Source organism: Mastigoproctus giganteus, chromosome 12 (genome assembly GCF_048544385.1).
Source record: "Mastigoproctus giganteus isolate SK-2022 chromosome 12, ASM4854438v1, whole genome shotgun sequence".
NCBI classification, from domain to species: Eukaryota; Metazoa; Arthropoda; class Arachnida; order Uropygi; family Thelyphonidae; genus Mastigoproctus; species Mastigoproctus giganteus.
The window spans coordinates 164473277-164680280 of record NC_143586.1 but is presented as its reverse complement, the minus strand read 5'-3'; the positions used below and the strand labels follow the sequence as shown (position 1 = coordinate 164680280).

The window sequence follows — 207004 nt, the reverse complement described above, 5'->3', positions numbered from 1 at the left end:
ACTGACTCCTAGACTTTTGCTCTTTCTAAATCTTAAGCACCTTCATGGACAGATTTCATTCTGACATAAAGATGATATGAAAGGCTAGATTCCAGAAGGGGACAAAAACAGGCTTTTTCCTTTCTTTTTTTCAAATTCATGATGTCTAAACTGTGCACATACAAAAAGTAAAAAAAAAAAAAAAAAAAAAGTACTGTGGCAGTTGTGCCGCACTCAGCCACACAACTTGCATACACAAGTTATGTGGTTGAATACACCAGTATTTTATCAATTAAAGCACAGTATGTGGAAGCTGTGGGTTATGAAGATAAAATTGAAAAATAAAGAAATAAAATAAAACGTTCTCTTTATACTCTAGCATCACCACCAGGTCAGCGGAGCTTAAACTAATCATTTTGGCAATGAATACAATTATTAGCCATATTTAGCAGTCATATGGGCTTGAACTATGGTCACCTGAAATGCTTGTTTTACTCTGCACTTGATCACCCAACCACATAAGGTATAGCCAAATTATTTGATATGATAGCCATTTGTATTGCATATCTGCCAAAAGTATAGTTTAGCTTGGCCAATTGTTACCCTTAACATATTACAGGAAATGTTGTGCCAACATGCCTTGTGATGCTTTTTTGCAAATTAGCCAGAGACTGAATATTGCTTTTCCTTGAAATATCCCCATAACCAAAAGTCATAATGATTTACATTCATATCGAATAAGTGGTTAAGCATTGGAAGTATATTAAGAAATAATGTGGCCATTGTCAGATGTGGCTCAGAACAACAGTTTTACCAGTCAAATGTTATTAGCATTAGTAGAGGCATTTGATGCAAGAAAGCAAGCTTATGCGGCATCAGCCAAAAAAAACCACTTCCACTTCACCCCCTCTGTTCGTTTGAAATACCTGTCCAGCTGAGCCTTAAACTTATTTAGGCTATCAACTTCCACGACAAGGGATGGAAGTCTGTTCCACCAACCAACCACCTGCTGGCTAAAGGCAAATTTCCGCACGTCTATCCTACATCTGTCTTTCCTCAATTTGATTTATGCCCTCTCAGGTGATTATTCTGAGCAAGAGGAAGAATCCTATCAGCATTGAGCATGCTCAAACCATTCAAGGCTTTATACACCTCTATCAGATCACCTTGCTGGTGCCTAGTCTCCAGACACTGTAATTTGTAAAACTTAAGCCTTTCTTCATAAGAGCACCCCTTTGTTCCATTCATTAATCTTGTTGCCCTTCTCTGTACTCGTTCCAGCAGCTTTACATCCTTCTTGAAATGAGGCCTCCAGCCCTGTATACAGTACTCTAGGTGTGGCCTGACCATTGCCTTATACAAGGGAATAATCACCTCCTTATCCCTGCTAGAAAAATTCCTATATATCATTGACATACTGGTGTTTATATTCATTTTTATTCTCGTTCGTGTTCGGGCTTCTTTGGACGATGCAGCTGTGTTGCGGGACTGGTTTCCTTCCTTGTGTACTTGTTCCCGAGCGTAACACCAGTATACTCGTGACTGTCTAGTGCCTTTTTATATTAGGACAATGGTCTCGAGCCCTAAAAGTTCTATTAATACGTCGTAGGGAATAGAACCTGCAGCAACCGTCCAGCGTTGTGTTATTCACTACAAAACCCTTTCAATTATAGTCGGATCTTGAGTGCCGCAATGCAAGTTCTTTTATTCTAACATCTACTTTCTGATCATCGTGTGAATGGAGAACAGGTCTGAGGCAGGTATTGTTTAAACAAAACAGAGTTTAATACTGAATCATACTATAGAAATTGTACATACATGATTAATAAACACTAAAGCTCTAATGGCAGTGACAGGTAAATAATACATTATCTAGCTACACCAATTTAAGACAAATTACATGCAAATAGTTTGATTTTAACATGGGTTTTTAATAGGGTAATGATTGGCTCTTCGTGTGGATGGCTCATCTCTAGCACGAACTGGCATATGACATACTGGTCACATTTACTGTCAGAGAAACATAATGGGTGTCAGTACTAAAAGTCGCGCTATTTAAGATAGCACTCATAAGATATGTTTTAACTTGTCATACATCATATTATCTATAGTGAATTATGATAGACGACAATACTAAGTGTTGCGCTATTTAAGATAGCAGCATTAGGATATTCTGTAACTTAACAATACTAACATAATAATCATGTCATTGAGGAGTAAGGTTTATACCTAATAAAAAGGGAGTCATTATGACTTACCAACAAGGACGAAACGTTCTACGGGGTGCGGAACTCGGCGAGGGGATTCCATGCTTCTCAGTCTTCTTTTGGGTTCTGCTATTCTCACTCACACATTCTGTATCTTCTCGTACTGTCCGTCAAACTTCCAAAATAAAAATCTCCTTTTCCTGTCCTCCTCCGTTGACTATATTACCCCTTATCATTTGAACTTCTACCGATCTGGTGTTTGTAAAAGGGAGCCAGGTAATCTGCGATGCTTTAGCGACAAACAGCATGAAGTAGTTTCTCCAAGAGCGAGAGGTGCTCATACTTTTGGACTCCCGAACTTCCTCAAAAGCGACTGTTATCTCGAGTTAAGACAATAGTGACTAGGGGAATTTGTAACCGGGAAAGCTACTAAGTTCAGATAAAGAGTCGACACTACCGACTTTAGAAATCTTATTATTGTCGAAGAGCTGATATAAGTTTGCCATTAGTTTAGTAGTTATATTTTCTGCTGAAATGGCCAAAACAGCTCTTTAGCAAAAGGGGCACAGAAAAGGGGGGGGGAGAAATGTATGCAAATTAATAAGTAAAATGTGGGCATTTTACACAAATAATGTGTGATGATGCTCTGACTGCACAAAAACCATTTTTACAAACCATCTTTCTCTTGCAGTACTGGAGTCATATGATGTCAGAAAAAAAATCACAATACTTGTTTTGGGACCACTTGCTTGAACATTCTTCAAAGAAGAATGGTTCATTTGTGAGATTTGTTATGAGCCCACACAAGATAGTGAAATAGCCATTGGAGGATGTTCTCCCTACCCAACAGTGATGGGTATTCAAATTGCCATTTAGCCGGAAATTCAGCCTCATTACATCATAAGATTATACCATTCCTGAAAGCCTTGATGATAAAAAAAAAAAAAAAAAAAAAAAAAATAGGCCAATAGGATTGTTCCCAACACACCAAACATTAAAGGAAAAGGTACGTTGATAATGAGTACTGACAATCGTATGCATGTTTTGAGAGTTTCATTTCTTATAAAATGATTCATCTGTAACCATTCATCTGTCTGAGAAAAGATCATATATGCATTGTAAAATAAGCCATTGACTGAAATTTCTGCATACTGTAAAATAGATGCAATTGCTGCTCATTGTAATGTCTTCCATATGCTTAAAGTCATGGTAGGATATGCTCCTACAGCACAGAGTATTTGATCTTCATTTGCAGTTGGTTGAAATCTGCCTTTGCCAGCATTTAAGAAAGAGTGAGAAATGGTGTCATCGTAACTGTTTCTCTAAGTCATATAGTAATAGAGGTATGTGATTCAAGAAAGCAAGCATATGAGCTTATGTAGCATCAGCCAAAAAAAAAAAAAAATTCACACAACCATTCCCTCTAAATGTTTGTCCAGTTCCTCCTTGAATTTATTTAAGCTATCAACTTCCACAATGACAGGTGGAAGTTTGTTCCAGCGATTAACCACCCGCTGGCTAAAGGCAAATTTCCGCACATCTATTCTACAACTGTCTTTCCTTAGTTTGAATTTATGCCCCCTTGGGTTCGTAATCTGAGCAAGTGTGAAGAATCCCATCAGAATTCAGCATGTTCAACCCATTCAGGGCCTTATACATCTCAATCAGATCACCTTGCAGGTGCCTAGTCTCCAGCCGCTGCAATTTGCAGAACTTAAGCCTCTCTTGGTAAGAGGATCCCTTCATTCCCCTCACCAATCTTGTTGCCCTTCTCTGTACATGCTCAAGCCAATGATTATTCCTTCCTAAAACGAGGCCTCCAGACCTGTATGCAATACTCAAGGCATGGCCTGACCATTATCTTATACAAAGGGATAATCACCTCTTCCCTGCTAGCAAAATTCCTGTATATCATTGACAAAACCCCATGACCTGCTCCTGCAGCCTGTCTGCATTGCTCAGAAAACTTAATATCTGACTGCACAATTACTCACAGGTCTTTTTCATTTTCTACCACCCTAAGTGTAGTACCACACAGTTGGTGCATTCCTCTGGGGTTACTTCTGCCTATATACAGTACTTTGCATTTGTCAATTCTGCAGTTGCTATTTCTCAGCCCATCTGCCCAAATTTTCTAGATCCTGTTGCTAGCACACTGCCATTACTGTCATTAACAACCCTGCCAACCTTTGTATCATCTGCAAACTTCGACACTAAGCTTGATATACCTTCATCAATATCATTGATAAATATACAAAACAACAGTGGGCCCAACACCGAACCCTGTGGAACTCCACTAATAACATTAGTCCACGAAGAGCAGTGTCCACTGATTACCATCTTTTATCCATTGTAGCAACTTACCATTAATACCATTCTGCTCCAATTTGTACAGTAGTCTTCCATGTGCAACAGTGTCAAAAGCTTTCCTGAAATCCAAGTATAATATATCAAAATTATTTTTTGCATTCAGTTCCTTTGTAACCACATCATAGTATCCAATCAAATTTGTCAGACATGACTTTCCCTTGACAAACCCAAGCTGTGTCTGAATTATTGCTGCAGTCTCGTCTAGATGATCCTGCAATGCATCTTTAACAAGTGACTCCATTATTTTACCCGGAATAGAAGTTAAACTACCTGGTGTGTAATTACTCGTGTCACCCTTCGATCCCACTTTGTGAATTGGGGATACATTTGCATATCTCCAGTCCATTGATACCTCCCCTAAATCCAGGGATGCTCTCATAATTATGGCTAAGGATATTAAAATCATATCTGTTAACTTGGAAGAAATAAATTTATAGTGTCCTATAATATAAGTTTAACGAATGAGGCAGTTGTCATGGAAGTTGAAACAAGTAACAATTATGTTGACACTGTGTGTGTGTGTGTGTTCACACACATACTCTGCTATGTTGGTTTCTCACAACTGAGTAATTGGTATGATTCAGATACTAGAACAACACTATTCATGTTGTTGATAGTGTGTATATATTTTTTTTTATTGTTTAAATTTTTTTGCCATGTTACACAGTTTTGTAATTTATAATTGATGTTCAGTATTTCAGATTAAACCAAATTATATTCCTATATTTTGTGACATGTATAAATGTGTCTCAAAATATAGGACCTTTTTGAATTATAAGAACTTTTTTTCTTATGTTTAGCTGTAGAATATGGTCCCACGTCTCACTATTGGGTGTGGCTGATAAACCATAAAGCAAATTTGCCTAAAATAAGAAATGCCCCCCCCCTCTTTTTTACAGTGTAATCTACTGGGGGGGATAAAATAATGGAAACACTTGTGATAAGAATAACATGTATGAACTAACATGGTGTTGGGCTACTCTCTGCTGTTAAAAACAGTATTGTATGGGGAAAATATTCCAATAATAAATCTTGGAATATTGGACCAATATTCCAAGAGGACCTTAAGAGGAATATTGGACCAATCTTCATGGAGGAACATATCAAGCTCCTTGAGTGATGAATGTGGTGGAAATCTGTTTCTCACTCTTCTTTCCAAATATGCCCACAGTAGCTCACTAACATTTAAATCTGGTGACTGTGTAAGTTACAGGAGATGTTTAACCTCAGTTTCTTGTTTCTCAAACCAAGATTGCACACATCTGGCTGTGGATATTGCCTGAAAATAATGAGTATATTTTGTGATTATATATTTGTAATAATTTGTACACATCGCACGTTGCAATGTTATCAATTAACATATAAGACACACTTGCTTTTCAATCATAAAGTCCTTGGCCTTCTGTGGGCGACACTTACCATTCTGTCATAAGGTCCTTCTGCGGGAGGCGCCTCGCCAGGTGGGCAGGAGCAGCAGTGCATAGCACACACTTCTTGATTAGACCGGGGTTCGAGCCCGTGACCACCACCTACCCCCGGAGCAATATGGCCTTAGTTGCTAATGCTCCTAAAAACCAAACAGCAACCACCTTCTGCGGAAAAAAAAACACTTCTAATCAGAATGGGCCTATACACCCATTAAATTTATGTTCAAAGGGATGTGCTGAGGCAATTCGACATAGTCAGTTCTTAATTGGTAACACTGCAATGTTCAATGTGTACAAATTATTACAAATATACACAAATTAATCACAAAATATACTCATATTATTATTTTCAGGCAATACAAGATATATTACCTGAAAATAGTACTTAAAAATTAATAATAATTACCTATTTCCATTATTGTTTTTATAACTATCTACTTTTATTTTTATAATTAAATTCTTATGTAGTCAACAAAAAATTTTTTATTCTTGCTGAAAACAAAAAAAAAAAAAAAAAAAAAATTTCCTACAAGTACATAGTACATTGCCAATATATAGACTGGCAGATACAGTGAGTGTCGCTTGTGCTCAGTCAAGTCAGAACTGCTTCGTCACAGTACAATTCATGATAAGTTGGAGCTGGCAGTGACTTGCTAGCTGACCGTGATTCACGACATTAAAGTGCAGGATTACCTGATTTTCTGCCAGTACAAATCTGAAAATTTTTTTCCATACTTGGTGAATGTTGGCATCACTTTTGTCATCACTGCCCCTGCTAAACATGTGGCAACAATTTGATCCTTTAGAATTCAGGCAAGGTGGTAATTTTCTTCATGTACCTTTTTATATCACCTCTGAATAAACACCAGATTTCATTGTCTTTCCTTCACAGTACTACCTACAAAGAAAAAAAAATCACTAGATGTTCATAAATATGCCAATTAGTCATTACAAAAACTATTACTTCGTATCAGTGTTTCCATTATTTTTCTTCCTTCAGATTTTCACCTTTTCAGACCATTAAAGAATTGTGGGGAAGTTTAACAGCAGTGCAGTAATGCAAGCATTGTCCTAAAAAATTCTGTGCCAGTAGGGTTACTACCACTCCTGTATACTGTATATATATATATATATATACACACACACACACACACAGCAAACTCTCGATTTACCGAGATTGGATTAACCGGGACACTTCAAGACTCCAAATTAAACAAAAAAAAAAAAAAAAAAAAATCAACCAGAAATCATAAAATTCAAGTAATAAGTGGTATAGGTATAAACAGATATTTTGCAAGTTGTAAATAAGCGACAAGAAGTGGCATTATAAGTCATCATTGGGAGATTAATGTGCCTTATTATCTTACAACCCTTTTTTTTTTTGAGCGGTGGGTGTCTTCACACCCACCACTCAAAAAAATAAAAGAGAGAGAGAGAGAGAGAGAGAGAGAGAGAGAGACCAAATGTTTAGTTTGTTTTAGTGCATCACGTTGATTGTTGTGTCCCGTCGCACCGCAAAAAGACAAATTTTGTTTTGTTATTTAAGTCAGGAATGTTGGAATTTTTTTTTTATAGTAAATATTTTTTATTTATTTATTTTTTGTTCATAAATTGCGAAAATCATGGGTAAACGCAGAAGAGTTGCGCTTTCAGTTAAACAAACACTTGAAATATTCAAAAGTTTGAAAACGGTACATCCGTTAAATCTCTAATGAACCATTACAATGTTGGTGACCAAATCATACGTGACATTGTAAAAATTGAAAGGAAGCTATTAGATTTAAAATTGACATCGCAAAAAATAAAGGGACGCATTGTATTGGACACACTAGTACTACGTGGTAAGTTTTTTTTTATCTATCGCCGTATTTTGTATGTAGTTTGCTGAGTATTTTTCGATACAGTAAGTCCCCGACTTACGCAACTACGGATTTGCGTAAATTTGTTTTCACTCAATTTTTTTTTTATTTTTAGGTTTGTAAAATTTAAAACAACAAAAGAAAAATAATAATAAGCAGTCAATCATGGCATGCACAAGTGAGATCGGAGTAACAAGCAAAAAATAGGAAAAAAAGAGGAGATTCTTACAATTATTTGAGTTTTTTTTTTTTTTATATGACTGAATATTTCAGTGAAGGGGACACACACTTCACCCACAGAATTCCAGCTATTGGTATTATCGTAAATGCAATAAGATCAAGTTTACTACCCGTTTATAATAGATTGTGCTGACAGAAACGCCCAATAAAATGGAAAGTGCAAATTCGTTGACCTCCAGAAATGTGCTTTAGTAAAATGTGAGCTTGTGCGGGGTGATAATAGTGAGTTTTCACCTTAACTCTGTGAAGTTCTTTACAAAAAATTTCATTTTGACCATTATCATGGTGCTAACTAAGAGAATAAGTGAAAGCGGTACTAGTACATCTACTAACAAAAGGAAAGCAATCGATTTGGATCAGAAAATTAAACTAATAAGAATGTAAGAAACTAATAAGAATCAAACATTAACAAGTATCACGCTGAATTCAGATTTGTCAATAATAATATGGTAGCAATATGTTACTAGTCATTCCTGAGTTACATAAAACTTGATGAAGTAGGAAGAGTCCTGGAACATATCTCTTACGTATGTCGGGGACTTCTGTAGTTTTAGATTAACCAGGAAATTGATAATCCGGGATTTGTTTTTTACCGTATGTGTGTGTGTGTGTACATTATGACTTTAAAAGTTAAAATGCAATAACATGAAATAAGAAAATAAATAAATATTAATAAATATATGTATAGGATGAGAATAGTCTGAAAAGACTGCCGAATATAGAACAAATAAAATGATTTATTTATGTCTATGATCAAAATTCCAGGCCAAGTTTCAGTCTGTCTTGCACCTTGACTCCAAGTAGTCATTAAACTACCCACAAATTTATGGGTATACCCAGAACTTACTAGCATAGTGCCCTAGTGTAGATGACTTGGGTGAGAAAGAACAGTGAGCAATTGTATAGTCTACACCTGGTGATTGATGCAGTTGAGCAGTGATAAACTTATTTTAAAATAAATAGATTTTTTTTTTTTTTTTTTTACATTTTAGATTTTCATACATTATAAAATTGTTGTTCAAGGGAGATAACATTATTGATTTATGTGTTGCACAGAAAATTCCAGTTACCCGAGACTTGGATTATCTCCTGGTTTGTGAGCCTGTTGATAAGATTAAAATCCAGCCTACAGAAGACCAAGCCTTACCAATTCCAGTAAAATCAGGATCTTAGATTTAGAGCAATATACTGAAGTTCAAAAAGAACTTGTTCTTGGTTGTGAATATGGTTATTGCTTATATATTTACGCTACAGAGAAGCTTTCGGGATAAGGGAGTAAAATGTTTGTGTGTGTGTGTATATAGATATATATATATATCTATATATATATATATCAGTACAGTGGATATAATAAAGTTATCTCTTAGGGTATTATTTTTGTGTTATGTGAGTTGTTAATTATTTGCAATTTAAGTATCTTGAATTAGAAAAAGGAATGCGCACTTTTTTTTCTGAATGAGGAGGATGACTGTAAATTTAGATAAAAAAATCAAGGAATTGGGTTTTTTTTACTCATTATAAATGTAACTTACAAGGCTTGGAAGCATTTATATCATTCTCCAGCAGCAGTACTGATATAAACTGATATAAATAATTTTCATGATTATTCTTCTGTTTTTTATCTTGTAATATTTATGTCCATGTGACCTTCATTTACATCCTTTGATGGTATACCTTTTTATAACTATTGCTATATGAGGTAGGGGTGGAATTTGTATTTGTTTACTTTTAATATGCTATGGCTGTATATTTTATGGTATACATCATTTTATTTGGTGTATATAGGAAGAATGTTATTTAATCTGAAGTTATTGATGAGTGTTATATTCACAAAACACAATGCATCTTTATGTTGATATCTTATCAGCCTACTACACTCAAAAGTTATTCCTCTCTAATATAGAATATTATATTACTTTTAGAACTAACTATATAAGAATAACAAAATAAAAGCCAATTGTCTTAAGCTATAAGGATAGAATTCCAGTGGCTAATATTGGAATTACTTCCTCACTGGCAAAAATAGTCGTGTAAAATCTTTAAATAAACAAGAGTATTTATGCTGCTATGACTGACTTTTAATAGTAAATTCACTTCACAGTCACCGAAATATAATTTATATATATATAAAACTAAATAATATTTAACTCATTTTTACTTTTGTTTTCTAAAAATTTATATGAAGATTATTATGATGTTCAGTAAAAATCTTGTTAAAAATATCTTCAGGAAGATCCCCTAAATATGTTGCCAGGCTTCCTAGTCATGACTCTGTATGCACATTAATATACACATATGTGCACGTGCGCACACACACACACACACACACAAAATAATATTTAATTATTTAAGATTTGTTTTAAAGTGAAAGTACTGTATATTCTAGAATGAAAATGTGCTGTCTTAAGTGGAAAAATTTGTTTGATTTCATTTTATTCTGTAGTGCTGCTTCTAGCACAGTTTCCACCTCACTTGAGTAGATATATTTCTTTGTAATTTCAGAGTTTAATATAATAAAGTTGGTATAGTACAAATTGTGATTGAGTGACTTTATTCATCTTACCTTAATTATGTTGTAGGAAATACATAGAAATTGTAATTTCTATGTATTTCCTACAACAAAGCTTGCTAAGACTATCTTATATCTTCAAGCACCAGCTGTGGGGGGGGGGGGATGCTAGATAGCCTCATCAAGTTTTGTGTACTTTAATGAGTGCTCTCCAATAATTTCTTCAAATTCAGTGCACTGCCATGTAGTGTGTAATGCTCAAAAAATATATACATTGGAAATCTTTAGTGGCATTACAGTTAATAATCACTCTCATTTAATGACAAGAATGTGTAGTTCTCTTCAAATTTCTATGTGATTAATATAAATATCTATAGTTTACAGTTAACTTCAGAAAGTTGGGTTATTTCAGCAAACTGAAGTAACCCAACTTTACAAATATTACAGTTTCAGTGCAGGCCATCAGCAAAACAGTGTTGTAAAACTCTTGCATTAGTGAACAAGGATAAGAAATTCTTAAAATGGGTAAAGGAATGTTGTTTAAAGTGTGTGCTAATGCACTAAAAAAATGTACTAAAATAAAAAAAAAAGAACTTGAGCAAAATCTCATTAATGTTCCGTTGAGAATTTAGTAGCAAAAAAGATGTACTTTGGTGGATTAGGTCTGGGGGGGGGGAAGAATGTTTGAGATCCTTTTATATGGGTCACTGCTACATACCAAAACTTCACAAGGTTGTTTGGAAAGACTGATTTTAAGTATTCAGTGTATTGGATGCAATGTTTTTTAAATAGCATAATATTATCTCAAAAAAATCTAAGAGGCATTTCCAGTATACCAAAAGAAGTTTTTGGTGAATGGTTAACTGAAGTCTGATCACAGCTAATAGAGGAATGTAACAGTGGTCAAATATTATGTGCAGATGAGATTAGTTTTGTTTTTTTTTTTTACCTCAAGGTAACTGGAGAACTTAAGTTAAAGGGTAAAAAATATATTAGTGGAAATATGTGAAATATTGATTATAAGAAACAGGAATCAAAAAGGCACAACACACTCTTATGGGGAGGAGGGGGTAAGGGTTTAAAAATGTTAATGTTAAATGTTACCTGTTGTGTATGAGAACAGTACAAATGTATAGGTAACAGTTATCATTTTTGAAAGAGCAGTTTTTCTAATTAGAACTGGAGAATGAAAAGATGTTATTGCCCATTCCCTAGAAACAAAAAGTTTGATAGGTTAAAACTTGGGGTTTTTTTTTTTTTTGTCGTCCGCCCCCCGCTTATAGGTAGCACAGTAATCTTGCAGCTTGTTTGGCCAATGAGTGGTAAAGTCAGAGTTAAGTTCAGAAAATAAAAGTAAAATATGTATCAGCAATTTATTTATAAAATTGTTGATACATACTGCAATAATTAAAGACAAACACCAGCCAAGGAATAAAAAATTTTTACTATAAAAATAATAAAATAATGTGATACACTATCGGAAGACTAAAATATTACAATAAATTACGATAAAATAAACTACGACAAAACGTTAAAAATATAGTTAAAAATATACCGAAGCAATAAAAGTCTCCGAAAGCTTCAGGTTTTATCGCTTTTAATCCAGTTTATTTTAGATAATTTTATTGCTTCGGTATATTTTTAACGTTTTGTCATAGTTTATTTTATTGTAATTTATTGTAATATTTTAGTCTTCCATAGTGTATCACATTATTTTATTATTTTTATAGTAAAAAATTTTTTATTCCTTGGCTGGTGTTTGTCTTTAATTATTGCAGTATGGAATTTCCCAGCCCCCTAGGCCTGTTTGAAGATATGCTGATACATATTCAGATGCAAGGATGCAAAACTACTTTTGCATCCTTGCATCGTTTGACCTTAACTAATGCTGCATGGCAAAACTGCAGTTGATTGTGTTTATTACTATATTAGCTAATGAGGTGGTTTTTTTTTTTTTTTTTGTAGTTATTTATCCATGCTCGAAATTGTATTTCATCTTAGTTTTTATCCTACATGGCTGGAATAAAGCTAAATCCACCAAGTATTTCAAAAATTATGTATAGCAAGTAAACAGCTGTTGCTACCACCATAATTTTTTTTTGCACCAAACCCCAACGTCATAGGGAAGCTTTTTTTCTCTCTCTCTCTCTCTCTGTGTGTGTGTGTGTGTGTGTGTAATTTAAATAGTATATTTAATTGAATATAAATATTACTATAAAGAATAGTAATACTGCAATTATTCTTGGTTGGTACAAAGTACTTAATAGTTTGTTGATACAAAGCGTTTAGTACTCTGTGCTGTAAATCAGAGTAAGTTATGATAGTGAGTTGTTTGTTATTTGGTTTTTAGGAGCATTAGCAACTAAGGCCATATTGCTCCAGGGATATGCGGTGGTTATTCCCTGACCTTTCCGCATCCTCCATATTTGGTGGTTACGGGCTCGAACCCCAGTCTAATCAAGAAGTGTGTGTTATGCACTGCTGCTCCTGCCCACCTGGCTACGGAGGTGCCATCATAGTGAGTTATGGGAGTTTGGTGACCAGTAGGGAAGTTGTCATTGGTATCATTGTTTGATACAAAATTGTAAATTAAAATATTTTAAGAAGTATTTCATAGATCTGATTGTAGTATAGTAGTGGCAAATGATTCAAGAAAGCAAGCTTATACACCATTAGACAGATTGCTGAGAAGTGCCAACCAAAGTTTAACTGATAAATGCAAGATATTAAATATGATAGCAATAATTCCAGAATAACATTCCAACTGTTTAGTTTATTATAATACTGTAGTATATAGTGTAATTTTAGTGTTTATTGTATAAGTATATAGTATGTAGTGTAATATATTTTAATTTTTATCTAGAAATTTAGCTTAATTATGGTGACGACTAAGAGAGAGAAATGCAGTACCACAATCTGACTGTGGTTTAAGTCCATGTTATTACTGAATATAGTAATGATTGTTTTAATATTATAAAAATGATTAGTTGTAAATTCCTGACTTAAAGATATGAACATGCTGGAGTAAAAACATCTGGCAAGAAAATATTGTGACTCGTGATGTCATAAATGGTTAGTGAATTGCAGGGGATTCTCATGAGTCTTGTTTATTGTACTGACTATAGCATGCATTTGAAGCTATTTCTAGAAATTCATAGTAGTGCCTCAAGAGAAGAACACCTGATAACAGGGTTTATAGACCTGATAACTGATGATAATAAAAAACTTTACAGAACAGGCCAGTAAATCACATTGCCTTGAATAGATTAATTTAACTTTCCAGATGTTAACTGGAACTTGTTGGTTCGTCATACGCACAGAAGGAAAAACTTTCTGGATTTATCAGTGATCTGATTATCAGAATGACTCCTAATGCATTAAGAATATCTAGATAAAAGAACTACTGCATGGTAGTGATCATAATATATTGATGTGGGATATACTTAAATATATAACTATTGTCAAGGATAAGTGGAAGAGACTTTACTTTTGTAAAGACTACTACACACAACATGTTCGACAGTTTTTATATTCCTTTCAATGGCACCAAACTGCAAATTGTAAGGCGGGGAGGCATTAAGGAAAATAATCATAGAAGCTACTAAACTTTTTACAAAAGATATATAGTTCAAGATTTAGATATAAATGGACACAAAATGAACTGATGATGCAGGTGGCACCGAAGGAAAATGTGTGGGATGATTATAAATTATCAGGAAGCATGGAATCCTATATCAAGTAAAACTAGTCTACAACCAGTTCACTAAGGAGGGTTAAACAACCTAAGCCAGTTTATCAGATGTCCTTGACTAGGAATGCAAAGAAAAGTAGCTAAGAATTATTTTCTTACGTGAACACTGGAAGGAAAGGGATGAACAATATTGGTATAATAGATATGAATGTCATAACTATTGATGATCCTGTTCAGGTTGCTGACTAACTAAATAAATATTTTGCATCTCCATTCATGTGTGAAGGAGGTTTTAGAGACAAGAATACCAGAAGCATCATCAGCCATTTACAGTTCACTTGCAGGATGAAGGCCTCTCCGGCAACTTTCCAGTTCCTTGTGTTTTGTGCAATGGCCATCCAATGAACTCATGAATTTCATCTTTGTCCATCTCCGTTGTTGTCTTCCAGGTTTTCTTTTAGCTTCTCTTGGGTACCATTCTGTTATTTTCTTAGTCCATCTGCCATCATGTCTTCGAGCTGTGTGTTCTGCCCAAGACCATTTCAGTTATTTAATTTTGATAAGAATGTCCTTTACTTGAGTTTGCTGCCTAATCCATGTGTTTCTCTGATCTAACAATCAAATTCCAAATTAAGATTCTTAGCAAAGCTTATTATCTTAGTACTCACCTCTAGATCCATATTAGTTAGGGTTAAATTTATATAAAGAAAAGTAAAGAGAGTGAAAATAAAAGTTTCAATTATAGTAATAGATTAATTTAATTTAATTAAAAGCATGTCTCTAGGAAGAGGAAGTGCACCACTTTTATCTGGTTGCAATTTATAAAATTATATGAAGAAGATTCGTGTGTTGAAAAACCAAGAGCTGGACGAGAAGCTTTCGATGTCGTCTTCATCAGTTGGTGAATGACATGCATTGTAAGTGTTCGTTTATAGTATCGTAGTACCCAGGATGCACTACGTCAAACACATGGAAATTTGATCCCTGTGAGTTGCTATATTGGTGATAGATTCGTGAGTAATTTAGTGTTTAAAATTTTGTATGATCTATTTTGGCAGAACCATTCTATAGCTAGGGCTTTGTACTGGAATATCTTATAATTTGATTTAAGTTTAATTAGTGTAATTGTGGATCATGATTAAAAGAGTGTACATGCTGAGTGAGTTCAGTTCCTGGTTGGTCTGATTTGAAACTATTATAATGTAGTATGCTCTCGTGTTGGCTGTTCTGGAAGTTCCATATTTTGTAGTGGTGCTACCTATGTAGCATGCATTACATCCAGATTGGCATTTTATAAGGTATATTATATTGTTTATGTCTTGAAATTGTATTTGTTTCCCTATATTTGCTGAAAAAAGTACTTAGTGTATTATACATGTATGATGAAAAAAATCAGAGTAATGTTTGTCCATCTAAAAATATTACTGAGCTGAGGTGCAAGTTGGCGATGATAAGGAAGTGTGACTATTGTATTTTGTGTATGATCAGTACTGATGTTATCAATGCCTGGATTAATTTTTTTTTATTTTACAGCTAATATGGTTTCTTGAATTAAACTTTTTGGGGTATTTTCTAGCTATAAAGGTTTTTGTTAGGTTAGTTCTATAGTCAAATCTTCCTGTAAATGATTGTATTTAATTGCACTGTAGATTTGGTTGTATAATGCTGTTTTTTTTTGTTTTGTAGGGGTGGTGGGAATGAAAATGTAGGAATTTTCCTGTATGTTCAGGTTTTGAGGGCGCCTCCGTAGCCAGGTGGGAAGGAGCAGCAGTGCGTAGCACACGCTTCTTGATTAGACCGTGGTTCGAGCCCGTCACCACCAAATACAGAGGATGCAGAAAGGTCAGGGAATGACCACTGCATATCCCGGAGCAATATGGCCTTAGTTGCTAATGCTCCTAAAAACCAAATAATAACAACAACAACAGGTTTTGAGTTTATTGGATTTATATATGGTCAGATTTAAAAAATTAATACAATTAATAAAAATAATAACAAAAAATAAAATTAATTAATGTTATCTTCTGGTTCCAAAGTATATTTTAGTCTGTTGTGGATGGAATTAAATTTTTGTAGGAGTTCGTTGGTGGTTGTTTTATTGCTTATAATTAATACATCTGCATATTGCATGAATAATTTAATCTTAGAAGGAAAGGGTTTAAGTATTTGGTTTTCAATGGTGGCAAGATAAATTGATTCTGAAAGTGGGGCCGAAATGCCCAAACCCTTTGGAAGGCTGTATACTTGTTCGTATATTTCATTCCCAAACTGAAAATGTTTTGCCTTAAACCGAAAGGCTAGTTAATTCGAAAATACTGTTGATATTTAGGGATGTGTGATCTTTTAGTGTAGATTCTATTGTCATTAACTCCCGCAATTTTTGTAGTATGTAATCGACGTTTACATTAGTATAAAGTGATACGACGTCGTAGGATGCTAGTGTGTCTCTGTCTGATATATTAGTGGAGTTAATTTTCTCATATGCCTGATTAGTATTGTGTATTCTAAATTCTGAGAATCTCATTAATGGTGTTATTATTTTTACGAGAAAAGTTAAGTGGGCAAAAGCTGATTTCTTGTATGAAATATGGGCCGTAATGGGCGATTTATTTTATGTAGTTTTGATTGTCCCAAATATATGTGTGGTAGAATGTTGTTTCGAATACTTATGTTTTGTAAGGTACGTAGATCCATTTCTTTTTGAGCAATAAGTCGTCTAAGAAGATTGTCGAATTGAATCTATTTTATAGGTGTCCTCATCAGAAAGAATCTCTTGGATTTTTTTGATGTATGATTTGTCTAAGCTTTGCTAAGAATCTTAATAGATAATCAACAGGCTTCAAGCTTTCAGCTGTAAAATTAGCGTCAAATACCAAATATAATTCATTCCATTCTTCGCTGTGTAGTTTTCAGCTTCTGTTCCATTCTTTTGATGAGTGCCTTATCCGGATCGAAATACGAAAAATTCTGTTCAGGGTTGAGTAGTAGGAAAGACGTGGGATTTAGGAAGGCAGATAAGTCACTCTGACTGAATGTTGTTCGGTATCGTTGACTCTGAGTTGGACGGATGTTATTGCTTATAATCGCTTCATTTGTGTACTTCTTTATACGTATATATGTACATAAGTTAACATATTTTATATAATTATGGGTTCTAAAGAATTGAAAGGTGGAATGAAAAAAAAAAAGGTTACTTTAACTATCATTAACAAGCTCAAACTAAAAAAACTTGAAAATGGTGTTAATGGAAAAAAAATTGCTGAAGAATTTGGTATTGGCCAACAAACTGTGCCAGATATTAAAAAACAAAACAAATCTATAAAGATATTTGCTTTAAAATTCGATGTGGGAAGCGATAAAAGCAGTGTATCAAATAGACAGACATAAAAAAGGCCAAAGAAAGTGTTGTGGAAGAAGTATTTAAGTGGTATTCACAGCAACAACCAAGTGCCGTTGACGTGTGGCAGCAGCGCCACCTGATAAATGAATAAAAAGACAACCATTTATCCATCAATAGATAGATAATGGTATTGTCTTTTTATACATTTACAATACATTTATCCATCAATAGATGGATAAATGTATTGCTTTTACAGTTTTTAAATAAAGACTCCACAGTGATATTTTTTAATTTATTTTCATCAGCACTACTTACATTTTATTTCTGTTCTAAGTTTTTGTTATTTTAAGGCTATTGTTTTCTTCACTAATCCAGATGACTTCTCTCCCCAATTAATACCCCAGGGGATCACCTCTGTTTAGTATGGGCTTGACACGCCCAGGGTCCTTAGCTGTATATTATCATTCTTCTCTTTCTTGTTGATCCCCATCTCACTCTCTCTCAGGGTATTTCAGAAAAAAAATTTTGGCTGGTGCAGCAAAATCCTCAGTCTTCCATTTGGCCAATAATAATAATTAGCGAGGGTTTACTGTAATTGCCAATTTTTTTTTATTATTTTAATGAAATTTGGGATGGCTTCACAAATCATCCAAAATGATTTGTTCAGCAACAGCGGACTTATCAAATTCTGCAGTGTGTATGGCACTAGTGTGTTCCCCCAGACAATGCTTAAGCTGCCGCCCCTTGTCCCCCACATAACTCTCCCAACAATCCGGGCATTTAATCTCTTATATAACCCCACGAAGCAGACAGGCTGCCAGGGCAGGTCATGGGGTTTTGACAATGATATACAGGAATTTTGCTAGTAGGGAAACGGAAATGATTATCCCTTTGCATAAAGTAATGGTCAGACCACGCCTTGAGTACTGCATACAGGTCTGGAGGCCTCATTTTAGAAAGGATGTAGATTTGCTTGAGCATGTACAGAGAAGGGCAACAAGATTGGTGAGGGGAATGAAGCGATCCTCTTACCAAGAGAGACTTAAGTTCTGCAAATTGCAGCAGCTGTAGACTAGGCACCTGTGAGGTGAACTGTTGAGTGTGTATAAGGCCTTGAATGGGTGAGCCTCCTGAATTCTGATGGGATTCTTCGCACTTGTCCAGATTACGAACCCAAGGGGGCATAAATTCAAATTGAGGAAAGACAGATGTAGAATAGATATGCGGAAATTGGTCTTTAGCCAGCAATGGTTAATTGCTGGAACAAACTGCCATCTTCACAATATTACATTAATATACCAACCGTTGAGTTAAAATAATTTAATGCTGTATATATACCAAAAATACAGAGGATACCGTAACATAATCTGTTTACAATAACTGATAGTGAATAAAGTGTAAAAAAAAAAAAAGTACTAAATTTTTAAAATACAATAAAATAAGATTAAAAGCGTTAAAACTATACAATTGTAGCTTTCGGGGGCGTCCGCCTCCTTTCTCAACAAGAAATAATACTTGTGCAGCACATCCTTAAGTATCAGGTTCACGGCAAACGTGATTGATCAGGCGTATGAACACAAGTTCCTACCCGTGCCGCAGAACTGGAAGCAGCTCGGGAACGTTGTAAAAAAAAAAAACCCCATCTCTTTGGAGGACTGTAGCCTCAAAAAGGGGGTGAAGCCACACACCCCTATCCCTATTCATAGTATTGTTATCGAATGAGCCAATTCACAAGCTCTTGAGCCACTTGCGGTCCCAGAACCTATGAGCCCGATCAAGGATGACAGCATATTCTGGGGAGACTGGTGCTATCTTTCCCAGAAATGTTCAGCAACAGCGGACTTATCCAATTTTGAGGTCTGTATGGCACTCGTGTGTTCCCCCAGATGATCCTTAAGCCGCCGCCCCGTTTCCCCCACCATCCGGGCATTTAATCTCATATATAACACCACTACTGGAGTCCCTTGATATGGGGTCCTTAACTTGTGACACTACTGTGTGCAACCTCCGCCCCGCAAGTTGCACATGGGCTTGATAATCGCGAAATACTCTTACAATGCATTCTGTAAGGCCCGGATAGTAGGGAATGTAACCAGTGGCAACCGGAACAGCCGTTTCTCTATGGGTAGACTCCATTCCTCTACTATATTTATCCATGATCCTCTAGTGAAAACCGCATTTCATGAGGTCTGCTGTAATTCGTTAAATTTCTTTCTGTTTCTCCTCAGAAGTACTGCCCCAGTGGATTCCAATACTATCAAATAGTGCCTTAGTGACGCTATTCTTATGTTGCCTACTCTGCGCCGACCTGTACTGTGTATACTGGCTCCGGCACATTGGTTTCTTATAGATTGTGGTTTTAAGCCTGGAGCTATTTCTGTATACCATTACATCCAGGAATGGGAGAATCCCACCTGCTTCTACCTCTGAGGTAAACTATAAACGGAGAAAAATTGTTGTGGAGACTAAGCACATCTTCCTCTCTTCCCTTTTGAATAATAGTGAATGTGTCATCCACATACCTTTTCCACTTCCGCCTAGGGAACTCCAATCCCTCAAAGATCCTGTTTTCTAATTTCTCCATGGCTAGGTTCGCTACAATAGCGCTAATAGGAGAACCCATTGCTGTGCGGTGAACCTTGTACATCACCCCTTGGAATAACATAGTAGTACTCAAGAGACACAATTCAACACCACAACAAATATCGATATTTAAGGTATGTTCGTGTCAGACGGCACCTGGGATTTCTCCCATCTAAATGAGACCTAGCGCTTCAAGTGTCATCTTTCTGTAGGGCCATTTTAACATTTAACCCCATGTGTTATAGGAGCTGACCGGGCTAGCCGGGTGGGTAAAGCGCCTGCCTGGCAACCCAAAGGTCGCGGGTTCGAATCCCGCTTCGGGCTTGGATCAAAGTACTGCAAAAAACCTTGGGAGGTGCACTATGGCCACAGAAGCCGATGTGCCAATAACTACCAAACAAACAAACAAAAAAAAGTGTTATAGGAATACATGTAAACAATGACACTACATCCAACGATATCATATCTCATTCACCCCTATAGTCTGACTTCACAAAACTCACGAATTCTTTACTATCCTTAACTACGAATACGGACCGTCCCACTATGCGGACAATCAGCTTTGCCAAAAATCTATATAGAGCATAGGTAGGGCTACCAACAAAAATAATGGGTTGTAAGGGTACCCCTCCTTTATGTATTTTTGGTAGCCCATAAAATCTAGGAAGCTGACACCCCGTTGCATGCATAGACCAAAACATTTCTGTTTTGGTCTATGCACGCAACGGGGGAATGGGACGGTGGCTTAAGGATCATCTGGGGGAACACAGAAGTGCCATACAGACCTCAGAGTTTGATAAGTCCGCTGTTGCTGAACATTTCTGCATAGGGGTGTGCGGCTTCACCCCCTTTTTGAGGCTATAGTCCTCCCAAAAGATGAGGGTTTTTGTTTACAACGTTCCCGAGCTGCTTCCAGTTCCGGGGCAAGTATAAGAACTTGTGTTCATGCGCCTGATCAACCACGTGTGCTGAGAACCCGATACTTAAGGATGTGCTGTGCAAGTATTATGTCTTGTTGAGAAAGGAGGCGGCCCCTGAAAGCTACAGTTGTATAGTTTTAACACTTTTAATCTTATATATTTTATTGTAATTACAAATTTACTATTTTATTTTGTTTTTAGGCTTTATTCACTATTAGTTATTGTAAATAGATTATGTTACAGTATCCTCTGTATTGTTTGTATATATACAGTATTAAATTATTTTAACTCAACGGTTGGTGTATTAACTTTCCCAACCTCAGAGACCTTTTGGAAGATATAGTTAACGCTTATGGTCATTCTGTATTGCAGATATCCCACAGTTCCAAAAGTACAGTATAGGAGAGGCCAAGCAAAAGCAACACCTAAGATTTGCATATCGTTGCAGGACACATGGCCTTATACCCCGGGGTTTCAGAATTAAAGCACCGTTCAAGGACATTCGGATGGCGACAGTTATTGCATGGTATCAGAAGAAGGTATCATTTGAATACAGAAGTTGCATGACAACTTGAATTGTGTAGTAGGAGTTCATTGGTATATCTTTAGGCCATATTAGTAGTAGGTTATCCCCTTCTCACTTATTATTAGTTAGGAGGTTAGTTTTGGATAGAGTTAATAGGATCGCTTATACCTATAGGCAGAGACATATTAGTAAGTTTAACAGATTATTAGAACAGGCAGCTATATGCATGGATAGTGGTACTAACTATGTACATAATCTTAGTGGCAAACCTTTAACCAAAGCACAAGAGGGAGTTCCGGATTTAGGACCCAAGTTTTCCCTTTTACCCCCCAAACCACCGGTTGCTGAGATATACATGGGCATAGAAAGGCAATTAATAAATTACCGGAGTCTTTAGCCAATGAAATTCGTACAAAGACATCCGCCATTCTATGCCAGGCAAAAGGGGCGGCTCCTAATTAATCAGAGAAGAGCATTGAACGAGCTTAAATGAGACAGTAGTAAGTAAAGAAGATTATAAGGAAGCGTTAGATTTGTTACAAGATAGTGCCACTTATAAGATTATTCGGAGGAATCCATTAGCTAGTCTAGAATGACGGGTCAAAAAGAGTTTGCAAAATGGTTGAAGAGAAAGCAGATATCTAAAGAAAAGAAATTTTTTGGTCTCTGCATGCAACGGGGTGTCAGCTTCCTTGGTTTTATGGGCTACCAAAAATACATAAAGTAGGGGTCCCCTGACGACCCATTGTTTTTGTTGGTAGCTCTATCTACACTATGTCTAGATTTTTGGCAAAACTGATTGACCCCATAGTGGGACGGTCTGTATTCATTGTTAAAGATAGTAAAGAATTCGTGAGTTTTGTGAAGAGTCAGACTATAGTGGTGAATGAGATGATATCGTTGGATGTGTCATTGTTTACATGTATTCCTATAACACATGGGGTTCAATGTGTTAAAATGGCCCTACAGAAAGATGACACTTGAAGTGCTAGGTCTCATTTAAATATCGATGATATTTGTTGTGGTGTTGAATTGTGTCTCTTGAGTACTACTGTGTTATTCCAAGGGGTGATGTACAAGGTTCACCGCACAGCAATGGGTTCTCCTATTAGCGCTATTGTAGCGAAGCTAGCCATGGAGAAATTAGAAAACAGGATCTTTGAGGGATTGGAGTTCCCTAGGCGGAAGTGGAAAAGGTATGTGGATGACACATTCACTATTATTCAAAAGGGAAGAGAGGAAGATGTGCTTAGTCTCCACAACAATTTTTCTCCGTTTATAGTTTACCTCAGAGGTAGAAGCAGGTGGGATTCTCCCATTCCTGGATGTAATGGTATACAGAAATAGCTCCAGGCTTAAAACCACAATCTATAAGAAACCAATGTGCCGGAGCCAGTATACACAGTACAGGTCGGCGCAGAGTAGGCAACATAAGAATAGCGTCACTAAGGCACTATTTGATAGTATTGGGATCCACTGGGGCAGTACTTCTGAGGAGAAACAGAAAGAAATTTAACGAATTACAGCAGACCTCATGAAATGCGGTTTTCACTAGAGGATCATGGATAAATGTAGTAGAGGAATGGAGTCTACCCATAGAGAAACGGCTGTTCCGGTTACCACTGGTTAAATTCCCTACTATAAATTCCCTATTACAGAACGCATTGCAAGAGTATTTCGGGATTATCAAGCACGCTGTGTGCAACTTCCGGGTCGGAGGTTGCTCACAGTAGTGTCACAAGTTAAGGACCCCATATCAAGGGGTAGTGGGGTTATATATCAGATTAAATGGCCGGATTGTCGGGAGTGTTATGTGGGAGAAACGGGGCAGGGGCTTAAGGATCTTCCGGGGGAACACACGATTGCCATACAGACCGCAGAATTTGATAAGTCCACTGATGCTGAACATTTCTGGGAAAGACATAGGGGTGTGCGGCTTCACCCCCTTTTTGAGGCTATAGTCCTCCCAAAAGATGAGGGTTTTTCTTTACAACGTTCCCGAGCTGCTTCCATTTCTGGGGCAAGTGTAAGAACTTGTGTTCATGCGCCTTATCAACCACGTGTCCCGTGAACTTGATACTTGAGGATGTACCGCACAAGTATTATTTCTTGTTGAGAAAGGAGGCGGACACCCCCGTAAGCTACACTTGTATAGTTTTAATAGTTTTACCGCTTTTAATCTTATATATTTTATGGTATTTTAAAAATTTATTATTATATTTTGTTTTTAGGCTTTATTCACCATCAGTTATTGTAAACAGATTATGTTACGGTATCCTCTCTATTGTTTGTATATATACAGTATTAAATTATTTTAACTCAACGGTTGGTATATTAATGTAATATTGTGAAGATGGCAGTTTGTTCCAGCAATTAACCATTGCTGGCTAAAGACAAATTTCCGCACATCTATTCAACATCTGTCTTTCCTCAATTTGAATTTATGCCCCCTTGGGTTCATAATCTGTACAAGTGTGAAGAATCCCATCAGAATTCTGGAGGCTCAACCCATTCAAGGCCTTATACACACTCAATGAGATCACCTCACAGGTGCCTAGTCTCCAGCTGCTCCAATTTGCAGAACTTCAGTTTCTCTTGTTAAGAGGATCGCTTCATTCCCCTCACCAATCTTGTTGCCCTTCTCTCTACATCCTTCCTAAAATGAGGCCTCCAGACCTGTATGCAGTACTCAAGGCGTGGTCTGACTATTAATTTGTATGCAAAGGGATAATCATTTCCGTTTCCCTATTGGCAAAATTCCTGTATATCATTGTCAAAACCCCATGACCTGACCTGGCAGCCTGACTGCTTGGTCAGAAAACTTCATCTCTGATTTCACAATTACTCCCAGGTCTTTTTCACTTTCTGCCACCTTAAGGGCAGTACCACACAGCTGGTACGTTTCTCTGGGGTTACTTCTACCCATGTGCAGTACTTTGCATTTGTCAAGGTTAAACTTCAGTTGCCATTTCGCAGCCAATCTGCTCAAATTTTCTAGATCTGTTGCAGTAGCACACTGCCATTACTGTCATTAACAACCTTGCCAACCCTTGTATCATCAGCAAACTTCGACACGAAGCCTGATATACCTTCATCAATATCATTGATAAATATACAAAACAATAGTAGACACAACACCGAACCCTGTGGAACTAAACTAATAACAATCCAGGAACAGCTGCACCCATTCATTACCGCCCTCTGTATTCCACTCAACCATCCTTTTATCCATTGTAGCAACTTACCCATAATACCATTCTGCTCCAATTTGTACAGTAGTCTTTCATGCGCAACAGTATCAAAAGCTTTCCTGAAATCCATGTATATGATATCAAAATTATTTTTTTGCCTCCAGTTCCTTTGTAACCACATAATATCCTATCAAATTTGTCAGACAAGACTACCTTAACAAACCCATGCTGTGTGGGAATTATTGCTTCAGTCTTGTCTAGATGATCCAGCAATGCACCTTTAACCAGCTGACTCCATTATTTTATCCGGAAACGAAGTTAAACTAACTGGTCTGTAATTACTCGTGTCACCCTTTGTGAATTGGGGATATATTTTCATGTCTCTAGTCCGTGGATACTCTTATAATTATGGCCAAGGATGCTCTCATGATTATGGATAAGGGTTTGCTTCCTTCCTTTGCCGCCTCCTTTAATATAACTGGATAGATCCCATCCAACCCAAGTGCCTTTCTTACGTTTAACTTCAACAATTTCTGCTCCACTTTGCTCTCAGTTATTACATAATCATTAAGCACCCCTGTTACAATTTGATAACCTGGCATTTTCAAACCTTAATAACTCCTCATGTGTGAATGTAGATGCAAAATGCTTATTCAGTTTGTTTGCCTTCTGAGCAAGTGGACCAATCAGATTCACCCCTTCCTTATAGAGTTTATATAAGTAAAGAAATCCTTTCTGTTTTTCTTAGCATCCTTTGCCAAAGATTTCCGGTAATCTGCCTTCGCCTGCCTAAACTCCTTTGAGACTTGATTGCAGACTAGCTTATATCTGCCATAGGCTTCTGTGTCGCCTGATAATTTATATGCATCCCATGCATATTTCTTCTCTACCACGAGTCTCATTAGTTCATTTGATAGCCATTTTGGCCTAAACCTTGAACGCTATTTCTTAATAGGTTTCAAATTTTTAGTAGCTTCCACGATTAAATGCTTCCCACTTAGGATTTCCTGTTGGTAATATCATCAGTTGTTCCCTCTGTACAGAATTGAAAAACTGTCTGAGACCACTGTAGTCACCTTTACGGAAGCAAAAACCCTTTCCTTTACCCCTGATGGTAATTATATCTTTTCTAGGTGGTAGATGACTCTCATCAACCGGTATATTACCACCACTTTTCTGATTGGATGCTTGAAGTGGTGGAACCCATGTTTAGTCGCTAGAGCTAAATTCCGGTCAATGCTTCTCCACATTTTCCGTCATGCAGTATGATTGATAACTTTTGAGGTTATCAATCGTTGCGAGATCCAATATTCCTAACATTTGGAGGGTGCTGCTCTAAAACGGAGTTCGCAACCCGGCCGCTAGTTAGTACATCGGACCGAACCTATTGATAACTCTCTAGGAGGCTTCCGGATCAGCTAATGTATAATCTTGCTACCTCTACTCTGCCAGATAGTGACTGAAGCGAGTCCAAGTAGTGTATATGCGGGGGGGCTTTGTCGAGGCCACGTTATGCCAAGGATCTGTGTATATTCCTACCATGTATATGCCATAATCAAAAATTTCATTACTTTATGCAGTATGTTCCACCCACATTTTCTTACCAGTGAATACACCATGAATTGTCAAACTAATAGAGTAAGCTTATATGCGAAAAGATCTAAACGTCCCAAACACTTCCTAATTGATTTCACAAATATACGTGGTCTCAACGAAGTCCATTTCCACTTTCAGTCTGCTAAACCCCATGTACTTTTTCTAACAGAATCTCAGTTGTCGATTGACTCAACTACTGCTCATCTCAGATGCCCAAATTATTTGCTGCATGATTCCTTTCGCCTCAAATGTAATGCTTGTGCATATGTCCTTTCTGATATTCCCTGTCAGAGACTTGGTTATTTGGGATCTTCTCTCTTTGATCTTCTCTGGCTTGAAATCTCTCTACCTCATTGTGTCAGACTCATCTGTTGTCTCTACCGTTCTCCCAACTCCACTAATCCTTGGAGCTCTTTGACTTCCTCTCTTTGCAAATTGACTTTCTTCAGTGCAACTTTCCTAACAGTGAGGTAATTTTCCTTGGTGATTTTAACGTTCACAACCCCAGCTGGCTTCCGTTTTCTAGTCACACCGACCCTGCTGATCGAGATGCTGAGGCTTTTGCATGACATTTTACCTACAACAATACAGGACAATCCTAATCATACAGCCAACATGCTTGATCTTTTTTCTCACAAATAACCCTTCTAAGTACAATGTCGAAGTGATAGGTGCTTTAGGAACTTCAGATCACAACTTGGTGATTGTCCCTTCTCCAATGGAGCCTTTATCTCATGGCTATTCCCCACCTCGTGTTGTTTGGCATTACAGGAATGCAAAATGGGATGACCTGCGAGGTTTCTTTTCCTTGGTCGGTTTACTCTTTCCTGCAAGAAATTATTCTTGCAGGAATGGAATCCCTGATCCCCACACTCCACTTTAATGTCTTGTCCTTTATCAAAACCTTGGTTTTCCAATAAATATGCTAAGGCTGTTCAAGATAAGATTGTTGCATATCGTAATTGGCTTGTTTCTAATTCTTCAATTTCATTTCCTCCCTACACCAAACTTCGCAACAATTGTAAAGCTGTTATTAACCAGTCCAACTAGATTTTCAACAGGCTAAGAGTAGAAAACGTACTACTTGCCCGAATGGTAGCCGAGCATTCTGGTCGCTTGGCAAAGCTATTGGCCACAACTTTTACTCATCTCTGCTCCCAACTCTGTCAAAAACAGATGGTTTTGTTGTCACTTCAGCCAAGGATAAAGCTGACCTGCTAGTATCCCATTTTTTTTCCAACTCATGTATTAATGATTTTGGTAAAACACCTCCCACCATTCCCAACAGGCTTCCTTCAATGCGCCTGTGGTCTTCCGTCAAAAGGATGTCAGAAGGATTTTGACGAATTTTGATGCCAAGAAAGCGCCTCGTCCCGATGGTATTTCTCCACTTGTTCCCAAAAGCTGTGCTCCTGAACTTACTCCTGTTCTATGTCGCCTTTTTCATTTTCTTATTCTAAAGGTGTTTTATCTTCTGCTTGGAAATTTGCACATATCCAGCCAGTTTAAAAAAGGTTGATAAATCCCTCCCATCTAATTATCGTCCATTGCAATTACTTCTACTCTTTCTAAAGGAATGGAGGAATCTCCAACTTCCAACACTTAAACTACCTAGAAACTTTCCATCCGATTAACGATCGCCAGTATGGATTCCGTCAGTGTCGATCCACTGGTGATAATCTGGTTTATGTTGCCTATTTAACAGATTCAATGGAAAAGTTCGGTGAAACACAAATAGTAGGTCTTGACACCTCAAAGGCTTTCGATCGTGTCTGGCATAAAGGTCTTCTAAACAAGCTTCCATCTTATGGTTTGCCAACTGTTTTTAGTAATTGGTTATCCAGTTTTTTCTCTGATCGCTCACTGAGGGTGATGGAAGATGGCTCTCTGTCTTCTAACTTCTCCACTAATGCCGGTGTCCCCCAAGGTTCAGTTCTTTCCCCCACTCTTTTCCTCTTGTATATCAATGACCTTCTTCCATTAACTGGAAATCCTATCCATAGTTTTGCCGATGATAGCACATTGCATTCCACTTTCCATTTTGAGAAACCTTGCCCTGCTCAATCAGCTTCAACTTCTCGAAAATCTGCTACCAATTCCTTAAATGCCGATCTCCAGGTAATTCTCCTGTGGGCAAAGCCAACACAGTTGATTTCAACCCTACTAAAACTCAGTCTTGTCTCATATCTAGCAAAAAGGATTCTTCTGCTCCTATACTTATCTTTGGTGACACTCCGATTTCTAGGCAAAATGATATATCTCTATTGAGGATTACTCTGACTTCTAATCTCTCTTGGCAAAAGCACATTAAAAATATTGCTTCCTCTGCATCTAAAAAAGTTGATTTTCTCTTTCGCTCTCGGCGTTACTTTTCTTCCAAACGGCTGCTCACTCTGTATAAATCGGAAATCCGCCCTACCATGGAACATTGTTCCCACATCTGGGGCGATGGCCCAAAACCCCTCTCAGGCTTCTAGATTCCATTCAAAAGAGGGCAGTTAGGGTAACTAATGACTCCTCTAACAGAGTCTCTCTACTCGCTGTCATAGACGTACTGTTTCTGCTGCATGCCTCTTCTACAGGTATTTCCATGGGCACTGTTCTTCTGAATTGGCATCTATAATTCCCGCTCTCTCTTTCAAAACAGTTCGAACACGTGTAGCCACCTGCCAACATCCATTTGCTATCCAACTTCAGACTCACAGAACCAACTTTTCATCTTCCTCCTTTATTCATTTAACTGCTGTTTTCTGGAACAACCTTCCTTTATACGTATTTCCTGATAATTACAGTCTACAGAAGTTCAAGTCCAATGTCAACAAAAATCTTTTTTCGTCTTCTCAACCTCCAACCCAAGCACGGTAGTAAGTACTACAGGTTCTAATACCTCTCGTGTTTCGGGTTTACATAAAAAAAAAAAAAAAAATGTAAATCCCACATCAGTACGCTGTGATTACTTCCACCTAGTGGTTCGCTTATCTGTAAATTTTTAATGCACGAATGGTCACTGCTGATTACCAGATCAAGAGTATTACCCTTTCTGGTTGTCTGTTGAACATGCTGCTGCAGAAAACAATCATCCAGTAAATCCACAAAAGGCTTATTAGTGTGTCGATGACCAACCAATAAGTTCCATTCAATATCTGGGAAGATAAAATCCCCCATTATAAGGCATTCAGATTTACTAACCCACTCTATTTCTCTGTACAATTGTTCATTGTACTCATTCGAGTCATTAGACCTATAACACACTCCTACTCTTATTTTTGCTTTCGCAGTGCTTGTATCACACCGAACTGTCTGAACAGTGCACTGTTCATCTACAGTATATCAACTGGATGCACTTCATGTGATTTTATGTTTTTCTTAATTAACAGCATAAAAACTCCTCCATTCCTATCGTGTATATCCTTTCTGTACATATTGTACTCCCCAAATTCAAATTCTGTATTCCTAATATCTGTGTGACACCACGTCTCTGCTGTCCCAACAATATCCGCCATTGATGTCTTGACCACACTTCAAATTCATCAAATTTATTTACTATACTTCTAGCATTGGTATACATGCAAGTGAAAACCAAATAAGAATAGTTGCAACATGCACCTATTCTTATTCTTAGTTACCCTAACACATCCCATATACCCACCTGTTTCACGATGACTGCCATCAGTCCCTGAAACCTCACCACCCCTCGCTCCAGGCCGCTTCCTATTCTAATAGAAGTAGTGCAAGAATCACCTTCACTTCTGCCTGCGTTTACTTTTAACCTTTTAGTCTGTGAATCCCCCCCCCAAGCTAGCAGGTTTCCGACCCACCTAACACTGCCTCTATCGCATCAGCAAATATTCTTGCACCCTTTCTATTTAAGTGTATCCCATCCTGTAAAAGCAGTCTCTCCTGTTAACAAGCACAGACCGGGCTGAAAAAGATTCTACCCCTCGAGCCTTGAACAATCCCTCCAGCGCCGAATTGATTGACAAGGCTCACATCATGTTCTCCCTCCTATCGTGTCTGGGCAGAATTGCAGACACTTTCAAATTCAACCCTAATTCTCGGCTTTTGTTCAACATTGACCTGTACTTGTTAAGTAAATCTGAAGATCTCCTACTCTTAATATCATTGGTACCAACGTGTACAACAACATCACCCTTTATGCCCTTATATCATCTTTTAAGGGCATAAAGGGTGATGTACAACAGCATCACCGAGGCAGTGTTAGGTGGGTCGGAAAACTGCTAGCTTGGGGGGAGACAAAGACCAACAGATTGACAGTAGCCACTGGCAGAGGTGAAAGAGATTCTTGTACTGCTTCTATTAGAATGAGCAGAACACGTTGGCACGTTCTATTAGAATGAGTTGTACACGTTGGCACTAACGATATTAAGAGTAGGAGACCGGCAGAATTACTTAACAAGTACAGGTCACTGTTGAACAAAAGCCGAGAATTAGGGTTGAATTTGAAAGTGTCTGCAATTCTGCCCAGACACGATAGGAGGGAGTATATCATGAGAGCCTTGTCGATCAATTCGGCCCTGGAAAGATTGTGCAAGGCTCAAGGGGTAGAATTTTTTTCAGCCTGGACTGTACTTGTTAACAGGAAAGATTGCTTCTACAGGGATGGGATACACTTAAATAGAAAGGGTGCAAGAATATTTGCTGATGCTATCGAGGCAGTGTTAGGTGGGTCGGAAAACTGCTAGCTTGGGGGGAGACAAAGACCAATAGATTGACAGTAGCCACTGGCAGAGGTGAAAGAGATTCTTGCACTGCTTCTATTAGAATGAGCAGAAGCCTGAAAAACAAGATGCATGGTATTTCAGAGACTGCTGGGAGCCATTGCGGTACAAGTAAACACATGGTTTGTGTTAGGGTAGCTAAGAATAGAAACAGGTGCAGGTATACTTGCGTGTACACCAATGCGAGGAGTTTAGTAAATAAATTTGATGAATTTGAGGTATTGCTCAAAACATCAAAGGCAGATATTGTTGGGATATCAGAGACGTGGTGTCACACAGATATAAGGGATGCAGAAATGCAATTTGGGGAGTACAACGTCTACAGAAAGGATAGACAGGATAGGAAGTGGGAGGGGTTATGCTATTAGTTAAGAAACACATAAAAACCAAGGAAGTGAAGCCAGTCGACATCGCTGGACAGTGCAGTGTTGAGTCAGTTTGGTGTGACAAACATTGGGAGATCAAAATTGAGAGTAGGAGTGTGCTATAGGCCTAATGACTCTGATGAGTATAATAAGGAACTGTACAGGGAAATAGAGTGGGCCAGTAAATCAGAGAGTCTTATAATGGGAGATTTTAATTTCCCAGATATTGACTGGAATTTGGGGGCTGGTTACTCACACACTAGCAGGGCTTTTGTGGATTTATTGGATGATTGTTTTCTACATCAGCATGTTCGGAAGGCAACTAAAGGGAGTAATACTCTTGATTTGATTATCAGCAGTGATTCTTCATGCATTAAGAATCTGCAGATAAATGAACCACTAGGTGGCAGTGATCACAGTGTGCTGAAGTGGGATTTACTCAAAGATACCATTAGAGGTAAAGGGAAGGGTTATTGCTTCCGTAAAGGCGACTACGATGGACTGAGACAGTATTTAAATTCTATACAGTGGGACCAACTGATGATGTTACCAACAGCAAATTCAAAATGGGAAGCATTCAAAGAACTTATCTTGGAAGCTACTAGGCTTTACATACCAACTAAGAAATATTGTTCAAGGTTTAGGCCAAAATGGATGTCAGATGAACTAATGAGGCATATGGCAGAGAAGAAAAATGCATGAGATACTTACAAATTAACACATGACACAGAAGCCTATGATAGATACAAGTTGATATGCAACCAAGTTACAAAGGAGGTTAGGCAGGCGAAGGCAGATTACGAGAAATCCTTGGCAAGGGATGCAAAGAAAAACAGCAAAGAGTTCTTTACTTATGTAAACTCTAGAAGGAAGGGGATGAATCAGATTGGTCCACTTGATATTGATGGGTCAACTGTTGACGATCCTGCTCAGGTAGCTAACAAACTAAATGAATATTTTGCATCGACATTCACACATGAGGAGTTATTCAGCGAGGGGAATGCCAGAGGTGTATTCAACTCTAGCACTAAGCTACAGAATCTTGAAATAACTGGGAGTAAAGTGGAGGAGAAACTGTTGAAGATAAACACAAGAAAGGCACCCGGGGTGGATGGGATCTATCCAGTTATATTAAAGGAGGCAGCAAAGGAAGTAAGCAAACCCTTAGCCATAATTATGAGAGCTTCCTTGGACTCAGGGGAGGTACCCATAGACTGGAAATGTGCAAATGTGACCCCAATTCACAAAGGAGAATCAAAGGCTGACACAAGTAATTATAGACCTGTGAGCTTAACTTCTGTTCCAGGAAAATTAATGGAGGCACTGGTTAAAGAAGCACTGCAGGATCATTTAGACAAGACTTCAGTTATAGCTCAGACACAGCATGGTTTTGTTAAGGGGAAGTCTTGCCTGACCAACTTGATTGGATACTATGATGCAGTCACAAAAGGACTGGATGCAGGGAATAACTTTGATATTATATACTTGGATCCTAGAAAGGCTTTTGATACTGTTGCACATGGAAGACTGCTACACAAATTGGAGCAGTGTGACATTGGAGGCAAATTGCTGCTATGGATAAAGGGGTGGTTGAGGGGGAGAAGACAGAGAGTGGTAATCAATGGACACTGCTCATCGTGGACTGATGTTATTAGTGGAGCCCCTCAGGGCTCAGTGTTGTGTCCATTATTGTTTTCTGTATTTATAAATGATATTGATGATGGTATATCGGGCTTAATGTCCAAGTTTGCAGACGATACAAAGGTTGGCAGGGTTGTCAAGGACACTACTGACACTATGCTGCTGCAACAGGATCTGGAAAGGTTGAGCAGATGGGCTGAGAGGTGGCAAATGAAGTTTAACATTGACAAATGTAAAGTACTACACATGGGAAACAGCAACCCCAGAGCAACGTATCAACTCTGTGGTACTACACTGACAGTGGTAGAGAATGAAAGGGACTTGGGGGTGGTTGTGCAGGCAGATATGAAGTTCTCTGAGCAGTGCAGACGGGCTGCAAGAGTAGCTCATGGAGTATTGTCAATGATATACAGGAATTTTTCCAGCAGGGATAAGGAGGTGATTATTCCATTGTATAAGACGATGGTCAGGCCACACCTAGAGTACTGTATACAGGTCTGGAGGCCTCATTTCAAGAAGGATGTATAGCTGCTGGAACGAGTACAGAGAAGGGCAACAAGATTAGTGAATGGAACAAAGGGGTGCTCTTACGAAGAAAGGCTTAAGTTTTGCAAATTACAGTGTCTGGAGACTAGGCACCAGCGAGGTGATCTGATAGAGGTGTATAAAGCCTTGAATGGTTTAAGCATGCTCAGTGCTGATGGGATTCTTCCTCTAGCTCAGAAAAATCACCTGAGAGGGCATAAATTCAAATTGAGGAAAGACAGATGTAGGATAGACGTGCGGAAATTTGCCTTTAGCCAGCGGGTGGTTGGTTGGTGGAACAGACTTCCATCCCTTGTGGTGGAGGTTGATAGCCTAAATAAGTTTAAGGCTCAGCTGGACAGGTATTTTGAACGAACAGAGGGGTGAAGTGGAAGTGGGTTTTTTTTTTTTTTTTGGCTGATGCTGCATAAGCTTGCTTTCTTGCATCAAATGCCTCTACTAATGCTAATGCTAATGCTAATCACCCTTTATGCCCTTAAAAGATGATATATGCTTCACAACCTCATCATCGTTTGCTCCTGGCAGACATACCCTGGTCCTATTCCATCTATCATTTTTACACAATATATTCCTGTCTCTCTGACAATAGAGTCACCAGCAATAACTAACTCCTCTGGGACCAGCGCATTCTGCTTTGGAGATTACAGCTGTGTTGCCTGATGCCCAGGAGTGAGCTCTGTCGTTGAGTTGGGCAGCTGAGAGCTTGATATTAATTTCTTCGAGGGAATCTACCCTACACCTCAGCTCTCATAGATGCCCATTAGAACGCTGAGTTGACGCCTAATTTCTAGACATTTTCTGCACCTGGTACACACAAAGACATCCTCCTTGGCTAGATGATCTTCTGGACCTTGTTCTACGTAAGGGACCAATGACTGTTGCAGGACTAAATGTGATGATTAAGAAATTTTAGACAACTGGTTCGTCACACGATTGTGTACGAAGTGGAGGCCCATCAACATGTGCTACAACTGCGGCTACAGTTCAGGAAGACATGTATACTCTAATGGCATCATCACATAGAGAAATATGCTCTCGTGAAGTTTCAAGTCGAACTGTCGTCCCATATGGGAGTGTGTGGAGAGAAATAAGAGTAGATATCCGTACAAAATTCAACACCTTCCAGAACTTAGGCGTTCCGATTTTGCAAAGCGCGAAGCATTTGCGTTATGGTTCTTTCAGCAAATTGAAAAATTGGTTTTGTTAAGGGGAAGTCTTGCCTGACCAATTTGATTAGATACTATGATGCAGTCATAAATATACTGGATGCAGGGAATAACTTTAATATTATATACTTGGACCTTAGAAAGGCTTTTGATACTGTTGCACATGGAAGACTGCTGCACAAATTGGAGCAGTGTGGTATTGGAGGCAAATTGCTGCTATGGATAAAGGGGTGGTAGAGGGGCAGAAGACAGAGAGTGGTAATCAATGGACGCTGCTCACGGTGGACTAATGTTATTAGTGGAGTCCCTCAGGGTTCAGTGTTGGGTCCATTATTGTTTTCTGTATTTATAAATAATATTGATTATGGTATTTCAAGCTTAATGTCCAAGTTTGCAGACGATACAAAGGTTGACAGGGTTGTTAAGGACACTACGGACGCTATGCTGCTGCTGCTAGAGGATCTGGAAAGGTTTGAGCAGGTGGGCTGAGAGGTGTCAAATGAAGTTTAACCTTGACAAATGTAAAGTACTACATATGTGAAACAGTAACCGCAGAGCAATGTATCAACTCTGTGGTACTACAGTGACAGTGATAGAGAATGAAAAAGACCTGGGGGTAATTGTGCAGGCAGATATGAAGTTCTCTGACAGTGCAGACGGGCTGCAAGAGTAGCTCATGGTGTCTTGTCAATGATATATAGGAATTTTTCTAGCAGGGATAAGGAGGTGATTATTTCCTTGTATAAAGCAATGGTCAGGCCACACCTTGAGTACTGTATACAGGTCTGGAGGCCTCATTTCAAGAAGGATGCATAGCTGCTGGAACGAGTACAGAGAACAGCAACAAGATTAGTGAATGGAACAAAGGGTTGTTCTTACGAAGAAAGGCTTAATTTTTGCAAATTACAGTGTCTGGAGACTAGGCACCGACAAGGTGATCTGATAGAGGTGTATAAAGCCTTTTATAGTTTGATCATTCTCAATGCCGATGGGATTCTTCCTCTTGCTCAGAATAATCACCTGAGAGGGCATAAATTCAAATTGAGGAAAGACAGATGTAGGATAGATGTGCGGAAATTTGCCTTTAACCAGCAGGTTGGTGGAACAGACTTCCATCCCTTGTTGTGGAAGTTGATAGCCTAAATAAATTTAAGGCTCAACTGGACAAGTATTTCGAAAGAACAGAGGGATGAAATGGGAGTGTTTTTTTTTTGTTTTTTTTGTTTTTTTTTTTTTTTGCTGATGCTGCATAAGCTTGCTTTCTTGTATCATGTGCCTCTACTAATGCTAAAGGTCTCTAGACCTGACGCCCTGCGATTTTTGGTTATGGGGCTAGCGGCAGTCACGGGTTTACAGAGATCACCCAACGTCATTGGCAATGCTAAAGGACTATACGACGGCAGGTATCAATGATACCTCCAGAAATGCTGTCCAGAAATGCTGTCCATAACGGCGTTACTCGTCTTCAGACAGTGCTCGACAACGAAGGCCCCCACATTAAATACAGCAAACCCCCGCTATTCGCGGTATCTGTATTCGCGGTTTCGCGTATTCGCGATCGCCGATTTAATATAAAATGAAACCTAAAAAAATGTGAATTTTAAAGCGCCGTGAATATTTTCCGCCATAAAAAACATGGGCGTGGCTAAAATTATCTTTCCCGGTCAAAACAGCGCTCAGTGGGTGGGGGAGAGGGGTGAAAAAATCGCGAGCGTGGATGTTTCTCGGTAATCCTTGTTCAGTATGTGTTAGTCATGGAAGGTTTCGTCGTTTACTTTTAATTTATATGCTTATAAACAATAAATTTATCAATTTATATGCTTCCAAAAGTGATAAATCTACCGTTTTGCAGTGTAAAACAGAGTTTTTCGAGTGTGTTAACGGAAGAAAGTGACTTTATTGTGGACAAGTTCTTTCTAACCCTTACAAAAATATGGCTACGAATAAAAAGAGAAATGTGAAAATATCAAAGAAGGTGATAACATTAGCGAATAAAATTGATTTCTAATGGTGAAAGTGTCTCCTCAGTGGAAAAACATTATAAAATCAATGAGTCAACGGTACGATCAATCAAGAAATCGGAAGAAAAAATCCGCCGTAGTGTCCGTGAAAACGCGCTAATTGCTTCAAAAATTTGCTCTGTAACTCGTGATGTTAAATTAGAAAAAATGGAAAAATCTTTAAATCTGTGGATAGAAGACCGAACTCAAAATAAAATTCCGTTAAGTTCACTCATCATTCGCGAAAAGGCAAAACTCCTTTATCAACACTTTAGCGAAACTGGTGATAGCACTGGCGGGATGTTTTTTTTTTTTGCTAGCAAAGGCGCTGGTTTGAAATTTCTAATAAATATTACATTTAATATTAAATTGTTTCTTATTTTCATTTCGATGCCATATGCTTGCATTTCACTATGTACTGTCTATGTACATAGTCATATTATGAAGGTACATATAATACATACATAGACAAAATTTTAGACTAGTTTTTCTTATATATTTCATACTTTGGAACGGAACCCCTTTATTACTATGGGAGCCATAACTCAGTATTCGCGTTTTCGGTATTCGCGACATTTCTCAGGAACGTAACCCCCGCGAATAGCGGGGGTTACGTTCCTGAGAAATGTCGCGAACGGTTTACTGTATTTACTACTCTATAATGAGGTGCTTTGTGGTGTTACAGATCAAGCGCCAACTGGTGGACATATTTGGAAATAATTTCGACACTCTTTCGGAAAAAACCCACTCCACGTAATTATACGCATTTCTGCGCTAATTTCATTACCATACGTCCAAAATTCACTGAAATACCGATTCTTTAATTGCGTACTGACTTTTGGATGACTTTATAAAACCCTAAGCATGTTATTCACCTGGAATTTTCTATAATGAGCTGCCGAAAGACTACCGATGAGTTCAAAACGTTTTGGGAACACCACTTATTAAATAATAAATTTTCTGTTTATATTCCGGGATAACCACAGCGTTTACCATGCTTGAACTGCGGTCACTCAAAGCACGTGTACTTAGTGCCTGACCACTAGGAATATGGAATTAGTTCAGTAGCAAAAGTATAAATTCTTTTTCCCATCAGATTTCCAAGCGACCTGAAGTTCTCTTCAACAACCATACCATCCGAGCCGTAGGCCTTACCTCTCTCCCCTGGCCCCCAATAGCGGACCAGGCGGTATGGTAGTTTTGTTACCCATTGAGTTCACATCCTCATATGAAATTAATAAACACTTTCTGTCAGAGCCCAGGAAAATTAAAATCTGTCGTTTAGTTAGTAGGTCTTTGGTGGGTATTTCTCTCTGCCCTCCCCCCAGAACCCGACTGTTTCATCAAAATTAGTAATTTCACCATAGATTACAGCATTGAATTTTTGCGAGAGGAAAAATGATATTCCCTCTTCTTAAAACGCAAGTTTTTTTTTTTTTTTTTTTTTTTTTTTTTGTTTAATCATCCAGTAGGAGAAGCTACATGGAATGCATATGCAGATAGAACAGTTTTGGGAGTTATACAATTGTGCTGTGACCAGATGTCCCGTTTTTCTGTGGCGCACTATGGTCATAGACGCCCATGCGCATAAAAAAAAATCCCAAACAAACCCGTTTTTCTGGAACTGTCTCAATCAAATCATGCATTTTAAATCTAATACTATCGAAATGCAAGGACGTTGTAATAAAGCTCTCGGTGTTTCGCACGTGTCACAGGCTGCCAGAGCAGGTCGTGGGGTGTTGTTATACAGGACTTTACAGGAATTTTGCTAGTAGGAAAAAGGAGGTGATTATCCCTTTGCATAAGGCAATGGTCAGGCCACGCCTTGAGTACTGCGTACAGGTCTGGAGGCCTCATTTTAGGATGGATGTAGAGTTGCTTGAGCGAGTACAGAGAAGGGCAACAAGATTGGTGAGGGGTTCTGCAAATTGCAGCATCTGGAGACTGGGCACCTTATGCACCTCAATCAGAGGTGATCTGATTTAGGTGCATAAGGCTTGAATGAGTTGAGCAGGCTCAATGCTGATGAGATTATTCTTCTTGTGCAGATTACGTGAGGGGGCATAAATTCAAATTGAGGAAAGACAGTTGTAGAATAGATGTGCGGAAATTTTCCTTTAGCCAGCAGGTAGTTGATTCCTGGAACAAACTTCCGTCTGTCGTTATGGAAGTTAATCGCGTAAATGAATTCAAGGTGGAACTCGGCAAATGACGTAGCCGAGTGGTCAAGGGCGCGTGTGCAATAGCGCTCTTTGAGTGGTACTGTGGTTCAAGCCCGTGACTATTAAATACGATTAACATTTGTATTGATTGATTTATTGTAAACTCCACTGACCTAGTGGTCGTGCCGGAGTATAAACAAGAAAGGATGTGTGAAATGGTTATTTTTTGGCTGATGCTATATAAGCTTGCTTTTCTTGCATCACATGCCGCTACTACTACGTACTGTTTTTCGAGCACTTAAAGTAATTATGGCAGACAGAAATCTTTTCTAATTATTGACAAGATAATCTTGGAACATTTTATTTCCTTCTTTTGGTAAAACATGTGTAAAAATGTTTATGAAGAAGAATATTCGAACCACTGAATGTTAATCAGAAAAAAAAAAACCTTGAACACGTAAGTAAATGCACAAAACATATAATAATAATAATAATAATAATAATAATAATAATAATAATAATAATAATAATATGCATGAAATTTGTAAATCTTGAACACAGTTGGCATGCTAATGTAAAAATATCGCTAAAACACCAAGAAAAGAGCTAAAATTACAAGTTCTAGACTCTGAAAATAACTTTTTTAACCCATACTCCTTAACAACCATAGTGAACTAACAGCAGTCCTCACCCTGTTATGCTGTATTTGGCGGTTTGAACATACAAAACATGGAACTGCGTTACATATTTTGTATGTAAAATAGCGTGTGATCTGTGATCGGAATTAGCCAAATGTATTAGATCTGTAAAGTGCGTCGGTTTGCCTGTTGTTGGTCGGCGAAAAACCCAAGTCTTTGGAGGTGGTTGGGGGGCCTTGCTGTCCTTGCATATTAAGCCACGGGGTGAAAAAAGCTCATAAAAGTTCCTCGCGTGATTTACGGGATTCGATTCCAAGCCTTTTCAGTGTGCAGTGTGGGAAGTACTTTGATTGGAACCACTGTTTTCTTTCGATGACAATTGAAAGGATCAATAAAAAATTCTTAAGGAGCAGAAAAGTTCACTGGATATGAGTGTGATAATTAAGGTTTTCAGAGCATCAGCGACAAAGGCTAACCTAATTAATGATAATCCTGTATCAATTGCTGATAAAATAAATTATTCATGTACATTCATTACGAAGTTTTTAGAGATTGTTAGCAGGTCTATAATATTGTTGGAGAGTTAAATGATTTTGTAATAACAGACAGAGAAATTACTGCAGTTCAAAGTAGTTGGAGCTAATGGATTGTATCCAATTATAAGAAGATGCAAAAGAGGTAATTAAACCTTTAGCCATAATAATGAGATCATTTTAGATTCAAAAGAAGTAGCTGCACTTATGAGATTCACACATATCTAGTATTCACAAGGGGTTCAAACGACGAAGTAAGTTTCATCTTTGTGCGGCAAAAGAAGTAAATCTTTAGCCATAAAAATTAGAACATCCTTAGATAAAAGTAGGGCAAATATACTCTTATGTTCATGTGGAATCAAAGGTTGAAGTGAATAATTACAGACTTCAGACCTGTAAGTTTATCTTCTATTCCAGGGAAATAATTAGTAGTAGTAACGGTAAACGATGCAAGAAAGCAAGCTTATATAGCATCAGCCAAAAAAAAAAAAAAAAAAAAACCTCGCCCATTTGACCCTCTAAAAATCTGTCTAGTTCTCCCTTTATTTTATTCAACCCATCCGCCTCCACAACAACGGATGGAACCCTGCTCCTACAATCAATCACCCACTGGCTAAAGGCAAACTTCCGAACATCTGTCCTGCAACCATTCATCCTCAACTTGAATTTGTGCTCCCTCGTGTGTGTGTGTGTGTGTGTGTGTGTGTGTGTGTGTGTGTGTGTGTGTGTGTGTGTGTGTGTGTGTGTGTGTGTGTGTGTGTAGTCTCAGCAAGTGCAAGAATACCGTTAACATTCAGCTTACTCAATCCAGTCAAGGCTTTAAACACCTCAATCAGATCTCTCAACAGGTGCCTAGTCTCGAGACGGTGCAATTGAAACTAAAGCCTTTCTAGGTGAAAGCTCCCTTTTGTTCCCTTTACCAGTCTGGTTTCCCTTCTCTGCACCTGTTCCATCAGATCTACATCCTTCCTAAAGTGACACCTCCAGACCTGTATGCAGTACTGGAAAAGCGGCCTAACCATGGCTTTATACAAATGGATAATCAGCTCATTATCAATGCTAGAAAAGTTTCTGTATGTCATTGACAAAATCCCATGAGCTGTCCTGGCAGCATATCTGCACTGTTCAGAGAATTTCATGTCTGACTGCACAATTACCACCAGGTCTTTTCATTTTCCACTACCTTGAGTGTAGTACTTTGCATTTGTCAATGTTAAAATTCAATGCCATTTCTCAGTCCATTTTCCTAGATCTTGTTGCAGTAGCTCACCCTGATGACTGTCGTTAACTACCCTGCCAACCTTTGTATCATTTTCAAACTTAAACATTAAGCCTGATATACCTTCATCAATATAATTAATAAATATTGAAAACAACAACGGACCTAGCATTGAACCCTGGGGAACTCCACTAATAACATTAGTCCACGAAGAGCACTTCCCATTAATAACCACTCTCTGTAAATAATGGTTGCTATAATGCAAACAATGATTAAAGGAACAATGCAAGATTATCTTGATTGGAGTGGAACTACATGCGATCACAATATAAGTTTTTTAAAGGGAGATCATGAGTTGGTCACAAAGGAACCAGATACAAATAGTAATTATAACATTGTATACTTTGATTTTTGTGAAGCCTTTGATATTGTACCACCTGCATAAATATTGTATAAATTGGATCAGTGTGGAATTAGGGTCAAGCTGCTGTGGATAAAGGGATGGTCAAACGGTCGAAGACAAAGAGTGGGTATCAATGGTATTTACTTTTCATGGGGCGATGTGGTGACTGTGGTTCCACTAGGGTCGGTGTTGGACCTCTTACTTTTTGTAATGTTTATTAATGATATTGATATCGTTTCTGATTATGCAAAGGTGGCCACAGTGATTAATGACAATAATGTCTTTCAAGGTAGAGGAGGCAAATAAACTGAGGAAATGGAGTGGAATTACAATGATCCCAAACCTAATGACCAAACATCAAGTAGTGTAAGCCAACGCAGTTAGTGTAGTACGAAAAGGATCCAGGGTTAATTGTAGATTCCGACATGAAATTCTCTGAGCAGTACAAACAAGCTGCTAGAATGGCCCATTGAATTATATCAACGATGTACATTGCAAATTTGAAAATAGGGACAAAACGATGAATTTCCTAATGTGTATATAGAATTTCCTAATGTGTATATAGAAGGATATATATGAATTTGGTGAAAAGTGTGCAGAGAGTAAAATTTAGAGCATATGAATCAATGAACTTAGTTGAATAGAAGAAAATTCATCGAACTAAGATTCTGTAATTGCAGTCTCTGGAAACGAGGCAACTCAGAGGTGAAAGTGGCAACTGAATTTTATAAAGCTTTGAAAGGGTTAAGTAAACTAAATGTTGACGTGTCTTTACTCTTTCAAAAATGAAACAAAACAAACAAAAAAAAAAAACTATTATATTTAGTTTACACCCGAATAATTAAATTCATCTGCCGTGCTGTGTCTTAATTTCGTACGTTCTATGGTCGATTTGTCTGTTTTGCTGGACGAAAAATCCCAGTTTGTGGGAGAAAACCTTGCTATTTACGCCTGAGACCGACTAACTCAGCCAGTGAAAAAAAGCCCATTAAAGTTTCTCGCATCATCGACGATGAGATTCGAACCCGGGCCTTTTCCACCCGGTGTGGGGAGGACGGTGACGATACCACTATGCTACCGCGCAGACTCACCAATGAAACAAACAAAAGGAGAATAAGGTGAAAAAGAACTAGAAGAAAGAAATTCGCTTTTAATCAAAGAGTAATTAATTGTTTGAATAAACTTCCGCCTAGTTCTGTGGAGGTGAATAGTTTTAATAAATTTAAGGAAGGTTTGGTCCAATAAATTTTGGAAAGAATGGTGAAGGTAAATGTTTTTTTGGTTTCTTTGAGCTGGTGCTATACATGTGTTTTACTTGTTTCATGTTGCCAATACTAATACATGTACTCAGCGCTGCTGTATACCGCCCCCCCTTTGCGTGGGCCCACGTAGGGGGGGGTATACAGCAGCGTTGCAGACAACGATTAGGCTTTAATCATGCAGCAGTGAAAAAATTTCTTTGTTAATCGTAGTGGCGCGGGGGGGGGGAGAATATAGCCACCACAGAGATCTTACTACTCTGTGATAGCCACTATCTGGGACCGCCTCTTTGCTAATACCATAAGTGGAAAGATTATTATTTTTTCTGGTGGAAATTTTTTTAAAAAATTTAGTTTACATATAAAAGTGCAAGAACAACAATTTTTCGTTCATAAATAATTCGCAGACGCGAGAATCTAAAAAGAGGGTAAACGTCAGATCACTTTTTATACCCAGCAATTACGAAATTTGTTTTGCTTTCTTGTTGGCATTGCTTGTTTCTGAGAGGTTCTGTAGAAAAATTTAACCCAATTTCTCTGCTAAACAGAAAACTGCACATGCTAGATATGTTTATACAGATGTTTATACAGATATGATAACTTATCTGAAAAGATATAATAATAAAATTCTTTAGAAGCTATAAAATGAGCTTGATAAATGAATACTGTCCTTTTCGACTTCTGAAGTCGGTTCGTGTTGATTACTGTATTGATTCGTGTGACCGTTTGCAATTTTTGGCAAGACTGGATTACTTAATAAGTATGTACTAAATATGCAAATAAATTTCCTATTTTATTTAGTTAACTGCCATTTTCTGTAATTACTGCATCTCTAATATTTGTAATCAGTGAATGACAATTGTTTCATAGTAATTATTTCGTCATTCTTTGTATTACTGCAATTCATAATTGATTATGATTTATTTAACCTAATATATGTCTATATATATACACACACACACACAAACATTTTGCGTGCATGCGTAATTATTAGAATTAATATGTTAATAATTATTATGTAGTTCGGTTTCCTGTTTTCGAAACACTACAGTCATATTTTCCAAGTGGTGCTTGATTTATCAGAGGTAAGCGTATGTGAGAGAGAGAAAAAAAGAGTGAACTTCGTTTATAAATTTTTCCGAAATATCTGTACATAGGCTCTGGTCCTTACAGAGAAGTTATAATATGAAAAACTATTAAGAAAAACACTCAGATAATAAAAATTAAAAAAAAAAAACACGGAGAGTAAATAAATAACAGAGAATAATATATTAAAAAGATCAAATAATTGAAAAAAAAGTAATGGCTAGCGTGTACTGTGTCAAAGCAAGCGAAATGTATATGCAAGAAAGTCAGGGCTTTACGGTTACAAGCCTTCGACTGTTCGACTCGGCGTAAATTCGGTCCGCAAGAGTGTATTATTATTATTAGCCATATGGTGCAAGAAAGCCTGAGGCTTATGCTGCACCAGGCAAAAAAAAAAAAAAAAAAAAAAATTTCCCTGAGAGAGAAAGTAGAAAGGAATCACCAAGGAAGAGAAGGATGATGATATCCATCATCACCATTTTACTATGTGCCATAGTAAAACAGCTCAGGACCCAGGGTGTGCCATACTCGCCAGATGTGAGCCTATAGTAGACTTTTATCATGAAAAACTGTGCATTCAATTAAATTAAAATTCTTGCTTTTCATCTTTTTATTTTTTAGTAAATAGGATTGAAACTCACACAGAGAGAGAAGCCACTAATTTTGTCAGAAATCTGAGAACTTATTTTTTATAATAAAAGCTTCATGCTAGACAAAATGAACTTTTACAAAGTTTTGGGGTTACCTTTTGAATTCATCCCAAAAAGACTTTAATTAATGAATTAAATTCTAATTCCTGCCTGTTGATCTCAGAGTAGGAGTGTGTGGGGGGGGAGTCGGATTAACAAACCAGTATGTATTTCAGGGTCGGTGTTTGCTTTGAGCACTCATGTCTGGGTCAGGTTACTAGATTGATCCAGTTTTGACTTCAGCACAGCTCAGTATTTGAACTCTCCAAAAAAAAAAAAAAAAAAAAAAAAAGGATTATAAAGGGCCATTACTTTTTTTCACAATTTATTTAATTAAGTTAGCTTCATTGTAATTTTATAAGTTTGTCTTCTTCCTCTTCTGCCTTATAATTTACCCTAGGGGCTCACATCTGGTGAGTATGGGCTTGGCACACCCAAGGTCCTGAACTGGATATCATCATTCTTCTCTTTCTTGGTGATTTTCTGCTCTCTCTCTTTCGCTCAGGGTAACTCAGAATTTTTTTTTTTTTTTGCCTGGTGCAGCAAAACCCTCAGGCTTCCTTGCACCATATGGCTAATGATGATAAGTATTAGACATTGGGATATTACAGTAAGCCTGTTAGTTTAAATGTTATTTAAATTCCGTTTTTATTATAATTGTTTTCTTGAAAGTGTTTATGAATTTATTTTTCAGTCATAGTTGTTGTGTGGGTAGATTGTATTCTTTATCATTATAATAATAAAGGTTCAGCATTTCATTAAGAAAAAAAAAATCAGTTTCGAAAAAAATCAATTTGAACATAGAGATGGATTGAATTTTTTTATTTTTAACACTTTTCAGTTATTTCAATGTAAAAGATGTTTTCTTCAAAAAAAAAAAAAAGTTGAAAGTTATGCAGCCAAATTGAAAATATATTAGTTTTAGTAAAACAGCTTATACAACACCGGCCAAAAAAAAAAAAAAAAAACCGTACCTCTGTCTGTTCTCTCTAATAATTTTTCTAATTCTTACCTAAATTTACTGAAATTACACTTCCAAACATGAGGTGGAAGATTCTTTCAAGAAGTCACTCTTTGGCTTAAAGTGAATTTTCATTCATCTATTCATGTTGCTCTTCTCTGCACCTCTTTCAACAGGTCCTTGTCCTTCATAAAATGAGGCTTCCAGACCTTCATGTAGTACTGAAGGTGCAGTCTAAGCATTGCCTTATACACCTTTTTCCTGTTTGCAAAATTCCTCAATGTCATTGACAGAACCCCATCAGCTGTTCTAGCAGCCTATTTACACTGCTCAGAGAACTTCACGTCAGACTGTACATTTACCCCTATATCTCTTTTGTTCTTCACCTTGAGTATGCTACTGCTTAATTGGCATATCGCCAATATTGAGAATATTGCTACTTATATGCAGTACCCTGCTTTTATCATATTAAGCCTCGGTTGCCACTTCTCAGGTCATCTACTCAATATTTCTAAGTTTTGTTGTAGTAGTATGCCTTGATTCCTCTCATTAAAGAACCCTGCTAAATTTTGTATCATCTGCAAACTTAGACAATAAGCTTGATATGCCTACTTCAGTATCTTAATGATATTGATGAAGGCAAATCTCACTTACTGTCCAAGTTTGCAAATGATAATGATACAAAGGTTGGCAGGTGGTTAATGGCAATCTATCAATCTGATGCTATGCTACTGCAACAGGATGTAGAAAAGTTGTGCAGATGAGCTGAGAAATAGCAAATGAAATTTACATTGACAAATTCAAAGTACTGCATATGGGTAGATGTAACCCCAGAATAATATTATTACTGTGAAGTACTACACTCAGGGTAGTGGAAGTACTCTGAGAATGGCTCTCAGGTCAGCTCATGGGGTTTTAGCATTAGTGTTAGTAGAGGCATATGATGCAAGAAAAGAAAGCAAGCTTATACAGCATCAACCAAAAAAAAAAAAAAAAAAACTTCCCATTTCACTCATCCATCCGCTCCAGTTGTTTGTCTAGTTCTGCCTTGAATTTATTTAAGCTGTCAACTTCTACAATGACAGATGGAAGTTTGTTCCAGCAATCAACCACACACTGACCAAAGTCAAACTTCCGCACCTCTATTCTACAACTGTCTTTCCTCAATTTGAATTTATATCCTCTCAGGCGATTAATTTTGGCGAGAGGCAGAATCCCATCAGCATTGAACTTGCTCAAACCATTCAAGGTCTTATAGACCTCAATCAGATTGCCTCGCAGGTGCCTAGTCACCAGACACTGTAATTTTCAAATCTCTAGCCTTTCTTCGTAAGAGCAACCCTGTGTTCCATTCACTAATCTTGTTGCCCTTCTCTGTACTCGTTCCAGCAGCTCTACATCCTTCCTAAAATGAGGCCTCCAGACCTGTATACAGTGCTCAAGGTGTGGCCTGACCATTTCCTTATACAAGTTTTGTCAGTGATATACAGGAATTTTGCTATAAGGGTTAAGGAGGTTATTATTCTATTGTAAGAGGCAATGGTCAGGCCACATCTTGAGTACTGCATACAGATATGGAGGCTTCATTTTATGAATAATGCAGAGCTGCCTGAACTAGTACCAAGAAGGGGGTATTCTTACCAAGAAAGGCATCAGTTTTGCAAATTGCAACATCTGGAGACTAGGCACCTGCAAGGTGATATGATTAAGTTTTTAAGACTTTGAATTGATTGAGCAAGCTCAAAAGAAAATTTATGCACATCTATTCTGCAACCATCCTTCCTTCCTCAGTTTGAATTTATGCCCCCTCATTTGCATAGTCTGAGAAAGTGAGAGAATCTCATCAGCAGATGGTTGATTGCTGAAACAAACTTCCATCTGTTGTTGCAGAAGTGGATAGCATAAATAAATTCAAGAAAGAACTAGACAGATCTATTGGAGGAAATGGATAGGTGAAATAGGAAGTGGTTTTTTTTTTTTTTTTTTTTGTTGATGCTGTATTATAAGCTTGCTTTCCTGCATCATTTGAAACTTCTAATATTAGTACTAAAAGGTGACATCAGTAATTACAGACCTGTTAGCTTAAATCTGTTCCAGGAAAAATAATGGAGTCACTGGTTATAAAAAAGAAATAATGTAGGACCATCTGGACAGGAATGCAATCTACAACATGAATTTGTTAAGGGATGACCATATTCTGACCAATCTGACTGGATGCAAAAAGTAATTTTGATACCACATGAGCATTAGTGTTAGTAGTGGCAAACGATGCAAGAATGTGTGCTTATACAGCATCAGCCAGACAAAAAAAAAAAAAAAAAACCACCTCATTTCACCTATCCAGTCCCTCCAATAGTTTGTCTACTTCTAGTTCTTCCGTGAATTTATTTAAGCTATCAACTTCCACAACAACAGATGGGAATTTGTTCCAGAAATCAACTACTCACTGGCTTTGCACATCAGTTCTGCATCCATCTTTCCTCACTTAGAATTTGATATCATATAGGAAGAATTCAACAGCATTGAGCTTGCTCAATCCATTCAAAGCCTTAAACATCTCAGCCAGATCACCTTGCAGGTGTCTAATCTCCAGACGCTGCAATTTGCAGAACTAAAGCCTTTCTTGGTAAGAGCATCCCATTGTTTCCCTCACCAATCTTGTTGCCCTTCTCTGCACTCATTCTAGCAGAGCTACATCCTTCATGAAATTAGGCCTCCAGATCTCTATACATTAATGACGATGTGGCCTGACCATTGCCTTGTGTAATGGGATAGTTACTTCCTTATCCCTGCTAGCAAAGTTCCAGTATATCACTGACAAAACCGTACTGACAAAACCAGTACACGATCTGTACTGGCAACCTCAGCACTCATTCCAACAGCTCTATACCCTTCCGAAAATGAGGCCTCCTGACCCCCTTGTATGTAGTACATCATTTAATTTAAGAAAAAAAAATGTACCTTAAATGTAAAGCCCTTCATACATAACTAACTTGTTTGATATCAATATACGATGGTGCATTGAACTTGGAAAATGTCTTTTTGCAGCGTCTGAAATCTAATTTTATATTAATTTCTCAACAATTCAATATTATTTGAGTAACAAATGAACTCTAGGTACAGGTACATCTCATACAGACTTAATAATTTGCAAATTTCAAACTGAACCAAGTTGTTATTTTTCAATTGAATTTCCCGGACCCTCTAGATTTGTTTGAGACTCTTTTTATTCTATCATATATATTTATGTATGGTAGAATATAATACATTGATGTTTTTGTTTTTTCCTTGGAGGTTTAATTCAAATTTAGTATTAGTATTAATAGTGGCAAATGATGCAAGAAAGCAAGCATATACAGCATCAGCTAAGAAAAAAAAAAAAACTTCCCATTTTGCCTATAAAACTAGAATAGTTTATTTAGTGCTATAGTTTGTCTAGTGCTTCCTTGAATTTATTCAAACTATCCACTTCTACAACAGATAAAGGTCTTCTAAACAAGCTTTGTCTAGTGCTTCTTTGAATTTATTCAAACTATCCACTTCTACAACAGATAAAGGTCTTCTAAACAAGCTTCCATCTTATGGTTTGCCAACTGTTTTTAGTAATTGGTTATCCAGTTTTCTCTCTGATCGCTCACTGAGGGTGATGGTAGATGGCTCTCTGTCTTCTAACTTCTCCACTAATGCCGGTGTCCCCCAAGGTTCAGTTCTTTCCCCCACTCTTTTCCTCTTGTATATCAATGACCTTCTTCCATTGACTGGAAATCCTATCCATAGTTTTGCCGATGATAGCACATTGCATTCAACTTTCCATTTTGAGGAACCTTGTCCAGCTCAATCAGCTTCAAGTTCTCGAAAATCTGCTGCCAATTCCTTAAATGCCGATCTTCAGGTAATTCTCCAGTGGGGCAAAGACAACTTAGTTGATTTCAACCCTTCTAAAACTCAATCTTGTCTTATATCTCGCAAAAAGGATTCTTCTGCTCCTATGCTTATCTTTAGTGACACTCCGATTTCTAGGCAAAATGATATATCTCTCTTGGGGATTACCCTGACTTCTAATCTCTCTTGGCACAAGCACATTACAAATATTGCTTCCTCTGCATCTAAAAAACTTGGTTTTCTCTTTCACTCTCGGCGTTACTTTTCTCCCAAACAGCTGCTCACTCTGTATAAATCGCAAATCCGCCCTGCCATGGAATATTGTTCCCACATCCGGGGTGGTGCCCCCAAAACCTCTCTCAGGCTTCTTGATTCCATTCAGAAGAGGCAGTTAGGTTAATTAATGATTCATCTCTAACAGAGTCTCTCCACTCGCTTTCTCATAGACGCACTGTTTCTGCTGCATGCCTCTTCTACAGATACTTCCATGGGCACTGTTCTTCTGAATTGGCTTCTGTAATTCCTGCTCTCTCTTTCAAAACAGTCCGAACACGTGCCGCCTCAAGCCAACATCCATTTACTGTCCAACTTCAAACCCACAGAACCAACTTTTCATCTTCCTCATTTATTCATTCAACTGCCGTTTTCTGGAACAACCTTCCTTCATACGTATTTCCTGAAAATTACAATCTACAGAAGTTCAAGTCCAATATCAACAAATATCTTCTTTCGTCTTCTCAACCTCCAACCCAAGCACGGTACTAAGTACTATAGGTTATAATACCTCTCGTGTTTGGGGTTCTCATAAAAAAAAAAAAAAAAAAAAAGATGGAAGCTTGTTCCACCAATCGGCCACTGTTGGCTGAAGTCTGCAACCATCCGCCAACTTCCGCACATCTGTCTGCAAAGTACCCCTTTGTTTCCCTCACCAGTTTCATTGCCCTTCTCTGTACTTATTCTAGCAGCTCTACTCGTATATCCTTTCTAAAATGAGGTCTCCAGATCTGTAAACAGTACTCAAGATGTGGCCTGACCATCAGACCACATCCTGTGTTTGAGACTTTTATTCATCTTTTGTTTGAGACTATTATTCTGTCATACTGTATATTGATGTATGATAGAATGTACTACATTGATGATTTTGTTTTTACCTTGAAGGTTTAATTCATGTTTCATCTTACTTCCATTGAATACCTTTTTTACTTTGGAAGCTGCCCTTTCATCTCCAAAAATATAATAATTTCACTTCTCTATTTTTCAAACTTTGTTAATGTGAAAGTCAGCAAATTTCAGTATAGTATGGCAAATCCACATACTTGCTTACCATATAAGTAAGAAAAGAAGAAAACTAGTGAGAGTTCAATCCTTAAGCATAATTAAAGTTCACAATTGATACAACTCATTTTAAAACATGGTCAGATTATTTTTCCACACAACACCTCGTGGTGATTTATGCATTGAATGTGTTCATTTTACTTCAAAGTTTTTCCATTTATTTTCCCTACAACATCTTTTTCAGAAACAGTCATTGCAGGCATTCTGTTGATTATACACAAGGTTGTGCAGTGGAAGTTCATAATCTTTTCAGTATGTTATTTAGCTTTTTGAAAATTACTTCTCCAGTTGTAGCCTCATTAATTAAAATTAGCTCCAGAATTTCTCTATTATTACAAAATTCATGGTGCAACCATGATTAGATACTGCTATCTCTGTTATCTTTAGTATTGGTGCTCTTGTATAGCTATGGAGTAAGCTATAAAATATTTACTACTATTAACACATAATTAGCCTCTTAATCATTATCTATGTAATTGATATTTTCAACTGTTCCATTTATAATGATGTTTATGTTTTTGAAAATATTGTCTATTTCTGGGTACATCAGTTCAGCTATATTAATCAAACATTTTTGAATAAAATTGGCCATCTGTGAAAAGTTTTGAATGAGTTTCAATTAAATTGTTAAAACATAACTGACTCTTACTGCTGATTCAGTTGAATTATTTATGTAATAAAATATGTTTTGTTTTTATGGAATGCCTTAACTTCACAGTTTATCATCTTTATGCTTACTCATAAACAAATCTTACCATTCCTTACTGGTTCCATGATGTCATAGGCGCCTCCGTAGCCAGGTGGGCAGGAGCAGCAGTGCATAGCACACGCTTCTTGATTAGACCGGGGTTCGAGCCCGTGACCACCAAATATGGAGGATGCAGAAAGGTCAGGGAATGACCACCGCATATCCTCAGAGCAGTATGGCCTTAGTTGCTAATGCTCCTAAAAACCAAATAACAAACAAACAAACCATAATGTCACCTTATTTAAACTTAAACATTCACTGTGTTTTTGCAAATCAAATACAATATTGTTTTTATACAGAAATTATTCCTCTTCTCATTTCTCTGTCTCTTGAAATGCATGTCTCTCATCTTGAATCTTGCAATTACAGAAAATGCAAGATTCAAGTTAGCTTTGATGCAGACATTAAGGTTTTAACTACACAATGTTTTAATTTTGAATGTTTTAAAAACATTTTAAAACAAACTTTGAATGTTTTAAAACATATTAACAAACGAAAAACACTACTGTTTACGAAGTATAATAAGATCACTCTCCTATATTACTGTTCCTAGGAAAATGTATGCCTGTATTAAAAAGGCCCCCTTTTATTGACAAAAATTTATTTTTTATGAATGTTAATTTTACTGCCCTTGTGGCCTGCCTGCCTGCCACATGAATATTGATCACAAAATTCCTGCTCATTTGAATGGCATTGTTATTGACACCAAAATACAACATTGTAGAACAAATTGTGAATTATAATTTAAAATAAACTTGCCCTTCCTTATTTAGCAAGGTGGCAAGCAGTCCAACAAACCAACTACCTGCTGGCTAAAGGCAAATTTCTGCCCACAAATCTATTCTACAATTGTCCTTCCTCAGTTTGAGTTTATGCCCCCTCAGGTTCATAATCTGAGCAAGAGGAAGAATCCTATCAGCATTGAGCCTGCTCAAACCATTCAAGGCCTTATACACCTCAATCAAATCACCTTGTTGCCCTTCTCTGTGGCCGACCGGGCTAGCCGGGTGGTTAAAGTGCCTGCCTGGCAACCCAAAGGTCGCGGGTTCAATTCCCGCCTCGGACTTGGATCAAAGTACTGCAAAAACCTTGAGAGGTGCATTATGGCCACAGAAGCCTATGCGCCAACAACTACAAAAAAAAAAAAAAAAATTTCCTTCTCTGTACTTGTTCTAGCAACTTTGCATCATTCCTAAAACGAGGCCTCTTAGACCTATATGCCGTATTCAAGGTGTAGCCTGACCATTGCCTTATACAAATGGATAATCACCTCCGTATCCCTGATAGCAAAATTCCTGTATATCATTGACAAGACCCCATGAGCTGCTCTGGCAACCTGTCTGCACTGCTCAGAAAAATTCATATCTGACTGCACAATTACCCCCAGGTCTCTTTCATTCTCCACTACCCTGAGTGCAGTACCACACAGTTGGTACATTTCTCTGATGTTAATACTACTCATATGCAGTACTTTGTTCTCTGACTTTGTTGACAAACTGCTTTTTTGATGGTTCCTCACTGGACACTATCATGATTCTTCAATCAGTTAGGTGCTTTATTGCATGACTTCAGTGAACAAAACCACGATGAATAAAGATAGTTTTTTTTTAGAAAAATTTGAACTTTTGAGTAATGGACAGAAATTATATTATAGAATTTCTGTCCATTACTCAATAATTACAGGATCAAATTCGGTGAACTTTACAACTTCAGTGAATGATTTTATATGTTAAAATCATAGCGAAGTGGCAATTGAGCAGATAATGGAGAAGATAAATTAGAAATGAATTTGACAGATTTCCTTACCAATGCCGAACCCAACAAAATAGATATTTGGATAGGTTCAGAACAAAAAAAAAAAAAAAAAAATCTATTTCACTAGCGAATATATATATATTTTTTTAATGAAAACTCCAAGCACAAAAATGTTTTGGAATTGGACAGTGAATGGATGTGGATTGCAGCATGTGTTTGGACAGTTTTGGAAGAGAGTGGGGAAATTACAGATGCCAATTCAGAAGGACAGTGCCCATGGAAGTATCAGCAGTAAAGGCATGCAGCAAGAACTGAACACCTATGAGACAGAGAGTGGCAGGACTTTGTAAGAGATGGTCATTATTACCTCGCTGTCCTCATTTGAATGTAGCCAAGAAGCTCGAAAGAGAAATTTTGGGGACTACCCCAAATGTGAAAACAGTATTCCATGCAAGGGGTTCAGATTTCAGGCTTTTAAGTGAGTAGTTCTTTAGAAGAAAAGTAACACTGAGAGAATGAGAAAGAAAACCCAGTTTTTTGGATGTAGAGGAGATAGCATTTGTGATATGCTAATTCCTAGGGATTAGAAATCGGAGTAATCTCTAATAGAGTTATGTGATCTTGTCTAGAAATCTGAGCGTTATTGAAGATGAGCATAACAATCTTTTTTTTGTGAGAAGTAAGACTGAGCTGATATTAGAAGATTGAAATTAAACGAGGTTTTTTTTTTTTTTTTTTTGGAATCATAGGAGAATTACCCAGACATCAGCATTTAAGGAATTGGTAGTGGATAGTCAAGAATTTGAAGCTGTTTGTGCAGTACAAGATTTTTCTCAAACTGAAAGGTGGAATATAATGTGCTGTCATCAAAACTGTGGATCGGATTTCCAGTCAGTGAAAGTCAGTAATATACAAGAGAAAAAGAGTTGGAGAGAGAAATAAATAGTGGGGAAGTTAGAAGACAGAGGGGTGCCATCTGCAGTGAGTGTTTAGAGAGAAATGTCAACAAGGGCAACAATTGGAGTGTTGCCAAAATTTTTCCATTGAATTTGTCTAAAGATGAGCAATGTATGCAGTATATCATCAGTGGTGGATCAGATGCATGATTTCAAGGTAGTTTAAGAATTAGCGGTTGATGGATTTCTTCATTACTTTGGAAATAGAGATAACTGTAATGGGGCAATAATTGGGAGGCAGGGATTTGTAACCCTTTTTATGAACTGGTTAGATATTAGCAAATTTACAAGCAGAAATAAAAACAGCAGTGGAATAGGAAAGTCTAAAAAGGCAACACAGAACAGGAGCAAGCTAATTTCCCCAATTGTTTTTGAAACCTTAGTTTCAAAAACAATTGGGGAAATGCCATCAGAACTGGGTGCTTTTTTTGGCATCAAGATTGTTAGAATTCTAATCCTCCTGTTTTAAGACCACAAGAGTCATTAAGTGGGGTGTATTTGGTGACTGGAAGTGTACCAAGATCATTGATATTAGAGTTAGATACAGATTTGGGAGTACTGATGAACAGAAGTTCTGGCAAAGTGTTCACAAGAGACCAGGATGCATGGCTATCATTTGGATGAGATGATGTTTTCAACCCTTAGCCTGTTCAAAATAACATTTGGACTGATTAGCAGTTGTTGTGAAGATAGAAAACGAAGCTGGAGATTTGGATACAAGCCAGTTATGATTTGCTACATTTTTACCTTGAACATCCTTAGTACAAGCATTAAGAATCTGCAGGTAAAAGATCCACTGGATATCAGCGATCACAGTGTACTAATGCAGAATTTAATTAAAGACATAGCTACTGTCAAAGCTTAAGGGAAAGGTTTTTTCTTACATAAGGGTGACTACAGTGGTCTCAGACAGTTTTTAAATTCTGTGCAGTTGTACCAACCGATGATGTTACCAACAGTAACTTCTAAATGGGAAGTATTCAGGGAAGTAATCAAAGAAGCTACTAGGCTTTTCATACCACTGAAGAAATACTGTTCAAGGCATAGACCTAAATGAATGTGAGATGAACTATTGATTCACATGGGGGAGAAGAAAAGTGCATTAAATAAATATAAATTACCACGTGATACAGAATCTTATGGTAGACATTAGTCTGTAATCAAATCACAAAGGAGGTTAGGCAGCTAAGACAGATTATGATAAGTCTCTGGCAAAGAAAAACAACAAAGCCTTCTATGCTTATATTAACAGTAGAAGAAAAGGGTTGAATCACATTAGGCCTCTTGATGCCTATGGGTTAACTGTTGACGACCTTGCTCAGGTTGTGGACAACTTGAATAGATATAGAAGGCAGATTATGAGAAATCCTTGGCAAAAGATGCTAAGAAAAACAGTAAAGATTTCTTTACTTATATAAACTCTAAAAGGAAGGGGATGAATCTGATTGGTCCACTTGACATCGATGGTTCGACTGTTGATGATCCTGCTCAGATAGCAAACAAACTGAATGAGTATTTTGCATCAACATTCACACGTGAGGAATTATTAAGGTTTGAAAATGGCAGAAGGTTATCAAATTGTAGCAGGATACTTAATGATTTTGTAATAACTGAGAGCAAAGTGGAAGAGAAATTGTTGAAGTTAAACGTAAGAAAAGCACCTGGGGTGGATGGGATCTATCCAGTTATATTAAAGGAGGCGGCAAAGCAACTAAGCAAACCGTTAGCCATAATTATGAGAGCATCCTTGGACTGGAGATGTGCAAATGTATCTCCAATTCACAAAGGGGGATCGAAGGGTGACACGAGTAATTACAGACCAGTTAGTTTAACTTCTGTTCCGGGTAAAATAATAGAGTTGCTGGTTAAAGATGCATTGCAGGATCATCTAGACAAGACTGCAGCAATAATTCAGACACAGCATGGGTTTGTTAAGGGAAAGTCTTGTCTGACAAATTTGATAGGATATTATGATGTGGTTACAAAGGAACTGGATGCAAAAAATAATTTTGATATCATATATTTGGATTTCAGGAAAGCTTTTGACACTGTTGCGCATGGAAGACTATTGTACAAATTGGAGCAGAATGGTATTAAGGGTAAGTTGCTACAATGGATAAAAGGATGGTTAAGTGGGAGAAGACAGAGGGTAGTAAACAATGAGTGCTGCTCTTCTTGGACTAATGTTATTAGTGGAGTCCCACAGGGTTCGGTATTGGGTCCACTGTTTTTTTGTATATTTATCAATGATATTGATGAAGGTATATCAGGCTTAATGTCGAAGTTTGCAGATGATACAAAGGTTGGCAGGGTTGTTAATGACAGTAATGGCAGTGTGCTACTGCAACAGGCTCTAGATAATTTGGGCAGATGGGCTAAGAAGTGGCAACTGAAGTTTAACCTTGACAAATGCAAAGTACTGCATATGGGTAGAAGTAACCTCAGAGAAACGTACCAACTGTGTGGTATTACACTTAAGGTGGTAGAAAATGAAAAAGGCCTGGGTGTAATTGTGCAGGCAGATATGAAGTTTACTGAGCAATGCAGACAGGCTGCCAGGGCAGGTCATGGGGTTTTGTCAATGATATATATGAATTTTGCTAGCAGGGAAAAGGAGGTGATTATCCCTCTGTATAAGGCAATGGTCAGGCCACGCCTTGAGTACTGCGTACAGGTCTGGAGGCCTCATTTTAGGAAGGATGTAGATTTACTTGAGCGTGTACAGAGAAGGGCAACAAGATTGGTGAGGGGAATGAAGGGATCCTCTTATCAAGAGAGGCTTAAGTTCTGCAAATTGCAGTGGCTGGAGACTAGGCACCTGTGCGGTGATCTGATTGAGGTGTATAAGGCCTTGAATGGGTTCAGCACGCTGAATTCTGATGGGATCCTTCCACTTGTTCAGATTACGAACCTAAGGGGGCATAAATTCAAATTAAGAAAAGACAGATGTAGATTGGGCGTGCGGAAATTTGCCTTTAGCCAGCGGGTGGTTAATTGCTGGAACAAACTTCCATCTGTCATTGTGGAAGTTGATAGGTTGAATAAATTTAAGGAGGAACTGGACAGGCATTTGGAGGGAATGGTGTGTTTTTTTTTTTTTTTTTGGCTGATGCTGCATAAGCTCATACATTTGCTTTCTTGCATCACATGCCACTACTACTTCTACTACTATACATGAGGAATTCTTTAGGGAAAGGGATGCCAGAAGCCTATCAAACTCTAATAGGGACCTTACCCAAATCCTTGGATTTGGGGGAGGTCCCTATCTACTGGAGACATGAGAATGTATCCCTAATTCATAAAGAGGGATCAAAAGGTGACATGAGTGAGTAATTACAGACCTATTAGCTTAATATCTGTTCCAGGGAAAATAATGGAATCACTTTTAAAGAAATAATGTTTGATCATCTGGACATACATGAAATTATTCTGCAATCAGAGCATGGATTTGTTAAAGGGCAGTTTTGTCTAATCAATCTGATAGGTTACTGTGATGCAGGGACCAAGGAACTGGATGAAAAAAAAATAATTTTGACATAATTTAGCAGTAGCATTTAGCATTAGTAGAGGCATATGATGCAAGAAAGCAAGCTTATTCAGCATCAGCCAAAAAAAAAAAAAAAAAACACAACCACTACTCCCATTTCACCCCTCCGTTCGTTCGAAATACATGTCCAGCTGAGCCTTAAATTTGTTTAGGCTATCAACTTCAACAACAAGTGATGGAAGTCTATTCCACAAAACAACTGCCCGCTGGCTAAAGGCAAATTTCTGCACATCTATCCAACATCCGTCCTACCTCAATTTGAATTTATGCCCTCAGAATAATCACCTCTAGGTGATTATTCTGAGCAAGAGGAAGAATCCCATCGGCATTGAGCATGCTCAAGCCATTCAAAGCCTTATACATCTCTATCAGATCACCTTGCCGATGCCTAGTCTCCAGACTCTGTAATTTGCAAAACTTAAGCCTTTCTTCGTAAGAGCAACCCTTTGTTCCATTCACTAATCTTGTTGTCCTTCTCTGTACTCTTCCAGCAGCTCTACATCCTTCTTGAAATGAGGCCTCCAGACCTGTATACAGTACTCAAGGTGTGACCTGACCAATGCCTTATACAAGGGAATAATCACATCCCTATCCCTGCTGGAAAAATTCCTGTATATCATTGACAAGACACCATGAGCTACTCTTGCAGCTCGTCTGCACTGCTCAGAGAACTTCATGTCTGCCTGCACAATTACCCCCAGGTCCTTTTCATTCTGTACCACTGTCAGCGTAGTACTACAGAGTTGATACGTTGATCTGGGGTTACTGTTTCCCATATGCAATACTTTACATTTGTCAATGTTAAACTTCATTTACCACCTCTCAGCCCATCTGCTCAACCTTTCCAGATCCTGTTGCAACAGCATAGCATCAGTAGTGTCCTTAACAACCCTGCCAACCTTTGTATCGTCTGCAAACTTGGACTTTAAGCTTGATATACCATCATCAATATCATTTATAAATACAGAAAACAACAATGGACCCAACACTGAACCCTGAGCAACTCCACTAATAACATTAGTCCACGTTGAGCAGTGTCCATTGATTACCACTCTCTGTCTTCTGCCACTCAACTATCCCTTTATCCATAGCAGCAATTTGTCTCCAATGCCACACTGCTCCAATTTGTGCAGCAGTCTTCCATGCACAACAGTATTAAAAGCCTTTCTAAGATTCAAATATATAATATCAAAGTTATTCCCTGCATCCAGTTCTTTTGTGACTACATCATAGTATCCAATCAAATTGGTCAGACAAGACCTGCCCTTAACAAAACCATGCTGCGTCTGAGCTATAACTGAATTCTTGTCTAGATGATCCTGCAGTGCTTCTTTAACCAGTGCCTCCATTAATTTTCTTGGAACCGAAGTTAAACTAACAGGTCTATAATTACTTGTGTCAACCTTTGATCCTCCTTTGTGAATTGGGGTTACATTTGCACATCTCCAGTCTATGGGTACCTCCCCTGAGTCCAAAGAAGCTCTCATAATTATGGATAGGGGTTTGCTTACTTCCTTTGCCGCCTCTATAACTGGATAGATCCCATCCACCCAGGGTGCCTTTTTTATGTTTATCCTCATCAATTTCTCCTCCACTTTCCTCTCAGTTATTAGAAAATCATCTAGCTCACTGCCAATGTTTACTTCACCTACGACATTCCCCTTCCTGAATAACTCCTCATGTGTGAATGTAGATGCAAAATACTTGTTTAAATTGTTAGCCACCTGAGCAGGATCCTCAACTGTTGAACCATCAACATCCAGTGGACCAATCTGATTCATCCCTTTCCTTCTTGAGTTTAAATAGGTAAAGAACTCTTTTCTGTTTTTCTTTGCATCCTTTGCCAAGGATTTCTCATAATCTGCCTTTGCCTGCCTAATCTCCTTTATGACTTGGTTACAGACCAACTTATATCTATCATAGGCTTCCATGTCACCCATTAATTTGTATGTATCCCATGCATTTTCTTCTCTGCCATATGTCTCATTAGTTCATCTGACAACCATTTAGGCCTGAACTTACTTGGATTTCAGGAAAGCTTTTGATAATGTTGCACATAAAAGACTGCTGTACAAACTGGAGCAATGTGGCATCAAGGGCAAGTTACTGCTATGAATAAAGGGATGGTTGAGTGGGAGAAGAGAGTGGTAATCAGTGGACACTATTCTTTAATCCACGAAGAACTGTGGACACTGTTCTTCGTGGATTAATGTTTTTAGTGGTGTCCCCCAGGGATTCATGTTGAGCTCATTGTTTTCTATATTTATCAGTGATATTGATGAAGGTATATCAGGCTTAATGTCTGTGTTTGCAGATAATGCAAAGCTTTGGCAGAGTGCTTAATTGCAGTCATCCAGTTGAGCTACTGTAACAAGATCTGGGAAAATTGGGTCAATCGGCTGAGAAATGGCAGATGAAGTTTAACATTGACAAATGCAAGTTATTGTGCACAGATAGCAGTAACCCTACTGTAGCTTGTGCCTCCGTAGCCAGGAGCAGCAGTGTGTAGCACACGCTTCTTGATTAGACCGGGGTTCAAGCCCGTGACCACCAAATACGGAGGATGCGGAAAGGTCAGGGAATGACCACCGCATATCCCCGGAGCAATATGGCCTTAGTTGCTAATGCTCCTAAAAACCAAATAACAACAACCACCTACAGTAGCTTATCAACTGTGTGGTACTACAGTCTGCTGGAATGAGTGCAGAGAAGGGCAACCAGACTGATGAAGGGAACAAAAGGGACCTTTCACCTAGAAAGGCTTTATTTCTTCAAATTGTACTGTCTCAAGACAGTGCAATTTGAGTAAGCTGATTGTTAATGGCATTCTTCGACTTGCTGAGACTACACTCATGAGGGGACATAAATTCAAGGTGAGGAAGGATGGTTGCAGGATAGATATGTGGAAGTTTTCCTTCAACCAGCAGGTGATCAATTGCTGGAACAGGATTCCATCTGTTTTTGTGGAAGTGAATGTGTTGAATAAATTCAAGGGAGAACTAGACAAATTATTGGATGGTACAGATGGGTGAACTGTGTAGGTTTTTTTGGCTGATGCTATATAAGCTTGTTTTTTTGCCCTTTGCCACTACTGTTACTACATTTATTGGAAAACCAAAGTTTAGATGGGGGACATTATTGTAGGATCAAATGTAGAATAAACGATTCCAACAATCTAGCAACCATTGGGTTAATATTATAAAAAATTTTAAAACAGTGATCTTACCAAGTAAAAGACTAGTAGAAATCATGCTGATTGACCCATTTCACATTCTTTTAATGCCAAACAGCGTGAAGCTGAGAATAACCATGAGAGAGAGAGAGAGAGAGAGAGAGAGAGAGAGAGAGAGAGAGAGGCTCCATCACCAACATCTGAAGTGCCTAAAAGACCACTAACATTGACTATGTACTTTGAAGGGTTGTTGATTAGAGAGATCAAGTATTTGTGTGCAATACTTGCTGATATTTGCTGATATTCTAGTAGGTAAATGAGCTCAACTATGTGAGGTCATTAGTAACTGCAAAAGCCTTAGCATCTCAGCCAGCTGACTCTGTGTAACTAGAAAACTGAAGATAATTATATCAGCTTAATATCCAAGTTTGCAGATGATACAATGGTTGGCAGGTTTGTTAATGACAGTAATAGCAGTGTGCTGCTGCAACCGGATCTAGATGGGCTGAGAAGTGGCAACTGAAGTTTAACATTGACAAATGCAAAGTATTGCATATGGTCAGTAGTAACCCCAGAGAAACCAACTTTGTGGTACTACACTTAGGGTGGTAGAGAATGAAAAAGACCTGGGAGTCTTTTTCATTCTGAGACCTGGGAATTGTATAGTCAGGTATGAAGTTTTCTGAGCAGTGCAAACAGGCTGCTAGAGCAGGTCATGGGGTGTTGTCAATGATATACAGGAATTTTTCTAGTTGGGAAAAGGAGATGATTATCCCTTTGTATAAGGCAATGGTATCAGGCCACGCCTTGAATACTGCAGAGAGGTCTAGAGGCCTCATTTTAGGAAGGATGTAGGGTTGATTGAGTGAGTACAGAGGTCAACAAGATTAGTGAGGGGGTTCTACAAATTGCAGCATCTGGAGACTAGGCACCTGCAAGGTGATCTGATTGAGGTGTATAAAGCCTTGAATGGGTTGAGCAGGCTCAATTCTGATGGAATTCTTCCTCTTGCTCAGATTAAAAACCTGAGGGGACATAAATTCAAATTGAGGAAAGACATTTGTAGAATAGATGTGTTGATATTTGCCTTTAGCCAGCAAGTAGTTGATTTCTGGAACAAACTTACATCTATCGTTGTGGAAATTGATAGCTTAAATAAATTTGAGGAGAAACTGGACAAACTTTTAGGGGGAATGGATGTTTTTTTTTTATTTTTTGGCTGATTCTACACAAGCTTGCTTTATTGCATCATATGCCTCTACTACTTCTAGAGTTATGAAGGTTAAAATCATTAAGGAAAATTATATCACTCTTAGGAAAGTTAGACACGAGAAAGTAGTTTCAAGGAAAGGAAGTCAAAGAGTTTTGAGTGATTAGGGGAGTTAGAGAATAATGGAGGTAGCATATGATGGGCATATTCTTGATGTGTACACACATCAAAAATATGCCCAGCTCTTTGATATAATGTGACCTCGATAATGCTCCCTGCTTTCAGAGTACTCCAACTACTTTGTAGTCTCTTACCGACAAGATGTGAACATTAGAGGATCTGTATTTAAATTTTTATCAGGTTTTAATAATTTATTAACAAACAAAGGAAAGGAACCATAATGTATAGATTATTCTGATGTATGGTTATTAATTAAAATATCTAAATTACAGTGTAGTCATGTATTGATTGTGAACTTATCAAGTATTTAAATAAGTGTATTGTAAAAAAAAGTTAGATTACATAGTGAAGATTACTTTTTATGTATATTAATTAATTAGTAATTGGTGAAGAGATTACATACTTTATTTTCTATTAATTCCTGTGATGAAGGGGTTCCAAATGTAAATTGTTATTTTGCAGTTTTGTTTTGTTTTATTTTTGTAAGAGAATGAACATCAGCATACTGCACTGAGAGGAAAAAGGTTAAAAATTGAGTGTGCAGGCAATAGGGGACTAATTCAACCAAGGAAGATTTAGATTTTAAAATTTTATAAGGGTCAAAGACAAAATGTGAGGAAGGCTATGAAATTAATAGCCATTGATTAAATTTATTGAGTTTCTGTAAATGCTTATAATGTTGCATACCACCAAAACCAGGAACTTATTCTGGTTTTTTTTAAACGTCTTTAAAGTTTTACCAAACTGATTTGCATAATGCAAAGAACATAATGCCAAAGTAACTATAAAATATTATTAATTTAAAAAAATCAAATATGCCTGAAATTAACATAATATTTATGTTATTACTTGTCAAATAATGGTTTTTTTTTATTTATTTTTTTTCTCCCTAGGATAACATATTTGTTCAATTTCTTTTACTTCATAAAATTAAAAATGTGCAGTGTCTGGGGAATACATATTTTTTCCAGTATTCTTTTTGGAACCTGGTTCCATTTAATATCAGGTTAGTTTATATAAATAAATAAGTTAAAATCAAATAAATAAAATAAATTTATATATATATATATATAACACTAATTTTTATATTACAAAACTGTTTTTTTTTTTTTTTTTATGAGAACCCCAAACACGAGAGGTATTATAACCTATAGTACTTAGTACCGTGCTTGGGTTGGAGGTTGAGAAGACGAAAGAAGATATTTGTTGATATTGGACTTGAACTTCTGTAGATTGTAATTTTCAGGAAATACGTATGAAGGAAGGTTGTTCCAGAAAACGGCAGTTGAATGAATAAATGAGGAAGATGAAAAGTTGGTTCTGTGGGTTTGAAGTTGGACAGTAAATGGATGTTGGCTGGTGGCGGCACGTGTTCGGACTGTTTTGAAAGAGAGAGCGGGAATTATAGAAGCCAATTCAGAAGAACAGTGCCCATGGAAGTATCTGTAGAAGAGGCATGCAGCAGAAACAGTGCGTCTATGAGACAGCGAGTGGAGAGACTCTGTTAGAGATGAATCATTAATTAACCTAACTGCCCTCTTCTGAATGGAATCAAGAAGCCTGAGAGAGGTTTTGGGGGCACCACCCCAGATGTGGGAACAATATTCCATGGCAGGGCGGATTTGCGATTTATACAGAGTGAGCAGCTGTTTGGGAGAAAAGTAACACCGAGAGCGAAAGAGAAAACCAAGTTTTTTAGATGCAGAGGAAGCAATATTTGTAATGTGCTTGTGCCAAGAGAGATTAGAAGTCAGGGTAATCCCCAAAAGAGATATATCATTTTGCCTAGAAATCAGAGTGTCACTAAAGATAAGCATAGGAGCAGAAGAATCCTTTTTGCGAGATATAAGACAAGATTGAGTTTTAGAAGGGTTGAAATCAACTAAGTTGTCTTTGCCCCACTGGAGAATTACCTGAAGATTGGCATTTAAGGAATTGGCAGCAAATTTTCGAGAACTTGAAGCTGATTGAGCTGGACAAGGTTTCTCAAAATGGAAAGTTGAATGCAATGTGCTATCATCGGCAAAACTATGGATAGGATTTCCAGACAATGGAAGAAGGTCATTGATATACAAGAGGAAAAGAGTGGGGGAAAGAACTGAACCTTGGGGGACACCGGCATTAGTGGAGAAGTTAGAAGACAGAGAGCCATCTACCATCACCCTCAGTGAGCGATCAGAGAGAAAACTGGATAACCAATTACTAAAAACAGTTGGCAAACCATAAGATGGGAAGCTTGTTTAGAAGACCTTTATGCCAAACACAATCAAAAGCCTTTGAGATGTCAAGAGCAACTACTTGTGTTTCACCGAACCTTTCCATTGAATTAGTCCATAAATGGGTAACATAAGCCAGAATATCACCAGTGGATCGACACTGACGGAATCCATACTGGCGATCGTTGATCAGACGGAGGGTTTCTAAGTAGTTTAAGAGTTGACGGTTAATTGATTTCTCCATTACTTTAGAAAGAGTAGAAGTAATTGCAATGGGACGATAATTGGATGGGAGCGATTTGTCACCCTTTTTAGGAACTGGCTGGATATGAGCAAATTTCCAAGCAGATGGAAAAACACCTTTGGAATAAGAAAGTGAAAAAAGGCAGCAAAGAATAGGAGTAAGTTCAGGAGTACAGGTTTTGAGAACAAGTGGAGAAATACCATCAGGACCTGGAGCTTTCTTAGCATCAAGATTCATCAAAATCCTTCTGATATCCTTTTGACGGAAGACCACAGGAGGCATTGAATGGAGCGTGTTAGGAATGGTGGGAGGTGTTTTACCAAGATCATTAATACATGAGCTCAAAGAAAAATGGGATGCTAGCAGGTCAGCTTTATCCTTGGCTGAAGTGACAACAGAACCATCTGGTTTTGACAGAGGTGGGAGCAGAGATGGGCAAAAGTTGCGGCCAATAGCTTTGGCAGGAGACCAGAATGCTCGGCTACCATTAGGGCAAGAAGCAAGTTTTCTACTCTTAGCCTGTTCAAAATCTAGTTTTGACTGATTAATAACTGCTTTACAATTGTTGCGAGCTTTGGTGTAGGCAGAAAATGAAACTGAAGAATTAGAAACAAGCCAATTACGATATGCAACGTTCTTCTCTTGGACAGCCTTAGCACATTTATTGGAAAACCAAGGTTTAGATAAAGGACGAGATTTTAAAGTGGAGTGTGGGATAAAGGATTCCATTCCTGCAAGAATAATTTCACTGACACGATCTGAGCAAACGTTGACATCAGAAGTTTTGAAACAGTAATCAGACCAAAGAAAAGAAGAAATGAAGTCGCGCAGGTCATCCCATTTTGCATTCTTGTAATGCCAAACAATACGAGGTTGGGAATAGCCATGAGATAAAGGTTCCATTGGAGAAGAGGCAATCACCAAGTTGTGATCTGAATGCCTAAAGGACCTCTCACTTCAACCTTGTACTTAGAAGGGTTGTTTGTGAGAAAAAGATCAAGCGTATTGGCTGTATGATTAGGATTGTCCGGTATTCTTGTAGGTAAATGAACAATCTGTGCTAGGTCATTAGTAATTGCAAAAGCCTCAGCATCTCGACCTGCTGGGTCGGTGTGACTAGAAAACGGAAGCCAGCTGGAGTTGTGAACGTTAAAATCATCAAGGAAAATTACCTCACTGTTAGGAAAGTTGGACTGGAGAAAGTCAAGTTGCAAAGAGAGGAAGTCAAAGAGCTCCAAGTGATTAGTGGAGTTGGGAGAACGGTAGAGACAACAGATGAATTTTACACAATGAGGTAGAGAGATTTTAGGCCAGAGAAGATCAAAGAGAGGAGATTCCAAATTGCCAAGTCTCCGACAGGGAATATCAGAACGGACATATGCACAAGTACCACCTTTGAGGCGAAAGGAATCATACAGCAAATAATTTGGACATCTGAGATGAGCAGTAGTTGAATCAACTGATAACTGAGATTCAGTCAGAAAAAGTACATGGGGTTTGGAAGACTGCAAGTGGAAATGGACATCGTTGAGATTAGAATTGAGACCACGTATATTTGTGAAATGAATTAGGAAGTCCTTGGGAGGTTTAGATCTTTTCGCAGATAAGCTTGCGCTATTATTTTGACAGTTCATGGTGTATTCAATAGTAAGAAAAAGTGGGTGGGACATGCTGTATGAAGTAATGAAATTTTTGGATATGGCGTACATGTGGTAAGAATATACCCAGATCCTTGACATAACGTGGCCTCTACAATGCTCCCCGCATACACACTACTCGGACTCCCTCCAGTCACTATCTGGCAGAGTAGAGGTAGCAAGATTATACACTAGCTGATCCGGAAGCTTCCTAGAGAGTTACCAATAGGTTCAGTCCGGTGTACTAACTAGCAGCCGGCCTGCGAACACCGTTTTAGAGCTGTACCCTCGAAATGTAAGGAATATTGGATCTCGCCACGACATTCATCATAACCTCAAAAATCATCAATCATACTGCATGATGGAAGAGATAGGGAAGGGGTTGGCCGGAACTTAACTCTAGAGACTAAACATGGGTTCCACCACTTCAAGCCTCCAATAAGCAAAGTGGTGGTATTTCACCGGTTGATGAGAGTCATCTACCACCTAGTACTGCCTGGTAACATAGAGGGGTGGCGTTCCTCCATGTGGTGTGGGCGCCACACCTCGACCCCTGCTTACGTTGGTTCACACCAGGGTGGTCACCCACCATGTACTCGTGCATGAAGGTTATACCCAGGATTACTAACAGTCCCACCATCGTGAAGGTGCCAGCAGAAGATTTGGCTGTCATAGACCGTCCGGACTTCGCCGAAATTGGGTCCACTTTGACTGAGTGTCACCCGAATATCAGTTCTATCAGCGTTTTAGACTCCCAGGTAGCAAGAACAGCTTGTCTGGCATATTAGCATTAGCATTAGCAGAGGCATATGATGCAAGAAAGCAAGCTTATTCAGCATCAGCCAAAAAAAAAAACAAAAAATAAAAAAAAAAAAAAAACCCACTCCCATTTCACCCCTCCGTTCGTTTGAAATACCTGTCCAGTTGAGCTTTAAATTTGTTTAGGCTATCAACTTCAACAACCAGTGATGGAAGTCGGTTCCACCAACCAACCACCCGCTGGCCAAAGGCAAATTTCCGCACATCTATCCGACATCCGTCCTTCCTCAATTTGAATTTATGCCCTCTGAGGTGATTATTCTGAGAAAGATGAAGAATCCCATTGGCATTGAGCATGCTCAAACCATTCAAAGCCTTATACACCTCTATCAGATCACCTCGCCGGTGCCTAGTCTCCAGACTCTGTAATTTGCAAAACTTAAGCCTTTCTTCGTAAGAGCAACCCTTTGTTCCATTTACTAATCTTGTTGCCCTTCTCTGTACCCGTTCCAGCAGTTCTACATCCTTCTTGAAATGAGGCCTCCAGACCTGTATACAGTACTCAAGATGTGGCCTTACCATTGCCTTATACAAGGGAATAATCACCTCCTTATCCCTGCTAGAAAAATTCCTCTTTATCATTGACAAGACACCATGAGCTACTCTTGCAGCTCGTCTGCACTGCTCAGAGAACTTCATATCTGCCTGCACAATTACCCCCAGGTCCTTTTCATTCTCCACCACTGTCAGTGTAGTACCGCAGAGTTGATACGTTGATCTGGGGTTACTGTTTCCCATATGCAGCACTTTACATTTGTCGATGTTAAACCTCATTTGCCACCTCTCAGCCCATCTGTTCAACCTGTCCAGATCCTGTTGCAGCAGCATAGCGTCAGTATTGTCCTTAACGACCCTGCCAACCTTTGTATCATCTGCAAACTTGGACATTAAACTTGATATCCCATCATCAATATCATTCATAAACACCGAAAACAACAACGGACCCAACACTGAACCTTGAGGAACTCCACTAATAACATTAGTCCACGTTGAGCAGTGTCCATTGATTACCACTCTCTGTCTTCTGCCACTCAACCATCCCCTTATCCATAGCAGCAATTTGCCTCCAATGCCACACTGCTCCAATTTGTGCAGCAGTCTTCCATGTGCAACAGTATCAAAAGCCTTTCTAAGATCCAAATATATAATATCAAAGTTATTCCCTGCATCCAGTTCTTTTGTGACTACATCATAGTATCCAATCAAATTGGTCAGGCAAGACCTGCCCTTAACAAAACCATGCTGCGTCTGAGCTATAACTGAATTCTTGTCTAAATGATCCTGCAGTGCTTCTTTAACCAGTGCCTCCATTAATTTACCTGGAACAGAAGTTAAACTAACAGGTCTATAATTACTTGTGTCAGCCTTTGAACCTCCTTTGTGAATTGGGGTCACATTTGCACATCTCCAGTCCATAGGTACCTCCCCTGAGTCCAAGGAAGCTCTCATAATTATGGCTAAGGGTTTGCTTACTTCCTTTGCTGCCTCCTTTAATATAACTGGATAGATCCCATCCACCCCAGGTGCCTTTTTTATGTTTATCCTCAACAATCTCTCCTCCACTTTCCTCTCAGTTATTACAAAATCATCCAGCTCACTGCCAATGTTTACTTTACCTACATCATTCTCCTTCCTGAATAACTCCTCATGCGTGAATGTAGATGCAAAATACTCGTTTAGATTGTTAGCCACCTGAGCAGGATCCTCAACTGTTGAACCATCAATATCCAGTGGACCAATCTGATTCATCCCTTTCCTTTTCGAGTTCAAGTATGTAAAGAACTCTTTTCTGTTTTTCTTTGCATCCTTTGCCAAGGATTTTTCATAGTCTGCCTTTGCCTGCCTAATCTCCTTTGTGACTTGGTTACAGACCAACTTATATCTATCATAGGCTTCCATGTCACCCATTAATTTGTATGTATCCCATGCATTTTTCTTCTCTGCCACATGTCTCATTAGTTCATCTGACAACCATTTAGGCCTAAACCTTGAACAATATTTCTTAGTTGGTATGTAAAGCCTGGTAGCCTCCAAGATTAGTTCCTTGAATGCTTCCCATTTTGAGTTTGCTGTTGGTAACATCATCAGTTGGTCCCACTGTATAGAATTTAAATACTGTCTCAGACCATCATAGTCGCCTTTACGAAAACAAAAACCCTTCCCTTTACCTCTGATGGTAGTTACCTCCTTGAGTAAATCCCACTTCAACACACTGTGATCACTGCCACCTAGTGGTTCATTTATCTGCAGGTTCTTAATGCATGAAGAATCACTACTGATAATCAGATCAAGAGTATTGCTCCCTCTTGTTGCCTCACGAACATGCTGATGTAGAAAACAATCATCCAATAAATCCACAAAAGCCTTGCTAGTGTGCGAGTGACCAACCCACAATTTCCAGTCAATATCTGGGAAATTAAAGTCCCCCATTATAAGACTCTCTGATTTACTGGCCCACTCTATTTCCCTGTACAATATCTTATTATACTCATCAGAGTCATTAGGCCTATAGCACACTCCTACTCTCAATTTTGATTTCCCTATGCTTATGTCACACCAAACTGACTCGACGCTGCCCTGTCCATCGATGTCGACTGGCTTCACTTCCTTGGACTTTATGTGTTTCTTAATTAATAGCATGACCCCTCCTCCCCTCCTGTCCTGTCTATCCTTTCTATACACATTGTATTCCCCAAATTCCAGTTCCGCATTACTTATATCTGTGTGACACCACGTCTCTGATATCCCAACAATATCTGCCTTTGATGTTTTGAGCAATACCTCAAATTCATCAAATTTATTTACCAAACTCCTAGCATTGGTGTACACGCAGGTATACATGCACCTGTTTCTATTCTTAGCTACCCTAACACAACCCATGTGTTTACTTGTACCGCAATGACTACCAGCAGTCTCTGAAATATCCTGCATCCTGTTTTTCAGACTTCTGCTCATTTCAATAGAAGCAGTGCAAGAATCACTTCCACCTCTGCCACTGGCTACTGTTAATCTATTAGTCCTTGTATCCCCCCCAACTAGCAGTTTTCCGACCCACCTAACACTGCCTCGACAGCATCAGCAAAAATTCTTGCACCCTTTCTATTTAAGTGTATCCCATCCCTGTAGAAGCAATCTCTCCTGTTAACAAGTACAGTCCAGGCTGAAAAAAATTCTACCCCTTGAGCCTTGCACAATCCCTCCAGGGCCGAATTGATCGACAAGGCTCTCATCATATACTCCCTCCTATCGTGTCTGGGCAGAATTGCAGACACTTTCAAGTTCAACCCTAATTCACGGCTTTTTTTCAACAGTGACCTGTACTTGCTAAGTAATTCCGCCGGTCTCCTACTCTTAATATCATTAGTGCCAACGTGTACAACTATATCACCTTTTGTGCCCTTAAAAGATGATATCCGCTCTACAACGTCATCAACCTTTGCCCCTGGCAGACATACCCTGGTCCTATTCCACCTATCCTTTTTACAAAGGATGTTCCGAGAGAATGTCTGTGACAACCTCAAGGACCAAGTAATAGAAAATATATGAGATTAGAAAAAAAAAAAGAGCCTATTCTGTTGTTTTCTCACTAATCTTTGTGTGCTGAGTATTTTCAATTCTATTTTAAAAATCAGAAATGCAAATACTATACGCTTTGTAAAAAGGATAGGTGGAACAGGACCAGGGTAAGTCTGCCAGGCCCAAAGGTTGAAGACGTAGAGCGGATATCATCTTTTAAGGGCACAAAAGGTGATATAGTTGTACACATTGGCACTAATGATATTAAGAGTAGGAGACCGGCAGAATTACTTAACAAGTACAGGTCACTGTTGAAAAAAAGCTGTGAATTAGGGTTGAATTTGAAAGTGTCTGCCATTCTGCCCAGTCACGATAGGAGGGAGTATGTGATGAGATGAGAGCCTTGTGGATCAATTCGGCCCTGGAAAGATTGTGCAAGGCTCAAGGGATAGAATTTTTTTCAGCCTGCTCTGTACTTGTTAACAGGAGAGACTGCTTCTACAGGGATGGGATACACTTAAATGGAAAGGGTGCAAGAATATTTGCTGATGCTATCGAGGCAGTGTTAGGTGGGTTGGAAAACTGCTAGCTTGGGGGGAGACAAAGACCAATAGATTGACAGTAGCCACTGGCAGAGGTGAAAGTGATTCTTGCACTACTTCTATTGGAATGAGCAGAAGCCTGGAAAACAAGATGCAGGATATTTCAGAGACTGCTGGGAGTCATTGTGGCACAAGTAAACACATGGGTTGTGTTAGGGTAGCTAAGAATAGGAACAGGTGCATGTATACTTGCATGTACACCAATGCTAAGAGTTTGGTAAATAAATTTGATGAATTTCAGGTATTGCTCAAAGCATCAAAAGCAGATATTGTTGGGATATCAGAGACGTGGTGTCACACAGATATAAGGAATGCAGAACTGGAATTTAGGGAGCACGACGTCTACAGAAAGGATAGACAGGATAGGAAAGGAGGAGGGGTTATGCTATTAGTTAAGAAACACATAAAATCCAAGGAAGTGAAGCCAGTCGACAATGCTGGACAGTGCAGTGTCGAGTTAGTTTGGTGTGACATATGCATTGGGAGATCAAAATTGAGAGTAGGAGCACAAAGGCCTAATGCTATAGGCCTAATGACTCTGATGAGTATAATAAGAAACTGTACAGGGAAATAGAGTGGGCCAGTAAATCAGAGAGTCTTATAATGGGGGATTTTAATTTCCCAGATATTGACTGGAATTTGTGGGTTGGTCACTCACACACTAGCAAGGCTTTTGTGGATTTATTGGATGATTGTTTTTTACATCAGCATGTTCGGGAGGCAACTAGAGGGAGTAATACTCTTGATTTGATTATCACTAGTGATTCTTCATGCATTAAGAATCTGCAGATAAAGGAACCACTAGGTGGCAGTGATCACAATGTGCAGAAGTGGGATTACTCAAAGAGGTAACTACCATCAGGGGTAAAGGTAAGGATTATTGCTTTAGTAAATGTGACTATGATGGTCTGAGGCAGTATTTAAATTCTATACAGTGGGACCTACTGATGATGTTACCAACAGAAAATTCAAAATGGGACGCATTCAAAGAACTTATCTTGGAAGCTATTAGGCTTTACGTACCAACTAAGAAATATTGTTCAAGGTTTAGGCCTAAATGGATGTCAGATGAACTAATGAGACATATGGCAGAGAAGAAAAATGCATGGGATACATATAAATTAACATGTGACACAGAAGCCTATGATAGATATAAGTTGATCTGTAACCAAGCTACAAAGGAGGTTAGGCAGGCGAAGGCAGATTATGAGAAATCTTTGGCAAGGGATGCAAAGAAAAACAGCAAAGAGTTCTTTACTTATGTAAACTCCAGAAGGAAGGGGATGAATCAGATTGGTCCACTTGATATCGATGGTTCAACTGTTGGATGATCCTGCTCAGGTAGCTAACAAACTAAATGAATATTTTGCATTGCCATTCACACGTGAGGAGTTATTCAGCGAGGGGAATGCCAGAGATGTATTCAACTCTGGCAGTAAGCAAGATAATCTTGTAATAATTGAGAGTAAATTGGAGGCGAAATTGTTGAAGATAAACACAAGAAAGTCACCTGGGGTGGATGGGATCAATACAGTTGTATTAAAGGAGGCAGCAAAGGAAGTAAGCAAACCCTTATGGGAAGTACCCATAGACTGGAGATGTGCAAATGTGACCCCAATTCACAAAGGAGGATCAAAGGCTGACACAAGTAATTATAGATCTGTGAGTTTAACTGCTGTTCCAGGAAAATTAATGGAGGCACTGGTTAAAGAAACACTGCAGGATCATCTAGACAAGACTTCAGTTATAGCTCGGACACAGCATGGTTTTGTTAAGGGGAAGTCTTGCCTAACCAATTTGATTGGATACTATGATGCAGTCACAAAAGAACTGGATGCAGGGAATAACTTTGATATTATATACTTGGATCTTAGAAAGGCTTTTGATACTGTTGCACATGGAAGACTGCTACACAAATTGGAGCAGTGTAGCTTTGGAGGCAAACTGCTGCTATGGATAAAGGGGTGGTTGAGGTGAAGAAGACAAAGAGTGGTAATCAATGGACACTGCTCATCGTGGACTAATGTTATTAGTGGAGTTGCTCAGGGTTCAGTGTTGGGTCCATTGTTGTTTTCTGTATTTATAAATGATATTGATGATGGTATATCAAGCTTAATGTCCAAGTTTGCAGACGATACAAAGGTTGGCAGTGTTGTTAAGGACACTACTGATGCTATGCTGCCACAACAGGATCTGGAAAGGTTGAGCAGATGGGCTGAGAAGTGGCAAATGAAGTTTAACATTGACAAATATAAAGTACTACATATGGGAAACAGCAACCCCAGAGCAACGTACCAACTCTGTGGTACTACACTGACAGTGGTAGAGAATGAAAAGGACTTGGAGGTAATTGTGCAGGCAGATATGAAGTTCTCTGAGCAGTGCAGACGAGCTGCAAGAGTAGCTCATGGTGTCTTGTCAATGATATACAGGAATTTTTCTAGCAGGGATAAGGAGGTGATTATTCCCTTGTATAAGGCAGTGGTCAGGCCACACCTTGAGTACTGTATACAGGTCTGGAGGCCTCATTTCAAGAAGGATGTAGAGCTAGCTGCTGGAACGAGTACAGAGAAGGGCAACAAGATTAGTGAATGGAACAAAGGGTTGCTCTTATGAAGAAAGGCTTAAGTTTTGCAAATTACAGTGTCTGGAGACTAGGCACCGGCGAGGTGATCTGATAGAGGTGTATAAAGCCTTGAATGGTTTGAGCATGCTCAGTACTGATGGGATTCTTCCTCTTGCTCAGAATAATCACCTGAGAGGGCATAAATTCAAATTTAGGAAAGACAGATGTAGGATAGATGTGCGGAAATTTGCCTTTAGCCAGCGGCTAGTTGGTTGGTGGAAGTGACTTCCATCCCTTGTTGTGGAAGTTGATAGCCTAAATAAATTTAAGGCTCAGCTGTACAGGTATTTTGAACGAACAGAGGGGTGAAGTGGAAGTTTTTTTTTTTTTTTGGCTGATGCTGCATAAGCTTGCTTTCTTGCATCATGTGCCTCTACTAATGCTAATGCTACTTCTGATTATTTGGAATGTATTGGAGTGGTGGGGAGAGGAAGCACAGATAACTGAAAAACATGGATAATCCAAAGTTATTTTTTTTACCTAGTGTATGTGGTGTTTTATTATTTTTTTAATTTTGATATAACATTTGTAAGAGTAACATCCAATTATATCTTGCAGTAATGTGTAATATCACGAAAGCGTACATAAAAATCTGTGAAGTGTTAAATTTTTAATAGATAAAAAATATCAATTTTTAAAATTATACAGGTTGATTGACATTATGATGGCTTAGTTTCTTAGGTATTAGAATTTTAGTCAATTTGCCTAAATTGAAAATGCGTGAGTTTTGCCATGCATTTTTCTCTATTATTGATTTTATTTTTAAATCATGGTAAATCATAAATCCTATATTGTTATGCTGTACTTGTGCTAAATGGAATTCTTAACATTAGTTACAGACTGTTATTTTGTTTACTGTAATTTTAGCACAGTACAGTTCACTGTACCTCTCTCCCACTTCCCAGAAACTGATGAATGAATATTATTTTCCTTAATTATAAATTAAATTTTCTGTTCATGCTCTGGCATAGCCAATAAAGTTATAGGAGTTCACAAGATAGAAACAAGAAGAATATTATTATATTTTGTGGTATCATGTGGATTGCTTACCACTTGGCTGTAACCAACTTAGAAGAAACCAGAAGGCTAGGTGTGAATTGGAAAGTTGGGAAAGAAATCACAAGCACTTGTGATAGATTAAATGATGATCCATCTGAAAATGTGATGTTTCCAATCTTCAAGTGTCTCGTTTTTGTGCTCCTTACACCATTACATCCTATTTCTAGCATTAACATCAGTAATGAGTTGCTTTACAATATTGGCTCTATCATAAATTTTGGCTTTATGAAATTTTCAACCAATTGTTTTGCTAGAAACTGGATTGCTGAGACTCACGTTAAGTTCTGCAGTAATTTTTGAGGCAGTAGTTTTATATTTTTGGTATACGATCTCTTCGGTATCCAATGGTGTCTTTCAGTCAACTTGGATTTTCTGCCACAGTTCGTCCTATCAGATTTGTTTTTTCACACTGGATTGTTTTTGCTTGCAGATAGAGGAATCGAATCACTGACTGTGTTCCACTTTATCCATTGTGACTCTTCACTTCATTCATTGCTAGAAAGAAACAAAATGAATTGTCAGATCAAAACCAAAATTTGTATGGTTGCTATGGAGATTCCAAGGTATCACACAAAAATAAATTTCATCGTTCTATCACAACTACTTCTGGGTGAATATCTCTCTTTTTGAATTCTCCCTTGTATATCCAAATCAACAGTTGGGTGGCAGTTAAATAAAATGGAATGTGCAAAGGCTAGTGGTGGAAGAAAATGCATGTCAACTTCAAGAGAAAATAAAAACCAATGCTATATCTGTACTCAGTGCAGGTTTTCTTGTTTTGAAGTTCTTGCCAAACAGTGGATAGAATAAGGAGAAGGAAATGGGTCTGAAATTATCATCAGATTAAAAAGCAATTGTTCACTAAGAAACAGCAAAAATGCTTTGAGAAGAACAGGCATTCTTTCTCCAATTAGTTGTTCAACAAGAGTGTTAAGAACTTCTCCCCCCCCCCCCCTTTTGTCACCCAAAAATGTTAAATAGGTCTGATGACCAGATTTATTCAGTATCTAGTAGCCACTGTCCTAAAATAGTCGCGGGGGGGGGGGGGGGAGAAATTAATACAGATGCTAAACATATTTGTTTAGCATCTGTATTAAGAGTTCATTGTATTGTACCTTTTTCAAAAGTCATGCCAGTTCTTTTAAAATATCGACCACAATGATTGAAAAATAAAGAATTGAACACAACCTCACAGACTAACCTGTAAAATTATAGTTACTCACTGAATTTCTTAGTTGTCAGGGTAAGAATGGCAATTGTGTTTGTGAAGCCCTGTGTTAAAACATTATCTTGGCCTAAGCGATTCAATGGATTCTGAACCCCATACAAACTCTGTGGATGGAGTTAAAAAAAAACGCTTAATTAAAATCCCTCGTAGAAAGCAAAATCTGTTTTAAATAATGTCAACATAATTAGTAATTAGGATATGGTATCATGAAATATTGCAAGAAATGTTAAAAAATTTGTGTGTCATACCTAGAAATTTTAAAACTGTTATACATTGTCTTGGATATCCAACAAAATATTAATTATGATTTTAGTGTCTGTTAAAACCTTTTTTAAAAACTGCCATTGGCTGCTATTATTTCATCCATTAGTGATATATGCCTGAATCTTCTTTTTTACTGAAGTTGATATTTTTGGTCAGTAATATAAGAATATGAATTTTGTAGTGCCTACAATTATTTTGTTCATACAAAAAATTTAAACATATTTTTTAAGCAAAAAAAAATTAACAATTAGGTTATCTGACACTATACATGGATTTCTGGATGTTAAAACAAACTTTTCAAAATAACCATTTCCAACTTCCTGATGTCACCATTCTCATTGAAATTTCAAATATGCAGTATCTTGATACTAGATTTTCCTAGCTAAATCCTAAAAACGTGTGAACAAGATGAGTTGCCGTACTTGTTGACCATATCTTACAACTCATAACCCACATCTCACAACTGCCATGTATTTTATGATATGTTATTCAGTCAAATGTACCATTCCACTGCATTCCAAACATGTTCAATTAGGATAAATTGGTAGCCATGATGATTGGAGAATTTTCTGGAATGCACATTGAAACAGTTATCACATGACCATCAAGGCATCTTTCAATCATTCTTTCAATAAGAGCAAAGCAATGCTCTTATTGAAAGAATGCCGTGGTGTGCTATAAAGACAGTCATCATAAATGGTGCACATGATTAGAAATTATGGACCTGTACAAGCTTCCAGTGAGGTGTTAATTGATAGGTGCTAGGGCTCAAGGTTCCATTTAAACCTTTAGCCAGACCATTATTTTATCCCTGTCTATATAACTCCCTTTGTGCAGTGTGCTTCAAGAGCCTCATGTTGAGGTACACCACACATAATCTTGTCCATCCACATAGTATGTTTGGAAATGCAATTCATCAGACCAGGTCATCTGTTGTGTAGTGATTCTATGCCCATTATAGGCACATTTACTCTGGTGGGCCATTGGCTACAATAGCCTGACCATTCTAGTTTCTGATGCATGGTCAGTTGCTTCACAAAGTATGCCTGTTCTACCAGACAACTTGCCGAACTTTCTATAACTTTGGTCAACAATGTATGGGTGGCCTGCACTTTGAACCAATGGCTGGTGACACATTTGGAGATGTGCGCAAGTCCGTCCAATACATTCATCTATGCATTGGATGAAGGAAGCCATGTCTTATTTGCTTGTTATTGCTGTTATGGCCTTAACAGTCATCCCCTACTGGAATTTGGTTAGATAATATCTCTGACCCATTCTTTGCATGGAGCACAGGTCTACCCGAATGTGGTGCTTGTCTTTCTTCATATAGATATAGCTTGCTATGTAGTGACAATAGAGGCAAATACTATGCATGAAGTTATAGTTGGGATGTTCTTGATCTAAAACTGGCTATTGCATTTGCTAGTTATATCATTTTAACCTTCAATGTATAAAAGTAAAAGTTGTGCACATTTGTTAATTCTTATTCTCTTTTAATCATTTCTATCCTTTAACCATTACATATTTGAATGCCGATCAATTAATAAGTTTTATCATAATTTCAATCGATAATCTTTGATACTCAAGTAGGCTCTAAATTATTCTTGGAAAGATTATGGTTGTGAATTAACTGGTCTTTATGGCCCACAAAAGTCCAAGTTGATTAACTTAAAGAAACACTTTAAGTTATTTATTATCCACCAGCTCACTCTTGTCATAATTCTGTAATACTTCAGTTACAGTTATTTATTATTATTTGTTTTTTTTTTTTTTGGGGTTTTTTTTGGCTGTACAGTTAATCCTTTCATCATTTCAGATTTAACATTCTTTTCAACTTTTTTTTATTTTTTTTATTTATTTTTAGTCTGTGTGTATATCATGTTAAAACAGAAAAGAATTGTTCTTTCTGTTGTGCAAAAACTTGATTAATCAATAAACATAACAAAGGAATAACTTTGTTATATTTATTCCTTTGTTATTCCTGTGTGGAATAACAAAGGAATGCTGCTCTTGCTGAAGATGATGCTTTGAAATTTATGTAGCTATTTGCAGTAAGGCAAACTTTGTTGTTTTTATTTTTTCAAGAAATATATATGTTAAATATTGGACAAATATGCTGTGTTCAAGTATGAAAACTGTGCCTAAAGAAATGCGACAAGCTTCTTGAAGGGGGATCCAAAAAAAGATGGGCAGCACACCCGGTAAGATTGGCAAATGGACATCCGTAATGAGGAAAGACTTCGAATGTGTAGACTGCAGAGGTTGGTAACCAGGCATCTTAGAGAAGACCTGATTGAGGTACACAAGGATCTGAGGGGAGAAAACAAAATGAATGAGGGATGGGATTTTCACTATTATAAATTATTCCCGAACTAGAAGCTATGGATTCAATGCAAGGTATGCGGTTGTTGTGGGCTACAACAAGATATAACCACACAATATTGTGTGGTTGTATCTTGAAACAGTATGACTTTTTTATATTTGTTGCCTTGATTGTGAGAAGATTTGACATAGCAATTAGGATTAGTATTAGCCATATGGTGCAAAGAAGTCCAAGGCTTTTACTGCACCAGCCAGAAATAAATAAATAAATAATAAATTGTTTATTTTAACAAGTCCACCACACCAGGGCATATAATCAGTGGAGAAGAGGTTACCAAGGAAGGTGGGATGACGGTATAATGGGCAACTGTATTTTATTATTATCATTTTATTTATTTATTGTTTTGGCTTGTGCAACAAAAGCTTTGGACTTCCTTGCACCAAAAGTGTTATGTGAAATCTCATAGTGAAGAGAATGAATGTGACAAAGTCATACACTGTTTCAAGATAAAACCTACCATATTGCTATAAGTACATTCATTCAATGGGATACCAGTACATACCACTGTATGTACTGGTATCCCATCGAATGAAAACCAGCCATGCAGTTCTAATGTTAATCATGTTTCTGTCAGAAATAACTAACTACATTAATACTGGTTATGACAACCAAGTAGATAATGTAAAAGGCTCTGAAATCCCTACAGGGGTGATCATGCTGTGGTCACATAAAAAGTATAATTTTAGCCTGGCCAGAAATTATCTGATTTAAATCAGTTCTCATTACCCCAGAAATTTTTTACCAGCATGTGAGAAGCACGAGGAATAAACTTAATATGTTGGAGGGAGGGGAAATCTTCTGGTGCTGCTGACAACTCTAGAACTCATGTTAGAGGAGGTGTTGCAGCCTGCCAGTTTACTGTAATAGTATCTCACAGCAGCATACTATTCTAAATAGATCTTCTGTTATATGAAGCCAATTATCTGTTAAAATGAAGAGCAACCTGCTTGGTATAGTTGGAGTTTCTGTTTCATTCTTCCAGTTTCTGACTTTGATTTAATAAACATAACAAAAGTCTGTCCAGTTGGATAAACAGCAAGCTTCACAAATCAGTTGCTCATTTAATATGTGGAGACTTCAACCATCCTCCTCAAGAATCTTCACAACTCCTTTTTAAGGCTTCCTGTGGTTCCCGCTGGAATTTCTTTTAACAAAATGCAACAAGAACTGCTAAATCACCTTGACTCGATTTATTTATTTTTTTGAATATATTGAATATATTTTGGCAAAATATATACAGTAACTTTTTAAATTACACATGTTTAAAATAATACGCAGCAGCCATATTTATAAAAGTGCCACAAGGTGGCAGCGCAATAGCCCGCCAATTTTTCATTCTGTTTTGCTGAAGATTGTTGATTGGTCATCTATTAGAAGTGCATAATTTTTTTTCTTTTGTGCTTATTTTTACATATTTTGTTTTTATTATGGCTAGTAAGCGTCCTTGTAGTTCTAGTGGAAATGGTGATAAGTGCTCAAGGAAATCGATTTTGGGTTAGTCTTTACAATCTGGTACCCCTTCGATTGATTGTTGTGAGTAGCAGTTAGTCTTAGTTGGTGTGTTTATTCCCCCCCCCCCCCCTTCCGCTGTCAATTACTGCTACTCACAACAATCAATCAGATTGTAAGGACTAACATGTAAAGGTTAGTCTTTACAATCTTTACAAAAACTGCACAGTGCAAGTTTTTAAATAATAAATAATAACAAATAACAGCAGCACCACATGCCATGACAAATAAATAATACTGCATGTGTCGTGCATGTATAAAATAAATCATATCATACCTTTTGAATACTGATGATTACATTCTTCATTTTGCCAATATGTTATATTCTGAGGTTCACCAATAATTTCTACAAAACCACTATTAGCAAGATTACCATTAAATCAGGTTAGTTTTTACAGTAAAGACTAACCTGATTTCACTTAAAATGAAACAAAGTGCTTAAGTGCTACAAATGAGGTGATAGCACGGCACTCATTAAACGCACTCTGAGTGAGAGTATATAATGTACTATTTGAGATAGTGTGTGATGTGCACCTGATAGGAGCATAAATTCCAGTTGAGGAAAGACAGATGTGCAAAACTTTGTCTTTAGCCATCAGGTGGTTGATTGCTGGAACAAACTTCCATCGGTCATTGTGGAAGTTGATAGTTTAAATAAATTCAAGGAAGAACTGGACAAACTTTTGGAGTGAATGGATAGATAAAATGGGAATGGGTTTTTTTTTTTTTTTTTTTCTTTTGCTGATGCTGTATAAGTTTGCTTTCTTGCATTATATGCCTCTACTAATGCTAATCTAGTAGTGTATTACATGTACACAACCTGCACTTTCACAAATTTGTTGTTCAGCTAGTATCTTTTCTACATGACAGAAACAAAATTGTCAATTAATTATCCAGTAATCCTTTCTTGTAATTTCTTCTAACTTCTCAAATTCATATACATACACTCATTCAAATCCATCTAAATATTGCAATATGTTTATCAATTGAATTTAGAAATATTGTTTTTCAGCAAATACTTCTGCTTTAATATATGTTGATGGTGTCCAGTCACATGATGTCTCATTTGGAATAAAAGGAAGAGGATCATTTTCAGTGCATTTGAGGTTTGTTAACTTAAAAAATAACTTGCAGTTATTTTTAACTCATTTTAAAATAACATGGGTCAAGAAGTATTTTTCATAGGAAAACAAAAACTACATGGATTGCAGAGATCTTTGGATGTTTATTCCAAATCTCTTGTTGGTTTTTCCTTTAGTGCATATAGTTTTTGTGACTAATTCCATGAACATCAAGGAGACCGATTATACCACTCTCATACCATTATACAATTACAACAGTATACAATCATGATAGATATCTAGAAATTTACCACTTCTACTCCTCTAGATGAACAGAAGAGGACGTGACCACCATATGTTATTTGTACTGCTTATGAATGGATTACATGGCTGGTTGAACAAAAGGGAAAAGGTCAATGCTGTTTGACATATTCATGATATGGCAATAGCCAAGACCATAATGGTAATTATTACTTTGTAATGTGAATGTAACTGGATTCTCAGTGAAGAACAAGCACATGATTGTTCATCTGAACCAGATTCAGTGATAAAACCAATCCCTCATGATGATAGTATGTCAGTTCACTATATCTCCACAGCAATGACTAGATTCTTTAGAAGACTAAATGGATTACGATGCAGGTGAGATTGATAGAGACCTGAGAATTTCAGCCAGTCTTGTGTACACACTCAACGAAGAGACATTGGAGCAGAGTTGTTTACCTAAGATGAGTTAAGTCCTCATCAGAGATCTAGTCTTCCCCAGTGATAAAGCTGAAATTCTCACCTTGAGAATAAAGCAGAAATACTTGGTTAAGAAAAATGTCAATGTGTCTCACTATCGAAAAAGAAACCAAGTGTTGGGGACATTATTTATAGTAAATGATCTACTCTGCTATTGCCATAATACCAGTGGAGTTTTTAGGGAATAGTCCCAAGTACACATTATACCTAAATGGTTTCTCTTCATTGTCTCCTCACAGTAAAGTTTGAAAGATGTTCTCTTGTGTAAGAGAATTTAAAGCCATCCATTCCCATTGTTCTATTCAACCAAGGGAAATATAATATAACATTACTCAAAGCAATTTAATACAGCACTCATCACTGGAATATCTGTGATGATCTCAGTCATTCATATGTTAATGTGCATGCAGTGACAGCTCACAAAATATTGTTGTCACCCATGATACAGAACAGCTGTTTTGCCACAAACCATTACATCAGATCTGCCTAGTCTCAAAGAAGCACATATGAGCCAGAGGTAGCGTGTAGTATGTTCCATTAGTGAATTCAATGGAAATTATTCTTCCACCTCTCCATATTAAACTTGGCATAACGAATCTTTTGCTAGAGTGATAGGCAAGATGAATTCAAGAGGATTTCACTTAAGTGAGAAATTTCCTAAAATGAGTGCTGTGAAAGAGGGAATCTTTGTGGGGTTTCAAATTGGAAATCTGTAGAATGAAAGTTTTGAAAAATGCCTAAATGTGTTAGAACTAAAAGCAGGCTTTCAAATGAGTTTGTGGAAGCATTTTTGGGGTAACCGTAGGTTTCCTGCATAAAAAGATGGAGTTTAGAAACTGCTCGATGCACATAAAGAAATGGGTATTGTGTTGCCAAAACTTAATTTCTCAGATTCACTTCCTAAAACCTTGGCATGGTGAGTGACAGATAAGCAATGATTTCATCAAGACATTAAGTCAGTGGAAAATTGCTACCAAGGTTTCTGGAATGAATGAATTTTGTCAGACTACTGCTGGATGTTGTACCAAGGAAATCATCTGCTCAACATTTTTACATTTCTACAGAATTTTACATTTTTTAAATTGTAGATATCTTTTTTACCATAGTGTATTGCACTATTTTAACTAGGTGTATAAAGTGTATTTGGTTTAAAGTGATAAAAATGTATTTTTAAACAGTCTTAATTAACTTGTGCTGATATTATCAGTAATCACATTACAAAAAAAAACTGCTAATGCTAGTAATAAACCAATAACATTTGAAATCAGTTCACAAAACTGCTTTAGGAAAGTGTGTTTATATCTTTCATGAAAGAAAAGTTTCATTTTGACGATGAGTGTAATCATCATTTGGGATATAATATCTTGAAATTAAAAGGGTTTGCTACCATATGCAAATAATGGGAAACTATGCCAATTATTTGTATTGAAACAGACAAATTCTGATGATATTCTGGAGATTAAAAATATTTTTAAAAAAACATTTACTGTATTTCTTGCTACATAAGACCATTTTTTTCTTCAGAAATCTAGCTCAAAAAATCGCCTTGTGTCTTACATAAGGTGATGTTCATGGTTATCATAAACAACCATGTTGTTATGTGTGGTCTTGCCGATTTATTTTAGAGTTTTTACCAATATACTGGAAATTTTATGAAATTGTGTTAAAACAATATATATGATAGATATAAGTTGGTCTGTAACCAAGACACAAAGGAGATTAGGCAGGCAAAGGCAGATTATGAGAAATCCTTGGCAAAGGATGCAAAGAAAAACAGAAAAGAGTTCTATACCTATTTAAACTCAAGAAGGAAAGGGATGAATCAGATTGGTCCACTGGATGTTGATGGTTCAACAGTTGAGGATCCTGCTCAGGTGGCTAACAATCTAAACAAGTATTTTCCATCTACATTCACACATGAGGAGTTATTCAGGAAGGGGAATGTCGTAGGTGAAGTAAACATTGGCAGTGAGCTAGATGATTTTCTAATAACTGAGAGGAAAGTGGAGGAGAAATTGTTGAGGATAAACATAAAAAAGGCACCCGGGGTGGATGGGATCTATCCAGTTATAGAGGCGGCAAAGGAAGTAAGCAAACCACTAGCCATAATTATGAGAGCTTCTTTGGACTCAGGGGAGGTACCCATAGACTGGAGATGTGCAAATGTAACCCCAATTCACTAAGGAGGATCAAAGGCTGACACAAGTAATTATAGACCTGTTAGTTTAACTTCGGTTCCAGGAAAATTAATGGAGGCACTGGTTAAAGAAGCACTGCAGGATCATCTAGACAAGAATTCAGTTATAGCTCAGACACAGCATGGTTTTGTTAAGGGCAGGTCTTGTCTGACCAATTTGATTGGATACTATGATGTAGTCACAAAAGAACTGGATACAGGGAATAACTTTGATATTATATATTTGGATCTTAGAAAGGCTTTTGATACTGTTGCGCATGGAAGACTGATGCACAAATTGGAGCAGTGTGGCATTGGAGGCAAATTGCTGCTATGGATAAAGGGATGGTTGAGTGGCAGAAGACAGAGAGTGGTAATCAATGGACACTGCCCAACGTGGACTAATGTCATTAGTGGAGTTCCTCAGTGTTGGGTCCATCGTTGTTTTCTGTATTTATAAATGATATTGACGATGGTATATCAAGCTTAATGTCCAAGTTTGCAAACGATACAAAGGTTGGCAGGGTTGTTAAGGACACTACTGATGCTATGCTGCTGCAACAGGATCTGGAAAGGTTGAGCAGATGGGCTGAGAGGTGGCAAATGAAGTTTAACATTGACAAATGTAAAGTACTACATATGGGAAACAGAACCCCCAGATCAACATATAAACTCTGTGGTACTACGCTGACAGTGGTAGAGAATGAAAAGGACCTGGGGGTAATTGTGCAGGCAGATATGAAGTTCTCTGAGCAGTGCAGACGAGCTGCAAGAGTAGCTCATGGTGTCTTGTCAATGATATACAGGAATTTTTCTAGCAGGGATAGGGATGTGATTATTCCCTTGTATAAGGCATTGGTCAGGCCACACCTTGAGTACTGTATACAGGTCTGGAGGCCTCATTTCAAGAAGGATGTAGAGCTGCTGGAACGAGTACAGAGAAGGGCAACAAGATTAGTGAATGGAACAAAGGGTTGCTCTTACGAAGAAAGGCTTAAGTTTTGCAAATTACAGAGTCTGGAGACTAGGCATCGGCGAGGTGATCTGATAGAGGTGTATAAGGCTTTGAATGGTTTGAGCATGCTCAATGCCGATGGGATTCTTCCTCTTGCTCAGAATAATCACCTGAGAGGGCATAAATTCAAATTGAGGAAGGACAGATGTCAGATAGATGTGTGGAAATTTGTCTTTAGCCAGCGGTCAGTTGGTTTGTGGAATAGACTTCCATCACTTGTTGTTGAAGTTGATAGCCTAAACAAATTTAAGGCTCAGCTGGACAGGTATTTCGAACGAACGGAGGGGTGAAATGGGAGTAGTGGTGGTTTTTTTTTTTTTTATTTTGGCTGATGCTGAATAAGCTTGCTTTCTTGCATCATATGCCTCTACTAATGCTAATGCTAAAACGTTAAGAATGTTCACTAACTTACAAATAAATTTGATCTTTGGTAAAAAACCTACCTGGATCTGTTAAGGTATTGTAATGAATGTTTCCTTGGTGTAGCCGTAATGAATATTTCCTTGGTGTATCTGTAATGAATATTTTCATGGTCTAGCAGAACGCACTGCACATGCACATGCTTATTCAACTTTAACCTTAAATTTCAGATTAGCAGTATCCTATTATGATGGCATAAACAACGAAATGCTAGCTTGGGGGGAGACAAAGACCAATAGATTGACAGTAGCCACTGGCAGAGGTGAAAGAGATTCTTGCACTGCTTCTATTAGAATGAGCAGAATCCTGAAAAACAAGATGCATGGTATTTCAGAGACTGCTGGGAGCCATTGCGGTACAAGTAAACACATGGGTTGTGTTAGGGTAGCTAAGAATAGAAACAGGTGCAGGTATACTTGCGTGTACACCAATGCTAGGAGTTTAGTAAATAAATTTGATGAATTTGAGGTATTGCTCAAAACATCGAAGGCAGATATTGTTGGGATATCAGAGACGTGGTGTCACACAGATATAAGGGATGCGGAACTGCAATTTGGGGAGTACAACGTCTACAGAAAGGATAGACAGGATAAGAAGGGGGAAGGTGTTATGCTATTAGTTAAGAAACACATAAAAACCAAGGAAGTGAAGCCAGTCGACATCGCTGGACAGTGCAGTGTGGAGTCAGTTTAGTGTGACATAAACATTGGGAGATCAAAATTGAGAGTAGGAGTGTGCTATAGGCCTAATGGCTCTGATGAGTATAATAAGGAACTATACAGGGAAATAGAGTGGGCCAGTAAATCAGAGTGTCTTATAATGGGAGATTTTAATTTCCCAGATATTGACTGGAATTTGGGGACTGGATACTCACACACTAGCAGGGCTTTTGTGGATTTATTGGATGATTGTTTTCTACATCAGCATGTTCGGGAGGCAACTAGAGGGAGTAATACTCTTGATTTGATTATCAGCAGTGATTCTTCATGCATTAAGAATCTGCAGATAAATGAACCACTAGGTGGCAGTGATCACAGTGTGCTGAAGTGGGATTTACCCAAAGAGGTAACTACCATTAGGGGTAAAGGGAAGGGTTATTGCTTCCGTAAAGGCGACTACGATGGACTGAGACAGTATTTAAATTCTATACAGTGGGACCAACTGATGATGTTACCAACAGCAAATTCAAAATGGGAAGCATTCAAAGAACTTATCTTGGAAGCTACTAGGCTTTACATACCAACTAAGAAATATTGTTCAAGGTTTAGGCCAAAATGGATGTCAGATGAACTAATGAGGCATATGGCAGAGAAGAAAAATGCATGGAATACATACAAATTAACACGTGACACAGAAGCCTATGATAGATACAAGTTGATATGCAACCAAGTTACAAAGGAGGTTAGGCAGGCGAAGGCAGATTACGAGAAATCCTTGGCAAGGGATGCAAAGAAAAACAGCAAAGAGTTCTTTACTTATGTAAACTCTAGAAGGAAAGGGATGAATCAGATTGGTCTACTTGATATTGATGGGTCAAGTGTTGATGATCCTGCTCAGGTAGCTAACAAACTAAATGAATATTTTGCATCGACATTCTCACATGAGGAGTTATTCAGCGAGGGGAATGCCAGAGGTGTATTCAACTCTAGCAGTAAGCTACAGAATCTTGAAATAACTGGGAGTAAAGTGGAGGAGAAACTGTTGAAGATAAACACAAGAAAGGCACCCGGGGTGGATGGGATCTATCCAGTTATATTAAAGGAGGCAGCAAAGGAAGTAAGCAAACCCTTAGCCATAATTATGAGAGCTTCCTTGGACTCAGGGGAGGTACCCATAGACTGGAAATGTGCAAATGTGACCCCAATTCACAAAGGAGGATCAAAGGCTGACACAAGTAATTATAGACCTGTGAGTTTAACTTCTGTTCCAGGAAAATTAATGGAGGCACTGGTTAAAGAAGCACTGCAGGATCATTTAGACAAGACTTCAGTTATAGCTCAGACACAGCATGGTTTTGTTTAAGGGGAAGTCTTGCCTGACCAACTTGATTGGATACTATGATGCAGTCACAAAAGAACTGGATGCAGGGAATAACTTTGATATTATATACTTGGATCTTAGAAAGGCTTTTGATACTGTTGCACATGGAAGACTGCTACACAAATTGGAGCAGTGTGACATTGGAGGCAAATTGCTGCTATGGATAAAGGGGTGGTTGAGGGGGAGAAGACAGAGAGTGGTAATCAATGGACACTGCTCATCGTGGACTGATGTTATTAGTGGAGTCCCTCAGGGCTCAGTGTTGGGTCCATTATTGTTTTCTGTATTTATAAATGATATTGATGATGGTATATCGGGATTAATGTCCAAGTTTGCAGACGATACAAAGGTTGGCAGGGTTGTCAAGGACACTACTGACACTATGCTGCTGCAACAGGATCTGGAAAGGTTGAGCAGATGGGCTGAGAGGTGGCAAATGAAGTTTAACATTGACAAATGTAAAGTACTACACATGGGAAACAGCAACCCCAGAGCAACGTATCAACTCTGTGGTACAACACTGACAGTGGTAGAGAATGAAAGGGACTTGGGGGTGGTTGTGCAGGCAGATATGAAGTTCTCTGAGCAGTGCAGACGGGCTGCAAGAGTAGCTCATGGAGTATTGTCAATGATATACAGGAATTTTTCCAGCAGGGATAAGGAGGTGATTATTCCCTTGTATAAGGCGATGGTCAGGCCACACCTAGAGTACTGTATACAGGTCTGGAGGCCTCATTTCAAGAAGGATGTAGAGCTGCTGGAACGAGTACAGAGAAGGGCAACAAGATTAGTGAATGGAACAAAGGGGTGCTCTTACGAAGAAAGGCTTAAGTTTTGCAAATTACAGTGTCTGAAGACTAGGCAGCAGCGAGGTGATCTGATAGAGGTGTATAAAGCCTTGAATGGTTTAAGCATGCTCAATGCTGATGGGATTCTTCCTCTAGCTCAGAATAATCACCTGAGAGGGCATAAATTCAAATTGAGGAAAGACAGATGTAGGATAGACGTGCGGAAATTTGCCTTTAGCCAGCGGGTGGTTGGTTGGTGGAACAGACTTCCATCCCTTGTGGTGGAGGTTGATAGCCTAAATAAGTTTAAGGCTCAGCTGGACAGGTATTTTGAACGAACAGAGGGGTGAAGTGGAAGTGGTTTTTTTTTTTTTTGGCTGATGCTGCATAAGCTTGCTTTCTTGCATCAAATGCCTCTACTAATGCTAATGCTAAAAATGGCTTGCTTACACAATTGGCTACAAATTAAGTCATCAGATATTCAAAGGAGCATGGAAACAATAGAAAACATTGTGGGCCACCACCAACAAAGAAAATGATTCCTGAGAGTAGCAGAAACAAGAGGATAAACTCAGTATGGCAATCAAAAAACAAGCATAACCTTTGTCGACCAACAGCAAAAGGGATGGAACTCGAGAAAGAACTGAATAGCTGAGTAATAGAGCTGTGTGGTATATATCTCTGTCAACAGAAACAATCGTTTTCAAGGCAAAAGTCAGAGCAGCTGTAAAGGAACTTGATTTTGATGACACAACAAGTTGGTGGCCAACTACAACCACTGGATATTTCTATTCACATGCCTTTTAAAGCTTTCATGAAAGCAGAATGGGCTAAATGGATAAAGGCACCATAACACAGGACCTACTGGTCATATGAAGAGACACTTCTCAGGTGTGCCAATGGGTAAAAGATTCTTGGGTTGCTATAAGGACTGAGACAATTGTGAAGTCATTTAAGAAGTGTTGCATTGGTAATGCAACACTTCAGATGCAACACAACATTGGTAATGCAATAATGGTCAGAAGATAATATTCTGTTTGATAAGAATGACAGTTCACTATCAGACAGCAACCAGTGATCATGAGGATGGAGAGTGTGATGATCATGATGAGAATGAGAGAAGTGATTAAAAAATGACAGTGAATAAAAACTTGCTTTTTTTTTATCGCTACATTTTCTTATTACTCTTTAAAGATGAATTAAAATAACATTTTTGTATATGAATATTGAGATGAATAAAATATTTTGGGGTCACCTTGATATGTGTAGTATTATAGTATAAAAATAGTCATATAAAATGTTTTATTTATTTATTATTTATTTTTTTCTTCTAAATAACACTACCGTACAAATTTTTTTTTTTTTTTTCGTCATACCTCGGAACGAAAGTTGATTATTCTGAACAAAATTAATGTCCTAATTATGAAAATATTAATCTTTTACTTCTGTCACGTCTACATCAAAAGATATATGCATTTTTTAAATTCCTTGTTTTTATATAATATCAGCATACATGGTTGTAATTATTACAGACAATATACATTACTTAGACATGTTTCCCACTCAGTGATTTCCTTTTATACTCCAGATTGCTTTCCTGTTTAAGGAACCAACAGTAATCTCCCATCATGGCAGAGTCCCAGCGACCTTGGTATCATTTTTCCATTGCAGATACGTCCTGGTAAAGCACTCTCCTTGTTCATCATTGACATCTAAGTTTTCAGGAAAGAAATCCAGATGGGAATGAAGGAAATGCATTTTCAATGACATTCGGCACCCCATGTTCTTGTAACATTTCAGCAAGTGTGTCACCAGTTGCTCATAGTTCACTTCTTTTCTCTTTCCGAGGAATCTGTGTACCCATAGCTTTGAAAGATCTCCATGCAGCCAGTTCATCATCATTCAGGTTTCTTTGAAATTCTTCATCTTTTAGGAGCTTTCTTATTTGAGGACCTATTCATTCTTTAATTCAGCTTTGCGTGAGATAAATTTGGAAACATTTTCAGTAAATATGACTCCTCTGCTTTCTTTATCCAGGCCTTAGTGAAATTCTTAATCAGTCCAAGCAAAGAAAAACCTTTTGTGGATCAACCAATGGAACATACTTTACATTGCTTTTGCCAGGAATATATTTATCTCTGTTGTCCCAGTGTTGTATGACGTAGTGTTTGGCTGTTGCACGACTATCCCACAAACACAGGAAACAACAGTATTTAGTGCGTACAGGATGGTTCGACTGTTGATGATCCTGCTCGGTTAGCAAACAAACTGAATGAGTATTTTGCATCTACATTCACACGTGAGGAATTATTAAGGTTTGAAAATGGCAGAAGGTTATCAAATTGTAGCAGGGTGCTTAATGATCTTGTAATAAGGGAGAGCAAAGTGGAAGAGAAATTGTTGAAGTTAAACGTAAGAAAAGCACCTGGGGTGGATGGGATCTATCCAGTTATATTAAAGGAGGCGGCAGAGCAACTAAGCAAACCCTTAGCCATAATTATGAGAGCATCCTTGGACTCGGGGGAGGTGCCCACGGACTGGAGATGTGCAAATGTGTCCCCAATTCACAAAGGGGGATCGAAGGGTGACAGGAGTAATTACAGACCAGTTAGTTTAACTTCTGTTCCGGGTAAAATAATGGAGTCGCTGGTTAAAGATGCATTGCAGGATCATCTAGACAAGACTGCAGCAATAATTCAGACACAGCATGGGTTTGTTAAGGGAAAGTCTTGTCTGACAAATTTGATAGGATATTATGATGTGGTTACAAAGGAACTGGATGCAAAAAATAATTTTGATATCATATATTTGGATTTCAGGAAAGCTTTTGACACTGTTGCGCATGGAAGACTATTGTACAAATTGGAGCAGAATGGTATTAAGGGTAAGTTGCTACAATGGATAAAAGGATGGTTAAGTGCGAGAAGACAGAGGGTGGTAATCAATGGGTGCTGCTCTTCCTGGACTAATGTTATTAGTGGAGTCCCACAGGGTTCGGTGTTAGGTCCACTGTTGTTTTGTATATTTATCAATGATATTGATGAAGGTATATCAGGCTTAATGTCGAAGTTTGCAGATGATACAAAGATTGGCAGAGTTGTTAATGACAGTAATGGCAGTGTGCTAGTGCAACAGGATCTAGATAATTTGGGCAGATGGGCTAAGAAGTGGCAACTGAAGTTTAACCTTGACAAATGCAAAGTACTGCATATGGGTAGAAGTAACCTCAGAGAAACGTACCAACTGTGTGGTATTACACTTAAGGTGGTAGAAAATGAAAAAGACCTGGGAGTAATTGTGCAGTCAGATATGAAGTTCTCTGAGCAATGCAGACAGGCTGCCAGGGCAGGTCATGGGGTTTTGTCAATGATATATAGGAATTTTGCTAGCAGGGAAAAGGAGGTGATTATCCCTCTGTATAAGGCAATGGTCAGGCCACGCCTTGAGTACTGCGTACAGGTCTGGAGGCCTCATTTTAGGAAGGATGTAGATTTACTTGAGCGTGTGCAGAGAAGGGCAACAAGATTGGTGAGGGGAATGAAGGGATCCTCTTACCAAGAGAGGCTTAAGTCCTGCAAATTGCAGTGGCTGGAGACTAGGCACCTGCGCGGTGATCTGATTGAGGTATATAAGGCCTTGAATGGGTTGAGCACGCTGAATTCTGATGGGATCCTTCCACTTGTTCAGATTACGAACCTAAGGGGACATAAATTCAAATTAAGAAAAGACAGATGTAGAATAGATGTGCGGAAATTTGCCTTTAGCCAGCGGGTGGTTAACTGCTGGAACAAACTTCCATCTGTCGTTGTGGAAGTTGATAGGTTGAATAAATTTAAGGAGGAACTGGACAGGCATTTGGAGGGAATGTGTGATTTTTTTTTTTTGGCTGATGCTGCATAAGCTCATACATTTGCTTTCTTGCATCACATGCCACTACTACTACTACTAGTGAAATCACCTTGCAACCCAACAAGCAGTCCAGTTACTTTGAGATCACCACAAATATTCCAACCATATTCATTGTAATGTATAGCAGCAAGAATCTAGGACATACTATCGTAAGTTTCTTTCAGGCCAACAGCATGAACAAGAGGAATTGATGGTATAGTACTTCCATTGAAGCAATACTGCTTTCAAACTTAGCTTTGATTCATCAATGAACAAACGTCATTCAGAGATATTGTGATCAATGTTCAGTTCGTGCATAAGACCAATGACGTCTTTGCAGACACACATGTTGTTTTCCATTGCAAAATATCTTGAAAACTCTTCATTTCGCTTATGGTATATTGTAATGTTTGTACCTTTGGTGAGTGAGTTTCACTGTTGTAGTCTGGATCAGAGTAATTCGGCCTTCTCTTTGGGTAAGTCCAAGTCTCTGATTAAGTCGCTTAATTTTTCTTGTTCAGTGTAGTGTGGGGCCTTTTCTTTTTCTGGCTCATAGTCCATATCGTGAAGTACATGGTTCTGCAACATCTGGTAAAACGATTTCTTCTGTACCTTCATCACTACTTCCAATACCCAAAGATTTTGGTGGCACAGGTACTGGCAGTTCTTTACCATGTGGCACTGGCCTAATTACTACTGATGGGATATTTGATGCAGTGCTTGCTCTTTTTGGAAATACCTTTTATTTTTGTCATGCAGAAATGGCAGTCGTCAAAATGGTTCTTGGGCTCTTGTTACTCCACAGGGATGGCAAAAGGTAAAGCTCTCGGCTTGCCATATAACCACAGCCTTAAGTTTGTTGTACAAGTAATACAACAGATATGTGGAGCCCAATTTTTTCTCTGTCACCGATCTTGCAGCTGAAGTACAATGAATATGCAACTTTTGTGACATTGTATATATTTTTTTTCCTCTGAGTTTTTGGGGTTAAGTGTCCACAAACACAGCAGTTGTCTGGGTGATTGATGCAAGTTCTGTGCTTTGTCTTCTCCATTTTAACAATGCATTAACCTAAAAACAGTAAAAGAAATTGGTAAATTTGAACAGAAGGTGAATTCTTGTAGCATAGTTTATCATACACTATATATTGAACAGTTGAATGGTGTAATAAAATTAATAAAAATACTGACTTGTCTGGAAAAGTGCATCAAAATATACTATATTGCAAGAACAGTAATGATGTACTTGCTTAACTTTTAGCCCAATAAACAAAACCAACCAACCAACCAAAAGTTAAGTTTAAAAAATTGTATTTCAAACAGTAGTGATATCTTTGTACAGATTCCAGTTATCTATCTATATTTTAAAACAGACGTGATAGGAAATTTTTATGATTGATTTTAAATTCTATACATAAAACTTGATCAGAAACAATCATTGATTTTCTAGAGGTAAAAATCATGTTGGGTAATGTAATCTTTGCTAAATTATGGGTGCATCTTAGTATGATGGGAAATATATTAACTTTTAAATGAAAGTTAAATCTAAGTGAATATTTGCAGGTTTGCTTTTGTCAGGCAAAAATAAATCATGAGAATTAAGTTAAGCTTAAATTAAATGTAATGGCTCAGCTTATGCTAAGAACTATGATAATGAACCTGAACAAAATTCAGAAGTGTAAAATATAATATATTTCTTAAAGATATAAGAATAATAGTAACGTATTAAAAATATTGACAAGTACATTACAAACTTATGTTGTGTGATCAGAAAATTGCAGGAGAAAAATCTCACATTCAGAGTTCTTATTTGCAGGTCTTCTTTAGATCTGATTTGTAGACTTCAGTTTAAGCTTAGTGGCATTCTGCAGTATGGAAAGTCAGTATGTAGCAAAATTTCACTGTGGCATAATCAATGATAATCTTTCTGTTTGTTGCTGATCTTAAGCTGATGGTGTGAAATTAGCATGATGTAAATCAATCAAATGCAGCAAGCAATATGCAAAGAATGGCCTTAACCCATGAATTTGAATTAAAGCACTTAAATTCAAGTGTGAAAATAGAAAATCAAAGTAAAGAATCTGTTGTATTCAGTTATTCTCTTTAGGGACACTGCCTTCAATGATATTGGACAAAATTTGCTATATAAAAACTTGGATTTATGCTTACTTTTAAAATGTTATCCAATGGTCAACCTAATCTACTAATGTCTATTTTTGTTTGTATGTTGTAAGGCAGCCCAGAATGTCAGTTCAACACTCTGTGAAGTACACAGTGGTGCTTCTGACTCTGTAGAAAAGGTCTCTGCATGGCACAATGGTCTTGTAATAGGACAGTATTCCACACCCACTGGTAGTGCAAAACCAGCCAGTGATAGCAAACAATGCCATGCTTTTGAAGATCTTTGCTTAGGGATCCTGTGCCTCACCTCTCTTTTTTTTGTACAAATTATGTCTCACCAAAGGTGATCCTGCCATTTGTTTAAACATACGTTCTGCTGTTACTAAGAAATACTGGTCAAGACCTTTTAAATGGATGTGAGATAAAATAATGAGACTTGTTGCAAAGACTCAGAATACATGGAACGCATATAAATTGTTGTTATTTGGTTTTTAGGAGCATTAGCAACTAAGGCCATATTGCTCCGGGGATATGCGGTGGTCATTCCCTGACCTTTCCGCATCCTCCGTATTTGGTGGTCACGAGCTCGAATCCTGGTCTAATCAAGAAGCGTGTGCTACGCACTGTTGCTCCTGCCCACCTGGCTATGGAGATGCCTGCATTTAAATTAACAGGTGTTACAGAAGCCTACAGTAAACATATACTAATCTGCATTCAATTCACAAAAGAGGTTAGGTAAGCTAAGGAAGATTATTAAAAGTCTCAAAGAATGCAAAGAAAGGCAGTCAAGACCTCTTTACTTATATAATCACTAGAAAAACTGGGATGATTAACAGTCCAATAGATATGAGTGGTTTAACTATTGGTGATCTTGCTGAGGTTTCTCACAAACTGGATAGATATTTTGCATATATAGAGGAACCCCCAACTTACGCAATACTCAACTTCCGGAAATTTGACTTTATGTAAGCTTTTGCCAGCCGGTGCAAACTTTAAAAAATCATGGAAACATATTTTGCATCCAGTAGGAATAAATGGAGGTATCAAGAAAATATAGTAACGGGAACCAAATAACACTTTTTTTTTTTTTTTTTGTAATTTGTTCCAAGTCCTTGGAAGTTAAATTTCACTATATTACTAAGCTACTTATCTCTCTAAAAAGTCATATTTATAATGGAAATTGCACTATCCATTTCATCGTTATCATGTGTTCCAGTTATAAGAATCAATTTTTGAATGCCTTTGTGATATTTTTCTAAAACACATTCTGGAGGTCACTACCATAAAACAATGGTAGGCACGCAAGAAAGCTTTCTTCTGCACTACATTCTAGAAGAGAAAACTCATCCTGAAAAGACAGTGGTGTTTTATTCCAGAAAACAAGGACAGAAATACATAAAACAATAAAAACAATTTCCACTTTCCAGTTTATTGGGCTTTTCTGTTAGTACATCTAATTATACACAGGTAGTCAACTCGATCTTTGCTATAATTGTGTAGATTTTTACACTGTTATGGTGAAATGTGTTCCACTTCACTGAAATCTTCAATCATATTAAAAAACATATTTTCAGAAACTTCTCTTCATTCCCATTTACTTATTACAATGATGAAGGGAAAGTGACCAATGAAAAGTGCAAGTGGTGGTAGTGCCAGGAAGCGAAACAAATTTAATTTAGAAATGAAGATGATTAATTAAGAAGCAGGACAAAGTTTGTCATCTATTGCAAGGGAAATAGGTCTTTGCTGCTTCAAGAATGAATACTATTTTAAAGGACTGTGCACGTATAAAAGAACATATCAAAGGATCAACACACTTAAGATCAACATGGATCACGAAACAGCGTTCAGGTGTTGTATCGAAGATGGAACAGCTGTTAATAATATGGATGAAAATCAGATTTAGAAGGGAGTGCCCCTGAGTCTAATGACCATTCAAGCTAAAGCAATAAGTATTTATAAAGATATTAAGGATAAGTACAGCGAACCCCAAGCCAAGTTCATGGCAAGCAATGGGTGGTTTAATAGGTTCAAGCATCATGCTGGTTTCCACAACATTAAAGTATGCGGGGAAGTCACCAGTGCCGATTCTGCAGCTGCAGAGAAATTTTATGAATGTGTTAGAACAATTATTGATGAAGGCAGCTATTCAATGCAGCAAATTTTTAACATTGACGAGACTGCTCTGTATTGGAAAAATATGCCGGATCAAACATACATTGCCAAAGAGGAAATTACAATGCCAGGTTTCAAGGTGTCAAAAGGTAGGGCCACCTCTTGCTTGGGGCTAATGCAGCAGGAGATTACAGTTTAAAACCACTGCTTGTGTACCATTGTGGAAATCCTCTTGCATTTAAGGGCATCAATTTCATTCCCACGGTTGAAAAATATTGTAAAGACAACGACGTTCCTTTCAAGATTTTGCTTCTATTAGATAATGCTCCTGGACATCCTATCATCTAGATGATTTCAATTGGAATGTGAGAGTCATATTTCTACCACCAAACACGACTTCACTCAACCAACCTATGGATCAAGGTGTTATTTCGAATTTAAAAGCATAGTATTTGTGCACAACATTTGCTCAGGCATTGTTTGCAGTAGATGATGAGAAAAATTTTACACTAAGAGTCTTTTGGAAATCTTACAATATTTACCACGCCATCTTAAACATTAATAAGGCCTGGGCAGAAATTACTAAAAGTTGTTTAAATGGCACATGGAAGAAAATATGCCCATGACACTTAAAAGGCTTCGAAGGATTTGAAAAAGACGAATCATATAAAGAGGTTACAGATAAGATTGTAAAGGTTGCAGAGTTACTTCAGTTGGAGGTCGATGCCAAAGATATGGAGGAGTTAATAGAGGAAGAAGAGAAGGAATTATCTAATGAAGAACTTATTGACTTGCAGGAAGTGATAGTGGAAGAAGAAAATGATGATGAAGCTCAAGATGAACTAAATGAGGAGCCGAGATGCTTCATCAGCAGAGAGATGGCAGTGGCATTTCGTGAAATTCCATCGACATTGGTTTGAGAAGGTGGATCCTGACAGCGAGCCATTCTTAAAAGTTAACAGAGGGGCAAATGATATGCTTGCTACAAAGAAATCTATGATGAAAAGAAAAAAGCCATCATCCAGTCATCCATTAATGTTCTTTCGTAAGATCGAGTGGCTGACCCCTTCTGAATCTCCACAGCCCTCAACCTCCGCAGCAGCATACTTATCAGCTGAAGACGTTGATTCTGGCAATGATGCTCGAGAGGTAAAATTTACTGGTGTTATGCCTGTCTCCTCTCTTTTTTTTATAATTTTGAAATTTTTTTAAAATTGCTCGCTTTTGTAATTTTTCCTGTGCATGAGATAAAAAGTTGAATAAATACAATAAATAATTCTATTTACATGTTCGTCGAACATTTCTTTTTTGATTCAATTAATTCAGCGAGCACAGTTGCGAGTGCTGCACAATCATGGGGGAAAATTCCGACTTAAGTAAAACTTGACTTATGTAACGTTCTGCGGAATACAACCTTTACGTAAGTCAGGGAGGGAGTTCCTGTATTCACACACGAGGAATATTTTATACAGTTCTCCTTGCAGTCACAGCATGGGTTTGTGAAGAAGTAATTTGGTCTGACCAATCTGTTTGGATACTATCATACACTAACAAAGGAATTGGATGCAAAAAATAATTTACATCATATATTTAAATTGCAGAAAAGCTTTTGACACTGTTGAACATGAGACTGCTGTATAAATTTGAATAATGGTGCATTGGGGACGTATTATTGCTGTGGATATAGGCTGGTTGGGTGGGAGAAGACACAGTGGTTATCAGTGGAAACTGTTATTAGTGGAGTTATCCAGGGTTCAGTGTTTTGCCCATTGCTGTTTTCTGTATTTATTAATGATATTGACAGTAGGCCATATCAGGCTTTCTGTCAGTTTTGTACATGATATGAATATTAGCAGGATGGTTAATGACAGTAATCAAAGATCTAGAAAGATTAGGCACGTTCGCTGAGAAGTAGCCATTCGAGTTCATCATTGACAACAGGTAGTGGTAATCCCAGAATGACGTACCAACTGTGTGGTAACACACTCAGGGTGGTGGAAAATTAAAACGACCTTGGGGTAATTCTGCAGTCAGACATGGAGTTTTCTGAGCAGTGCAGATGAGTTGCTAGGATGGCTCATAGAGTTATGTCAATGATATATGTAGTATTTTTGCCTGCAGGGATTATTATTCCATTGTATGAGGCAGTAATCAGGCTGCATCTTTAATACTGCATACAGGTCTGGAGACCTCATTTTAGGAAGGATGTAGAGCTGCTGGAACAGGTATAGAGAAGGGCAGAGAGAGAGAGAGAGAGAGAGAATGGTGAGGGCAACAAAAGGGTGCTATTATCAAGAAAGGTTTCAGTTTTGCAAGTTGCATCATCTGGAGAATAGGCACCTGTGTGAAGCGATCTGATTGAAGTGTTTAAAGCTTTGAATGGATTGAGCAAGTTCAATGCTAAAGGGATTTTATTTATTTTTTTTTGACTGATGCTTTATTGCATTACTTCCCGCTGCTAATTCTAGTTTCAGATGTCCAAGCATTATTCAAGTAGGAAAAATTGGATTGAAGTGATATTTTCAGTGCTTCTTGGTATCTGAGAAGCTTTTAACACCAATTACATGTGAATAATACTATATGGAATTGTATTTTTATATATATATAATAGTGTATTTCAGGAATTATCAAGAAGGAAAAGAAGGATTAACATCAATTTCGGCTGGTGTTTTTCATTTCCGTATCCCACTAGTCCTTCCCCCCCCACAGAAACATTATGATAAATTTGGAAGAGCAACTCCCTTTCAAAATTTCATTACATTTTTTTTTTAGAATATCCTTCTGAATCTTTGTACTAATTATGATGTTAACCCATTTTCTCTATGTATTCCCCACCCAAAGGTCCCGGATGCCAAGCGTTCTGTGGCCAAGCGATCTCAGTGCGTTTTCCAAAGCGAGCTATCTAAAGAGCCTTTGCCATTGTATATATTCTGTTTATTTCTGAATACCATTTTTTCTCATTTTATATTTAAGTAGCTCTTTTGTTCTACAAGAAGTAGGCAAAGGCCCAGAAAGGAAAGAAACCTTTCTGTTTCGTTTTCTTTATTACTAACACAACTAATAGCCGCTTGGTCACCTTGTGGCACTGCTCCTGCCTCCCCGTGGCGGGGCCGGTAACCTGGGTGGTAAAGACAAACCCCCAGGGCCAAAAGGAGCCGACATGGATATAAGTAACTATCCACTGTTAGAGCCCTCAAGCTCAAGGTCAGAAATTCCTGACATTGACCATGACTCCAATCGTCCAAAGCGACTAAGGATGGAAAATCAGAATAAAGATGTGCCGGCATTTCTTATAATGCACTCATTATCCACGCAACCTGTTGGCAAATTATCGCCTTTTCTTATACAGAAATGTTTGGAATCGGTTTGTGGATCTCCTAAAATGGTTAAGCGTCTCCAATCTGGAGACCTTCTAATTGAAACTTCTAAGACAACTCACTCAGAGAAGCTGTTAAAGTTAACATCATTTAACAGTATTCCAGTGTCAGTTACGCCCCATAACACCCTTAACACCTCTAGAGGCGTTATCAGCAAATGGGACTTGCTATCTGTGTCAGAAGAAGAGATAATACAGAACTCAGGGAACAAAAAGTGACTCATGCGCAGAGAATAATGACCAAAAAAGATGGCAACCTACTACCAACCAGGTCCATCATTTTGACATTTAGCACTCCGACTCTTCCATCTTCTGTTAAAGCAGGTTATTTAAACTGCAAGATTCGGCCCTACATCCCAAATCCCATTCGCTGCTTTAAGTGCCAAAAGTATGGCCATTCTCAGACGGCATGCCGAGGCAATGCTGTGTGTCCTATTTGTGGCTCTAAGGAGCATTCTCAAGGTGACTGTACAGCTACCACTCCTACTTGCCCTAACTGTAAAGGAAGCCATCCTGCCTTTTCTAAAGCATGTGACCTTTGGAAAACAGGCAAACAAATCCAGAAATATAAGGTGGAGCATAAAGTCACATACCCAGAAGCAAGGAAGCAAATTCTGTCAACCATGCCTAGCCGATCATACGCATCGGTCACTAAAAATAGCCGGTCAATTTCAACTCAAACAGATGTCTCCATAGAACCAAACATTTCATTTGCCACCTGGGCCAAAACTTTGCTAACGTACAATAAAAAATCTACAGTTAATGAAACTAGCAACACACCAATCAGTATCCCAACTGATGCCATCTCAACCTTGCCCGAAAGAACAAAATCTGTTAGTGTTGAAAATTAAAAGACAACAAAACCATGCCATAGCAACATGGAGATGGAGGTTCAGTCAGAGGACAAAGACACAGTACTAGAACTACATGCCAATGATACCATGGACACAGGACGCCCAACCTTTCCCAGAAATGAAAAATCAAAACAATATAGACAGAAACCTCAGAAAAAACAGTCAGATCAATCGTCCTCAAGTAAACCCAATCAATGAACAAATTCTTTCAATGGAACTGCAGAGGACTACGCAGTAATATAGATGACCTGAATGATTTACTCAGACGAACTAACCCATTTAGGAGTATGTTTACAGGAAACATTTTTATCACCAAAAGTTTCACTCAAATTCAAAAACTATACTATGTTTAGGCGAGACAGGGATTCTGACTCTTCTCGTGGAGGGGTAGGTATTCTTGTGAAAACTACCATGCCATCAAGACATCTCCAACTAGTAACCTCCCTAGAAGTTGTAGCAGTTCGGATAGCAATGGGAATATCATTAACTCTTGCATCTGCTTATATACCACCTAATTATCCTTGTTCCCAGACTGAACTTGACAGCCTTTTAACACAACTACCACCTCCTGTCTGTTTACTGGGTGATTTCAACGGTCACCATCCATTGTGGGGATCCTCCACTATGGATAAGAGAGGCCAATTAATTGAAACATTCCTAGATAATCATAATCTGACTGTATTAAACACTGGCTCTCCAACTCATATTCAATTACCTACAGGTACAACATCTGCCATAGACTTATCTATCTGTTCAGCATCTCTTTTTCCAAGTATGGAATGGTTTGTGTTGAATGATCCATTCCACAGTGACCATTTTCCCATCATCAGCTCAATTCAAACACAGGTCGTATCATGCCCGAAAGCCCATTTATCTTGGAATTTCCACAAAGCAGACGGAAAAACTACTCTACTTGTGTCCTACTAAACAAACAGTATGTACAGCAACAACATATTGATGACGTAACTGAACACATTACCAGCCATATATTATCAGCAGCCGAAATTTCTATTCCAAGATCCAAACAGAGCAAGCGGGTACACCAAAACCATTGGTGGAATCAAGATTGTACCATAGCGAAAGTAGAAAAAAACCATGCTTGGAACCAATTTCACAAATTCCCCACTACCGCCAACCTTATAGTTTTCAAAAAACTGAGAGCCAAAGCAAGACAAATTAGGAAAAAAGCAAAACGTGACTCCTGGATTAAATTCGCCTCAACTGTTAACAAAAACACTGACACTCGGGTTATCTGGAAAAAAATACAAGCTCTGAATGGAAAATTTCTACCGTTACAGTCTCCAATAATACAGTGGAATGGGCAGGACCTATCCTCTCCTACTGACATCGCAAATGCTTTAGCAGACTCTTTCTATAACACTTCCGCCTCAACCACTTATGTGACTGCTTTTCAGAGAATTAAAACTAATGAAGAACGAAAAAAATTGAATTTTTCAACTAATCTCCCACTCCCATATAACCAGCCTTTTATTATAGCTGAACTCAAAGAATCCTTGACTAAATCTCCAAATAGTGCAGCAGGACCAGACGGCATTCACTACAGAATGCTTAAACATCTGTGTGAAGCTGATCTGTACACACTATTGCTATTTTATAACAGGATCTTCTCAGAAAACACATATCCTCTCTCATGGCATCATTCATATATTTGTGCAATATCAAAACCAGGAAAAGATACTTCTCAAGTTCAAAATTACAGACCAATATCATTGACAAGCTGTTTGGGCAAGATCTTCGAAAGGATGGTGCATAAGAGACTCACCTGGATTCTAGACTCCCAAAATCTGCTTTCTGACCACCAATATGGCTTCCGCAAAAACAGGTCCACCCTAGATTTACTTGTCAAAATTGAATCTAACATACGTAACGTACAATGTTGTCATATGGTACAATGTACCATAACTAAATGTTGTCTCCTCACTCATCAGGAGACAACATTTAGTTATGGTCAACCTGGACAATATTCAGAAAGCATTCGACACCACATGGCGTCATGGTATTATCAAGGATATGCATCAATTAGGGTTGAGAGGCTATCTACCTCAAATTATTCAGAACTTTTTAAAGTTACATACCTTTCAAGTCAGATATCAAAACTTCCTATCAATATCTCATATTCAAGAAGAGGGTGTCCCACAGGGTTCCATACTGAGTCCAACGCTATTTGCAATTAGGGTCAACAATATATTGGAAGATCTTCCAAAAACTATTAAAGTATATATGTATGCAGATGACCTCACCATATCGTGCCAATCACAAAATATGAATTCTGTCGAAAGACAGTTACAAATTTCTCTAAACAGAATAGAATCGTGGACTTTACGCAATGGATACCATCTTGCTGAACAGAAATCCACTACCACTCATTTCTGCAAACTCCGGTCATTTCATCCTGATCCTGAGTTAAAGATAAAAAATATGTCAGTTCCTCTGGTAAACACTGTCCACTTTCTTGGCCTGATACTAGATAGAAAACTGAACTATCAAGCACATGTGGCCTATCTCCGAACCATCTGCTTGAAGAAATTGAATATCCTTCGGTGTGTGTCATCTATGTCATGGGGCACTGATCGGCATACTCTTATCCATATTTATAGAGCTCTCATCAGGTCCCACTTGGACTACGGTTCTCCAGTGTATGACTCTGCAAGGAAGAGTACCTTAGAGCGATTAAATACCATCCAGCACAGTGCCCTTCGAGTTTCTCTAGGGGCTTTCAGAACCTCTCCAGTCCAGAGTCTTTACATTGAAGCCCATGAACCTCCCTTACATCTTCGGAGGAAAACATTGCTTTTGATATATGCCGCAAAAATCCGCAGACTTCCCTCTCACCCGAATTGGAGATGTCTTTACAATACCGAATGGGACTCGTTTTACAACAGTAAACCAAATGAAAACAGACCTGCTGCACTTAGACTTAAAGAACTAACTCAAACGTGGAATATTGAGATCGGCAATATATATCGGGACATAACACCGCCTGATCCACAGTGGACAAATATCCCTGCAATTTACGATGACTATTTCCAACAGTGGGGAAAGAACACTTTGTGTCCCTTCAATATTGCGCAATTACATGAAACTTACTCTGCTTCCAGTTCACAGGCCTGTAAGATCTATATAGACGGATCAAAAACTGAGACCCAAGTAGGCGCTGCGGCTATCTTTCCATCATTCACCACGTCTGTCTCATTACCCATAGGATGCAGTATCTTCACTGCTGAGCTTTATGCTATTAACTTGGCTCTAGGTCACATTACTCAACTTCTAATTTCGTCTGCCTTAATATACACTGACTCACTCAGTGCTATCTCTGCCATAAATAGTAATACCAACTCCTCTCACCCAGTAATAAAACAAATCCATTCTAAATTACTTGTGTGTGTAATGAGTCAAACCAAACTGTCACTTTCTGCTGGATTCCAGGTCATTCTGGGATAGCAGGAAATGAAAGAGCAGATCTTGCAGCCAAACAACCAGATAATACTCTTCTGCAAACTTTTCAAATTCCATATACTGATTATAAACATATTATCCGTAAAGCATGTTATAATAGCTGGTCATTAATCTGGAAAGGCCATTCAGGAAATAAATTGTACCAAATAAAACCAGAACCAAAGCTGTGGCACTCCAGCTTCCAGAAAAGCAGACGAGAAGAAACAATTTTAGTAAGGCTCAGGATTGGGCATACTCATCTCACTCACCTCTATCTATTAACTAATGACAGCGCTCCACAATGCACATCATGTCAAGTACAACTGACCATTCGCCATTTGTTAGTGGACTGTCCCCAATTTCAAAACATCCGCTTAGACACTTTTAAATCAATTACTAATATGCAGAGATCAATAAATTTAATGCAGATTTTGGGAGATGATCCTAATAAAAATGAATTATTTACTTTCCTCAACCGGATAGGAATATATCATCAAATATAGTTATTATTGAATATTCACCATTAGAAAGACACAATATGGCCCAAGTAGCCTTTGTGTCGTTAAACACAACAACAACAACAACAATCCCCACCCAAAAAAGAGAACTGCTACACGGTTATCACTTCGCATCATGTGTTATAGAATCACTCTTTTATGGGTCCGCATCAGCACTTTCCTTTCTTTGGTTGAGGTGAGCATGTATAGTACAATGCTCTGAACATGTGTGTTTGATTTCTTGTATACAGGGTGGTCCGTAATCCATGGTACAACAGGCAAGAGGCTAATTCTTCATGAAAAAATAAGTCAAAATTGCAGAATAAAATTTTTTCATATGAGGCTTCGTTTTCGAGAAAATTGACTTTAAATATTAGTTGAGTACGTGCGCACTTGACTAAGATACAATTGAGTGGATCTCGATACCAACCACTATTAGCCTTTAGCCAGCGGGTAGTTGGTTAGTGGAACAGACTTCCATCCCTTGTTGTGGAAATTGATAGCCTAAATAAATTTAAGGCTCAGCTGGACAGGTATTTCGAACGAACGGAGGGGTGAAGTGGAAGTTTTTTTTTTTTTTTGGCTGATGCTGCATAAGCTTGCTTTCTTGCATCATATGCCTCTACTAATGCTAATTTACTCTTCTGTTTGTATACTTGTCACAATTTGGCATGTTTATGACACGTCATCATTTGTTATCATCAGTCTTAGTATCTTACTTATTATCTGTATGCACTATCAGTTTCTATCAACCCATCGATATGGCAAGGTACAGTAATCGTGAATATATAGACATGTTCCTTGCATTAGGAGCATGCTGGAAACGCTTCTGCTGCAGCAAATTATTACAGAGAGATATCCCAATCATCGTCATCCAGACAGGCAAGTAATTCAAAGAGTAGAGCAAATGCTGTCCGACTGTGGTTCATTCCATTCTCTGCATCAAAATCTTGGACATCGTCGACGACTGCCTAATCATACAAAAGAAGAAATTATGACGGATATCAATAATAATCCTCGTCTTAGTACAAGAGATCTTTCTTCTAGGCATAACATTAGCAGGTCGAAAATTATTCATGTACTATGTGAGAACAGGATGCATCCATTTCATGTCCAGAGCGTGCAAGGATTTTGTTCCATGAATAGCTTTCTGCCATTGGTTACTTATACATCCACAATTTTTATCACGAATTTTATGATGAGTCCAACTTTACTTGACACGGAGTTTTCAATGGGCACTTGAAAATCCTCATGTTGAAATGCATTTTCAAGAAAGGTGGAACACGAACGTCTGGGCTGGTATAATTGGTAACGAAATCTTGGGACCTTATTTCCTTCCAGATAATTTAAGGGGTGCATCGTACTTACACTTCTTATGCAACAAGTTACCAGCATTATTAGAAAATGTATCTCTGGATACTAGTAGAACTATGATTTTCCAGCATGATGGTGCCCCAGCTCATTTTACTCGAGAAGTGATGAACTTTTTAAATGAGCGATACGAATGTTGGATCGATCGTGGTGGAACAATCGCTTGGCCACCACGGTCACTGGATTTGACACCTTTAGACTTTTACTTATGGAGTAGTGCCTCCGTAGCCAGGTGGGCAGGAGCAGCAGTGCGTTTCTTGATTAGACTGGGGTTCAAGCCTGTGACCACCAAATATGGAGGATGCAGAAAGGTCAGGGAATGACCACCACATATCCCCGGAGCAATGTGGCCTTAGTTACTAATGCTCCTAAAAACCAAATAACAAACAACAAACTTATGGGGTCATATCAAAGCAATTATGAAGACATCATCAGTCTTGTACAATTGGAGGAAAGGATTGTACTGGCATTCAAACCTTTCCTTCAATTGAAGGAAAGGAAAGTGAGAAAAGCCCAGTTTTGTATGCAACAGAATGGGCAACATTTCCAACAATTCTGAAACTAAAAAAGGAAATTATCGAAAGGAAATATCATGTCTCATTTTAATTTACATATCCTATGTTAAATTACTCACTGGACAATGTAAACAGAAGAGTAAATAGTGGTTGGTATCGAGACCTACTCAGCAGTGTCTTAGTCAAGTGAATGCATACTCAACTAATATTTAAAGTTTATTTTCTCATATGAAAAATTTTATTCTGCAATTTCGACTTATTTTTTCATGAAGAATCAGCCACTTCCCAGTTGTACCATGAATTTCGGATCGCCCTGTACAGCCACTCTCTGATTAGCGTAAGGGTGCATTCCGTGGAACTCTACACAAGTTGAATTTTGCATAAGTCGGAATTTCTGCCATGCTTGTGCAGCACTCTCAACTGTGCTCGCTGAATCGAATGAATCAAAAAAGAAATGTTCGATGAACACTTGAATAGAATTATTTATTGTATTTATTCAATTTTTTATTTCATGCTCAGGAAAAATTACAAAATTGTGCAATTTAAAAAAATTTCAAAATTATAAAATTACAAAAAAAGAGAGGAGACAGGCATAACATCAGTAAGTTTTATCTCTCGAGCATCATTGCCAGAATCAACGTCTTCAACTGATAAGTAGGCTGCTACAGAGGTTGAAGGTTGTGGAGATTTAGAAGGGGTCGGCTACTCAACCTTACGAAAGAACATATTAATGGATGACTGAACAGTGGCTTTTTTCTTTTCATTGTAGATTTCTTTGTAGCAAGCAAGCATATCATTCACCCCTCTGTTAACTTTTAAGAATCGTTTGCTGTCAGCATTCACCTTCTCAAACCATTGCCGATGGAATTTCACAAAATGCCATTGCCATCTCTCTGGTGATGAAGCATCTCGGCTTCTCATTTGGTTCATCTTGGCTTCGTCATCATTTTCTTCTTTCACTATTGCTGCCTGGAAGTCGTTAGATAATTCCTTCTCTTCTTCCTCTGTTAACTCCACGTCTTTAGCAACAACTTCCAACTGAAGTAGCTCTGCAATCTTTACAATCTTATCTCTAACCTGTTTATATGATTTGCTTTTTCAAACCCTTCGAAGCCTTTTATGTGCCGTGGGCATATTTTCTTCCATGCACCATTTAAACAACATTTAGTAATTTCCACCCAGGCCTTATTAATGGTGTGGTAAATATTGTAAGATTTCCAAAAGTCTCTTAGCGTAAAATTTTTCTCATTGTCTACTGCAGACCGTTGTCTCATTGTCTACTGCCGCCCCTCTATGTTACCAGGCAGTACTAGGTGGTAGATGACTCTCATCGACCGGTACAATACCACCACTTTGCTTATTGGAGGTTTGAAGTGGTGAACCCATGTTTAGTCTCTAGAGCTAAGTTCTGGTCAACCCTTCCCTATCTCTTCCATCGTGCAGTATGACTGATGACTTTTGAGGTGAGGATGAACGTTGTGGCGAGATCCAATATTCCTTACATTTCGAGGTTACAGCTCTAAAACGGTGTTCGCAGGCCGGCCGCTAGTTAGTACACCGGACCGAACCTATTGGTAACTCTCTAGGAGTCTTCCAGATCAGCTGGTGTATAATCTTGCTACCTCTACTCTGCCAGATAGTGACTGGAGGGTGTTCGAGTAGTGTGTATGCGGGGAGCATTGTCGAGGCCATGTTATGTCAAAGATCTGGATATATTCTTACCATGTGTACGCCCTATCCAAAAATTTCATTACTTCATACAGCATGTCCCACCCACTTTTTGTTACTATTGAATACACCATGAATTGTCAAACTAATAGAGCAAACTTATCTGCGAAAAAGATCTAAACCTCCCAAGCACTTCCTAATTCATTTCACAAATATATGTGGTCTCAATTCTAATCTCAACGATGTCCATTTCTACTTGCAGTCTGCCAAACCCCATGTACTTTTTCTGACAGAATCTCAGTCATCGCTTGATTCAACTACTGCTCATCTCAGATGCCCAAATTATTCGCTATATGATTCCTTTCGCCTCAAAGGTGGTACTTGTGCATATGTCCATTCTAATATTCCCTGTCAGAGACTTGGCAATTTGGAATCTCCTCTCTTTGATCTTCTATGGCTTAAAATCTCTCTACCTCATTGTGTCAAATTCATCTGTTGTCTCTACCGTTCTCCCAACTCCACTAATCACTTGGAGATCTTTGACTTCCTCTCTTTGCAACTTGACTTTCTCCAGTACAACTTTTCTAACAGTGAGGTAATTTTCCTTGGTGATTTTAATGTTCAAAACTCCAGATGGCTTCCGTTTTCTAGTCACACCGACCCAGCTGGTCGAGATGCTGAGGCTTTTTCAATTACTGATGACCTTGCACAGATTGTTCATTTACCTACAAGAATACCGGACAATCCTAATCATGCAGCCAACACGCTTGATCTTTTTCTCACAAACAACCCTTCCAAGTACACGGTCGAAGTGAAAAGTCCTTTAGGCACTTCAGATCACAACTTGGTGATTGCCTCTTCTCCAATGGAGACTTTATCTCATGGCTATTCCCAACCTCATGTTGTTTGGCATTACAAGAATGCAAAATGGGATGACCTGCGAGATTTCTTTTCTTCTTTTCCTTGGTTGGATTACTGTTTCAAAACTTCTGATGTCAACGTTTGCTCAGATCATGTCAGTGAAATTATTCTTGCAGGAATGGAATCCTTGATCCCAAACCCACTTTAAAATCTCGTCCTGTATCCAAACCTTGGTTTTCCAATAAATGTGCTAAGGCTGTTCAAGAGAAGATTGTTTCATATCGTAATTGGCTTGTTTCTAATTCTTCAGTTTCATTTTATGCGTACACCAAAGCTCGCAACAATTGTAAAGCAGTTATTAATCAGTCCAAACTAGAGTTTGAACAGGCTAAGAGTAGAAAACTTGCTTCTTGCTGTAATGGTAGCCAAGCATTCTGGTCTCTTGCCAAAGCTATTGGCCGCAAATTTTGCCCATCCCTGCTCCCACCTCTGTCCAAACCAGATGGTTTTGTTGTCACTTCAGCCAAGGATAAAGCTGACCTGCTAGCATCCCATTTTTCGAGCATTCTGGTCTCTTGCCAAAGCTATTGGCCGCAACTTTTGCCCATCTCTGCTCCCACCTCTGTCCAAACCACATGGTTCTGTTGTCACTTCAGCCAAGGATAAAGCTGACCTGCTAGCATCCCATTTTTCTTCCAACTCATGTATTAATGATCTTGGTAAAACACCTCCCACCATTCCCAACACACTCCATTCAATGCCTCCTGTGGTCCTCCGTCAAAAGGATGTCGGAAGGATTTTGACGCATCTTGATGCTAAGAAAGATCCAGGTCCCTATGGTATTTCTCCACTTGTTCTCAAAACTTGTGCTCCTGAACTTACTCCTATTCTTTGCCGCCTTTTTTCATTTTCTTATTCCAAAGGTGTTTTTCCTTCTGCTTGGAAATTTGCTCATATGCAGCCAGTTCCTAAAAAGGATGATAAATCCCTCCCATCCAATTATCGTCCAATTGCAATTACTTCTACTCTCTCTAAAGTAATGGCGAAATCAATTAACCACCAACTCTTAAACTACCTAGAAACTTTCCGCCTGATCAATGATCGCCAGTATGGATTCCGTCAGTGTCGATCCACTGGTGATATTCTGGCTTATGTTACCCATTTATGGACTAATTTAATGGAAAGGTTTGGTGAAACACGAGTAGTTGCTCCTGGCATCTCAAAGGCTTTCGATCGTGTTTGACATAAAGGTCTTCTGAACAATCTTCCATCATATGGTTTGCCAAATGTTTTTGTAATTGGTTATCCAGTTTTCTCTTTGATTGCTAACTGAGAGTGATGGTAGTTGGCTCTCTGTCTTCTAACTTCTCCATTAATGCCGGTGTCCCCCAAGGTTCAGTTCTTTCCCCCACTCTTTTCCTCTTGTATATTAATGACTTTCTTCCATTGACTGGAAATCCTATGCATAGTTTTGTCGATGATTGCACATTGCATTCCACTTTCCATTTTGAGAAAACTTGCCCTGCTCAATCAGCTTCAACTACTCAAAAATCTGCTACCAATTCCTTAAATTCCGATCTTCAGGTAATTCTCCAGTGGGACAAAGACAACTTAGTTGATTTCAACCCTTCTAAAACTCAGTCTTGTCTTATATCTCGCAAAAAGGATTCTTCTGCTCCTATGCTTATCTTTAGTGATACTCAGATTTCTAGGCAAAATATGTCTTTTGGGGATTACCCTGATTTCTAATCTCTCTTGGCACAAGCACATTACAAATATTGCTTCCTCTACATTTAAAAAACTTGATTTTCCCTTTCGCTCTCCACATTACCTTTCTTCCAAACATCTGCTCACTCTGTATAAATCGCAAATCCACCCTGCCATGGAATATTGTTCCTACATCTGGGGTGGTGCCCCCAAAACCTCTCTCTCTCTCTCTCTCTCTCTCTCTCTCTCTCTCTCTCTCTCTCTCTCTCTCTCTCTCTCTCTCAGGCTTCTAGATTCCATTCAGAAGAGGGCAGTTAGGTTAATTAATGATTCATCTATAACAGAGTCCCTCCACTCATTGTCTCATAGAAGTACTGTTTCTCCTGCATGCTTCTTCTACAGATACTTCCATGGTCACTGTTCTTCTGAATTGGCTTCTATAATTCTTGCTCTCTCTTTCAAAGTAGTCCGAACACGTGCCGCTACCATCCATTTACTGTCCAACTTTTCATCTTCCTCGTTTATTCATTCAACTGCCGTTTTCTGGAACAACCTTCCTTCATACGTATTTCCTGAAAATTACAGTCCACAGAAGTTGAAGTACAATGTCAACAAATATCTTCTTTCGTCTTCTCAACCTCCAACCCAATTACAGTGCTAAGTACTATAGGATCTAATACCTCTCGTGTTTGGGGTTTACATAAAAAAAAAAAAGACAATGCCTGAGAAAATGTTGTGCGTAAACAGTAATCTTTTAAATTCGAAATAACACCCCAATACATAGGTCAGATGGGTGAAGTACTGTTTGGCAGTAGAAATATGACTCTCACATTCGAATTGAAATCATCTATATGCGTAGGATGTCCAGGAGCATTATCTGATAGAAGCAAAATTTTGAAAGGAATGTCGTTGTGTTTACAATAGTCTTTTCCTCTTTGGCAATGTACGTTCGATCCAACATTTTTTTTCCAATACAGAGCAGTCTCGTCAACGTTCAAAATTTGCTGAGCCGCCTTCATCAATAATCTTTTCCAACGCATCACAAAATTTCTCTGCAGCTGCAGAATCTGCACTGGCCACTTCACCTCATACTTTAATGTTTTGGAAACCAGCGCGATGCTTGAACCTATTAAACCACCCATTGCTTGCCATGAACTTGGCTTGTGGTTCACCGTAGTTATTCTTAATATCTTCATAAATACTTCTTGCTTGAATGGCCATTGGACTCAGGGGCACTTGCTTCTGAATCTGATTTTCTCTCCATATTATTAATAGCTGTTCAATCTTCAATATAGCACCTGAACACTGTTTTGTGATCACTGTTGATCTTAAGTGTGTTGATCCTTTGACATGTTCTTTTATACGCACATTTTCCTTTAAAATAGTATTCACTGTTCAAGCAGCAAGACCTAATTCCCTTGAAACAGATGACAAACTTTGTCCTGCTTCGTACTTCTTAATCATTTTCGTCTTCATTTCTAAATCAATTTTGTTTTGTTTCCTGGCACTGCCAGCACTTGCATTTTCCATTGGTCCCTTTCCCTTCACCATTGTAATAAGTAAATAGGAATGAAGAGAAGATTCTAAAAATTATTTATGTTTTTTATATGATTGAAGATTTCAGTGAAGGGGATCTCATTTCACCATGATACCGTAACATAAAAACCACAGAATTCTAGTTATCAGGATTATTGCAAATGCAATAAGATCGAGTTTACTACCCGTTTATAATTATAGATGCACTAACAGAAAAGCCCAATAAACTGTAAAGTGCAAATTGTTTTTATTGTTTTTTGGTCGTAACCTCCAAAAACTTGCTTTAGAAAAATATCACAAAGGTGTTCATAATTGATTGTTATAACGGGAACATGTGATAACGATGAAAGTGTAGTGCAATTTCCATTTTAAATATGACCTTTTAGAGAGATAAATACCTTAGTAATATAGGGAAATTTCGGAAATTAATATAGGAAAAAAACAATATGTTATTTGGTTCACATTAGATATATTCACAATACCTCCATTTATCCCTATAGATGCAAAATATGTTTTCATTGTTTTTTCAGTTTGCACCAGCTTGCTTAAGTCTAGTATTACGTAAGTCGGGGAGTTCCTGTATACTCAAAATTCACCTCCAGTTAGTGTTCATTCCGAAAAGGTTGTCCAAGAAGCACGCAAGAAGTTATATGTCTGGGAAGCACAGAACAGACATTAAATTGTTCTTTCATTTTTGGTGTTAAACACCAAGGAATCATTGTTCTTTCATTTTTGGTGTTAAACACCAAGGAATCCATTGAACGCACACACACACACACACACACACACACACACACACACACACACACACACACAACGGCGCCTCCGTAGCCGGGTGGTCAGTAGCAGCAGTGTGTAGCACACGCTTCTTGATTAGACCGGGGTTCGAGCCCGTAACCACCAAATACGGAGGATGCGGAAAGGTCAGGGAATGATCACCGCATATCCCTGGAGCAATATGGCCTTGGTTGCTAATGCTCCTAAAAAAACCAAATAATAATAACAACGCACACGCGCGCACACACACACACACACACACACACACACACACACACACACACACACACACACACACACACACACACACTTCTAAAGTGCAGCTTCTTGCTAATGATGGTACACACATGGAACAAACACTAATTTTACATGCAGCATCCTTCACTTTTTGCAATAGCAATCTGACAGCTTCCTTTTATGAGTTCTTCCACTCTGTGAGTGTGGTATTTTTTTTTTTTTTATAATTAAAACAGAAAAAGGTGTTTCACGGATGCTATATGAATGTATTTGTTCCATTTACGACACGAGCAATGGAGGCTTAAGAAAATGCATTTTTTTGTGGTCAAGGAAATTCGTAACACTTTCAGTACCATTCTCAAATTTATTCACCCTCTTGTACATTGCAATTGATTCATGTTTGCTTCACCATACAGAACTAACATTCAGCAAAAATTTCAGCAGGTTTTATTCCTTCTGCATTCAAAAATTGGATTATAAATTACCTCCCTACCTTGGTGAGTGACTGCAACGGTGTCACCATCTTGAAAATTGACTGTTAGCATTAGCAATGGCACATGATGCAAGGAAGCAAGCTTATATAGCATCAGCCAAAAAAAAAACCCTTATTTCACCCATCCACTCGCTCCAAATGTTTGTCAAGTTCTGCCTTGAATCTATTTAAGCTATCAACTTCTACAACAACAGATGGAAGTTTGTTCCAGCAATCAACCACCCGCTCTTAAATGCAAACTTCCGCACATCTATCCCACAACCGTCTTTCCTCAATTTGCATTTATGCCCTCTCGGGCAATTATTCTGAGCAAGAAAAAGAATCCCATCAGCATTGAGCATGCTCAAACCATTCAAGGCTTTATACAAAACCTCAATCAGATCACCTCACAGGTGCCTAGTCTCCAGACACTGTAATTTGCAAAACTTAAGTCTTTCTTCATAAGAGCAACCCTTTTCCATTCACTAATCTTGTTGCCCTTCTCTGTACTTGTTCAAACAGCTCTACATCCTTCATTAAATGAGGCCTTCAAACCTGTATACAGTACTCAAGGTGTTGCCTGACCATTGCTTTGTACAAGGGGATAATAACCTCCTTATCCCTCCTAGAAAAATTCCTGTATATCATTGACAAGACACCATGAGCGTCTGCACTGCTCAGAAAACTTCATATCTGCCTGCACAATTATCCCCAGATCCTTTTCATTCTCTACCACTGTCATTGTAGTACCACAGAGTTGATACGTTACTCAGGGATTACTGCTTCCCATATGTAGCACTTTACATTTATCAATGTTAAACTTCATTTGCCACCTCTCCGCCCATCTGCTCAACTTTTCTAGATCCTGTTGCAGCAGTGTACTGTCACTAGTGTTAGTAACAACCCTGCCAACCTTCATATCGTCTACAAACTTGGACATTAAGCTGATATGCCATCATTATCATTTATAAATACAGAAAACAACAATGGACCCAACACTGAACCTTGTGGGACTCTACTAATAACATTAGTCCATGAAGAGCAGTGTCCATTGATTTACCACTCTGTCTTCTCCCACTCAACCATCCTTTTATCCATAACAGCAAATTGCCTCCAATGTCACACTGCTCCAATTTGTGCAACAGTCTTCCATGTGCAATAGTATCAAAGGCTTTTTAATATCCAAATATATATGATATCAAAGTTATTCTTTGCAAGCAGTTCCTTTGTGACTACATCATAGTATTCAATCAAATTAGTCAGACAAGACTTCCCCTTAACAAACCCATGCTGTGTCCGAGCTATAACTGAAATCTTGTCTAGATGATCCTGCAATTCTTCTTTAACCAGTGCCTCCATTAGTTTCCCTGGAACAGAAGTTAAATTAACAGATCTGTAATTACCTGTGTTTCCCTTTGATCCTCCTTTGTGGATTGGGGTCACATTTGCACATCTGCAGTGCATGGATACCTCCCCTGAGTCCAGGGAAGCTCTCATAATTATGGCTAAGGGTTTGCTTACTTCCTTTGCCGCCTCCTTTAATATAACTGGATAGATTCCATCCACCCCAGGTGCTTTTCTTCTGTTTATCTTCAACAATTTCTCTTCCACTTTACTCTCAGTTATTACAAGATTATCTAGTTTACTGCCAGAGTTGAATACACCTCTGGCATTCCCCTCCCTGAATAACTCCTCATGTGTGAATGTCGATGCAAAATATTCATTTAGTTTGTTAGCCACCTGAGCAGGATCATCAACAGTTGAACCATCGATATTAAGTGGACCAATCTGATTCATCCCCTTCCTTCTACAGTTTATATAAGTAAGGAACTCTTTGCTATTTTTCTTTGCATCCTTTGCCAAAGATTTCTCGTAATCTGCCTTCGCCTGCCTAACCCCCTTTGTAACTTGGTTACAGACCAGCTTATATCTGTTATAGGCTTTTATGTTGCATGTTAATTTATATGTATCCCATGCATTTTTCTTCTCTCTCACATGTCTAATTAATTCATCTGAATCCATTCAGGCCTAAATCTTGAACAATATTTCTTTGTTGGCATGAAAAGGGTAGTAACTTCCAAGATTAGTTCTTTGAATGCTTCCCATTTTGAATTTGCTGTTGGTAACATCATCAGTTGGTTCCACCGTATGGAATTTAAATACTGTCTCAGACCACACCGTAGTCACCTTTATGAAAGCAAAAATCCTTCCCTTTATCCTTGATGGTAGTTACCTCTTTGAGTAAATCCCACTTCAGCACACTGTGATCACTGCCACCTAGTGGTTCCTTTATCTGCAGATTCTTGATGCATGAAGAATCACTACTGATAATCAGATCAAGAGTATTACTCCCTCTAGTTGCCTCCCAACATGCTTGCTGTAGAAAACAATCATCCAATATATCCAAAAAAGCCTTGATAGTGTTTGTGACCAACCCACAAATTCCAGTCAATATTCGGAAAATTAAAATCCCCCATTATAAGACACTCTAATTTACTGGCCCACTCTATTTCTCTGCACAATTGCTCATTATACTCATCAGATTCATTAGGTCTTATTAATTCATTATTAACACACTCCTACTCATTTTTCTGTGCTTATGTCGCACCAAACAGACTCAACATTGTCCACCAGCATCAATTGGATGCACTTCCTTAGATTTTGTGTGTTTCTTAATTAACAGCATAACCCCTCCTCCCTTCCTGTCCTGTCTATCCTTTCTGTACACATTGTACTCCCCAAATTCCAGTTCTGTACTGCTTATGTCTGTGTGACACCATGTCTCTGATATCCCAACAATATCTGCCTTTGATGTCTTGACTAGCGCTTCAAGCTCCTCGAATTTATTAACTATACTCCTAGCATTGGTGTACATGCACCTGTTTCTTCTCTTAGTTACCCTAACACAGCCCATGTATTTTCTTATTCCGCTATGACTCCCAGCAGTCCTAGAAATTCCCATTGCCTTGCTTTCTAGGCTGCTGCTCAATTGCATTTCAATAGAAGTAGTGCAAGAATCACTTTCACCTCTACCAGCGGCTACTGTTCATCTATTAGTTCGTGTATTCCCTCCCCCCCCCAAAGCTAGCAGTTTTCCGACCTACCTAACTCTGCCTCGATAGCATCTGCAAATATTCTTGCACCCTTTTTATTTAAGTGTATCCTGTAGAAGCAGTCTCTGCTGTTAGCAAGCACAGACCAGGCTGAGAAAAATTCTACCCTTTGAACCTTGCACAATCTCTCCAGGGCCGAATTGATCAACAAGGCTCTCATCATATACTCCCTTCTATCGTGTCTGGGCAGAATTGCAGACACTTTCAAATTCAACCCTAACTCACAGCTTTTTTTCAGCATTGTCTTGCACTTGCTAAGTAATTCTGCCTGTCTCCTACTCTTAATATCATTAGTGCCAATGTGTACAACAATATCACCTTTTATGCCCTTAAAGGATAATATCTGCCGTACAACATCATCAACCTTTGTCCCTGGCAGACATACCCTGGTCCTGTTCCATCTATCCTTTTTTGCACAATATGTTCTCCGTTTCCCTGACAATAGAGTCACCTACAACAACTAGTTCCTTTGAGACAAGTGCATTCTGCCTTGGGGGTTGCCGCTGTGTTGTGTGATGTTCAAGTGCAAGCTCTGGCATTGATGTGGGCAGCTGAGAGCTTGATGGGCCCCTCAATTTAAATCCTTCGAGGGGATCCACCCTGTCCTTCAAGCTCTCATATAAACCCATAACAAAGCCAAGTTGGTGCCTGATTTCCTCACACTCCTTACATTGCGCTCGCACAAAGACATTTCCCTTGGCAATATCATGTCCCGTTCCTGATTGCTCCACAAACATCAAACAAACAGTGCATTTCAATAGATTGTGATTCAGAGGACAATTTCCCCCCCCCCCAGTTCTCCCCTAAGCCACAGCACTTCCACTAGTTTGAGCCTTTTGCTTTGCTGCTCTGGTCTGAGTCATGATTTCTATTCAAGTTCAATAAAATTTCAATACAAAATATAATCCTAAACCTATATCCCAATGCAGTTATAACACTTTATAACAGTTTTCAAATAACACCAGCAAATGGTACTATGTGGACACTTAGTGTTGCTAACAGATTTCAATCAAAAATTTGTTACAAGATTCATAAATTTTTGTATAGAATACATTTTATGTTTATTTTGTAGGTTTTACTATTACACTTCATTTTATTACATTTTATGTTGGCCTTGATTTTCATTCGATGAATGATCTTTGTATTTCTTTAAACCTGTGCGTTGTGGATAATCAGTGAGCAAAGACAAAAAATACAGAACGTCTTGAGAGAGAGAGAGAGAGAGAGAGAGAGCATCCTCCTGTATGTAAATGAATAATATATAAACATTTGAGATAAGAGATGATTTTTAGAGATAAGGTGTTTTACTTTGTTTTCTTACCTTTTATAAGTATTCATGAAATAATCTTATCTTCTTTTTATCTTTAAAATATGCTAAAAATATCTGTGTGAATGCATATTTAAGCATTATTATATGAATTTTGTTTCAGTTAACTTAAATTATGTAATTCAGTTTTAAATTATGTAGATCACCTTTAAAAATTTAAAAAAATCATTTAATTGTTTATGTAATATTTCAAATATTTTTCTTTTTGAATATTTTTTTATAGTAATGCAACAAATACAACGGTGTTCTTGAACTTCATATATCCAGATCACAGCATCATAAATCATTTACGTAATAATTGCAAGATAGACGTTGGTACTGTAGGTAATGTAAATTATACAGTTACTGCATGGAAAGCTGGACACAATGTTCTGAAGCTCAATGCTACTCCAGAATGGATTGAGTAAGTCCTTTTCATGGTTGAATATTATTTCAAAACTTCTAATTTAATGTTTAAATTTAATTTAAACTAAAACAATTTAACTTGCTTATAGGCAACGATTCTTTAAAAGTTAGGAAAATTAATTCATCAAAGTATGATGTATGGAAACTGGAAATTACAGGACCTGGAGTTTGTTGGTTTTTCCAGTTTTTGGACAATGTCTAAATCAACCATGAATTGCCAAATTAAATTGCAAAATCTGGGCATAAATTTTGAGGTTAAATTTGCCGACATGTTCTCAATTAGAAAACATGTTGGCAGCTCAGCCAAATAAAAGAATAAAATATTAATTGTTATAATTAATAAATTTTTATTAATTATTAATTATATATTTTCTTCTTTGTATCCTCTTGGCTGATGGTCAAAATATATGATTGAGAAACTTCACTGTGTTGCAGAAATGATTACCGAAAAATTTTCTTTGGTAATATGGTTACAGAAGGACGTTACGTGGTTTCTATCCTTTTAAATTATTCTAAACCACTACCACATGGAGTTTTAATATAATATATTTTATTTAGGTGTTACCTAAACTAATATACAATGAGTAACGTTTCAGGTATCTTGCTGATACCCATCATCAGACCTTGCTGTTGAGAGACAAAAATAACTTATATTTTACATTGAGCAGATAAATAACAATCAACTAAGATGTATTTACATATGATCAATTCTAATTTACAAAAAGTAGATGAAAAGTTTTAGTTTGTAATAGCAAATTAGCAATTAGCATATCTCAGTTATGGTTACAATGTAAAGGAACAATTCTATATTACAGTTATGTTACAATGTGCTATTTTTTAGTTGCAATTACGGTTAACCTATTTTTAATTAAATAAATAAACTTCTTACCTGCTGACCGATACATCCTGCCTGATGCTCAGACTTAAATGGGCAAGAGGCTCAGTGATCAATACATTTTTATATGTAAGGTGTTCACATAGTTAGCCAATAAGAATAGAGCTGGTTGCCTATCCTGAATCCAGAGTGCTTGTGCGGTGACCTTTGTTCTCTTATTCTGGTTCCGGTGTACGGGAGGGATACCTGTGTTGACCTTTGCTCATCAAGTGTGTACGCTGTTTCTGGGGTCCGGAAGAAGGCGTATGCTGTGGACACCACTGTTTGATTTGTTTCTTTTTCTTCCCGGGGACCTTATTTCTTCGCTTATTTTTTCTTTAAATAGATGAATATACTGGATGAACATTCTTTGGTAACATCACATGAAATTAAAAAAACATAAATAATATGGAGAAAACAATAACTGAAGCACAAATTCCATATTGGATGTTTTGACCAATAAACCAAGTGTTATTCCCCCCCCCCCCACACAAACATATAGAAGAATAAAAAGACAGCTTTTATTTTTAAGCGTTTGAATCTATTGAGCAAGCTCGATACTCATGGCATTCTTCCTCTTGCTCACAGTACATACACATGCAGGGGGTATACATTCAAATTGAAGAAGGATATATGTGAGGAGGTTTACCTTCAGCCTTCATGTGGTTGCCTAATTCTTTTTTCTTTTTTCTTTTTTTTTTTTTTTTTTTATCAAAACCCCAAACACAAGAGGTATTAGAACTTGTAGTACTTAGTATGGTGCATGGGTTGGAGGTTGAGAAGGCGAAATAAGGTATTTGTTGACATTAGGTATTCATTAGACTTGAACTTCTGTAGACTGTAATTTTCAGGAAATACGTATGAAGGAAGGTTGTTCCAGAAAATGACAGTTGAATACATAAACGAGGAAGATGAAAAGTTGGTTCTGTGAGTTTGAAGTTGGACAGTAAATGGATGTTGGCTGGTGGCGGCACGTGTTCGGACTGTTTTGAAAGAGAGAGCAGGAATTATAGAAGCCAATTCAGAAGAACAGTGCCCATGGAAGTATCTGTAGAAAAGGCATGCAGCAGAAACAGTATGTCTATGAGACAGCAAGTGGAGAGAATGTTAGAGATGAGTCATTAATTAACCTAACTGCCCTCTTCTGAATGGAATCTAGAAGTCTTAGAGAGGTTTTGGGGGCACCACCACAGATGTGGAAACAATAAATATTCCGTGGTAGAGCGGATTTGCAAACAGAGTGAACAGCTGTTTGGTAGAAACGTAATGCTGAGAGCAAAAGAGAAAACCAAGTTTTGCAGATGCAGAGGAAGCATATTTGTAATGTGCTTATGCCAAGAGAGATTAGAAGTCAGGGTAATCCCCAAAAGAGATATATCTTCTTGGCTAGAAATTGGAGTGTCACCAAAGATAAGCATAGGAGCAGAAGAATCCTTTTTGCAAGATATAAGACAGGACTGAGTTTTAGAAGGATTAAAATCAACTAAGTTGTCTTTGCCCCACCGGAGAATTAGTTGGAAGTCGAAAATTAAGGAATTAGTAGTGGATATTCGAGAAGTTGAAGCTGATTGAGCAGGGCAAGGTTTTTCATACTGGAAAGTGGAATGCAATGTGCTATCATCAGCAAAACTATGGATAGGATTTCTAGTCAATGGAAGAAGGTCATTAATATACAAGAGGAAAGAGTGGAGCAAAGAACTGAACCTTGGGGGAAACAGCAGCATTAGTGGAGAAGTTAGAAGACAGCGAGCCATCTACCATCACCACTGTGAGCAGTCAGAGAGAAAACTGGATATCCAATTACAAAAAAACAGATAGCAAACCATAAGATGGAAACTTATTTAGAAGACCTTTATGCCACACATGATCAAAAACCTTTGAGATGTCAAGAGCAACTGCTTGTGTTTCACTGAACTTTTCCATTGAATCTGTTAAATAGTAACATAAGCCAGAATATCACCAGTGGATCGACAGTGAAAGAATTCATACTTGCAATCGTTGATCAGATAGAAGGTTTCTAAATAGTTTAAGAGTTGGCAGTTAATTGATTTCTCCATTACTTTAGAAAGAGTAGAAGTAATTGCAAGGGGACAATAATTGTATGGGAGGGATTTGTCACCCTTTTTGGGAACTGGCAGGAAATGACCAAATTTCCAATCAGAAGAAAAAACACCCTTTGGAATAAGTAAGGGAAAAAAGGTGGCAAAGAACAGGAGCACATGTTTTGAGAACACGTGGAGAAATACCATCGGGACCTGGAGCTTTCTTAGCATCAAGATTCGTCAAAATCCTTCTGACCTCCTTTTGATGGAAGACCACAAGAAGAATTGAATGGAGCTTGTTGGGAATGGTGGGAGCTGTTTTACCAAGATCATTAATTCATGAGTTGGAAAAAAAATGGGATGCTAGCAGTTCAGATTTATCCTTGGCTGAAGCGACAGTGGAACTCTCTGGTTTTGACAGAGGTGGGAGCAGAGATGGGCAGAAGTTACGGCCAATAGCTTTGGCAATAGACCAGATTGCTTGGCTACCATTAGGGCAAGAAGCAAGTTTTCTACTCTTAGCCTGTTCAAACTCTAGTTTGGACTGATTAATAACTGCTGTACAATTGTTGCAAGCTCTGGTGTAGCCAGAAAATGAAACTGAAGAATTGGAAACAAACCAATTACAATATGCAACATTCTTCTCTTGAACAGCCTTAGTACATTTATTTTAAAACCAAGGTTTACATAAAGGGCAAGATTTTAAGGTGGAACACGAAATAAAGGATTCCATTCCTTCAAGAACAATTTAACTGATATGAACTGAACAAATGTTGACATCAGGAGTTTTGAAACAGTATTCCGACCAAAGAAAATAAATCTTGCAGGCCATCCCATTTTGCATTCTTGTAATGCCAAACAACACAAGGTTGGGAAATAGCCATGAGATAAAGTCTCCATTGGAGAAGAGACAATCACTAATTCGTGATCTCAGGTGCCTAAAGGACCATACACTTCAACTGTGTACTTAGAAGGGTTCTTCATGAGAAAAAGATCAAGCGTGTTGGCTGCATTGTTAGGATTCTCTGGTATTCTGGTAGGTATGTGAACAATCTGTGTGAGGTCATTAGTAATTGCAAAAGTCTCAACATCTTGACCAGCTGGGTCTGTGTGACTAAAAAACGGAAGCCAGCTGGGGTTGTGAACAATAAAATCACCAAAGAAAATTAACTTACTGTCAGGAAAGTTGGACTGGAGAAAATCAAGTTGTAAAGACCGGAAGTCAAAGAGTTCCATGTGATTAGTGGAGTTGAGAGAATCGTAGAGATAACAGATGAATTTGACAGAATGAGGTAGAGAGATTTTAAGCCAGAGAAGATCAAAAAGAGGAGATTCCAAATTACCAAGTCTCTGGCACGGAATATCGCAACTGACATATGCCGAAGTACCACCTTTGAGGCAAAAAGAATCATACAGCGAATAATTTGGGCAACTGAGATGAGCAGTGCTTGAATCAATTGATAACTGAGATTCTGTCAGAAAAAGTACATGGGGTTTGGCAGACTGTAATGGAAATGGACATCATTGTGATTAGAACTGTGACCACGAATGTTTGTGAAATGAACTAGGAAGTGTTTGGGAAGTTTAGATCTTTTCGCAGATAAGTTTACTCTATTAGTTTGACAATTTGTGGTGTATTCAATAGTAAGAAAAAGTGGAGGGGGGACATGCTGTGTGAAGTAATGAAATTTTTGGATATGGCACATACATGGTAAGAATTTATCCAGATCCTTAACATACTGTGACCTCTATGATCCCCCCCCGCATACACACTACTCGGACTCCCTCCAGTCATTATCTGGTAGAGCAGAGGCAACAAGATTATACACTAGCTGATCCAGAAGCCTCCTAGAGAGTTACCAATAGGTTCGGTCTGGTGTATTAACTAGTGGCTGGTCTGTGAATACTCTCGAAATGTTATGAAGTTTGGTATGGTATTCTTCATAACCTCAAAAGACATCAATCATACTGCATGATGGAAGAGATGGGGGAGGGTTGACCAGAACTTAAATCTATCATGTCATATTACATTAGATGGTGAAGAGAATCTAAATTCTTCTGTCTTTTAAAACCACATTTAGTGGTGTGTATGTGGAATGCTTCCATTCGTTTTCTGCAATACCAAATCGAAGAACTAGCAATAATTTCATAATTGTGAGACTTATGCCACCCTTTTTGCAGTGCTGACCATATTGTATTCAAATGTGATAGAGTACAGATTGCAGTCAAATCTTCCACGTGTCTGTCCTGAACAGACTTCCATCTAGTGTTGTGGAAATGGCTATAACATCAACCAAAAAATAAATAAATAAATAAAAAATACCGTCCCACATAATTTGTTCACTCCCGCCAGTAATTTGTATAGTTCTTCTTTGAATTAATTTAAACTGCCAACTTCCACAACACCAGATGTCAAAGATTCAGAAGATAGAGGTCATCAGACAAATCTCTCCTAGAGATCCATGCAAATGAAGACATGGACACTGGTCATTCTATCTTCCCTGAAAAAAGGAAAATAAAAATAGAATATATCAAGCAAACTGAATGTAAAAAACAAACAGCCAAAACATTCTCCTCTAAAGTAAATAATGTAGCACATCTTGTTGTTTGTTTGGTTTTTAGGAGCATTAGCAACTAAGGCCATATTGCTCCGGGAATATGCGGTGGTCATTCCCTGACCTTACCGCATCTTCCGTATTTGGTGGTGGTGATGGGCTCGCGAACCCCGGTCTAATCAAGAAGCATGTGATACGCACTGTTGCTCCTTCTCACCTGGCTACGGAGGCACCTAGCACATCTTGTAATGGAATTATAGATTTCTAAGGTCCAGCAAAGATGAAATACACTGAGTGATCACTGAATTATGACCACCCCTAATGAAAACTAAATGCGACCCGTTGACCACGTGAGGTACGAGAGTGCAAAGTTATTCAACCTACGTAGCATAGATAAGGTGTCATGGTTCAGTAGGTAGTAAAATTCCGAGCATGATGGGTATAAGGAGGGATTAATTGGACTTTGATAAAGGACAGATTGTGGGAGCTCGACAAGCTGGTGCCACGATTTCTCAAAGAACTGAACTGGTGGGGTGTTTGAGAGCCGCCATTGTTGAAGTGTACCAGGACTGGCATCAAAATGGTCAAACAACAACTCGACGACAAAACTGCAAAGATCAGCAAAAGGTTGATGTTAGAGGTGAGCGCTGGGTCTGACGAATCGAACAGGCACAGCAGTGTTGAAGAGTTGACTACCCAATACAACATGGACCAACCCGGAACAATATCTGGCATGACTATGCATCGCACACTCGCATGTATGGGCTATACCAGCAGACGACCCCTATGGCATCATCTCCTAATCAAGGTTCATCGGCATAAAAGATTCGCCTGGTGCAAAGAGCATGCAAGTTGAACATTAGAAGACTGGAAGGAGGTGTGCTGGTCAGATAAGTCACATTATTTACTCCACACCGTGAATGATCATGTACGGATTTGGCGTCAACAACATGAGGCTCTTGATCTGTGATGCATGGTATCGAAATTGCAGGCTGGTGGAGGTGGTTGTATTGAGTGGGGCATGTTTCACTGGCAGGAACTTGGATCCCTGGTGCATGTATCACTGGTCTCAGCTATCGTCATCTGCTTGCTGACTGTGTACACCCCACTGTTACACTTTTTTCCGAATGGCGATGATATCTTCCAAGATGGTAATGCACTGAGCCATCAGGCACTTGATGTGCAGGAATGGTTTGAGGAACACAGTTCTGAATTCCAGCATATCGATTGGCTTCCAAACTCCGCCGATATCAATCACATAGAGCACTTGTGGGACACTATGGAAAGACATATCTGGCATCTGGATACACCAATCACCTCCATGCCTGCATTGCTAGCTACATTACACACAGCTTGGTTGGTCATACCTCCCGAATGTTTCCAACATCTTGTTGATTCAATGCCATTTTGGATAGCTGCTGTACCGAGGGCAAAAGGAGAACCTATGAAGTATTAGGTAGGTGGTCATAATTCAGTGATCACTCTGTGTGTATATATCCTATTTACCTGTTATGAACCTGTAGGTGATTGCATACAAGAAACAAATTTGACATATCAGGTGTTATTTGTCATTAAAAATTACTTATTATCAGTGGGATAGAAACACTACCTCTGGTCATGAAGGAGTTGCTATCCTTGTAAGTAACAAAGTTATCTCTCTCTTTACAAATCTCCTTGGACATACTTGGAAGCTATAGCTGTTAGAATATCAGTAAAAATTCAGTAAGATTTGCCTCAGTATATCTCTTACAAAATTTGACAGTTATTCCTGAAGAACATGATGCATTTCTATTGCAATTATCAACTCCTTTCTATTTATTAGGAAATTTTAAAGGGCATCACTCATGGGAATCTGCTCACATAGATAACAGAGTGCAAATAATTGTCCTCTGTATCCATGCACAACCTTACCTTGTGTATGTATACAGAGGATACTGATATGCATTTTTCCACAGGAACCACATCAGCCATAGACCTTTCCATCTGCTTCTCCTTCCCCCTCTTTATTCCCATGAATAGAATGGGCAAACTTCAATCAGAGCATCGAATAAATGGAAATTCTCCAAGGCAGATTGGAGTAAATATTCCTCTATTGTCACCATTGATGAACAAATTATCTGCTTTCCTCCCATTGATAATGCTACAGAACATATCACAAGCCATATATTAGGACCTCCACACATTTTTTTTATTCTAAGCCATATATTAGTGTTGCTGTCACTGCTGTGCCACAGTCCTCCCATGGTACATGTTGATTCACCAACTGTTGGTGGAACAATGCTTGCAATAATGCTGAACACAAAAAGAACAAAGCTTTGAACTTGTTTTGTAGATATTCAACCACTGTAAACTCATAAATTACAGGAAACATAAAGTTAAGACTCGACAAATTAGATGCAAGCTAAAAAAGACTTTTGGATAAAGACAACAACTCAGTAGAAAATGCTTGCCGGTGCCAGTTTTAAATCTGAGAGAGATAGAACAGTCATGATCACATGGCCTCCTGCAGCAGTGTTAATAATCACACGATACAGAAAATGGACTACTCAAGTGAAGCATCATGTCATATTACTTCTTCCATCTCTTAATACCACATTTAGTTGGGATTTTTTTTATGAAATCCCCAAGCATGAGAGATATCAGAATCTATAGTACTTAGTACCATGCATGTGTTAGAGGTTGAGAAGATGAAAGAAGATATTTGTTAACATTAGACTTAAACTGCTGTAGATTATAATTTTTAGGAAATACATATGAAGGAAAGTTATTCCAAAAAAACGGAAGTTGAATGAATAAAAGAGGAAAAATAAAAGTGGATTCTGTGAGTTTAAAGTTGGACAGTAAAAGGATGTTAACTAGTTGCAGCATGTGTTTGGACTGCTTTAAAACAGAGAACGGGAATTATAGAAGTCAATTCAGAAGACAGTGCCCACGGAAGTATCTATAGAAAAGGCCAGCAGCAGAAACTGAACATCTATGAGACAGACAGCAAAGAGACTCTGTTAGAGATGAGTTATTAATTAACCTAAATGCCATTCTTTTGAATGGAATCTAGAAGCCTCAGAGAAGTTTGGAGGCACCACCCCAATTTGTGAACAATATTCCATGGTAGGCGGATTTACGATTCATACGGAGTAAACAACTGTTTGGAAGAAAAGTAACTCCAAGAGCAAAAGAGAAAGCCCAGTTTTTTAGATGCATAGGGAGCAATATTTGTAATGTGTTTATGCCAAGAGAGATTAGAAGTCAGGGTAATCCCCAATAGAGATATGTGATCTCGCCTAGAAATCGGAGTGTCATCGAAGATAAGCATAGGAGCAGAAGAACCGACTGAGTTCTAGAAGGATTGAAATCAACTAAGTTATCTTTGTCCCACTGGAGAATTACCTGGAGATTGGTATTTAAAGAATTGGTAGTGGATATTCGAGAAGTTGAAGCTGTTTGAGCAGGGCAAGGTTTCTCAAACTGGAAGATGGTGTGCAACATGCTATCATCAGCAAAACTACGGATAGGATTTCTGGTCTATAGAAAAAGTTCATTAATAACAAGAGGAAAAGAGTGGAAGAAGGAACTTCACCTTGGAGAACAACAGTGTTAGTGGAGAGGTTCAAAGGCAGGGAGCTATCTACCATCACCCGCAGTGAGTGGTCAAAGAGAAAACTGGATATCCAATTGCAAAAACAGTTGGCAAACCATAAGATGGAAGCTTGTTTAGAAGACCTTTATGCCAAGCATGATCAAAAGCCTTTGAAATGTCAAGAGCAACTGCTAGAGTTTCACCAAACTTTTCCATTGAATTTGTCCATAGATGGGTAACATAAGCAATAGTTATCACCAGTGGACTGACACTGATTGAATCCATACTGGCGATCATTGATCAGATGGAAGGTTTCTACATAATTTAACTGTTGGCAGTTAATTTATTTCTCCATTACTTTAGAAATAGTAGAAGTAATTGCAATGGGATGATAATTGGATGGGAGGGATTTGTTACCCTTTTTAGGAACATATATGCGTGAATTTCCAAGCAGAAGGAAAAACACCTTTGATATAATAAGAAAATGAAAAAAGGCGACAAAGAATAGAAGTAAGCTCAGGAACAAAGGTTTTGAGAACAAGTTGAGAAATTCCATCAGTACCTGGAGCTTTCTTAGCATCAAGATTCATCACAATCTTTCTGACATCTTTTTTTTTTGACAGAATACAGGAGGCACTGAATGGAGTGTACTGGGAATGGTGGGAGATGATTTACCAAGGTCATCAATACACGAGTTGGAAGAGAAATAGGATGCTACTTCTGCCAAAGACCAAGCTAACCTGCTAGAGGTCAGCTTTGTCCTTGGCTAAAGTAGCAGTAGAACCATTTGGTTTTGACACGTGGAAACAGAGATGGGCAAAAGTTACTGCCAGTAGCATTCTGGAAAGAGACCAGAATGCTCAGCTTCCATTTGGATAAGAAACAAATTTTCTACTCAGCTTGTTCAAAATCTAGTTTGGACTGATAAATAACTGCTTTACAATTGTTGCAAGCTCTGGTGTAGACAGAGAATGAAACTGAAGAATTGGAAACAAACCAATTACAATATGCAACATTCTTTTCTTGAACAGCCTTAGCACATTTATTTTAAAACCAAGGTATAGATAAAGGACAAGATTTTAAAGTGGAACATGGAATAAAGGATTTCATTCCTACAAGAACAATTTCACTGACACAAACTGAGAAAATGTTGACATCAGAAGTTTTGAAACAATAATCCAACAAAAGAAAAGAAATCTTGCATATCATCCTTGTAATACATTCTTGTAATGCCAAACAATGTGGTTGGGATTGGCCTTGAGAGAAAGGTTTCATTGGAGAAGAGACCATCACCAAGTTGTGATCTGAGATGCCTAGAGGACCAGTCACCTGCACAGTGTACTTAGAAGTTTTGCCTATAAGCCGCAGTAGCATCTGATAGCAAAGCCAGGGCCGTCACATGTATGTAAATAGATTTTACGGATTTGAGGTGTTGGTCAAAACATCAAAGGCAGATGTTGTTGGGAGATCAGAGATGTGCTGTCACACAGATATAAGGAATAGAACTGGAAATTGGGGAGTACAATATGTACAGGAAGGATAGATAGGAAGGAAGGAGGGGTTATGCTATTAATTAAGAAATACATAAAATCCAAGGAAGTGAAGCCAGTCGACATTACTGGACAGTGCAGTGTTGAGTCAGTTTGTGTGACATAAGCATTGGGAGATCAAAATTGAGAGTAGGAGTGTGTTATAGGCCTAATAACTACGATGAGTATAATAAACAACTGTACGGATAAATAGAGTGGGCCAGTAAATCAGAGTGCCTTATATTGGGGGATTTTAATTTCTCAGATAGTGACTGCAATTTGTGGGTTGGTCACTGACACACTAGCAAGGCTTTTGTGGATTTATTGGATGATTGTTTTCTACAGCAGCATGTTTGGGAGGCAACTAGAGGGAGTAATACTCTTGAACTGATTATCAGTAGTGATTCTTCATGCATTAAGAATCTGCAGATAAAGGAACCACTAGGTGGGACTAATCACAGTGTGCTGATGTGGGATTTACTCAAAGAGGTAACTACCATCAGGGGTGAAGGGAAGGGTTTTTGCTTTCGTAAAGGTAGTGTCCGAAAAAGTATTTAAATTCTATACAGTTGGAACAACTGATGATGTTACCAACAGCAAATTCAAAATTGGAACCATTCACAGAATTAATCTTGGAAGCTACTAGGCTTTTCATAACAACTAAGAAATATTGTTCAAGGTTTAGGCCTAAATGGATGTCAGATGAACAAATGAGACATGTGGCAGAGAACAAAAATGGTAAATTTGGAACATAAATTAACAGGTGACACGGAAGCCTATAATAGATATAAGCAGGTCTGTAACCAAGTCACAAAGGAGGTTTGGCAGGCAAAAGCAGATTACGAGAAATCTTTGGCAAAGGATGCAAAGAAAAACAGCAAAGAGTTCTTGACTTACATAAACTCTGGAAGGAAGGGTATGAATCAGATTGGTTCACTTGATATCGATGGTTCAATTGTTGATGATCTTCCTCAGGTAGCTAATGAACTAAATGAGTATTTTGCATCTATATTCACACATGAGCAGTTATTCAGGGAGGGGAAAGCCAGAGATGAATTAAACTGTGACAGTGAGGTATATTTTCTAATAACTAAGAAATTGTTGAAGATAAACATAAGAAAGGCACTGGGGTGGATGGTATCTATCTAGTTATATTAAAGGAGTCAGCAAAGGAAGTAAGCAAACCCTTAGCCATAATTATGAGAGCTTCCTTGGACTCAGGGGAGGTACCCATGGACTGGAGATGTGCAAATGTGACCCCAATTCACAAAGAAGGATCAAAGGATGACACAAGTAATTACAGACCTGTTAGTTTAACTTCTGTTCCAGGGAAATTAATGGAGGCACTGATTAAAAAAGCACTGCAGGATCACCTAGACAAGACTTCAGGTATAGCTCGGACACATCATGGGTTTGTTAAGGGGAAGTCTTGTCTCACCAATTTGATTGGATACTATGATGTAGTCACAAAGGAACTGGATGCAAAGAATAATTTTGATATCATATATTTGGATCTGAGGAAGGCTTTTAATACTGCTGCACAAATTGGAGCAGTGTGGCATTGGAGGCAAATTGCTGCTATGGATAAAGGGATGGTTGAGCAGGGGAAGACAGAAAGTGGTAATCAATGGACACTGCTCTTCATGGACTAATGTTATTAGTGGAGTCCCCCAGGGATCAGTGTTGTGTCTGTTGTTGGTTTCTGTATTTATTAATGATACTGATGATGGCATATCAGGTTTAATGCCAAAGTTTGCAGACGATACGAAGGTTGGCACAAGGTTGTTAATAACACTAATGATAGTGCACTACTGCTGCAACAGGATCTAGAAAATTATGGACCCCAGTACTCCAGGCCCATTTGTCACTATAGGATCTAGAAAAGTTGAGCAGACGGGCTGAGAGGTGGCAACTGAAGTTTAACATTGACAAATGTAAAGTACTGCATATGGGAAGCAGTAACCCCAGAGTAACGTATCAACTGTGTGGTACTACACTGACAGTGGTAGAGAATGAAAAGGACCTGGGGGTAAATGTGCATGCAGATATGACATTTTTCTGAGCAGTGCAGACAGTCTGCAAGAGTAACTCATGGTGTCTTGTCAATGATATACAGGAATTTTTCTAGCAGAGATAAGGAGATGATTATCCCCTTGTATAAGGCAATAGTCAGGTCACACCTTGAGTACCGTATACAGGTCGGGAGGCCTCATTTTAAGAAGGTTTGTTTGTTATTTGGTTTTTAGGAGGATTAGCAACTAAGGCCATATTGCTCCGCGGATATGCGGTGGTCATTCCCTGACCTTTCCGCATCCTCCGTATTTGGTGGTCACGGAACTCGAACCCCGGTCTGATTTTAAGAAGGATGTAAAGCTATTGGAACAAGTACAGAGAAGGGCAATAAGATTAGTGAATGGAACAAAGGGTTGCTCTTACGAAGAAAGGCTTAGGTTTTTCAAATTACAGTGTCTGGATTGGCACCTGCGAGGTGATCTGATTGAAATGTATAAAACCTTGAATGGTTTGAGCTTGCTCAATGCTGATGGGATTCTTAGCCCATAGGCGCACATTCATCAGGGTATATCAACGCCTTAGAGAACATGGGTGCTTCTCACATGGAGTACGAGCAGGTAGGCCTAGAAGCATAACACCAGAAGTTGGGGGAAGGGTGTTAGAAATTTTTAAAACAAAATCCAGGAATTTCAACAAAGAGGGTTATTCTTCAAGAGTGTGTACTGAATCATAGCAGTGTGTGGCGAATTTTATATCACCAATTACTGTACCCCCTACCATATCCAGTGTGTACAAGGTCTCAGCTTGTTTGTTGTTGTTGTTTTGGTTTTTAGGAGCATTAGCAACTAAGGCCATATTGCTCTGGGATATGCGGTGGTCATTCCCTGACCTTTCCGCATCCTCCGTATTTGGTGATGACGGGCTCAAACCCCAGTCTAATCAAGAAGCATGTGCTACGCATGGCTGCTCCTTCCCACCTGGCTACGTAGGCGCCAAGGTCTCAGCAATACAGACTACCCTCCCAGAGTGAACTTCTGCCAGTGGATGCAACAATAGTGTGTTCTGAACCCCCAATTTTTAAACAACATTTTGTTCACTGATGAAGCTGGGTTTACTCCTTATGGTATTTTTAATTTTCATAACTGTCACGTTTGGTCTGACGAAAATCCTAATGCAATTCACGATGTCACGACATCAGCAACATTTCTCATTGAATATCTGGGCAGGACTACTAGGAGACTGTCTAACTTTCTGCCAAACAGGCTAACAGGAGAGCTGTACCTTCAGTTTCTGCAGAATGTTCTTTCAGACCTCCTTGATAATAATGTTCCACTTCAGTATCGCCAGAACATGTGGTTTATGCATGATGGTGCACCTGCAAATTTGCTCGGGTTGTGACTTGGTGTCTAACTAGACTATATCGTCAATGGTGGATAGGTAGAGGTGGGCCTGTAATGTGGCCTCCCAGATCACCAGGCTTAAATCCTATGGATTTTTGTATCTAGAGTCATGTAAAAAGCTTGGGTGCACTTCTGACATTAACACAGTTGAGGAATTGCAGAGTCGGGTTGAAGGAGCCTTACAGAAAATCAGAAATGACCCAGGAATGCCTGAGAGGATTCGCAACTCAATGCAGAGAAGACTACAAAGCTGCATACGGATGCAAGGACAGCATTTTGAACACCTTTTGTAACATCCTGTAACATCTGTAAAATCCTGTGGTGTTGAAACCAAAAATTAAAAATGTATTATCTTACTTTTAATTCACAGCTTTTTGCTAAACTAATGCTCCCATAGTCAGTGGCAGATCTTAACAGAAAATGTGAATTATCTCAAAAACAGTTCATTTTTCGGCCCAATGTTCACTGGGACTTTTTTGCTTATTTTAGTTTGTACTTTTCAACTTTAAATTATTGACCATCATTTTTGAAGCACCCTGTATGAGCTTGCTTTCTTGCATCATGTGCCTATGCTAATATATGTAGGTGTGTAAGTATGTGTGGTATTCTGGTAGGTAATTGAACAGTCTGTGCAAAGCCATTAGTAATTGCAAAAGCCTCAGTATCTTGGGAAGTTTGGTCTGTGTGACTAGAAAACGGAAGCCAGCTATAGTTGTGAACATTAAAATCACCGAGAAAAATTATCTCACTGTTAGGAAAGTTGGACTGGACAAAGTCAAGTTTCAAAGAGAGGAATTCAAAGAGTTCCAAGTGATTAGTGGAGTTGGGAGAATGATAGAGGCAACAGATGAGATTTAGTGGTGTGTATGTGGAATGCTTCCATTTATTTTCCAATACCAAATGGAAGAACTAGCAATAATTTCAGAATCATCAGACTAATGCCACCTTCGTGCAGTGCTGGCCATATTGCAGTCAAATGTGCCGGACTACATCTGACTTGTGAAAATAGGTAGTACAGATTGCAGTCAAATCTTCTACACACCTGTCCTGATTTTCAAGGATTTTTCAGCAAGTATTTATGAGATAAAGCATTTGTGGGATGCTGATTTCAAGAAATTTCTGAATATTTACTCATAACACAACAATTTGCAGAGGTCATGATATTTCACCAGTCTTTTCTGTACTTAACAGTTATAGTAAGATCATTCATGCACCGTAAAGTCAAACCAGTCAAGATGGGGAGAGAAGGGTCATTAGAAATACAACAAATTGATAGACCTGTTCTCTTTCAATTCTTGAAATGCTGGCTGTACAATGAACATTTTCTGATATGAAGTATTGCTTTGAAGTTAATGCTGATTATTTTGTAGTTCATTTGAAGAGATGGTGACTGTAAGTCAGAATTCTATAACTAAGCACTAATATGCAGCATTATAAAAATAAAAAGAGTAAAACTTACTCAGGTCAGTGCTAATTTTTAGAATATATAGTCATTTACCCCCCCCCCCTTTAGATGGTACTACAACCAAAACAATTTGTATTTAAGTGGAACTTTCATACAATGTGATGTGTTGCAGAAGTTGCAAAACAACAACTGTTGCAATGCACAAAAGATAAGATAAGATGCTTGCTCTCCACACAGTTGCTTGAAGAAAATACAGTTCATAACTGGAATGATATGTTGATTTGCCAGTTACTGTTGTATTAGTGGCAGACCATCTTGTGCTTTTCACTTGCTGATACAACCAGTTTCTATAAATGATTGATACTATTTAGTGAATGCCTACTTGGAACTTTTATTTAATTCTAACAAATTTCTCATTGAATACTTTGCTGTATGTAATGCAAGTGTACAAAACAGTCTTAGGTCAATATGCTTAAGTGTCTCCGCACAGACGATAACAGTCAAACCTTATTAGCTTGAAAAAAAATTGAGGTTTCCCTTTGTTTTCAATTTATATTTATTAACTTTGCCATGATAAAAAAAAAAAAAAACTTTTAAAATTGGGAAGCTCATTTGAATTAACTTGTAATTACATTTTTTTAGCAAAGAAGAATATTTAATTAACAAATAGCTCAAAATTTAAATTAAATTAAACATTATATGTAAATTTAATTTTTTAAATATTAATTTTAAAATATTAAATGTAACAATACATTGGATTAAGAATCATGTTAATGTAAATTGAATTAAATATTATTATTATACCACATAAAAAAAGTTGCTAATTATACAAAGTTGTAACAAGCTGACAGGTGCTAACTGCTGCCTTCACTCAGGCAATTAAATTAGACCAATGAGAGAAAACTGCTTGATTGCAGATAGCACCTCTTAAATACAATTTATTGCATTTAGCAGCAATTTTTTTTAAGTGATTTAATAGTGTTTAATTTGTGACATTGTTAATTAATAAATAGATTTTTAAAAATCTAAAAATGTTGTTTTCAGTGGACCACGATATTGCATTGAAAGAATAAGGAAAAAGTAATAAAAATTTTTTATAGGCATTTGTTTGATATTTTATTAGGCATTTGTTGTTGGATATGAAAATCTCGCAGATCATTATTTATATTAATAAAAATCTTTTTTCTGAAATTATTGTTGAGAGTAATGCCATTACAGTCATGTTAATTATTTAGTTTTAAACTTAAAATCATGCCAAAGTGATCACTTTCTTTTTATTTTTCCTTTTAGTACTGGTGATTCCTTCCTTCGAATCAGTGTATATAAAATCAGTCTGTTAAATATCATCAGTGCTGTTGTGGGCTGGCTTTATTTCATATGTTGGTCAATATCCTTTTATCCACAGATAATCAGCAATTGGAAAAGAAAAAGGTATTTATAGTTTTATCTATAAATAAAGTTTGGTAGATTTTTATACATATGTATAACTAAATATTACCACTTCTTCACTTCTGATCCAATTGCCTTTCTGTTATACTTCTTTCTCATTGACAAAACCATCATTCAACTACCTCTCTTTTTATATACTGTTTTTAAGAATCAAATAAATCAAAATTACTTAAGACAAAAAATTGACAAAAAAAAACGTGTTATAATGAAGGATACTGAGAAGCAGACATTATAGGGTTATGCATGGATCTTTGTGTATGGAAGCAGAACTGAGTCGACATTATGTTGTAAGTACACCTCTGCAGTTTTGTTTATTTTCTTTATTTTAAATAAGCTTTTATATCATCTTTTATATACAAACAACTTAAAAATGCAATGTAATGTATATTGTTACTTCAGCGTCATCAAAGTAATCTCTTTTTTTTTTGTTAAATTTCCATTCCTTCTTCCTTTATAAATGCATTTACACAGTCTTACTGAATGGGAAGAAAATAAAATATATGATGCTACATTTTATCAATAATTATAAGACTTCTGCTTGCTTGGTTATTTAAGACATGAAAACAGTAAACCACAATATCAATAAGTAGTGCATGAGCAAGCTGAAATGTATGGTGTATTAATGCTTGATTATAACGTCCTCACACATTAACAACATTAATATAAAATGTGTGCAGTCTTGTTAAACAGACAGTGCACATTATTGGTAATGGCAATAGAAGTTGATAATGATGTATTGATTAGTTTTTTCTCATTATTAAAAGCAGATTATTTGGAGTTCATAAGTGTTTTTGCAGCTGAAATTACTTCTGGGTACACCCTGCAGACTGCTCCAGTCTTAAAGTGTTTATCCCCTAAGATCAGAGTAAATGCCGACTGGGCTAGCCAGGTAGGTAAAGTGCCTGCCTGGCAACCCAAAGGTCACAAGTTCGATTCCCGCCTCGGGCTTGGATCACAGTAAAATGCAAAACCTTTGGTTGGTGCATTATGGCCACAGAAGCCGATGCGCCAACAACTAACAAAAAAAAAAAAAAAAAAAAAAGTACTCCTTGCTTACCAAATACTGTTAAAGTTAGTTATCTAAATTGCCATATCCACCCTTATATTCCAAATCCAATATGGTGTTATAAGTGTCAGAAATTTTGACACTCTCAGACAACATGTCAAGGAAACACAATATGCCCAAAATGTGGATCCCAGGATCACACTCAGACAGACTGTGCTGAAACATCTCCAGTTTGCCCTAATTGCAAGGAAGATCATCCTTGCAAAAAAATACAGAAATTTAAAGTTGAACATAAAGTGACCTATCAGGAAACAAGACGACAAATGCTGAAAGTTACTCCAGCACGTACATATGCAAACATTACAAAGAAATATCGTTTGGTTACTACACAAACCAGTGACTCAATTCCGCCTAACATATCACTTGCTGAATGGGCTAGAAATGGATATAGATCACAAAACTCAAGAAGACCCAATATTAGAAATTTATGCTGAAGAAGATATGGACACGGGATGGCCTACCTTTCCTAAAAAAGATAAAATTAAAAATAGATCGCTGTAAGCCTACTGCCTCTAAAAAGCAACTGGATCAGCCTACCACTAAAACTAAATAATGCAGTGCATTTTACAATGGAATTGTTGAGGACTTCTTACTAATACAGATGAGCTCTATGACCTAATCCAAGATTTCAATCCAACATATTTGTTTACAGGAAACATATTTAGCTCCACAAGTGACCCCCTCAATAAAGAAATATACTTTGTACAGGTGAGACAGGAATGCAGCAGCTGCAGCTCATGGAGGTGTAGCGGTTTTAGTATCCACTACTAATCCATCTAGGCAAATTCGCTTAAAAACTAATTTAGAAGTTGTTGGTGTAAGAATAGAACCTAGAATAATTTTATTCTTTTTATAGAGGTATTAAATAACAATTATAGATCACCACAAAATTAAAAAGATACGGTACATGGATACTGTACACCCTTTTATAATGAAATAAATATACAAATTAAAAAAAAGTAATAATAATAACTTTAAGTAACTTGAACCCAAATTACACGGCACCCCCTCAATAAAGAAATATACTTTAGACCCAAATTACACGGCACCACTGTCCTATTTGTTTGATGGCAACTTTAATGGACACCACTGATTATGGGGTGGTCTACATATGGATAAAAGAGGACAGCTAATAGAAACATTACTGGATACTCATAGTCTAACTCAGATGCACATACCCATGTGCATTTTCTTACAGAAAATACTACTTCTGCCATAGATCTATCTATCTGCATCCCTGCTCTGTACCCTAGTATACATTGGGCAGTATTGGATAATCCACATAATAGTGATCATCTTCCAGTTACTTGTAAATTTCAACCTCTCTCCTCCAATCCGGAAATTCACAGAAGATGGAAATTTACAAAGGCAAATTGGATAAAATTTTCCTTAAGTACAGCTTTAGATAAAATTTTCATTCAGAGTCAGTCAATGGATGAAGCTTCTGACCATATCACTAAACAGAAACTAGCAGCAGATGAAAAAGCTATTCCTCAGTCATCAACTTGTTCACGCAGGCGCAAAAACTACTGGTGAAATGATGAATGTAATATAGCGAAAAAAGAAAAGAATAAAGCTTGGAATATTTTCCACAAGCATCCCACTACTATTAACTTTATAAACTACAAGAAACTCAATTCTAAAGCAGACAATTAAGAAAAAAGGCCAAAAAAGATTCCTGGATTCAGTTCATCCTATTTGGCCATACTTATTTGAGCCCGAATGGACCACCTTTTATGACAACAAGCCTAATGAAAACAAGCCAATAGGAATAAGGCTACTACAGTTAACCGAATGCTGGAATTAACATATGGATAATATCTTTCAGGACACAAGCACTTATATAAAGAGAGATCACTGGTCTGTGATCTCTCTTTCCAACAATGAGGGGAAAAAACAAGCAGCAGATCTCACCATCAGGAAACTCCATGCTGCACACATAGCAAAACATTCTCAGTGTTTTCATATATACCGATGGCTCAAAAACAAGTACAACAGTAGGCGCAGTGGCAATTTCTACTATTTTTTCTAGTTCTGTGTCTCTTCCGAAGGAATGCAGTGTCTATACTGCCGAACTGTTTGTGATAAAGATAGCTCTAGATCACCTGATTGATCTGTCTTTTAAGCAAACAATGATCTATTCTGACTCTTTGAGTGCAATAACAGCATTAAAAAATTCATCCAAGCCAATCAACCCCATCTTGAAGCAAATCAAATCAAATCACAGATAAATGCATTATCTGCCACTAACCAATCAGTCATTTTCTGTTGGATACCAGGTCATGTAAGCATCAAAGGAAATGAACATGCAGATGAAGCCACTAAACATCCAATCGCAAGCTCTCCTAACTACCAAGTGCTGTATACAGACTACAAATCAGTCATAAAAAAGTGTGTGTGTGTGTGTGTGTGTGTGTGTGTGTGTGTGTGTGTGTGTGTGTGTGTGTGTGTGTGTGTGTGTGTGTGTGTGAAGAGCAATGGTTGCAAATCTGTCAGGCTCAGGGTGGCAATAAGCTGCTTCAATTTAAACATGAACCTAAGTTGTGGCCATCAAGCATGCGAGCAAATAGACAAGAGGAGGTGATTCTTGTTAGGATGCATATTGGGCGCACACACACATCTAATCCCTATTTATCTACTCATGGCAGTAGATCCACATATTTGTACATTTTGTCAGTCTCACTTACAGTGAGGCACATTCTAATAAATTGTAAACATTATAATAATTATCGAAACAATTTTCACATCTGCAAGAACCTTTAACATTACTTCATCTGATTGGAGATGATGCAAATCTAGCTAAGCTCTTTGTTTTCTTGAAACAAATAGGATTATTTAGCAGATTTTAACTGGTAATTGCACTACGGAATAGAATCAGGCACAATATGGCCTTAGTAGCCCTTGTGCCATTAAACAACGTATCAATCAATCAATCAATCAATCAACCAACCACTGGTCCTTGAAGTTGTTACAGACATTCTCTCAGATATGCCAGACAAGCTCGACTTGCTACCTGAGAGTCTAAAATGCTGATAGAACTGATATTTGGGTGATACTAAAGTCAAGTGGACCCAGTTTCAGTGAAGTCCGGACGGTCTGTCATAACCAAATCCTCTGCTTGCACCTTCACAATGGTGGGACTGTTAGTAATCCTGGGTATAACTCCCATGCACAAGCACACTGTGGGTGACCACCCAGGTGTGAACCAGCATAAGCAGGGGTTGAGGTGTGGCACCCACACCACATGGAGGAATGCCACCCCTCTGTGTTACCAGGCAGTACTAGGTAGTAGATTACTCTCATCAACTGGTGCAATACCACCACTTTGCTTATTGGAAGCTTGAAGTGGTGGAACCCATATTTATTCTCCAGAGCTAAGATCTGGCCAATCCTTCCCAATTTGCAGTATGACTGATGACTTTTGAGGTTATGATGGACATCATGGCTAGATCTAATCTTCCTTACATTTTGAGGGTACAGCTCTAAAACGGTGTTCACAGATCGGCCACTAGTTAGTACACCGGACTGAACCTATTGGTAACTCTCGAAGAGGCTTCTGGATCATCTAGTGTATAATCTTGCTACCTCTACTCTGCCAGATAGTGACTGGAGGGAGTACAAATAGTGTGTATAGTGGGCATATTCTTACCATATGTATGCCATATTCAAAAATTTCATTACTTCATACTGCATATCCCCCCCCACTTTTTTCTTGTAATTGAATACATCACGAATTGTCAAACTAATAGAGTAAGCTTATCTGCGAAAAAATCTAAACCACCCAAACACTTCCTAGTTAATTTCACAAACATACATGGTCTCAGTTCTAAACACAGTGATATCCATTTTCACTTACAGTCTGCCAAATCCCATGTACTTTTTCTGACAGAAGCTCAGTTATCGGTTGATTCTACTACTGCTCATCTGTTTTCTGCCATTTTCTGGAGCAGTGTTCTTTCATACGCATTTCCTGAAAATTACACTACAGAAGTTCAAGTTTAATGTCAACAAATATCTTCTTTCGTCTTCTCAATTTCCAACCCAAGCACGGTATTAAGTACTATAGGTTCTAATACCTCTGGTGTTTGGGGTTTTTCATAAAAAAAAAAAAAAAAAAAAGTGCAAGTATATATTCTTACTGTTCTTATGTTCTTGCACATGTTTTTACTCTTAGTTACCCTAACACAGCTCATGTATTTGCTTGTTCCATAGTGATTCAGAGCTGGGCTTGAAATCTCCGACAACTTGCTTTGCTGGCTGCTGCATGTTCCAATACAAGCAGCACAAGAATCACTTTCATGTCCATGCATCTCTAGTTAATCTCTTATTCTCTGTAACCTGCCAGTTTATCCAGAAAACTGAGGAATTTTCCAGAAAATCAGGATATTTGGTTACTCTGCTTTAGGATTCCTGCTCCATTTTCTGGGCTTTATGGTCTGTGATTCTTGGCTTTATTTTTCTATAGCTTCTCAAAGCTGTAGTTACCTTTATTTACTACTCCTGATGATTTATTGCATTATATACTGTAATTTTGGTTGTATGACTTTCACATGATCTAGTATTAGTGGCAAAAGGATGGTCTTAAAAGTATTTTTTACACTTTTCTGTTATGGTCTCTATTAGCTCAGTGCAGGACCTCGGCTTTTTTGCTACTGCTAAATTTTACTATCAACTGGTAAGTTTTAATTAATCTTTTCTGCTGTTCCTGTGACATGTATTTTCTTTGTGAGTGTAGGCTGGATGTTTCTATCTCACTCTATACATTCTCTTTCAAATTTTCTTCTAGACCAAAAATGCCAACTCTAATTAACAAAATGCTCACTCCACTTACATCAGAAAGTTGGTCCATGCTCATCTTATCATATAAGATGAGCGTAGCCATAAATTTGCATATATCCTTAGTCCCTTATGCTGTTTTGCTTCTCGTGTTTTGATATTACCAATGTGATTAGTATTGTCTCTTTCATTCTAAATGCAGTGATACTGTTGCTGAACATAAAACTTACAGATTTCTAATTTTTCAGAAATTCAATCAATGTTTTTAATTGAATTATTTTTGCTGATGTATTAGCAACAAAAACTTACATATTATTAACACAGCAGTAAAGACAGTTATATTCTTCACAGTCTATATAACACATATCCTGGCCAAACCAGAACATCCTGATAGAACACTTCTATCATTAAATTGCAGATGGTTTTCTCATCTTATTCCTACTCCATATGTATAATAATAATATAGGGAACTTGCGTATTTCGCAGTACAGACAAAAAACAGATGACTAATATGCCCAGTTCCAAATCCTTGTTGCTACAGTAGCTACAGTAAGTTTCTTTTCTTCAGCTACAGTAAGTTTCTTTTAAAAAAAAGTAGCTACAGTAAGTTTCTTTTCTTCAGCATCATGTGGAAAAAGCATGGGTTCACATCCCATTTTGATAAAGAGGAATTTTTATGTTTTCTCATACTCGCATGAATTAATCTATCCTGGGCAAGGCTTCTATGTTTAGTTTATCTGTCTGTGTTGAGTTTTTGAGAAGAAGAATTATGTACACTATGGGTCTGAACAACTCAAAACACAACCAAGTTTCACTCTTTTATCATTGAAGTGGAAAACTTATGGTCTCTTAACTTCTTGCGACACTGCTTCTTACTCACTGTTGACCAGCCAGTTGCCATTTGTTCTCTATTTCCATGCCTTCATTGCCTCAGGTTATTCAGTTTTTTTTTTTTTTTTTTTTTTTATATTTTTAATAAAATCTGTTAGCTTAATCCCTTTTCAATAGTTCTTAGCAGTGCCTTTCATTTTATATAATAATAATTTAGTTTGCATGTTTTGAAATATGGAGGTTATGATATTTTTGAAATATGAAAATATAAAATGAATATTTTTTGCTTCCAGATGCTGTAAATTTCACCTTTACTGTGTTAAAGCTATTCTGCTATTCTCTTGCATCAGTATCACAGATATTTAAAAGGAATTAAAAGGAACAGATATTTAAAAGCAGTTTGATTGATTTGAGATTTTTTTAATAATATCAGGAAAGATGACTTTATTGAAGTGCCATTCCTTTTAATCTTTTCTTTCTTGCATGCCTCGAGATTTAACACATAGTTACATGTTGACACATATGTGCATCAGATTTTTAATCCACTTGAATTAAAAACACTGGACTTAAAGAACCATTTTCTTCTGATTAATGGAATCAAAAATGGATATTTTTTTTCAAGAAACCTTTGCCACTGTCTGACTAATTCAACCATAGTAAGAAGAAACCTTTTGGTTCATAAAGGGCATAGGTTAAGCCAGCAGTGAAGTTGTTAAAAAGTAATTTCTCTCTCTCCCTCCCTTTCTTTCCTGTCCATCCCAATGTTTCTTTTGTTTTATTGCTTCACTTGTAACTCTGCCAGAAATGGAACTTTTCCTTAAAGGTTACTAAATATTATATAATTTTTGGTATATATATTTTTTCTGATATATATTATATTTCATTAATTTTGAAAAGCTATATCATCTTGCATTTATGCAATTAATAATATTGTGTTATTGTATTTTTTAAATTTATTAACAGTGTTGTTGGACTGAACTTTGATTTCCTTAGCCTGAATATTACAGGATTTGTTGCATATTCCATTTTCAATGTTGGCGTATATTTTGTACCTGAAGTGCAGGTAAGATTACATTTTCATTTTGTTTTAATGTATGATTAACTTTCATTCTATTAACTGATTTTATAGTCATTTAGCTGTGCAAAGATTAAAGGACAGTTAAAATGTTAGTTATTTTATTCCCTGATATATATTCCAAAAATCTAGAGATATCATATTTTTGAATGAGCTGTTATCTTTGTGAGGTATTTCCAAGATATGAAAAAAAATAATGAAAGTTATGTAAAATTGTCAAAAGTCATAATACCAACAACATGAAAATACTGAATGATTCAAAATACCAAAATGTTTGAATGCTAACACCATTAAAACACCCAACATTTCAAATAAAATGCTAAAATGTATTGGAACAACACTTCAAAACATGATTATTGTTGTCAAAACAATTGATTAAAATGCTGGCCCAAATGACTGTATTATTAACTTTCATTGATTGCAATTATGCTCATTAATTGCAACTTCTGGACTGCCGCTTACCCAGCAGCACTAGTTTTTGAACTTACTGGATGACTGTTTCAGCATATCAGAAGGGTATAAGTAATGCTAATATAATTAACCTGGTTATCACCAAGGACCATGCCGACCGGGCTAGCCGAGTGGGTAAAGTACCTACCCGGCAACCCAAAGGTCGCGGGTTCGATTCCCGCCTCGGGCTTGGATCAAAGTACTGCAAAAACCTTGGGAGGTGCAATATGGCCACAGAAGCCGATGCGCCAACAACTACCAAATCAAAAAAAAAAAAAAAAACCAAGGACCATTACATCATGTAAATGACAGTACAGAATCTTTAGTGAGAAGTGGCTAGTGGTCTGAAATAGGTTGTATTAAGGCTGTTTAAGTGAGCAGGGACCCTGTGTCAAAATTTACTTCCACAATAGTAAACTTTTGGAAGCAAAAGTGTGCTCTTTAAAATTTGCATATAGGCATGTATAATCCTAGGAATAGGCTTGCATTGAGTAGATCTGGTTAGCTAAGTAAAAAGTAAGGGATTCAAACTTTGGGGGAGGGACTTAAGCAGATTAAGGTACTTCTTGGATTCTGTTCATTATGTTGATACATATGCCATTGAATATACAAAGAATTAAGGAAAATTTTAAAGGATTTGTCGTGAATGCCACAACATTTATACCAAAGGAAGTTGTTAAAATGGATGTTGAGGGAGCTGATAAGTTTGGTGGTGCAAAAGTAGGGAAACAGGCTTTCTACAGATCATCAAGAGACACTGCATCATAAAAGTAGTACATGTTATGTATCTCTTATAAATGTGGTTCCCCAAATCTGCTGATGGCTCAATGCTGCAAAGTCATCTAAGCCAGTCATGGGAGTAATGTTTGGTATCATGTGTTGCATAATTGTGTTGGTAGTATGTTGCGAACTGGACTCTTAGCTACTAAAAAAAGCTTCCCTCACTTAGAAAATTACTTCCTGTTACTCATCCTTGGTGTGAGGAATCAGGCCTTATACTAGTTTCTCTGATTGGGCCACCTGCTCGTACCCAGAAATGCTGGAGGCTGGCCTTTGAAAATTGAGGAAATTAAGAGGAGTTATAGTAAGACTGTGGGATTGTAAGGCGAAGTGCAGGTGAGGAATGGGACTGGAAGGCATCCCCAAGAAAACTTAAGGAAGAGCATTGAATAAAGATAGAGTAAGTGGTCATAAGTTTTGATCCCACCCCAGTTATTCAGGGTCAACAGTTAAACTATACCATACTGGGAGAGCCAGAACCAGCAAAACATTTCCACCCTGAATATATTCCATGGTTAGCAAGTGCCCATCCCAGTGGGCCTAATGTCCCCAGGTGAATTCCATACCTCTGTGCACCCCCCTCCCGCCATCCACAGTAATATTGATTTAGGGGAAGGGTGAAGACAATCGTGAGAGGAGACATCATCGGAGTCATGTCATATGGATGGAGAGTCTGATTTGACAGGCAGGAAAGCATATCTTGGGGTAGTTCAAGATCAGAGTGAGTGAGTGAGTGAGTGAGTGAAACTAGTCACACTTATTTACAGTTCTGTGGTTTTCATTTTTTTGCATTTTATCATATAGTGTTTTGTTGTGTAAGTGGATTAAGTATTTGAATTATTCAAATTGAATAAACAGCTGTTTAAGCAATCATTTTTGAACCCAAAACCTGGCATTTTAGCAAAGCATTTCTTTGTGTAATTATAATCAATATATTTAATTGAATATAAATACTATCATAACTGATAGTATTTATATTCAGCTATCTGGATTTATGATGGAGAATCCATTGTTTTTATTTTATTTGATCCTTCTCCATATCACCACCATAATGTAGTTGATGACAGAGTTTCTCCATCTTTTTTCATAAACTTGGTTTTTCTACATCATTTTCTTTTCATCAAAATAATTAATAAAGTATGATCAAATTGAAATTTGGCAAATTTCTGCTTATTTTCTTTAATGAATTAGCTGTCAAGTGGGCTGCTGCTGGTAGTCTATGTTGCAAAATAGAAACATGGGATAATAACATTGTTCTTTGTTGTGACAGTCATTTCATAATACTTGTTCTGGAACTAATTAACAATGTCTTTCAGTAAAATGGATGTTAATTGACAGTGTCTTTCAATGAAATCTTGCATATATTTGTTATTGTTTTTTTCAGAACAGTATATGCAAGATTTTCCATGTAATGTAAAATCTGAAAAAGGTAACGTTTGCCTTGTGTACCTTATGTAGATATGATTTTTGAATTTCAAGCAGCATTAAACATAATGTGGACATTTGCAAACAAATAAGCATAAGAACAGTGTGCAGTGCATAGAAAGAAATGCAAAAATAGGTTTCATAGTGATGATGATGTCATGCTGAATGTTTATTTGCATCTTTGCAATAGAACATAATCTTCGTCTGAGTTGTGCTGCTCATGCAGACATATTGTTCAGAAATATATTTCCTAATAGCAAATGAGCAAAAAAAAGATGTGGAAGAACAACAGGCATTTGTAGTGAAATTGCAAAGATAAGGAAAGAAGAGGTAGGGATGGCCCTGAAAAATGGACTATTTTTGATTGTTACGGATGGCAATAATTAAAGCGATTCAAGCTCTTTCCCATTATAGTGGCCTTTCCTAATAAATAAATAAAAAACAATTGTCAAATTAAAGATAGGTTGCTCTTAGTACTGGAAGTCTATTATACAGGGCACAACATGAGCATATTCTGAACAACTTAAGAGCATGTGGGATAGCTTTAAAAGAACTGTTTGGTACTTAACGTTTTTGTTGACTTAGTGCATTATAGCCTCAGATGCTGATGCGCCATAAAATTAAACTTAATGTCGATATTGTCCTGTTATGGTAGGCTTAAAAACTGGAGTAAAAAGGGTTTAAAAAGTGGACCTGGTGGTAATAGGCTGTCTTGTTATTTTATTAATTTGTATGCTGAAAAAGGAACTGTATGCTTTTCTGTGGAAGCGGTTGAAAACTTTGTAGATATTTACTACTATCTAGAGATAAGTGCTAAAAGGAAAGATAAATTTAAACAGCAATGACATGTATATACATAAATACACGACTCAAAATATTTTAATCATGTGTGTTTAAACATATTGGCTGCCTTTGGTTAAATATGTAATTAAACCAGCTGTAATGGTGACAACTCTTGACAAGTCTGTTTAAAGAAGTTAGAAAAGCCATAATTTCAGAATTACCAAATTGCATGGTACAGCAAGCAGTCACTAGTGAGTGTCACTGACTCATGTCGAAATCCAGTTTGATTCAAAAGAAGACAAAATAATGAATTCCCCAAGAAAAAGAACTTCTGAATTGCTGCCTTCTGTTGAAAGCAATCATAAACAGACCAAGCAAGCTTATAACTCCAAGCATGTTATTCCCACTCATGCAGAAATTGACAAATGCATAAGTAAGTTTGAAGTATAATAAATTATCTCAAATCATGCTTGGAATTATAACAGTCCTCATATTAATGCTGAGTATGGAAGAATATTCAGCCAACTTAGAAGAAAAAACAAAACTGAGTTCAGATCTTTTTAGCATTAGTAAAGGCATATGATGCAAGAAAGCAAGCTTATACAGCATCAGCCATAAAAAAAAATAATAATAATAAATTGATGACAGCCAAGGCTAGAGCAGGACCATTGAATTAAAACTTTGTGTGCATGTGTGTGTGTGTGTGTACACATACACACACAATTTCAGAAATATATATATAAACATATGTGAAATAAGTGATAAAAATATAGAATTAGCGAAATAGAAAAAGAGTATCAGATTATTGCCATTAAAATATTGATTGAACATTACATCAGTCTATAACACATATACTACAGTATTTATTGATTATACCATAGATTATACCATTACATCAATAAATTTTAGAAAAATAAAAATATATAAGTGTGTGTGTGTGTGTGTGTGTGTGTAAATATATATATAAGCTAAAATAGGTTATTTGCAAGTAGCATGGCAAACCAGTAGAGTGAAAAATTTTTATTACTTTTTATCTCTCTATTTAATTTTTGGTTTGTTGTTTTGGTTTTTAGGAGCATTAGCAACTAAGACCATATTGCTCCGGGATATGCGGTGGTCATTCTCTGACCTTTCCGCATCCTCCGTATTTGGTGGTGACGGGCTCGAACCCCGGTCTAATCAAGAAGCGTGTGCTACGCACTGCTGCTCCTTCCCACCTGGCTACGGAGGCGCCTTAATTTTTGGATTAATTGGATTATATATATATAAGTTAGTAGTTGTTAAAGGCAATGTGCAAATGTTACAGTACTAGTAACGCTAAGTATGAAGAACAAAGGGCAAACGGAACCGAAATCGCTATCACGGTGAACAAAGAAAAATGCTAAGATTGTTCACTGTGATAGCAATTTCTTCATACTTAGCATTACTAGTACCATAACGTTAGCACATTGCCTTTAACGACTACTAACTTATGTAGCAATTGTGGTCGTTGGGCCTTTTTTAATAATAATGGTTTATGGACCTGGGACACTGCAATAGCAGTGTCCCAGGTCCATAAACCATTATTATTATTTTTATTATTAATAATATCTTACACTGTTGCTTCCTTTAAAACATATATATATTGTTGTTTTGTTTAAACACTGTTGCTTCCTTTAAAACATATATATATTGTTGTTTCGTTTAAACACTGTTGCTTCCTTTAAAACATATATATATATATATATATATATATAAACTAAATAGGATTTGCCAGTAGCATGGCAAACCAGTAGAGTGAAAATGAACTGAACCAAATAAAAAATAACAGAAAAATATGGGGGGGACAAAAGAATGAGAGGGTAGCGTTGAAGCTATGTTCCTAGAATAATTTAGAAATTTAGCGGCGCCCTCTCGTAGGCACCTGTTTTTGAATTATGTGAAATCTCACTAAGGTGGAATCGTAGACTAACAACATTCCATGACCAAATAAATTAAAAATAATTAACAAAATGAAATGAAATGAAATAAAATAGACTGACCATTATGCCCCCTCTCGACAGAGGACCACGAGGCCAATAATAGTCAGGGAATCACTGCATTTCGAACGCTAAACAAATCCATGCAACGACGGAATGATACTAAGATCAAACTTAGTATATATAATCTAAAGATTAATTGGATTATATATATACAGGGTGTCTCAAAAATATTGGTAAAAATGTTTAGGGGAGGTCGGTAACATCTACAGGAATGTGAATCGCATAGGAACCCATAACCGGAAATGTCACCATAAGTTGGTAGACGGCACTGTTCATCAGTTCGTGAGAGGGAAAATTTCTGGTTTACTCATTCAAGCAGTAGTCGCTGCACGAAGAGCATGCATCGATATACGAACTGTGAGCTGGCAGACATGCACCTAGTGTATGGATTAGCAGAGGGCAATGGACGAGCCGCTCCACGAATTTATGGAAAACGCTTCCCAGACAGACATGTACCGGACCACTGTTTGTTTGCGCGTGTTCATCAAAATTTGTGCGATTATGGGTCATTTAGAGGTAACAGGAGTGGTGTGGGCAGACCACGTTCAACGCGAACTCCCAACATGGAAGAAAATGTGTTGAATGCCGTCCAGAATAATCCTACTACCAGTACACGTAGAAAGCGTTGCAGTGTACAGCGTGTCTGGCACAACAATTCCTTACACCCCTTTCATCTCCAAAAGGTTCAGTTACTGCTCCCCCAAGATCATCCTGCACGTGTGGCTTTTGCCACACGTGCAGGGATCTCGGGTGGTTTCTCCAAGAAAGTGTTCAAGACTTGAATTTTCCAGCCTATGTTTTGTTCACAGATGAGGCTTATTTCACTCGGGAAGGCTTATTCAATCAGCACAATGCTCATGTGTGGACTCACGACAACCCACACGGTATGCGCCCCCATGCGGCACAACATCTCTTCGCAATAAATGTGTAGGCAGGTATGGTGGTTGACTGCTTAGTCGGCCCATACCTGTTACCATCCCGCATGAACTCTGCTAAATATCGGATCTTTCTTGAACAAGTTCTACCAGGGTTACTTGACGATGTTCCAGCAAATGTAAGATGCAACATTTGGTTTCAACATAATGGGGCGCCTGCCCATTATGGAAGGTGTGTTCTTGACCATTTGAACAGGCGTTTTGGGCGTCGATGGATTGCCCATGGTGTATCCATTGCCTGGCCCCCAAGCTCACCTGATTTATCGAGCCTTGATTTCTTTCTGTGGGGAGGCCCTCAAATCTATCATATATGAATCGCCTGTGGAGACGGAAATGGATCTCGTGGCAAGACTCGTCTGCGCTGCTACTGTCAAAGAAACTCCAGGTGTGTTCGAGCGTGTCCACCAATCCATGTTGCGTCAGTGTCACGCATGCATCGCGTCTCATGGTGGAACCTTCGAGTATCTGTTGTAACATCATGAAATGCATCCATCTTGTACTCCATTGTTAATATTATGTCAAATAAATGTTTGCCACTAATTACTGTCTTGTGTCATTTCTGCTTCTTTGTGCCTCTGCTAGTACTTTCCTGTGACGTTTCTTGTTATTGGTTCCTATGCGATTCACATTTCTTTAGATGTTACCTATCTCCCCTAAATGTTTGTACCAATATTTTTGAGACACCCTGTATGTATATAATCCAAGTTTAACAAATTCAAATAAAAAATGAAGAAAACTGATGATAAAAATGTATGCCATACTACTGGCATATATTTTATTTTAGTTTTTACTTTATATATATATATATATATATATATATAATCTTCATTATTTATTTTTTAAATTGTACCCATGATACAATTAACAATGGTAAATTTATTCCATCATGTGTGCTTTGAGGTAATGAAAAAAACTAATAAATTGACATTTAATTGTTTTAGGAAGAATATCACAGTAAATTTCCTACTGGCCTCATTCCAGTTGAAGTGAATGACGTTGTGTTTTCACTACATGCAGCTTTTGCAACTTTTGCTACAATATTACAGTGCTTTATTTATGAGGTATGTAAAGTTTCTGTTACCTTGCTATTCAAAGCTGTGCTTTTAATATAGAATTAAAATGAACTTTATATTTATGACTAGTTATCTACGTATTTGAAACATCCCACTGCATTTATTTTTTGTATATAGAACATGGTAATAACTATTGCTTTTTCTAAAAGTTTAATCCTTCTTCCTTTTTGACTTCTTTCAGGCAGTTTTTTTTTTTTTTTCTTATACATTGCAAAACTACAAAACCTGACACTTGACTCGTTTCCTCCCAGAAATAGAAATTGCAACTTAATGATACCCAATAACATTATAATAACAGTTCAGTTTATTAATTTTTATAGTAACATAACAATTAATAGTGAAGGTAAAGAAAGTCCACATGAGAAGAATGCAAAATTTCGATAAATTTACCGGTAAAAGTACTTTGCCGTAACGGCATTTGTATTGTTGCTCGCTCAGTAAACATACAGTGGGTGTTATTGGTCAGGAGTAGAAATTGAATCCCATGGCAGATTGAAACCCTCCCAAAGTGGAGAGGGTAACCTGACCTTTTTCTTTAGAATCAATGGTAGACTAGTGGATAAATTGTTTATTAAGAAAAAAAAAAGGCAAGGTAAAGGAAGCCCACACAAGAAGCACGGCAAACTTCGAACAAGTTTACCAGTGAAACTACGTTACAAACATTTTTTTTATGACACCAGAACCTCCAATATGACTCTGTTCGTGATTCAGTTTAATTCAATTAGTGATTCTAAAGAAAAAGGGTCAGGTTACCCACCTCTACTTCGAGAGAGTTTCAAGCTCTCGTGGGATTCAACTTCTACTCCAGACCGATAACACCCACCTTTGTTTACCAAGCGAGCAACAATACAAATGCTGTTATGGTAAAGTACTTTTACTGGTAAATTTCATCGAACTTTTGCATACTTCTCGTGTGGGCTTTCTTTACCTTAGCCCAATTAATATATAATATTATAATAGTCATGCCATCATTAGCAGTAGTAGAGGCATATCATGCAAGAAAGCAAGCTTATGCAGCATCAGCCAAAAAAAAAAAAAAAAAAAAAAAAAAACACTTCCATTTCACCCCTCTGTTTGTTCGAAATTCCTGTCCAGCTGACCCTTAAATTTATTTTGGCTATCAACTTCCACAACAAGGGATGGAAGTCTGTTCCACCAACCAACTACCCCCTGGCTAAAGGCAAATTTCCGCACATCTATCCTACATCTGTCTTTCCTCAATCTGAATTTATGCCCTCTCAGGTGATTATTCTGAGCAAGAGGAAGAATCCCATCGCCATTGAGCATGCTAAAACCATTCAAGGCTTTATACACTTCTATCAGATCACCTCACCAGTGCCTAGTCTCCAAACACTGTAATTTGCAAAACTTAAGCCTTTCTTTGTAAGAGCAACCCTTTATTCCATTCACTAATCTTGTTGCCCTTCTCTGTACTCGTTCCTGCAGCTCTACATCCTTCTTGAAATGAGGCCTCCAGACCTGTATACAGTACTCAAGGTGTGGCCTGACCAATGCCTTACACAAGGAATAATCACATCCGTATCCTTGCTAGAAAAATTCCTGTATATAATTGACAAGACACCATGAGCTACTCTTGCAGCTCGTCTGCACTGCTCAGAGAACTTCATATCTGCCTGCACAATTACCCCCAGGTCCTTTTCATTCTCTACCACTGTCAGTGTAGTAGCACAGAGTTGATATGTTGCTCTGGGGTTGCTATTTTCCATATGTAGTACTTTACATTTGTCAATGTTAAACTTCATTTACCACCTCTCAGCCCATCTGCTCAACCTTTCCAGATTCTGTTGCAGCAGCATAGCATCAGTAGTGTCCTTAACAACCCTGGCAACATTTGTATCATCTGCAAACTTGGATATTAAGCTTGATATACCATCATCAATATCATTTATAAATACAGAAAACAGTAATGGACCCAACACTTGAACCCTGAGGGAATCCACTAATAACATTAGTCCACAATGAGCAGTGTCCATTGATTTCCATTCTGTCTTCTCTCCCTCAACCATCCCTTTATCCCTAGCAGCAATTTGCCTCCAGTGCCACACTGCTCCAATTTGTGCAGCAGTCTTCCATGTGCAACAGTCAAAAGCCTTTCTAAGATCCAAATATATAATATTAGAGTTATTCCCTGCATCCAGTTCTTTTGTGACTGCATCATAGTATCCAATCAAATTGGTCAGGCAAGGCTTTCCCTTAACAAAACCATGCTGTTTCCGAGCTATAACTGAAGTCTTGTCTAGATGATCCTGCAGTGCTTCTTTAATCAGTGCCTCCATTAATTTTCCTGGAACAGAAGTTAAATTCACAGGTCTATAATTACTTGTCAGCCTTTGATCCTCCTTTGTGAATTGGGGTCACATATGCACATCTCCAGTCTATGGGTACCTCCCCTGAATCCAAGGAAGCTCTCATAATTATGGCTAAGGGTTTGCTTACTTCCTTTGCTGCCTCCTTTAATATAACTGGATAGCTGCCATCCACCCCAGGTGCCTTTCTTGTGTTTATCTTCAACAATTTCTCCTCCACTTTACTCTCAGTTATTACAAGATTATCTAGCATACTGCCAGAGTTGAATACACCTCTGGCATTCCCCTTGCTGAATAACTCCTCATATGTAAATGTCGATGCAAAATATTCATTTAGTTTGTTAGCTACCTGAGCAGGATCATCAACAGTTGAACCATCGATATCAAGTATCCTGGATGCCTACCATATCTTCATGGTATGGTAGGCATCCAGGCAAATGCCTAGGGTACCATTTGGATGGGGGCACTTCACTGTCATGCCGATTTTTAATTTTAATTTAAAAAGGGTGCCAAATGTTTGATTTGTCTAGGGCACAAAAATGTCTCACAGCGGCACTGCTGATATCATTTGATTATAATCTTATTATAACATTGTCATAATGAACATTGTCTAAGAATGACGCACCCTTCCATTTGAAACATCAACATCCCATCATTGTCATTTGATGTATGAATTAAACTATATAAAAAGTTTTCATCCCACAGCCTTCATTGTACAAGTTTTTTTTCTCTCAAGTATCAACTATCAACAAAATTGAAAACATGAACATTTAATTGCAAAAAATGATTGTTAAACATTCATAAATACTGCATTTCAAACCATGTGCATACAGTGTACCCGTAAAGTGTACCGCGCTTTATGATGATGTTAATCTGTTCCAGAGACATCATCGTATCATGAAAATATTGTAATGTAAACCCAATAACACATTGTTTTTTGGTAATTCGTTCTACGACCTCAGGAATTGAAATTTTTGATATATAACTCTCTAAAAACTTGTTTTTATAGTGTAAATTGTATTAGTTACCAGTTCAAATAATTAAATGCACTACCACTTTCATTGTTATCTTATGTTCTGTTATAAGAACCAATTTTGAACGGCTTTGTGATATTTTTCTAAAGCACATTTTCTGGAGGTCACGACCATAAAACAATAAAAACAATTTGCGCTTTCCAGTTTATTGGGCTTTCCTGTTACTGTAAGCAGTTATAAATGGGTAGTAAACTCCATGTTTTGCATTTGCGAAAATACCAATAGCTGGAATTATGGGTTTTTTTTACGTTATTATGGTGAATTATGTTCCCCTTCACGGAAATCTTCAATCGTATAAAAAAACATAAATAAATTTTCAAAATCTTCTCTTCATTCCTTTTTTTTTTTTTTTTTTAAGCTTCATAAATTTGTTACTCCGCCCAAATCTTGTTAGTTGCAATATGTGCGTTCCGTTAAAAAAGGCTTATGCATGCCATTGAAATTTATAAAGAAAAGTAAAGAGAAAATTATCTTGGAAACAAACGTCTCTTGAAGCATTTCTGAAGAAGATGACTCCTTGTGCAACAAACAAACGAGTGTGTAATTAGTTGATGATGATGAACAAATATTCTTTAACATTTGTAAGTCATAAATAATTTTTTTATTATAATTTGCTTGATTTTACAGGCTATATTTTCATTACTTGGATAAATCGATCATTGTTTAAACATAAACTAATTTCATTGTTGAGAACGTAACCCTTATTTTTAACATTATGTCCGTGGGAAATAAATTCCCGCTTTACTAGCATGTGCTAGGAACGAATTAACTAGTAAAGTTGGGAACTACCAGTAATATATTTTCTAAAAAATTCTGTAGAATTAGCATTAGCAAAGGCACATGATGCAAGAAAGCAAGCTTATATAGCATCAGCCAAAAAAAAAAAAAAAAAAAAAAAGCACACACCTCTTTTCACCCATTCACTCGCTCCAAATGTTTGTTTAGTTCTGCCTTGAATCTATTTAAGCTGTCAACTTCTGTGACAGATGGAAGTTTGTTCCAGCAATCAACCACCTTCTGGCTAAAGACAAACTTCTGCACATCTATCCTACAACTGTCTTTTCTCAATTTCAATTTATGCCCTCTCAGAATTATTTTGAGCAGAAGAAAGAATCCTATCAGCATTGAGCATGCTCAAAAAAATCAAGGCTTTATATACCTCAATAAGATCACCTCGCAGGTGCCTAGTCTCCAGACACTGCAATTTGCAAAACTTCAGCCTTTCTTCGTAAGAGCAACATTTTGTTCCATTCACTAATCTTGTTGCCCTTCTCTGTACTCGTTCCAACGGCTCTGCATCCTTCTTAAAATGAGGCCTCTGGACCTGTATACAATACTGAGGGTGTGGCCTGACCATTGCCTCATACAAGGGGATAATCACCTCCTTATCCCTGCTAGAAAAATTCCTCTATTCATTGACAAGATACCGTGAGCTACTCTTGCAGACTGTCTGCACAGCTCAGAAAATTTAATATCTGCCTGCTGTTTGCTTGTTATTTGGTTTTTTAGGAGCATTAGCAACTAAGGCCACGTTGCTCTGGGGGGGGGATGTGGTGGTCATTCTCTAACCTTTCCGCATCCTCCGTATTTGGTGGTATCTGCCTGCACAATTACCCCCAGGTCCTCTTCACTCTCTGCCACTGTCAGTGTAGTATCACAGTTGATATGTTACTCTGGGGTTACTGCTTCCCATATGCAGTATTTTACATTTTTTAATGTTAAACTTCAGTTTCCATCTCTCAGCCTACCTGCTCAACTTTTATAGATCCTGTTCCAGCAGCATACTGTCATTAACAATCCTGCCGACCTTCATATTGTCTGCAAACCTGGACATTAAGCCTAATACACCATCATCAATATCATTAATGAATACAGACAACAACAACGGATCCAACACTGAACTTGGGGGACTACACTAATAACATTAGTCCACAAAAGCAGTGTCCATTGATTACCACTCTCTGTCTTCTCCCACTCAACCATCCCTTTATCCATCGCAGCAATTTGCCTCCAATGCCACACTGTTCCAGTTTGTGTAGCAGTCTTCCATGTGCAACAGTAACAAAAGCCTTTCTAAGATCCAGATATATGATATCAAAATTATTCTTTGCATCCAGTTCCTTTGTGACCACATCATAGTATCCAATCAAATTGGTCAGACAAGGCTTCCCCTTAACAAACCCATGCTCTGTCCGAACTATAAGTAAAGTCTTGTCTAGATGATCCTGCAGTGCTTCTTTAACCAGTGCATTCATTAATTTCCCTGAAACAGAAGTTAAACTGATAGGTCTGTAATTACCTGTCCCTTTGATCATCCTTTGTGGATTGAGGTCATATTTGCACATCTCCAGTCCACGGGTACCTCCCCTGAGTCCAAGGAAGCTCTCATAATTATGGCCAAGGGTTTGCTTACTTCCTTTGCTGCCTCCTTTAATATAACTGGATAGATTCCATCCACCCCAAGGTGGATGGAATCTATCCAGTTTCTTACGTTTATCTTCAACAAATTCTTCTCCACTTTATTCTCAGTTATTACAAGATTATCTAGATTTCTGCCAGAGTTTAATACACCTCTGGCATTCCCCTCTCTGAATAACTCCTCATGTGTGAATGTCAAAGCAAAATATTCATTTAGTTTATCTACCTGAGCAGGATCATCAACAGTTGAACCACCGATATCAAGTGGAACAATCTGATTCATCCCCTTCGTTCTAGAGTTTACATAAATAAAGAACTCTTTTTCTGTTTTTCTTTGCATCCTTTGCCAAATATTTCTTGAAATCTACCTTTGCCTGCCTAACCTCCTTTGTAACTTGGTTACAGATCAGCTTATATCTATCATAGGCTTCTGTGTCACCTGTTAATTTTATGTATCCCATGCATTTTTCTTCTCTGCCACATGTCTAATTAGTTTATCTGACATCTCTTTAGGCCTAAATCTGGAACAATATTTAGGAACTTGCCAACAGCAAATTCAAAATGGAATGCTTCCCATTTTGAATTTGCTGTTGGCAACATGATCAGTTGGTCCCACCGTATAGAATTTAAATACTGTCTCAGGCCAACCTAATCACCTATACGAAACAAAAACCCTTCCCTTTACCCCTGATGGTAGTTGCCTCTTTGAGTAAATCCCACTTCAGCACACTGTGATCACTGCCACCTAGTGGTTCCTTTATCTGCAGATTCTTAATGCATGAAGAATCACTACTGATAATCAGATCAAGAGTATTACTCTCTCTAGTTGCCTCCTGAACACTGCTGTAGTCAACAGTCATCCAATAAATCCACAAAAACCTTGCTAGTGTGTCAGTGACCAACCCACAAATTCCAGTCACTATCTGGGAAATTAAAATCCCCCATTATAAGACACTCTATTTCTCTGTACAGTTGTTTATTATACTCATCAGAATTATTAGGCCTATAACACATCCTAGTCTCCATTTTGCTTTCCTAGTGCTTATGTCACACCAAACTACCTCGACATTGCACTGTTCAGCCATGTTGACTTGCTGTACTTCTTTGGATTTTATGTGTTTCTTAACCAATAGCATAACCCCTCCTCCCTTCCTGTAACATTTTACTCCCAAATTGCAGTTCTCCATTCTTTATATCTATGTGACACCATATCTCTGTTATCCCAACAATATCTGCCTTTGAAGTTTTGACCAACACCTCAAATTCATCCAATTTATATACCAAACTGCTAGCATTGGTGTACACACAAGTATACATGCACCTGTTTCTATTCTTAGCTACCCTAACACAGCCCATGTATTTACTTATTCCGAAACTACGCCCAGCAGTCTCTGGTATCCCCTCCACCTTGTTTTCCAGGCTGCTGCTCATTTCAATAGAAGCAGTGCAAGAATCACTTTTACCTCTGCCAACGGCTACTGTTAATCTATTAGTCCATGTATTCCCCCAAGCTAGCAGTTTTCTGACCCACATAACTCTGCCTCAATAGCATCAGCAAATATTCTTGCAACCTTTCTATTTAAGTGTATCCCATCCCTGTAGAAGCAGTCTCTCCTGTTAACAAGTACAGACCAGGCTTAGAAAAATTCTACCCCTTGAGCCTTGCACAATCTCTCCAGGGCCGAATTGATCAACAAAGCCTCATCATATACTCCCTCCTATCATATCTAGGCAGAATTGCAGACCCTTTCAATTTCACCCCTAACTCGTGGCTTTTTTTCAACATTGACTTGTACTTATTAAGTAATTCTGTCAGTCTCCTACTCTTAATATCATTTGTGCCAACATGTACGATAATATCCCCTTTGGTACTCTTAAAAGATGATATCTGCTCTACAAAGTCATCAACCTTTGCCCCTGCAGACATACCCTGGTCCTGTTCCACCTATTCTTTTTGCACAGTATGTTCCCCATTTCCCTGACATTAGAGTCACCGACAACAACTAGTTCCTTTGGGACCAGCACATTCTGCCTTGCAGGTTGCCGCTGTGTTGTGTGATATTCAAGTGCCAGCATTGATGTGGGCAGCTGAGAGTTTGATGGGTCATTCAATTTAAATCCTTCAAGGGCATCTACCTTGTCCTTCAAGCTCTCATATAGGCCCATAAAAACGCTGAGTTGGCGCCTTATTTCCTCACACTCCTTACATCGTGCACACACAAAGACATTCACCTTAGCAATATCATGTCCTGTTCCTGATTGCTTCCCAAACATCAAAGAAGCAGTGCATTTCAAAAGGCTCTGATTCAGAGGACAACCGCTCCCCCTCCCTCAGTTCTCCCCTGAGCCACACTCCTATTAGTCTGAGCCTTTTGCTTTGCTGTTTAGTTCAGTGAAGTAACCATTTTTTAGTTTAGAAAGGGCAAAGTTGAGATCACTGTTGTTAATATAGATTTTTATTGAGCAGATTGTGCTGTGTTTGATTAAATGAGCATTTCATTTCAACAAATTATTTTGCACGAACTCAATTAAAGTTTACAATTTAGTTGCTCATCTTGATTTATATTAGTATTGTTGTTGAGTATTATAATAATTTACATTTTCATTTAAATAAGTGTAAGTAATTCTTGTCTTTTATTTATTTATTTTTAAAATTTTATTATTATTTTTTTTTTTTTCAGCGTGGAAATCAAGCAGTATCTCATCCAGTTATAATTGTATTGAGTCTCACATGGTCGGCAGCAGGAATATTTTTAATTCTCATTGCTGTAAATGTGATTGTTTTAACACCTTGGCTTACCTTTTTATATTTCTTTTCATATGTAAAGCTTGGCGTCACTCTCATTAAATATATTCCTCAGGTAAATATTGTGCAATTTTGATAATCTGTCTGTTTTATTTAATTATGAAATATTTATTAATAAAACTTCTTTATTGCTGCTAAGTAAGGTACATGTACTAGAGACAATATTTCTCATCACGGCGACATGGCCAGGAGTTTTTCATTATATATATGTGATTAAATTGGCAAAAATTAGTTACATGGGAAATTGAGTTACACAAAATTAAACATGTAAAAATGAAATTATAATAATAGTTAAATATAAAGAGGAACTGAACGTTGTAACCCAGTTTGGAGGGATTTATCCCAGTTCCACAGATGCAATCCACTCAAGAAGCATGTGACGGTATTTGTAGTCAGTAGCCATTTTCTGTAGGTTGACTCCAAGACGGAGCAGTGCCTGAATTTTGGGGCATACCTGGGCAGGTAGGAACCGACTACACAGTTTCAACTGGTTGTATTTGAGGATTAGTGCGGGCTCTGACCTCAGGGATGGCAGAGGATTGTGCCACCGACAGAAATCCCAGATGTTTAGGGCGTTTATGACTCCTATGTACATTTTTAATGTAGTCATTAAACGCCTGCTGTCAATTAACCTTGGGAGCCTGGATACATTTAGCTGCTCAGCCATGTCAATTTTTCCTCAATTGAGGGGGTCAGCGATGCTTATTTGTGGACCATTTCAGGGTCCAGTATTTACACGAGAACACCGATTTTTGAAGTGAGGGTGACGCAGATGCCCAAATTTCAGCAGCATATAAAATAACTGGATAAACAGTGGTTTGAAGATATCTGGTAGTGGTTGCGGCATCATTGGAATGAAGTAAGTGTTGCTAAATGTATTATGCAATATAAAGAAATGGAGAATTAAAATAAACTAAACAAATTCAAACAATTGCTTAAGGCTTTAAATGAGTTGGGTAAACTAAATGCAGATGACATCCTTGCTCTTCCTTGGACAACATGCATAAGGGGACATGAATCTAAAATTAATATCCCATAGATTTATTTTCAAGGAAAATAAATGTATGGGAAGCAGCTGCTCTAACTCATGTTACTGATAGTCTAGAAATAAGAGTCAAAACGCCACCTATTTGATAATCAATAAATTATCAAAAGCTGTCTTCCTTGTCACTCACAGTTATCAAATGAGGGATGAGTACAGAGACAATATATCATCGTAGCTGCCACCTCTGCAGATTTATGATAGACTCCATCTTTTTTACTCGATTTGACCCTTCTCCAGCTCACTGCAGTAATATAGTTGATGACAAAGAATTTCTCAGTCTTTTTGGCAAACTGTTTTTTTCCATATTTTTTCTTTTCACAAAAAAAATAATAAAACTGCTATTTGGACTTTTTTTTTTTTTTTTTAACTTTGCAAATTTCTGGTCATTTTCTTTAAAAAAATTGGCTGTGTGCAAAATAGAAAGTCTATATTGCAAAATAGAAATATGCCATGTGTGTAGTCATTTTATTTCAATCATTTCAATTGTGTACGTGCAAAGCTAATAAACAGTGTCTTTTGATAACATTCCAAAACAACACACACAAAATTCATAAGATATGAGGGGGTATAAAAAAGTTCGTACCCTGGCCTAGATAAAACATCAGTTGGAAGATGCCGTTTTTAATATAAGTTGTCTACATATTCAATAACTAACATGTGAAATTTCATTCCTGTGGGTACACCAGAAGTGGAACCCAGAATCTTAGGAAGAGCACTATGGTTGACAAAGTGGAGTATCGAGAAGTGATCAAGTTCCCACATTTGCAGGGCAAGAAAGCTCAGGAAATTGAAGAAGAAATGAAAACTGTGTGTGGGCAGAATTGCCCATATACAGGTTTTTCACACTGTAAAAAAGTGAAAATGGGAGTTCCAGTGCGGTCGTACAAGTGTCTTTGATGAACCAAGAGAAGCAAGGCCATCAACATCCACAGACAGTGAGATGGTTGCAAAGATTGAGCGGCTGGTGCTGAGCGACAGCCATGTGACAATTCATTTCATCTCAAATGCAGTGGGAATTAGTTATAGGACTGCGCACAGCATTTTACACGACCATCTGCATATGTCTAAGGTCTCACATGATGGGTTCCAAGGTTGCTGATGCCTTTGCAGAAGCAATGTTCTTGCCAACTGTTGGATTTGTGCTACTGCAGCACCCACCTTATTATCCTGCCCTAGCACCATCGGACTTCTTGTTTTGAGAAATGAAGAACCCATTGTGTGCTTTGATTTGTCTAAGGAAGTTATCAATGAAGTGAAATCGTGGTTTCAGACAAAAAGTGTAGATTTCTATGATCAGGACATTAAACAACTGATCCATAGATGGGAGAAATGTTTTACTATACACGGAGAGTACATAGAAAAGGATTAAAGTTCCTGTGAAGTTTCACCTTTCTAGGACTATTATTTCTAGGTAAGGATACAAACTTTTTGTACCCCCTCATATATACTCAAGATTTTCCATGTACAGCCAGGCCTCGCATAACTCGAGTTTGATTTTTTAGTTACCATGATTTGAAAAAATGATACCACTTTTTACTTTAAGCGATGCAAATTTCCATTTAAGTGATCTTTTTTTTTTTTGTGATAGTTGAAAAAGATTCGAATCGCGAGCTAAGTGTCTGATGGCCAATAAACAAGTGTTTGCCCGCCTCAGTGTGTTCCATCTACCATCAGAAGTAGACATGTTACTTGTTTGTCTCCATCTAATAAAGTCACGTGCAGACGTATTTAAAAATTCTAATTTTCTACCCCTGTTAATTACGGATAAAAGAAAGAGTGAAAAACAATGTGATTGCAATAAAAAAAAAAAACGAAAAGTTATTACTTTAGCTGAAAAACTTGAAGTTATTAAAAAACATGAAAGTGGTGCAAACCATGCTAAAATCATAAGAGATCTAGGATACAGTGAGGCTACCATACAAAATATCTTGAACCGTAAGGACAAATATAAAGAAAAAGGTAAAGTTTCATCAACTTCTTTTGTTTTACAAAATACCAGAAACAGAACTCCAATAATGATTGAAATGGAAAGTCTTTTATTAATTTGGATAGAAGATTGCAATCAAAAAAAGAATTCCATTATCTAAGGACAATATTCAGAGCAAAGCTATTAACATTTTTACTAAACTCAAAGAAACAAAATATCAAGGGGAGACTGAAACGTTTTTTGCTAGTTCAGGGTGGTTTGAACGTTTCAAAAATTGAGCAGGACTGCATAATGTTAAAGTAACATGGGGAAGCTGCTAGTGCTGATGAAGATGCCGCAGCCAAATTTCCTGCAGAATTGCAAAAAATCATTCAGGATAGTGAATACGACGATCAGCAAATATTTAATGTAGACAAAACGTTCGTATTTTGGAAATGGATGCCACTAAAACTTATTTGGCTGCAAATGAAGTATTACAACCTGGGTATAAAGTCTCAAAAGATTGACTAACACTTTTATTAGGAGGTAATGCTGAAGGTGATTTTAAATTGAAACCTATGCTTGTGTACCATGCACAAAATCCTAGGACTTTAAAAGGATACAGCCATCAAACTCTTCCAGTGATTTTGCATTCAAATAAAAAAGCATGGATGGCCAATGCCCTATTTGAAGACTGGTTTATGTCTTATTTCTGTCCAACAGTTGAAGCCTATTGCAAAAAAAAAAAAAATCTTACTTTTAAAACTCTGTTGCTTTTAGATAATGCATCTGGACATCCTTCTGCACATGGTGACTTAAATGAAAATGTGCAAGTTGTTTTTTTACCGGCAAACACGACTTCATTATTGCAACCCAAGGACCAGGGGACTATTGCAACTTTCAAGGCTTACTATCTCTGTAGAACATTTGCACAGTCACTTGAAGTTACAACAGGAGACAGCGCAGTTTCTGTACCAGAATTTTGGAAAAAATATAACATACGAGTGGCCATTGAAAACATTCATGCAGCATGGGAAGAAGGGACACAGCCAGCAATATAAGAGCAGTTTGGAAGCATCTTTTACCCTATTGCACAAACGATTTTACTTTTACTGGCTTTCAAAGACACAGTTCAAAAAGTTATTGAAGACATAACTAATATTGGTAATGACCTTGGTTTCAAAGGCTTGGATATGGCTAACGTTCAAGAATCACCGAATTCACATTCAGAACAGCTAAGTGACAACGATCTCCTTCAAATAGAGGAACAGCATGCACACGAAGAAGATGAAGAAAAAGAGTGTGAGCCAGATGAAAATGTTACCACAAAGGAGATAACGGTAAAAGAACTAGCTGAAATCTTTCGTATTGCAGAGAACCTAACATCGAAAGAAGCATGTTATTTTGCCGGGCCTAGATAAGCTTGTTGTTGGCTATCAGAAATTGTATGATGAAAAAAAGAAAGCCAGAACTGTTCAAATATTTCCATAGCAAATAGTTAGTTTCTTCATTATATATTTTGTGCAACAAGTGTTTAATTCTATAATTTTTATTATCTTTTACATGGTATGCAGTTAAAGTTATTTAAAGGGTATTTTTAAAATTCTTTATGGACATTCCTGAAAGTCATGGACCAATTATAATTTTTCCTATTGGTTATTATATTTTATTAACATGTTTCCATTTTGCACGATGTTCTCGCGGGATGAATTAATCACATTAATTGAGGCCAACCTATATTCTAAAATCTGAAATGGTAATACACTTGCCTTTACTGTATGCATATTTGATTTTTCAGTTTCAAGTGGTGGGAAACAAGATGTAATGAGTTATTTTCAAATAAATAAGAATAAAGACTGCAGTCAGTGAATAGAAATAAATGCAAAAATAGATGTATTTCATTGAGACAGTGAAGGCATAAATTTCAAGTGTTAATTTACATCTGGTGTCATAGGACATAATCTCCCTCCAAGTTGAGTTTATCGTGCAGGCTTAGTAAGACACTTAACTTAATAAGAGTTAGAGCGTTTTTTTTAACTCTTGCATGGTAAATGGCTTGTTATTAAGACAAAAACCATTTTGACATGAAATTTAGTGCCTTTGTTTAATTTTTATGTTTCCAGACACTCTGGAGAGTAAGATAACACTGCAGAGATGTTAGGAAATGTTGCTCCAAGAGCATCTACTCTTAGGGAAACTGCAGTTGAATCTGCAGTAGTATATCCGTTGTATTCCAGGATCATTAAAGGCTCAGATATGTATTTTCCCTTCATTTTTTCAGTTCTGTCCCTGACAATCTTAGTGCCTGCTGACTGAGTAATAGAGGGTGTAAAGTGAATCCACTATTCCTTTTGACTCTGATGATGAACACATTGTGTGCATGTTTAAAGGCTATGAGATAAGGCCACCATAGCCGAGTGGCTAGGCACGAAGGTGCATAAGTACACATACCTTGAGTGACCTGGGTTAAAGACTGACTGCTAAATACAGTGCTATATCTATCTTCTTAACTATTCTGACCATGAGGTCTTCCCAAAGTATACACAGAAAATTTATTTATTTATTTATTTATTAGCTGTGGGAAGATACCTTTGCAATATCTCCCAAGCTTGTTCTGTGCCTTTTTTGCAGCTGTGTGTTCTGCAGTCCACCATGGTTTTGAAAATAATGGAAACTGAGTAGATGTTTCTGGAACTGCAGTGGCAGCTGTTTGCCAATATTTTCTGTGCGGTACTGTATGTCACTGCATAACTGATAGGCTACTGCGTCACTGCAGTGATGTCAGCCTCTACCATATTGGATGGCATTTCAGTCAGCTTGATCAGCCTTCCACCGTGATAACCAAAAAAGAGAGATGGGGTCTCCCACTAATTAATGAAGTTATCACAGTGAAACGATCATTTCTGTAAGGGTTCTCCCCAACCTTAACAAGTACGTCAAGTCAAGAGAGAAGGCAAGCAGATAGAAAGATCAATGGCAGAAAATATACCATTAAGTATGTGGAAGAAGGTGTTGGTTTCCACGTTTGGAAGGGAGAGGTTATTGTCATTGAGCCTGTGCTCTATTACATTCCTTCTTCCATTAATGTCAGCACTACCCCACACAGGGTGTTATGTCTAATGAAATCTCCTAATAGTAAAATGGGGAAGGAATTGCATTATAAGATCATCAGGTTCTGCCTAAAGAATGTCGGGTCAGGGTGGCGAGTAGATCAAGCAGGCTGTTAATAGGAACTCAATCATAAGTCTGATTGCTACTGGCTCTAAGTTGGGACAATGCTGAAAAGTCTAGCACTCTACAATCCAGGATCTCTTAAAATGCAGCACATTTTACAAAAAAAAAAAAAAAATCAACATTTTACAATCTATAAATATTAAGAAAGCAATGCAGCACTTGTACACTTGTACCAATGATCTCATTTGTCTTTAAGAATCCATAAAAAAAAGGGTGGCATTTCTCTCTTTGTAGGATGTTTACAGGATCATCTTGTCCTTTCATGTGGTGTGTAGTTGTTTTTTGTTTTTTTTTTTGCAACCAGCAGGATTTAAACTGCAATGATCTTAATTCTTACAGCAGAACAAACTTGCCTTTGCACCAAGTTGCCCTGGTATTGCACTACTTTCCACCAGATGGCTTCACCTTCTATTCACATAATTTGTTTAAAAGATGAGACTACTATCATAGCTTGTTTTAGGGTTAACTGGTTCCTCATCAGATAGCAGATGGTCTCTAACAACAACATTCAGAGAACACAGTGGTAAAGTTGTTTGATGTGAGCTGCCATGTGGTATAAGAAATCCTAGTTTTCAAAGTTGTAATATAGCTAAAGCTGTCTGTTTTTGAGTGTTGTCACTAGAGACCACCATTGCATTATCTATTCAGTTTAAATCCTGCTAGCTGAAAAAACAGATGAAAGGACAAGATACTCCTGCAAGCATTTTATTTCTTTTAGCTATGGAAACTGAAATAATGAACACTTCAACCTGTGTAAAGTGTAATCTGCCTTTAATTTCTTAAAGAATTACAGATTATTCTCAGATGTTTCATGGTACTTTCTGTATTACTATTTGAAATTGTTAATATTTAGCCTTTACTTGTTAATAAATTTAGTAAATAAATTATATTCATAACAGATCCTGAAATAGTCAATAGATGGTTATTGGTAAACATCTGGTAAAGATTAATTTTAGCAATTTAAATAATTTTGAAATCAGTTAATAATTGAAAATGATTGAATTTCTTCAATATGTAAATGAAATCAAAATGTTATATAATTGATAAAAGTTATGTAAATGTTAAAGATTAGATAAAGATTACACATACCTCATTATAATTATTCCTTAACAGGAACAGTGAGTTTGTTAACTTTTTTTTTTTTTATCTCTCCAGTGCAAAAGTTAATTTTTAAGAAAATTTATTGATATATATTTTTCTGATACTGTACTAGGCATGCATTTAAAATTGATATTAAGTTATATGACAACATTTACTGTGATTATGTGTACTGTCATTTGTTCAAATTTAATAAATTTGAACAAATGACAGTACCATTATTTATATTTTAACTAGTACTACTATCTTTTAGTGAATATAAACATTTACAGATGTAAATAAATTGTTTATTAGTATTATTCATGTTTATGCTTCTCCAAAATTGCCTGTCCACTAGGTATATCTCTAAAATTCATCACCTCCCAATCCCCGAGGGTGCCAGATTTCAAGCAGTTTACCATAGTAAATGCCACAGGTTGAAATGGCATCTGATCGCACACTAGGATACAAATGCTTTGTATGCAGGTTGAGTTCCACTTCTATCCTTTTAAATGATAAGTTATGCAAGATGGAGTCATCATTTGCCTTAAGGATACCTCCTGTGAGCATAAGCAAAGCGATTCATGCTTTTTGCAGGAAGACCTTGGCACCATCTGTATGTTGCTTGAATTCAACTCTAGGAATTTGGCAATTATTTGAGCTTGGTGGATCTGTTGATCAGCTTTCAAAGTGCTGAGAGCTTCTCTTCAGTCTTGGATTTGTCCATCTCTTCCTCAGCAAAAATTTCCAAGCCTGATTCATCTGGTACCTCCTTCACCTTGCCATCCACTTTTTCGTGTGTGTGTGTCAGTTTTTTGTGGTTTCAGATTCTTTTAACAAATTTCAATCAAGAAATATAAATCAGTGAGAAAATAAGTCTGTGTGGGTTTCTTGTGAGCTTTATAAGTAGTTAAATGGAGTAAACATTTTAGTCAGATCACATTGCAGGTGCCTAGTCTCTGCTTCAGATGCTGCAATTTGCAGAATGGATGCCATTCTTTGCACTCATTCCAGATCTGCATCATGCTGCTTTGGGTTATAACCATAAATCCAGCTTTCTTACCCCTATTATAAAAAAAAAAAAGAAATTGTTTATACTTCAGCTTGACCACCATATCAGAAGAGTTTACAATAAATCATGAATACATGCATTGTTGATCATATTTAGTATCACACAGGCTTGAACCGGTCCATTCTGAGGTGTTATGTTATTGCACTCTCATTCCCGATTACTTAGTTATGTCAAGCCACATTGGAAAGGAAGTTTCTGTCCTTTCCAATGACTGCTGTAAGCTTTGCAGCCTGTGCTTTTAGGTCCCTGCATACAGAAAGAAAACCAGTTCTGTTTCTGTTCAGTGCTCAACAAATGAAGCACAAATTTTGCATCAATCTGCCCTCATGCTTAAATTTTCAGTTAAAATATGTCAGCATGTACCTTAAGAAAGGCTTAGAATGTCACAAATATCATTGATACACTTTTTCAACATTTTCATCAGTCTGACTTGGTAGTGGACAATCTGAGTGTTCAAAATCCTCAACCAAAGTTTGGCTGCCTTGGAAATACCATTGAAAAGTTTATAATCTACCCATAGCATCATAAGTCTCCAAAGCTGTTTTCTTAAGTTTATGAAAAATTTGATAGAAATTCACTATTCCTTACCATCTGCAATCTTACTGACCTACAAAAATTGCAAGAGCACTTAACAAGAAATGCACTTACACATTAATTACACAAAATTACACATCCTATTGGTACAAAACTTGCCACACTAACTCACAGTGAATTAGTTCAACAATATCTAATGATGCACTTCTATGCTGCATGTGGTTAGTACTCCTCGTGCGTGGAGTACTAACCACATTCAGCATAGAAGTGCATTCTGGAGTGCCATCATACTTCACCTCGTATTATGGCACCCCAGAATCTCATTAAAATTACCATTTTTATTCAGAATTGGCTCACTCACTCCCTCTCATGCAAAAATTAAGTTTCTGTGCACACCTTCACATGAGCATATTTCAAAACAAAAGCATAGTTTATTAAAGCAAGATTGTTTTTAACCAAATTGCTGAAGTATTATGAGGCTGTCACAAAAAACATAAATTTTTGTTGGAACAGTTTATAGTATAGAGTAGATAATATAAATTTAAAAATTAGGGAGGATGAGAATTTTAAAGTTAAAAGTTTCAGGTTCAGTTTAAATTTTGACAAATAATTTTATGAAATCAGTCTATTAATGGTTTATTGATGGTACTTAAATGAAGGAAGAAATAATTTACTGTCGCAAGAATTGCTATTAGTGTAAGTCAGATGAGTAACTCTGAATTGTGCTTAATAAATCATTAATGATATATATATATATAGCAATACAACAGTATTAAACTGTTATATCCTTGCATAACAGATTATATAAAAATTACTACTTGAATTTCTCTCAGGCTTACTACAACTTTAAAAGAAAATCTACTAAAGGTTGGAGTATAGGTACAGTACTCACAGATTTCACAGGAGGAATTTTTAGCCTTCTGCAAATGTTTATTACTGCCTACAATTACGGTAAGTAAATATTTCATTGTAATGTCAAATAATCAAAATGTGTATATACACTGAGTGATCACTGAATTATGACCCCCTACCTAATACTTCGTAGGTGCAACTTTTGCCCTCAGTACAGCAGCTATCTGACGTGGCATTGATTCAACAAGATGTCAGAAGCATTCGGGAGGTATGGCCAACCAAGCTGTGTATAATGCGATCAGCAGTGCAGATATAGAGGTGATTGGTGTATCCAGACACCTGATATGCCTTTCCATAGTGTCCAAAGTGCTCTATGGGGTTGATATCAGGGGAGTTCAGAGGCCAATCGATATGCTGGAAGTCAGAACTGTTCCTAAAACCATTTCTGCACAAGTGACCGATGGCTCGGTGCATTGCCATTTTGAAAGACACCATTGCCATTCGTGAAAAAGTGTAACATAGCGGGGCGTACACAGTCAGCAAGCAGTTGATGATAGCAGAGACCAGTGATACGTTGTTCCACATGCATCAAGGGTCCAAGTTCCTGCCAGTGAAACATGCCCCACACCATACAACCGCCTCCACCAGCCTGCACTTTTGATACCATGCATGATGGATCAAGAGCCTCAAATGTTGTTGACGCCAAATCGGTACATGGCCATCCACGGTGTAGTAAATAACGTGACTCATCTGACCAGCATACCATCTTCCAGTCTTCTAATGTCCAACTTGCATGCTCTTTGCACCAGGTGAGTCTTTTACACCAATGGACCTTGGTTAGGAGAGGATGCCATAAGGGTGGTCTGCTGGTATAGCCCATAGCATAGATAAGGGTGTCATTGTTCCGGGTTGGCCCATATTGTATTGGGTAGTCAATTCTTCAACAGTGTTGCGCCTGTTTGCCTGTATGAGTCATCGGATCTGGCACTCACCTCTAACATCAACCTTTCGCTGACCTTTGCAGTTTTGCCATCGGGTCGTCGTTTGACCATTTTAACTATGGCAGCTCTCGAACGCCCCCACCAGTTCAGCTGTTTGGGAAATTGAGGCACCAGCTCATCGAGCACCCACAATCTGTCCTTTATCAAAGTCTGATAAATCCTTCCTTTTACCCATCACGCTTGGAATTTTACTACCTACTGAACCATGACACCTTATCTATGCTACGTATGTCGACTAACTCTGCACTCTCGTACCTCATATGGTCATCATGTTGCATTCAGTTTTCATAGGGGGGGTGGTCATAATTCAGTGATCACTCAGTGTATATATATGTACATTATAATTATTAGTAGTAGTAGTAGGCAAATGGTGCAAGGAAGCAAACTTATATTGTATTGCCTTATACAATGGTTAGGCTTCATTTTGATAATTACCTCCTTGTCCCTTCTGGAAAAATTCTGCGTTTCATTGACAGAACCACGTGAGCTATTCCAATTGCCTGGCTGCACTGCTCAGAACACTTCATTTTGGACTGTACAGTTACCCATGGATCTCTTTCATTCTCCACCACCTTGAATGTGATACCACTTAATTGGCATGTTATTCTGGGATTACTGCTGCCCATATGCAGTACCGTTCATTTACCAATTTTAAATGGTTTGTCTCTTTTCAGTCAATCTGCATAATTTTTCTTGTCTCGCTGCAATAATATGCCTTAATTCCTGTTATTAACCACCCTGCCAACTTTTGTGTCATCTGCAAACTTAGACCATAAGCTTGATATGCCTTTGTCAATATCAATTATAAATACTGTAATCAGGGAGGCCCAGCACTGAACCCTAAAGGACTGCTCTGCTAATAACATTAGTCCAAGAAGAACAGTACGTTTTTAACCACCCTCTTGTCTTCTGCTACTGAGCCTTCCCTTTATCCATAATGGTAACTTGCCCCTAATGCCATTCTGCTCCAATTTATATTGCAGTCTTTTGTATGGAACAGTGTCAAAAGATTTACTGAAATCTAAGTATATGATGTAAAAATTAATTTTTGCATGCAGTTCCTCTGTTACTATACTATGCAGATTGGTCAGACAAGATCACCAGTTAGAGCAAATCCATGCTGAGATTGCCATATTATTATATTCCTGTAGATGGTCCTGCATTACTTCTTTAATTAGTGACTTATTTTTCCTGGAACAGAAATCAGAGTTCTTCTTCTTCTTTGTCTTCGCCTTTTCCCATGTTATATGGGGTCGTCATTCAATGTTCCCAATTCACACTTTACATTATCTTCTTCTCCTCTAGTTGGATTAACTAGAGTTACAGGTCCATAATTACTCATTTCACCTTTTGATTTCTCTTTGTAATTGAGAATACATTTGCACATCTCCAGTCCATGGGAACCACCCTGAATCTAAGGAAGCTCTCAAAATTATGGCCAAGGGTGTGCTTAGCTCTTTTGTTGTTTATTTTAATATAACTGGATAGATTCAATCATCCCATGGTGCTTTATTTACTTTTAGCCTCAGCAGTTTTTCCTCCAGTTTCTTTTCAGTTATCACAAAATTATTTAGCTCTGAGTTATAACTTTGTGTTTTGGCATTCCCATTCCTAAAAACTATTTATCCAGAAAATTTTTGCTACTGTGTGAATAACCAACCCACAAGTTCCAATCAATATCTTGAAGGTTAAATTCCCCCCATTTTAAGACATTCTGATATATTGGCCCACTCTACCTGTCTATAGTTGTTCATTATACTCATCGCTGAGGCTCCAGCAACTTATTCAAATCTTCCGTATCCACTTCCAGATTAAGGTGATTTGCCATGTCTTTTCTTGCATTTTTGGAAATCGTCATATCATGGACAAACTGGAATCTGAGTTTTCATAGGAGAGTGTGGCTAGTGTACAATTATTGAAGCATACAAGTTTTTCAATTAACATTTCACTCACTGTGAGTGAAATGTTAATCGAAAAAGGTAAGGGAGGTAATATTCAAAGAGAGGATAAAAACATGTTTTAAGCACTATAGAAGTGTTTAATTTTCAAAAATAATTAAAATGTTTTTAATGTAAAATGATTTTTCACAGTTGTGTTCATAAAATATTTAACATAAAGGTGGCATTAAAAAGTGAACAATTTTGAATTATTTCTTTCTGATTTTTAAGATTATAAATGGTGTAATCCCATTAAATGCACATCTGAGGAAAAGAAAATCACTGCACCCCAGTTACCAGTTAAAAATATATGCGCCAGGGCCTCAGTTTACTAACATTGACTCTGTGAGTGTTATTCACACCAAATTTTTGTAGCACAATCAGTTCAGTCAATCCTGTACATTGATATCCAACTTTGCTGCAGCCAAACAACATTGGAAGTTTTGAACTGCTTTCAATTCAGCTGATCCAGCACTGATATGCAACTTTGCTGCAGCCAAGCAACATTGACAAGAATTTCATTGCTGGGATGTGAAGTTGTTCTTCACTTCTGTAATACAGATTTGGTCCAAGGCAACTCTTATTTTTTTGCACCTAAAACTTAAAAGACATCTCCAAGGAATGATAGATTTTAGATCTCTCAGTCAAAAGAATTTTATTTGGACAACATGTAAAAAAATTATATGTGAAATTAAAGATAAACTTTTTTTATACACAAGTACAGCTTCTTTTTTGATTTTTCTCTATTCCTTCAAATTGTTATTCAATAGAAGCCTTACTTTTCAGCACACTCTTACATGCTCCTCATCACTGACACATGAAAAATATACACTGCCCTATCATTAATATCTGGACACTTGCATATCTACAAATAACTTTTATTAACAGGAAAACTAATAACCTGTGAAACTTTCAGTCTTTATGATAGCCCCTGATCTCTACCAATTTTTTATAAATGCCCTCTGATATTTTCTGTCATTTGGCCTTCAAAGCTACAACCAGTTCAGTACCTTTTTTTTGGGTGGCTTGTCCTCGCATGCACCTGATGAACTGATTCATCATAAAAGGTTGAGGTCAGGGCTCCAGGCTGGCCAATCCCACTTTTCAGTGCTCATGTCCTCAAACTAGTCCATTACAATGTGAGCAGTATAATGTGGAGTGTTTTCCTTCTGATACAGGTATAAGCCTTCCCCAATGTGCAACCACAATGTAAGTAACACATATTTGTTCAAGACGTGTAGATAGACTTCATCATTATTAATGGCTTTTTTCAAAACAACCAATAGTTCCCAGGCCAGACCATGAAAAACAGTCCATCAGGTAGCTTTCACCAGCCCTTTGCTACATCCAGGCATGACTGTCAGACTGCTAGACTGTACTGTGACTCATCACTCCAAGGCACAGCATTTCATTGCTCTATGGTCCAAGAACAGCAGGCCTAACACTTAGCTGGACAGCATCTGCCATTATTCCGGATGATTACTCATCATTATTAAGATAGATAGACTTCATCTAGATAGACTTCATTATTAATGGCTTTTTTCAAAACAATCAGTAGTTCCCATGCCAGACCATGAAAAACAGTCCATCAGGTAGCTTTCACCAGCCCTTTGCTACATCCAGGCATGACTGTCAGACTGCTAGACTGTACTGTGACTCATCACTCCAAGGCACAGCATTTCATTGCTCTATGGTCCAAGAACAGCAGGCCTAACACTTAGCTAGACAGCATCTGCCATTATTCCCGATGATTACTCATCTCACCTTTTGGCTTGTGGATGGCTGCACGATAGTAGTAACCCATATCATGCAACATCCTGCCACTGTACTGGTACTGACATGCATTAGTAATCTCAGTGAGGACCTGCTGCAACAATGTTAACCTGTGTTTCGAGCAGACAGTTCTTTGGAGGGCTCTCCTGTCATGTTAACTCAGCATCACAGGTTTTCCAGGTCGTTTCATGCCAGTTTCAGCACTAGTTCACTTCCATTTACAGATCACATCTCACCAGTCATCAACCTAGGGATCTTTAGTGTCATTGAAATGTCGTGTACAGACTGATCACTTACGTGGCACCCTATTATCATTCTGCCTGGGAGATCTTTTAATTCTGTCAGTCACCGCATCTTGCATTCACTATACTACTGTCTGCTCAAAGGACTATAATAGCATTTATAGTTGTCTGACATGTGTCAGACACAACTATAAATAAATAAACTTGGATCCAGCCCTGTGTTCTGTTGAAACTGGACATAGAACAAATTTGATGAAATTACAATGTTCCAGAGATTGGCACAGGTTGAGGAGACCTTTAAAGAGTCATTCTTCACTACAATCCTCCTAAATTCCATCATTAAGTCCAAGGATTAGCATTAGCATTAGTAGAGGCATTTGATGCAAGAAAGCAAGCTTATGCAGCATCAGCCAAAAAATAAATAAAATAAAAATAAATAAATAAAAAATAACCACTTTCACTTCATCCCTCTGTTCGTTTGAAATACCTGACCAGCTGAGCCTTAAACTTATTTAGGCTATCAACTTCCACGACAAGGGATCTGTTCCACTAACCAACCACCCGCAAAGGATCGTCTGATTAACAACAGCCTGGTATATATTTTCAAAAGTAGAGTCTGGGCACACAAACCAGAGCAGACCCCCCCCCCCCTCATGTACAGCATAACAAAACCAAGAGGCTCCTCTTTAAACAGAACTAACATAGACAATTTTCAGTAACAGAAGTTGGCAACATATTCCAAAATATCTTCTTATCTTTCAGCATGAGGATTACACCTTTCACTTCCAGTTTATACCCACTCAGACAGTGATCAGTGTCAGCAATTACATCCATGATAACCACGTGGATCTCAGCTAACTCTCTATTCTTGTAAAACATTTGCTGTATGTTTGCTTTAAAAAAAAATTTCAAATAATGCATTTGCTATCTTGTTTTTCAGTTCACCATTTTTTCAATGTGTGTAATGTTTCTTTATAATTTAAATATTTAAGTGTTAAGGTTTTTTTTTTTTTAGTGCTTGTAACTGACAAAATAAATTGTGTGTGGGGGGGGGGGAATTAGAGTTTACAGACTGTCTGATTTACGAATATAATTATTTTAATGCAGTTATTCCTGGCATGTTTAATATGTTTCTGCATAATCTCTATTGGATGTGCCTGAATTAACATGTAACTTCCTAGTTATAAACTTGCATTAAATCAACATGTAGTGTGAGGTGCCCTTTTTGTATGTTCCATTCAGGTGATAATTTTTGATTCAGTTCTGCATGAACAACTTTTGAATGAAATTGAAACAAGTTGGCAGGGTACTATATTGGATAATGGAATGCTTAAGTGAAAGGAGACAGACAATGGGGGTTATGAATGACCACTTTACTTTGTAGACTAGTGTTATTAGTAGTGGTCCCATAGGGTTCGGTGTTTGGCCTCATGTGTGCTTCTAATGTTCATTATTAGTAATAGTTATGTAGATGTTTGCAGTTCAGTTCTGAGTTTTATAAGCTAAATTCACAATAACCAAGGAATGCTTTAAAAAATCAACATGAATTAGTCAGATGGGCTTAAAAATTGGCAGTTGCATGCAGGCTATAATATGGACGAATGCAAGGTACATATGGGTAACACTACTCTCAGGTCACATGTCATTTGGGCAACACCACAATATAGCATCTGGGTTAGATACCTCATTTTACAAAGGTCATAGATCCATTGGAAAGGGGTGGAGAAGAGCAACAAGTTTAGTTTGGAGCACAAAATGGTATTTTTACCAAGAAAGATATAAATTCTGTAAATTGCAACATGTGGAAACTAGATTTCTACGTGAGTCTAAATTAAAACTTAAAAGGGTGTTTGAGTAAATTAGATAAGTTACAAGATCAATGTTTTAATACCTTGTTAGCGGCTATCATCACTCAGCAGAAATGACTGTAGGCTATTCCCATGTGAGTTACAACTTCATGGCTTGTATTACCTATGGCATGTATTCAAAGGTCAGTCTGATTGATAACCATTGCTCAACTGATGGTTCTTTGTTCCCATTGCAAGGATCCAAAATTAATCTAAAACCAATCTAAAATTAAAACTTGGTACATTGCTAGAAGAATTTGACTCTCTGAAGAAATAGGTGCTTGCCCTAAAGAGAACTGCAACAGGGAGCTCGTTGGGGACTCGAGATTATAATCTGCTGAGGGATTCATCCCTGATTTTGGGTCCCAGAACAGAATAATCAAGTGAAAATTGCTCTGGTTCAAAAGGATTAAGTTGTAATGGGAGATTTCATTGTCAGAGAAACAGGTAACATTCTTTGTAATAAGGAAAGATAGACTTAGAACGAGGGTGTGACTGCCAAGCCAGGAGCAACAATTAATGATGACACTAACAGACTGTTAGTGACATGATTAATGGTTTCACTAACAGTCTGATTGTAGTGAGCTCAGATTTTAAAGAGGGGGGTAACACTATGAGTTAGGCCAGAGTCTGTATGCATCTGCAGCAGGGTCTTGATTTACTGGAATTGCGTTAACTGGGGACACTTCAAGACTCCCAATTAAAAAAAAAAAAAAAAAAAAATTCAACCAGAAATCACAAAACTCAAGTGATAACTAGAATAGGTATAAACAGATGTTTGCAAGTTGTAAATAAGTGACAAGAAGTGGCATAAATTGTTATTGGGAGATTAATGTACCAGTGCATCGTGTTGATTGTTGTGTTCCATTGCACCGCAAAATGACAAATTTTGTTTTGTTGTTTATGTCAGCGATGTCGAATTTTTTTTATAAATCGTGAAAATGATGGGTAAACACAAAAGAGTTGTACTTTCAACTAAACAAAAACTTGAAATTATTCAAGTTTGAAAACGGTACATCTGTTAAATCTTTAATGAACCATTATAACATTGGTGACCAAACCATATGTGACATCGTAAAAAATAAAGGGAAGCATATTGAATACGCGAGTACGTGGTAAGTTTTTTTTTTTTCTTTTTTTATCTATCGCCATATTTTTTGCTAAACATTTTTTCAATTTTTTGGATTAACTGGGAAATCGATTATCCGTGATTTTTTATTTTTTTACCATCTATCCCAGAAAATCGAGAGTCTATTGTATCTGCCATGCAGCACAGGCATGGTAGGAAGGATGATAAGCTTGAAAGCCTTGTGGATCTGGGTCAAAAACCTTGAAGAGTCCCTTAGGGACTCTGCAAGGCTTTTGAGGGGAAATTTTTATCAGCATGGTCCACACTTCTAGGCAGAAGGAATTTTGTAGAGAGGGGATACACTTGAACAGTGATGGTGTAAGGGTTTTTGCCACTATCGTTCAGGATGGCACCTCTGTAGCCAGGTGGGCAAGAACAGCAGTGCATAGCACACGCTTCTTGATTAGACTGGGGTTCGAGCCCGTGACCACCAAATACGGAGGATGCGGAAAGGTTCGGGAATGACCACCGCATATCCGCGGAGCAATATGGCCTTAGTTGCTAATGCTCCTAAAAACCAAATAACATCGTTCAGGATACTGTTATGAGTTCAGGAAAACTATTAGTAGATAGAGTCAATATAGATACCCATTTATCTATGATATGGGTTAACGTAATACTTGTTTGTTGCCACAACAGCCAATACTGGCAAGATGTTCTGAGGCTAGGAAAAAAGAGCATGAAGCTCATTGCCTGTAAACAAGCTGAAATAACTTCTAGGGGTGTGTTCAGGTAGTAAACTATACAAGAACACTTAGTCTTTACAGTGTACACAGTAATGTCAGGGGTGTCTTTAATAAACTAAGTGAATTTGAATTCCTGGTTAGGACAACTAATGCTGGCATAAGTTAACGAAAACTTGTTGCTACCAAGAGGTAGGGAATGATGAATTTCACTATGTTATGTGCAAAGGACAGAGAAGACAAAACAGGCACTGGAGTCATGCTTCTTGATAAAAAACTGTACCAGATTGAGAAGTCATGCATGCTAGTACAGAATCTGTGTGATATGAGTTAGCTGGTAGCAAAGGTATAATGAAATTAGGAGTAAACTACAGATAAGAGGATTGGGAAGATTATGATGAGAGCCTCTACATACAAATGGAAGGGAAACAACATGGGGAACAAAGCTTTTAACTCAACTAGATTACTATTATATTTATCAGCATGTTAGGGAAGGTACTGGGACAAAAATATTCTAGACCTGATTATCTTCCCTGAACTAGATGTACCATTAGCTGGGTATGATTGTAGAGTTCTAAACTGTATGATGAAAAGAGAGAGGTAGCAGTTGTTAAAGGCAAAAGCATTGGTTTCACTGTCAGGAAGGGAGATTGACAACTTAAGGCTACATGGCCTCCGTCAACTGGCGGATAATGTACAGGGTGAAAATACATTAGCATTATGTGACTATAGCTTTATACCTTTAAAGCTGTAGTCACAGAAGCATTAAAAGCACCATTAAGAAAATATAGTATAAGGAAGATTCTGAGATGGATGAATAATCAACTGGCCAGTTTAATAGGGCAGAAAAGAATAGCATGGAAAAGTTACAGAGCGATAAAAAGTACTGATGCTTATAATAGCTACAAATTGATATCTAACAATACTGCAGAAAAGGTTAAGTTGGCAAAGAGATTATGATAATTTGCTGGCTAAGAGAGCAAAGAACAGGGACAAAGGAATACTATGTGAATACTAAGAGAAGAGCAAATTGTATTGGACATCTGCATAATAGACGCAAAAAATTATAGATAATCCTACTGACTTAGATGAATTGAACATATACTTTGTGTTGATATACACAGAAGAAAGACCCTTCATGGTAAGAAGACACTGTATGAGTGAAGCTAAGCTGGAAAGCACGAAATTAGTGATATTGGAATTTCAGGCGATTATTTATTAGAAAAACCTTTGAGCCTACAGGTGAGTAAGGTTCCTGGAATTGATGGCATTTATCCACTAATTTTGAGGGAGACAACAAGAGAGTGCATTGAACCATTGGGGTTAATTATGAGGTCATCATTAGATTCAAGAGTTATTCCCTTGGATTAGAGAAGAGCTAATGTATTGCCAGTACATAAAGGTGACTCTACGAGTGAAGTGGGTAATTATCAGTCAGTCTGTCTGCAATAGTAGTGAAAATCATGGATATGAACGATAGAGTGCATTATAGGATAATTTAGATAGAAATGGAATGCTGAAGGAAACACGGTATGGTTTTGTAAAGGGAAAATCAAGTTTAACGAACCTGGTTAGCCATTTTACAAGAATCACATATAAGCTGGATGTAGATATTATTTTTCAACATTTTTTATTTAGTTTTCAGCAAAGCAATTAAGTAATTGACTCAATCCCACATGAGAGGTTACTATATAAGCTGGAACACATGGGAATCACAGAAAATTCTTAGATGGATTGTAAGGTTTCTGCAGGACAGGAGGTACAGGGTTGTGATTAATGGTTATTCTTCAGATTGGAATTGGATCTCTTCCAAGAATTGGTTCTGGGACCCTGTTGTTTCTGATTTTTTTTTAAATTACATCAGTTAAGGGATAGGTTGCACGGTTAATGATTAGTGCCAAGCACAGCTTCATCTGGACAACTTAGACTTCAGAGATGGTCAGAAAAGTGGCAGCTATCTTTTAATGCAATAAATTGCAAAGAATTACACTTGGGAAATAGCAACCCCAAAATAACTTCCAAGCTTGACTGTTTTTAGTTCAACCACAAATTCCTCAAATGAAAGAATTTGGAGCTGAACTAAAAACAGTAGAGGAAGAAAGATTTGGGAGTTACAATATGGTCTGACATGTTTTCTCCAAGCAGTGTAGACAGGTGGCAAGGAGGGACTCCATGCTGTCCTATCACTGATTTATCAAACATTTGCTTGTACAGATAGAGAGGTCATAATACCATTGTATAAGGCAGTTATGAGACCATGCTTAACATCGTATCCAGTATGGAGACCACACCTAAAAGAAGATAGAGAGCTTCTTGAAAGAGTCCTAAGACAGGCAAAGTAGAGTGATGTTATTTTTACTGACCTGGCTTTTCCAGGACATTTTTGTGAAATAATATTAGCATTACTGATATTTCATAGATATGTAATAAAACAATTCACTTAGATGTCTGTAATTTTATTTTTGGTTCAACTAAAATTATTAGTTAATTGTAATCCAGCTACAGTTATGTTTTGCACACAGAGTTGGCTCCCCCCCTTCCCCGTTGTAGGAATGGACCTGGTCTGTGATGCTGATGAAGGTCTGAAGTTGAGAACAGCTGAATAAGGTTTTAGTTTGTACAGAGGAAGAATGGATCAGCATTAAGACCTTCCTGACTTTGAATGTGGAATGATTGTGTGAGTAAGGTGCAGGTGCCAGTATCTTGGCAACAGTCAATGTGGTTAAGTGCTTTTGTTCTGTGGTATCACAAGTTTATCATGACTGACTCAATGGTGGTCGAACAACCAGCCATAGGTCACACATGGGACAGTCACATGTGGTCTATGCCCATTGTGAGCATTGTAGGTTCTTTGAAAAAACTTCCAGAAACTTCAGAGAGAGAGAGCACGTGTGCTGGAGCATCCATCCTTCCATAATTCAGGTCTCTTCCTTTGAATTTTTTCTTGCAGCCCAGTCAGAACTTCAATGTAGTATGTTTGATTGATAGTCTGGTTTGGTGGTACACATTCAGCTGTAATAATTCCTTTAGTATCAAAGAAAACAAGAAGCATGGTTTTCATTTTTGATTTTGAAATTCTTTTTTTTTTGTTTTTTTTTTTTGTCCGGAGGAATTGTTCTGTCTTCTATTGCATTGACTGTCTTTTAGTTTATGGGTCTGTGATTCATAATTCAAATTATGATTCAGATTATAAATCATAATCCACAATCATAACGAAACTTACTGCTCTGAATTTTTCTCAATTTCCTAGCACTAACAACTTTTCAACAAGTTAAGTGTTTTCCACTGCAGTTTGGATGTGTATCATAATTTCCACAGAGCATTAAGGGTAATGCTATAAGTGGGCATAAGTGATATGCTTTTGGAAGAAATATATTTGGCTTGCTGATTACTTGATTCTTGTACAGTTTCCTCTTTTATGACATTTTATGAGGTTCCATTTGGAGAGAATAAAGATCCTGTAGGGCTGTTTGTGATTAGAAGTTTCAACTAGGAACTCCCTGGATTGAAGCCATCTCACCATCTTTGAAGTGTATGCATTCTCCAGACATATTAGGAGAATTGAAAAAACAGTTTATTTTGGTTGGGGAGTAAAATGTCAGAAAATATGGATACTCTGCTTAACTATACACTTTTTTTTCATAGGGTGGGTAGATGAATGGGTTGATGCAAATCTTGTTGACATAAATCCATGGGCCATTTGCCATCTTATAAGTGGTTACAAGTTTTCAAAGTCTGTGGTGCCCCTTCAGCCCTGGAGATTAACTTTCCTGCCCTGGTGAAAAAGTGTATTTATCAGAAAAAAAAAACAAAAAAAAAAAAAAAAAAAAAAAAACAGAATATGTTATAAGGCAGAGTCTGGTTTTTCTGATTGCTGACAAAATTTTCTTGACTTTTCTTTACTTTTCACAGACTTAAAAGATGAAAGAAGAAATGCCTGGGCAATTTTGTTTTTACAGCTCCTAGAGTCATGCAGACTGCATCCAGGAGGTTAACTAAATCACATCTTTTTTTTGTTACCTGTCTTCAGAATAGTTTTTCATTGCCCCTGTTGTGAGAAGTTAGCAAATTTGCCATGTTATCTACATCCCTGAAGTCAGCTTTCCTTCTCAGCTCCACTCTATCCTCTGAATTTCTAATACATAATCCTCAGAAATCTTTCATACATTTAGGTCAGATCTGGGTGATTCTCCCAAAATTTTTGTATTACAACTGCAAACAGTGATCAACAGTACAATAGTACATGCCTACTGATGGTGTACAGTCAGTCCTCGTATAACACGTGTCTACATTACACGAATTTTATCATACACAATTTATAAATAGGGGAACAATATCGTATATAACACGAACCGAATTTGCTTATGCACGACTCACCTTTGTGTTTACAAGAAATGACAGTGGAACGTGGAATCGCCCCAACTGAATGCAACACAAGAAGATTTTGAAAATGTATTTGTTTTTTATATCAGTGAAGGGGAAACACATTTCACCAAAATAACGTAAAAACCCACACAATTCCAGCTGTCGGTATTATCGCAAATGCAATTAGTTCGAATTTACTACCCATTTGTAACAGATTCCACTAGCAGAAATGCAATTGGAAATTGTTTTTATTTTATGGATAGACAGAGGCAGACTGGGTCAAAAATTCTTACCAGGTAAAATTTGTAGTTGCCTCATACTAGCATTTATGGCCAAAATTTTTGTCCTCCGGCCCACCAGTGTTTCCCCCGTAAGGCTTATGGCCAGTCTGTCAATAGAGAATATGAAATTGTGAAATACTTTGAGGGAAATTAGCATTAGCATTAGCATTAGTAGAGGCATATGATGCAAGAAAGCAAGCTTATTCAGCATCAGCCAAAAAAAAAAAAAAAAAACACACCACTCCCATTTCACCCCTCCATTCGTTCGAAATACCTGTCCAGTTGAGCCTTAAATTTGTTTAGGCTATCAACTTCAACAACAAGTGATGGAAGTCGGTTCCACCAACCAACCACCCGCTGGCCAAAGGCAAATTTCTGCACATCTATCCGACATCCGTCCTTCCTCAGTTTGAATTTATGCCCTCTGAGGTGATTATTCTGAGCAAGAGGAAGAATCCCATTGGCATTGAGCATGCTCAAACCATTCAAAGCCTTATACACCTCTATCAGATCACCTCGCCGGTACCTAGTCTCCAGACTCTGTAATTTGCAAAACTTAAGCCTTTCTTTGTAAGAGCAACCCTTTGTTCCATTCACTAATCTTGTTGCCCTTCTCTGTACCCGTTCCAGCAGCTCTACATCCTTCTTGAAATGAGGCCTCCAGACCTGTATACAGTACTCAAGATGTGGCCTAACCATTGCCTTATACAAGGAAATAATCACCTCCTTATCCCTGCTAGAAAAATTCCTGTATATCATTGACAAGACACCATGAGCTACTCTTGCAGCTCGTCTGCACTGCTCAGAGAACTTCATATTTGCCTGCACAATTACCCCCAGGTCCTTTTCATTCTCCACCACTGTCAGTGTAGTACCGCAGAGTTGATACGTTGCTCTGGGGTTACTGTTTCCCATATGTAGTACTTTACATTTGTCAATGTTAAACTTCATTTGGCACTTCTCAGCCCATCTCTTCAACCTTTCCAGATCCTGTTGCAGCAGCATAGCATCAGTAGTGTCCTTAACAACCCTGCCAACCTTTGTATCATCTGCAAACTTGGACATTAAACTTGATATACCATCATCAATATCATTCATAAACACCGAAAACAACAACGGACCCAACACTGAACCCTGAGGAACTCCACTAATAACATTAGTCCGCGTTGAGCAGTGTCCACTGATTACCACTCTCTGTCTTCTCCCACTCAACCACCCCTTTATCCATAGCAGCAATTTGCCTCCAATGCCACACTGCTCCAATTTGTGCAGCAGTCTTCCATGTGCAACAGTATCAAAAGCCTTTCTAAGATCCAAATATATAATATCAAAGTTATTCCCTGCATCCAGTTCTTTTGTGACTACATCATAGTATCCAATCTAATTGGTCAGGCAAGACCTGCCATTAACAAAACCATGCTGTGTCTGAGCTATAACTGAATTCTTGTCTAGATGATCCTGCAGTGCTTCTTTAACCAGTGCCTCCATTAATTTTCCTGGAACAGAAGTTAAACTAACAGGTCTATAATTACTTGTGTCAGCCTTTGATCCTCCTTTGTGAATTGGGGTTACATTTGCACATCTCCAGTCTATGGGTACTTCCCCTGAGTCCAAAGAAGCTCTCATAATTATGGCTAGGGGGTTTGCTTACTTCCTTTGCTGCCTCCTTTAATATAACTGGATAGATCCCATCCACCCCAGGTGCCTTTTTTATGTTTATCCTGAACAATCTCTCCTCCACTTTCCTCTCAGTTATTACAAAATCATCTAGCTCACTGCCAATGTTTACTTTACCTATGTCATTTTCCTTCCTGAATAACGCCTCATGCGTGAATGTAGATGCAAAACACTCGTTTAGATTGTTAGCCACCTGAGCAGGATCCTCAACTGTTGAACCATCAATATCCAGTGGACCAATCTGATTCATCCCTTTCCTTCTTGAGTTTAAATAGGTAAAGAACTCTTTTCTGTTTTTCTTTGCATCCTTTGCCAAAGATTTTTTGTGTCTGCCTTTGCCTGCCTAATCTCCTTTGTGACTTGGTTACAGACCAACTTATATCTATCATAGGCTTCCATGTCGCCCATTAATTTGTATGTATCCCATGCCTTTTTCTTCTCTGCCACATGTCTCATTAGTTCATCTGACAACCATTTAGGCCTAAACCTTGAACAATATTTCTTAGTTGGTATGTAAAGCCTAGTAGCTTCCAAGATAAGTTCTTTGAATGCTTCAAATTTTGCATTTGCAGTTGGTAATATCATCAGTTGGTCCCACTGTATAGAATTGAAATACTGTCTCAGACCATCATAGTCGCCTTTACGAAAACAAAAACCCTTCCCTTTACCTCTGATGATAGTTACCTCCTTGAGTAAATCCCACTTCAACACACTGTGATCACTGCCACCTAGTGGTTCATTTATCTGCAGATTCTTAATGCATGAAGAATCACTACTGATAATCAGATCAAGAGTATTGCTCCCTCTTGTTGCCTCCCGAACATGCTGATGTAGAAAACAATCATCCAATAAATCAACAAAAGCCTGGCTAGTGTGTGAGTGACCAACCCACAAATTCCAGTCAATATCTGGGAAATTAAAATCCCCCATTATAAGACTCTCTGATTTACTGGCCCACTCCATTTCCCTGCACAATATCTTATTATACTCATCAGAGTCATTAGGCCTATAGCACATTCCTACTCTCAATTTTGATTTCCCTATGCTTATGTCACACCAAACTGACTCGACACTGCTCTGTCCATCGATGTCGACTGGCTTCACTTCCTTGGATTTTATGTGTTTCTTAACTAATAGCATAACCCCTCCTCCCCTCCCCTCCTGTCTATCCTTTCTATACACATTGTATTCCCCAAATTCCAGTTGCACATTCCTTATATCTGTGTGACACGTCTCTGATATCCCAAGAATATCTGCCTTTGATGTTTTGAGCAATACCTCAAATTCATCAAATTTATTTACCAAACTCCTAGCATTGGTGTACACGCAAGTATGCATGCACCTGTTTCTATTCTTAGCTACCCTAACACAACCCATGTGTTTACTTGTACCGCAATGACTCCCAGCAGTCTCTGAAATATCCTGCATCTTGTTTTTCAGGCTTCTGCTCGTTTCAATAGAAGCAGTGCAAGAATCACTTCCACCTCTGCCAGTGGCTACTGTTAATCTATTAGTCCTTGTATCCCCCCCCAACTAGCAGTTTTCCGACCCACCTAACACTGCCTCGACAGCATCAGCAAAAATTCTTGCACCCTTTCTATTTAAGTGTATCCCATCCCTGTAGAAGCAGTCTCTCCTGTTAACAAGTACAGACCAGGCTGAAAAAAATTCTACCCCTTGAGCCTTGCACAATCCCTCCAGGGCCGAATTGATCGACAAGGCTCTCATCATATACTCCCTCCTATCGTGTCTGGGCAGAATTGCAGACACTTTCAAATTCAACCCTAATTCACGGCTTTTTTTCAACAGTGACCTGTACTTGCTAAGTAATTCCGCCGGTCTCCTACTCTTAATATCATTAGTGCCAACGTGTACAACTATATCACCTTTTGTGCCCTTAAAAGATGATATCCACTCTACAACGTCATCAACCTTTGCCCCTGGCAGACATACCCTGGTCCTATTCCACCTATCCTTTTTACAAAGCATGTTCCCCATTTCCCTGACAATAGAGTCACCAACAACTAGTAGTTCCTGGGGGACCAGCGCATTCTGCCTAGGGGGTTGCCTCTGTGTTGCATGATGACCAAGTGCAAGCTCTGGCGTTGTTGTGGGCAGCCTTCGAGGGCATCCACCCTGTCCTTCAAGTTCTCATAAAGGCCCATAACAACGCTGAGTTGTTGCCTGATTTCCTTGCACTCCTTACATCGTGCACACACAAAGACATCCCCCTTGGCAGTATCATGTCCCGTACCCGACTGCTCCGCAAACATCAAGCAAACAGTGCATTTTAAAAGACTGTGATTCAGAGGGCAACTGCCCCCCCTCAGTTCTCCCCTGAGCCACAGCACTCCCATTAGCTTGAGCCTTTTGCTTTGCTGCTCTGGTCTGAGTCATGATTCTGATTTAATTCAATAAAATTTCAATTTCAGAACAAAATTAAATCCTTAAGTTATATCCCAAACAGTTATAACGCTATATTTATTTTTTCGGTATCGAGTGTTTTCTACGAGTTCCCTTTATACAACTTCCGTATCACGTGTACCACTATAGTTATGTATTAATTATTTGTTACGGTTAAGTCGTTTTTATATATATATATATATATATATATATATATATATGAGTTGAAAGTACAATTTAATTGACAATAAAGTTTATCAAGATTAATAGATTATGAAATGAAAGACCATGTGATATTGCATGTGCTACAGTCCTAAATGAGGCAATGCTGAGAATTAGAAATAATACAGAAAATAAAATCAACTTTCATAGCAGGAACAACTCAAAGTGTAATAAAATCCATTAGACCAAGGTACAAAGAATTGGAACAGCTGTCATCTGTTTGGATAGAAAATCAAAGAACAAGTTTGCTTTCGATAGAAGCAAAAAGCATTAGCAATATTTTATTACAATTATTTATTGTGTTTGGTAATGTTTTGGTTACAATCTGGGTGGTCAGCACCTAACCCTATTTTTCCCATAGGGCCTGTTGTTTATATTGCATGAGGGTTTCTAGGAACACAACTATCGTGCTATACAAGGACTGACTGTACTTGGAAGGGCATGGCAAGAAAGTGAATATAGACTAAGGCAAGGACACATTGCATGCTTAGTCTATAACTAAAATATATTAAAACATTCACGTAAATCTTCTGAGTTGCTGTGTCATATAAAAATACCATTACCTTCTTGGAATGGTATTCTGGTTCATGGTAGTCTGTTTCAGTCATTATTAAACATTCAAAGTTTTACAGGAACTTTATGATCGCCCTGAATATCATTACTTTTGTAGAAAAAGGCAAATTTTTTAGTGGATTATATGCCTGCAGGTAATCTAAACTTTCCAGTTAACTGTTAGAAGACATATTTTACACAGACTTATTCAGTATATTATATATCTGATTGTTACAAATTAATATCACACGTATCCAATTTTATTTTAGATGACTGGACATCTATCTTTGGGAATTTTACTAAATTTGGATTGGGATCAGCATCCATCATGTTTGACATATTATTCATGGTTCAGCATTACTGTTTGTACAGAGAAAAAGAAGAATACCAACCTCTCCTGAGTGTTCCTGTTATACAGTAGAAAATGTATGTAGGATAGATCATTTATCAAATTAATGTTATTCCTTAATAAAAAAAATTTTTACACAGAAGTCGTTATACCTTTTTTAATAATAATATCCCCTTCCTATCTACTTGAAAGAGAAAAGATTTGTGCAGAAATGTGCATATTTTAAAAATATTTTTGTATTTTGTAATAATTAAATTCCATAATTTCTGAAATAACAAGCACAACCTGTTGTGCTAATTATTTCAGAAATTATGGAATTTGGAATTCACTACCACCTACAACATGAATAAACTTAACATTAATGACATGTTCAAGATTGTATTTAGCTTTTCAACTGCCCCTCACTCCAGTAAGTTTTTATATAACCTTTAATGTATCAATTCACATTACAAGTTGTCTTTCATCTTGGTATAACTAAAAGGAATCAGGTTCCACTTGTTTTAGACTAGGGATATATATTCTACAGCTACTGAAGTGTGCATGGCTAGATGTTTTGTGCCATAATAATGTGAATATTGTGTATGTGGGGGAACCACCAGGAAATCATAATGCTTCGACAAAATTCAGGTGTCATTTACACAAATACATGCTTGGTGCATTCAAATTAATAATGTCCCCTAATTTACTAAATCAAGGAATGAAATTTATATTTTAACAGGGTTCCTGAGTTTCACACATTTATTGCATTCTTTTCTGAAGATGTGAAGGCTGCAGTGACACATTCCTTAAGGATGTGTTTAGCACACACACTGTTAAATGAAACTATATTTTACTGATTGGCTTGGAAATTTCCAATAAAGGGAGTTTTTTTTTATCATTGGGTGTTGAGGTATGAAATGAATTCAAATTTGTTTTGCATAAAAAAAAAATTCCTTTCACCTGGGAAAGGACATTGTCATGATAGAAGCAAAGATGTTAGTGAACAACAGGTGTTTCTCCTAGTACTGCTAGAGAGCTGTTTCTTATAACTGTTGTGCCTCTAGGAATAGCATCAGCATCCAAGGAAATTGCAACCATAATTTTCTTTAAAAGTGCACTTTCCTGGCTTTTTTTTTAAATCAGCAGTGAAGCAGGGTGTTCCTATTACAATGTTGTATCATCCCCTGTCTGTCTTCTGTCTCCATTACCTCTGCACGAACATGGGCAGTGTTGTTTTTTTGATGTTTAGTTCTCATAATTCTTGGCGTACACAGGACTGGAGCATAACTTTCTCTGTGTACATAGTGCTGCCATCTAATGGGATGCACTCCAAACCGATACACATTATGCAGTGATGCTATTCTTATTCATTAACACATTTGCGAAATATAAATTAGAACTTATAACTTGAAAGCACCTTATATTAAAATGAAGTTAAATTTGCACCACCTCAAGCTGTAAATTAAACTTATAGCTTGTAGCAGGAATTTATATTTATTATTTTATAGTATGAATCAGAGCTGTAATACTCAATATGTTCTACGTTGATATTAATATTTGTAAAATAATAAGAGGAGTTTACCTCGATATAGTACATAGAACACTTCCGTATGATACTCTCCAGAAATTAAAATGGAAAAAACGAAAAAATCGACAACTTACTGGTACATTAGAGTAAAATATAAATAATTAAATAATTAAAAACCAATTTGAAACAATTAAAAATCAATTTAACATAATTAAAAAGAATCTAACGAAAATATTCAAAATGATTTTCCTTCCTGAAGCTGACAATGCTTTTCGACCGTATGTCATGATCACAGGAATGAAAATTACCGAATAGGGTTGAACCTGAAACTTAAATAGTGATTAATTGTCTTTGCTCATGCGCGTAAAGGTCCACGCATTGGAGATCAAATATGGCCATCAAACATTAACAGAATTCTCGTGTAATTTAATTTCTATGGTTTCTGCAATTAATAGTCGCGTATAATTAAGTATTTTGGCCTCGAATAAAAAAGTATGTTTTTCGTTAATGGCATGAAAGGCTAATTCTGATGCTGCTGAACGAGAAGCACGAACTGAGGCTTCATGTTGATTTACATGAATATTAAGAGAAAATTGTGTCGAACCTTGGTAAGACAAGTCGCAATCGCCACAAGAAATGCTGTATACCAGATCATTAATTTGTGTTGCGAACGCGGAAAGAACCAAGTGATTGTTCAATATAGTGTGTAATGTACCGGTAAGTTGTCGATTTTTTCGTTTTAATTTCTGGATTGTATCATACGGAAGTGTTCTACGTGCTATATTGAGGTAAACTCCTCTTATTATTTTACAAATATTTATTATTTTATTAAAGCTGAAGTTAGTAAAGATAGTTGTTCTTATTATCCAGTTGTTATAGTCAAAATAAAGAAATGTGCCCTTTACAACTTGCTGTTTTTCCTAAAAATGAGTGTAAGAAACCAACCAATCATGGGCCTGTTAGAGTTAAAGTGATCACTTAAAATTTGTAAATTGTTTAAAATCTTAAAAATATTACATTACAGGAATGCTGCAGTGGAATTTATAAGAAAGCATTCTGAGTGAAAATGGTGTTTATAGCAGTACCTCGCCAATTACCCCCACCTATTGAATTATGTATTCCTGTTTTAAAGAATGACCTGTAAAACTGCTTTTACTAAAATTGTCCTTAACTCTCTAGTGGCCACTCTTGTGTACTGCATTAAAAAAAAAAAAAAATATATATATATATATATATATATAATATAAACTATTTTAATATAAAAAATGAAAAATATCAAAGCTTCAGAAATGTGGGGCACATTCCCTCAGGATAGGAAGGTACAATGAAATATTGCTGAGCTGAGGGAGGGCATCAGTACATAAAGTTTGGAAAACACTTAGCTACTGTTTTCTATTCTGCGATTAATCAGCTAAAGTATTTGTGGTATATTCAGTTTCAGAGTAAATTTTTGTAAAACAATCAAATGACAATTTTCTACAATGTGAAATTGTCTTTGAATTGTTAAAACTTAAAATGGGATAATGAGGTATGTGAGATTTGATGATCAAGGTTTTATTCAAGTTTTTTACTGGCCATAGTTGATATTCTCTAGTAATTATATTGTATCACAAAGTTTACTTGTGTCATGCTAGACCAAAGAAGTACATCCTTTAAAGAAGATAGTGGTGTAACTATGTTACACCACTTTTTATCTTCTTCACAGCTCATGGAACAAACCTACAGGACCCTAACCACATATCATTCATTATAAGAAATTGACAATTTCAAAAATATTTTTTTAAGTACATATAGTTTTGCTGTTTAATAGTTCTTGCCTTTTAGTCAGTGTGTTCGTGTAAAAAAAAAAAAGGTAAATTTTATTTTTTGTTATAAAGTGTTTTGTTATAATGTTAAAAGTTGTCCCCCAATATCTACATTACGTAGAAGTTTTATTATGTCTGTTAGTAGTACGAAGTGTAGCATTTGCAATCACTTGACACCTTCGGTTATTTTGATGGAATAAATTGGAAAAGTATACATGTAAAAAAAAATTCTTGACTATTTGCATGCAAAGTTGCAAAGTATACCCATCCCTTTTTAAATTTCCATAGAGCTTGGGTTTCAGCCGCTCTAATCAATCACTGAACCTTTTGAAGTGAGGTAATGAAGAAAAAAATTTTTTTCTTTTTTTGGTTATAAGGCTGAAGTTAGTAAAGATATTTGTTCTTCTTCAGTATAGTCAAAATAAAGAATAAAATTATAAAATGGGTCCTTCACAACTATTTCTTGCTATTTTTCCTAAAAATGTTAGTGTAAGAAATCAGAGATATATATCTCTGATTATAATAAGAGAGTTAAAATAATTTAAAATTTGGAAAATTGTTTAAATCTTAAAATGTCCCATTTACAAAATTGCTGCAGTGGGATTTTTTAAAAACACAACCTAATCGTCAAATAACTTAATCATACGGATTTAATCAAACAAGATAGTCAAAAAATCCCGATATGTTCCTATGAAAATTTCTTTATTTCAAATTCATTCAATATTATTCATTTCACATGAGAAGGAAATTACAAAACTATTTTTGCCTCTTTATTTGCACATCTAAAACTGAATAATTACAGACATTTATACTTGAATTTTGAAAGTATTCTGTTTTTAAACCAAATAGACTGGTGCTTTGTTTACTTACTGTGAGCTGGCAGACATGCAATTCACATTCCTTTAGATGTTACCTACCACCCCTAAACATTTGTACCAATATTTTTGAGACACCCTGTATGGATTAGCAGAGGGCAATGGACGAATCGCTCAACGAATTTCTGGAAAATGCTTCCCAGACAGACATGTACCACACCATCATTTGTTTGTGTGTGTGCATCAAAATTTGTGCGATTATGAGTCATTTAGAGGTAACAGGAGTACTCCGTGCAAACCAAGTTCGACGCGAACTCCCGCCATGCAAGAAAGTGTGTTGAATGCCGTCCAGAATAATCCTACTACTAGCACGTGCCTTTGCCTTAGGAGTGTCTTGTTGCAGTGTACAGTGTCTGGCACCATGATTCCTTACATCCCTTTCATCTCCAAAGGGTTCAGTTACTGCTCCCCCAAGATCATCCTGCATGTGTGGCTTTTGCGCAGTGGTTTTTCTCCAAGAAAGTGTTCAAGACTTGAATTTTCCAGCCAATGCTTTGTTCATGGATGAGGCTTATTTCACTCGGGAAGGCTTATTCAATCAGCACAATGCTCTTGTGTGGGCTCACAACAACCCACACAGTGTGCGCCACAACATTGCTTCACAATAAATGTGTGGGCAGGTATGGTCGGTGACTGCTTAGTCGGCCCATACCTGTTACCATCCCGCATGAACTCCGCTAAATATCGGATCTTTCTTGAACAAGTTCTACCAGGGTTACTTGACGATGTTCCAGCAAATGTGAGACGCAACATTTGGTTTCAACATGATGGGGTGCCTGCCCATTATGGAAGGTGTGTTCGTGACCATTTGAACAGGCATTTTGGGCGTCGATGGATTGGCCAGGGTGGACGCGTTGCCTGGCCCCCCCACACTCACCTGATTTATCGAGCCTTGATTTCTTTCTGTGGAGGGCCCTCAAATCTATCATGTATGAATCGCCTGTGGAGATGGAAATGGATCTCGTGACAAGACTTGTCTGCACTGCTGCTACTGTCAAAGAAACTCCAGGTGTGTTCGACCGTGCCCACCAATCCATGCTGCGTCGGTGTCACGCATGCATCGCATCTCATGGTGGAACCTTTGAGCATCTGTTGTAACATCATGAAATGCATCCACCTTGTACTCCATTGTTAATATTATGTCAAATAAATGTTTGCCACTAATTACTGTCTTGTGTCGTCTCTGCTACTACTTTCCCCGTGACGTTTCCTGTTATGGGTTCGTACGCGATTCACATTCCTTTAGATGTTACCTACCTCCCCTAAACATTTGTACCAATATTTTTGAGACACCCTGTATATATATTTTACACATGAAAATTATTAAAATTAAAGGTAATTTTTGAAAGTTCATCCATATTGCTTTACTTATGTAAATGAAGTGCAGTGGGAACTGTACCTATGATTAGATAATCCATATGATTTCAATGAGCTGTTGATAATTCTTTAGCTAGTACAAACTAAGATTTACTGTTTAGAATTAGGAATTTTGGGGGACAACAGAAAATATTCATATAAAAAATATATTTTGGATGAAACAATTTAATAAATTTAATCCAATGTTAGTTTTATAAATTGTAATTTTGTCACTTGTTACTACACCCACACGTTTGTATATTATTTTAGAATTAATTTAAAATGATTCAAAGGGTATCCCATTTAAAAGGTTATGACTATCGGAATCTTCATTTTATATAAGCAAATTAATATATATATATATATTTTTTTTTTGCGAAACCATTATATGCTTAAAAAAACCAATCAACACACTATCATAAAGCAGTTGACTCAGTAACTCAAAGATGAAGGGAGATGACACAAAAAAAAACTTGCGTTTTTTATTACTGTTTTTCTATTAAGGTATTCTTTAAACAAAACTACAGTAGATCTTAATGATACGTTGTTGTAATGCCCAGATTTTTAAAAAATTTATAACTGCATTATACTAATTAAAAAATTTTAACATGAACTCATACTCTTATTTACAATATTCAACAAGAAGGGTCTGATGCATTTTCCTTATTGATTTCCCCTTCCACAATATTACTAATGTGATTTTTTGCTTCAGTGGAAGGCCTTTATTAAACCTACAGTGCATCTTATTGCTGTCTGGCAAGTAAGCACAGTAATTCCCTCCTCACTTTGCAAATCACACTTATCTTCTGTCTTGCCCTCTTGTTCAGTATCTGAGAAACTCTCTGCCTCAGTTAAACATAATCCACTAATTTCAGTATCATTAGCAGTGTTTATGAAATCACCAATCGAAACTACTTCAGTTATGCCCAAGAATATATATTTAAAGTAAAAAAAATACAATACACTAAAATATAATACTTCAAAGGACACTACCTCATATGAAATTTACAGTAACAGTACATCCTTAAATAATACAGCAGGATCATTTCTCAGTATATGATTCTCCTGTATTATTTAAGAATATAAATTTAGAGGCAATTGGTTGTGTGAAATTTTTTTTTTTTTTTTTTTTTTTGGCTGATGCTACTAATCAATGTAAATTTTACCAAATTAAAGGAGGCAGTCACCTTTGAAATCTTCAGTGCATTTTGCTTTTAACCATTTTATCACGCCTCCATAGCCAGGTGGGAAGGAGCAGCAGTGCGTAGCACACGCTTCTTGATTAGACCGGGGTTCGAGCCTGTCACCACCAAATATGGAGGATGCAGAAAGGTCAGGGAATGACCACCGCATGTCCTGGAGCAATATGGCCTTAGTTGCTAATGCTCTTTAAACCCAAACAAACAACAACCATTTTATCAGCATATTTAAAATTTATATTATAGTTTTGTCACCTGTTTAGTGTTTTATATTTTTATTCAATATTCTGTCGTTTATCCAGTTGGTGTATTTTATTGCAGTTATGATTATTTTCCCAACCTCCAAGGGCTATTTGAAGAGGGATGTCAGGTTTTTTTTTTTTCTTTTGGAAATTTAATACCCACATGTGGTGTGATTTAAATCCTTCATGATTTTGATCTTCAGCAAATTATTAAAGTTTGTTTTTTTTTTCTTTCCTTCCAAAAAAAACTTTATACACTGGTCTAGAATTGAATAACCTGTACTTCTCATTTCTTTCTCATTGCTAAGGAGTTAAATATGTTCTGCCTGTTTCCAAACTGTATCCCAAATTGTTAGATAGGTTGAGAGAGTTAGGAGGAATCCTAAATTCAGCAGCAGCTACTATTATTTCTTGTCACCCTTTTCTATAGCCAAAATAAATGTAATTTTATCTACAATTGACAGTCAGGTTTTCACTTTGGTGCCATCCTACACAGTGCTGAAGCTTTTGCAAAAATGTATAGTCCCAATGCACTCAAGGTCACCATCATACAACAGTATTTAAGAAAGGAAAGAATTAGTAAACTAAGGAAAAAGATGGTGAAAGTAGATATTATATATATAGACCAAGATTGAAATGAGATCAGAATTGATTCTATACTTTATATATTTATATGATTACTTTTGTTAAATTAAGCAAAATATCAAAGTGCCATAATCATCCCTTTACTCTAAAATAAATATCTTTTAGTGATCTTGAATGTATTCTCGTGGCAGTATCCCTATATGTATATCTACTCTGAAAACAAAACAGAAATTGTAACAAGAAATTGTAACAAACCATGATATGGTAAGTTATGAACATTTTAAGAGTACAGCTGGACTCATAAATTGGATCTTTACATAACACTCAGAAACTGTCATACAATTCATTCTGACAGAATTACTGCAGCTATAAGTACATTTCATGAGGGAGAGAACATCTTGTGTATTGATGTAGTGCAACTAATTCCAAGCAGTGCAGAGGTAAAAAGGAGCTCCCACTTCTGCTTGGATTAGTCCACACACAGACTTGTTGACCTAGTCTTACAAGATCAAATTACAAAAAAAAAAAAAAAGTTATTGAGAACAGCATCAAGTCTATAAGGGATTTTGGTGGGATATTGTCAACAGGATATATTTTTTATATAACATGATTGGCTAGCCACTTAAAAAGAGAATTTTTAAAAATTCATTTTCATTATGCAAAAAAATGGGAATGAAACTTGAAGCCAATTGATTATCAAATTGATATATATTGTTCCAATATATTTTGTAAATAAGACAATATTATATAGAACAGGTTTTCACAAAAAGATGCATTAGTGCTAGGTCAGCTTGATAACATAATAAGTTTAGTTTTTTGTCATGTAAAAACCTTTTCAAATATGGGGCTATCCAACACTGCTGTTTGTTGTAAGCAAAGTTCAGCACTAATTTGTTTTTTTAGCAGTATGGTGTAGAGGTAAATTGAAATGGTGAATAGTGAAATTCTGAGCACTTCAACTTGTATAGAGTGAAATCTGTCTTTAATTTCTTGAAGGAATACAGATAAATTTCAGTTGTTTTTTGATACTTCTTGTTACACATTGTTTCATGAAAAATCTGAGAACCATCTGTATTCCTTCAACCCAGTAGCAAAAACAATGGCAGGCTACTTGACAAGTATCTGCCACTTTCTTTTTAATTTTTGGAAAATGTTTTGGGTTTTTGAATTCTGCTTAAATAGTATCAGTAGTTCATCTTTTTTAGTGGATTGTAGTACTTATTATATTTACTTTTCAAGATTTAATATATATATGCTATATTTTATAACTTTATTTAAAAATAAATCAATTCTGGTGCAGTTATCGAAAAAAACCCCCATTTTTTCACACATAAAATAGAAACAGCAATATTTTATTCTCTTCCATTTTAAAAGATCTTTAAGTGTATGAAGTTTCAAAAACGTATGCATATATTTTCTCTTATATAAATATTATTAAAAATCATATTTTATGTATATATTTGATACTATTAAGTTATTTCAAAATTATTTCAAAAGGGCTCACAGTGCACAAAATTTTAAACCATATCGGTTTACATGCAGTACAGTCATTTGGAGAGAATATCAGGTTTCATGTTAGTCTTTACTCTGTGGAAACAATAATAAAGCTTTCAAAAAAAAAAAAAAAAAAAAAAAAAAATAGTTGCAAAGATAGTGATGGGTCACCTGACAGGTTCTCATGTGCAAATTTCTGTACGTAAGCCGTATAAAAATAAGTATAAGACAATATTTCTTACAGATTGCATCAGATAAGATTGACACGGGTAGGTTATGACATAATATTGCATCAGCAGTTACTTTGGCTTTATAAGCACTCTCTGCAACGGTTGCAGTTATTCCTTGCTTGTGTTAGGATGGTGAGTTACGTGCGGTTGACGCCATGAAGAAAGAGTGCTATTGTTGCTTTATGTGAGGAAGGATGGTCTTCCCGTTAAATTGCTTATAGAGTGTCTTGTAATCAGTCAACAGTGATTTTCTTTCCAAACTCAAGAATACTGGTCCTGCTGATAGGAAAAAAAGGAACCGGATGCAAACGAGTCTCTACGCCAAAACAGGTTTTGAAGCGCTTATGCCTTAAAACCCATAAAGCTTCTTCGTCTGAGCTGAAAAGAGAATGGGAAGAACATACAGGAGTGGTAGCAAGTGCAGTAACAGTCAGAAGATGCCTCTTCAAAAATGGATTTGCAATCCGTCATCCTAAGAAGAAGCCCCTCCTCACACAAAAAATGAAAAAGGCCTGATTAATTTGGTGTAAGGAGCATGTGAAATGGACCCCCAAGCAGTGAAAGTCAGTTATTTTCTCGGATAAGAAATTGAACCTGCATGGCTCTGATGGGAGACAAACAATTCACCATAGATGTGGTGAAGAATACCATCCAGCTGTATGGTGTCTACAGTGAAATTCCCTACCAGCCAAATGCTATGGGGGTGCATTTTGTAGCACTGAGTAGGTCCGCTGCAGCTTTTAAAAAGGTTCCGTAAATGCCAATGTGTACCTGGCTATATTGGAAGGCAAATTGCTGCCAACCAATAGAGACCATTTCAACCTGCCAAGTAACTGCATCTTTCAGGACGACTCTGCTCCTTGTCATCGGCCGAAAAGTGTGGAAGTAGGCACTTCTGCAGTTACTTTAGCTTCATTTTTGCATTAGAGGTTCAACAGTTTGTGTTTACATTTGTTACAGGTGAAAAAAATGGTTGGAAGAACGGTCCATTATAACTCTTAGCTGGCCAGAAAACAGCTCTGACCTGAATCCTATTGAGAACTTTTGGCATCGTGTGGAACCTGCAGTTTCCAGAAAGAAATCAAAGACCATTCGTGAACTTCCAGAAGCCATATTTCGTGTTTGGAACCACGAGCTATCAGTTGATTATCTTCAGAAATTGATCTTGTCAATGCCTCGACGGTCTGTTGCTGTCATCAGGGCCAGAGGCAGTTGAACTAAATATTAGTTTGCACCTGGTGAACTTTTCATTTTGTTTTCCATTTAAAATGATAAACTGAAGCAAATTGAGACTTATGATAGCATTTCAGCCATAACCATGCTTACCAAAACTGTTGTATAAAGATCAAATGCTCATTTTGGAATATTTTGAGAGCACCTGTCAAATATTACTTAGCTTTGCCTTAACTATTAATAAATATCTTTTGTTTATATTTCTATTTGTGATGCTAGTCATTAATGTAACATACCATTGCGAAAAGGGGTAGAAATGTGAAATTCTTAGGTGATGCACTTTCTTTGAACACCAGTGTATTTAGAAAGGTAGAAAACATTTAAGATTTTTAATCATTGATTAATGGCTAATGCAGGAACATTATTTTCAAAGGTCACCATCACTACTGTTGGGCTCAGAAATTAGATTATTCACACAATACATTCTCATCAGTTTCTTTAGAGATCTGCACAGAGATTAAGACCAAGTAGATAAAACAGTAGATTTCATAATTGCTGATATATATATATATCAGCAATTATGAAACCTTTCTGCACAGCAGTTCATTCAACAAAATTTTTGTGAAGGAAATCTTTTTCATAGATTCAGATGTGTTACATGTTTAACAATAAATACAGTTCCACTGTAGCTTGACATTTTTTTTAATGCATGGCAAGCATACAAAAATTCATCCTGCAGGTGCACCACTATGCATATATATAAGATATTTATATATTACTTTATTGCTATCACATACAAAAAAAAAATCAACTTTAATTTTAACTTAAAAAATTAAGTCTAGTTTCCTTTTATTTTTTGATCGTGTCTTAAAGTGAACAGTAATAAAACTAACAGTAGGACATTTATCCCTGGCTGCACTGTATGATTAAATTATTTGACTTCTTCACAACTCCCATCAGATCTTCAATAATAACTAGTTTACTTATGTGGTGTGTATATTTGAAGCTGGTGCATCTTTTTGTGAGGACCTGTATACATACATTGTTTTTATGCATAAAATGTTTAGTATTAATCTTAAACCTATGTGATGTGTGTATGTACATAATTTATAAATATCTATTCAAGATATAAAATTATTTTATCAGTTTAAATATTTATGTGTGAATAATATACAAATATTGCACTAATTTGAACTTGATGTTAATAGAGAAATTCTTGGTCATAAACAGTTCCATTCTCAAGTCTTTCTTAGATGCATTATTTATATATACACTCAAGTGTGTACTAATTATAACTGACAATACATGATAACTACTCATTGCACCAGGGGTGGACTGGCCAGGCATTGAAGTGCCATGGAGCCAAAAGCAAATTCGGGTTGCCTAATAGTCATAGCATAAGTAATTCAAATGGAGCCAAAATTGTTGGAAGCCATCAGCTCCAAAACCTGACAGTCTGATCAAAGTGCAAACAAAGTTTATAATCCAAATTAATTTATCAAATTTTTAGCAGTTGTAACCCAATGTAATGGAAACAAATTCCATTCTGAAATTGTCTTAATGAGCAGAAAATACTAGCTGTAAAGTATGCCTTAATAACCTTAAAACATTGTAGACTAATACGTATCTGGGAAGGGATGAATCACTGGAGATGTCCAGATCATGGAAAAATTGGGCCAACTTGTAATAATGGAAATACAAGCTCCTCTGCCTATATTCCAAGAATGGTAGTCTGTCTTCAAAGTTGCATTTGGTTCTGCTAAATATCCTGTTGTCATTGTTTTTTTAATTGGATGATAAACTGCCCAGCATATAGCTAATGCCGACCGGCTAGTCGGGTGGGTAAAGTGCCTGCCTGGCAACCCAAAGGTCACGGTTCGATTCCTGCCTCAGGAATCAAACCTGTGACCTCTGTGGCCATAAATCATTATGCCCACAGAAGCCTATGTGCCAACAACTACCAAAAAAAAAAAAAAAATATATAGCTAATATATTTTTAAGAGTATTATATTCCTTACTTATCGGCATGCAGTTGAATAGTTGTCTGTACCAAAAAAAAAAACAGTGTAAAAAATCTAATACATAACTACGTGAATTTCAGCATTTCTTTGGTATAATTTTGTCTTTCAATCCATCATTGATTGTCAGAATTGGAGAAGTTTGGATGAAGGAAAAAAAAAAAAAAAAAAAATTCCTTTTTAGTTAAAATAATGAGCAGAAATTGCTTATTTCAAATTGTCTTATTGTTCATTTGTTTTTCCCCACCTGATTTTAACAATTTTCCATAGGCACCAGTGTTCCAACAAATTTGAAGAAAATAACGTTTAATACTATATACCCATCCAAGTTACATTTTAAAAAATTTTGTATATACAGTCAAAGCCCTTTATAGCAACTCCCCCCCCCCCCCAGGAGATTGAGAAAAACATTTGTTATAGTGGAAGGTTTTTTCTTTGATAATAAAATTAGCACAAACAGTTTTTCAACATTAATTGCACTAATAGAATGTAGAATAATCTAATTCAGAATATGTGCTACAATATTAAATAAGAAAGTGAAAGTTGTATACTTTGCTCTGATTATAGTGTAAATAGCATATGTATAATTATAGCATATATAAGATTAAGGGCTAATCACAGATGGTGGAATTAGTTTCAGTGGCAGAGCATGTAAAAGAAGTATAAAAGCACATGAAAGTTGTTCATTCACTTTTGCAGTTAGGCTGCACTTGAAAAAGATGTACAAGTTCTAATCCATGATGATCATCCTTCAATGAAATTTCTTGTTCAACCACAGTATGTTCTTCATCACTACAAATTTCAGGCTCCAGTAGCGATGAGTACTACTTCATGCAATTGTGCAATTCTTCCTCTTGCTCAGATTACAAACTTGGGGGGGGGGGGCATAAACTTAAATTGAAGAAGACAGTTGTAGAATAGATGTGCAGAAATTTGCTTTTAGCCAGCGAGTAGTTGACTGTTGGAACAAACTTCCATCTGTTGTTGTGGAAGTTGATAGCTTACATAAGTTCAAGGAAGAACTGGACAAACATTTGGAGTGAGTGGATAGGTGAAATGAAAAGTGGTTGGGTTTTTTTTTTTTTTCTGGCTGATAGTGTAAGGTTTGAAAGTTCTAGTGGACAAACTAGACAGTGTTATTAATTGTCCATTGTATTATAATAATGTAAATTTCGATTAAGTTTCTGTTAGAGTGAAAATGCAAACATTACTGTACCCACAAATTAAGCAAAAAGCTTGCTTTCTTACATCATATGCCTCTACTAATGCTAATATCTGAAACTCACAACATCCGCATCCACTTCAGAGTGGTCTTCAAAAAAAAGTCCTGTTTACCCTTGTTGAGATGTTATAATACAGTGATATATTACAGTGAGATATTATAATACCTCCCTTAACAGACAACTCTTGTTGGGACATCTGGTTTAGGCCATGGCCAGAAGTATTAGAAATTACATGACCTCTCCAAAAACACTCTAATATGAACATGGACACTTTCAGGGGTAACTGAAGCACATTATCATTGATCAGTGGAGGTCAAAGTCATTATAGTAATACTAATTAGCCTTGTGATAGCCATGGATTACTTGAAGTGGATCGCACAATACGTTGCTAATACATTCAACATTGCTGGTAAGGTATATGTTTACAAACTTATTTTGCCTGTCTAATGCAGTTCCATCGTTGTGCATAATTTAGCAAGGCAACAAAATTGCCGAACTGGGAGATGCAGTTTCCAGAATTAAAAAAAGAAGAGTACTGTAGCAAGTCTGTATATATAATTCAGTTTCTAGTATGTGAATATAAAAGAAAACTATCAACAGACTGCATTGATAATTTTGACTAATAACTCATAAGGATATTCCATGTCTACAAATCTCCTTTACAGAACTATAACTTTATTGTGTGAATAAGGTATATCATACAAATCTGAAACTACTTCCAGGTGATAGAGAATATCTTTGAGTTTTTATTCACCAACCAGAAAAGTGCACCCTGAAGTAGAATCACAAAACTAATCAATGCAGAACCCAAGAAGGCACACTGTTATGCATAAATGTTAAACATGGTTTAAAAAGAATACAGCAAGTAGACCCCAATTATGCAAGTATACAGGAAGTTGATAAAGGATGCCTGTTTGTGCAATTATCTTGGCAGAGGTGGCTAATGAACAAAAGTTAGTGAGGGCACAGTGTGGCAAAGCCCAGTGAAATCCATACAACATGCCATGGTCAGTATATAATGAGGATGAAACCATAAGTTATAGCTTATACAGAAGCTGTTCATCAACAATATAATCAACAGGATGGAATTTTGTTGGTAAATTTCTGTGTTTACAGTTTCACAATTATGCTGTCATCTACTGCAGCAAAATGATTTTCCAACTGGTGCATAAAAATTTGAAGATAACCCTTTTCACTCAGAAGTGGTTTCACATTTATATTATTCACACAACATTTCAGTTTTGTACAGGAGATTTGTGGATACCTTGTACATTCAATACAGTGCAAGCTCGATATATACCTCTTCATCTGTGACTTCAGATATACTGTAGGTATATCTGAAGTAGGTATATCAGATATCATGTCCCCCAAAACGAATTATGAAAAAAAAAAAAAAGAAGAAAAAAAAGTACTGTATTCAGGAAACTAGCAATTTCATATTGAAAACTGGAAAAAATGAATATTGTATATACTCATATCTGCTGTATATTCACTTTGATGTATTCAGTTGCAAATTTTTTTTTTTTTTTTTTTTAAATGTGATTGTTTTGTGTTTATTTTCAGCTGTTTTCTTTTATAAAGTAAAGGTCTGGCAATGTTTTATTTGATATATAGATTAAAATTAAATTATTAAAAATAAGTGAATACATTTATTTCTTGCCCAGTTGTAACCTAGATGAAATTATTAGTTTTTGTTTTTTGGGAGAGCAACAGTCTCGGAAAGTGTGAAGTCTTCTGATGTAATGTAATATAAGGAACGGCAACTATCAGCAAATGTGAGATCAAGTTGTGATGAATGACTGTTAATTTGTGCAAAAAAGAAGGCAAAACCTTATGTAATAAAAAAAAAAAAAAAACCTTCAATTTTTAATCACTTCCGTGTATATTTTTTGTCTTAATATTTCTACATGATATAAAAATATGTTTTATTAATGAATCAGCTTATTCTCTTTTAAATAATGTTATTTCAAATTTCATAATAAACACGTGCAGGCTCATCTATCTTCTTTGCATTCTTACCCAAAGACTCATAAGATGAGAAGTTACTGGGTAAGAAACTTGAGTGCAGCCTCATTTATACTTACTGTAGGTTTTGGTTTCCCAGTTTATTTTTCTTCTCTGACACTCAGTTCATCTGACAATTTAGTTCTAAACTTAAATCAATATCTTTTAGCTGGAATAAAAAAGCTTAGTAAATTCTATTACTGCCCAATGTTGTTTTCAAAAAAATTTTTTTCACATAATAAGCATGAAAACATGGAAGGTGATATTCACTTGAAATAGAAGACTAGCACCATACATAATATTCTGATTTAGTGGGACACCTAATTTGAGATAAATTTTTAAAAAAAAATTTAATGTGAATAATGGTATCTAATATATTTTTTTTATAAATTATTTGAAAACATAAATGAGCATGCATACATTTGAAAATTTTTAATTCACATTTCTAAAATTAGCTTGCTCTCCCCAGAACTTTCAGAGAACTTGAATTTCATTGGTTATAATACTGTTATTCTTTAATAGTTTTATACTGCAATGGCCAACAATCATCATCAGACAAGGTACAAATTTCAATATTTTTCAAATGTGAACACAGAAATCTTTAGAAGAATACTGCAATACTAGTCACCATTCTAAGTATCCCTGTTCTTTTTTGTTTGTGCTGTATTACACATTCCTTTTCAATAAGTATTTTATCCAGAATAAGTATTGGTAAGCTTACATGCTGGAAACATTGAGATCTTGTGTGTTCTAATGGTAGATTTTTTTTACCCCTTCTTTTCAGAAGTGATAACACCAGTTCCTTTTAGGAGCAGTGATGATGTGTATACCATTACTGAAAAAAATAAATTATGGAGAGTTGAAACCCATATTTAGTCTCCAGATCAAAGCTCCAGCAACTCCCCCCCCATCCCTTCCATCACGCAATATGATTGATGTCTATTGAGGTTATAATGGACATCATAGCAAGATCCAATCTTCCTTACATTTCGAGGGTACAGCTCTAAAACTGTGTTCACAGACCAGCCACTAGATAGTCCTCCATGCAACCTATTGGTAACTCTCTAGGAGGCTTCTGGATCAACTAGTGTATAATCTTGCAGCCTCTGTCCTGCCAGATAGTCACTGGAGGGAGTCAAAGTAGTATGCATGCGGAGGTATTGTCGGGGCTACTTTATGTCAAGGAGCTGGGTATATAGTTGCCATGTGTATCCATATCCAAAAATTTCATTACTTGGTACAGCCTGTCCTCACCACCTTTTCTTACTACTGAATACACTATGAATTGTGAAACTAACAGGAAAAAACTTATCTGCAAAAAGATCTAAAACTCCAAAATACTTCCTCATTCATTTCACAAATATACATGGTCTCAGTTCTAATCTCAATGATGTCCATTTCCACTTATAGTCTGCCAAACCCACATCTACTTTTTATGATAGAATCTCAGTCATCGGTTGAATCAACCGATAACTCATCTCAGTTGTCCAAATTATTCGCTGTATGATTTCTTTCACTTCAAAGGTGGTATTTGTGCATATATCTGTTCTGATATTCTGTGTCAGAGACTTAGTAATTTGAAATCTCCTCTTTTTCAATCTTCTCTGGCTTGAATTTTCTCTATCACATTCTGTCAAATTCATCTTGTGCCTCTATTGTTTTCCAAACTCCTAATCACTTGGAGCTCTTTGACTTCCTCTCTTTGCAACTTGACTTTCTCCAGTCTGACTTTCCTAACAGTGAGTTAATTTTCTTTGGTGATTTTAATGTTCACAACTCCAGCTGACTTCTGTTTCCCAGTCACACATACAAAGCTGGTCAAGATGTTGAGGCTTTTGAAATTACTAATGACCTTACACAGATTGTTCATTTACCTACCAGAATACCAGACAGTCCTAACCAAGCAGCCAACACACTTGATCTTTTTCTCACAAACAACCCTTCTAAGTACATGGTCAAGGAGAGTGGTTCTCTAGGAAAATCAGATCACAACTTAGTGATGGTCTCTTCTCCAATGAAGCCTTTCTCTCATGTGCATTCTCAACCTCTTGTTGTTTGGCATTACAAGAATGCAAAATAGAATAATCTATGAGATTTCATTTCTTCTTTTTCTTGGTCGGATCACTGTTTCAAATCTTTTGATGTCAATGTTTGCTCAGATCGTGTCAGTGAAATTATTCTTGTAGGAATGGAATCCTTTATCGCACACTCCACTCTAAAATCTCGTCCTTTATCTAAACCTTGGTTTTCCAATAAATGTGTGAAGGCTGTTCATGATAAGAATGTTGCATATCACAATTGGTTTGTATACATATCTCCAGGTTCATTTTCTGCCTACACCAAAGCTTGCAACAACTGTAAAGCATTTATTGATCAGTCCAAATTAGATTTCAAACAGGCTAAGAGTAATAAATTTGCTTCTTATCCAAATTGTAGTTGATAATTCTGGATTCTTGCCAAAGCTATTGGCCACAACTTTTCCCCACCTCTGTAAACCAGATGGTTCTATTGCCACTTCAGCCAAAGATAAAGCTAACTTGCTAGCATCCTACTTTTCTTCCAACTTATGTAATAATGATCTCGGTAAACTGCCTTCTACAATTCCTAATACACTCCATTCAATGTTTCCTGCGGTCTTCTGTCAAAAGAATTTTGAACAATCTTAATGCTAAGAGAGTGCCAGGTCCTGATAGTATTTCTCCACTTGTTCTCAAAATCTGTGCTCCTGAAGTTATACCTGTCTGTGTCCACTTTTTTCACTTTCTTTTTACAAAGGTGTTTTTACTGCTGCTTGGAAATTTGCTCAAATCTGGGCAGTTCCTAAAAAAGGTGACAAATCCTCCCCATCCAGTTATTGTAGTAGTAGTAGTAGTGGCGGCATATGATGCAAGAAAGCATGTGTATGAGCTTATGTAGCATCAGCCAAAAAAAAAAAAAAAAAAAAAAATCACACCATTCCCTCCAAATGCCTGTCCAGTTCCTCCTTAAATTTATTCAACCTATCAACTTCCACAACAGATGGAAGTTTGTTCCAGCAATTAACCACCCGCTGGCTAAAGGCAAATTTCCACACATCTATTCTACATCTGTCTTTTCTTAATTTGAATTTATGGCCCCTTAGGTTCGTAATCTGAACAAGTGGAAGGATCCCATCAGAATTCAGTGTGCTCAACCCATTCAAGGCCTTATATAC

The 207004-nt window shown here is 37.4% G+C and overlaps 2 protein-coding genes across 3 annotated transcripts in view; both read left to right on the top strand.

Annotated features, from left to right (window-relative positions):
• The window catches only part of LOC150077569 (transmembrane protein 59-like), a 74662-nt gene extending 65407 nt beyond the window's left edge, over nt 1-9255 (top strand). Inside the window, exon 5 of the mRNA XM_090385945.1 lies at nt 9075-9255. Within this exon, the coding sequence (XP_090242071.1) occupies nt 9075-9255 (181 nt within the window). The remainder of the gene's footprint in view (nt 1-9074) is intronic.
• A 34198-nt stretch (nt 9256-43453) lies between these two features.
• On the top strand, nt 43454-188179 carry Ctns (lysosomal cystine transporter cystinosin). 2 transcript variants are annotated; one of them, XM_090386958.1, is made up of 10 exons: nt 43756-43869; nt 63524-63636; nt 81749-81842; nt 119094-119273; nt 135961-136101; nt 143756-143855; nt 151203-151322; nt 159795-159974; nt 169621-169738; nt 188021-188179. In XM_090386958.1, exons 2-10 carry the CDS (start codon nt 63567-63569, stop codon nt 188170-188172), a joined length of 1155 nt encoding a protein of 384 aa, XP_090243084.1. In that variant the 5' UTR covers nt 43756-43869; nt 63524-63566; the 3' UTR covers nt 188173-188179. The 2 variants fall into 2 exon arrangements, with proteins under 2 accessions (XP_090243083.1, XP_090243084.1); XM_090386957.1 differs by lacking the exon at nt 63524-63636 and having other exon boundaries at nt 43454-43869.
• The last annotated feature ends 18825 nt before the right edge of the window (nt 188180-207004 follow it).

Excerpts from the sequence above, each read along its gene's own strand:
- Ctns (XM_090386957.1), top strand. The coding sequence starts at position 43,755 with ATGAGCTTGATAAATGAATACTGTCCTTTTCGACTTCTGAAGTCGGTT. Across the intron at positions 43,870-81,748 it reads AAGACTGGATTACTTAATAA|CAAATACTTCTGCTTTAATA; the intron begins GTATGTACTAAA and ends ATTGTTTTTCAG. Across the intron at positions 136,102-143,755 it reads AGCAATTGGAAAAGAAAAAG|TGTTGTTGGACTGAACTTTG; the intron begins GTATTTATAGTT and ends ATTTATTAACAG.